The 288,358-nt window shown below is 42.6% G+C and overlaps 2 protein-coding genes across 3 annotated transcripts; one reads left to right on the top strand and one right to left on the bottom strand.

The window, feature by feature from the left end:
* The first annotated feature begins 78,209 nt into the window (after positions 1-78,209).
* On the top strand, positions 78,210-222,772 carry LOC136871625 (aromatic-L-amino-acid decarboxylase). 2 transcript variants are annotated; one of them, XM_067145091.2, is made up of 12 exons: positions 78,210-78,289; positions 168,290-168,425; positions 174,660-174,780; positions 176,525-176,638; positions 176,841-176,960; positions 192,660-192,789; positions 199,197-199,345; positions 203,046-203,157; positions 207,282-207,399; positions 212,755-212,845; positions 217,081-217,281; positions 221,318-222,772. In XM_067145091.2, exons 2-12 carry the CDS (start codon positions 168,346-168,348, stop codon positions 221,663-221,665), a joined length of 1,584 nt encoding a protein of 527 aa, XP_067001192.2. In that variant the 5' UTR covers positions 78,210-78,289; positions 168,290-168,345; the 3' UTR covers positions 221,666-222,772. The 2 variants fall into 2 exon arrangements, with proteins under 2 accessions (XP_067001192.2, XP_067001193.2); XM_067145092.2 differs by lacking the exon at positions 78,210-78,289 and adding an exon at positions 98,595-98,625.
* A 46,125-nt stretch (positions 222,773-268,897) lies between these two features.
* Positions 268,898-279,933, bottom strand: LOC136872399 (peroxisomal N(1)-acetyl-spermine/spermidine oxidase). The gene is made up of 2 exons (XM_067146213.2): positions 279,806-279,933; positions 268,898-270,228 (listed from the first exon to the last, which is right to left on the bottom strand). Exons 1-2 carry the CDS (start codon positions 279,931-279,933, stop codon positions 268,905-268,907), a joined length of 1,452 nt encoding a protein of 483 aa, XP_067002314.1. The 3' UTR covers positions 268,898-268,904.
* Between the last annotated feature and the right edge of the window lie 8,425 nt (positions 279,934-288,358).

Below are 288,358 nucleotides of genomic sequence, written 5' to 3'. Positions count from 1 at the left end.
CAGTCCGGTGTTCAAATACGCCAGCCTTGTGTCGGTAGATTTATTGGCGCGTAAAAGAACTCCTGCGGAAGTATATTCCGTCATCTCGGCATCTCTGAATACCGATAAAAATAGTTAGTGGGACATTAACCCAATAACATTATTATTATTATTATTATTATTATTATTATTATTATTATTATTATTATTATTATTATTATTATTATTATTATTATTATTATTATTCCAGAGGTCGTAGCATGGTCCTTCCATTCATGTGACGTCATAGCGTCCGTACTATAAAAGTCTTTCCATATATTCGACTTGTTTGTTTTCAACTCCATTAATAAAACCTGTCATATGCTTGGGCGGATTGCAACTGAAATTGGTTGCGTCGATCTTCTACGAAGAACGTTTCCTCTTGCGAGTTCACAGAAAATCGTGATGGAGTAAATTTAGATACACAAAGAACTCTCTTTAAATACGTTGCTTTAACTCGCTCCATGGTTTCTAGGTTTTTTTTAATCTGGAGATATACCCAAATTATATTATACCAGATATTAAGATTGGTCTAATTTGTTTGAAAAAGTTTAATATTACGGAAGTAACAGAGAGCTTGGATAAATCTGTATGTCCTGTATTGCTTGTATAGCATGAACTCTTTCTCTAATGTGGATAGTAAAGACGGTTCCACCGGGCGAGTTGGCTGTGCGGTAAGGGCGCGCAGCTGTGAGCTCGCATCCGGGAGGTAGTGGGTTCGAACCCCACTGTCGGCAGCCCTGAAAATGGTTTTCCGTGGTTTCCCATTTTCACACCAGGCGAATGCTGGGGTTGTGCCTTAATTAAGGCCACGGCCGATTCCTTCCCATTCCGAGGCCTTTCCTATCCCATCGTCGCCATAATACATATCTGTGTCGGTGCGACGTAAAGCAACTAGCAAAAAAAAAAAAGTCCGCCTCTGTGGTGTAGTGGTTAGCGTGATTAGCTGCCACCCCCGGAGGCCCGGGTTCGATTCCCGGCTTTGCCACGAAATTTGAAAAGTGGTATGAGGGCTGGAACGGGGTCCACTCAGCCTCGGGAGGTCAGTTGAGTAGAGGTGGGTTCGATTCCTACCTCAGCCATCCTGGAAGTGGTTTTCCGTGGTTTCCCACTTCTCCAGGCGAATGCCGGGATGGTACCTAACATAAGGCCACGACCGCTTCCTTCCCTCTTCCTTGCCTATCCCTTCCAATCTTCCCATCCCTCCACAAAGCCCCTGTTCAGCATAGCAGGTGAGGCCGCCTGGGCGAGGTACTGGTCATTCTCCCCAGTTGTATCCCCGACCAAGAATCTGAAGCTCCAGGACACTGCCCTTGAGGCGGTAGAGGTGGGATCCCTCGCTGTGTCCCAGGGAAAAGCCGACCCTGGAGGGTAAACAGATGATGATGATGATGAAAAAAAAAAGAAAGACGGTTCCATGGGTTTGAAAAGTTATCCTTAAGGCCGGTCTCCACTGATTAACATTTAACACCAACATGTTAAATTTAACATGTTACAATTGACATGTATAGTCTATTGTGATTGTGTGTTCCAATTGACTGCATGTTAACTCAGAATGTTGAGGTTAACACTTTTAACATGTTGGCGTGTTTTCCGCTCCAAGTGGAAAACCTGTCAAGTAAATTCGTTGTTTGGAGATGTCGGCATAGCTTCGGCAACTTCGTGTTGTTCCATGCCAACATATAGCCTAAACGACGTGCTTCTAGTTACAACACTACGCAACACTCATCCTCTTTGTTATCAGCTACAAATACAGTACAGGCAACGAACGCGCACGTGTGTCATTCTCTCTCGCTATACTACAATTTCTAGTCAGAAATGGAGTGGAGCAAGGAGATTTTATTTATTTTTTATTTATTTTAAAATGCTATTTGTTCGGGGCGTCGACCTAGAAAGATCTTTTGCCCCTACTTGCACCGTATGTGAGGAACCTGCGTGTATTTTGTAAATGGCGGAAGTATACAATGTTGGATGCGAGAAAAGGAGCGTTAAAGACGACACAAACACCCAGTCCCCAAGCCAGGGATATTAATCATTTACAATTAAAAACCCCTGACTCGGCCGGAACTCGAGCCTGGGGCCGTCGGGTGACAGGTGGACGCGTTTCCCTCTACACCGAAGGGCAGAACTAGAAGCAAGGAGATTACTCTAGACTACTCGTCACCACTGATTTCGCTCAAATTTATAGAACATGCAGGTCTTGGCTAGAAATGAAAGTACCCGAAGTGGGAACTTCAGATGGCCAAGCGTATAGAAAATAAAAATAAAAATTTTGACGCGGCTCTCGCACCGTATAGGCCCTAAGCCACTTACGTTAGCGCGCCCGCGGAGCAGTAGTTGGCGTAGCGGTAAGAGCTCGGAGTGGTAATTCGATGGACGTGGGTCCAGCTCACCGTGTGGAGAATATTTTTCTCAATTTTTATATTATTCATTTATTTTTATTTTATTTATATGCAAAAGGCATATAGGACGTCAATTTTTTAACGAGCGCACAATTGTAGAAAATTTGGAGTTTGCGAACTTTCCCGACGTGTTCAAATAGACATTCTTCTTTTTTTTTGTCTCCTTTATTGGCTATCTCCCCTCTTTGGGAAATGTGCCATAAACGTGAATAGTCGTTTCGCTGTAGGATTCGTTTCCACCTGACAAGTGAAGGTTGCTCCTGGCGGTTGTACACAAACAATAGATTTTTGGCGTAGGTAGAAAAAAGTCTGACAATGAAATCCCAACGTTTTACCTTTTCAATGCCTTTTGCGTATAAATAATTAAATAAAATGAATTATTCACCTCTTTGGTTAATTGGAAAATGAATACTGTAATATAAAAGTTGACAGAAAAAAATCAGTCTCCACACGGGGAGTCGAACCCACGACCATCGAATTACCACTCCGAGCTCTTACCGCTACGCCAACTACTCAAGGTTAGTAGCGAAGCCAACTACTGCTCGGCGTGCGCTATAACGTACTATAAGTAGCTTATGCGGTGCGAGAGCCGCGTCAATATTTTCATTTTTATTTGTATTTTTTATACGCTTGGCCATCTGGAGTTCCCACTTCGGGTACTTTCATTTCTAGCCAAGCCCTACATGTTCTATAAATTTGAGCGAAATCGGCGGTGACGAGTAGGGAATGCCCCCTTGTTAGTTAATGATATCATTGAAAGGCCTTGTTTGTGGGATGTCTTATCAAACGAATACAGAGATAAAGCGAAGAAAACTTACAGTTTCCAGGAACTCGAAATTATCTATAATTGCTCCCGCGAGTACATTGAAAAAAAAAAAACAAAAAAAAAAACCTAGCGTCCCTCCGCTCCCAGTACAGTCGAGAATTGCAAAAAGTTCAGAAAGGTTGGAAGTCGGGAGCGGGAGCGGACGAAGTTTATACTTCAAAGTGGTTTGCTTTTGAAGCAATGAGCAGGATGAGAGGAGGAAATGTGCCTAATAAAACTGCATTTCTATATCATAACAAGAAGCAACAGTGGCAGTAACAAAGACCAAATCTTCTTCACCTGAGTCCATTGTCCTTGTTTGAAAATACTTGACACCACCTAAATGTATTTCCACAAATTGATATGATGCAGTCCGCCTCTGTGGTGTAGTGGTTAGCGTGATTAGCTGCCACCCCCGGAGGTCCGGGTTCGATTCCCGGCTCTGCCACGAAATTTGAAAAGTGGTACGAGGGCTGGAACGGGGTTAACTCAGGCTCGGGAGGTCAATTGAGTAGAGGTGGGTTCGATTCCCACCTCAGCCATCCTGGAAGTGGTTTTCCGTGGTTTCCCACTTCTCCTTCAGGCAAATGCCGGGATGGTACCTAACGGCCGCTTCCTTCCCTCTTCCTTGTCTATCCCTACCAATCTTTCCCATCCCCCGCAAGGCCCCTGTTCAGCATAGCAGGTGAGGCCGCCTGTGCGAGGTACTGGTCATTCTCCCCAGTTGTATCCCCGACCAAGAGTCTGAAGCTCCAGGACACTGCCCTTGAGGCGGTAGAGGTGGTATCCCTCGCTGAGTCCGAGGGAAAATCCGAACCTGGAGGGTAAACAGATGATGATGATGATGATGATGATGATATGATGAAGTACCGGTACCTGTATATAAACAAAGGAAGTCAGGTTTAATATTTTAATTAAGTGTGGACACAATGTTAAATGAAACAGTATTCAACATTTACCATGTTTATAATGTCACCAGTCAACATTTAACACTTTAAACATTTAACATGTTGTAGTTAAATGTTAATCAGTGGAGACCGGGCTTTAAATATTCAAATTTATTCACACTTCCTAGTTGAAAAGTGTCTAACTAGATTGTCACCCTTCTTCGATCTTCCTCTTTCACGAAAAACAAGTGTCACTGTTTTCTGGAGGTTAATTTCCAATTTAGTGCTTAAGAGATGCCTGCAGATCCTTTTTTTGAAGTGTAAATAGTAATTTACGAGTGCTGTCTTCGAGCTGTTCTGTTTCCGTTGGCTGGCACTGATGCTATCGCTGATATGTTGACGGGCACAAAACTCGGATTCCCACGAACCTACTACGCTGGCGCAGCAGGGGGAGAGGTGATACTCCCACGTGGCGCGTCCAGGTGGCGGATAGGGGGGTCCTAACCGGCTTACCGGCGGACTTGAGGGAAATAAAATACCTCTCGTGGACCAAACACACAACCCCCTGTGGGTGGGGGACGCAGACGAAGAATACACCCAAGGTATCCCCTGCCTGTCGTAAGAGGCGACTAAAAGGGGCGACCAAGGGATGATTTGATTAGAACCATGAAACTACTTGTGATTAGTACCATAACGCGGGGAACACAGTGGGTCGCTATTACTTGCGCGTAGTACCACTATGTTAGGTACCAAATAGGTTTGTGATTAGTAGCAATCAGGAGCACCGTGCGGTCAGGCTTTTACGCTACCTGTGATTAGTAGCACTATATGAGCGACACCAGGGTTCTGGCTTACCCATGATTAGTACCCACTATATAAGGAACACCACGGGATAGTCCGAGTCCCTGTGGTTAGTACACTTACGTGATGAAAACCATAGGTTTGCGTTGCCTGTAAATGGCGCCGCTATGTGTGAAACACCATAGGACTGTATTACATGTGCGAATTTCATTACCTGTGAGTAGTACCAGAATGTGTGGAATACCGCGAGTCTACGATATTTTTGATTAGTACCGCACCATGTTAAATACCATGGTTCTATTTTCCAAGCGATAAGTACCATAATGAGAGGCCCATGATCTATATTTTGGACCCCTTTAGCTTGCAAGCGTCATCGATTCAGTATTGAGCTATAGAAGCAGCCCCTTGGTCAGTATTACTATTTTCCGTCAGTTTCGAGACTGAGGCATTGCGGGTCGTCTCCACTGATTGTTTTAACTTCATATCCATCCGTTCATTTTTCGTCCTCACGCTTTGAATTGTGGTCAGTGGAGGATTTTGGATTTTTACTTTGTCATTGCATTTCGTCTCATTTCGTACCATCAGGGGCCGATGACCTAGATGTTAGGCCCCTTAAAACAACAAGCATCATCATCATCATCAAAACTCGGATTCAGCGAGCGCTTTCATTGCAGTATGTATCGCCATCTCTCTTTATCCATTTGAATGAAGTCCCACGAGCACTAAAGAGAAGGCCACGTACCTTCCCCGTAACTTCAACGGTCGAATATGGCACAATCACTTCGCTCGAAGAAAGGTAATTTTCCTTGAAGTAAGAATTTCTGTTTATGAGAGTTTTACTGTATTTTTCTTGTAAAGGGAAGAATACCTCTAGAGGAAAGTATCCATATATGGAGTGGTTCCTGTTATGGGGTAAGGTAAGGGTGTATTCTGCCCGAAGGCAGGTCCGAACCTCCGCAGAGGTGTGCCTGAGCCGGAGTTTACATGCGGTAGGGTGGTCAGTTCCTTTCCGCTCCTCCATTCCCTTACCCCCCCCCCAACAACAGCACGTGGCAACCCATCCATATCTTGACCACGCCCAATGTTGCTTAACTTCGGAGATCTCATCGAATCCGGTGTATCAACACGGCTACGGCCGTTGGCTGTTATGAGGTAGGCCTACTTAAATATCTCAGCCGAGAGGTACCGGAATAACGTTGAGACTTAACGAACTACAAAAGCGCATGCTAAACGCGTTCTGCAAGTACGCCCCCGCATTCTTGCGTGGGAGACCACTATAGTGAATTGAAGAAATAAATTCGCTTCTAAGATAATTTGTTGTCCGCCTCTGTGGTGTAGTGGTTAGTGTGATTAGCTGCCACCCCCGGATGCCCGTGTTCGATTCCCGGCTCTGCCACGAAATTTGAAAAGTGGTAAGAGGTCCACTCAGCATCGGGAGGTTAACTGAACAGAGATGGGTTCGATTCCCACCTCAGCCATCCTGGAAGTGGTTTTCCGTGGTTTCCCACTTCTCCTCCAGGCAACCACGAACCTGCGTGGCGTAGCAGGGGGAGAGGTGATACTCCCACGTGGCGCGTCCCAGGTGGCGGATTGGGGGGTCCTAACCGGCTTGCCGGCGGACTTGAGGGAAATAAAATACCTCTCGCGGACCAAACACACACCCCCTGTGGGTGGGGGAGGCTGACGAATAATACACCCACGGTATCCCCTGCCTGTCGTGAGAGGCGACTAAAAGGGGCGACCAAGGGATGATTGAATTAGAACCATGAAACTACTTTTGATTCGTACCATCACGCGGGGAACACCATGGGTTGCCTGTACTTGCGAGTTGTACCACTATGTTCGGTACGAAATGGGTTTGTGTTTAGTAGTAGTCATGAGCGTGGCCTGGGGGTTTCCAGTACCCGTGCGTCGTACCCATGTGAGCACCACCGCGGGTCTGGGCGTAGCCTGTGAGTTGTACCACTATATGAGTGACACCGTGGGTCTGAGTTGCCTTTGATTAGTATCCACTCTGTGAGGAACACCACGGGGCCCGTGGGACCGGCATCCGTGCCTAGTACACCTAGGTGAGGAAACTCATTGGTTTGCGTTGGCTATGAGTGGCGCCATTGTGTGAGAAACACCATAGGTCTGCGTTACCTGTACGAAGTACAATACTTGTGAGTAGTACCGTCTTGTGTGGAACACTGTGAGTCTTCGCTACTTTTGATTAGTACCGCAACTTGACAAATACCATGGTTCTACTTTACTCGCGACATGTACCATTCTGTGGGGCCTTAGACATGGATTTTGCACCCCTTTCGACATCAAGCATCATCGTGCTTTATGAGTGGTCCCTTGGTCAGTAATCAATTATGTATGATCTTTGAGTCTGATCCACTGTATTTTGGTTGTTTTTTTTTTTTTTTTTTGGTGGGTTCATGTCCATCCATTCATTCTTCATGACGGCATTATTATTTTTTTGGTCAGTGGATGAATTTGACATTTTTGTTCTTTCATTTCGTACCGTTAGGGGCCGATGACCTCGATGTTAGGCCCCTTTAAACAACAATCATCATCATCATCATCATCATCATCATCATCATCATCATCCTCCAGGCAAATGCTGGGATGGTACCTAACTCAAGACTATGGCCGCTTCCTTCCCTCTTCCTTGTCTATCCCTTCCAATCTTCCCATCCCCCACCAAGGCCCCTGTTCAGCATAACAGGTGAGGCCACCTGGGCGAGGTATTGATCCTCCTCCCCAGTTGTATCCCCCGACCCAATGTCTCAAGCTCCAGGACACTGCCCTTGAGGCGGTAGAGGTGGAATCCCTCGTTGAGTCCGAGGGAAAAACCAACCCTGGAGGGTAAGCAGATTAAGAAGAGGAAGAAGTAGATGAAGAAGGTAATTTGTTGACACTAACGTCTTTGCCTACACCCATGGGAAGGAAATTTTTGTTCGCAACATTTTTTTTTTTAGTGACAGTAAGAACATGAGACTATCAGTTGCTGCTTTAGATCTTGGCCTAATTGCAATTCTACTTTAGCTGAAACATAGCAAGTTCCTATAATGGGGTAGTGAGGAGGTCGTATTAATGGGTATCCCAATTAGGAAACCGACAGGAAGATATGGATGTGGTGTAAGTATTGTATGAAGTGGACACACACTGCTTGTGCAAGTAATACTTCGGCCAGATGCCTCTGCGAAATGTGTGCTGGAAAAGAAAACATGGACAAAAGAAAATAAGAATGCTCAAATACTAACAGTATGCAAATGTAATCATGCCGGGCTTTGAACCCAGAACGTCGAGTCTGTGCGTGCATTCACCCTGTTGATGCAGAGAAATAGTTGCAGAACTAATCTATACTACTCATAGACACGAATCTGTGCTAATCTTGAAAGTATTAAATAAACGAAAAAGGTACCCTCTATTAGGGTACTTTCCTCTAGCTGGTGTCAATTTCAGCTGCTGAAACTTTGTCGTATTCTCAATATCGCTGTGAATATATTGTTATTAAAAGAGGGTAAAGTAAATGACACAAGAGTAACAGGAAGAATTCTCCGACGTTGGACTGGTCAATTTTTTTTTTTTGTATTTTTGTATTTTTGTGCAATTTGCTTTACGTAGCATCAACACAGATTGGTCTTATGGCGACGACGGGATAGGGAAGGGCTAGGAGTAGAAGGTAAGCGGCCGTGGCCCTAATTAAAGTACAGTCATAGCATTTGCCTGAAGTGAAAATGGGAAACCATGGAAAACCATATTCAGGGCTGCCGACAGTGGGGTTCGAATCCATTATTTCCCGAATGCAAGCTCTCAGCTATGTGCCCCTAATTGCACGGCCAGCTCGCTCGGTCTGGACAGGTCAAATTTGCAAAATGAATGTACGTAAGATGCAATGCAGGCAACAAGAGACCGCAAATAGTGGAGGAGGATAGTTTCGAAGGCAGTTACCGCAACCCTGACGGACTGGAAAAAAATAATCACAGTAGAAAAGAAGAAAATATCTTGACGTTAACGTTTATCGTTTAATTTCTTAAAAACTATTCAACTTCGTATAGGATAATATTATTTTCGTAACTACTTAATTTCTTTATATTGGCTCAGCAAAGTATAATTGAGCAAAACGGATCCGTAGGAGGAACATTAAAATTGGAGACATTATTTTTCTCAAAAACTACTGTTCCCAATCGGGTATTATTTCTGTAGTTTCTAGGAGATAATCACTTTCTGTAAGATTCAAACTTACTTTAGTTTAGCCCTGTATAGCCTACCTTCGCAAACTACTGTTTCGACACGCAGATAGCCGAGTGAAGTCGAAAACATCTCATCGGTGGTGGTTATTATTTTTATTTTCCACGAACCTGCTACGCAAGCGTAGCAGGGGGAGAGGTGATACTCCCACGTGGCGCGTCCCAGGTGGCGGATAGGGGGGTCCTAACCGGCTTGCCGGCGGACTTGAGGGAAATAAAATACCTCTCGCGGACCAAACACACACCCCCTGTGGGTGGGGGAGGCTGACGAATAATACACCCACGGTATCCCCTGCCTGTCGTGCGAGGCGACTAAAAGGGGCGACCAAGGGATGAATGAATTATAACCATGAAACTACTCTTGATTCGTACCATCATGCGGGGAACACCATGGGTTGCATGTACTTGCGAGTAGTATCACTAACATGGTACGAAATATGTTTGTGATTCGTTGCAGTAAAAAGCCTGGCCTGGTGGATTCCAGTACCCGTGCGTCGTACCCATGTGTGCACCACCGCGGGTCTGGGCGTAGCCTATGAGTTGTACCACTATATGTGCAGCACCGTGGGTCTGCGTTGCCTGTGAATAGTACCCACTATGTGAGGAACACCACGGGAATACCGGCGCCCGTGTTTAGTACACCTAGGTGGGGAACCTTCTCGGTTTGCGTTGACTCTGAGTTGGGCCATTGTGTGAGACACACCATAGGTCTGCGTTACTTGTACGTATTGCAATACTTGTGAGTAGTACCATCTTTTGTGGAACACCGTGAGTCTTCGCTACTTCTGATTAATACCCCAACATGACACATACCATGGTTCTATTTTACTCGCGACATGTACCATTTTGTGGGGCCTTAGACATGGATTTTGCACCCCCTTTAGACACCAAGCATCTTTGTGCTTTATAAGTGGTTCCTTGGTCGGTAATAATGTTATTTTCGATCTGTGTTGAGTCCGATCCACTGGTTTTTGTTTCTTTGTTTTGTGTTTTGTTGAGTTCCTGTCCATCCATTCATTCTTCATGACATTTTTTTTATTTTTATTTTGGTCAGTGGATGCCTTTGTAATTTTTGTTCTTTCATTTCGTACCATTAGGGGCCGATGACCTTTGATGTTAGGCCCCTTAAAACAACAAGCATCATCATCATCATATTTTTATTTTACAACTTCCCTAATTCTAGGGTTGCCACTAGGACAAAGTATACTTCATTTTTCATTTCAAAACCTACCATCTCTGTTTAACAGGTTATAAAAGAAATACTATGTAATAAATCGTATGAGCATGGAATATGAAATATCTTTTACATACAGTACAAAAAGGAATTGGTAAACGATAAATACGTACACGATGCGGTAAAGGAGAATGAAAGGACGAAGTCTAAAAACGTGAGAAAATAAAAACCGGATGGTGGTGGTAATGTAGGGTGATTATTGTTTTAATTATAAGTGCTGCGATGTAATCATCCTCTTTTACTGCCAAGCATAGAAGAAATAAATTGTGAGGACGGATAAGAAAAATGACAGTAGTGGATCTGACAAGAAAGGAAACAATCCCAGAACCAGTCAGGTGCCCCGTGGTCGCCCTCCACACTCCCAAGTTGAGAGCCTCTGGGGGAAAATCACTGAAGACCATGGTCAGTCATGTTTCGGTGTGGTAGGTTAATTCACTATTTAGGCTGCAATCCACAAATATAAGATAACGGGACTTGTTTTTTTTTGGTTTGTTTGTAATTGCGTTCCGCTAGCGATCAAAGCAGGTGCCATGCGGAAGGACTTTCTCATTTCCAGGCAGGGATTTGCGTTTTTATATAATGGTTTACAATGTCGTTGTTTCCGATGGCCATGAACAGTTACGTAGCTCCACAGGTCTTGGCGTTACTGCATCAAGCCTTGAAATTGACACTGCTATCTCTGTTCACGTAATTGAGGCAAATTCCTTAACCTCTCGCCTTAAATTTTACTAGGTCGTACGAACAATGATTCATTTTGCGTTTAAAATGGGTATGTTTTATGGGCTGTTTATCTGGAATTAACGTAAGCAATTTTTCGTCGACAGAAAACCGACACCGTAACCAGGCAACCAGTGTACAGTACGTCGTTTGAATGGAAGAACGACGCCATTTTGGTGGACGGAAAGGAGTGTTTTTGGAAGGTGTTGATATTAGACTATTAGGCCTATAAAGAGAGGCTGTAAGCAAAGCAATGGCGAATCATGTTAACGGGAAAACAGTAAACAAATCTGGACACCGCGGAAGGAAGAGAAAATTATTTATTTACTACTAGCTGTAGTAAATGAAATGGCGTATGGCTTTTAGTGTCGGGAGTGTCCGAGGACATGTTCGGCTCGCCAGATGCAGGTCCTTCGATTTGACATCCGTAGGCGACTTGCGCGTCGTGATGAGGATGACATGATGATGAAGACAACACATAAACCCAGTCCCCGTGCCAGGGAAATTAACCAATGATGGTTAAAATTCCCGATCCTGCCGGGAATCAAACCCGGGACCGCTGTGACCTAAGGCCATGGAACCGGGCACGAGCTGCAGTACCCGTCGTTGACGGGACAAGCCTATATCATGTGTAAAGCAATATGCAGACACGCTGTTTTACTCGGGACGCAGCAGTACTCCCATCTATCGGAGATGAGTGGCAGCTAGATCACATCACACAACAAATGTCAATGTAATATTATTGTTGATCAGTTTTATGAGCTTTCGATATTGTCGGACTGATGACCACGTGGTCACAAAAACCATCGCCAGTTAAGGCGACACTCCGGAGATAAAAATATATATTTTGGTCATTTTTGTGACATTTTTTATGACTGAAATTGAAAGTATTGAGTTTTCTTTTTTCTTGTCACGAAGTTATTCCGCGGAATTCAAACAATTTATTACTGTAATAATGTTTTGTTTGTCGATTGTAATTTTACATTTAAATCCCATGTTTCTCCCATAATACTCGGCCAAATGTAACAAAATTTGTATGATATATGTATCACAGCTATATTAAGAAACCCGCGTTTGGAAATTTTGATTGCAGAATTTTTTGAAGTAGTAGGGATTTAAGTCCTAAATTTTAGAACGTAAAAATTTCACAAATTTTAGTACAACATATCTCGTTATATAAATTATGTACAGAAAAATCGATACGTGGTGGTTTTAAAAGAAGTATTATCTACCTAATTACGAATTTAAATGAACATGGTAATTAAATTTCATGAAAAAATGGAATTAAAATTTTAAAAAAATATTTTGGAAAACTATTAATTGTATATGAAAGAAATGTTTGTTATGTCTCTACTTTTATGTCGGTGACATTTCCACAAAGTTTCGTTAAAATCCATGCATTAAGCAAAACTATATTTTTGTCTCCGGAGTGTCGCCTTAACACAATTAAACAGTATTTCCTTGCTAGCAGTGCTCGACCTTGATATGGAATAAGCAACAAAAGTCTAAAATCATGAATTCTATTATCATAGTTGGTATGGTAAAACTATGTGTATGTATGTATGTATGTATGTATGTATGTATGTATGTATGTATGTACGTTCAGTCTTCAGCCCTAAGGCTGGTTGGATCCTCAACAGCTCTGCCATCAGCTGTCATAGATGGCCTAGGCATCACTGAAGAGGTGTACTAGGGAAATGAGGAGTGAGCTATTTTCCCGTTGCTTCCTTCACCGAGCCAGAAGTTGCTATTACTTATCAATCTGCCAAGCCCACTGAAATGCATGCACCAACCGACCCCATGAGCAAAATTTTCACACCATTCATAGCAGGGACTGGCTGCAGAAGGAAGGGCATTATTAGCATCGTTCATACTGAGCCGTATCCTACCGGCCCATAATAATAATTGGAATATTATTTGACCAAACATGTGAAATTTATTCAGAAAAGTTAGAGTCTTATATGTGAAAGCATCGTATCCTAAGATAGTTGATACCGGATGTTGAGCAAGACAGTGGTTCGCTGGATGTTGCTTCATATTTCCGTATGATCGTGAGAAAAGATAGCGTACCCAAGCGTTGGCAAGGATCGACACGTGTATTAGATGCTGACCAAGCAAGATATTTCAGCCAATGGGAACTTAGGGATTTGGCAAACCTGGAGGCTACACCGCGCCAAATATTAATTCCAGGATGACCAACGTGCTCTGTGGATAGTCAGTTTCTGTAAGAGATTGGTTTTCCACAGTTTCTGAAGTCAGATATATTTGGAAATGTATTATAGAAATTGGTGGAAGAGATTTGCTAGTGTTTGAACTGTGTTTTGTAAATATATTACAATAAGTATTATGTCATCATACATGACGAACTCGCTGATTGGTGGTTGGTTCAGACACCCGGGAACCCCAACATTATTGGCGTACCGAAGCCTCCTCAGTAACCCTTAGCTCTGGAGAGCGTCATTCCATACTGAAGATTTGAACAGTGCGGATGCACCAACTTAGTAGTCCGTAGCAAAGATTTGAGCAGTACGGTTGTACTAACTCTGGATTCGGCAGTAAAAGTTTGAACAGTGCGGATGTACTAACTCTGTAGTCCGTAGCAAAGATTTGAGCAGTACGGTTGTACTAACTCTGTACTCTGTAGTAAAAGTTTGAGCAGTACGGTTGTACTAACTCTGTATTCCGTAGTGAAGATTTGAACAGTGCGGATGCACCAACTTAGTAGTCCGTAGCAAAGATTTGAGCAGTACGGATGCACTAATTCTGCGATTCCGTGGTATTATTCCTGTAACAGTAACTGAGTTTCATTGATACTTTAAATTGTGCAGATGCTATAATTTACTGTGCTTGAGCAAATGAAATAGTACAATTTTGGCGGAGTTTACTTTCAATTGATAAAGACGGTGTTTAGTGACCGCTGAGTAACAAGTGTAGTGGAAACGTGCTATTGTTTCACTATTTCGCGACGGGCGCGTATTCGCGTGGAACTTCCGTACCGAACCGTGGGCTGCTTTAAAAACTGTGTTTTTACCCTTTAAGTGAAGTGTGTTATATATATGTGAATCAGTGTGTTAGCTGATCTGGTATAAGAAAGGGTATCTCGGCTCGCAGCATTAAGCAGTGAAGAGGTTATCAATAATAGTCTTCTGTGTTCCAGTGAATTGTTTTCCAGCAAGATGATGGATACACCTGCAGAGGAAGGAAGTGCATTCACACATGTTAAGGATGTGATTAACATGGAATAAACCCATAAGTAGTGGGGATGTAAGCTGCTATCCTGGTTTCCCGAGAGTCACGTAGAATGTAAAGTAAGACGCATGTATTATTTACGGCATGATATGTAAGTTGTGTTAAGGTACTAGGGCAGTGTAGATAGAATTTTAATTTTCATTCAAAGTAAGCCTGACGGCATGTGTTTGTTTAATTTTGTTTCTATGATAGATTCGGATACGAGAATAATGCATGTTTATTTTATTTTCATTTTGCTTTATGAGTAGATGTTTGGGAAAATGAGGGATTGATAGGATCAGTTATTGTTGTAAATATAGTATTTAGCGTAGGATATTCCGAGTTTTCCTTGTATATAGGCTAGAAGGGCTAGATCGACAGGTTCATTTTATATTACGTCAAACACGTATCAATTCATTTTATTTCGGTTATTCAGAGAGACAGGTATAGCTAGTTTGCATGATGCATGGTTTTACAGAAGCTGCCAGAAGGAGCTGCAGAACGTCGTTGTTAAATTAAGATCTTTGAAGTTAAGTTGGATTCGGTTTGCCTGATGGTCTGCCAAGGACTTGAACTGCGTCTCGTTATGTGGAAAGGCCAGCGGGATTCATGAGGAATAATGAGATAATAATTGCATGCTGAATTATAATGTATTGGTGCAGGCTGATGGTATGCCTGACAAGATAGAGTATTATGCAGATGTGTGTGCCTGCTTAGTGTCTTCTGAGCGTATATTGTGATCAGAATGGACAGTGTTAATTCCAGACTATTGAGTCTGATGTTGTTAAATGGCCCAAGCATGCCAAGAAGGAATAAATATACGGGAGTTTCCGTGTAGTTGATGATGGGCGTTATCTCATGGCAAGCTGATTCCTGGCCAGTGTTATCGGTATGTGTGAAAGAGACAGTATTTCCTTGTGGCGGCCTCGGGAGACAAAATCCAATCTTTAGCATAGTGGAGTTCAATATTTCTTTACAGCTCGTAATCTACCCGGAAGTACATGACGGATGACCGCGCTGTTGAGCGCTCAAACGCAGCAGAAGGAGGCAATGTTGCCCATTGCTTTCTTCATGATATCAAGGGTTATTTATATGTTTTTCTCTTACAGGATGGTGTTTACATTATTATTTTATGATTGTATACCTTGTCTCGTTGTTTTTAAAGGGAACAGCCCGAGTGCTGAAGTATTGTTGGTTTATCTAGTTCTGTCTAGATCTTTTGTAGTGAACCGGGATTCACATTAGAAGCAGTGTAGTATTTAAGACTTTACTCGATATCCGATGTATATATATATGTTTAGTTTGATCATTTGAATTGCTGTAAATATAGTGTAGGATTTGCCCCTAGTATTTTGCATACCTTACATAGCGTCCGGTGCGTCTTAATTATTTTTCTTTCCGTCGTAATTTTTCTTATAATGTAACTTTTATTTTACGGAAATAGTTTGACGACTCTCGGGAGTAATTTAATTTGAAACCGTATCGTTGGGATGCGATAGTGTGAAACTCCATACGGAAATACCTCATGGCAGTGTTTGCGTACACTTGTTGCCATACAACATAAACATTGGACTATAAGAAGAAATTCAATCTTGATTTATATTAATGTTCTTTGTTGAACTTGTTTTTCTTTTTAATATCATATTTGTACAATCATTCAATTAACGTTTTTAATTTCGATTTATTTAAATACTTTGAGTTCATTTTTTTACAAATCATTATTTTTCTTGATTTTATTATTTTCGTGTGATTTGATCGGGGATATTTGTTAATAAATCCATCTTACCCCCTATGATTGTTTCTCATTCGTGTTATACCTCCATTTCCTGTTATTGATTGCTATTTTAGTGTAGAACTTCGACTTTTATCCTGACCCAATCGACAACCAACCCACACTCTGCCCAACCCTGAGTTAGTCGGATGTTCATACAGGAATGGAGGCATCTTCCTAGAGGGTATTTACCCCTGGGTACGGTACAATACCTCAGTCACTTTCATATTGTCAAAGCCAAGGATAAGACAGGCAGATCAATGAAAGTAACAAAATTGCTCCAACCCATACCAGAAGACGTAGTGCACTGTAAACACTAGGTCCTGCCAGCAAAGGCATGGCAAAACTATATAAGAAATAAATGATGGGAACTTGTATTCTCTGTAACTTTTGTTATGTAATACTTTCCGATAGGGCCAATAACAAAGGTATTAAAACAATTTAGGCACCTTCCCTAAACTAACTTTTCATCCAGCGTGAATACAAATTATTTGTAGCCTAGACTGTATTAACTTATTGCCAGAATTTACATACCGATTTTCACCAAACTCTAGGCCTCCTCGACCGGGCGAGTTGGCCGTACGGTTAGGAGCGTGCAGCTGTGAGCTCACATCCGGGAGATAGTGGGTTCGAACCCCACTGTCAGCAGTCCTGAAGATGGTTTTCCGTGGTTTCCCATTTTCACACCAGACAAATGCTGGGGCTGTACCTTAATTAAGGCCACGGCCGCTTCTTTCCATTCCTGGGCCTTTCCTGCCCCATCGTCGCCATAAGACCTATCTGTGTCGGTGCGACGTAAAGCAACTAGCAAAATAAAAAATAAAAAATAAAATAAAATAATAATAATAATAATAAACAGGCCTTCTCTCTCTCGTTTTCTAACCCCATACCATATCCATGTTTCTCCGTGTTGAGGAGAAATTGGCATATGTCTTGTTCACATAGACTGTTATTTTATCTGAGTCTGCAGATTTTTTATTTATTTAATTGACCTTTGACAGATTCATCATTGCAGAGCCAAAACTACTGGACATTAAGGAATGAAATTTTGGGAATACATTCATATTACAATGTAGGTGCTCGCTAAGGGAGGATTTTTGGATATTCCGTCGCTAAGGGGGTGAAAAGGGGGGTGAATTTTTTAAATGAGTATATCAATATCTCGAAAACCGAACAGTTTAAATACATGAAATTTAGTATTTGGAATCTGCTTTAAAAACGAAGAAACATGTATCTTTTTGTTTTCGGAAAATCACATCGGGGGAGGGGGGGGAGAAAGGGGAAAATGTGATTACCTTTTATGAGGAGACTTATATCTCAAAAACTGAGGATGTTACAGACATGTAAATTGGTATTTGGAATCTCCTTTAAAAATAATGAAACACGTATTTTTTGTTTTTGAAAAATCCAATGAATAGGGGGTGAACGGGAGTGACAAACGGGGTGGATTTAAAAAAATATCTAGGCCTACAGTATATCCCAGACACTGAATATGTTACACACTTGAAAACTGGTACTTGGAATCTCTTGTAAAAGTAAAAAGACATAGACAGTTTTTTCGGAAAATCCACTTAAGGGGAACAAAGAAGGGGTGGATTTTTAGAGTGAGCATATCTACAGTATATCTCAAAAACGTAACATGTTACAGAAGTGAAAATTGGTACTTTTAATCCCTTTCAAAAATAAGAAACACATATTTTTGGTTTTCGGAAAGTCCACTTAAAGGGAGAGGGGGTGGGAAAAAGGGAGAAAGAAGTTGAATTTATTTTATGTGGATACTTATTATCTCAAAAACTGAAGATGTTACAGACGTGAAATTTGGAACTGTATTTTGAATCTCCTTTAAAAACAAAGGAACACGTACTTTTTGTTTTCGTAAAATCCACTTCAGGGGTCGAAAAGAATTGAAAAAGAGGGTGAATTTTTAAAATGAGTACCGGTATATCTACAGTATGTGTCAAAAACTTAACATGTTACAGACAAGAAACTCGGTATTTGGAAAGTCCTTAAAAAATACAGGAACACGTACTTTTTGCTTTCGGAAAAGGCACTTAACCGGGAGGGGGGGGGAAGAAGTGAAAAATGAAGTGATTTTTTTTTTTTTTTTTTTTTTTTTTTTTTTTTTTTTTTTTGCTAGTTGCTTTACGTCGCACCGACACAGATAGGTCTTTTGGCGACGATGGGACAGGAGTGGGAAGGAAGCGGCCGTGGCCTTAATTAAGGTACAGCCCCAGCATTTGCCTGGTGTGAAAATGGGGAAACCACGGAAAACCATTTTCAGGGCTGCCGACAGTGGGATTCGAACCTCCTATCTCCCGAATACTGGATACTGGCCACACTTAAGCGACTGCAGCTATCGAGCTCGGTTGAATAATTTTTAATGAGGATGCTAATATCTCATAAACTGATGATGTTACAGACGCGAAAATAAGTATTTGGAATATCCTTTAAAAGTAAAGGAATATGTATTTCTTTTTTGTTTTCGAAAAAATGGGAAGGACTGATAAAGGGGTTAAATTCTTTTTATGGGGATTCTTATAGCCTATCTCAAAAACTCAAAATGTTACGACGTGGAGATAGATATTTGGAATATACTTTAAAAAATTTCTTTTTTCAATTTGAGAGAAGACTTTCCCATATGTACAGTTCTGTGTTGCATGGACATCTTAGCCCCAAAAGGGAATAACACAAACGTGGTTTACAAAGAGTTTCCGGGTAAACGAAACCCAATTTGTCGGTGAATGTTCATACTTTAGGGATTTTCAGGTAATGTCTTAGTACAGTACCGAGGAACGATTACTTTTATTATTTTACGAAATCCACGCGAGCAAAGCCGCGGGTAACTGCTAGTAAGAAATAAAAACCAAGTCGTCCACATTCATCAAGTACATAAAAACACACTGAGTCTATTTTCCGGGACGAGAGGGAGAGGCCAAACGATACGATGAGCACAAAGTCAAATTATTATATCCGCGGTTCTCAAAATGTCCATCACAGCATTGAGAACTGAATTGTTTTCACCTAGCAACACCAATGCAGCGCTGGTTGGGAACGGCACTCGTAGATAATATCGTTCAGATAGAAAGCGGCTTCGAGAAGCATCATGCAGGCCACACTTAAACAAAATGAGGATGAGATCGCTATCCTCCGCATACTGACTTCGACAGCGCGGTGAATCCAAAACTCCACGAACCTACTACGCTGGCGTAGCAGGGGGAGAGGTGATACTCCAACGTGGCGCGTCCCAGGTGGCGGATAGGGGGGTCCTAACCGGCTTACCAGCGGACTTGAGGGAAATAAAATACTCGCGCGGACCAAACACACACCCCCTGTGGGTGGGGGAGGCAGACGAATAATACACCTACGGTATCACGGTATCCCCTGCCTGTCGTAAGAGGCGAGTAAAAGGGGCGGCCAAGGGATGATTGTCTTGCAACCATTAAACTACTTGTGATTAGTACCACCACGCGGAGAACATCATGGGTCGCTTTTACTTGCGCGTAGTACCACTATATTAGGTACCAAATAGGTTTGTGATTAGTAGCACACAGGAGCACCGTGCGGTCGGCTTTTGCAGTACCTGTGATTAGTACCACCATATGAGCGGGACCATGGGATGATAGCTACAAGGGTTCTGCCTTGCCTATGATTAGTACCCGCTATATGAAGAACACCACGTGATAGGCGAAGGTCCCTGTGGTTAGTACTCTTATGTGCTGAACACCATAGGGTTGCGTTGCCTGTAAATGGTGCCGCAATGTGAGAAAAACTATAGGTCTGTATTATACGTCGAATTTCATAACCTGTGAGTAGTACCATAATGTGTGGAATACCGCGAGTCTCTGCTACTTTTGATTAGTACCGCAGCATGACAAATACCATGGTTCTATATTCCTAACGATACGTACTGTTATGAGGGGCCGATAACTTGGATTTTGGACCCCCTTCAGACTGCAAGCATCATCGATTCAATGTTATGCTATAGCAGCAGTCCCTTGGTCAGTAATCATATTGTTTTACGTCAGAATCTGTAAATGTAAGGCATTGTGGGTCGCATCCACTGATTGTTTTAAATTCATCTCCATCCATTCATTCTTCGTCCTCACGTTTTGAATTCTGGTCAGTGGAGAATTTTGGACTTTTAATTTGTCATTCCATTTCGTCTCATTTCGTACCATTAGGGGCCGATGACCTCGATGTTAGGCCCCTTTAAACAGCAAGCATCATCATCATCATCATCACCATCATCATCGAATCCAAAACTCCTATGCGATGTAGGCTAGATGTGAAGGCGTCCGGCCCGGCGATGTAGGGTGTAACGCGTCTGCCTGTCACTCGGCTGCCCCGGGTTCGATTCCTGGCCGGGTCAGGGGTTTTAAATTGTAAATGATTAATATCCCTGGCCTGGGGACTGGGTGCTTGTGTTTGTGTCGTCCTTAATGATCCTTTCCTGACATTCAACACTTTACACTTTCGCCATTACCAAATACACGCAGGTTCACAACAAATGGTGCAAAGTAGGGGCAAAAGATCTTCTTAGGTCGACGCCCCGAAAAAATAGCATGATTTAGCCTCATCCGGATTACTGAAACCGTTAGACCTCGTGAGTCTGCAGGTGATCTGGAGAAATTGCTGAATGGTATGGATAGAGTCTTGGAGGAGTACAAAATGAAAATAAATGAATCCAAAAACAAAAGTAATGGAGTGCAGTCGAATGCAGGTAATATTAGATTAGGAAATGAAGTCTTAAAGGAAGTAGATGAACATTGTTACTTGGATAGTAAAATAACTAATTAGTAAGGAGGGCAGACTAGCACAAGCAAGAAAAGAAATTTGCTCACTTCGAATATCGATGTAGGAACTATGAAGATATTTTGAAGACTTGCATCTGGAGCGTGGTATTGTATGGAATTGAAGCATGGGCGATAAGTAGCGCAGAAAGAAATAGAATAGAAGCTTTTGAAATGTGGTATTACAGAAGAATTCTGAAAATGAGATGGGTATATCGAATCACGAATGAAGAGATACTGAATCGAATTGGTGAGAGGAGAGCATTTTGACCGGAAGAAGTGATAAAATGAAAGAACACATCTTAAGACACCCAGGACTTGTTCAGTTAGTTGTTGAGGGGAGTGTAAGGGATAAAAACGGTACGGGTAGATCATGAATATGACAAACATATTAGAATAAATGTAGGATGTAGTAGTTACATAGAAATGAAAAAGTTAGCACAAGATAAGGTGGAACTCTATCAAATCAGTCTACGCACTGATGGCCCAAACACAAAACACATACATTTTTATAAATGTGAGTTGAAGATTCAGCTTCAGTCTTACTGACTGGATGTGTGATTTTCTTCTGTTTTTTGTTTTTGTTTTTTACAATTTGTTTTACGTCGCACTGACACAGATAGGTCTTATGGCGATGATGGGATAGGAAAGGCCTAGGAGTAGGAAGGAAGCAGTCGTGGCCTTAATTAAGGTACAGCCCCAGCATTCGCCTGGTATAAAATGGGAAACCACGAAAAACCATCTTCAGGGCTGCCGAAAGTGGGGTTATCTTCCGAATGCAAGCTCACAGCTTCGCGCCCATAACCGCAGGGCCAACTCGCCCGGTTGTTTCTTGTGCGGAAGGGGCAGTAGAATAACCCTCGATATTTCCTCCCTGTTGGTAGACGCGACCATAAAGGGAACCCTAGGGGTTCTCAACTTGAGACATTCCTTCCACTTATTTGTGTCAGGTTCTTCGCCTTCATTTCCTATCTGACCTCCCTTGGTCAACTCTTGTTCTTTTCCGACCCCGACGGTATTAGAACACTCGTGGACTGGGGAGTCTTTCATTTTCACGTCCTTTCTGGTCCTTCCCTTTATTTGCCGATACCTTCATTCTTCGAAGTACCGTACCTCTTCTATTTTCTTTCTGATTAGTGTTAAGAGAGGATACTCTCAACTTCAGAGCGTGGGTTGGTGACCATGGGTCCACTAGCTATGCCCCACATTGTTTAACCCCTACGGGTCTGCGCGATAGAATAATACCCACGGTATCCCCTGCCTGCCGTAAGACGCGACTAAAAGAGGCCCCAGGGGCTCTGAAATTCGGAGCGTGTGCTGGCGACCACGGGCCCTCTAGCTGAGTCCTGGCATTCTTTCCACTTACTTGTGCCAGGCTCCTCACCTTCATCATTTATACCCAACCTCCCTTGGTTAACTCTTGTTATTTTCCGACCCCGGCGGTATTAGGTATCGAGGCCTAGAGAGTCTTTTATTTTCATGCTCTTCGTGGCCCTTGTCTTTCTTTGGCCGATATCTTCATTTTTCGAAGTGTCGGATCCCTTCCATTTTTGCTCTCTGATTAGTTTTATATAGAGGATGGTTGCTCAGTTGTACTTCCTCTTAAAACAATAATCACCACCACCACCACCACCACCTCTCACATTGTTTCAACTTGTGTCAGGATCCGACTTCGCTTGGTCGACTCTTACTCTCTTTAGAACTCGATGGTAATAGATTTGCGAAGTGTAGGATCTCACGCCCTCCGTGATCCTTTCCTCATTCTTCAAAGGGGTCAGACCTCTTTCTTTTTCCCTGCTGATTGTAGTTAAGAGAGGATGGTGCCATTTTTCTCCCTCCTAAGACAATAATGACCACTGCCCCTCTGTGGATTATTACCATTCCGTGAAAATTTCCTTTGTATGAAGAAACGCCTTACATTGTTCCTGTGTACATCCCCGTGGAATATTCCCACTTTTAGCCAAATATCGTTCTTTTCTATATTTAAACCCTGAGCTAATTAAACAGTCCTCGCCGTAATTTGTTTTACACATAGTAAAATTCACGTCTGAAGAATTAAATCACTAGCATTTACACAATAGACCAGTTCCACAGTTCACTCAGTCTGATCCCTGCTGGAGTAAAAAAAAAAAAAAAAAAAAAAAATGAAATGGAAATGGAATGGCGTATGGCTTTTAGTGCCGGGAGTGTCCGAGGACATGTTCGGCTCGCCAGGTGCAGGTCTTTCGACTTGACACCCGTAGGCAACCTGCGCGTCGTGATGAGGATGAAATGATGATGAAGACGACACATACACCCAGCCCCCGTGCCAGAGAAATTAACCTATGATGGTTAAAATTCCCGACCCTGCCGGGAATCGAACCCGGGACCCCTGTGACCAAAGGCCAGCACGCTAACTATTTAGCCATGGAGCCGGACTGCTGGAGTTATGAAACACTAATATCGATATATCATACGTTGCCACATTTCTATCACCAGTTAAAGACCAAACTCCATGGGACAACTGCCCCGAAGGCCTACAGATTTCGAAGTGTCGTGTGAATGGCACGACGAAACCTCTCAGCCGTTATTCTTGGCTTTCTAGAAAGGGCCGCTATCTCACCGCCAGATAGATATTCAATTGCAATCACATAGGCTGAGCGGACCTCGAACCAGCCCTCAGATTCAGGTAAAAACCTCTCACCTGGCCGGGAATCGAACCCAGGACCTCCGCGTAAGAGACACGCGCGCTATCCCTACACTGCGGGGTGACTTACCATTTAGGACAGTCATTAATGCCTATTATCTGAGCCACAATTCCGTTTTATCTCATTGTTTGCTTCTTGGTTTCGTGCGCATAAGGGTTGTCACTATTTTGTAGCCCTTCGCTCTTCTGGCTTCATGGCTAGAGAGTCTGTTTCTATGCAGGACAGAAGTACAGTACTGAAGACATAAATTGTACAAATAAAGAACGCGAAGGTTTTCAAGTGTAAAATCCTGGTAAAGGCTATATCACGAGACCGTGGCCGAGCAAGTGCGGTTTGGATCACAGCTTGCATTCGGAAGATAGTGGGTTCGAACCCCACTGTCGGCAGCTCTGAAGATGATTGTCCGTGGTTTCCGATTTCACACCAGGCAAATGTTGGGTTTGTAGCTTAATAACGGTCACGGACCTCCTGTGGGTGGAGGCGGTAGAATAACACACACGGTATCCCCTGCCTCTCGTAAGAGGCGACTGAAATGCACCCCAGGGACTCTTAACTTGGGAGCGTGGGTTGGCGACCACGGGGCCCTCAGTTGAGTCCTGGCATGGCGCCCACTTACTTGTGCTATGCCCCTCACTTTTCATCTATCCTGTCCGACCTCCCTTGGTCAACTCTTGTTCTTTTCCGACCCCGACGGTATTAGAGCACTCGAGGCCTAGAGGGTCTTTAATTTTCACGATCTTCGTGGCCCTTGTCTTCCTTTGGCCAATACCTTCATTTTTCGAAGTGTCGGATCCGTTCCATTTTTTCTCTCTGATTACTGTTATATAGAGGATAGTTACCTAGTTGTACTTCTTCTTAAAACAATAATCACCACCACCTAACGGTCACGGCCGCTGACTTTCCAGTCCTAACATTTTCTCATTCTTGCGTCGCCGAAAACTTGCAATGTTGTGATGTTTGGAACATAAATTATTGAACTGTCTAATTAATTGATAATATGTATATATTTAATCACTGATAGGTCATTTGTAAATTAATATGTATATATAGGGTTTTAACCATCCATTTCACATCATTTAATTTCTTTGTATCGCGGCTATAACGTATTCTGAACGAACCACATATTGGGTAAAGTATTTCAACATCATTCATATTAATAGCTTGCAGTAAATTTTCCAATACCCCTTGTGAAGTGACCAGAGTCAGCAGGCTAATTTCAGCCCATTTTCAGGAAATGTACGTCATCAAGGTTACGAGATACCTTACCCTCTCCACCTTCTGAAGAGACAGTTGAAACATTACGAACGCCGACTTTTCGAAGTTCGCCAGCTGACGCTTTGATTTCGCGGGAAAGTTTAGCCTATGTGAATGGACGTAATGAAGCAACGTGATGGATTCACAGCAATACATAGAAGGGATGAGACCTCGAATCTTACTGGACCATGTGATATGGCTGATGGAGGGAGACTTTTGAACCTATATACTTCGAAGACAAGAGCTGGAGAGGACATTCTTATTCTTACTCGTAAGCAGATTGCCACTCGTATTCGGACATTCTTTTCCTTACTCCGAGACACAGATACACTCTTGGAAGACACTCTTACTACGATTCTACGTCTGCACATCGGAGAAGATTTTAACCTAGTTTACTTCGCATCTGAGTGTTTACTACTCAAAAGTTACTCTCATTAGGACCTGTTATCTCAATGACGAGAGGTAGTCAACGGGAGACCGGTTTTGACTACTATAGGGGAGGAGAGCTTTTATTATGAATTTAGCTACGCTACTGTTCCGTAATACGGAAGAATACAAGTGTATTATCTCCATGAACATAACCCATGGTGGTTTTGCATTTAAAATTAGGACTCATTACGACTTTATATAAGGAGTACAGTAGGAAGTGTTAAAGGCAGGAAAAACAGAAGTAGGACTGGAATCCAACAACAGATGAGGCAGTCGGTACGAGAGATCAATCGATCATCAGCTTCAAGACAACAGAGTCTACAAATGGTGAGCTTATGGCATAAGTTACTGCAAGTCTTCGCGCAACAGTTCATTTTCTTAGAGTTAATTTCATTCAATTTTTCTTTTGCTTCTTTAAGTTCAGATTTCGTTAATACGCCGTTACGTCACGTTTTTCATCCTAATTAATAGCTGTTTTAATTTGTATTTTCTGAAATGATTATTAATGATCCTTAAATTCCAAGTTAGTGTACTTAATGATTTGTGTTCCGTCACCTCACCCCTGGGAGTTTTTTAAGTCTCATTACGTATTATTTTATTATTATTATTATTATTATTATTATTATTATTATTATTATTATTATTATTATTATTATTATTATTATTATTATTATTATTAATTATCAACTTTCGTTTCCAAGCCATAAGCTTGAAGGCTGGCGCCTATGGGATATTGCTTATTGAGAAACAATGAGATAATATTTATTTATATTGCTATTAAAGTGACCCGCCAAGTTATAATACTGTCACACATCTGTGGGCCGAGTGGGTACGTCACAATGTATTAGTGCGACGTTAAAGCACTAGGACCATTTTCAGGACAGCCCCTCTCCGTCTCCCGAATGCAGAGGCGAGAAAATGCTGCCAACATTATGTGCATGTTTCCAGTTAATGCTCCATCTTGCTTCTTAAACTTCCGAGGCTGGAGCACTTTTTTTTTTCTTTTTGCTATTGGCTTTACGTCGCACCGACACAGATAGGTTTTATGGCGACGATGGGATAGGAAAGGCCTAGGAGTTGGAAGGAAGCGGCCTGGCCTTATTTAAGGTACACCCACAGTATTTGCCTGGTGTGAAAATGGGAAACCACGGAAAACCATGTTCAAGGCTGCCGTAAGTGAGATTCGAACCCACTCTCTCCCGGATGCAAACTCACAGCCGCGTGCCCCTAACCGCACGGCCAACTCGCCCGGTGAGGCGGGAGCAAAGCACCAAGTACAACAGCAGAAAATTATAGAATGACTATGTTTTACGTAGGCCTATAGCTGAATGATATTTGATCTTAAGATACGGGGAATCTTGCTTTATGAGGTAGAAATCTCTGATGGAGTAGGGGCTTCCGAAACATGTACGAGTGAAATAACTGTACAAAGTTAGGAACTTGGTAACATTTTGATAGGGCGGACCAAACCATCACCCTTGGTATATTTATATGGACTTAGTTAAGACGGACCAACTAAGGACCGAAAATGGTCAAATTTGTCGAATCTCATCTGGTGTAGTCGCTATGTCCTTGAAAACAGTGTCTTTACCTTTCCCCGTAGAAAAAGTCTAAAGGGGTCAAATCTGGCGAACGGGTCAACCAATGTACAGGTTCCTCTCGTCCAATCCGACGATTTGAAAACAATTGGTGAAAGCAAGCTTCAGTACGTCGTGTACTGTGCGCTGGACAACCATCATGCTGCAGAAGAAACATCAGGTAATGTGTTAACACAATCACAACCTCCTGTGAATAAGAGTTCGCATGATTCATTGCTCTTGGCTGATTCTAATCCGGTAACAGGTGATACGCCTCGAATGACTACTTATCATTATTGTACCGGGCGGTACACCTCTACGACGCAAGTTCAAATCTTGCGCCAATTTAATCTACTCTACAGGAGAAACCCGGAACTTTAACCACTGAACTAACTCTACTAGTTATCAGAAGAGGTCACTGAGTGTTTTTGATTTGTTTTTGTTTTTCATCGATCAAGAAGTGTGAACATTCTCTAACAGATGTCTCTACCAAAAAAAAAAAGAACTATGGTAATACACTCTGGTGCAATGGAATGGACTCTCTTGAAGACATTTTGTATTCTTAAGTTTTGTCTTTACTAAATTTTGTTCTTTTATTTTTTGGGTTGGCAATATTAATCTTTCTGTCCGTCAGTTTTGAACTCAGCCAATCCCGAATTTATTTAATTAATTTTTGACCAATAGTGTCTTTTTTCTTCGATGTTGATGTATAACTTTTAGCGACCCAATAAAATTGAGGGGGTGTGTCTACTCATTCTTGAAAGGTCTCGAATTTTCCACGAGGGTATAAAAACTGCTGATTTTCTTATCTCGGGGCCACTTCAGTAACATCTAACTTAGTGTGTGCATATGTAGCAGGGTGCGGGAAGCGCCTCTTTCTTCAAGCAGCAGTTCTTCTACAAGGTAATGGCCTTTTAACATCTTTATTTCTCGCTAGCTCAGCAGTGCAATTCTCGGGGAGGGTTCGAAACTTTTAATATGTAAACAACTAAACATGTAAATCCTTTTTCTTGCTAAACTTCTGTTTTCTTGAACTTTAAGTCGGGGATAGAGAGTGCTTTACCCTCTCGAGCTCCCTTTCATTTTGAAATGGAGGTGACTACGTTTTCATAACCGTTCTTCTCTTCCTTCCTTAATGTATTAAAGTTTTCTCATACGGGTCACCTCCATAGATTGGGATTAGCCCCTGTATTATCGGCCTAGAGCCACTTAGGTTTTAAAGTGTAGATTTAGGAGTGCAAATTCACGCCTCCATCCTTTTGTTTTGGGCCATTTAAATTAAACTAGTTTTTGCACACTAAGGCCCAGTAGGTTGGGTACGAGATACCCCTGTTTCTTTATTATGCCTTGAAGGCAGTTTGTGTAAAAGTCCGTTATTGCCTTTATAGGCTTGAACTTTGAGAGCGGGTAAGCTCTTTCCTAAATTTGATCTCTGTGTGCCTCTAGGAGGCTTAACATTGTAATTAGGAGCAAGTGCTCCTTGGCATGATGGGGTTTTCTGCCCCTTTGTTCAATTTTGTACCTTGGTAAAGTTGGGCTAATAGCTCAAGGATTGTGATTGTGGGGCTCGAAGCCCAGACCTTCTAATAATCCCCTAACACTTGTAATTTATTTGTATCTGATTTTGGCTTGTTGTTGACTTGTTAAGTCTTCAAATTCTATGTCACCATTGTTAAGTTTTGAAAATATAACCTTTGTTGAAATTTTAATTCATCTTTCGAACTTGTAGTTAGACCCATTCCAGCCCGCACCTTCTTTCACCTCTGCTGTTCCACAGATACTCCGTAACAATTATAATAAAGCAAATCGTTACCAAACTGATTCTTACTACATTTATGTTGACGGAAAGAAGGGAAATGTTGGAAAATTGCACCCAATGGCTCTAGGCAAAATTTTATAAACAGCTATTCCATCTACAAAACATTCAATTAAAAACATCTCTTCAATCGGACGTAATCATATTAAGATTCAATTCCGCCCGGGCTGCTAATATGGTAATGTAGTAGGTTCACCGTTATTTACTGAGAAACATCTGGAATCCTACATTCCATCGCATGTGATTACTCATCAAGGCGTTATCCGGGATGTGTCTATAGACTTGGGAGAGGAAGAACTAAAACAGGTTATTGATTCACCGGCGAAAGTTGTAACCGTACGTATGTACGATCCCCGAGTTTTTAGGTTAGGAAATTTTCGTATATAGTTTGTAAGGTTAAAATCCTGTAATTTTGTTTACTTACCATGTAAAAACGTAATATTATAATAAGAATGTATAGTTAGGGAATATTGCATATGTTCATCATTATATTTTGTATAAATTTCCGTTTGGGTAAGAGTCTGTAAATATGGCCTAGCCGTAAGGATTGTGCAACCGGGAAAACTGCGACTATATCGGGAAGGACGGTTGAAATCAGTTGGATGTGTTGCAACAAGTGGCTTGAAAACACGGGGTACGGCAGGTTGTATCGGTTGAAGAATTGGAGTGAATCAATGTGGACATACATGAGTGGACGGTCTATGTCACATCATATACTCAATAGCCATTGCGAGGGCTTTGTTTTGAGCGAGGTTTGGGTTGACAGAGTGACGCGGGAAGAAGTGCCGGTGTGAGCGTTGCTACCAGTGAACTTTTCAGGACGCGATAACCACGTGTAGCAAGCATATATAAGTGGGAACGCGTGTGCGGCGAGTGATTCTGATTCTCATTCTGTTTCTGACTCTGATGCTGATACTGTGTGTTTCTCATTTGTACTGGTCTGCGGGAGCGACGTATTTGCGCAGTTTGCTATACGATCTGCTATTCTTCGGAGTATCTGTTGCGGAGTGAACATGGTATAATCTCAACGACTTACCGGCTTTGCAGTGGACTTTCTGTAAAAGAAAGTGTTTGTTTGGAACTTGTCACCCGAGTATGCAGCTTCAGTTGATGGAGAATTTTGCTGTTTGCTTGCCTCCGGACATGTAACGCTTTCTGTCCAGCCAGCAATTGGAAAGAATTCAAGACGTCGACGAAGAAGTGTAAATAAGGTTAGGGATGCTCGTCTTAAAGAAGGTTGCATCCATATGTAGAGAAATAGTCGTCGTACTTTTCTCTACCAGATTAGGATTCACGGTAACAGTGGAGTGCGAAGGGGCTCTTACCTGGAGGTATGTTAAAAGTATAATGATGTTCTAATTTTTTTATTAGTGATTTTAATGATGTGTAATTTGCCTTTGTAGACGGCAAACGAGTAAATCTCGTGAAGAGATGATTTTATTGGGTAGTATTGTGTATATTAGCTCTATGTAAACAGCAAGCACTAAGTGGGTTGCATAAGTGTTTATTTTTGTTGGTGTTTGTCACATATTAGTTCTTATTCTGGGAGTAAAGTCATAGAATCAAACTTAAAGTGAGTCTTTTGTCAGTGGAGTAAGGCTGAACCTGGCATGTTACCCAAATTTAATTTCAGGGGTTATATAGCAACAGGTAAGGTTATAAAGCAAGTCTGGGGCCTCGTCAGCCTGATGACCGTCGCCTTGGGAGAGGGAGTGGCTCGTTGCTCTACATAATTAAATATTCCTGCAATTGTTTTGCAGGTGGCGCCCATTATCCTTGTTATTTACACTTAGTTGAGTCAACGTTTATCTGTTCAGTATTTCAATCGCTTGCGGTAGATACAATTGGCGCCGCCAACGTGAGGCAGAATGATATCCAGGCTTGCTATATGACCTCGATAGGCACATTTGGTCCAGTGTTTTAGTGAGCTTGTGTTAGGAGTTATGTATCGGTGTTGTCATGTTTTGAGTTCTATGTTTTATCAGTGGAATATGAATAATAGTAAGAGTAATAGTAGTGTAATGAATTTGAGAAGGAGAAAAGTGCATAAAGGAAGTATGTCATTTAATGTGAGGAGAGCAGTTTTGACACAAGCACACAAAATTTGATGAAAGTAGTTTTCAGAGTGATAATATGTCTATGGAAAAAGTGTATGGAATTGTAAATGGGGGTGAAGGGGAAGGTAGTGAGCAAAATCAAAGTAACATGGGGGTAATAATGAGTTTATGAAGTTAGTATTGGAGCAGTTGGCCAAATTGATTGATCAAGGGAATAATTTAAGTAGTCAAATTAGTAATCAGGGGAAGGAATTAAGTGATAAAATTAGTAATGTAGGGGAGGAGGTAAGTAATTTAATTGATAAGCATTGCACGGCAGCTAATGATTGGGGTAGTAGTGTGGAAAAAGGAATTGATAATGTAGGGAGGGAAGGTGATGATTTGAGAGATTTTGGGGGTAAAGGGTGTGAAGAAAAGGAGGAGGATTTGTCGGAGGACCTACTATGTGCTAAAATTGATAGTGATAACACTGTGGTAATTGATGCTCTTTGGGAAGTTGCAGAAATTGAAAAGGAAGTTAGTTGTAAAGGTGATGAAGATTATTTTGTGGAGGAGGAGTCTGTGAGGAAGACATATGTTGTAGAGGATGGTGTAATTGCTAAGGGCTTTACGTCGCACCGACACAGATAGGTCTTATGGCGACGATGGGATAGGAAAGGCCTAGGAGTTGGAAGGAAGCGGCCGTGGCCTTAATTAAGGTACAGCCCCAGCATTTGCCTGGTGTGAAAATGGGAAACCACGGAAAACCATCTTCAGGGCTGCCGATAGTGGGATTCGAACCTACTATCTCCCGGATGCAAGCTAACAGCCGCGCGCCATGGTGTAATTGAGGAGATTAATGTTACGTCGATAATGTGTCAGAGTAGTGATGATTTTGAGATTAATGAAACTTCCGTTAAGAGGGTCAAGAGCAACAGTGTTGATGGCATGAATGATGTGCGAGTGGGAACAGCGATGAAAGATATGGAAGTGGGAGAATTTAGTAGTAATGGTCGAGATCTCGAGGTCAGTGATAGTAGTGATTTCAGGAAGAGAGAGAGCGTGAGTGAAGGAAAGTGTGAGAAGGGTTGTGTGAATGAGATTGAGGTGATTGAAGCTGGAATGTCCGATAAGGATGAGTGGATAAAAACAGTCGATGCTGTGGGTGAAAGTCTTTGTGAAGTGGAGGTTAGGTCACATTTTGTGCATAATGAGAATCATAAGAGTGGTTGTGAATATTATGGGGATTCAGGGTTTGAAGATTTTATGAGGAGTAATTGTGGTGGAAAGCTTTTTGGTATTTGGAGAAAGTTCAAAGAAAGTGAGAGTGACATTGTGTATGAGAGAACAGGAGGCCGATTCAAACGTATGTTGAGTGGAATATCTGATGCTGAAGATTGTACGAATGATTTCAATGAAGTGTGGAAGAGTATTGATGAAAGATGTGCGACTGTGGTGTGTTTTCAGAACAGGAGGGATGTTTTGATTGTGAAATGTATATGTGTTCCGAATGAAAGTCTGTGTAAGTTGTGTGTGAAAGAATGGGAAGAGAGTTTTTGTGTGAGATTGGCAACCATGGTAGATCTACCCTCAGCAGAAGTGGTATCTTCAATGGTGATTGATTTAGCGAGGCAGAATTTAAGGAAGGCAGCTGATAGGAGAATGATGCAGCAGGGGAGGCATCATGGAGATAGTTTTGAAGTAGGGGAGGAGGTGTTACTAAAGGTTCCACACATTTCATCTGCAGACAACAAAGAAATTCATAAGTTTTTTCAATTGTATCAGGGACCTTACACGGTAGGTAAGAAAGTTGGCAAGTGTGCTTATCACCTGTTGAATAACAAAGGTGACATGATTGGTACACACAATATTCACAATCTTAAGAGGTATGTAAGGTGAAGTATTGTAAGTTCAGATGTTTTGTGTATGTTAAGAAGAATGTGTGAATTTTCTTTAAATCCTGAGTGACTTTGACAGGCTGTGTAGGCTGCTGTACTGAAAAGACTGTGATTTGCTCAGATGTATTGTATATAATCTTCACAAATCAAGGGGAGGTATTGTAACCGTACGTATGTACGATCCCCGAGTTTTTAGGTTAGGAAATTTTCGTATATAGTTTGTAAGGTTAAAATCCTGTAATTTTGTTTATTTACCATGTAAAAACGTAATATTATAAGAAGAATGTATAGTTAGGGAATATTGCATATGTTCATCATTATATTTTGTATAAATTTCCGTTTGGGTAAGAGTCTGTAAATATGGCCTAGCCGTAAGGATTGTGCAACCGGGAAAACTGCGACTATATCGGGAAGGACGGTTGAAGTCAGTTGGATGTGTTGCAACAAGTGGCTTGAAAACACGGGGTACGGCAGGTTGTATCGGTTGAAGAATTGGAGTGAATCAATGTGGACATACATGAGTGGACGGTCTATGTCACATCATATACTCAATAGCCAATGCGAGGGCTTTGTTTTGAGCGAGGTTTGGGTTGACAGAGTGACGCGGGAAGAAGTGCCGGTGTGAGCGTTGCTACCAGTGAACTTTTCAGGACGCGATAACCACGTGTAGCAAGCATATATAAGTGGGAACGCGTGTGCGGCGAGTGATTCTGATTCTGATTCTCATTCTGTTTCTGACTCTGATGCTGATACTGTGTGTTTCTCATTTGTACTGGTCTGCGGGAGCGACGTATTTGCGCAGTTTGCTATACGATCTGCTATTCTTCGGAGTATCTGTTGCGGAGTGAACATGGTATAATCTCAACGACTTACCGGCTTTGCAGTGGACTTTCTGTAAAAGAAAGTGTTTGTTTGGAACTTGTCACCCGAGTATGCAGCTTCCAGTTGATGGAGAATTTTGCTGTTTGCTTGCCTCCGGACATGTAACGCTTTCTGTCCAGCCAGCAATTGGAAAGAATTCAAAACGTCGACGAAGAAGTGTAAATAAGGTTAGGGATGCTCGTCTTAAAGAAGGTTGCATCCATATGTAGAGAAATAGTCGTCGTACTTTTCTCTACCAGATTAGGATTCACGGTAACAGTGGAGTGCGAAGGGGCTCTTACCTGGAGGTATGTTAAAAGTATAATGATGTTCTAATTTTTTTATTAGTGATTTTAATGATGTGTAATTTGCCTTTGTAGACGGCAAACGAGTAAATCTCGTGAAGAGATGATTTTATTGGGTAGTATTGTGTATATTAGCTCTATGTAAACGGCAAGCACTAAGTGGGTTGCATAATGATGTTCTAGTTTTTATTAGTGATTTTAATGATGTGTAATTTGCCTTTGTAGACGGCAAACCAGTAAATCTCGTGAACCACGAACCTGCTACGCAGGCGTAGCAGGGGGAGAGGTGATACTCCCACGTGGCGCGTCCCAGGTGGCGGATAGGGGGGTCCTAACCGGTTTGCCGGCGGACTTGAGGGAAATAAAATACCTCTCGCGGACCAAACACACTACCCCCTGCGGGTGGGGGACGCTTATGTAGAATACACCCGCGGTATCCCCTGCCTGTTGTAAGAGGCGACTAAAAGGGGCGACCAAGGGCTGACTGAATTAGAACCATGAAACTAATTTTGAATCGTACCATCACGCGGGGAACACCATAGGTTGCCTGTACTTGCGAGTAGTACCACTAAATTCGGTACGAAATAGGTTTGTGATTAGTAGCAGTAAAAGCCTGGCCTGGTGGATTCCAGTACCCGTGCGTCGTACCCATGTGTGCAACACCGCGGGTCTGGGCGTAGCCTGTGAGTTGTACCACTATATGAGCAGCACCGTGGGTCTGCGTTGCCTGTGATTAGTACCCACTATGTGAGGAACACCACGGGAATACCGGCGCCCGTGTTTAGTACACCTAGGTGGGGAACCTCCTCGGTTTGCGTTGACTCTGAGTTGGGCCATTGTGTGAGACACACCATAGGTCCCACGAACCTGCTACGCAGGCGTAGCAGGGGGAGAGGTGATACTCCCACGTGGCGCGTCCCAGGTGGCGGATAGGGGGGTCCTAACCGGCTTGCCGGCGGACTTGAGGGAAATAAAATACCTCTCGCGGACCAAACACACACCCCCTGTGGGTGGGGGAGGCTGACGAATAATACACCCACGGTATCCCCTGCCTGTCGTGCGAGGCGACTAAAAGGGGCGACCAAGGGATGAATGAATTAGAACCATGAAACTACTCTTGATTCGTACCATCATGCGGGGAACACCATGGGTTGCATGTACTTGCGAGTAGTATCACTAACATGGTACGAAGTATGTTTGTGATTCGTTGCAGTAAAAAGCCTGGCCTGGTGGATTCCAGTACCCGTGCGTTGTACCCATGTGGGCAACACCGCGGGTCTGGGCGTAGCCTGTGAGTTGTACCACTATATGAGCGACACCGTGGGTCTGCGTTGCCTGTGATTAGTACTCACTATGTGCGGAACACCACGGGGCCCTTGGGACCGGCACCCGTGACTAGTACCCTAGGTGAGGAAACTCATCGGTTTGCGTTGGCTGTAGGTGGCGCCATTGTGTGCGAAACACCATAGGTCTGCGTTACTTGTACGTATTGCAATACTTGTGAGTAGTACCATCTTTTGTGGAACATCGTGAGTCTTCGCTACTTCTGATTACTACCCCAACATGACACATACCATGGTTCTATTTTACTCGCGACATGTACCATTCTGTGGGGCCTTAGACGTGGATTTTGCACCCCCTTTAGACACCAAGCATCATTGTGCTTTGTAAGTGGTTCCTTGGTCGGAATTAATGTTATTTTCTATTTGCATTGAGTCCGCTCCACTGGTTTTTGTTTGTTTATTTTGTGTTTTGTTGGGTTCCTGTCCATCCATTCATTCATTCTTCATCACATTTTCTTTTTATTTTGGTCAGTGGATGCCTTTGAATTTTTTGTTCTTTCATTTCGTACCATTAGGGGCCGATGACCTTCGATGTTAGGCCCCTTAAAACAACAAGCATCATCATCAAGCAACACCATAGGTCTGCGTTACTTGTACGTATTGCAATACTTGTGAGTAGTACCATCTTTTGTGGAACACCGTGAGTCTTCGCTACTTCTGATTAATACCCCAACATGACACATACCATGGTTCTATTTTACTCGCGACATGTACCATTCTGTGGGGCCTTAGACGTGGATTTTGCACCCCCTTTAGACACCAAGCATCATTGTGCTTTATAAGTGGTTCCTTGGTCGGTAATAATGTTATTTTCGATCTGTATTGCGTCCGATCCACTGGTTTTTGTTTGTTTGTTTTGTGTTTTGTTGAGTTCCTGTCCATCCATTCATTCTTCATGCCATATTTTATTTTTATTTTGGTCAGTGGATGCCTTTGCAATTTTTGTTCTTTCATTTCGTACCATTAGGGGCCGATGACCTTCGATGTTAGGCCCCTTAAAACAACAAGCATCATCATCATCAAATCTCGTGAAGAGATGATTTTATTGGGTAGTATTGTGTATATTAGCTCTATGTAAACAGCAAGCACTAAGTGGGTTGCATAAGTGTTTATTTTTGTTGGTGTTTGTCACATATTAGTTCTTATTCTGGGAGTAAAGTCATAGAATCAAACTTAAAGTGAGTCTTTTGTCAGTGGAGTAAGGCTGAACCTGGCATGTTACCCAAATTTAATTTCAGGGGTTATATAGCAACACACCGGGCGAGTTGGCCGTGCGCGTAGAGGCGTGCGGCTGTGAGCTTGCATCCGGGAGGTAGTAGGTTCGAATCCCACTATCGGCAGCCCTGAAAATGGTTTTCCGTGGTTTCCCATTTTCACACCAGGCAAATGCTGGGGCTGTACCTTAATTAAGGCCACGGCCACTTCCTTCCAACTCCTAGGCCTTTCCTATCCCATCGTCGCCATAAGACCTATCTGTGTCGGTGCGACGTAAAGCCCCTAGCAAAAAAAAAAATATATATATATAGCAACAGGTAAGGTTATAAAGCAAGTCTGGGGCCTCGTCAGCCTGATGACCGTCGCCTTGGGAGAGGGAGTGGCTCGTTGCTCTACATAATTAAATATTCCTGCAATTGTTTTGCAGGTGGCGCCCATTATCCTTGTTATTTACACTTAGTTGAGTCAACGTTTATCTGTTCAGTATTTCAATAGCTTGCGGTAGTTACAAAGTTCTTCGCATTCGACGTATGACTAAACGTACTTTAAAATAAAATGAGCTAATAATAATCCCATTACAGACTTGGGTTCTCAGTTCCATTCTCAAGTCTTAAGGGAAAGCATATCAATATACGGCGCACAATGTGCAGTATCCCCTTATGTGGCCCCGATTCAAGTCTACTATAAGTGTTTCTGGTTCGGTCACTTTAGTAAGATGTGCAGATCATAAGGTAGATGCTTCAAATGTGGTGGCAACCACAACCAGACTCAGTGCGACGCAGCCAACTCTCCCGTATGGGTGGGGGCGGTAGAATAACACCCACGGTATCCCCTGCCTGTCGTAGGAGGCGATTAAAAGGGGCTCTCAATTAGGGAAAGTGGGTTGGCGACCACATAGCCCTTAGCTGAGTCCTGGCATTACTTCCACTTACTTGTGCCAGGCTCCTGACTTTCATCTATCCTATCCGATCTCTCTTGGTCAACTCTTCTTCTTTTCCGACCCCGAAGGTATTATTTATTATTTATTTATTATTTTTTTTGCTAGTTGCTTTACGTTGCACCGACACAGATAGGTCTTACGGCGACGATGGGGCAGGGAAGGGCTAGGAGTGGGAAGGAAGCGGCCGTGGCCTTAATTAAGGTACAGCCCCAGCATTTGCCTGGTGTGAAAATGGGAAACCACGTAAAACCATTTTCAGGGCTGCCGACAGTGGGGTTCGAACCTACTATCTCCCAAATACTGGATACTGGCCGCACTTAAGCGACTGCAGCTATCGAGCTCGGTCCCGACGGTATTAAAGCACTCGAGGCCTAAGGAGTCTTTCATTTTCACGCCCTTCGAGGCCGTTGTCTTCCTCTGGCTGGTAACTTAATTTTTCGAAGTGTGCGATCCATTCCATTTTTCTCTCTGTTTATTGTAATATAGAGGATAGTTGCCGGGTTGTACTTCCTCTAAAAACAATAATCACCACCACCACCATCACGACCACATCGATGTAACCACATCGACCGCAACAACATAAACTCCAAGGGCCGCAGAGGTGATGAAATCAAGGTAGAAACATAATTCTATAATTTTCAAGGTCACTAGAGCGGTGACGATGTATATTAATCACCACCACTCGCACTCCAACGTATTTGTGTGCACTGAAATAGAAACCATGAGGCCCTCAGTAAACAGTGTCCAGAGTTCAACAAAATAGTACAGACCAATTAAATATCCGCAAATCATAATATAATATTTAAGGAGGCTCAAAGTGTAGTCACCCCCCTGACCGCCCATCAGTGTGAGCGTTCCAGCTTTCTACCAATTCCACGAATTACCTGCTGGCCCGGTTGGACCGAACCCATAACAACCCCAACCGCACTGTGTAATTGCTCCGACCAATACTTCTGATTCTCACCAAGAGAGCAGTCGTCTACTGCCGCCTGATGCGCTCGTGACAAATATTGGCAACTTGATTACTCTACTGATACAAAGGAATTTGTGGTGGTGATGATGATGATGGTTGTTGTTTAAAGGGGCCTAACATCGAGGTCATCGGCCCCTAATGGTACGAAATGTTATGACAAATTAAAAGTCCAAAATCCTCCACTGACCAGAATTCAAAGCGTGAGGACGATGGATGGATGGATGGATGGATGGATGGATGGATGGATGGATGGATGGATGGATGGATGGATGGATGGATGGATGGATGGATGGATGGATGGATGGATGGATGGATGGATGGATGGATGGATGGATGGATGGATGGATGGATGGATGGATGGATGGATGGATGGATGGATGGATGGATGGATGGATGGATGGATGGATGGATGGATGGATGGATGGATGGATGGATGGATGGATGGATGGATGGATGGATGGATGGATGGATGGATGGATGGATGGATGGATGGATGGATGGATGGATGGATGGATGGATGGATGGATGGATGGATGGATGGATGGATGGATGGATGGATGGATGGATGGATGGATGGATGGATGGATGGATGGATGGATGGATGGATGGATGGATGGATGGATGGATGGATGGATGGATGGATGGATGGATGGATGGATGGATGGATGGATGGATGGATGGATGGATGGATGGATGGATGGATGGATGGATGGATGGATGGATGGATGGATGGATGGATGGATGGATGGATGGATGGATGGATGGATGGATGGATGGATGGATGGATGGATGGATGGATGGATGGATGGATGGATGGATGGATGGATGGATGGATGGATGGATGGATGGATGGATGGATGGATGGATGGATGGATGGATGGATGGATGGATGGATGGATGGATGGATGGATGGATGGATGGATGGATGGATGGATGGATGGATGGATGGATGGATGGATGGATGGATGGATGGATGGATGGATGGATGGATGGATGGATGGATGGATGGATGGATGGATGGATGGATGGATGGATGGATGGATGGATGGATGGATGGATGGATGGATGGATGGATGGATGGATGGATGGATGGATGGATGGATGGATGGATGGATGGATGGATGGATGGATGGATGGATGGATGGATGGATGGATGGATGGATGGATGGATGGATGGATGGATGGATGGATGGATGGATGGATGGATGGATGGATGGATGGATGGATGGATGGATGGATGGATGGATGGATGGATGGATGGATGGATGGATGGATGGATGGATGGATGGATGGATGGATGGATGGATGGATGGATGGATGGATGGATGGATGGATGGATGGATGGATGGATGGATGGATGGATGGATGGATGGATGGATGGATGGATGGATGGATGGATGGATGGATGGATGGATGGATGGATGGATGGATGGATGGATGGATGGATGGATGGATGGATGGATGGATGGATGGATGGATGGATGGATGGATGGATGGATGGATGGATGGATGGATGGATGGATGGATGGATGGATGGATGGATGGATGGATGGATGGATGGATGGATGGATGGATGGATGGATGGATGGATGGATGGATGGATGGATGGATGGATGGATGGATGGATGGATGGATGGATGGATGGATGGATGGATGGATGGATGGATGGATGGATGGATGGATGGATGGATGGATGGATGGATGGATGGATGGATGGATGGATGGATGGATGGATGGATGGATGGATGGATGGATGGATGGATGGATGGATGGATGGATGGATGGATGGATGGATGGATGGATGGATGGATGGATGGATGGATGGATGGATGGATGGATGGATGGATGGATGGATGGATGGATGGATGGATGGATGGATGGATGGATGGATGGATGGATGGATGGATGGATGGATGGATGGATGGATGGATGGATGGATGGATGGATGGATGGATGGATGGATGGATGGATGGATGGATGGATGGATGGATGGATGGATGGATGGATGGATGGATGGATGGATGGATGGATGGATGGATGGATGGATGGATGGATGGATGGATGGATGGATGGATGGATGGATGGATGGATGGATGGATGGATGGATGGATGGATGGATGGATGGATGGATGGATGGATGGATGGATGGATGGATGGATGGATGGATGGATGGATGGATGGATGGATGGATGGATGGATGGATGGATGGATGGATGGATGGATGGATGGATGGATGGATGGATGGATGGATGGATGGATGGATGGATGGATGGATGGATGGATGGATGGATGGATGGATGGATGGATGGATGGATGGATGGATGGATGGATGGATGGATGGATGGATGGATGGATGGATGGATGGATGGATGGATGGATGGATGGATGGATGGATGGATGGATGGATGGATGGATGGATGGATGGATGGATGGATGGATGGATGGATGGATGGATGGATGGATGGATGGATGGATGGATGGATGGATGGATGGATGGATGGATGGATGGATGGATGGATGGATGGATGGATGGATGGATGGATGGATGGATGGATGGATGGATGGATGGATGGATGGATGGATGGATGGATGGATGGATGGATGGATGGATGGATGGATGGATGGATGGATGGATGGATGGATGGATGGATGGATGGATGGATGGATGGATGGATGGATGGATGGATGGATGGATGGATGGATGGATGGATGGATGGATGGATGGATGGATGGATGGATGGATGGATGGATGGATGGATGGATGGATGGATGGATGGATGGATGGATGGATGGATGGATGGATGGATGGATGGATGGATGGATGGATGGATGGATGGATGGATGGATGGATGGATGGATGGATGGATGGATGGATGGATGGATGGATGGATGGATGGATGGATGGATGGATGGATGGATGGATGGATGGATGGATGGATGGATGGATGGATGGATGGATGGATGGATGGATGGATGGATGGATGGATGGATGGATGGATGGATGGATGGATGGATGGATGGATGGATGGATGGATGGATGGATGGATGGATGGATGGATGGATGGATGGATGGATGGATGGATGGATGGATGGATGGATGGATGGATGGATGGATGGATGGATGGATGGATGGATGGATGGATGGATGGATGGATGGATGGATGGATGGATGGATGGATGGATGGATGGATGGATGGATGGATGGATGGATGGATGGATGGATGGATGGATGGATGGATGGATGGATGGATGGATGGATGGATGGATGGATGGATGGATGGATGGATGGATGGATGGATGGATGGATGGATGGATGGATGGATGGATGGATGGATGGATGGATGGATGGATGGATGGATGGATGGATGGATGGATGGATGGATGGATGGATGGATGGATGGATGGATGGATGGATGGATGGATGGATGGATGGATGGATGGATGGATGGATGGATGGATGGATGGATGGATGGATGGATGGATGGATGGATGGATGGATGGATGGATGGATGGATGGATGGATGGATGGATGGATGGATGGATGGATGGATGGATGGATGGATGGATGGATGGATGGATGGATGGATGGATGGATGGATGGATGGATGGATGGATGGATGGATGGATGGATGGATGGATGGATGGATGGATGGATGGATGGATGGATGGATGGATGGATGGATGGATGGATGGATGGATGGATGGATGGATGGATGGATGGATGGATGGATGGATGGATGGATGGATGGATGGATGGATGGATGGATGGATGGATGGATGGATGGATGGATGGATGGATGGATGGATGGATGGATGGATGGATGGATGGATGGATGGATGGATGGATGGATGGATGGATGGATGGATGGATGGATGGATGGATGGATGGATGGATGGATGGATGGATGGATGGATGGATGGATGGATGGATGGATGGATGGATGGATGGATGGATGGATGGATGGATGGATGGATGGATGGATGGATGGATGGATGGATGGATGGATGGATGGATGGATGGATGGATGGATGGATGGATGGATGGATGGATGGATGGATGGATGGATGGATGGATGGATGGATGGATGGATGGATGGATGGATGGATGGATGGATGGATGGATGGATGGATGGATGGATGGATGGATGGATGGATGGATGGATGGATGGATGGTAATTTAAAACGATCAGTGGAACCGACCCACATTGCTTCACATGCACAGGAGCCGGCACAAAACAATAGTATTACTGACCAAGGGACTGTGCTTCTATAGCACGATGCTGAATCGATTATGCTCGTAGTCGAAACGGGTCCAAACTCCTGATCATCGGTCCCTCATAATGGTACATTTCGCTAGGAAAGTAGAACCGTGGTATTTGTCATTTGGCGGTACTAATCAAAAATACCGTAGACTCGCGGTATTCCACACATTATGGTACTACTCACAGGTAATGAAATTCGCACATGTAACACAGACCTATGGTGTTTCGCACACTCCGGCGCTATTTACAGGCAACGCAAACCTATGGCGTTCCTCTCATAGTGGGTACTACGCATAGGCAAGGCAGAACCATGGTGTCGCTAATCCCATGGTGTTGCACATTAGGGGTACCAATCACAGGTACTGTAGTAGCCGGCAACGTACTCTATTGCCACTAATCACAAACCTATTTGGTACCTAACATAGTGGTACTACGCGCAAGTAAAAGAGTGGTACTACGCGCAAGTAAAAGCGACCCATGGTGTCCCCCGCATGGTGGTACTAATTACAAGTAGTCTCATGGTTCTAATTTGATCATCCCTTGGTCGTCCCTTTTAGTCGCCCTTACGACAGGCAGGGGATACCGCGGGTGTATTCTACATGGGCGTCCCCCACCCGCAGGGGGCAGTGTGTTTGGTCCGCGAGAGTTTTTTTTTTCCCTCAAGTCCGCCGGCAAGCCGGTTAGCACCCTCTATCCGCCACATGGGGCTCGCCATGTGGGAGTATCCCCTCTCCCCCTGCTACGCCAGCGTAGTAGGTTCGTGGAAAAGGAATTTGTACTTCCAAACAAGTAATTCTATCACCGGACGAAATACGACACTTGATAATGCAAAATATTCACGATGGCTTCTAACTTAAAATTATTACAATGGAACACGCAGTCTGCAGTATTGGATAAAGACAGCCTCTTAAGGGGATTGTATGATAGGAAGTTACCATTGGTGCAATATTTGAGACATGGTTTAAAACAAGGCGCCAACATATACTTTTGTCCTATGCTGCAAATTTGCTATCACTGCGTATTCGACAATGCAAACCATCGGCTGTACGCTGCTTATCCACGAACAACGCAGCCGGTTGGTACGTTTGGATAGCATTTACAGATGGTTTGATGTAGGGCCTACCTTCAGTAACTTGTCTACCCCCTGTGGGTGGGGGACGCAGATTAAGAATACACCCACGCTATCCCCTGCCTGTCGTAAGAGGCGACTAAAAGGGGCACCAGGGGCTCCCAACTTGGGAGCGTGGGTTGGCGACCACGGGGCCCTTAGAAGAGTCCTGGCATTGCTTCCACTTTCTTGTGCCAGGCTCCTCACTTTCGTCTATCCTCTCCTGTCCGACCTACCTTGGTCAACTCTTGTTCTATTCCGACCTCTATGGTATTAAAGCATTCGAGGCCTAGGGAGTATTAATTTTCACGTCCTTCGTGGCCCTTGTCTTCCTTAGGCCAATGTCTTCATTTTTCGAAGTGTCGGATACCTTCCATTGTTTCTCTCTGATTAGTGTTATACAGAGAATGGTTGCCTAGTTGTACCATGAAACTACTTGTGATTAGTAACATCACGCGGGGAACACCATGGGTCGCCTTTACTTGCAAGTAGGAGAAGCAGAGAGTGGTTCACTGTGTGTTTACAGTAGCTGTGATTAGTACCACTACTGTATATGCAGAAGACCACGGGCTTACGTTCCCTTGGTTAGTACCATTATGTGAGAAATACCACGGGTCTGGGCGTTGCCTGTGATCAGTACCACTGTGTGAGGAATACCATGAGTTTGCGTTGCCTATGACTGGCGACATCATGTGCCTGCGTTACCTGTGCGACGTGCGGGACTTGTGAGTTGTACCATAATGTGTGGAATATCGTGAGTCTACGCTACTTGTGATTAGTACCGCAACATGACAAATACCATGGTTCTACTTTACTAACGATAAGTACTATCATGAGGGGCCGTTGACCTGTATTTTGTACCCCTTTAGACAACAAGCATCATCGATTCAGGATTGTACTTTGGAAGCAGTCCCTTGGTTAGTATATACTATTGTTTTGAGATAGTTTCAGGGAAAGTGGGACGTTGTGGGTCGGATCCACTGATTGTTTTAGGTTCTTAATCATTGTCCATCGTCATCTTTTTTAATTCTAATCAGTAGATCGATTTTGGAATTATCTTTAACTTTCAGTATTGTGAGTTGGATGCGCTGATTATTTTAAATTCATATTCATCCATTCGTTCTTCATCATCACGTTTTGAATTCTGGTCAGCGGATGAATTTAGGACTTTTAAATTGTCATTACATTTCGTCTCATTTCGTACCTTTAGGGGCCGATTACCTAGATGGTAGACCCCTGTAAACAAGAAGCATCATCAACAGTTCCTCGTCTTGTTGGATGACCAAGTAATGTACCTCTGTGGTTAATACGACTACATGAAATAATCATTGATCTGCACACCTGCTCAAATTTGAACATGGGCACCTCCATTTTTTGGAGGCTCTTCCCGTCCGTTGTTGGCCGGTATTGTGATTCAGTAGTTATTTATAGGGATGGTTCGAAGCCAGAAGCGAAAGTAGACTATAATAACAGGTTTCTTTTTCCTCTACCGGAAACCTGTAGTGTGTTCACAACAGAGCTCTGTGCTAGTCTTAAAGCTCTTCTGTACGCGCTGTCTTTCTCTGTGGGTGGGGCCGGTAGAATAACACCCACGGTATACCCTGCCTGTCGTAAGAGGTGACTAAAAGGGGCCCCAGGGGCTCTGAACTTTGAAGCGTGGGGTGGCGATCACGGGGCCCTTCGTTGGGTTCTGGCATTGCTTCCATTTGTGTTAGGCTCCTCACTTTCATCTATCCTTTCCGACCTTCCGTGGTCAACTCTTGTTCTTTTCCGACCCTGACTGTATTAGGTTTCCGTGGACTAGGGAGTCTTTCATTTCCATGCCCTTCGTGGCTCTTGTCTTTCTTTGGCCGATACATTCATTTTTCGAAATATCGGATCCCTTCCATTTTTATATATAGAGGATGGTTGCCTAGTTGTACTTCCTCTTAAAACAATAATCATCACAACCACCACCACTACCACCACCACCACCACCACCACCACCACCACCACCACCACCACCACCACCACTGTACGCGCTGTCCAAGGAACGCCGGCACCTTCTGTTGAGTACCGACTGCTTGAGCTCGTTACTATCTACTGATACATGTTTCCCTCTGCACCCTCTGGTGCTACGGATCAGGATCTGCTGGCGGATGTTGGAGTTTTAGCACCAGAATCACATTTTTGTTGCTGCCAAGCATCATGGGTGTAGCGGGAAACGATAGAGAGTAAATAAGGCTGCAGCATGGGTGTAGCGGGAAACGATAGAGAGAAAAGGAGGCTGTCACATGGGTGTAGCGGGAAACGATAGAGAGAAAATAAGGCTGCAACATGGTTGTAGCGGGAAAAGATAGAGAGAAAATAAGGCTGCAACAGAGGTGTAGCGGGAAACGATAGAGAGAAAATAAGGCTACAGCATGGGTGTAGCGGGAAACGATAGAGAGAAAAGGAGGCTGTCACATGGGTGTAGCGGGAAAAGATAGAGAGAAAATAAGGCTGCAACAGAGGTGTAGCGAGAAACGATAGAGAGTAAATAAGGCTGCAGCATGGGTGTAGCGGGAAACGATAGAGAGAAAATAAGGCTGCAACATGGGTGTAGCGAGAAACGATAGAGAGAAAATAAGACTGCAACATGGGTGTAGCGGGAAACGATAGAGAGAAAATAAGGCTGCAACATGGGTGTAGCGGGAAACGATAGAGAGAAAAGGAGGCTGTCACATGGGTGTAGCGGGAAACGATAGAGAGAAAATAAGGCTGCAACATGGTTGTAGCGGGAAAAGATAGAGAGAAAATAAGGCTGCAACAGAGGTGTAGCGGGAAACGATAGAGAGAAAAGGAGGCTGTCACATGGATGTAGCGGGAAACGATAGAGAGAAAATAAGGCTGCAACATGGTTGTAGCGGGAAAAGATAGAGAGAAAATAAGGCTGCAACAGAGGTGTAGCGGGAAACGATAGAGAGAAAATAAGGCTGCCATATGGGTATAGCGGGAAGCGATAGAGAGAAAATAAGGCTGCCACATGGGTGTAGCGGGAAACGATAGAGAGAAAATAAGGCTGCCACATGGATGTAGCGGAAAAACAATAGAGAGAAAAGGAGGCTGTCACATTGCCCCCGTTGCCTTACAAGGTTCCAGCCAGTGATATTCATTCTCAGCTGAGACATTTGCTTGTGTCCCATTGGGAGCCCCCTGTGGATGGGGATAGTGGAATAACACCCACGGTATTCCCTGCCTGTCGCAAGAGGCAACTAATAGGGGCCCAGGGGCCCTGAACTTCGGAGCGTGGGTTGGCGACCACGCGGCCCTTAGCTGAGTTATGACATTGCTTCCACTTGCTTGTGCCAGGCTCCTTACTTTCACCTATCCTGTCTGGCCTCCCTTGGTCAACTCTTGTTCTTTTCCGAACCCGACGCTATTAAATATCGAGGGCTAGGGAGTCTTTTATTTTCATGCCCTTCGTGGCCCTTGTCTCTCTCCACGAACCTGCTACGCAGGCGTAGCAGGGGGAGAGGTGATACTCCCACGTGGCGCGTCCCAGGTGGCGGATAGTGGGGTCCTAACCGGCTTGCCGGCGGACTTGAGGGAAATAAAATACCTCTCGCGGACCAAACACACTACCCCTTGCGGGTGGGGGACGCACATGTAGAATACACCCGCGGTATCCCCTGCCTGTCGTAAGAGGCGACTAAAAGGGGCCCAAGGGGCTGTCAACTTGGGAGTGTCGATTAGCGACCACGGGGTCCTTAACTGAGTCTTGGCATTGCTTCCACTTACTTGTGTCAGGCTACTCACTTTCGTCTATCCTATCCGACCGCCCTTGGTCAACTCTTGTTCTTTTCCGTCCCCGGCGGTATTAGAGCATTCGAGGCCTAGGGAGTCTTTCATTTTCACGCCCTTCGTGGCCCTTGTCCTTCTTCGTCCGTTACATCATTTTCCGAAGTGACGGATCCCTTCTTTCTTCTTTGTTCTCTCTCTTTACCCCCTGTGGGTGGGGGACGCAGACGAATAATACACCCACGGTATCCCCTGCCTGTCGTGAGAGGCGACTAAAAGGGGCGATCAAGGGATGATTGAATTAGAACCATGAAACTACTGTTGATTCGTACCATCATGCGGGGAACACCATGGGTTGCCTGTACTTGCGTGTAGTACCACTAAATTCGGTACGAAATAGGTTTGTGATTAGTAGCAGAAGAGGGGGTTCTCCTGTGGGTTTCCAGTACCCGTGCGTCGTACCCATGTGAGCAACACCGCGGGTCTGGTCGTAGCCTGTGAGTTGTACCACTATATGAGCGGCACCGCAGGTCTGCGTTGCCTGTGATTAGTACTCCCTATGTGAGGAACACCACGGGGCTCGTGGGACCGGCACCCGTGACTAGTACACCTGGGTGAGCAAACTCATCGGTTTGCGTTGGCTATGAGTGGCGCCGTTGTGTGTGAAAGACCATAGGTCTGCGTTCCCTGTACGAAGTACAATACTTGTGAGTAGTACCATCTTGTGTGGAACACCGTGAGTCTTCGCTACTTTTGATTTATACCCCAACATGACAAATACCATGGTTCTACTTTACTCGCGACATGTACCATTCTGTGGGGCCTTAGTCGTGGATTTTGCTCCCCTGTAGACATCAAGCATCATTGTGCTTTATGAGTGGTCCCTTGGTCAGTAATACTATTATTTACGATCTTTATTTGAGTTTGATCCACTGTTTTTGTTTATCTGTTTTTTTTTTGTTTTTTGTTGTTGTAGGGTTCATGTCCACCCAATCATTTTTCATGACATTTTTTTTATTTTGGTCAGTGGATTAATTTGAACCTTTTGTTATTTCATTTCGTACCATTAGGGGCCGATGACCTCGATGTTAGGCCCCTTTAAACAACAAGCATCATCATCATCCTTGTCTCTCTTTGGCCGATATCTTAATTTTTTGAAGTGTCGGATCCCTTCCATTTTTTTTTCTCTCTGATTAGTGTTATATAGAGGATGTTGCCTAGTTGTACTTCCTCCTAAAACAATAATCACCACCACCACCCACTGGGAGTTCGAGTTGAAGGCCAACGCTCTTCCAAATAAACTGAGATGTTTGGAAGACTTCCCTTCGTGTTTCTCGGAGAGAAGCAGTGGTATTACGTCGTCTTGTCTCCCTGTGGATAGGGACGGTAGACTAACACCCACGGTATTCCCTGTCTGTCGTTATAGGCGACTAATAGGGGCTCCAGGGACTCTGAACTTTGGAGCGTGCGTTGGCGATTACGGGCCATGAGCTGAGTCCCGCATTGCTTCCACTTATTTGTGCCAGGCTCCTCACTTTCATCTATCCTATCCGACCTGCTTTGGTCAACTCTTGTTCTTTTCGACCCCGTCGGTATTAGGTTTGCGATCCTGGGGAGTCTTTCATTTTCACGCTCTTCATGGCCCTTGTTTTCTTTTTTTCTATACCTTTATTTTTCGAAGTGTCGGGTCCCTTCCATTTTTCTCTTATTAGTGTTATATATAGTGAGCCCAATTGGCTCATATCATTGTCTTTAAAAATATTAGAAATTAAAAAAATGGCATATGAGGGAATAGCCGCAGTTACATTATAGGCCGGATGTGTGGCGCCATTTCGCTTGCCCAGGTTTAAAGATAGTTCCACGTGTCAAGGTCATCTTGTGATGAAATGGAAAGCATGGGAATATTCCATGAGGTGTGATGACAAAAGTCACCAGATTTAAGTTGGCAACATTTTCAGGCAGCGAATCGCAGCAGAGCAGGTTTTGGAATGATGGGGGTAAATTAAAGATGGGTGCCGCATAAATGACTTCTAAAAATATTTAAATCCACCGGGGGATAAGGTGAAAACAAGATTAAACCATTTTGAGAACAATAATTAAAGACGGCGTATTTGCAACAATTTATTGGAATAAATAATTGCAGGCATATGTGACGGGATGTTACATCATTGTTAATGGGGTTCCCCGAGCTCCATATCCAGAATCCGGCGTGCATGGAGAGGACGCGAGCCGCTAAGAACAGACACTCTGCTACGGAAATTTGAACGTGTCGGACGTACGTGTATGTGGTTCACGAGAACCCTAATCTAGAGCATTTCCTATCAAATAACTAGCTGTCGAAGATACTACGGGTCCGATAGACTTTGGATTTAACTCAATAATGATCGAAATTTTTGAAATTTCAAGAAGGTGAATTTTTACAACATTAACTAAAAATTAGGATCGGAGCGAGATCAAACAAGGACGCATCGCAGTGCCACGTGTAAACTCGCGGAAAGCAGAGACAAAGTGTATATTACAATTGTGAATAAGTGTATGTGCTAGAATAATTTAACTATATCTGTGTTTTTTTAATATGTATTTTAGTGTAGTAAGAAGTGATGAGCGTGTGATTTCATGAAAGCAACAAGAGTGAAGACCATGGTTGTGGAGAATGGTATGGGTTCAGGTTTTGAGGCCGTTAGCGTGATGGCTTAAGTACATCATGGGGCCGACCTGAAACCATGAGGCCGTGGAGCTGAGTATGGAGCGTCGCCGAGTCGATAAGTACCCTGATTCATTATCTAGCATGTGCATGATTAGCTGTTAACTGTAAATAAATTAATGCATGATTATTCGTTTATTTTCCTTTTTAAGTACTGTAGCAAGGATAGTTAGGTTTTTTTTAGGTTTTATTTTATGCTGATGCCTAGGGGGGTGTACATATTGTGATATTAGCGTGTGTTAAAATATGGTCTTCGCGAGTGTGAAAATAATGTGTGTAAATAATGATTTTCCATTACGGGTGTGAAACATGGTTTTTTTTTTTCTCAGTGCGTGATCTTCTAGCAAATATTAGCGTGTGCGTGTGTGAATATTTAATGACGTAGGAGGCATCAGTAAGGATTAGTTAGAGGGAATAGATAGATTAACCTGGCATGTCGCATGAAAAGTTCGTCAAGAAAATTTTCACTGACCCAAGATTCGAACCCGGACTTGCTGGCACATTACAGTGGGATTTTGGAAAATATATGTCATCAGTAAGTAACGTGCACCGTTAATCAATGAGAAAATTTTGTGCTGAAGGGAATAATTGTCATCCTAAAATTTTTCCGAGAAGTAGTTAGCTAGTGTTGAAATAGGGACCTCTAAGACACAAAATGCCGACCGCAAGAGTCGAACCAATGATTGTGTAGCGCCATATATATATGTAGATACCGGCATAATGATATACGTGTTCCTGATAATGGAGTGAGAAATGTAGAATAATACGTGAAATATGAAATGAATAAAATATATTGAGAGTATTATATAATTAGTAACTGTTCGCACAGGCGCATGATATTGTGGAGGAACATATGGCTTTATTTAGAGTAGAGAGAGAGAGAATTTAAGTGGGTGCGAACATGTTAGAATGCCGTGTCAATGAAATGAGTCGGACGTGAGATAAGGCAGCAGACCAGGACGGCGCGTTGTGTATTAGAGAGGCTATGGCAGCTGTAGTAAGGTTTTATAAGTAACAAAATATCGCATTCATCCGTAAGAAAATTCTGTTTGTGGAACTCAGGACAGCACAATTGGATTAAATAATGATAGCTAGATTTCGTGACAGATCATTGCGGCAAGTGTAATGATAGGTCACTGTAATGATGCCATGTTGAGGGTCGGAGTTCGTTGCCCGGCCGAGTCAGTGGATAAGGATTTCCCTTGTGACTATATGATTGAATTATGTTGTGTTTGTTTATGTTATATGTTCTTCAATATGTGGGCAATGCAAATTTTGATTTTGCAGTTGCAATATTTCTTGTGATGTTGAATTCAGTTCATGGTGGTTGTTTATACTTGCGGCAATGAGGTTCATCCCATTGTCTGTAGAATCAGTGTAGGTTAAGATGTATTTAACATTATAGTATAGGGTTTCTTGCTACAGGGTAGGCATATGTTTTGTGTATGATAAAACAGCTAATTAAGCATATGTGAGATATTTATCATTTTAATGAATGGGTAAATTAATTTAATTTATTTATGTCAGGGTTACTTTTCGATTTCGTGCGTGCGTTCCATATTATCAGCATTATATGAGGGGAGGATGGTACTGAGAAAGAATAAGTTAAATAGTTTCGGACTCAAATAATAATAGGGACTATTTTTATATAAAATTTGTGATGAATAATTTTATGATATATAAAATTTTGGATTGAATTACAAAATCTAACAAACGTAATTGGATAAATTTATGATTTTCAAGGTAACAATTATACCGACATTGATAACTGCGAATTTGTAAATTATAATGAATTTAATGGATTTAATTAATTAAAAGATGAGTTGTGAATTACACGGCGGATGTTGCTTAATGAATTTACACAGCCTCATACATTTCATTTTGAAGAGTGTATTTAAATAAATAATTTGGGATTTAGTAAATGGTAACTACAAGGTTTATAATATGGTGAGGAAATAATTTAAAGGTATGGAGAGCAAATACGAGTTGTTATTCAAAGAATGAACGGAAGAAGTTTTGGTTGTATTAACATTTTAAAAAGGTACTTTGACAAATTAACAAAGGTCATGATGATAGATTATTATAATATTTATTATTGAAAAATTTTGAAATATGGTGGTACCAAAATATGAGTGGAATGGAATTGGATTAAAATTTTTGAAGTACTGAAGTAGAGTTGATGAATAAGATGAAAGGGAATTGTAATAAAGATGAAGTAATGTGTTTAGAAGGATTTGAAATCTATGAGTCATGAGGTTGATATTTTATAGTCAAGGGTGATAAAGGTTGTGAACAATATTTGGTCCGAAGAGTTTATTGTTTGTATAGAAGTATATTTGCTTTGCCAAAGTTTAGCCTTTTTCAATAAATTTTGCATTCGTAAATGTTCTCATTCGGATTTTTATTTAATTATTTTATTTCTTCTCTTTTATCCTTCCCGCTTGATTAATTTAAGGTTAGTTTATAATATCTGAAGATATCTCTGAGGGTAGTACCCAGTCAGCGACCCTGGAATGTCTCGAGCCGGCGCCACATTTCAAAGGCAGGAAGGGTAGAGGGTTGAGTTGTCGCCCGTGACGTGGGGCACGATTGTGTGTTTACCCATTAAGTGGAACCAAGTTGATCATGGTGATGATAGAAATTTGGAAATTTTTTTGGAAAAATCCTAAATTTCGGGTTTCACGATTTTTGTTAGATATTTTATGAGTGACATGTAAATGTAGATTATTTTGCGAAACTGAATGAGAACAGATCGTGAGTACCATTGTTATGGACATAGGCTCATGGCAGTCACTTAATAGAAATGCCCAAAAGAATAGAGGGATTGTGTTAAATCCAAACGAGGTTAAAAATGTCTGGTTTATTCTTCAAATAAATTCAGCCAGGGGCAATAGTTAAGAATAATTGTAGATTTTCGTGGAAGGATGAGATGACCTCGGTCTCAAGTTGTGGAAAATGGCAGTAACAAATGTTATGGTGTCAGTTTACGACGATATGGGCCATTGTTTCGGTCATATCCGCCGTAATGCTGAGGGCATGTGTTTGTATACTGGCATGTACTGTATGTGAAGTACTTAATAATTCGAAAGCCCAATGATAGTATCGCGATATTCGGTGGTTCAATGTTAAACTTCTTTGGGGCTGTGTTAATTAGTGGTTTGTGAATTTTTTTCCGGGTTTTGCTTTCTTTGTATAGAACTTTGGCAAAATGTAGATGAAATAGGGACAGCTTCTAGATGGCAATGTTTGGCCAAATTTTTGATTGATATTATTCACGTAACGTAAAGTAAAGAAGCTGGAATTAAATTATATGATAATAATTATGGAAATTTGAACTTATTCTTTCTCATATCCACGGCACATGGTTAGAGGGAAGGCCCGTTTTCTCAGTGAGATAATATGGTAGATGTGGAGGTGGTGAAGGGTCTTATGACCGAACTCATGAATGAACTGAGGGAGGACATGAATGAACAATTTAGGGAAGCGAAGGAGAGCACTAATGAACAATTTAGGGAAGCGAAGGAGAGCACTAATGAACAATTTAGGGAAGTTAAGGAGAGTGCGAATGAACAATTTCAAGGTGTTAACCAACAATTTCAAGGTGTTAACCAACAATTTCAAGGTGTCAATGAACAATTTAAAGAAGTTAAGGAGAGTGCGAATGAACAATTTCAAGGTGTCAATGAACAATTTAAAGAAGTTAGGGACCAGATGGTCAGTATCAAGGATCAGCTATCGACAGAGATAACTATAGTTAAAGAGGGCTGCGATAGGAATGCTCAAAGATTAGAGAAGCAGATAGAAGAGGTCCGAATGGAAGCAGTTACCCGCAGTGACAAGTTGGAAGAAAAGATAGATCAGGTCGCTTTAACAGTATCGCAAGTAGATGCCAGGTTGTCGGAGAAACTGAGTCAAGTCGAAATAAACGTCGAGGGTCAACAGAAAGCCGTAAATTCGATCAAGGATAAGATGGTTGATATCGAGGAAGCTATTGTATTGACAGACGCCAAAGTTACCAAGTTACAAATAGAAACACATGAATCGTTTGTTAAGACTGCCGAGGGATTTAATGACCGGTTGTTGCAATTGAAAGATAATATCCATGGAGAAGTTAAGAAGGTAGAAGACCAACTGAAAGAAGAGATGGCTGAAAATAGGAAGGAACTCTTGGAGGAAATAAATGGAGTGCAAGCGGATCTTCGAGCTGAAGGTTGTGAAGTGACGAAGCAAATTAGTGAATGGGCTCATAAATGCCATAAGACGGAAGTGAAGGTGGACATACATGAAGAATTAATGAAAGAAATGAAAGAGGAGATCGGACAAATCAAGGGACTTAAGGAAGATGTTGAGATATTGAAATTACAGGAGACTAAGGGAGAACTGCTCATGCGATCGATGATAAATAAACAAAACGTCTTAGAGCAAGCAGGAAGCCATTCTAGTAGTGTAGGATTGGGAAATGGAGTAGATCAGACCCGTTTACCTGAAACTACCAACCAACCATTTGAAGAACGAACTTCAACGCCACAGATTATGGGACCAATTCCATATTTTGAATTGATGAGATTATCCGAGGGAAAGCCAAGGAAATTCACTGGCGGACCCGAGATAACACCGAAAAGTTTCCTTAGAGAGATGACAGAATATATTCAGGACAATAGAATTCATCCGGATAGACAGTTGAGGATTGTAGAGCGATTTCTAGATGGGCAACCATTGATCTGGTTTAAAGCATTCAAATATTGTTTTGACGATTACGAAGGTTTCAAGCGTGCCTTTTTACAAAAATACTGGGGTCAGGAGGTTCAACAAGGACTCAGACTTGAACTGTATTCACGAAAATACCAGAGCACAGTACCCACGAGATACGCAGACTTTTTCAGTGGGCAACTTTTGAAGCTTAGGGAGTTAGATTGTCCGCCTCCAGAAGAAGAGTTAATCGCATCAATCGAAAGACAGTTACCTGTGGATGTGCAAAGGACATTGATAGCTGCGAACGTGAAAACAGCTGTAGAGGCCGAAGTATTGTTGAGGCAATTAGATCAAACATCGAACTTGTATCATCCTAGGAATCGGAATATTGAAGCAGTCCATACTATTGACTTGACCAAGGAAGAGAATTCATCAGAGAAGAAGACCCAGGGAACCAACACGTACAACAATAAGAACGATGATAATCAGAACAGAGAGTATCGAGGAGGATACCAGGGAAGAAATTGGAAAGCTCAATCCTTTGGAAGAGGACGAGTCAACGATAGAAGTTATGAGTCAAATTATAATCAGAATTATGGAGGAAACAGAAGACAAGGGTACCGATATAGATATGGAAGGTTTGGAGAGATGAGAAGACCATATCCACCATATAATAGGTCAGGTGATGCAAGAGGTCGACCACGAAGAGAAGAAAATGACAGAATTGATCTTCAAGAACGCAGGAATGAGTCTAGAAGATATGTTGAGGAGTTGGCCACGAAAGGAGTATCGTCGGACCAGTGGAAGAGTGCGATTCAACAAGGGAATCAGGACAGAAGTCATGGAGCTGAGAGTAGGGAATATCAGGCTCATAGACGTAGAGAGGAATCTGGTGGATTAAATATAAATGCCCCGAGGTTTTCAATGGAGGGAAGTGGAGCTAAAAAAAAAGCCGAAATGTAGTATTCCAAGATAGTGCAACCGCAGGATGTCGCCATCAGGATAATCACGGATGGGCAATTGCAACCATTGATTCTTGGATAGCTAGACCGGAAGATCTTGTAGAGGATAAAGATAGATTTGTAAATAATGAAATAAAGAAGTTACCTGTCATTTATGTCAGAGTTGGGAGTCTGAGGGTCAGGTGTTTGGTGGATACTGGGGCCAGCGTCAGCGTGGTATCACAAGTTTTAATCGATGAATTACAGAGGAAATGTCAAATACCAATTATACCAGTAGCATCAGTTAAAATTCGAGGCATGATACCAGACAAAGTTACAACATGTAAAAGTCAAGCTTATGTAGATGTAGAAGTTGGAAGCAATATCATGTCTCACCCATTCATTATAATGAACCGAATGGAATTCAACATGATTATAGGGGCTGACTTTCTCCGAGAATTTAAGGCAGTTATTGATATGGAAAAGGATGTAATAAGCTTCAATCTCAGTGATAATCAGTCAGAAATTCAGTTAAACCAACTACCAAACGTTGAGGGAGAAGAAAGAATTTGGTTGGCAGAACAATCGGTGGAAGAGATAGTTAGAAACATACATCAAAATCAGGATGTTATTTTAGAAGAATTCGAGGAAATGATCTTTGCATTGGAAAGGGAGACTGAGTTACCAGATTTCGGGGACAAAGTCAAAAATAAAGTATCAGAAGCCATGATAGGAGAAGAAGATAAGTCAAAATTAAAGGGGATTTTAGGCCACCATAAAACAGTATTCGGATCCAAACCGGGGAAGATTCCAAATTATAAATATGAGCTGAAAGTAAATAGTTGGGAACCGTTTAAACAAAGACCTTATCCAGTAGCAGAGAAGTTTTACCCAAAAGTTAAAGAAGTAATCAAGGAAATGGAGGATAACGGTTTAATATCTAAAAAACCTACACCATTTTTGAATCCTTTGGTGATTGTTGAAAAACCTAATGGAAGCATCCGTGTGTGCTTGGACGCAAGGGCCATAAATCAACGCCTTGTGCCTGAATACGATAAGGCCCCTCCTATCAAGGAATTGTTGAGAAAATTCCGAGGCAAACATTATTTTACGACTATTGACTTAACGTCATCGTATCACCATATTGAGTTGGATGAAGCTACTAAGGTTTTGACAGGATTTCTGTTCGACCAACAGACGTATATCTTTAACCGATTACCTTTTGGTTTGAAGACAGCTGGTTCTGCTTTGATCCGAGCCCTAGATAAGAATTTAACGCAGGAAGTCAAAGATTCTACGGTCAGATATGTAGATGATATCATGATTGCAACGGAGACTTTGGAAGAGCGTTTGGATGTATTGCACAAACTTTTGGAAAATTTAAATCGTGCAAATTTTAAAGTAAATCTTGAAAAGTCCCACTTTTGTCAAAGAAGTATTATGTTTTTAGGTCATATTGTGGACGGTAATGGCGTCAAACCTAGTCCTGTAAAGATCAGATCAATACAAAATTTCCCCAGACCCATGAGAATCAAACATGTTCGTCAGTTCTTGGGAATGTGTAACTTTTTCTCAGACCATTGTCCTTTGTATACGGAAGTTGTTGCACCTCTTCAGGATTTGTTAAAGAAGGATAAGAAATGGAAATGGGATGAAAATTGTGAAAATGCATTTTTGAAGACGAAGGAATTATTGGCTAATAGTGTGAAATTGGGGTATCCAGATTTCGGAAAACCATTTATAGTTCAGACAGATGCTTCAGCTGTGGGAATTGGAGCGGTCTTATATCAAGAGTCGGAAAACAAAGATCACCAAGCAAATTATTTGGCTTTTATGAGTCGCAAATTGCGGTCTCACGAAATTAAGTACACTACGACGGAGTTGGAGATGCTTGCCATTGTTACAGCATTGGGACATTGGAGGAAGTATATTTATGGCTATCCTATTATCATTCGGACGGATCATAAAGCCTTAACCTTCCTTTTCAAGACAACTATGTCAAGCGAGAGGGTTAGCCGATGGGGCTTATTTGTTCAGCAGTATGATGTTACCCTTGAACATTGTGCTGGCAAGTTAAATGTGATTGCAGATGCGTTGAGTAGAAATCCTGAATCTGGAAAAGCAGAAGTAAATTTGATTGAAATTACACAAGAGGATAATCAGTTTTTGGAAAAACTTAGGAACATTTCGGAAGCACAAGAGTTGTGGGATAAGACCAAGAAATTGAGGGATTATTTTCAGAAGAAATTGCAGTCGGGAACAGTTGAATATAGAGAAGCAGAAAAACAAGCTATAAATTACAGTTTCTTTAATGGCATACTTCACAAATTCATTGATGAAGAGCACACGAAATTGAGAATTGTTGTACCACCACAGTTGAGATGTGAATTGATCTGGCTTACACATCATTCGATAGGACATGCTGGGATTGATAAGGTGACGGCGACCATTAAGGAAACCTTTATTTGGCCAAATTTGAAAGACATGGTGCGGAAAGTCATAATGACATGTGATATATGTCAGCGAATTAAACCTTGTCCATTTTTAATGAGACAAATTCCTAGGCCAGTGCTACCCTCTAAGCCTAAAGAGTTGTTTGCAATGGATTTCTACGGCCCTTTGCCACGTGCAAGTAGAGGATTAAAATATATTCTGGTATGCGTTGATGTGTTTACAAAATTTGTGACATTATGCCCTATCCAAAGAGCAACTACGAAAGCCGTTATTAGTCAAATAAAGAACAAAATTATACCTCAGATGGGAAAGCCGGAATTTGTACTAACAGATCATGGGACTCAGTTTACGTCCGAAATTTTTAAAAGGGATACTCAGAATTTGGGAATAGGACATGTACTCAGTTCAATTAGAAATCCCCAGTCAAATCCTGCTGAGAGAATTATGAGAGAGATTGGGAAGTTTTGTAGAATTTATTGTCGGAATGAACATTGGAAATGGATCAGAGTATTGCCAATCATAACTGAGAGTATTAATTCAACGATACATGAATCTACTGGCCAGATACCCGCTGTCGTACACCATAATGAGTATCCAAAAAGACCATGGGAAGGTATAATCCCGTTACCAAGTGATCCAAGACCTTCACACGAGCTTTGCGTCCAGAATACATCTCAACATCTCAAGGAACAAGCTGAACGACGTTTACGAAGAATGCGTAATAAGAGGTTCCACCGAAGTTTACGTGTGGGAGAATTGGTGCTCGTGAAGAAACCTGCAGTCTCAAATCCTAGTTCAAAATTTTATCATAAATTTGCTGAACTTTATATTGGGCCATATGAAGTCATACAGGACTATGAGAATAATTCTTATAAAGTCAAAAACTTAGAGACAGGAGTTGAAAGCACTTATAATGCTGGAAATTTGAAATTATATTATCCCACAAGGAGAAATATTGACCAGGAAACAATGGTTGACGAAGACGATCTTGAAGGACATCCTGAAGAAGATGAAGGAGGAGAAGAAGATGGTGGAGAAGACGATGAGATGGAAGATGAAGAAGAAGAAGATGTTATGTTAACCTACGATACTACATACGAGATGCCCAGAGGAGAAATGGATGAAAACGAAAGTTCTGGCGGAGAATGTGCCTGTGAAGAATTAATTGAATTAAGAGGAATGATGGAGAAGGTGGTTACTAAGTTAACAATGAATAATACTCGTCTTAAGGAAGAAAATTTGAGTCTAAAATCTGGATTTGTTAAGTAAATAATGGAAAGACAATGATATATTTGGAAGATGTGTGGTTGGAAAAATCCCTTGTCAGTAATTTTTCCAAAAAGAAAGTGGGGGAAAGATGAGCCCAATTGGCTCATATCATTGTCTTTAAAAATATTAGAAATTTAAAAAATGGCATATGAGGGAATAGCCGCAGTTACATTATAGGCCGGATGTGTGGCGCCATTTCGCTTGCCCAGGTTTAAAGATAGTTCCACGTGTCAAGGTCATCTTGTGATGAAATGGAAAGCATGGGAATATTCCATGAGGTGTGATGACAAAAGTCACCAGATTTAAGTTGGCAACATTTTCAGGCAGCGAATCGCAGCAGAGCAGGTTTTGGAATGATGGGGGTAAATTAAAGATGGGTGCCGCATAAATGACTTCTAAAAATATTTAAATCCACCGGGGGATAAGGTGAAAACAAGATTAAACCATTTTGAGAACAATAATTAAAGACGGCGTATTTGCAACAATTTATTGGAATAAATAATTGCAGGCATATGTGACGGGATGTTACATCATTGTTAATGGGGTTCCCCGAGCTCCATATCCAGAATCCGGCGTGCATGGAGAGGACGCGAGCCGCTAAGAACAGACACTCTGCTACGGAAATTTGAACGTGTCGGACGTACGTGTATGTGGTTCACGAGAACCCTAATCTAGAGCATTTCCTATCAAATAACTAGCTGTCGAAGATACTACGGGTCCGATAGACTTTGGATTTAACTCAATAATGATCGAAATTTTTGAAATTTCAAGAAGGTGAATTTTTACAACATTAACTAAAAATTAGGATCGGAGCGAGATCAAACAAGGACGCATCGCAGTGCCACGTGTAAACTCGCGGAAAGCAGAGACAAAGTGTATATTACAATTGTGAATAAGTGTATGTGCTAGAATAATTTAACTATATCTGTGTTTTTTTAATATGTATTTTAGTGTAGTAAGAAGTGATGAGCGTGTGATTTCATGAAAGCAACAAGAGTGAAGACCATGGTTGTGGAGAATGGTATGGGTTCAGGTTTTGAGGCCGTTAGCGTGATGGCTTAAGTACATCATGGGGCCGACCTGAAACCATGAGGCCGTGGAGCTGAGTATGGAGCGTCGCCGAGTCGATAAGTACCCTGATTCATTATCTAGCATGTGCATGATTAGCTGTTAACTGTAAATAAATTAATGCATGATTATTCGTTTATTTTCCTTTTTAAGTACTGTAGCAAGGATAGTTAGGTTTTTTTTAGGTTTTATTTTATGCTGATGCCTAGGGGGGTGTACATATTGTGATATTAGCGTGTGTTAAAATATGGTCTTCGCGAGTGTGAAAATAATGTGTGTAAATAATGATTTTCCATTACGGGTGTGAAACATGGTTTTTTTTTTCTCAGTGCGTGATCTTCTAGCAAATATTAGCGTGTGCGTGTGTGAATATTTAATGACGTAGGAGGCATCAGTAAGGATTAGTTAGAGGGAATAGATAGATTAACCTGGCATGTCGCATGAAAAGTTCGTCAAGAAAATTTTCACTGACCCAAGATTCGAACCCGGACTTGCTGGCACATTACAGTGGGATTTTGGAAAATATATGTCATCAGTAAGTAACGTGCACCGTTAATCAATGAGAAAATTTTGTGCTGAAGGGAATAATTGTCATCCTAAAATTTTTCCGAGAAGTAGTTAGCTAGTGTTGAAATAGGGACCTCTAAGACACAAAATGCCGACCGCAAGAGTCGAACCAATGATTGTGTAGCGCCATATATATATGTAGATACCGGCATAATGATATACGTGTTCCTGATAATGGAGTGAGAAATGTAGAATAATACGTGAAATATGAAATGAATAAAATATATTGAGAGTATTATATAATTAGTAACTGTTCGCACAGGCGCATGATATTGTGGAGGAACATATGGCTTTATTTAGAGTAGAGAGAGAGAGAATTTAAGTGGGTGCGAACATGTTAGAATGCCGTGTCAATGAAATGAGTCGGACGTGAGATAAGGTAGCAGACCAGGACGGCGCGTTGTGTATTAGAGAGGCTATGGCAGCTGTAGTAAGGTTTTATAAGTAACAAAATATCGCATTCATCCGTAAGAAAATTCTGTTTGTGGAACTCAGGACAGCACAATTGGATTAAATAATGATAGCTAGATTTCGTGACAGATCATTGCGGCAAGTGTAATGATAGGTCACTGTAATGATGCCATGTTGAGGGTCGGAGTTCGTTGCCCGGCCGAGTCAGTGGATAAGGATTTCCCTTGTGACTATATGATTGAATTATGTTGTGTTTGTTTATGTTATATGTTCTTCAATATGTGGGCAATGCAAATTTTGATTTTGCAGTTGCAATATTTCTTGTGATGTTGAATTCAGTTCATGGTGGTTGTTTATACTTGCGGCAATGAGGTTCATCCCATTGTCTGTAGAATCAGTGTAGGTTAAGATGTATTTAACATTATAGTATAGGGTTTCTTGCTACAGGGTAGGCATATGTTTTGTGTATGATAAAACAGCTAATTAAGCATATGTGAGATATTTATCATTTTAATGAATGGGTAAATTAATTTAATTTATGTCAGGGTTACTTTTCGATTTCGTGCGTGCGTTCCATATTATCAGCATTATATGAGGGGAGGATGGTACTGAGAAAGAATAAGTTAAATAGTTTCGGACTCAAATAATAATAGGGACTATTTTTATATAAAATTTGTGATGAATAATTTTATGATATATAAAATTTTGGATTGAATTACAAAATCTAACAAACGTAATTGGATAAATTTATGATTTTCAAGGTAACAATTATACCGACATTGATAACTGCGAATTTGTAAATTATAATGAATTTAATGGATTTAATTAATTAAAAGATGAGTTGTGAATTACACGGCGGATGTTGCTTAATGAATTTACACAGCCTCATACATTTCATTTTGAAGAGTGTATTTAAATAAATAATTTGGGATTTAGTAAATGGTAACTACAAGGTTTATAATATGGTGAGGAAATAATTTAAAGGTATGGAGAGCAAATACGAGTTGTTATTCAAAGAATGAACGGAAGAAGTTTTGGTTGTATTAACATTTTAAAAAGGTACTTTGACAAATTAACAAAGGTCATGATGATAGATTATTATAATATTTATTATTGAAAAATTTTGAAATATGGTGGTACCAAAATATGAGTGGAATGGAATTGGATTAAAATTTTTGAAGTACTGAAGTAGAGTTGATGAATAAGATGAAAGGGAATTGTAATAAAGATGAAGTAATGTGTTTAGAAGGATTTGAAATCTATGAGTCATGAGGTTGATATTTTATAGTCAAGGGTGATAAAGGTTGTGAACAATATTTGGTCCGAAGAGTTTATTGTTTGTATAGAAGTATATTTGCTTTGCCAAAGTTTAGCCTTTTTCAATAAATTTTGCATTCGTAAATGTTCTCATTCGGATTTTTATTTAATTATTTTATTTCTTCTCTTTTATCCTTCCCGCTTGATTAATTTAAGGTTAGTTTATAATATCTGAAGATATCTCTGAGGGTAGTACCCAGTCAGCGACCCTGGGATGTCTCGAGCCGGCGCCACATTTCAAAGGCAGGAAGGGTAGAGGGTTGAATAGGATGGTTGCCTATTTGTACTTCCTCTTAGAACAGTAACCACCACCACTCTTAAAACAATAATCACCACTACAGCGATGTATTCAAATGAAGCAACAACATAAACTCCTAGGGCCCCAGGGGTAATGAAATCAAGGTAGAAACATAATTCTGTAATTTTCGAGGTCACTAGAGCGATGAAGATGTACAAGTCATGTTGAAATTATCCAGTGGCGAAGTACCATTTACCTTGGTAGCTTTATCGTTGCCTTGTGCAATCGATCCTCATTAGATGCTTTAAGAAACAATTGCAGTCGACAGACGCAATGCCATCAGAAAAGTTTTTCCGGGAGCAGTCAAGTGACTAAGAAATGTTGAGGCTATAGAAATAAAAGAAACAGCTATAAAGTGCTTTTATTATCCTATACAATCCCGAGGTGGATATCGTGACTTTCACTGTCGTAAAGTGAAGAATAACACACTCAGATGGTGACTGCATGCATGTTTTGGGGCAGTTTTAGAACTTCAATACAGAAGAAATTTATCCTCCTCAGAAAAAAATTAAATTTAAAATTTATTCCTTGAAAAGTTACAGTAGCTGTTCCGATTAAATGATTAATTTAATTAATTAATAGTTATGTTATCAATTCTACGTCCCACTAATTACTCTTAAGGATTTCGGAGAAGGCGAGGTGCAAGAATTTTGTCCCATAGGAGTTCTTTTCGTGCTGGTAAATCGACCGACACGAAGCCGGTGGATCTGATCGTCGTATTGCTTGTCATTGCTTTTTTTTTTTTTTTTGCTATTTTACGTCGCACCGACACAGACATGTCTTATGGCGACGATGGGATAGGAAAGGCCTAGGAAGTGGAAGAAAGCAGCCGTGGCCTTAATTAAGGTACAGCCCCGGCATTTGCCTGGTGTGAAAATGGGAAACCACGGAAAACCATCTTCAGGGCTGCTGAGAGTGGGGTTCGAACCCACTATCTCCCGATTACTGGATACTGGCCGCACTTAAGCGACTGCAGCTATCGAGCTCGGTACTTTGTCATTGAAATGGCGTACAATGAGCGGAAACTTTCCATCAGTTCCTGGGTAGGTGTTGTAGGTGTTCATTGGACTACATTTCTTACCTTGCAGACTTAGTGGTCGTAGTCACGTCCATTTCTTGCAATATGAGCTACGTTGTATTTTGGAGGATGTGGCTCTTGGAGAAACGCAGCTTGTATGGTAGCCTACATGCATGACGGAGTACCAACTGGTGCACTTACATATGTAGGTTCGGAAGTTGTTACGGTCAAGTTTCCATAACAGGTGTATCGGTCGTGACTTATCAACAACACTGCATTCATACACGAACTGGATGTCGAATTCCTCTTCGTAAGAACACGTGTTAGGTACCATGACAACTGCTAGAAATGTTACTACATATACAAAACACTGTTGACATCCAGTGTGGAGTTGGGTGCGTTGAATGTGAAGCACGAACAACATTCTAACGTTTGCAAACAACATATCTCGAAGTAGGTCGGTTACCGGACCTAGGTATATTAGGACTTTTTTTCCTTCGTTCATTGCCCTCTACGCACTCCTGAATTTCAACCTCCCTTGGCCAACTCTTGTTGTTTTCCGACCCCGACGGCATTAGGTTTTCGAGGCGCAGGGAGTCTTTAATTTTCATGCCTTTCGTGGCCCTTGTCTTTCTTTTAGTGATACAGTCATTATCTGAAGTATAGAACCTCTTCCAGTTTTCCCTTTGATTAGTGTTAATAGATTATGGTTGCCTAGGTATACTTCCTCTTAAAAATAATCACCACCATCTCGGTACTGCATGTGGATTTGGACCAAATACCCTTTCTAATACCCTTCCCGATACCCTTCCTGACGCCAACCCCATGTGGAGGGATGTATTCACTATTACGTGTTTTGTGGATGTGTCTGGACGAACACAGGATACCCAGTCCCGGAGCTAGAGGAACTAACTATAAGCAGTTACAGGCGTCAACTCGGCCGGGAATCGAATCCAGGGCTCTCCAACGTGAAAGCCACGACGCTGACCATTCATCCAAGGAGTCAGTCTCAATATTAATTAATGCTATGTTGGCTGAACGGTCAGCGTACTGGCCTTCGGTTCAGAGGGTCCCGGGTTCGATTCCCGGCCGGGTCGGGGATTTTAACCTTAATTGGTTAATTTCAATGGCACGGGGGCTGGGTGCATGTATTGTCTTCATCATCATTTCATCCTCATCACGACGCGCAGGTCGCCTACGGGAGTCAAATAGAAAGACCTGTCCTAGGATATCCCGGCACTAAAAGCCATACTTTTCATTTCATTTCATTACGTGGTGAGAAAAAAGTTAGTGTGGAGAAAGTAGAGCTATTGAACAGTCAAACAGAAACAAACCCTGCCGGGCTGAGTGGCTCAGATGGTTAAGGCGCTGGCCTTCTAACCCCAACTTGGCAGGTTCGATCCTGGCTCAGTCCGGTGGTATTTGAAGGTGCTCAAATACGACAGCCCCGTGTCGGTAGATTTACTGGCACGTAAAAGAACTCCTACGAGACTAATTCCATCACCTCGGCGTCTCCGAAGACCTTAAAAAGTAGTTAGTGGGACGTAAAACAAATAACATTATATTATTATTATTATTATTAGAAACAAACCCACGGTGCAACAGCCCATTAGGACATTGACCTTCCAAGACCTTCCAAGACGGCTTCTGCCCAGCCGGGTGGCCGACAGATGATAAGAGTGTAATGTGATCAACGTGACGCCTTCCTCTGCCGTAACGTTTGAATTTCTTAACCAGGGGTATAAACTCGTATCAATGGATTTACTAGCACGAAAAGGAACTCGTGGGACCTCAGATCAGTAATAATATTATCTTTCCACGAGCCAGGAATCCAATCCGCGGTCAAAGTATTCGCAAACTTGCGCATTGACATGGCAATATAAAACACCGCGTCCAAAACTCGCGTACAAAGCTGAGGAATATGCGGTTGTATCTTAATGAGTGAGAGAGGCTAGAGTAATTAGTGTACCGAGCTCGATAGCTGCAGTCGCTTAAGTGCGGCCAGTACCTAGTATTCGGGGGATAGTGGGTTCGAACCCCACTGTCGGCAGCCCTGAAGATGGTTTTCCGTGGTTTCCCATTTTCACACCAGGCAAATTAATGAATGAATTAATTAATTAATTAATTAAGGCCACGGCCACTTCCTTCCAACTCCTATAGTCTTTTCTTGTCCCATCGTCGCCATAAGACCTATTTGTATCGGTGCGACGTAATGCAAATTGTAAAAAAACAAAAACAAAAAGTAATTAGTGTACGTGTAAACAATCTAGTAGTTATCTTGCTTTTCGGTAGAAGTTTCATCGATGAAGAGGAAATTCCATTATGTCTACTGTGTACAATAGTTTGAGTACGCTTAAAGAGCTACAGATGTTCTTTTTAATAGATCTTTGTCATTGGATAACCTTAAACATCCTTTACAAATAGCCCTTACGATTTACACTATTATGAATGCACAAAATTGTTTCATCTTCGCCATAAAGTCGGATCGATTATTATTATTATTATTATTATTATTATTATTATTATTATTATTATTATTATTATTATTATTATTATTACGTCGTGTTTGACCCTTTAAACGCCCTTGAAGTACCAATGACCTTAGCAGAAGCTGAATTTCCGTGGTATTTTTTGAAGGGATTTTTTAAGCAAGAAAAAATATTCTGACATTTGCATTTCGCAATTAATTAGACGTCGAAAGCCACTTTGCCGATCGTTCTAAAATGCAATACGGTACCCAAAATGAAAGTAGTGGGAGAATGTGTTAAAACATATAAGTCCTGTGTCCAAATGACAAGTATAATGTGTCAATAATAATAATAATAATAATAATAATAATAATAATAATAATAATAATAATAATAATAATAATAATAATAATAATAATAATAATAATAATAATAATAATAATAATAATAATTGTTACCGTGTTTTAGCGGTAGGTAGAGGTGAAAGAAGGTGCGGGTGTGAACGGGTCTCAAGCTACGAAATTAGAGTACATGTAAAATTAACAAGGTTATATTTTCTTTCCAAAATAAAGAAATAACAAGCATGGCAGGTACAGAGTAGCAAGGCAATAAAGTACAATTACACGGTTACCCGATTTGGGGCACTGAGAGTCAGATACCTAATTCTTGAGCAATGAGCCCAACTTTACAATGTACAACATTCAACAAAGGGGCAGAATACCCCAATCATGCCAGAAGCACTTGCTTCCAATTACACCAAAAAGCCTCCTCGAGGCGCGCGGAGAACACAATTTCCAAGAAAGGGCTACTTGCCCTTAAAATCCAAGCCTACCATAGGCCACTCCTAATTCCACCTTCAAGCTGTCCTCTCAGGACATAGACACAGGGGTAAAATACCCAACGTACTGAGGTCTATTGAGTGAGAAAAAGATTAATTACGTGACCTCTAAAATAACAATTTGAGAGGAGGCGATCCGCACTCCTAATACCTTTGTTTTAAAACCTAATCTGGCTCTTGGCCACTAATGCAAGGGCTAATCCCATACTACAGAGGTGACTTTAGAAAGGAACAATTTGCAATTACATTAAGGAAGAATCGGTTGTGAGAAATAAGTTCACCTCAAAACAATATGAGTGGGAGCTCGAGAGGGTTAAGCACTCTCTATCCCAATATGTAACTTTACAAGAGAATAGATGTTAAGAGTAGTTACATTTTGGAAAAAGGTTACATGATGGAAACGCTTCGGACCCGCCCCGAGAGTTAAACTGCTGACCTAGCAAGAAAAGAAGTTATTAATAGGCCATTACCTGGTTGTTGAACTGCTGGTGAAGAAAGAGGCGCTACCCGCCCCCTGCTATGTACTTTACACACTGAAAGATGGTACAGAAGTGGCCCCGAGACCCAAAAATCAGCAGTTTATATCCTCTCGCGGAAAGTTCGAGGCGTTAGGGGAAAGAAAACACCCTCCCACAATCACTTTATTGGTGGATAAATAAAACCCCTACACAATATGAAGAAGAAACACATTATTGGTGGAAAATTAATTGAAGAAATTCGGGATTGGCTACATTTAAAACAAGGGGAAGGAAAGGGTTAATATTGCCAACTTAAACAATGAATGAAAGAAATTTAACAAAGAACAAACTTTTGAAATAACATTTTCTCCAAAGAACAGTTCTTTCACTTTGCACTAGGGTGCACCATTGTAGCTTTTCAGTAGTGTCCTCTAGAAGAGAAAGTTCACACTTCTTACTACCAGTAAAACAAAAATACATAAAAAATGACACAGTTCAAAAACTCCAAAATTTCCAAGTAGTGACATCTTCTGAGAAACTTGAAAACTAATACCGTAGATAAAGTTCAGACTTCCTCCAGCAGAGGAGTTTTTAACTGGCGCAAATTTTAAATTAGTGGCGTGGAGGTGTACCACCCGGTACAATAATAATAATAATAATAATAATAATAATAATAATAATAATAATAATAATAATAATAATAATTGTACCGGGCGGTACACCTCCGCTCCGCTAATTCAAACATTGCGCCAGTTGGAACTCCTCTACTGGAGGAAACCTGAACTTTAACTACAGTGTTAATTCTCAAGTTTCTCGGAAGATGTCCCTACTTGTAAATTTTGAAGTGTTCTGAACTGTGTCGTTTTCGATGTATTTTTGTTTTGCCTGTAGTAAGAAGTGTGAACATTCTCTTCTAGATGGCACTACTGAAGGACTACAATTATGCACCCTAGTGCAAAGTGAAAGAACTGTGTTTTTGGAGAAATTTTGTGTTCATAAGTTTGTTCTTTGTTAAATTTCTTTCAGTCATTGTTTAGGTTGGCTGTATAACCCTTCACTTTCCGCCAGTTTTGAATTCGACCAATGAGTAAATTTTGTAATTAATTTCCCACCAATCCTGGTTTTCTTCTTCAGTTTTGACATGTAATCTTTTGGTCGTCCAATAAAATGCTTGTGGGCGGGTGTTATCATTCATGAAAGGTCTCGAATGTTCCGCGAGGGTATATAAACTGCTGATTTTCGGGTCTCTGTGCCACTTCAGTAACACCTATCATTGTGTAAATTATGTAGCAGGGGGCGGGAAGCGCCTCTTTCTTCGGGCAGTAGTTCAACCACCAGGTAATGGCCGTTTTATTACTTATTTTCTTGCCAGCTCAGCAGTTTAACCCTCGGGGCGGGTTAGAAACCTTTTACCATGTAACTTGTGATAGTACATATATCACACCCCAGAATTATATGTAGAAGTTAGAGATATTATTGTCAGTATTCTATTTATTATTATTATTATTATTATTATTATTATTATTATTATTATTATTATTATTATTATTATCGGTATTTCATTTGTATGTTTTGTCATTTATATTTATAAGCTGGAATATATCCACATATGTAGGTATGAGTAATTTGTTTTGCATGAGTAGGAAAACATTGCTTTAATAACTCTGGTAATTTGAATGAGTCATATGGCTGCCCCAGTGCTTGTTGTGATATACTTGTGTCGGGAAATTCATGAGTCATGTATATATCCCAGCCTGATGAGATGAGCTTGTTGTTGTATTAGGAAAATTTGGTGATTCATGTAAAACTCCCGAGTGTTTGTTATTGTCTTGGGAGGAAGAAGTAGTTCAGGGCTTGGTCTTGACAAGAGGTTCACTCATGATTGGTGGGCAAGCACCAATCCAGACGTATCATCTGAGAGGAGGGGGATGTTGATGTCTATAAAGGTTGATCATACGGCGGCAACCGGGAACATTGTAAGGATACTTTGTAAGGGTGATTGTAGAGGTGATTGTAAAGGAACGAGAAGGAAGATAACTACAACTACAACTGACGCACTGTACGGGAAGGAAGTGGTGCTGATACACGGTACTGGAGTTACACGGCTGCAATGGACTGGACTTCAAACGTTCGTGGAGCGTAGTCTTGTTATGTTTGTGGAAAGTGGCTGATTGTGGAGAGTGCTTGCGCATTAAGTATTGTAGCACTTGTGGCGGCCTAGCATTATATGTTGGTGAAAGCTATCTCAGACTTTCCATAAATTTATATGTTGAGGATCGACAGACGTGTGTATATATCTTTACAACAAGTGTTAAAATATGTGAACACAGTAGTACAAGGTAGAGTATCTGTGTGATGTGATAACTGCCGATTATGAGAATCGGTAAGTCGAATTGATATAGAGACAGTGAAGGGTATTTATCTTCATACATGTACATTGTTCATCGGACTATTTACAAATGGTAACTTAGTTCTCGCTTTCGTTTTCCCACGATTTTCATTATTATTGTTGTTGTTGTAAATATGGAGTCTTCCAGCAATATTTTATGTGTGTATTATATGTATAATGTTGTATGTTGATGAGGTGCTCATGCACGGAATTTGTTAAGAATATAGTTAGCTATTTTAGAATCAGTGTTATTGATGAACCTAGGTGCAGTTCCTACCTATTTAGTTTTCAGGAGGTTAGGTAAGGCCTGCAGCAGATGTACCAGTACGCAGCATTATGTACACGCCCTGGGATATAAAGTTTATCATGCTCTTATCTAAATTCGAGGGATCCATTCTGGTGAACTCTGGCGCCCATACTACGGACATTTCGGTTAATTATGCTTATTAATTTTATTAAGTTTTTGAGTAATTTTATTTATATATTTTTATTCATGATTTTATTTATTATTATCATCAAAAAAGTTACAAACTTTCCTCTTAAATGTAAAAGACTCTTGATTTAAATTCGGCCTCTGTAACTACATATGGGGATAGAGAGTGCTTAACCCTCTCGAGCTCCCATTCATATTGCTTTGAGGTGAACTTATTTTCACAACCGTTTCTTCCCTTCTAATGCAATGTAAATCGTTTCCTTATATAAGTCACCTCTTTAGTATGGGATTAGCCCTTGCATTAGCGGCCTAGTGCCAAGTAGGTTTCAATAAGGCGTATTTGAAGTGCAGTTTCGCCTCCTCTCAATTTGGTATTTTGGAGGCCATGTAATTGTCCTGTTTCTTCACTTAATAGGCCTCAGTAGGTTGGGTATTTTTTTTACCCCTGTGTGTATGTCCTTGGAGGACAGCTTGAATGTGGAGTTTGGTGTGGCCTTTGATAGGCTGGAACTTTGAGAGCGGGTTGCTCTTCCCAAAAAAAATTCGGTTCTGTGTGCCTCGAGGAGGCTTTACTGTGTAATTGGGAGTAAGTGCTCCCGGGCATGATAGGGGTTTTCTCCCCCTTTTGTTGAATCTTGTATATTCGAGTAAAGTTGGGCTTATTGTTCAAGGATTGTAAGTCTGGGTCTCGACGCCCAAATCCTGTAACCTCGGTATTTGTACATTTTTCATTAGTTGCTCTGCTACTATGTACCTGTCATTCTAGTTATTTCTTGATTTTGCAAAGAAAATATAACCTTGTTAAATTTTATCTTAACTTTAATTCCGTAGGTTGAGACCTGTTCACCCCAGCACCTTCTTTCACCTCTAACTACCACGGAAAACTCCGTAACAATAATAATAATCATTAACGCTCTTGAATAACTACAGTTTATGAGACATTAGGGCTTCAGAATCTTGTCCCACACGAGTTACTTAATGTGCCAGAGGCCAAAAATAAAGTGTTGTCACATTCAAACACCCTCATATACCACCGACCTCAGTCTCAAAGCATCTGTAACGCCTGTAGGGCAAGCACACCATGACGCATTTGAGACTTGAGAGGTAAAAACTCATCCAGGCACTAGCCCTATTGCGCATTTTCTGCCTCATAGCAAACTTTCAATTGCTGCCTAGCATGCTGCGAGCTTCTTGACGGATTTTTCTCCATTCGATGAAAAACTCAGGTGTGCATTGTGCGCCGACGCCTTCACTACGACTTTTCATAAAGCGGATAAAAATGGTACACAACTGCAATGTAGGTGGCGATCATTTTCAACTGATGCACGCCGTCTTAGTTTACGCAAAATCAAAGAACACAAACAAAACGTAGATATCTCTCACGGTTATCTCTTTGTTATAAACATGGATTCCTTGACGACTGTCTATTCCCTTTACTTGATATCTGATTTATTTATTTTTTTGGCTAGTTGCTTTACGTCGCACCGACACAGATAGGTCTTATGGCGACGATGGGACAGGAAAGGGCTAGGAGTGGGAAGGAAGCGGCCGTGGCCTTAATTAAGGTACAGCCCCAGCATTTGCCTGGTGTGAAAATGGGAAACCACGGAATACCATTTTCAGGGCTGCCGACAGTGGGATTCGAACCTACTATCTCCCGGATGCCCAAAAATGAGTACCAGGTTAATTCCTGGGGGCAAATGCGCCCGGTCATAGGGCTAACCACTCTACTCCATCACGTGCCGAGGTTAACAATGGTGGAAGCCTTTACCTTCCACTCCTCCAAGGGCCTTCATGGCCTGTACGGAGGTGACTTTGCTTTGCTTTGCTTTTGTCGGTCTTAGTTATTCTATCCGATTCTACCCCAAAGTGGGTTTTGAGCACTGAAATCGCCACCAATTATAGTTTGTTTTCCTTTAAATTGGTCAAACACATCAGCCCATTGGTTGGAATTTCCTCTTGGTTGGAATGGGAGGACAGTACAATGCAACCAAAGGGACCTGCGTTTGAATAGCTATTCCGTTAGTACCTGGAATTAAATAATTAAGTGGTGTCTGTTGATACCGGTAATTAATATTATTTTCAACAAATATACTGTACATATTCTTCCAAATGTATGTCCATCATATCGAATCTCTTGATCCACGAACCTGCTACGCAGGCGTAGCAGGGGGAGAGGTGATACTCCCACGTGGTGCGTCCCAGGTGGCGGATAGGGGGGTCCTAACCGGCTTGCCGGCGGACTTGAGGGAAATAAAATACCTCTCGCGGACCAAACACACTACCCCCTGTGGGTGGGGGACGCAGATGAATAATACACCCACGGTATCCCTGCCTGTTGTGAGAGGCGACTAAAAGGGGCGACCAAGGGATGATTAAATTGGAACTATGAAACTGCTTTTGATTCGTGCCATCACGCGGGGAACACCATGGGTTGCCTGTACTTGCGAGTTGTACCACTATGTTCGGTACGAAATGGGTTTGTGATTAGTAGCAGCAGAGAGTTGGTTCCCCTGTGGGTTTTCCAGTACCCGTGCGTCGTACCCATGTGAGCACCACCGCGGGTCTGGGCGTAGCCTGTGAGTTACACCACTATATGAGCGACACCGTGGGTCTGCGTTGCCTTTGATTAGTATCCACTATGTGAGGAACACCACGGAGCCCGTGGGACCGGCATCCGTGCCTAGTACACCTAGGTGAGGAAACTCATTGGTTTGCGTTAGCTATGAGTGGCGCCATTGTGTGCGAAACACCATAGGTCTGCGTTACCTGTACGAAGTACATTACTTGTGAGTAGTAACGTCTTGTGTGGAACACCGTGAGTTTCGCTACTTTTGATTAGTACCGCAACATGACAAGTACCATGGTTCTACTTTACTCGCGACATGTACCATTCTGTGGGGCCTTAGACATGGATTTTGCCCCCCTTTAGACATCAAGCATCATCGTGCTTTATGAGTGGTCCCTTGGTCAGTAATCAATTATGTATGATCTTTGAGTCCGATTCACTGTATTTTGTTTGTTTGTTTCCTCTTTTTTTGTGGGGTTCATGTCCATCCATTCATTCTTCATGTCATTATTATTTTTTCTTGGTCAGTGGATGAATTTGACATTTTTGTTCTTTCATTTCGTACCATTAGGGGCCGATGACCTCGATGTTAGGCCCCTTTAAACAACAATTATCATAATCATCATCATCGAATCTCTTGATATCCATCAATTTTGAAATGAAAATCAAAACTGAGCCATGTTCGCTCGGTATAGAGAACTCAGGTGTAATTTTATCTAAATAGTAACTCACGCTTCTAACTGAAATATTTTAATAATAGTAATGTTATTTGTTTTACGTCCCACTAAAGACTCTTTTACGGTTTTCGGAGACGCCGAGGTGGCGGAATTTAGTCCCGCAGGAGTTCTTTTACGTGCCAGTAAATCTACCGACACGAGGCTGACGTATTTGAGCACCTTCAAATACCACCGGACTGAGCCAGGATCGAACCTGCCAAGTTGGGGTCAGAAGGCCAGCGCCTTAACCGTCTGAGCCGTTCAGCCCGGCTGAAATGTTTTTTACTACTCCATTGTAATATTCGCATGTTTTCTAGAAATAACTTGAATTACCTCATCGTGAATCATTTTAGTGCATGTCGCCATTGTATTCATTCACTAGCACCTCCATACAAACACGCAATATTGAATACTAGCCTCGACTTAGGGTTGGCGTCAGGAAGGGCGTCCGGCCGTAAAATTGTACCAAATCCATATCAAGAGTCTATCCCAGTCAGTTTTGTTATTCCCTTTTGTGAGGTCTCTTGAACCGTGTGTATTAATTTATGTGAGGATTGTCCCTCTGTGTTATTAGTTGATATAGGAATTTATCTAATTGTGGAAGTTTGAGAATACTCCAGTATCCTTCTCAATCACCACGAACCTGCTACGCAGGCGTAGCAGGGGGAGAGGTGATACTCCCACGTGGCGCGTCCCAGGTGGCGGATAGGGGGGTCCTAACCGGCTTGCCGGCGGACTTGAGGGAAATAAAATACCTCTCGCGGACCAAACACACACCCCCTGTGGGTGGGGGAGGCAGACGAATAATACACCCACGGTATCCCCTGCCTGTCGTGAGAGCCGACTAAAAGGGGCGACCAAGGTATGATTGTATTCGAACCATGCAACTACATGTGATTAGTACCACCACGCGGAGAACACCAAGGGTCGCTTTTACTTGTGCGTAGTACCACTATATTAAGTACGAAATAGGTTTGTGATTAGTAGCACACAGGAGCACCGCGCGGTCGGCTTTTGCAGTACCTGTGATTAGTACCACCATATGAGCGGGACCATGGGATGATAGCTGCCATGGACCTGCCTTACCTGTGATTAGTACCCACTCTATGAGGAACACCACGGGATAGGGAGAGGTCCCTGTGGTTAGTACTCTTATGTGATGAACATCATAGGTTTGCGTTGCCTGCGAATGGCGCCGCAGAGTGAGAAAAACATAGGTCTGTATTTATGTCGAATTTCATAAGCTTTGAGTAGTACAATAATGTGTGGAATACCGCAAGTCTCTGCTACCATTGATTAGTACCGCAACAGGACAGATACCATGGTTCTACATTACTAGCGATCAGTATCATTCTGAGGGGCCTTTGACTTGTATTTTGGACACATTTAGACACCAAGCATCCTCGATTTGCTTTTGGAAGTGGTCCCTTGGTCAGTAATACTATTAACTCTGATAGTTTTTTGAGTCGGATCCACTGATTGTTTTAAATTCATGTTCATTCATTCATTCATTCGTTCATTCATTCTTCATGACATTTTTTATTTTGGTCAGTGGATAATTTTGAACTTTTACTTTGTCGTTTCATTTCGTACCATTAGGGGCCGATGACCTCGATGTTAGGCCCCTTTAAACAACAAGCATCATCATCATCACCTTCTCAATCATATCCGAGTTTAGGATTTGGGAGCGGTGACCTTTGGACAAAGGTCGAAATTTCTATTTTCGTTGATTGTAATTCCCCTGTACATTTTTCGATTGTGTTCCCTAATATAGGATTTAAATTTTCACGCGTTTTTGTATTTTTCTTAATGACTTTCCGGTACGATATGTTTTCAACTTCTCGTATTCTTTTCATGTTCCCCTGATATGTGTGTTCCTTACATCTACCTGATTCAGATTGGTGATTTTCAGCGCAATGAAAACATTTATAAAACTGCTAGTCATATTCCCTCGTATTATGGTTCAGAAAATATCGACCACAATGTGGATATCGAAAATTCTTGAAAGTGTTCCCATATCGCTGGCATTTCTTAAAATTTTATCGGTTAAAATAGAAATGCTCGGACCTCGAGGTAGACATTAAAGAGAGCTACATTAGTTAGAAGGGGTAGGTTTCAAAATTAATGTTGATTGTTCCTGTAGGTATATACACAGTTTTTCCCTCAATAGTTGTTCGCCTGTTCGTTTCTTGAACATTGATTAATGGGACTGGGGATTCTATAGTAGAATTTCCTGTTCCGTTAAAGTTCTATCTACTCCCCACACCACACCAATTCGGCATATATTGTAGGCAAGTAACCTATATATGCATTTATACCCTTTTCTGCGAGAATGGAATGTAATCAAAAGTTAGCTGCCTGTCTGGTTTTGAATGTGACTTATGTTCTATTTCTGCCTTTCCTCATTGTTGTCTTAATCTCAGGTACTGTGTAAAGATGAGAAGAATGCAAGAATGAGGAATGTGGCCTGAAAACACGAACTTCCTGTTCTGCCCAGACAGATCGGCTCTTATCTATTCTTATCTGCTACACGAAAACATTGACTCACACTTTGCAGTTCGCTGGATTACAACTGACAAGAGCGAAGAGCTGCCAGTAGAACATAATATAAAGTCGCCTGGGTAGTAGCGGAGTTGTTATGGTAACCATTGCATCACTGGCTCTGCTGGTGAAAACCCCTTCGCCCCGTGCCTCACCGGGCATGTGCATTCTTCTGATCTCCCTACAGTACCTTATTTTCATAGAATATTCACCATCGGTTGAAAATTACTTGCATTTCGATTTTCCTCTACTCCATCTACAAACACATTGAAAGGTCTCAATTTACCCGGAGCATACACACTTCTATTCTTTTGTCGATTTTCGAGGTTCTGAGGTATTGTTGCTTTTTTATTAATGCCCTGACTAGCTAACATTTGTAGGTTTGGATCGTTTACAACTAAGGAACTAAGGCCAACGGAGGTTCAGAGGACCCGGCCGGGTCGGTGATTTAAAGTATTTATGGCTGATTCCTCTGGCTCGGAGTCTGGGTATTTGTTAGTCCTAATAGACTTCTGTTCATCAACAAACTACACATCACACTACCAACCTCCATAGGAATACTTGCCTCGACTTAGGGTTGGTGTCAGGAAGGGCATCTGGCCATAAAATTGAACCAAATCCACATCAAGAGACTATCCCAACATGTTGGAAAAAAGCTAAGAGGAGGAAGAAGAAGAAGAAGAGGAATACAGTTTCTGTCGTTTTTTGCTTTACGTCGTACCGACACAGAGAGGGCTCATGGCGACGGGATAGGAAAGGCCTAGAAGTGAGAAGGAAGTTCCCGTGGCCTTAATTAAGGCAACCCCCTGTGAGCGGGAGCGGTAGAATAACACCCACGGTATCCCCTGCCTGTCGTAAGAGGCGACTAAAAGGGGTCCCAGAGCATCTCAACTTGGGAGTTTGTGTTGGCGACCCCAGGGCCCTTAGCTGAGTCCTGACATTGCTTCCACTACTTGTGCCAGGCTCCTCACTTTCGTCTATCTTATCTAACCTCCCTTGGTCAACTCTTGTTCCATTCCGACCCCGATGGTATTAAGAGCACTCGAGGCCTAAGAAGTCTTTATTTTTCACTCCCTTCATGATCCTTCCCTTTCACTGGCCAATACCTTCATTTTTCGAAGCGTTGGATCCCTTCCATACTTTATTTCTGATTAGTGTTATATAGAGGATGATTGTCTAGTTGTACTTCCTCTTTAAACAATAATCACCACCTTAATTAAGGCAATCCCTAGCATTTACTTGGTGTGAAAATTGGAAACCACGGAAAACCATATTCGGAGTTGCTGACAGTGGGGTTTGAACCCACTATCTCCCGAATGCAAGGTGATAGCTACGTGACCTAAATTACGCGCCCACTTACTCCGTTGAATATAATTTCTCTTCTGGAATAATGATTTACTGGCATTTACGTGTTGCTCATGTGTTCTAGGATAGACTGTCCCCATTTCACTCTTTCAGATCATCGGATGGTGCTAATTATTATCGGTGTCCCGTAATTATCTTTGGAGTGCTAGCAATAATTTTATTGTATTCGGTGTGAAAAGTTGCGGCTACAACTGAGAATGGGTGTGTTGAGACCTTGTCTCTGGTCCAGTTGCTTCCGCGGTGCGATTGGAGAAGAAGTAGCGTACGCCGTGCAAGGCCATTTCGACAGTGACTGACAACCGCTATAAAGGCGAGTGTAATCCAAAGGGAGGTCTTGGTTCACCGTGTATCGAGTCGAGACGTCCTCCGAGTAACTCCTTCATCTCAGCTCTAGCACCTTCCTGCTTAACTGCAATGTAAGTAACACAATTCTCGCTAATAACTCCCTAACTCCCCAAAAGATGAAATAGAGATAGTGGCGATTAAAGATAAAAAAAATATTTATTTATACAGAGACCACGGAATGTGATCTCTTACGTTACAAGTGAGATGAACGACCGAGTTGACCGTGCGGTTAGGGTCGCGCAGCTGTGAGCTTGCATTCGGAAGATAGTGGGTTCGAATCTCACAATTGGCAGCCCTTAAGATGTGGTTTCCCCATTTTCACACCAGGCAAATGCTGGGGATGTACTTTCATTAAGTTCCACGACCACTAACTTTCCCATCCTACCATCGCCGTAAACGCTCGATGTGTTAGTGAGACTTTAAAAAAGTGTCGAGAAAATGACTGAGATGTATACGCCCTCGCTGAAATTTCGAAACGAGCAACGTAATTTTTTTTAAATATTTTATTTCATACTTTGTTGAATTTACTTAAATAAATTTAAGTATAAATAATTTAGATTCGTCGCGGCGCTAATCGTCCATATTTGATCCATCCAATGACGTTACATTGTTTTTTTTCTCGTCCCTTGCTATCCAAGATGTAAGAAGTATGTACATGGAGTTGTGTTCTAACAAAATATATATATTTCAATAAAATGAATTTAATTATAAACAATTTCGATTCGTCATGACGCCAATCGTCCATGTTTGATCTATCCAATGACGTTGCATTGTTTTGTTTCTCGTGTCTTGCTATAAAAATATAAGAAAAGGGAACGTGGGGTTGTGTTGTAATATAGTTTCTATTCTAAATAGAATGAATTTAATTATTAATTATTTCGATTCGTCGCGACGCCAGTCGTCCATGTGTGATCCATCCAATGACGTTACATTGGTTACATTGTTTTGTTTCTCGTGTCTTGCTATAAAAATATAAGAAAAGGGAGCGTGGGGTTGTGTTGTAATATAGTTTCTATTCTAAATAGAATGAATTTAATTATTAATTATTTCGATTCGTCGCGACGCCAGTCGTCCATGTGTGATCCATCCAATGACGTTACATTGGTTACATTGTTTTGTTTCTCGTGTCTTGCTATAAAAATATAAGAAAAGTGAACGTGGGGTTGTGTTGTAATATAGTTTCTATTCTAAAGAGAATGAATTTAATTATTAATAATTTCGATTCGTCGCGACGCCAGTCGTCCATGTGTGATCCATCCAATGACGTTACATTGTTTTGTTGTTCGTTTATTACTATGAAATATATAAGAAGTGTATACAAGGCTTTGTGTTGTAATAACATGTCTATACTTAAATAGAATGAATTTAATTGTAAATAATTTTGATTCGTCGTGATGCTAATCGTCCAAGTTTGATTCATGTAACGACGTTTTGTTGTTCGTGTCTTGCTATGAAAGGTATGAGAAGTGTGTACATGGGGTTGTGTTGTAATAAAATTTGTATACTTATTTTTTTAATGCTATTTGTTCGGGGCGTCGACCTCTAGAGATCTTTTGCTCCTATTTGCACCATGTGATATGAACCTGCGTGTAATTGGAATGGAGGAAGTGTAGAGTGTTGAATGTGAGGAAAGGAACGTTAAGGACGACACAAACACCCAGTCCCCAGGCCAGGGATATTAATCATTTACAATCAAAAACCCCTGACCCAGCCGAAAATCGAACCCGGGGCCGCCGGGTGACAGGCAGACGCGTTGCCCCCTACACCGCGGGGTCGGACTCTATACTTAAATAAAATGAACTCAATTATAAATATTTTGATTCGTCGTGACGCCGATCGTCCATGTTTCATTCCTGCCATGGCGTGTTCTTGTTTTGTTGTTCCTATCTTTCTATGAAAGATGTAAGAAGCGTGTACATGGAGTTGTGTTCTAATAAAATGTCTATATTTAAATAAAATGAATTTAGTTATAAATCATTTCGATTCGTCGCGACGCCAGTCTTCCATGTTTGATCCATTCAATGACGCTTCATTGCTCATGCCTTGCTATGAAAGATATGAGAAGTGTGTACATGGAGTTGTGTTCTAATAAAATGTCTATATTTAAATAAAATGAATTTAATTATAAATCATTTCGATTCGTCGCGACGCTAATCGTCCATGTTTGATCCCTGCAATGACGCTTTCTTGTTCGTTCCATGCTATGAACGATATAAGCAGTGTGCGCATGAGGTTCTGTTCTAATAAAACATCAAAATTAGCCTAACGTTATTTGAAGCGTGAACAGTCCACAGTCCATTAAACTATCACAGCCGCAACCATGGTCTTCTGGTCCTAGATTATACTTGAGCCGGGAATGCAGAGGGGTGTGTGTGTGTGTGTGTGCACGAAACCACAGTGCTACAATTAGATGGAAACACAATTCAGCAAGGTTAAGTTTGGTGTTCCTTGATTCATGATCTATCTGACTATCCCTATTTACATTAATGTAAAGCGGAGTTCAACCATTCAGAGACGATCTGTAATGAAACAGTTCGGTTAAGTGTCATTTTCCGTACTTTTATGAGTATGGGAAGAAGGCACTTACGTTATAGTATGAAATAAATACATTATACAGAGGTGTGTAACTTTCAAATTAGTAATAAACATAAGCAAAGTAACAGAATAGATAACAGATAATAACACTTATTCTTAAGACACTATTGGATTAGGATGGGAGAGTCAAGGGGTTCTTACACAGGCATCTATAGAATTCCATTCTAAACAAATATTTCTTTCTTTCTTTCTTTCTTTCTTTCTTTCTTTCTTTCTTTCTTTCTTTCTTTCTTTCTGAATCCGTTTACCGTCCAAGGTTGTTTTTTCCCTCGGACTCAGCCAGGGATTCCATTTCTACCGCCTAGGACTGTGTCTTGAAGCGTGAGAATTTGGTCGGTGGATACAACTGGGGAGGAGGGCCATTACGTCGACCAGGTAGCCTCACCTGCTATGCTTAACAGGGGCTTTGTGGACGGGGGGATGGGAAGATCGGAAGGGATAGACAAGAAATAGGAAAGGAAACGGCCGTAGCCTTAAGTTAGGTACCATCCCGGTATTTGCCTGGAGAAATAGGTAACCACGAAAAACCACTTCGAGGAAGGCTGAGGTGGGAATCGAACCCCACCCACATTACTCATGTGACCTCCCGAGGCTGAAGGAACCCCGTACCAGACCTTGTACCACTTCTCAAATTTCGTGGCAGACCCGGGAATCGAACCCGGGCCTCCGGGGGTGGCAGCTACTCACACTAACAACTACACCACAGAGGCGGACTCTAAACAAATCTTTACTTTTTATAGTTAGGTTTAAACTTTTTGGACAACTAACTATTAACTAAAAGTTGTTACATTTAATTTAATGTTAAAAGGAAATGAAATAAGATGGTTCCACGCTAATTCATTTAATATTTTACATATATTACTTTAATTTAACATTTTAAAAATTATATACAATGGTTCGAAGAAACTTCAGCTAATATTTTACAAATATATATTTTATTTAATATTTTAAAGAAATTAAATAAAGTGGTTTGAATCTGCTTCAGATAAAATTTTACAAACTTTAATTTAATATTTAAAAGAAATTATATAAAATGATTCCAAGCGAATTCAATTAATATTTGATACATTAATTTAATACTTAAAAGCAATTATATAAATGGTTCCAAGCAACTCCGGATAATATTTTACAAACGCAAATTTAATTTAATATGTAAAAAATAAAATGCTTCCAAGCTACTTCAGGGACTATTTCAAAAGTGCAAATGTAATTTCACATTTTAAAAATAAATTAAATAGTTGCAAATACTCTTGTCTCGCTACATAACAAATCCTACCGGCTGCATTCAGTAATCCCCCAAGTAATCGGTAACTGTAATGTCCATTCTGCGGTCTATATTAATAGCAGAATTTTAAAATTCTGTACGCATATAGTAGGGTAAAGGACGTTAGTTGATAATTGCCCCCTCTCGTGCAGTCCCCAACCGCAGAGTCGAGACATACATCATAATTATACTCCTATTTATGAACGGTTAACCGCCCATGAATGCACTCCAATACGCCAGTTCGTTCGCAAGAAATCCAGCCCCAGTAAGATATTGTCCTGGTATTTGCCTGAAGTGAATCTAGGGTAATATATCCTCAGGTTTGCTGGTGACTGTATCGGGTTTCGAACTAGGAACCTCCAAATATTGCAGCGTTCCAGTCCTATTGTGGACTGACCGTTATCACTTGGCTATGGAGGAGAATCTAATCCCTAAGCTATCGACTGTATATCTGCTAAGATTCATTGCCAGTTATTTTTTCTGGTGGTTTGACGTTGCTTTACTATCAGATGTTTTTGGCTACCCAAGGGTGTGAATGGGCTAGGAATGGGATGGTAGCATATATTTTAATATAAATTTTAATATATTTAATGTATTGAATAGGTGGATGAACGATAAACAATTAATTATTTTAGTAAGTATAATAACTTTCAATACGGATCTACAATGATTTTAATCACTTGCAATGGGATGGTACAGTTAAGGTACAGCTCCAATATTTGCCTTGTGTGAAAACTGGAAACCAAGAAAAACATGTCCAGAGCTTCCCATGGTAGGATTCGAACCCACCATCTCCCGAAAGCAAGCTCACAATTTCGCAACTCGGTCTGTACGGCTAACTCGCACGGTAGTTTTTCGTTGAATTCTTCGTGTATCTTGATAACCAATATTTTATTAAACCATCAGACCTACCCCACCATTGACGGCTATTAAATATGTACGTGTCCAATAACATAGGTCACGCTAACATCATGATCAAAATTTGTTCTGGTAAGAGTTTTGTGTTCTTGAACTCGGTGCCATCATACAAAAAAAGAAACTCTCTCACAGGAAAACATATAATTATCATCTCCAATCTTGCCAACTGGCAAGGTAGCAAAAGACAAGAGTCATACCATTGGTCGATCCCAGTAAATAAGGAACGATGAAGACATTTATATCGCGCGAAGGTTTAAGTTTATTATTATTATTATTATTATTATTATTATTATTATTATTATTATTATTATTATTATTATTATTATTATTATTATTATTATTATTATTATTATTATTATTATTATTATTATTATTATTATTATTATTATTATTATTATTTACATTTGAATTGAGCCTCTATAGACTGCCTGTTAACAATCCATCTCATCTGATACTTGGTTGTTCATAAAGCTGCGGTAACTGAACCGAGGTTGTAAACACCGGAGCTTGACTATAGTTCCTGCGCTTTATCCGTCGTCGGGACATCGCGGTCCCTTCTGCCTTTTTTATTATTTAGCTAATATATTTACAACCCGTGTTTGGTTGTGGTGGTGATTATTGTTTTAAGAGGAAGTACAACTTGGCAACCATCCTCTATATAACACTAATCAGAGAGAAAAAATGGAAGGGGTCCGACACTTCGAAAAATGAAGGTATCGGCCAAAGGAAGACAAGGGCCACGAAGGGCGTGAAAATGAAAGACTCCCTAGCCCTTGCAAACCTAATAGCGTCGGGGTCGGAAAAGAACAAGAGTTGACCAAGAGAGGTCGGATAGGATAGATGAAGGTGAGGAGCCTGGCACAAGTAAATGGAAGCAATGCCAGGACTCAGTTTAGGGCCTCGTGGACGCCAATCCACGCTCCAAAGTTCAGAGCCCCTGAGGCCCATTTTAGTCGCCTCCTACGATAGGCAGGGGATACCGTGGGTGTTATTCTACCGCCCCCACCCACAGGGGGCAACCCGTGTTTCATCTACAGGTATATCACGGGATATTTACAGTTATCATAACAACATATGGATAAATTATTGAAGTGAATGGAAGATTTTCTTGAGGAATTCTGTTACTTCGACAGTGTTCCAGTGGTATTTCACAATCGTTGGCTGGGAAGTTGATCGTAGGGCAGCTGGTCGTTCTCTCGAGTACGTGGTGCATTCAGTCAACAGGTGTCGAACAGTCTGTGGAGACTTTTCTGGGCAGCTGCAGAGTGGTGAATCCATTATGTTCATTTTATGGAGATAGGATTTAAAGCGACCATGATTTGTAATAAACTGGGTGGTTATGAAGTTGGGCAATATAGAAGAGGACAGCCTGTGTGGTATATTCGGAATGAATAATTTTGTATGGAAGGAATCTTCGGAGCTGGTATACATGGAGTTCCAAATTGTTGTATAGTATTCAGTTAATACTTGTTTAGCATAATTTAGAGGTGGTGATTTGTAGTCTATTGTAGATTTATAGCTGGCAGCAATCCTGGCAAGATAGTCAGCTCTCTCGTTCCCCCGAAGTCCTGTGTGTCCTTTAATCCAGTGAAAAGTAATCTTGTTCGTTTTGTTGAGGGTAATAAGTTTGTCTTTGATTTGAGTGGCGAGAGGATGGGTAGTTTTCTTATTAGCTACGGCAAAAAATTGCAGCTTTTGAGTCAACATAAATAGCATAAGTTGAAGTATAGTTTTTGTGTAGTTCTATCCATTCCACAGCCATGATGATACCCAATAGTTCGGCTTGGAATACCGAGCAATTGATATCTAACCTTTTTATTTCAATGAAGAATTCCTTCGAGTTTTTCTCGACTATCATTCCTGCTCCGACATGGTTTTGCGTTTTCGACCCGTCTGTGAAGATGAGGACGTTTATGTATATAAGATTATCTCTAGGATGGTTTCTTCTTGATCTTGTTTGGACCTCAGTTTCTTTCAGTGAAGGAACTACTGCGTTTGTGGGTTAACCATTGACCATCTTCACCTATAACCCTCACAAGGTGGTATCAGCTGGTCCAGCAAGAACTATATTAAGTAAATAATTAAACATACCGATACACTGCAGAAATGACCACGTACTAAAGTTTAAACAACACAACCACGAACCTGCTACGCAGGCGTAGCAGGGGGAGAGGTGATACTCCCACGTGGCGCGTCCCAGGTGGCGGATAGGGGGGTCCTAACCGGCTTGCCGGCGGACTTGAGGGAAATAAAATACCTCTCGCGGACCAAACACACACCCCCTGTGGGTGGGGGAGGCTGACGAATAATACACCCACGGTATCCCCTGCCTGTCGTGCGAGGCGACTAAAAGGGGCGACCAAGGGATGAATGAATTAGAACCATGAAACTACTCTTGATTCGTACCATCATGCGGGGAACACCATGGGTTGCATGTACTTGCGAGTAGGATCACTAACATGGTACGAAATATGTTTGTGATTCGTTGCAGTAAAAAGCCTGGCCGGGTGGATTCCAGTACCCGTGCGTTGTACCCATGTGGGCAACACCGCGGGTCTGGGCGTAGCCTGAGAGTTGTACCACTATATGAGCGACACCGTGGGTCTGCGTTGCCTGTGATTAGTACTCACTCTGTGCGGAACACCACGGGGCCCTTGGGACCGGCACCCGTGACTAGTACCCTAGGTGAGAAAACTCATCGGTTTGCGTTGGCTGTAAGTGGCGCCATTGTGTGCGAAACACCATAGGTCTGCGTTACCTGTACGAAGTACAATACTTGTGAGTAGTACCATCTTTTGTGGAACACCGTGAGTCTTCGCTACTTCTGATTAATACCCCAACATGACACATACCATGGTTCTATTTTACTCGCGACATGTACCATTCTGTGGGGCCTTAGACGTGGATTTTGCACCCCCTTTAGACACCAAGCATCATTGTGCTTTATAAGTGGTTCCTTGGTCGGTAATAATGTTATTTTCGTTCTCTATTGAATCCGATCCACTGGTTTTTGTTTTTGTTTGTTTGTTTTGTGTTTTGTTGGGTTCCTGTCCATCCATTCATTCTTCATGACATTTTTTATTTTTATTTTGGTCAGTGGATGCCTTTGTAATTTTTGTTCTTTCATTTCGTACCATTAGGGGCCGATGACCTTCGATGTTAGGCCCCTTAAAACAACAAGCATCATCATCATCATCATAAACAACACAAACTTAGCACGTGTTAATGCTCACCGGAGTGCGGTGCTACCCTAACGGCCTCGCACCGTGTGCAGCACCAGGCGAATTCCACTCGTTTACTGAATAATGCGAATTTCAGTCATTTTTTGAGAGATTAGCAAGGTGAGGAAGGATGTGTGCGTAACGGTGATTCAAGTACAGAAGAAAATGTCGTCTCGGGTGTCGTACCACCCTGACGAGCATTCTAGAGTTAAGACTCGGCACATACAAATTTTCCCCTGGAGCTCTCAACTTGGGAATATAGAGCGGGGCAACGGGACTTACAGCTGAGATTGGCGCTTCTCATTACTTTCTCACTTCCATCCTTCCTTTCGAACCACCTCTCTTGTTTTCTTCTCGGGCCAACTGCCTCAGACAGTAGAGCTCATGATGGCCCAAGATGACGGGTTCGGTCCCTGTTCAGTCCAGTGGTATTTGAAGATTTTAAAATACATCAACTTCATGTCGGTAGATTTACTGGCACGTAATATAACTCTTGGTACACAAAATGCCGCGCCTCTTTGTCTCCGTAAACCGTGAAAGTAATTAGTGGAATATAAAATTATTATTATTATCATCATCTTAAGGGTTTGCTCTCAGAACTGTTCAAGAATTTAAAAATAATGATGACGATTCCCGTGACAACTTCAAAAGCTCAGAGGTTTATCTCACACTTTAAAAGACTTAAGGCTTGTTTCCAAACAACTACAGGACAGCAGATATTAAATTCGTTGAATGACCCTTCTGCATATAGGCCTACACAAGGAGGCTGCTAAGGCGTTACATCTGGAGGAGGTGGTAGATGATTTTATATCAAGAAATGAGATTAGAAAGTGAGCATTCCTTCAGAGAACTACATATCCCAATGGAGACTGGTCTCTGTTCGTAAAGCTTTTCACAATGATCAATATACAGTAACAGGGCATTTATTTAGAAAATGTATTTATGATGCAAGTTCTACTCTTTTACTTGTAATTATTTTTGATAGCTTCGTACATAAGACATCCCTTCAAACTATTTATTCATGAATCAAGTACTATATTTCTGTTTACTGTGATTAGTACCACTATGTGAGGAACATCAGAGGTCTGCGTTGCCTACGAGTGGCGCCATTATGTGAGAAACAACATAGGTCTGCGTTACCTGTGAGTAGTACTATTATGTGTGGAACACCGTGAGTCTACGTTACTTGTGACTGAAATGAAATGAAATGAAATGACGTATGGCTTTTAGTGTCGGGAGTGTCCGAGGACAAATTCGGCTCGCCAGATGCAGGTCTTTTGATTTGACTCACGTAGGCGACCAGCTCGTCGTGATGAGGATGAAATGATGATGACGATGAAGACGATACATACACCCAGCCCCCGTGCCAGGGAATTAACCAATTATGTTTAAAATTCACGACCCTGCTAGGAATCGAACCCGGGACCCCTATGACCAAAGTCCAACACGCTAACCATTTAGCCATGGAGCCGGACTACTTGTGATTAGTAGCGCTAAATGAGAAATACCATGGTTCTACTTTACTAGCGATAAGTACCATTATGAGGGGCCGCTGACCTGGATTTTGGACCCCTTTAGATGCCAAGCATCATCGATTCAGGATTGTGCTTTGGAAGCAGCCGCTTGAATAGTATATACCATTGTTTTAATTTAGTTTCTGGGAAGGTAGAACATTGCGGGTCGGATCCACTGATTGTTTTAAGTTCATATTCATTGTTTATCGTCGTCTTTTTGAATTCTAGTCAGTGGTTTGATTCTGGAATTATTTTTAACTTCCAGTATTGTGAGTTGGATCCGCTGATTATTTTAAATTCATACTCAACCGTTCATTCTTCATCATCTGCTTTTGAATTCTGGTCAGTGGATGAATTTTGGAATTTTAAATTGCCATTCCATTTTGTCTAATTTCGTACCATTAGGGGGCGATGACCTAGATGTTAGGCCACTTTAAACAGCAATAATAATAATAATAATAGTTACGGAGTTATCCGTGGAAGTCAGAGGTGAAAGAAGGTGCGGGCTGGAATGGGTCTAACTACAAGTCCGAAAGATGAATTTAAAATTTAAATAAAGGTTATATCTTCAATAGACAACAAGAGTTAACAAAAGTTTACGTAGAATTTGAAAACTTAACAAGTCAATCAGGTACAAGACCATAAAAGCAAGGATTTAGAGACAAATTAATGATCTGGGCTTCAAGCCCCACCTTTTACAATCTCTGAGCTCTCAGCTCACAACCACAAAATACCAAACGGCAGAAAACCCCTAATTACATGGAGCTTAGTAATGCCAAGCCTCTTAGAGACACCTTCCAACATACCAGAAAGAGCTGACCTGCTCTCAATTTTACAAGCCTATCAAAGGCCACAACAAACTTTACTCCTAACTGCCCTCAAGGCACACTTACAGTGAACAGGGGTATCTTGTACCCAACCTACAGGGCCTTCGCATGAAGAAAAAGAAAAAGACAACAGGTTAAGTTACTGGCCCAAAGTACAGAGAGGACTGGAGGCGTGAACTTGCACTCCTAAATACACATTTTAAAACCTAAGTGGCGCTAGGCCGATCACACAGGGGCTAATCCCAATCTATGGAGGTGACTAGAATACAAGATAAATTTAACACATTAAGAAGGAAGAGAAAAACGGTTATGAAAACATAGCCACCTCAAATTCAAAAATGAAGAGGAGCTCGAGAGGGTAAAGCACTCTCTATCCCCGCTTTACAGTTAAAGAGATAGTAATTTTTACATAGAGTTAAAAGGGATTTACATTTTAAAGGTATGGGTTACATATTAAAGGTTTCGTACCCTCCCCGGGAGTTAAACTGCTGAGCTAGCAAGAAATACAGATGTTAAAAGGCCATTACCTTGTAGAAGAACGGCTGCCTGAAGAACGAGGTGCTTTCCGCCCCCTGCTACATATTCACACACTGAGAAAGATGTAATACTAGTGGCCCGGAGACAAGAAAATCAGCAGTTTTTATACCCTCGTGGAAAATTCGAGACCTTTCAGGAATGAGTAGACACACCCACTCAATTTTTATTGGTTGACAGCAAAAACTTGTACACAAGGCAATGAAAAACACGTTATTGGTGGGAAATTAATTACATAAATTTAGGATTGGTTAAATTCAAAACAGGCGGAAAGAAAACTTAATATTGCCAACCCACCAATGACAGAACAAAATTTAGTAAAGACAAAACTTATGAATACAAAATTTCTTCAAGAGAGTTCATTCCATTGCACCAGAGTGTATTGCCATAGTTTTTGGTAGAGACATCTGTTAGAGAATGTCCACACTTCTTGATCATTGAAAAACAAAAGCAAATCAAAAACACACAGTGACATCTTCTGATAAACAGTCGAGTTAGTTCAGTTGTTAAAGTTCCGGGTTTCTCCAGTAGAGAAGTTTCAATTGGCGCAAGATTTGAACGTGCGACGTAGAGGTGTACCGCCCGGTACAATAATAATAATCATTTTCTGTTTACTTGTGAATATTATTGACAACTACGTCCATAAGACTCGTTCAAAAATGTAGTTGAGAAACAAGCTCTATTATTGTACTGTTTTTTTTTTTTCTGTTTGTGTATATCTATATAAATAAAATAAGAGTTTTGTCTGTACATTGCTCAGAATTTGAAAAAATTGTATTTCTGTATCGGTCATGTTCATAGTAACAAGAAAATGCACTTTTTAATTTTCTGTAATTTCTGTCTGTCTGTATGTCTGTCTGTCTGTCTGTCTGTCTGTACACGCATCACTAGAAAACGGCTGAAGAGAATTTAATGAAAATTGGTATGTAAAGTCGGGGGATGAGCCGCTACAATCTAGGCTATAAATCATTTTACTCACGCTGAGTGAAATGGTAGTTTAGGGGAAGGCCTAAAATTTAATTCTCAAATATTTATTTGATTAGTGATCCTATCGATAAATACTACATAACGAAAGTTATATATAATTAAATTTCCGATCATTTATGTCATACATTGTTACCGTACCGGCTTCGATAATACAGATATTCATCAATTTGTATTTTTGTTGTCCCCACATCAACGCCGAGCCACGAGAAAATGGGTTAACAGAATTTTTAAAAAATCGGTATATGGAGTCGGGGAATAAGAAACTACAGTCTAAGTTGTAAACAATTTTATTCACCCTGGATGAAATTGTAGTTTAGGGGAAGGCGCTTAAAATTTAATTTTTCAATACCCATGTTATTGGTCCTACCGAAAAGTACTACATAACATAAGATATAGAGAATACACTTTCCGATCATTTACGTTTTATTCAGTTTTACCGTACCGACTATAAAAGTGGTATTTCAGAGTCGGAAGAAAACTAAATGTGGAGGCCTACAATATTGAAAGTGCATAACAATGATCAACAATAACATTACATTGACCATTGTTTGTTGTGATGTTCTTTGTCTCTTATGCTGCTGCTCAACTCAAATAGATGGAATTAATGCTGCGTAACGAGTATAATAGCCTGATTGAATATTGGCGGAAAATAGCTAGGGAGTTAGAAAACTTTCTTCTCTAGCATGCCATTCCTCTGGTTCATATATTTTCTGATACTGCCGGTACGTTACAGACTGGTTCATCAAAGTATTCCAGCTATTCGATCCCTACTCTGACGCACTGTTTTAAATGAGCAGTGTGCACGCTTAAGGTAAACGCTCACTTAGTAGTATTAGTATTAGTATGACCTGGTCTAGGTTTACAATTTAGAACTAATCCAAATTATAGCATCACAATTCAGGAAATAACTCAAAATTCAACCCTGAAAAGAGCCGTTTATTAAGGAAAGCTTCTTCCTCTTCACTTTTATTAAATGCTACGTGCATTTTATTCCAAATTAGCAGTGAGGTGGGGTTTCTCCTCTGGCTTGGAGGAAAAATTTGTCCGCCGCTGGCGTAGTGAATTGACATTTTCCGACTAAACGGTTACTCCTATTAAACAGATTAGTAAGAGGGCATCGTTTTTGCCGTGGGAGTCTCCACTATTCGACACCCCCACCCGGCCGAAGATAAGACGAACTGTGTTCACGGATCACGGCTCTCTGCGGCTTGGTCATCCCAGCTCTGGAACTTTGGGCTGTTAGATCGGCAGAGAAAATGTGAGGTTTTTCATTTGATCGAGTATTTCATATAAAAACATTGCTTTTAATCGCGCCATTCATACTGACGTCATTGTAATGACCTACGTTCATTTCAATTGGGGAAACTACCAAGATAGTCCTTCTGAGGATGTAAAGGCAGGTGGAGAGTGAGTGTCTGTCATTAAATTGAAAACTCCCCAACGTGATTGTGACTGATGGTAGGCAAGGTGGCCTACCCTTACAATGAAAATTCCCTAACCCAGTCTTCATATGAGAAAAAACGTTTGGTGACTTCCCCGTCGTGTTTCTAGGGTAACGTTAAGAGCTATGCAATTTAATACAATCTTGCTCACAACGTGTACACTACCTAACCTAGAATACTGTATACAATGTAGAATTCCGTAGCGAAGCACGGGCACATCAGCTAGTTGTTAATATATGAGAATATTTACATTAATAGTTGTTCATTATTTTACATGCCTGTGCCCAATAATAATGTTATTGGCTTTACATCCGACTAACTACTTTTACCACGAACCTACTACGCAGGCGTAGCAGGGGGAGAGGTGATACTCCCACGTGGCGCGTCCCAGGATAGGGGGGTCCTAACCGGTTTGCCGGCGGACTTGAGGGAAATAAAATACCTCTCGCGGACCAAACACACTACCCCCTGCGGGTGGGGGACGCACCTGTAGAATACACCCGCGGTATCCCCTGCCTGTCGTAAGAGGCGACAAAAACGGGCGACCTTGGCGCGGACATGGATTGCGGTTTGGTATAATGTGTTGGACCTCCTGTGGATGGGAGAGGCTGAATACATCCATAGGTAATCCCTGCCTGTCGTAGAAGGCGACTTAAAGGGCCATGTGGCCATGGTCTCCTCTTTATTTTTTTTTATTTTTCTGAGGGTCAGATGTAGACCATTCCAAATTTTGATGTGCGTGCTGCGCAGAGATGGGCCTCTTACGTTTGCGATTACGCCCAAAAGCCCGCAACTGCCAACCCAGGTCCATTGCGGGTGGGAGCGCCATGTACCTTGGCAGTAGTATCCGCCTGACAACAAAGGTCCCCGCACAGCCGAATGCCAGAAAGACATATTATTATTAATTATTTTTATTTTTTCTCTATATTTAGTGCTCTGTACACGCTATGGGGTACATGCTATTGCGGGTGACTGGAGGAAGGGAGTCCTAGTGCTCATTGCCTCAGTCATCCCGTATTAGGCATCGTCGAACATCGGACCCCGGGCAGTACCTGCTACGACCAGGTGGGTATTGCCTTGGCTGCTTGGTTCGGCTACAGAGACCCCTGATCGGAGTGGGTGGCATTCGGGGAGGAAGCTTTCGGGCATGGCTTCCAAACGAAGTCGGCTCTCTCAAGGTGGTCCCCCACCTAAGTCTTTAACTTTTGCTTTCCTGAGAGGTTCAACTCCGTGGGAACATGCGCAGCGTGAAGGAATGGATTCCAGCTTCCTTAGGTTTCTGGTCACTACCAGAACAGATGGGCACGATTTTAAGCTGGTGAAGTCGATCCTTTTTAGTAGGCACATCGAAGGCGTCTACAGCGAACTGGAGGACCTCAAGAAAATGCGCAACGGTAGTTTGCTTATGAAGACTCGTAGAGCACTGCAAGCTGACAGGTTACTTAAGTGCGAGCACTTTGGCGAAATCCCCGTCAAAGTGGAGGAGCATAAGTCCTTGAACCTGGTTCGCGGAGTCATCCTTCACCGCGACCTTATTTTGAACACTGACGACGAGTTGATGGAAGACATGAAGAACCGTGACGTGACACACGTCCGGCGCATTACGCGCAAGGTCAACGGTGAAGACGTTGCCACTGGTGCCTTCATTGTCTCTTTCAAGTTGTCAGTGTTACCAGAGAAAGTCAAGGTAACAACTTATCGTTGCGATGTGAGGCCGTACATTCCGCCTCCTATGCGATGCTATCAATGCCAGCGATTCGGACATATGGTATCTCGCTGTTCGAATCAGGCTGTATGTGGTACATGTGGACGAGTAGCTCACGGCGCGGAGGAGTGCACAACTCCATACAAGTGCACTAACTGCTCGGGTTTTCATTCTCCTCGGGATCGGAATTGTCCGACATATCTGAGTGAGAAGAAGATCCAGGAGATCAAGACCCGGGATGGTCTTTCCTACCAGGAAGCGCGCCGTAAGTTTAACTGTACGAATACACCTGCCCGTACACTCGTCTATAGCTTGATAGCTGAGAGTCTTCCAAGTTCGTCTTTCTCGACATCGATAACCGTGACGATCGCCGTGCCCAAGGCGGCAGTTGCTCCTTCGAGCAACGCCGCAATGAGAACGAACTCGAAGCCGGGTGTACCCCGGCCTTCGACCTCCACTAAGCCTATGCCGGCTAATAAACCTAAGCCGGCATAGAAGGGGAAGAAGACAACGTCTCCTTCCCCCACGAGGTCGGCGGAATCCGCGCCTAAGCCGGCAGAGGCGGCATCGTCGACCAGGGCTGGGAAACCATGCCCCAGCCCGTCTAAACACGAAAAGAAGGCGGCGAAGAAGAGCGCTCCTGCTGAGCGCTCTCGGACTTTCCCTGCGAAGGAGAAGTCATGCCTCCCATCTGGGGAGTATGAGTCTGCGCCAGGAGGTACTCCCGCTCCCAAACCTGCGCGATATTCTCGTAGGGGACCTGCTCGCCCCCGAAAAGCGTCGAATTTCTGGGCGGCACCCCTGCCATATTTTGATGACGGGATGGATGTCGCGCTGTCCTATACATCTACGGATGTAGAAGTAGATAGTGTTTAGGCTTACGAGCACTTTGTCGCTCATAACCTAACTCCTTTTATAGTCCACACTATGGCACTGTTACAGTGGAATTGTAACGGTTATGACAGGCATTTTGCTGAGTTACGTCAGCTCATTAGTGAGTACGCAGCGAGTATAGTCTGTATTCAGGAGACCAACTTCAGACCTGGTCATCATACGGTCTTGAGAAATTTCAAACTATACTCGACAGAACGATACTCTGCTCACCGGGCTTCCGGTGGTGTTGGCATTTTTGTACGTTCTGGTACCTACAGCGAAGACGTTCCATTAAGAACCCCACTCGAGGCTGTAGCTGTTCGCGTTCCGCTGCCTGTCATAGCAACAGTGTGTAATGTTTATTTTCCACCAGGCCAGCATCTGAACATAAATGATGTCGCTGCTCTTATAGATCAGCTTCCACCTCCCTTCTTCTTATTGGGCGATTTTAACGCCCATCACCCCATATGGGGCTCTGAGACGCCTTGCCCCCGGGGAAGAGAGCTGGAAACATTAGTAACAGAGCTGGATTTATGTATTTTGAACACGGGGGAACCAACTCACTTTAGTGTACGTTGCGGCACACATTCTCGCATAGACGTAAGTCTATGCAGCCGAACGTTGGTTCCACTGTTTCGGTGGAATGCACAGTGACCATTTTCCCATCATTCTTACTTTGTTGAAACATAAACCCGTCGAGGCTCGATGGATTCTTAAACATGCCGATTGGCCAAAGTACACATAACTAGCTTTCTTTAACGATGATATCAGGCGGACCGTCGGCGAGGAAATAACTTACGTCACCCAAGTTATTGTTGCTGCTGCTGAGGAGTCCATTCCGTTTTTCTCGGGGACTCCTCGCCGAAAACTCGTTCCTTGGTGAAACGATGAAATAGCAGCAGCCATCAAAGAACGCCGTCGCGCTCATAAGCGTTACCGTAGACAGCCTACTGTGGCCAACTTGGTAACATTTAAGAAATTCCGCGCTAAGGCGCGAGTTCTTATTCGACAAAGTAAGAAGGATTCATGGGGGAGATGTGTGTCGTCTATGACGTCACATACTCCATCATCCCAAGTGTGGACTAAGCTTCGACGGATTTCGGGTATCCAAGGATCATCTGCTGTACCGGGAATTTCCATTGCAGGCAATGTCGCCACTGACCGTCTCGCGATTGCTGACCATCTAACAAGTCTCGCGGATGTATCTGGCTCCGGGAATTACCATCCTGATTTCCTCGCTCTGAAGCGGGAGGCAGAACTTCATCACCTTAGTTTTGCCACCCAAGCTTCAGAGGACTACAACGTGTCCTTTACGGAGTGGGAACTCCGCAGCGCCTTAGCGCTTTGCAAGGACACGTCTCCTGGACCGGACAACATCCATAACCAGATGTTGAAACACCTTAGTGATGATAGTTTACTATATCTCCTTCATGTGTTCAACCGAATATGGATAGAGGGATATTTTCCGTCTCAGTGGCGAGAGGGCATAATCATTCCTGTCCTCAAGCCTGACAAGGATACTAAGTATGCAGGAAGTTACAGATCAATTTGTCTTACCAACTGCCTGTGTAAGCTATTTGAGAGGATGGTAAATCGCCGACTCGTGTGGTGTCTGGAGAAACAAGGACTCTTGTCCGAGTACCAATGTGGTTTCCGAGCCACTCGATCCACCACTGACCACTTGGTACGCCTGGAGAGCTCTATCCAGGATGCGTTCCTCCGCAAACAGCACTTGGTAGCTGTTTTCTTTGACTTGGAGAAGGCCTACGACACCACATGGCGATATGGTGTCCTTGTGTCCTTTCAGTCCTACATCAGTGGAGATTCCGAGGTCACTTACCGGTATTTATAGCGAATATTTGTCCCTCCGTCTATTCCGTGTCCGAGTGGGGAGGACATATTCGCAATACCACGTTCAATAAAATCGAGTCCCACAGGGATTGGTCCTTAATGTCACTCTGTTCGCGATTGCCATAAACGGTATTGTTTCTGCTGCTGGTCCTGCAGTAATACCGTTCCTATATGTGGACGGCTTCGCTCTGCACTATAGCTCGTGCAGTATGGCAGTCGCAGAGCGACAGTTACAGTGGACCTTAAAACATGGCTTTCGGTTTTCTGCCGCAAAGACTTCTGTTGTCCACTTTTGTCGTCAACGTACTCTTAACCCTCATCCGGAGCTCTATTTAGGAAATGTCGTTCTGCCAGTTGTTGACACTTACCGGTATCTTGGGCTCCTTTTCGATAGTATATTATCGTGGGAGCCACATGTGCGACAGTTGAAAGTGCAATGTGCTAAGAAGCTTAATATCATGAAGTTTCTTAGCAGCACTTCTTGGGGGGCTGACCGCACTGTGCTCCTACAATTCTATAGGCACATATTTTATCCCGGTTAGACTACCACAGTGCAGCACATGGCTCAGCAAGACCAAGTGTTCTTTCAAAGCTGAACAGCATCCACCACAGCTGGGTTCGGTTGGCGACTGGAGCTTTTCGAACAAGCCCCATAGCTAGCCTGCTCGCTGAGTCTGGTGTGCCGCCTTTACATCTGAGGCGCCAGCATATGCTTCTTACCTATGCTGCTAATTTGCGACAGATGCCACTTCATCCAAGCTATCCTTGCGTGTTCAACAATGGCAACCGTTTGCTGTACGCTGCTTATTCTCGAGCGACGCGGCCGGTTGGGATACGCTTGGATAGCAGTTCCGAATTGTTTGACGTACCGTCGGTTCCTTGCCTTGTCAGACAACCAAGTGGGGTACCTCCGTGGGTCGTACGACGACCTGAAATAATCCTGGATCTGCACACTGGCCCAAAGGAAAACACGGACCCTTCGATTTATCGGAGGCTCTTCCGGTCCGTTGTTGGCCGCTATCCGGGCTCAGTTGTCGTCTACACGGATGGTTCAAGGACAGATAGGAAGGTGGGCTGTGCGTTCGTTGTTGACAATAATAGGTTCCTTTTTGCTCTTCCGGCAACCTGTAGTGTGTACACAGCAGATCTCTATGCTATCTGTGAGGCTCTGCGGTACGCACTGTACAATGCGCGCCGACACTTTCTTCTGTGTACTGACTCATTGAATTCGCTCCAGTCTATAGATACCTGTTTCCCTCGGCACCCTCTGGTGCAGCGGAGCCAGGACCTGCTGGCCGGGTGTTGGGATGCCGGCACCAGAATCACGTTTCTGTGCCTCCCAAGCCACATGGGCATAGAGGGAAACGAGTTAGCAGATCAGGCTGCCAAGGAGGCAGTTATACTGCCCCCGTTGCCTTTCAAGGTTCCAGCAAGTGATATTCGCTCCCAGCTGAGACATCTGGTTATGTCCCATTAGGAGTTGGAGTGGCAGGCCACTCCACTTCCCAATAAGCTGAGAGCGATAAAAGGAACAACGACGGTATGGAGGACTTCCCTTCGGGCTTCGCGGAGGGAAGCCGTGGTATTATGTTGTCTTCGGATCGGCCACGGTATCTTGACTCACTCGCATCTTTTGAAAGGAGAACCCCTTCCGGTGTGTACCTGCGGCGACCATCTTACCGTAGTACACATCCTTACGGAGTGTGTGGACCAGGTCGATCTGCGCCGTAGTCTTAACCTTCCGAGTACAATCTCCCTTATCTTGCGAGATGACGAGGAGTCAGCAGACCTCGTCATCCGCTTTATGAGGGATAGTGGTCTGTTTTATCGTGTGTGATAATGTACTTTGTCCTAGTGTTTTTTTTGTGTTTTTTTTTTTGTGTGTGTGACTTGCGCTTTTATCCCATTGACTTCATTTTAGTTTGTGTTGCGTATTTTAATGTGTTATTTTAACGTCTTACGTAAATTATGTACTACTAGGCAATGCCTTATTCCTTAGTTTTCCTGTATGTTCTCTTCTATTAGGAAATAAGGCATTGCGTATTAGATCCACTGATTGTTTTAATCTCACCCACTTTTTTCTCCATCACCATTTTTAAGCTCTAGTCAGTGGATACTTATTAAAATTTTAACTGTCATATATCATGTCATTCATCTCGTTCCATTAGGGGCCGATGACCTTCGATGTTAGGCCCCTTAAAACCCCAAGCATCATCATCAACTACTGTTACAGTTTTCGAAGACGCCGAGGTGCCAGAATTTAGCCCCACAGTAGTTATTTTACGTGCCAGTAAATCTACCGACATGAGGCTGATGTATTGGAGCACCTGCAAATACCATCTGACTGAGCCAGGATCGCCAAGTTGGTGTCAGAAGGCCAGCGCCTCAACCGTCTGAGCCAGTAGCCCGGCGGCTGTGCTCAAGTTAATCATGCCCCTCAATAATTACCCGAAACTGAAATAAGCGCGGAAGGAACTACATAATAATAGCCGCAAGAGAGCATGTTTATCCGTTTAAATACTTCTTCGAGTCGATTAGTTAGTGCTACGCTCGAATTATGAGAAGTATGCTGTGACACTAATGATCACACCAGGCAGGTGAAGGGAATAACGGGTTAGGATCTTCGTTCGTCAGTCATAGAGTTGCAGTGACGTCGACAACATGCGCTGGCACAAGGTAGGCTTCGTTAGGATAGTGAAATATACAGACAGCTTAACTCATATGAACAATAGAAAATGTGTATATCGTGGCCCTTAGGGTACAAACAGCTCCTCCGTGTTTTCGAATTTGTCGCGATATTTCGGAACAACAGGATAACGCACAATATTGGAAGTTTATACGTAATTTGAAGTAATGAAAGTAGTTGTTATTACTGTTATATAATATTATTTACACACTGTACCTGTACATATTTGCTCCCTCGTCTCAAACAAGTCAGCAGTAAGTGTCGCGTTAATTTCTTATAGTTGCAAAGTGAACCTTATTTGGTGTGCAGTATTATTGCATCCAGGTGGTGGTGGTGATTATTGTTTTAAGGGGAAGTACAACTAGGCAACCATCCTCTATATAAAACTAATCAGGGAGGAAAAATGGAAGGGGTCCGACACTTCGAAAAATGAAGGTATCGGCCAAAGGAAGACAAGGGCCACGAAGGGCATGAAAATGAAAGACTCCCTAGGCCTCCATACGTAATACCGTCGGGGTCGGAAAATAACAAGAGTTGACCAAGGGAGGTCGGTTAGGATAGATGAAAGTGAGGAGCCTGGCACAAGTAAGTGGAAGCAATACCAGGACTCAGATGAGGGCCCCGTGGTCACCAACCCAGGCTCCAAAGTTCAGAGCCCTTGGGGCTATTGCATCCATCTCTTGGCACACGCCAGAATAAGGGTGCGACCACACCAAGATGTTTTCGTTAACTTTGTTAATAGACATTGTTCATTCACATTTCGGACTGTTAATAAACAAAATAGCGTGTTCAATAACTTTACGAGTATGTTGGTAAACAAAATTTCTTTAACTTTTGTGAACGAAACTTTTCATTAACTGTTTGTGTTTTCGTTAACATTTCGGTTCGCACATGGGCAAAGACGCAATTAGAACACGCAAATTCGTAGGGCGGAATACGATGCTTTTCTATTTCTCGACAATGACTATCTAATCGCAAGCAACTCGTATACGTCATATTACACCATACAAATACGCAAGTGAAGTGTAGGGAGTCACCAGTTGCTAGAAATCTTAAAGGTTTTTTTTTTTTTTTTTTTTTTTTTTTTTTTTTGCTAGTGGCTTTACGTCGCACCGACACAGATACGTCTTATGGCGACGATGGGAATAGAAAGGTTTAGGAGTTGGAAGGAAGTGGCCGTGGCCTTAATTAAGGTACAGCGCCAGTATTTGCCTGTTGTGAAAATGGTAAACCACGGAAAACCATCTTCAGGGCTGCCGATAGCGGGATTCGAACGCACTATCTCCCGGATAATCTTAAAGTTATATTTAGCCCAACATTAATAGAGATGGCATTCCGATAATTTGTATAATTTCTTGCAATTTCAGTCCCATTTACTGTCAACAAGAACTGAAAGTCATGTGGGGACATTCTCAGAAAGTTTTAAAAGCCTGCTGCATCATGAATTGAAAGTTCTGACATAGGCCTAAATGTCCCCTCCAAACTTAATTCTTTTCCAATATATAGGCCTTTTTTTTTTTTTTTTGTCACACTTTGCGTCTGCGCTTTTCTCTAATTGCACTCATTGAAATAATGAAAGCTGCAGTTGTAAATATTTTCTTCATCCTGACCCTGTCCATTGCAACCAAAGACTTTAATATTACTTATCTAGACTCACAGAGCGCGCTGATGCTAAGCGGAATATTGAACACTTTCGCGCATCGCCATGTTGCGGGCGCTTCAGCTTCGAATGCATGGCTAGCACGTGATAATGTTTACAGACCCTTGCATGTTTTCGATTTGAATCATGCCTGTAAGTGGATCTGGTTTTGTATTACTGTATATGTGACGGAGTGATAATATATTGTCGAATATTTTCAAGGACTGTGGGAGCTGATACATTACGTTAGTTAAATTGATCGGCAATATTAGGCCTAAAGTTAGGCATTACCTCTGGAATGGAAAGATATTCACGAGGGTGAATTCGTGTGCAGCCTTCATTTGTACAGACTGCTATCAGAAGCGATCTGGTATTTCTTTTCACATGTGAATAGGAATTGAACTGTTAAAAAGTAACTTTCATTTACCATAATCGAGAACTAAACAGGTTATAGGGTGGTTGATTCAGAGAAAGCATGGACATGAAATTTAGAATATTTAGGCTTCTTTTTCTTGTTTGCGGTTTTCCAATCCATCGGGGATAATTATTTAGAACTTAAAAAGCTGTTCTGAAAAAGACTACATATTTTTTTCATACAAACTGTGTAGCCACGAACCTACTACGCTGGCGTAGCAGGGGGAGAGGTGATACTCCCACGTGGCGCGTCCCAGGTGGCGGATAGGGGGGTCCTAACCGGCTTGCCGGCGGACTTGAGGGAAATAAAATACCTCTCGCGGACCAAACACACTACCCCCTGCGGGTGGGGGACGCACATGTAGAATACACCCGCGGTACCCCCTGCCTGTCGTATGAGTCGACTAAAAGGGGCGACCTAGGCGCGGACATGGATTGCGGTTTGGTATAACGTGTTGGACCTCCTGTGGATGGGAGGGGTCGAGTACATTCACAGGTAATCCCTGCCTGTCGTAGAAGGCGACTTAAAGGGTTATGTGGCCATGGTCCCCTCTTTATTTTATTATTATTTTTCCGAGGGTCATTCCAAATTTTGATGTGCGTGCTGCCCGGAGATGGGCCTCTTACGTGTGCGATTACGCCCAAAAGCCCGCAACTGTCCACCCAGGACCATTGCGTGGTGGGAGCGCCATGTACCTTGGCAGTGGTATCCGCCTGACAACACAGGTCCCCGCACAGCCGAATGCCAGAAGGACATATTATTATTAATTATTTTTATTTTTTTCTCTATATTTAGTGCTCTGTAAACGCTATGGGGTACATGCTATTGCGGGTGACTGGAGGAAGGGAGTCTTAGTACTCATTGCCTCAGTCATGCCGTATTAGGCATCGTCCAACATCGGACCCCGGGCAATACCTGCTACGACCAGGTGGGTATTGCCTTGGCTGCTTGGTTCGGCTACAGAGACCCCTGATCGGAGTGGGTGGCATTCGGGGAGGATGCTATCGGGCATGGCTTCCAAACGAAGTCGGCTCTCACAAGGTGGTCGCCCACCTAAGTCTTTAACTTTTGCTTCCCTGAGAGGTTCAACTCCCTGGGAACATGCGCAGCGTGAAGGAATGGGATCCAGCTTCCCTAGGTTTCTGGTCGCTACCAGAACCGATGGGAACGATTTTAAGCTGGTGAAGTCGATCCTTTTTAGTCGGCACATCGAAGGCGTCTATGGCGAACTGGAGGAACTGAAGAAAATGCGCAACGGTAGTTTGCTTCTAAAGACTCGTACAGCACTGCAAGCTGATCAGTTGCTTAAGTGCGAGCACTTTGGCGAAATCCCCGTCAAAGTGGAGGAGCATAAATCCTTGAACCTGGTTCGCGGAGTCATCTTTCACCGCGACCTTATTTTGAACACTGACGACGAGTTGATGGATGACATGAAGAACCGTGGCGTGACACACGTCCGGCGCATTACGCGCAAGGTCAACGGTGAAGACGTTGCCACTGGTGCCTTCATTGTCTCTTTCAAGTTGTCAGTGTTACCAGAGAAAGTCAAGGTAACAACTTATCGTTGCGATGTGAGGCCGTACATCCCGCCTCCTATGCGATGCTATCAATGCCAGCGATTCGGACATATGGTATCTCGCTGTTCGAATCAGGCTGTATGTGGTACATGTGGACGAGTAGCTCACGGCGCGGAGGAGTGCACAACTCCATACAAGTGCACTAACTGCTCCGGTTTTCATTCTCCTCGGGATCGGAACTGTCCGACATACCTGAGTGAGAAGAAGATCCAGGAGATCAAGACCCTGGATGGTCTTTCCTACCAGGAAGCGCGCCGTAAGTTTAATACTACGAATACACCTGCCCGTACACTAGACTATAGGTTGATAGCTCAGAGTCTTCCAGGTTCGTCATTCACAACCTCGACACCTGTCCAGACCTCTGCGCCCAAGGCGACTGTTGCTGCTCCCAGCAACGTCGCGAATAGTCAAAGCTCGAAGGGGGGGACCACCCCACCTTCGACCAACCAGAAGTCTGTGCCGGCTGGCAGTTCCCAGCCGGCACAGCAAGGGGGGAAGACTAAGTCTCCCCCCCCCTAGGAGGTCGACGAAAGTCGTGCCCCAGCCGGCGGAGGCGGCATCGTCGACCAGGGCTGGGAAACCATCTCCCAGCCCGTCTAAACTCGAAAAAAAGAAGGGGAAGAAGAGCGCCCGTCCTGAGCGCTCTCGGACTTCCCCTGCGAAGGAGAAGTCATGCCCCCCATCTGGGGGATATGAGTCTGCGCCAGGAGGCACTCCTGCTCCAAAACCGGCGCGCTCTCCTCGTAGGGGACCCCCTCGCGCCCGAAAAGCGTCGAAGTTCTGGGCGACACCCCTGCCATCTTTCAATGACGGAATGGATGTTGCACTGTCCTCTACATCTACGGATGTAGAACTAGATAGTGTTTAGGCTTACGAGCACTTTTTCGCTCATAACCTAACACTCCTTTTATAGTCCACACTATGGCACTGTTACAGTGGAATTGTAACGGTTATGACAGGCATCTTGCTGAGTTACGTCAGCTTATTAGTGAGTACGCAGCGAGTATAGTCTGTCTTCAGGAGACCAATTTCAGACCTGGTCATCATACGGTCTTGAGGCATTTCAAACTATACTCGACAGAACGATACTATGCTCACCGGGCTTCCGGAGGCGTTGGCATTTTTGTACGTTCTGATAGCTACAGCGAAGAGGTTCCATTAAGAACCCCTCTTGAGGCTGTAGCTGTTCGCGTCTCGCTGCCTGTCATAGCAACAGTGTGTAATGTTTATCTTCCACCTGGCCAGCATCTGAACATCAATGATGTCGCTGATCTTATAGATCAGCTTCCACCACCCTTCCTCTTATTGGGCGATTTTAACGCCCATCACCCCATATGGGGCTCTGAAACACCTTGCCCACGAGGAAGAGAGCTGGGAACACTTCTAACAGATCTGGATTTATGTATTTTGAACACAGGGGAACCAACTCACTTTAGTGTACGTTACGGCACATACTCTCGCATAGACGTAAGTCTATGCAGCCGTACGTTGGTTCCACTGTTTCGGTGGAATGCACACGATGATCTCTGTGACAGTGACCATTTTCCCATCATTCTTACTTTGTTGAAACATAAACCCGTCGAGGCTCCCCCTCGATGGATTCTTAAACATGCTGATTGGCCAAAGTACACATCACTAGCTGTCTTTACCGATGATGTCAGGCGGACCGTCGGCGAGGAAATAACTTACGTCACCCAAGTTATTCTTGCTGCTGCTGAGGAGTCCATTCCGTTTTTCTCGGGGGCTCCTCGCCGAAAACACGTTCCTTGGTGGAGCGATGAAATAGCAGCAGCCATCAAAGAACGCCGTCGCGCTCATAAACGTTACCGTCGACAGCCTACTGCGGCCAACTTGGTAACATTTAAGAAACTCCGCGCTAAGGCGCGAGTTCTTATTCGACAAAGTAAGAAGGCTTCATGGGAGAGATATGTGTCGTCCATGACGTCACATACTCCATCATCTCAAGTGTGGACGAAACTTCGACGAATTTCGGGTATTCAAGGATCATCTGCTGTACCGGGAATTTCCATTGCAGGCAGTGTCGCCACTGATCCCCTCGCGATTGCTAATCATCTCGCTAGTCATTTCGCGGATGTCTCTGGCTCCGGGAATTACAATCCAGATTTCCTCCCTCTGAAGCGGGAGGCAGAACGTCATCACCTTAGTTTTGCCACCCATGATTCAGAGGACTACAACGTGCCCTTTACGGAGTGGGAACTCCGCAGCGCCTTAGCGCTTTGCAAGGACACGTCTCCTGGACCGGACAACATCCATAACCAGATGTTGAAACACCTTAGTGATGATAGTTTACTATATCTCCTTCGTGTGTTCAACCGAATCTGGACAGAGGGTGATTTTCCGTCTCAGTGGCGAGAGGGCATAGTCATCCCTGTCCTCAAGCCTGACAAAGATCCTAAGTATGCAGGAAGTTACAGACCGATTTGTCTTACAAATTGCCTGTGTAAGCTATTTGAGAGGATGGTAAATCGCAGACTCGTGTGGTGTCTGGAGAAACATGGACTTTTGTCCGAGTACCAATGTGGATTTCGAGCCGCTCGATCCACCACAGACCACTTGGTACGCCTGGAGAGCTCTATCCAGGATGCGTTTCTCCGCAAACAGCACTTGGTAGCTGTCTTCTTTGACTTGGAGAAGGCCTACGACACCACCTGGCGATATGGCATCCTTTCAGTCCTGCATCAATGGAGATTCCGAGGTAACTTGCCGGTATTTATTGCGAATTTTTTGTCCCTTCGTCTATTCCGTGTCCGAGTAGGGAGGACATATTCGCAATACCACGTTCAAGAAAACGGAGTCCCACAGGGATCGGTTCTTAGTGTCACTCTGTTCGCGATTGCCATAAACGGTATTGTCGCTGCTGCTGGTCCAGCCGTAATACCGTCCCTATATGTGGATGATTTTGCTCTGCACTATAGCTCGTGCAGTATGGCAGTCGCAGAGCGACAGTTACAGCAAGCTATTAGGAGGGTGGAGAAGTGGACCTTAGAACATGGCTTTCGGTTTTCTGCCGCAAAGACCTCCGTTGTCCACTTTTGTCGTCAACGTACTCTTCACCCTCATCCTGAGCTTTATCTAGGAAATGTCGTTCTTCCAGTTGTTGACACCTACCGATTTCTTGGGCTCCTTTTTGACAGTAAATTATCGTGGGAGCCACACGTGCGGGAGCTAAAAGTGCAATGCACCAAGAGGCTTAACCTCTTGAAGTTTCTTAGCAGCACTAATTGGGGGGCTGACCGCGTGGTGCTCCTGCGATTCTATCGGGCACACATTTTATCCCGGTTAGACTACGGCAGTGCAGCATATGGCTCCGCAAGACCAAGCGTTCTTGCGAAGCTGAACAGTATCCACCACAGTGGGGTTAGGTTGGCGACGGGAGCTTTTCGTACTAGCCCCATCGCTAGCCTGCTCGCTGAGTCTGGTGTGCCGCCTCTACACCTGAGGCGCCAGCAACTACTACTTACATATGCTGCAAATTTGCGACAGATGCCACTTCATCCGAGCTATCCCTGCGTGTTCAACAATGGCAACCGCTTGTTGTACGTTGCTCATCCACGTGCGACGCGGCCGGTTGGGATACGCTTGGATAGCAGTTATGAATTGTTTGACGTACCTCCGATTCCTTGCCATGTCAGACAACCAAGTGGGGTACCTCCGTGGGTTGTGCGACGACCTGAAATCATCCTGGATTTGCACACTGGCCCGAAAGGAGACACGGACCCTTCGATTTATCGGAGGATCTACCTGTCCGTTGTTGGCCGCTATCCAGGTTCAGTCGTCGTTTACACGGATGGTTCAAGGACAGATACGAAGGTGGGCTGTGAGTTCGTTGTCGACAATGATCGGTTTCTTTTTGCTCTCCCGGATACCTGTAGTGTGTACACGGCAGAGCTCTATGCTATCTGTGAGGCTCTGCGGTACGCACTAGACAATGAGCGCCGACACTTTCTTGTGTGTACTGACTCCTTGAGTTCGCTTCAGTCTATTGATACCTGTTTCCCTCGACACCCTCTGGTGCAGCAGATCCAGGACCTGCTGGCCGGGTGTTCGGATGCCGGCACCAGAATTACGTTTGTGTGGCTCCCCAGCCACATGGGCATAGAGGGAAACGAGTTAGCAGATCAGGCTGCCAAGGAGGCAGTTACACTGCCCCCGTTGCCTTTCAAGGTTCCAGCAAGTGATATTCGCTCTCAGCTGAGACATCTGGTTATGTCTCATTGGGAGATGGAGTGGCAGGCCATCCCACTTCCCAATAAGCTGAGAGCGATAAAAGGAACAACGAAGGTATGGAGCACTTCCCTGCGGGCTTCGCGGAGGGAAGCCGTGGTATTATGTCGCCTTCGGATCGGCCACGGTATCTTGACGCACTCCCATCTACTGAAAGGAGAACCCCCTCCGGTGTGTACCTGCGGCGACCATCTTACCGTGGTACACATCCTTACGGAGTGCGTGGACCTGGTCGATCTGCGCCGTAGTATTAACCTTCCGAGTACTATCTCCCTTATCTTGCGCGATGACGAGCAGTCAGCAGACCTCGTCATCCGCTTTATGAGGGATAGCGGTCTGTTTTATAGTGTGTGATGTTGTCCTTTGTCCTAGTGTTGTTTATGTCAGTTGCGCTTTTATTTCATTGACTTCATTTTATTTTGTGTTGCGCATTTTAATGTGTTATTTGAACGTCTAACGTAAATTATGTGTTAATATCTGTATTACTGGGCAATGCCTTATTCCTTCAATATCCTGTACTTTCTCTCATTTTAATAGGACATAAGGCATTGCGTATTAGATCCACTGACTGTTTTAATCTCACCCTCATTTTTCTTCATCACCATTCCTTTTTAACTCTAGTCAGTGGATACTTTTTAAAATTTTAACTTCATGTCTCATGTCATTCATTTCGTTCCATTAGGGGCCGATGACCTTCGATGTTAGGCCCCTTAAAACAACAAGCATCATCATCATCATCATCATCATCATCAAACTGTGTAGCGGTATTACAATTTTGATAAACCTGGGCCTAGAATCCGTAAGATATGATTGATACAACTTGAAAAAAACCTTCTAAAATTAGGGTAAGGTATTGCTTCAAATTATCAATTATCTGAAAAATACTTTATTTGTATCGTATGTCTTAAATGCTCCAATTTTTCCCACTTGCTACAATACAATTGTTAATAAGCTATTCCAGAAAAATCTGACAATATAAACAAAGCTCACTACAATCTTGTCAATCCTAGTCTGCATTACAAAACGCTAATCAAATTAACTTCTCACTATGATATTAATCTTTTTTGTTTGTAAGTGCTTTACTTTCAATTTCATTTCTTTCTGGAGTAAATCATGGTGCTCATATTAGAGAAAAATTAGAACGCACTTTCAATTTTTATGTGCTCAGAGAATGTTAATTCAGAATGAGTTTGTAAAAGCAGTAATATTTAAGAAACATTCTTACTTAAGCCTAACCGGGCGAGTTGACCGTGCGGTTAGGACCGCGCAGCTGTGAGCTTGCATCCGGGATATAGTGGGTTCGAACCCCACATTCGGCAGCCCTGAAGATGGTTTTCCGTGGTTTCCCATTTTCACACCAGGCAAATGCTGGGGCTGTACTTTTAATTAAGGTCACAGGCGCTTCCTTCCCATTCTTAGGCCTTTCCTATCCCATCGTCACCATAAGACCTATCTGTACCGGTGCGACGTAAAGCAAATTATAAAAAATTAAACTTAAGCCTAAACCACGCAGAGAAACTCAAACTAACCCTAGACATTAATTTCATTTTAAGAAATACACAATAGAAGACTAGCATCAGAGTAACGAATGTCAGGCAGCATTTACCTAAATCCAAATCACACAAACATGATAATTTAACTTCTACTCATCCAATTACGTTATTTCATATGCAAACCAAACCAAACCCCATGGCTCAATAGGCCGAAAGGCAATGCCCTACCAAGCGACCGCTGCTCAGCTTGAAGGCCTCCAGATTACGAGGTGTCATGTGGTCAGCACGGCGAATCCTCTCAGCCGCGTGTCACCGTCAGATAGCTCAGCAATTGTAATCACGTATGCTGAGTGGACCTCGAACCAGCACAAAGATCCAGGTATAAATCTCTGACCTGGCCGGCGATTGAACCCGGAGCCTCCAGGTAAGAAGTAGACACGCTACCCCTGCACCGCAGAGCAGGCATTTCATATTCAGAAAATAAAAAATACCCGTATCTGATTGTTTTAGAAAGGTTTCTGCAGTCAGGTACTTTTTAAGCAATCTGTTCAGATAATTGAGTAAAATTTGCTGTAATGACTTATCTGAGAGGAATCATAAGCTATGTACCTTTCACAGAAATATTTTATTTCACAGGTTTTCTTTTTGTTGATATTGAAGATTATTGTTATCGGTACAGGAGTTTGTAAATATTTAATTTATGTGTTCTCCAGTCTACTGAGAGACAGGTAATTTTAATCTCACGATGTGTAATCATACTTAAGTTGTAGACCGCTTTTTGAACATGTCTTCATATTTTCAATAAAGCTAAATAATTGTTGATCCTAGGTTTCTCAAGAGACAGATCACCACGTGATTTTCGTCCTTTGAGTCTGGCCTTCCTGCCATGCGTACAATGTTCAAACATATCGGTTACAAACATGACCCTTATTTTAAAGTGAGCGACATGATCATTTTCGAGGTACCGCTAGTGTATTTTTGTAGTAGTATATTTTTCAGTCTTCTTATTTAGTCTGCTAAAGGTTTCTTTTTTTAGGTGCGCCACTTATAGGCTATCCAAAGTGTAGATTGTTCAGTTTTTATGCAGAAGTATATTTTAATATTACCACAGTCTTGATATTATGCATATTTATTGCGTGTGTACACGGTAGTCGGTGTAGGCTGTCATTAATTTTATAAGGCGAATGTTTTCTTGTGTGCGAAATGTAAGTTAAAGCATGAGTTCCATACGACCTCCGCGTCAAGCTGAGGAGCGTCCGCAACATGGCGGTACGCGCATGGACATGCCTTCCCCAGTCACACGCTTCTGCGCAGCCAGCGGTGTGGGGACTTGATTGCAACCTCACAAACAGATATTTTGGTGTGGGCACAATTGTTAAAAGAAGTTTGTTAACAAAAGTTTATTAACATCTTGAGAAATGTTTGTGTTAACATTGTTTATTAACTTTGTTTCATGAACATTGTTTATTATTAACTTTGGTGTGGACTAACCATAAAGTGTATCTTTCACCGAAGTCCCAGTCTCATCCATGGCTGTGACAAAATGGAAGCCGCTGGGGTACGGTGGTGCTGAGTAATGACATTCGGAGCACAACCAGTGTGTCTCAGTGTTATGGAAGGTGTCGCTCATAGGGTTAGTTGTGCTGCAATAGCACTTTTTGTCCCAGTGAGGAAAGCAATGGCAAACTGCCTCACTCCTCATATTGCCTAGTACGCCTCATTTTGGTGCTGCCATTGGTTTTCCTGTAACTGCACTGCTGAAGGGTATAAGGTGTCAGGGAGGGATTCAGTTAGGTGGAAATTTAGTAAGCAGTTTGACGTATGCTGACGACTTGGTCTTAATGGCAAATTGTGCCGAAAGCCTGCAGTCTAATATCTTGGAACTCGAAAATACTGTAGGTGCAATGAATATGATATGAAAATTAGCCTTTCAAAGACTAAGTAGATGTCAGTAGGTAAGGAATCCAAGAAAACTGAATGTCAGATTGGGGATACAAAGCTGGAACAGGAAGATCATTTCAAGTATTTAAGATGTGTGTTCTCCCAGGAAGATAGTATAGCGAGATTGAATCAAGGTGCAGTAAAGGTAATGCAGTGAGCTCGCAGTTATGATGAACAGTATTCTGTAAGAAGGAAGTCAGCTCCCGGACCAAACTCTCTTTACATCGGTCTGTATTCAGACCAACTTTGCTTTATGGAAGTGAAAGCTGGATAGACTCAAGATACCTTATTCATAAATTAGAAGTAATGGACATGAAAGTAGTGAGAATGATTGCTGGTACAAACAGGTATGAATGAGTATGAATGAGGAGATAAATGCTAAGTTAGGAATGAACTCTATGGATGAAGCTGTACGCATAAATCGGCTTCGGTGGTGGGGACATGTGAGGCGAATGTAGGAGGATAGGTTACCTAGGAGAATAATGAACTCTGTTATGCAGGACAAGAGGGATGGAGGAAGACCTAGACGACGATGGTTAGAGTCAGTTTCCAATGATTTAAGGATAAGAGGTGTAGTACTAAACGAGGCCACAGAACTATCTTTTGCTAGTGGCTTTATGTCGCACCTACACATATTGGTCTTATGGCGACGATGGCATAGGAAAGGCCTAGGAGTTGGAAGGAAGCGGCCGTGGCCTTAATTAAGGTACAGCCCCAGCATTTGCCTGGTGTGAAAATTCGAAACCACGGAAAGTCATCTTCAGGGCTGCCAACAGTGGGATTTGAACCCACTATCTCCCGGATGCAAGCTCACAGCCACCCGCCTCTAACCGCACGGCCAACTCGCCCGGTTGCCACAGAACTAGTTTGATAAATTCACAGAGAATTGCAGACTGAACGGTGAAGGTCATAATGATCTATAATGAAAATGCATGTATGTATGGTGCTATTTGAGGATCCAACCAGCCTCTGGGCTGATGACTTAAGACAGACACATTATTTGGTTAATATCACCAATATCCTTTGGCGTAGAGTAGCGTATCTGCCTCTTACCCGCAGGCCCCGGATTCTATTCCCGGCCAGTCCATGGAATTTAATTCTAGACTGTAGCGTAGCAGGGGGAGAGGTGATACTCCCACTTGGCGCGTCCCAGGTGGCGGATAGGGGGGTCCTAACCGGCTCGCCGGCGGACTTGAGGGAAATAAAATACCTCTCGCGGACCAAACACACTACCCCCTGCGGGTGGGGGACGCACACGTAGAATACACCCGCGGTATCCCCTGCCTGTCGTAAGAGGCGACTAAAAGGGGCCCAAGGGACTCTCAACTTGGAAGTGTGGATTGGCGACCACGGGGCCCTTAGCTGAATCTTGGCATTGCTTTCACTTAATTGTGCCAGACTCCTCACTTTCATCTATCCTGTCCGACCTCCCTTGGTCAACTCTTGTTCTTTTCTGACCCCGACGGTATTAGAGCATTTGAGGACTAGGGAGTCTTTCATTTTCACGCCCTTCGTGGCCCTTGCCTTTCTTCGTCCGTTACTTCATTTTTCGAAGTGTCGGATCCCTTCTTCTTCCTTTTTCTCTCTCTCTACCCCCTGTGGGTGGGGGACGCAGACGAAAAATACACCCACGGTATCCCATGCCTGTCGTGAGAGGCGACTAAATGGGGCGACCAAGGGATGATTGAATTAGAACCATGAAGCTACTTTTGATTCGTACCATCACGCGGGGAACACGATAGGTTGCCTGTACTTGCGAGTAGTACCACAATATTAGGTACGAAGCAGGTTTGTGATTAGTAGTAGCAGTGGGTTGGTTCGCCTGTGGGTTTCCAGTATCTGTGAGTCGTACCCATGTGAGCAACACCGCGGGTCTGGGCGTTGCCTGTGAGTTGTACCACTATATGAGCGACACCGTGGGTCTGCGTTGCCTGTGATTAGTACCCACTATGTGAGGAACACCACGGGACCCGTGGGACCAGCACCCGTGACTAGTACACCTAGGAGAGGAACCTCATCGGTTTGCTTTGGCTATGAGTGGCGCCATTGTGTGAGATACACCATAGCTGTGCGTTACCTGTACGACGTACAATACTTGTGAGTAGTACCATCATGCGTGGAACACCGTGAGTCTTCGCTACTTTCGAATAGTACCCCAACATGACAAATACCATGGTTCTACTTTCCTAGCGATAAGTACCATTCTGAGGGGCCTTGACCTGGGTTTTGGACCCCTTTAGACATCAAGCATCCTCAATTCTGGATTGTCTTTATAAGTGGTCCCTTGGTCAGTAATACTATTATTTATGACCTTTCTTGAGTCACATCCACTGTTTTGATTGTTTTTTGTTTTTGTTTTTGTTTTTGGGTTCATCTCCATCCATTCATTCTTCATGACATTTTGTTTTATTTTGGTCAGTGGATGATTTTGAACCTTTTGTTTGTCATTTCATTTCGTACCATTAGGGGCCGATGACCTCGATGTTAGGCCCCATTAAACAACAAGCATCATCATCATCATCATCATCATCATCATCATCTAAGCTGAGTGTAAGTGCTCACTTCGCGATAGATTCTGCGTCAGCTAAGGCCATATAACCATACCACCTTAATCTTGCGTCTCTCATTTTGTCGGGAAGTGGGGCAAGAGTGTTCCTGACCTCTTAGTTCATAGTGTTGTCTAATCGCGTGACACCCAGTGTCCATCTAAGCATGCGCATCTTCGTTACGTGCAAGTTCCGCTCCTGTCCCTTTGAGCCGGCAAACATTCAACCCCTATACAATATCACTAGGCGAACAATTGTGCGGTTCGACTTGAGTCCTAGCGGGATATTGCAGTCACAAAAGATGGTGCTTGTGGCTTGACGCCGCTTTAGCCAAGCGGCTGTAACTCGTGTTCGAGCGTCTACAAGTGCGTCACCGTCAGCTGCCACATGGGAGCCAGGTAAACGAAAGCAGATGCCTTCGATAGTGGATTGTCGTCGACCAATTATCCCATTTGTCTGAGTGCCGCACTCCAAGTATTTTATTTTTGCGAGGTTTAGCCGCAATCAAAATCTTTCTGCTATTGTTTTTAATTGGGTAACCAATTCATTAAGCTTCTTTCGAGAGTCGCTAGCCAGCATAGAAGAGTTCATGGGAGGGGAGTGTTTGCAGGTCCGCTATTACTTTGACCATGCGCAGGATGAACAGGAAAGGTGGCAGGGCGGAACCCTGATGAATTCCCACTCCAATGTCAGATGGTCATGTGACGCCGGATGCACAGCGGACAGAACTTTTAGAGTTGTGGTAGAGGAGCTGAATATCTTCTAATTGTCCACTGTTCTTATTTGAAACGATAACTAATGGATTTTCACTACACTTAGTTGTTGGTGGTTTTTTCGATTTCTCTATTGAGAATCTGATAAGTATTTTCTATCCATTTTATGTTATGTTATGTATGATAAACCACGGGAACAAAGCATGGACTTAACTGACTCACACACACACACACACCTCAATGAACATGCTAAGCAGACAGGAGTAGAAACTACGCTGACCGGAAGATCGGGATCGATAGATGTCGACAATTGACCTGGAGTTGCAGTGATGTGCAAATCTGTCACGAGATTTTAGTGTCGAAAAACATCGACAATTCGACTGGAATATTTTAAACGAAGACAGTTTCAGTGGGAAATTCAACCTGTTTTTACTCATAGGGTGACGATGAGGCCCTCCCGCTGCTATGGGTGCTGGCTGTGTTGTAATCAAGCCCCACACCGCTGGCTGCGCAGAAGCGAGTGACTGGGGAAGACATGTCCATGCGCGTATCGCCATGTTGCAGGCGCTCCTCAGCTTGACGCGGAGATAGTATGGAATTCATGCTTTAACTTACATTTCGCACACATGAAAACATTCGCCTTATAAAATTAATGACAGCCTACGCCGACTACCGTGTACACACGCAATAAATATACATAATATCAAGACTGTGGTAATATTAAAATATACTTCAGTATAAAAACTGAACAATCTACACAAATCCTTAGGATAGACTATAGGTGGCGCACCTATAAAAGAAACCTTTAGCAGACTGAATAACAAGACTGAAAAATATACTACTACAAAAATACACTAGCGGTACCTCGAAAATGATCATGTCGCTCACTTTAATATAAGGGTCACGTTTGTAACTGATGTGTTTGACATTGTACGTATGGCAAGAAGGCCAGACTCAAAGGACGAGAATCACGTGGCAATCTGTCTCTTGAGAAACCTAGGATCAACAATTATTTAGCTTTATTGAAAATATGAAGACATGTTCAAAAAGCGGTTTTCAACTTAAGTATTATTACACATCGTGAGATTAAAATTACCTGTCTCTCAGTAGACTGGAGAACACATAAATTAAATATTTACAAACTCCTGTACCGATAACAATAATCTTCAATATCAACAAAAAAAGGAAACCTGTGAAATAAAATCTTTCTATGAAAGGTACCTAGCTTATGATTCCTCTGAGATAAGTCATTACAGCAAATTTTATTCAATTATCTGAACAGATCGTTTAAAAAGTACGTGACTGCAGATTTTTTTCTAAAACAATCAGATACATGTTTTATCATTTTCTGAATACGAAATGCCAGCTTTGTGATGTAGGGGTAGCGTGTCTACTTCTTACCCGGAGGCTCCGGGTTCAATCCACGGCCAGGCCAGAGATTTGTACCTGGATCTGAGTGCTGGTTTGAGGTCCACTCAGCATACGTGATTACAATTGCGGAGCTATCTGAAGGTGACATAACGGCCGAGAGGATTCGCCGTGCTGACCACATGACACCTCGTAATCTGCAGGCCTTCAAGCTGAGCAGCGGTCGCTTGGTAGGGCCATGGCCTTTCGGACCTGTTGCGCCATGGGGTTTCGTTTGGTTTGGATATAAAATAACATAATTGGATGAGTAGAAGGTAAATTATCATGTTTGTGTGATTTAGATTTAGGTAAATGCTGCCTGACATTCGTTACACTGGTGCTAGTCTTCTATTGTTTATTTCTTTGAAATTAATGTCTAGGTTTAGATTGAGTTTCTCTGCGTGGTTTAGGCTTAAGTTTTATTTTTTACAATTTGCTTTACGTCACACCGGCACAGATAGGTCTTATGGCGACGATGGGATAGGAAAGGCCTAGGAATGGGAAGGAAGAGCCCGTGGTCTTAATTAAAAGTACAGCCCAGCATTTTCCTGGTGTGAAAATGGGGAAACCACAGAAAACCATCTTCAGGGCTGCCGACAGTGGGTTTCGAATCCACTATATCCCGGATGCGAGCTCACAGCCGCGCGGTCCTACCCGCACGGCCAACTCTCCCGGTTAGGCTTAAGTAAGAATGTTATCATTTAAGATGTAAAACCCTCTTCATAATATTATCTTCTTAAATATTAGGCTAGATTTAGACTGGCAATGAGCAGCAAGATTCAGAACCCGGAAGCGTGCGGCCACCGCCATCTTACGTCACTACACTATCCCGATGCATTTAGCCGAAACGGGAATATTGGATAGGAGACAAGTAAAACAATTAAAAGCACATCGATATAATAACAATAATATTGATTAATTGGACCTATTAGGTCCTTTATTTAACTGGAAAAAGAAGAAACATTGATATATCAATTTACAAATGCTTAAAAATAGCCAACCTCTTAAGACCGATCTATGGTCAGATCTGTTTCCATTCAACTCTCTTACAGCATGATTCACACGTATTTTCAAGAACAGTGAAGAAATTATTCTAATAAGGCGATAAATATGTTTGTCCATTGAGTTTAGATCTAAAGCATGTGAGCTTAACCTTGATAACAAATTTGTTTCATACACATGAGCTGTGGCTTCATTAGGTATGTTCCCTTTAATGACTGAGTTTAAACCATTACATGTATTCTCTCTCAAAAATACATCTCAGTATGTTTTTACACATGAACAGCATCTTTCATAGGAGAATAGAAATTACCCCTATTCATCAAAGAAATGAATCGATAAGGATTTTTTTTTTTTTTTTGTACAGCTGCTTCCTTACAAGTATCACATCGTAGAGAATTGACTAACATCTTTACCAAAAATCCTGAGATATATTCAATAATTTTCTGTGATAATGAACCTAACACGTATCAATGTATGCAAACTTATGTGATTTTAGCAGTAATTTTGACATCCTTACAATATATCTTAAAAGAATAGAATTATTTCATTACTAATATAACCAAAACAAAAAACTCAACCTATAACCAAGTGTTGCAGTAACATTATTATTATTATTATTATTATTATTATTATTATTATTATTATTATTATTATTATTATTACGGGGTTACCCGTGGAATGCAGAGGTGAAGGAAGATGCGGGCTGGAATGGGTCTAACTACAAAGCTGAGATATTAATTAAAATTGAATTAAAGGTTATATTTAGCAAAACTTAACAATTTTGACATAGAATTTGAACATTCAACAAATAACAACAAGTTAACAAATCAGGTACAAGACCAGAAAAACCAAGATTTAGAGATACTTTAACGATCTGGGCTTCAAGCCCCACTCTTTACAATTCCTGACCTCTCAGCTCACAACCACATATTACCAAAGGGCAGAAATCCCCTTATTGCATGGAGCACTTGCACCCACCTGGCAATGTCAAGCCTCCTAGAGGCACATATCCAAATACAAGAAAGAGCTGACCCGCTCTCAATTTTTCAAGCCTATTAAAGGCAATACCAGACTTTTACACAAAATTGCCATCAAGGCACAGCTTACATCAGATGAAACGGGGGTATCTTGTACCCAACCTACTGGGCCTTAGTAGAAAAATAACAAGTTAAGTTAATGGCCCAAAATGCAAAATGAATGGAGGCGAGAGCTTGCACTCCTACATGAAATCTTTTAAAACCTAAGAGGCTCTAGGCCGATGAACCAGGGGCTATTCCCAAACTATGGAGGTGACTCGTATAAGAAAATTTAATACATTAAGGAAGAAAAAGTTACCAAAACGTAGTCACCTCAAGGCAAAAATGAAGGGGAGCTCGAGAGGGTAAAGCACTCTTTATCCCCGATTTACAGTTAAAGATATATGTTTTACAAAAGTGACGGCAATTTACATGTTTTGAAGATAGGTTACATAATAAAGGTTTCGGACCTTCCCCGTGGGTTAAACTGCTGAGTCCACGAACCTGCTACGCAGGCGTAGCAGGGGGAGAGGTGATACTCCCACGTGGCGCGTCCCAGGTGGCGGAAAGGGGGGTCCTAACCGGCTTGCCGGCGGACTTGAGGGAAATAAAATACCTCTCGCGGACCAAACACACTACCCCCTGCGGGTGGGGGACGCACATGTAGAATACACCCGCGGTATCCCCTGCCTGTCGTAAGAGGCGACTAAAAGGGGCGACCAAGGGCTGACTGAATTAGAACCATGAAACTAATTTTGAATCGTACCAGCACGCGGGGAACACCATAGGTTGCCTGTACTTGCGAGTAGTACCACTAAATTCGGTACGAAATAGGTTTGTGATTAGTAGCAGTTAAAGCCTGGCCTGGTGGATTCCAGTACCCGTGCGTCGTACCCCTGTGTGCAACACCGCGGGTCTGGGCGTAGCCTGTGAGTTGTACCACTATATGAGCAGCACCGTGGATCTGCGTTGCCTGTGATTAGTGCCCACTATGTGAGGAACACCACGGGAATACCGGCACCCGTGTTTAGTACACCTAGGTGGGGAACCTTCTCGGTTTGCGTTGACTCTGAGTTGGGCCATTGTGTGAGACACACCATAGGTCTGCGTTACTTGTACGTATTGCAATACTTGTGAGTAGTACCATCTTTTGTGGAACACCGTGAGTCTTCGCTACTTCTGATTAATACCCCAACATGACACATACCATGGTTCTATTTTACTCGCGACATGTACCATTCTGTGGGGCCTTAGACGTGGATTTTGCACCCCCTTTAGACACCAAGCATCATTGTGCTTTATAAGTGGTTCCTTGATCGGTAATAATGTTATTTTCGATCTGTATTGAGTCCGATCCACTGGTTTTTGTTTGTTTGTTTTGCTGAGTTCCTGTCCATCCATTCATTCTTCATGCCATATTTTATTTTTATTTTGGTCAGTGGATGACTTTGCAATTTTTGTTCTTTCATTTCGTACCATTAGGGGCCAATGACCTTCGATGTTAGGCCCCTTAAAACAACAAGCATCATCATCATCAAACTGCTGAGCTAGCAAGAAATAAAGATGGTTAAGTGGCCATTACCTTGTTGAAGAGCTGCTGCCGGATGAAAGAGGCGCTTCCCGCCTCCTGCTACACTTCCATACACTAGGCTAGATGTTGTTCGAGTGGCGGAGAGACAGTAAAATCAGCAGTTTTTATACTCTCGGGGAAGATTCGAGACCTTTCATGAATAATTAAGACACACCCACAGTCGTTTGTTGGCTGGCTAAAAGTTACACATCAAAATTGAAGAAGAAAGACACGATTGGTCAAAAATTAATTACAGAAATTCTGGATGGCTAAGTTCAAAACTGGCGGCAAGAAAAGATTTATATTGCCAACCCACAAATGAAAGAACGAAATTTAGTAAAGAACAAACTTATGAATACAAAATTTCTTCAAATGAAGTTCTTCCACCTCGCACCATCAGGATTTCTGCCTTCCAGTTTGATGTTAGGCATATCAGAGGATCTGAAAATGTTGTTGCGGATGGACTAAGCTGCATGTTTTCTCTGGACGTGGAGACCACCGAACAGGAAGATAGTTCTTCTCTTCCCGCACCCATACCTTCAGGTGTAAATGCCATTCTAACTGATGCCCCCATCTTGTTTAGGGACATTGAAAAATATCAACGTGATGTAATCGCATTTCGTCTCATTTCGTACCATAGGGGCCGATGACCTAGATGTTAGGCCCCTCTAAACAACAAGCATCATCATCTTCATCATCATCAATTTTTTACCAGTTTGAAATATTCAAACGAAGTGGAATCCTACTTAAGAGCAAGAAAGTTACCCCCCTCTCTGTAGCACATATAAAGCTAAAGAAATGCCCATCCGCTTTCAGTTTCCAGCCCTGAGGCCTATTGCCACACTTCGGTCGTTGTAGCAATAGTATCTTGCGGCAAATTTGAAATGTTACTGTTCCGGGGTATCTGTGGAACGCAGAGGTGAAAGAAGGTGCCGGGGTGAATGGGGAATGAAAACTTTAACAAAGTTATATTTTCTTATTTAAAAAAAAACAAACTTAACAAATTTCCACAAGGGAAAAATAACAATCAGGGACAATGCCAAACTAGAAAACAGATTAGGAAAAATCCAAGATTCAGAACCTTAACACTTTGGCCTTTAAGCCCCTAGTTTTACAGTATTACAAATGGAAGAAGAATTACTTGGTTAAAGGCAGAAATCCTCTAATTCACGGAGCACTTGCTCCCCAAAATACAATTTCTAGCCTTCTAGAGGCACTCTTTACAATTACAAGGTTTGAGAAAGAGCTAACCGGCTCTCCGTTTCTTTCAGCTTCCTCGAGGCAACCTCAACAATCTTACACTCTCTGGCCTTCCATGGCCCAACTTACAATTTCAAACAGGGGTATCTCGTACCCAACCTATAGGGCCTATGTGAAAACGAACAGGTTAATTAAATGGCCCGACACACAACCTGAATGGAGGCTTACACTGCGCTCCAAGATAGTGAGAACTTAAAATCCTAAGGGGCTCTAGGCCGACGAAACAGGGGCTATTCCCAAACTACTGAGGTGACTCGTATAGAATTTACTTTAATACATTACAGGCAGAAAACCGTTACAAAACGTAGTCATCTCAAACCAAGATGGACCTCGTCATCCGCTTTATGAGGGATAGCGGTCTGTTTTATCGTGTGTGATGATGTCCTTTGTCCTAGTGTTTATGTCAGTTGCGCTTTTATCTCATTGACTCCATTTTAGTTTGTGTTGCGCATTTTAATGTGTTATTTTAACGTCTAACGTACATTATGTGTTAATATCTTTATTACTGGGCGATGCCTTATTCCTTCGATTTCCTGTACTTTCTCTTATTTTAATAGAACATAAGGCATTGCGTATTAGATCCACTGACTGTTTTAATCTCACCCTCATTTTTCTTCATTACCATTCTTTTTTATCTCTAGTCAGTGGATACTTTTTAAAATTTTAACTTCATATCTCATGTCCTTCATTTCGTTCCATTAGGGGCCGATGACCTTCGATGTTAGGCCCCTTAAAACAACAAGCATCATCATCATCATCAAACCAAGATGAAGGGGAGCTCGAGAGGGTACATCACTCTCTATCCCCGATTTACAGTTAAACATTTTATGAAATTTTTACATCAACTGGAAGAAAGTTACATTTTTAAAAAGGTTGTTACATACTAAATAGTCGTACCTTTCCCTCGGGTTAAACTGCAGAGGTAGCAAGAAAGAATAAAGTTATGTGGCCATTACCATATAGATGTTCTAGCTGCTGACGAAAGAGGCCGACCGCCTCCTGCTTCGACACACACACTCAGTAAGGTGACGATCAATTGGCCAAGAAACGTGAAAAGCCGCAGTATATAAACCATCAGGGAAGATTCGAGATCATTCAAGACTAAACTAGCCACACCCTCTCAATTGTATTGGTAGATTCCAAAAGTAACACTCAGAATCGAACAAGAAGCCTGTGATAGGTGGAAAATTAATTACAGAAATTAGGGATTGGCTAGATTCAAAACTGGCGGAAAGAAAAAGGAAATATTGCCAACCCAAAAATAAATGAACATCATTCAGTTACAAAAACCTAGAAATACAAAACTTTTTTAAATTATAACTTCTTACACCTCGCACCAGGATGCATAATCATGGTTTTTAGTAGTGTCATCTGTGGAAGAATGTCCAAACTTCTTGATGAATAGCAAACAAAACAAGGATAAATTCACTCAGTTTAGGCAACTGCCCAATAACAAAATTACAATCATATTTCTGTGGTGACCTCTTCTGAGTAAAGTTCTAAGTTGGTGTAGTTTCAGTTTCACTGTTTTACCAATAGAGGGGTTCGTTTAGGCGCTGACTTTGAATGCGTGGCATTGGTGTGTACCTCCCGGAACAGTTACAATTGACCTTTGGCCCCAGGATTCTATCTGACGAAGTTTGCTAAGCCAGGAGAAAAAAAACTGATCGTATATTATACATGTTAGGAATAAATCTGAAATCTTCGTCGGTGGTGTGACGTGAATATTATTAAGGACGACGGAATCTTCAATCCGTTTCATCATCGTCTTTAAAATATTCTACGTAGGACTCTTCAGTTTTAGCTGAATTAATTAGCAGCTGCAGTGAATCACATATTGGATACGTATCATTTCCTGGTAGGCCAAAGGAAAACTGTTAGATAAACGAAGTACGACATATTCATTCCATGGGATTTCAAGAAGAGTTTGTGCATTGCCCTCGCATTGTTTCAGGAAAATACATTCTATTACGGTTTCTTCCTGTAGAATAATGAGATTTCCGTACCGGTACTTAAAATGACTGGATGGTCTTTATAAAATGATTATCATGCCTTCCTCTCACATCTTCTTGTATTTACATGATCTTGTATTTACCAGCAACTGCTGAATCCTTCACACACGTCCACGCGTGATTACAATAATAGAGGTAAACGCCGTAGCACGAATTGAAATATATGTGTCTGTTGTTCGAACTTTATAGCAGAAGCTTGCACAATTTTTTGTTTTTCTCACCTATTTCTGCATAACCTATACTATCCGTCTAACAGATTCTCGAGAGCTCTTCCTGTGTGGAGCATGAAATGTTATCAGACCATTCAGATAAGAATCTTTTTCCTCTTTAGTTACTAGTTTGTAGAACTGAGTTAAACTATTTACCATTTCTTCGGCATTGACTTTAACAAAGCATAGCAATCTCGAACACCTGCAAATAAATAGGTAAATAAAATAATGATAATATTATTTTATGCCAGCTGTGTGGCCCATATCATTGTTATTATGAATGAAGTACGGTTATGTTTACCTCACAGAACACCAGTTTACCTGTAAACTTTTTCGTAAAAAAAAAAAAAAAGCTAATTTTAATATGCATGTATAAAAGGACTTTTTAAAAAAATGTGTACGTCAAACGGTGCATCATGTGGCAAAGTACCGAGTGGTAGTCACCGTTAAAATATACAATTTTTGGACTATGGCATTTTTTAAAGTATCTTCTTCTGAACCGTTCAATAGTGAGAATATCAGATGGAGGAAGATAAACTTTGTGAAAGATGGGGAGACAAAACTTACATTGAAAGAGTTTGGTGATCGAAAAGAACTTAGAGCTGGGCCCACGAAGGTTGGAGTCTGACATCTGAGTGACGAAAGCAGTAACTACTATACTAGACTTAACTAAAGTTGGCGCCTGACAGGTAAGGTTGGAGGGAGGAGCACTACACGTGCCATTTCACGATGTTGCCACATTCCAGCATTCCTTTCTACATGCTCTTGCCCCTCACTTCCGTCTCACTTGTTCCCTCCTTCATTCTGACCGCTGTGATTTGTTGCAGACTACCTGGCCAGGCGGTGTCGTCCCATTTGCGATCACTCTTATACAAACAATCGTGTTCTTATCAGTGACAGTGAGAGGTTTGGCAACTCTCAGAAAGACGAGCTGCCCTGAAGTTTTATCTCCATGGCAACCGCAGTCGCCCCACCCTCGTTTCCATGGCAACCACACAGCCACTCCCTTTATCCCGCCTCGGCAGGCAGTAAACGGACCTCCCTCTAAGAAATGTCAGACGCCAACTCTTATTATTAGCAGTATAAGTACGCTGCGTTGTCATAGTTACTTCCATCTGTGGCATACAGGCTGAGTGTTTAATAAAACATGTTGGCTTAATGCAATTCAATAAACTTTGATCCGTTCGTAAGATCGTGCTAATAATTCCAGAATTTAAGACAGAACACATCATTGCCAATAGCTATGAGACTTCATAATCAGTAACAAAATCGTCCGCCTCTGTGGTCTAGCTAGCGTAACTAGCTGCCACCCCCAGAGGCCCGAAATTTGAAAAACGAGGGCTGGAACGGGGTCTATTCAGCCTACGGAGGTCAACTGAGTAGAGGAGGGTTCACTTCCCACCTCAGCCATCCTCGAAGTGGTTTTTCGTGGTTTCCTACTTCTCTTCCAGGCCGGGATGGTACCTAACTTAAGGCCACGGACGCTTCCTTCCCTCTTCCTTGCCTATCCCTTCCAATCTCCCCCCTCCCTCACAAGCCCCCTGTTCAACATAGCAGGTGAGGCTGCTTGCGCGAGGTACTGGTCCTCCTCCCCAGTTGTACCCCAGCGACCCAAAGTTTCACGCTCCAGGATATTGTCCTTGAGGCGGTGGAGGTGGAATCCCTCGCTGAGTCCGAGGGGAAAACCAACCCTGGAGGGTAAACAGATTAAGAAAGAAAATACTAACAAAAATCATCAGGTGCACACGTTCAATACAGAACAGAACTCTACAACTAGCCACTGATTAACTAACAAAAAATAAACTAACAACGAAAATAATATTCAGGAAACAAACACGAAAATACATAAAGCTGCAATAACTAAAATACCGGTAGCTAACCAGTGGTGCCGACTTTGGGGGGCAAGCCGGGCAAGGCAAATCAACCCTCCCACCACCACCACCACCACCAAAAGAAAATTCTCCTAGATATTAAGTCCCCTTAAAACGTGGACTTTAGTAGCCTTCGAAGTCCCGAGTAGAGAAGTACAGCGTAACAATGCTTAAAAAGGAAGTCCCAAAGTTGGTTCTCTCAGGCCTGCTGCGCTGATGGTGTTATAGCCGGAGAGTCCGATGAGCTCATCCCAGTAGGTTTGGTAGATGATTTTGTATCAAGGAATGAGATTAGGTCCGACTCTGTGGTGTAGTGGTTAGTGTGATTAGCTGCCACCCCCAGAGGCCCGGGTTCGATTCCCGGCTCTGCCACGAAATTCGAAAAGTGGTACGAGGGTTTGATTCCCACCTCAGCCATCCTGGAAGTGGTTTCCCGCTTCTCCTCCAGGCAAATGCCGGGATGGTACCTAACTTAAGGCCATGGCCGCTTCCTTCCCTCTTCCTTGTCTATCCCTTCCAATCTTTCCATCCCCCCCTCCGCAAGGCCCCTGTTCAGCATAGCAGGTGAGGCCGCCTGGGCGTGGTACTAGTCATCCTCCCCAGTTGTATCCCCCGACCCAGAGTCTGAAGCTCCAGGACACTGCCCTTGAGGGGGTAGAGGTGGGATCCCTCGCTGAGTCCGAGGAAAAAACCGACCCTGGAGTGTAAACAGATAAAGAAGAAGAAGAAGAAGAAGAAGAAGAAGAAGAAGAAGAAGAAGAAGAAGAAATGAGATTAGAAAGCAAATATTCCTTCAAATAACTACATTTCCCAATGGAGATTGTTCAGGCGGTACATCTGGGGGTCCGGACATTTGCGGTCATCACAAAATCACGGACATTTGCGGTCACCGAAACAAACTTGTACCCACTCACAGAAATTTCCCAGTTGTCAGGACATTTGCGGTCACTGCAGCAGGGGGTGGGCCTCATTAGCTTAATCTCGGGGTATCCCCGCTAATCTGCCTGAGCTCCTGCTCGCTCCTTGCAGATCATTTTTCTCTCGCGGTCATTATTTGGAGACTGATGCCTTTCGACACAAACAGAATTCTATATCGAAACTTCCTAGTGTAAGTATTTACTGCTGTGTGCTGTAATGGATTTGACAGTTACTGATAAGGTAAAAGGTTATATGCACAGAAAGTATAGGGAAAGCCAACATGAAATCGTCACCTGGGTGTGTCTGAAGGAGTCATGTCATGTTGTTGGTAACATACAATTCTGTAGATGATAAATAAATATATTCCATTCTATTTCCTATCCGGCCTCTCTTGGTCAGCTCTTGTTCTCTTCCGACCCCACGGTACGATGTTTGCCAAGCCCAGGCAGTCTTACATTTTCACGTCCTTCGTGGCCTTTCCCTTCATTTTCCCTAAAAGAGAGTCGGACCTATTCGAATTGTTTTCTGGTTAGTTTTAAGGGAGGATGGTGGCACCGTTCTACTTTCTCACAAAAACAGTAACCACCACCATCACGTAAAGGTCTCGTAGCTACCACAATATAAACAGTCACTCAGATGTACAAGTTCGTATATTTGATATTTAAACTCTAATACACCACAATGCGAATTTTTATATACAAACATCAGAGGCTAATTCAAAAAAATAAGTTTCCTATTTATTTATCGTGGAATAATTAAATGTAGGCCAAGGTAAAAGGCACTGTTTTATTCCGCACCAGTCCTTCATTTTTAGAAAAACAAAAGTTAATCCATCGTTAATTAATTTTATTTATTTATTAATTTCTGGCAGTCGAACGTCACGATAACATTTTTTTTTTTTTCGGGGAAAATGGGGTGGTAAGCGTCGTTATAATGTTGTTCCTTTGTACATACCTATTTAAATTAGGATTACCTGAAGCAGCAAGAAGGTTACGCTAGATTTTCCATGTAAGAAATTCCCTTTAAGCAGGACCTCATGTCACTGGTTTCTCATATTTCTTAAGGGTTCTTTCAATCCTGTCATCTTTCTTCACATATTTTGTCTTCTTCCTCTTACCTTCAAGATTGAGCTACAGCACACAATAGCATATACAGTACTCACACCAGGAAGTTTCGGTATAGAATGGTGTTTGTGGCTGAAGGCATCAATCTCTAAATAAGTGTTGATCTGCAAGGAGCGAGCAGGTGCTCAGGCAAATTAGCGGGGATACCCTGAGATTAAGCTAATGAGGCCCGGGGTTGGAACCCTTGAATGGAGTGACACTTGCACGGAGCCTTTCACTCTACCTGATGAGTCAGAAGTAGGATGGTGACACTTGCACGGAGACTTTCACTATCTAACATGAGTCAGAAGTAGGATGGTCATACTAACGTAAATTTTGGATACCTAATCTAATTTGATAGGTACTTTGACGAAGATCCAATACCACACGCGTAAATGCTTCAACATGTACGAAAATGACTCAAAAAGTCATAGGCGACCTGTGGGTCGTACACCCCGCCCCCGTGCCAGCGGAGTGAACCAAGAACCCATTATGGTTAAACTTCCCGAACCTCCCGGAAATTGAACCCGGGACCCCTGTGACCAGAGGCCGGCACGCTAACCATTTAGCCATGGAGCCGAACAATAAATTCCATAAAATGATCACATAATGACTTACAATTTTATAAAATGACCTAATAATACAAAATGACAAAAATGACCTAGTAAATTAGCATTTCCTGTTTTTTGCTATTTGTTTAACGTCGCACTAACACATGGAAAGTTTTCGGTGACGAAAGGGTGAAAGATTGAGAAGGTAGCGGCTGCGGCCTTCATTAAGGTACAGCCTCAGCATTTGCCTGGTGTAAAAATGGGAAACCACGGAAAACCATCTTCAAGGCTGCCGACAGTGCTGCCGAATGCAAGCTCACAGCTGCGCGACCCTAACCGCATGGCCACTTGCTCGGTAATTAGCATTTCTACAATGTGGGAACAATGATAAGGATTTATATACAAGTTAGCAATGTCTATTTAGAACCAATTAAAATATGACATGTCATCAAAAATCCTAGCTCTGGTAATCACGGTAGGGAATTTAGATGCAATTTTTAAGTAACTGTTAATTTTATAAATGCCGGCCCCATGGTGTAGGAGTAGCGTGCCTGCCTCTTACCTGGAAGCACCGGGTTCGATTCCCGGCAAGGTCAGGGATTTTTACCTGAATCTGAGGGCTTGTTCGAGGTGATTAGATTAGAATTGAGGAGCTATCTCCACGAACCTACTACGCTGGCGTAGCAGGGGGAGAGGTGATACTCCCACGTGGCGCGTCCCAGGTGGCGGATAGGAGGGTCCTAACCGGCTTGCCGGCGGACTTGAGGGAAATAAAATACCTCTCGCGGACCAAACACACTACCCCCTGCGGGTGGGGGACGCACATGTAGAATACACCCGCGGTATTCCCTGCCTGTCGTAAGAGGCGACAAAAAGGGGCGACCAAGGGGTGATTGGATTAGAACCATGAAACTACTTGTACCGGGCGAGTTGGCCGTGCGCGTAGAGGCGCGCGGCTGTGAGCTTGCATCCGGAAGATAGTAGGTTCGAATCCCACTATCGGCAGCCCTGAAGATGGTTTTCCGTGGTTTCCCATTTTCACACCAGGCAAATGCTGGGGCTGTACCTTAATTAAGGCCACGGCCGCTTCCTTCCAACTCCTAGGCCTTCCCCATCCCATCGTCGCCATAAGACCTATCTGTGTCGGTGCGACGTAAAGCCCCTAGCAAAAAAAAAAAAAAGAAAAGAAACTACTTGGGATTAGTACCACCACGCGGGGAACACCATGGGTCGCAATTACTTGCGCGTAGTCCACTATGTCAGGTACCAAATAGGTTTGTGATTAGTAGCACGCAGGAGCACCGCGCGGTCAGGCTTTTACGGTACCTGTGATTAGTAGCACTTAATGAGCGAGAGCAGGGTTCTGGCTTGCCTATGGTTAGTACCCACTATATAAGGAACACCACGGGATAGTACGAGTCCCTATGGGTAGTACAGTTATGTGATGAAAACCATAGGTTTGCGTTGCCTGTAAATGGCGCCGCTATGTGCGAAACACCATAGGTCTGTATTACATGTGCGAATTCCATTACCTGTGAATAGTACCATAATGTGTGAAATATCGCGAGTCTACGATATCTTTGACTGGTACCGCGCCATGACAAATACCATCGTTCTACTTTCCAAGCGATAAGTACCATTATGAGAGGCCGATGACCTATATTTTGGACCCCTTTAGCTTGCAAGTGTCACCGATTCAGTATTGAGCTATAGAAGCAGTCCGTTGGTCAGTATTCCTATTGTTTTCCGTCAGTTTCTGAGACTGAGGCGTTGCGGGTCGGCTCCACTGATTGTTTTAACTTCATATTCATCCGTTCGTCCGACTCGTTGGCTGAATGGTCAGAGTACTGGCCTTCGGTCCAGAGGGTCCCGGGTTCGATTCCCGGCCGGGTCGGGGATTTCAACCTTCATTGGTTAATTCCAATAGCCCAGGGGCTGGATGTTTGTGCTGTCCGCAACATCTCTGCAACTCACACACCACACATAACACTATCCTCCACCACAATAACACGCAGTTACCTGCACATGGCAGATGCGGCCCACCCTCATCGGAGGGTCTGCCTTACAAGGGCTGCATTCGGCTAGAAATAGCCACACACGTCCTCACGCTTTGAATTCTGGTCAGTGGAGGATTTTGGATTTTTGTTTTGTCATTGCATTTCGTCTCATTTCGTACCGTCTGGGGCTGATGACCTCGATGTTAGGCCCCTTAAAACAAGCATTATCATCAAGCAGAGAAGGTATCTGATGGCGAGATCGCGGCGCTGGTCTAGAGAGCCAAGAATAACTACCGTGAGGATTCGTCGTGCTGACCACATGTCACCTCGTAATCTGCAGGCCTTCGGGCTGAGCAGCGGTCACTTGGTAGACCAAGGCCCTTCACGGGCTGTTGCGCCATGCGGTTTGTTTTTCTCGTTAATTTTATACAGTGTAAGAGACATTTAGCCGACTTAGCGCCGTTTCCAGGGAACAGCATGGGGAGGTAGTCTGTTTGCGTTCCGCATAGATATATTTTTTTCACTTTGTGCAAGTTCGTCAAGTTTTTTAAAAGTGCTGATTCAACATTTATTATTTGCATGATTATCCAGTGATGTTCCATTGTCAGGTTTTTCTTTATTCAATATGATTCAGAATATTTACATTATTTACAAATCCTGTAATATTCCAGGGTAGTTTCACTGCAGTTTCTTAGCGTAAGCAACACAAACAATCTTTTTAAGGCCTTTGAAATCCTCTCATCGATCTTCACTGCTGATTTCTTTCTTCTCTTCCCATCAATATTCAAAACTATCCTGTCAAATTGGTGACCGTAGTACTCTGCGTCATCTCGAAGAGTCTTGATCAGCGAATATACATTCGGGTGCGCTCTCGAAATTAAACTGTTTATTCTTTCGTCCCAGCCTTCAGAAACGTTATTGGTCCGATGCCGCCTTCCACAACAGTTCCATATATTCCTTGGCATGTGCTCTTATCCAGCCATTGATCGACGACATAATCGTAAAACACCTGTAGATTCTGATTTTCAGGCGTGCTCTCCTAAATACAAAGCCAACCATCATCAATCACTTCTAGGGGAATGTGCGCTAGTGCTGAACGCATTCGAACATGAAGTCTAATTTCTTCATTTTCCCTGTACGCAGTAACAAGGCCACAATCTTGTACTTTCCTCCATAGACACTGATTAAAATGATAGTTGCAACCAAAAATCTCAGCTTGAGGAAACAGAGTTTTAACTGATTGGACGATGGAGATTTCAAAGTCCATAATAAGAGTCACATGGTTCCATCCTGGTACGTTGAATTTTTGAAGGTCCCGTCGACAAAGAATGAAGAGCAACTTGATAAAGCAGATTTTCTTTTCTCGTTGGCAAACACTAATATCCTGTCTTTAGGCCCCCTGTTGTCGTCTTCAAGTAGGACTTTTCCACCGTCGTTCATTGCTACGTGTCTTTCCTGTATTATTACACCTCCAGAATCGATCGGGTTTTTCGTAGGTCGCATTCTTTTCCGTTGGATGCGATGTAATGATTGTTTGGCACTTCTATGTGATGGCAGCGATGTCACAAGGTCATAGCCTCTATTGGCCCGACTCGTTGGCTGAATGGTCAGCGTACTGGCCTTCGATTCAGAGGGTCCCGGGTTCGATTCCCGGCCGGGCCGGGGATTTTAACCTTAATTGGTTAATTCCAGTGGCTCGGGGGCTGGGTGTGTGTGTGGCGTATTCAACATTAGAAATCATCCTAGGTAGGGCCCTCATCTTCACAGACATGCAGGTCGCCTAATAGGTCGTTTACTGGAAAAAGACCTGCACCAGGCCTCTCCGGAGGCCATACACCATTGTTATTATAGCCTCTATTGAAGAGCTGGCCTACTTCTTCGGTGTAAATTGTTGAAATCATACTGTCTGTTTCCCTTGCACTTTTTTTTTTCATTTACTACACTTTTTTTCACTTCATTCGCCGCGTCGTCCGGAATGCAAACATGACTTCTCTCGCCTAAAACTGTATTATCTTTCGTCGTTCTTCTTCCTTTACATTTACTTTTCTTGAAATACACACACCGCCAATAAGTCATTTGATCTTTATTGGTATAGTCTGTTGTAACCAAGGTTGAAGTTTACAAATCACAACTTTATTTTGCTTCACTTTATGATATTTACACAAATAACTGAAAATTATTTTGAAGCAAAAAGGAATATTGAATCTTGAGAAAAGTCTGTCTTTATACAATATGTACAGGTTTACAGTCTTTATATACACTTCTATCTTGAAAAGATAGTCTTTGTGAATTGACACGTTGATAGTCGAAAACTATCTGGCACACTAACATAAATGTCTTTGAGAGTCCTTGTTTGTTGAAGTGCCTGAATTCCTAAAAAGCAAGTTCAATTGATTGAAGAAATTCCACCTAGCGAAACTAAGGGAGCTTGCATAAATTAGGGAATGAAAATGGCTTGTAAAAGAATTACGGAACATAGGCAGTGGAAACAGGTAAGGGAGCGGTGACCAGAGGTGAAACCTCGTACTGCCAGAAATTCAGTCCACCTGGTCGAAGCACATTTTCAAGAGGAGTAGCCTCCGTGCTCGACGTAGGGTGTATTCTGGAGCTGGACACCGGGGCGAGTGGGCAATTGAGCTTGCAGGGAGCTCCTATTTATAGTACACTCGATGGTCAGGCACGCGCACTGAGGGCTGCGCGTCGAAGCTAGCAGAATGATACACAGGCGCGCGTGCAGCTGGCTGGAGGAGCGAGAAAGGGAGCGCCGGACATACAACATAGTCCACAGTATACTGATGTCCGTTGTAAATCAATAAAGGCTTTCCCTTGCTAGTCTCAGTGAACTCCATAGCTGCAGAGCAATTATCACCAGTTCAACACGGAACACTAGTTGTCACACAGCTATCAACTGCAGCAATGAATTCCACTTACCGGGTGGGCCTTCGCCTCCTCTGTTTTTGCATTCCAACCCTCTTTGGGCTTCCGTGCAAGTGTCACTGTTTGAAATAGCCATGCTTAGTAATTTCCGGAAATTTTAGGCTTTTCGTGCAATTGTCAACACATTCCATCTCCGTGCAAGTGTCACTCTGTGCAAGTGTCACAACTTCATGAGGCCCAACCCCTGCTGCAATGACCGCAAATGTCCTGTGACAACTGGGAAAATTCTGTGAGTGGGCACAAATTTATCTCAGTGACCGCAATTGTCCGGCAATCACACCTGGTGGTAGAGTTTTTATCATAAAATGAACAATTCTAGTACATATAACTTACTGAGAAAATGTATTTATGAAGCAAGTTCTGCTCTTTTACTTGTGAATATGTTTGATAGCTTCGTACATAAGACATTCCTTCAAAATATTTATTTATGAATAAATATCTATATGTCTGTTTACTTGTGAATATTATTGAAAAGTCTATATATTAGACTCGCTCAAAATGTATTTGAGAAACAAGCCCTATTATTGTTCTGCTTTTTATATTTCTTTGTTTGTCTGTTTGTTTGTGAATATTGTTAATATATAGGAATATTTGCGTTAATAATAGTTCCTCATTTCACATGCCTGTGTTTATGTTAATCATCGCCCCCCCCCTCCTCCCCCAAATAATTACCCGAAGTCGGCGCGCCTGCAGCTAACACAATACCACTCCGAATAATATCACAAAAGCAACTGAGAGCAAGTCAACCCACGTGGCGATAGCTTCCTTAAATATGGCATCGCCGTTATCGTTGCCATAGAAACAGACCATTTTCGGGCAGCGTTAGTCAACGTTTCCCCGCCAGTGGCGGTAAACGTCAGACTTCAACTCTCGTGGGCGACGATGGGATAAGAAAGAGCTAGGAGTGGGAAGGAAGCGACCGTGGCTTTAATTAAGGCACAGCCACAACATATGCCTGTGTGAAAATGGGAAACCGCGGGAAATCATCTCAGAGCTTCCGACAGTGCTGTTCGAACCCACTATCTCCCGAATGCAAGCTCACAGCTACGCGACCCTTAACCGCGCGGCCAACTCGCTCGGTAATTTCTTATCCACCCCATATTATCAACACCTTGCTTCAAATGAAAAACAGGAGGGTGAATTTTCAATTCAAGTGAGGCAAGAGGAACTGTGTCAGGCTGAGTGGCACAGGCGGTTTTGAGGCGCTGACCTTCCGGTGGTATTTGAAGGTGCTCAAATACGTCAGCCTCGTGTCACTAGATTTACTGGCATGTAAAAGACCTGATGTGGTACTAAATTCCGGCACCTCGGCGTCTCCGAAAACCGTAAAAAAGTAATTAGCTGTACCTAAAGCAAATAACATTATTATTAAGAGTAAATTGAAGTTACAGTGTATAATTAGCCTCTTATTTCCTGTGTTGTAATTGCCAGACATATTTCAGTTTTAGTAGGAATGTAGTTCATTACTGAAGGATAATAGAGTTTCCTGTTATTTCTGTAAGCTTCTTATATTAAAATGTGACACTGAAAACTTTGGTGCAACACCTAGCTTCAGATACCACCAACCGCCACCCTCTAACTAGAGGCTATATATATATATATATATATATATATATATATATAGAGGAACTGTGTCCTCTATCTCCCGGATGCGAGCTCACAGCTGCGCGCCCCTAACTGCACGGCCAACTCGCCCGGTCTCTTTCTTTCTTAATCTGTTGGTTTTCCCCTCGGGCTCAGCAAGGGGTCCACCTCAGCCATAATCGAAGTGGTTTTCCGTGGTTTCACACTTCTCCTCCAGGCAAATGCCGGAGTGGTACCTAACCCCCGGACCTGCGGGGGTGACAGCTATTCACACTAACCACTACGCTACAGAGACGGAGTTTGAATATAAATGGTTCCTTAAAAGAAGCACGGACCCACGCACAGCCGCCTCAGCAATCATGGTATCTCTTGCACCCGCTAACAATCCGTAGACGGTGACAAGTTTACTGAGATACTAGTGACCGTGCTAAGCCACAAAGGGTAGAAAGTCGTGAACGGAATCCTTCGAGCCAGCACAATTCACAGTTATATATATATAAAATCCCTCCACGGGTTTGCCAGAAGACACAGAATTGTACCATTTTTGTTTTTGAATATAAATCTTTCCTTTTTTTTTTTTTTTTTTTTGCTAGTTGCATTACATCGTACCGACACAGAGAGGTCTTATAGCGACGAAGGGATAGGAAAGGTCTAGAAGTGGGAAGAAAGCGGCCGTGGCCTTAATGAAGGTACAGCCCCAGCATTTGCCTGTTGCGAAGTTGGTCAACCACGGTAAACCATTTTCGGGCTTGCCGACAGTGGGGTTCGAACCCACTATCTCCCGGATGCGAGCTCACAGCTGCGCGCCCCTAACTGCACGGCCAACTCGCCCGGTCTCTTTCTTTCTTAATCTGTTGGTTTTCCCCTCGGGCTCAGCAAGGGGTCCATCTCTACCACCGCAAGGGCAGTGTCCTGGAACGTGAGACTTTGGGTCGGGGGATATAACTGAGGAAGATGACCAGTACCTCGCCCAGGCGGCCTCACTTGCTGAACAGGGGCCTTGTGGGAGGATGGGAAGATTGGAAGGGATAGACAAGGAAGCGGCCGTCATCTTAAGTTAGGTACCACTCCGGCATTTGCCTGGAGGAGAAGTGTGAAACCACGGAAAACCACTTCGATTATGGCTGAGGTGGGAGTCGAACTCCCGTCTACTCAGTTGACCTCCCGAGGCTGAGTGGACTCCGTTCCAGTCCTCGTACCACTTTCCATATTTCGTGGCCGAGCCGGGAATCGACCCCGGACCTGCGGGGGTGACAGCTATTCACACTAACCACTACGCTACAGAGACGGAGTTTGAATATAAATGGTTCCTTAAAAGAAGCACGGACCCACGCACAGCCGCCTCAGCAATCATGGTATCTCTTGCACCCGCTAACAATCCGTAGACGGTGACAAGTTTACTGAGATACTAGTGACCGTGCTAAGCCACAAAGGGTAGAAAGTCGTGAACGGAATCCTTCGAGCCAGCACAATTCAACTAACGGAACGGTCTATTTAAGGACTCGATTGGTTCATTTCCCGTCACATGCTTTCACATTAATGCGAGATGCCTTTGCTGGCAGGACGAAGTGTTTACAGTGCACTATGTCTTCTGGTATGGGCTAGAGCAATATTGTTGCTTTCATTGATCTGTCTCAGCTTTATCCTTGGCTTTGACAAGATGAAAGTGACTGAGGTGTGAGTGATGCTAGTAATGCCATTCCTTATGCAGCCAGTCCCTGCTATGAATGGTGTGAAAATGTTGCTCATAGGGTCAGTTGGTGCATGCATTTCAGTGGGCTTGGCAGGCTGATATGTAATAGCAACTTCTGGTTCGGTGAGGAAAGCAACGGGAAACTACCTCACTCCTCATTGCCCTAGTACGCCTCTTCAGTGATGCCTAGGCCATTTATGACAGCTGATGGCAGAGCTGTTGAGGATCCAGCCAGCCTTCGGGCTGAGGACTAAACATACATTAATGCGAGGTAAGTTTCCGCCACGTACGATGGTCAAAAGTAAGAACTGTGTTGAGCGAAACTGTACAGTAGTAGACTTTACTTACTTATATAAAAGTATCGAAATTCCATACTCTTCTCCTCAACCCGGGTATTCTTAGTTTGAGAACGTATGTAGCAAATACTATGCCCTAACTCAGTCTGGTTTTGTTTCCACTTCACTGTGCCATATTCCTGTCAGTTTTCCTGTCCGCCCTCCCATTATCAATCATGTTGTCTTTTATCGAGGTACCTTCCATGGAAATTCCCTTCCTTACTGTTGTGCCTTTCCATGGTATTCCCTGCCTATCGTGAGAGAATAGGGGACCGCAGTCCTATTGGCTTGGGATGTGGCGACCACGGGCGTCTGCTTGAGTCTGGAATTGCTTTTATTTGTGTCAGGCTCTTTACTTTCATCCTTCCTATCCGACCTCTCTTGGTGAATTATTGTTCTCTCCCAACCCCGACGATATTGTATTTGTGAGGCCTAGGTTACTTTTTATATTCACGCCTTTCGCTGCCCTTCCCTTTCATTTTCCGGTACCTTCATTCCCCGAAGTGTCGGACTTCTTCTTTTCACCTTCGATTAGTTACAATGGAATCTCGATATCTCGAATCACCTCGGGAGCTAAATTTTATTTCAAGTTATCGAAATTTCGAGATAGAGAGAATACTCATAATTGACTCATATGTATCTACGGGCTTATACTCAATACCACGAACGCAGGCGTAGCAGGGGGAGAGGTGATACTCCCACGTGGCGAGTCCCAGGGGAGGTCCTAACCGGCTTGCCGGCGGACTTGAGGGAAATAAAATACCTCTCGCGGACCAAACACACACCCCCTGTGGGCAGACGAATAATACACCCACGCTATCCCCTGCCTGTCGTGAGAGGCGACTAAAAGGGGCGACCAAGGGATGATTCGATTAGAACCATGAAACTACTTGTGATTAGTACCACCACGCAGGGAACACCATGGGTCGTTATTACTTGCGCGTAGTACCACTATGTTAGGTACCAAATAGGTTTGTGAATAGTAGCAATCAGGAGCACCGTGCGGTCAGGCTTTTACGGCACCTGTGATTAGTAGCACTATATGAGCGACACCAGGGTTCTGGCTTTCCTATGATTAGTACCCTATATATAAGGAACACCACGGGATAGTACGAGTCCCTGTGGTTAGTACACGTATGTGATGAAAACCATAGGTTTGCGTTGCCTGTAAATGGCGCCGCTATGTGTGAAGCACCATAGGTCTGTATTACCTGTGAGTAGTACCATAATGTGTGGAATACCGCGAGTCTACGTTCCAAGCGATAAGTACCATTATGAGAGTGCGATGACCTATAATTTGGACCCCTTTAGCTTGCAAGCATCATCGATTTAGTATTGAGCTATAGAAGCAGCCCCTTGGTCAGTATTACTATTGTTTTCCGTCAGTTTCTGAGACTGAGGCATTGCGGGTCGTCTCCACTGATTGTTTTAACTTCATATCCATCCGTTCATTTTTCGTCCTCACGTTTTGAATTCTGGTCAGTGGAGTATTTTGTATTTTTATTTTGTCATTGCATTTCGTCTCATTTCGTACCATCAAGGGCCGATGACCTCGATGTTAGGCCCCTTAAAACAACAAGCATCATCATTATCATCATCACTATACTCAATACACTATTTTCAACAGTATTTAAAATTATACAAACTATTTTACGGCATCACTTTCATTATAACTCTTATTACAGTAACGTTTTAGAAGCCAGGGTACAGTACATACATTAGTGAAACAAGACACATACCTCCGTTAACACCTTTGGAAAAAATCCGTTAGTCTCTTCTGTTTGTTATTGTTAACCTTTCCTCCCTTCACGCTAAAACTTCTCATCAATACCACGCAGCCGAGATTCGTAAATGGAGCTTGTCATCCGCAACTTCGGGGGTTGCTTTCGTACGTGACTTCTAATTAATTCGCGCCCGAGAAACAGCGAGGCTTCGCCGATTTTCCGCTTACTAGAAGATTTAATTTCTTGGTTCCCGTCATATTAGCTCCCAGCACCACTGCAACCCTTTCTTTACTTGTTAACTGTTCCTCACGAAACGAGTTATCAGATCAGGCTGCCAAGGAGGAAGTTACACTGCCCCCGTTGCCTTTCAAGGTTCCAGCAAGTGATATTCGCTCTCAGCTGAGACATCTGGTTATGTCCCATTGGGAGTTGGAGTGGCAGGCCACTCCACTTCCCAATAAGCTGAGAGCGATAAAAGGAACAACGACGGTATGGAGGACTTCCCTTCGGGCTTCGCGGAGGGAAGCCGTGGTATTATGTCGTCTTCGGATCGGCCACTCACTCGCATCTTTTGAAAGGAGAACCCCCTCCGGTGTGTACCTGCGGCGACCATCTTACCGTGGTGCACATCCTTACGGAGTGTGTGGACCTGGTCGATCTGCGCCGTAGTCTTAACCTTCCGAGTACAATCTCCCTTATCTTGCGTGATGACGAGCAGTCAGCAGACCTCGTCATCCGCTTTATGAGGGATAGTGGTCTGTTTTATCGTGTGTAATGCTGTCCTTTGTCCTAGTGTGTTTTGTGTCACTTGCGTTTTTATCCCATTGACTTAATTTTAGTTTGTGTTGCGCATTTTAATGTGTTATTTTAACGTCTCTCGTAAATTATGTGCTACCAGGCAATGCCTTATTCCTTAGTTTTCCTGTATTTTCTCTTATTTTAATAGAACATAAGGCATTGCGTATTAGATCCACTGATTGTTTTAATCTCACCCTCATTTTTCTCCATCACCATTTTTTTTAACTCTAGTCAGTGGATTCTTTTTTAAAATTTTAACTTCATATCTCATGTCGTTCATCTCGTTCCATTAGGTGCCGATGACCTTCGATGTTAGGCCCTTAAAACACAAAGCATCATCATCATCATCATCATCATCATCATCATCATCATCATCATCAACTGTTCCTCACAAACCACAAATGCCGTATTGCAGAGTTAATGTTGCACAAAATTCGAGTTAAAGAGTATGTTTTGCTTCAAGGGAGGAAATGTTTGCTTCGAGAAATTCCTGTAACAGAATTTCGAGTAATAGAGAAATACACGTGAAGAATAGGACAAACGGCCGGGGAAAATAATTTACTTCGAGATACTGAAAATTCGAGTGATGGAAGTTCGAGATTTCGAGGTTCGACTGTCATTGTAATTCGACTTAAAACAAATCACGAAAACGAACACATTTCATTTCTTAGTCTGCGAACCGTATGATCGAACTAAGAGAGTCTTGTATCCTATATTCACAACTAGAAATACAGCTGAAGTGTCCCATACCTTGCAAAATTATTGCAGCACACGGAAGAAACTTCATAGTCTACATTTCTCCGTACTTCTCTCACTCCCTTCAACCGTCTCTTCAGTCCCTTACATAACCATTCATCCCGCTTCTCCCATATACACAGCTTCATCTGTAGGTTAATTCCTAACTTAGCCATTATCTCTTCATTACAAATACCCTCCTATCATTGTTCCCATCTAATCGTACTAACGTCCTACTCGTTGGCTGAACGGTCAGCGTACTGGCCTTCGGTTCAGAGGGTCCCGGGTTCGATTCCCGGCCGGGTCGGGGATTTTAACCTTAATTGGTTAATTCCAATGTCACGGGGGCTGGGTGTATGTGTTGTCTTCATCATCATTTCATCCTCATCACGACGCGCAGGTCGCCTACGGGAGTCAAATAGAAAGACCTGCACCTGGCGAGCCGAAACCGTCCTGGGACATCCTGGCACTAAAAGCCATACGACATTTCATCGTACTAACAAATCCAGTTTGTGAGTAAAATATCGGAAGTCCAACCAGTCTTCACGTCAGTGCAGCAAAGTCGGTCTAAATAGCAGACCGATCTATAGTAACTGTGTAACACCTGTAAATAATCTCTTAATGATGACTTCTGTTTTAAAGTGTTATATTTGAATTAATTGGGCCAAGTATTACCTTAAAGATACGTTGGTAACACCAATAACGGCGACTCTTGATAATTTGACAGCCGGGAGTGTCCGAGGACATGTTCGGCTCGCCAGGTGCTACGCTGGCGTAGCAGGGGGAGAGGTGATACTCCCACGTGGCGCGTCCCACGTGGCGGATAGGGGGGTCCTAACCAGCTTGCCAGCGGACTTGAGGGAAATAAAATACCTCTCGCGGACCAAACCAATGGTGGTTAAAATTCCTGACCCTGCCGGGAATCGAACCCGGGACACCATCACGCTAACCATTTAGCCACGGAGCTGTCCTTTTTAACTGGTAATTGAATGGGATGTGGAAAGGTTGCATACTTAATAGTTACTTTTTTTTTGCTATTTGCTTTACGTCCACCGTCACAGATATGTCTTATGCCGACGATGGGATAGGAAAGGCCTAGGAATGGGAAGGAAGCGGCCGTGGCCTTAATTAAGGTACAGCCCCAGCATTTGCCTGGTGTGAAAATGGGAAACCACGGAAAGCCATCTTCAGGGCTGCCGACAGTGGGGTTCGAACCCACTATCTCCCGATTACTGAATATTGACCGCACTTAAGCGACTGCAGCTATCGAGCTCGGTCATAATAGTTTCCGCACACTGATTTGTTTATTTGCCCTGAAAAGGGTCGATGGTCCTCGAACCTACTACGCTGGCGTAGCAGGGGGAGAGGTGATACTCCCACGTGGCGCATCCCAGGTGGCGGATCCTAACCGGCTTGCCGGCGGACTTGAGGGAAATAAAATACCTCTCGCGGACCAAACACACAACCCCGCGGGTGGGGGACGCACATGTAGAATACACCCGCGGTATCCTCTGCCTGTCGTATGAGTCGACTAAAAGGAGCGACCTAGGCGCGGACATCGCTTGCGGTTTGGTACAATATGTTGGACCTCCTGTTGATGGGAGGGGTTGAATACATTCACAGGTAATCCCTGCCTGTCGTAGAGGGCGACTTAAAGGGTCATGTGGCCATGGTCTCCTCTTTATTTTTTAATAATTGTCCGAGGGTCAGATGTAGACCATTTCAAAATTGATGATGTGCCTGCTGCTCGGAGATGGGCCTCTTACGTGTGCGATGACGCTCAAAAGCTCGCAAGTGACCACCCAGGAATTTTGCGGGTGGGAGCGCCATGTACCTGGGCAGTAGTATCCGCCTGACAGCACAGGTCCCCGCACAGCCGAATGCCAGAAGGACATATCATTATTAATTATTTATTCTTTTTTTCTCTATATTTAGTGCTCTGTGCACGCTATGGGGTACATGCTATTGCGGGTGACTTGAGGAAGGGAGTCCTAGTGCTCATTGCCTCAGTCGTCCCGTATTAGGCATCGTCCAACATCAGACCCCGGGCAGTACCTGCTTTGTGGGTGTTACCGTGTTTTAGTGGTAGGTAGAGGTGAAAGAAGGTGCGGGCGTGAACGGGTCTCAAACTACGGAATCAAAGTTAATGTAAAATTTAACAAGGTTATATTTTCTTTTCAAAAACAAAGAAATAACAAGCATGGCAGGTACAAAGTAGCAAGTCCAAAGGGTAGTTACAATATTTACAGGATTTGGGCTTCGCGCCCTGACTTCACAATGCTTGGGCAATCAGCTCAGTTTTACCCCAAACACAAGTTTCAACAGAGGGGCAGAAAACCCCATTCATGCCTAGGAGTCCTTGCTCCAAATTACACTGAAAAGCCTCCACGAGGCATACAACACTCAATTTTCAAAAGAGCCACACGCTCTCAACTTTAAGCCTCTCAAAGGCCACACCAAACTCCACCTTCGAGTTGTCCTCACTGGACATAGACACAGGGGTAAAATACCCAACCTACTGAGGTCTATTAAATGAAAAGGGGCAATTACATGACCTCTAAAATAACAATTTGAGAGGAGGCGATCTGCACTCCTAATACACTTGTTTTTAAAACCTAATCTGGCTCTAGGCCACTAATGCAAGGGCTAATCCCATACTACAGAGGTGACTTTAGAAAAGAGCAATTTGTTTTACGTTAACGAAGAATAGGTTGAGAAAATAAGTTCACCTCAAAACAATGTGAGTGGGAGCTCGAGAGGGTTAGCACTCTCTATCCCAATATGCAGCTTTAAAAGAGAATAGATGAAAAGATTGGTTACATTTTAGGAAAAGGTTACATGGTGGAAACGCTTCGAACCCGCTCCGAGAGTTAAACTGCCAACCTAGCAAGAAAAGAAGTTATTAAGAGGCCATTACCTGGTGTTGAACAGCTGGAGAAGAAAGAGGCGCTTCCCGCCCCCTGCTATGTACTTTACACACTGAAAGATGGAACAGAAGTGGCCCGGAGACCCAAAAATCAGCAGTTTAAATACTCTCGCGGAAGGTTCTAGGCGTTTTAGGGAAGAGAACACCCGCCCACAATCACTTTATTGGCTAGGGTACAGAAACATATCCAAGTTGGGGGAAGATACATCGGATTGGTCGGAAATTACTAAAAGAAATTCGGGATTGGATAAATCTAAAACAAGGGGAAAAAGAGGGGTATACAGCCAACTTAAACAATAACAGAAAGAAATTTAACAAGAAACAAACTTTTGAAATAAGAACTTCTCCAAAAAAATAGTTCTTTCACTCCGCACTACGGTGCACTATTGTTGATCTTCAGTAGTGTCCTCTAGAAGAGAAGGTTCACACTTCTTACTACAAGCAAAACAAAAATACGTCGAAAATGACACAGTTCAAAAACTCCAAAATTTCCAGGTAGAGACATCTTCTGAGAAACTTGAAAATTAATACTGTCCATAATGTTCAGACTTCCTCCAGCAGAGGAGTTTCAACAGGCGCACATTTTAAATTAGCGGAGTGGAGGTTTACCGCCCGGTACAGTGGGTATTGCCTTGGCTGCTTGGTTCGGCTACAGAGACCCCTGATCGGAGTGGGTGGCATTCGGGGAGGATGCTATCGGGCATGGATTCCAAACGAAGTCGGCTCTCTCAAGGTGGTCGCCCACCTAAGTCTTTAACTTTTGCTTCCCTGAGAGGTTCAATTCCCTGGGAACATGCGCAGCGTGAAGGAATGGGATCCAGCTTCCCTAGGTTTCTGGTCGCTACCAGAACCAATGGGCATGATTTTAAGCTGGTAAAGTCGATCCTTTTTAGTAGACACATTGAAAGCGTCTACGGCGAATTTGAGGACCTCAAGAAAATGCGCAAAGATAGTTTGCTTTTGAAGAATCGTACAGCACTGCAAGCTGATCAGTTGCTTAAGTGCGACCACTTTGGCGAAATCCCCATCAAAGTGAAGGAGCATAAGTCCTTGAATCTGGTTCACGGAGTCGTCTCTCACCGCGACCTTATTTTGAACACTGACGACGAGTTGATGGAAGACATGAAGAACCGTGGTGTTACGCGCAAGGTCAACGGTGAAGACGTTGCCACTGGTGCCTTCATTGCCTTTTTCAAGTTGTCAGTGTTACCAGAGAAAGTCAAGGTAAAAACATATCGCCACGAACCTGCTACGCAGGCGTAGCAGGGGGAGAGGTGATACTCCCACGTGGCGCGTCCCAGGTGGCGGATAGGGGGGTCCTAACCGGCTTGCCGGCGGACTTGAGGGAAATAAAATACCTCTCGCGGACCAAACACACACCCCCTGTGGGTGGGGAGGCAGACGAATAATACACCCACGGTATCCCCTGCCTGTCGTGAGAGCCGACTAAAAGGGGCGACCAAGGGATGATTGTATTCGAACCATGCAACTACATGTGATTAGTACCACCACGCGGAGAACACCCAGGGTCGCTTTTACTTGTGCGTAGTACCACTATATTAGGTACGAAATAGGTTTGTGATTAGTAGCAAACAGGAGCACCGCGCGGTCGGCTTTTGCAGTACCTGTGATTAGTATCACCATATGAGCGGGACCATGGGATGATAGCTACCATGGTTCTGCCTTGCCTATGATTAGTACCCACTATATGAGGAACACCACGGGATAGGGAGAGGTCCCTGTGGTTAGTACTCTTATGTGATGAACATCATAGGTTTGCGTTGCCTGTGAATGGCGCCGCAGAGTGAGAAAAACATAGGTCTGTATTAATGTCGAATTTCATAACCTTTGAGTAGTACAATAATGTGTGGAATATCGCAAGTCTCTGCTACCATTGATTAGTACCGCAACAGGACAGATACCATGGTTCTACATTACTAGCGATAAGTACCATTCTGAGGGGCCTTTGACTCGTATTTTGGACCCATTTAGACACCAAGGATCCTCGATTTGCCTTGGAAGTGGTCCCTTGGTCAGTAATACTATTAACTATGATAGTTTTTTGAGTCGGATCCACTGATTGTTTTAAATTCATGTTCATTCATTCATTCATCCATTCGTTCATTCATTCTTCATGGCATTTTTTATTTTTGGTCAGTGGATAATTTTGAACTTTTACTTTGTCGTTTCATTTCGTACCATTAGGGGCCGATGACCTCGATGTTAGGCCCCTTTAAATACCAAGCATCATCATCATCATCATCAAAAACATATCGTTGCGATGTGAGGCCATACATCCCACCTCCAATGCGATGCTATCAATGCCAGCGATTCGGACATATGGTATCTCGCTGTTCGAGTCAGTCTGTATGTGGTACATGTGGACGAGTAGCTCACGGTGCGGAGGAGTGCACAACTACGTACAAGTGCACTAACTGCTCCGGTTTTCATTCTCCTCGGGATCGGAACTGTCCGACATATCCGAGTGAGAAGAAGATCCAGGAGATCAAGACCCTGGATGGTCTTTCCTTCCAGGAAGCGTGCCGTAAGTTTAATTCCACGAATACACCTGCCCGTACACTCGACTATAGCATGATAGCTCAGAGTCTTCCAGGTTCGTCATTTACAACATCGTCACCTGTGCTGATCGCTGCGTCCAAGGCGACTGTTGCTCCTCCGAGCAAAGTCTCAAAGAGTAAAAGCTCTATAAAAGTGATACACGAAAGGCATTTATTTGGAGATTTACATAATTCTAACTTCACATTATATTTTGTGAAATAGCGATAATACGCACTATTCTTCACTCTAGAGAAAAATAAGACAGGACCTCTCAGAGTGAATGCACTGGTGCATTGCACGGCGCAAGGTACAAAAGACGACTTCACTAGGTTGACCAGAGTGCAGAACCCCACTCCTCGAGTTTGAACAATAGCTCTGTCTCTCTCTTTCCCTACGCCTCTCTGGCTCGCTCCACCTGTCTCCCCTTTCCTCACTTGCTCTACAGTGTTTCATCATCCGAGCAAAGTTGAGCCGAGCTTAGCCGAATCGCCCCGAGACAAAACGCTGGTCCGAACCGATCCGAGTCGGACCGATGCACAGTACACAGAACCTCTGTACCTCGGTTTGCACGCGCGATATTTCGGGCTTTTGAGTGGCCCTCCCTTAAGGGAAAGCAAGTTTAAGAATGCCGTAGCTGGGCGCACAGGTAGAACGTAAAGGCGCGCGCTTCCATGAGCAGCCCCTTGGACAGCTCGCCCTCTTTTGTATATATTACAGCGATATATTATACATTGCGTTAGAGGTATGCTTGTATCTGTTACGGTTAAACTTATGCGTGTTACTGATCGGTTTTATGCCATTTATTTTGTAGGAGTGCGGTAATGGTATTTTATTTTTCATCAAGCTGACCCGTATTACATTCGTTACGTCTCTTGGGAGTCTATGCGGAAAAATCATCAAGATCGTACTATGACTTATAAATGTATGTACGAGTTGACTGTACACAATAAAATGTCTTGTTACCATATGCACTGGTGGAAAATGATATCACAACACCAAGAATGAATTGTGCTAGATAAACGAAATTCGGAAGGTTTGTGTGTACTGAAAGATCTGAAAGATGACGCCTGTTCAAATTTTGCGCGCTAGTCGATGAAGAGTGGTCCTACTATGACCTTGCAAAGCAAATTTGCTTTAAATACGCGCCGCACACTTCGTGAACTTCAGTCATTGCCCTGCGTTGACGTGAAGTAGGTGTGAGTCAGACAAGCCTTTAAGGAGACGAAGAAGGCAGTATCAGCAACCTACTGAGTTTGAACGAAGCCGTGTAATAAAACTACGAGAAGGAGGAAGTTATATCCGCGATATTGCAGTAAAACTTGGCAGGGATGTATCCACAGTGCATTGGTGTCGGCAACAGTGGTCACGCGAAGGCACTGCCTCAAGAAAACCAGGGACCGATTGCACGCGGCCCACTGTGAAGGAGGAGGACCGCCCGTATGACTGTGGTGGATCGTACTGCATCTGCCAGCAGCCATTAAAGCTTTAGTTGGCACCAGAGTGACACAGCGAACTGTAACAAATCGATTGCTTGAGGGAAAGCACCGAGCCAGATGTCCTGTAGCGTTCATGCCACTAACTCCGAATCACTGCCTTTGAAACTTCAGTGGTGTCAAGGTACAGCCCATTAGAGGGAAGAATGGAGATCTGTTGTGGTTTCAGATGAGAGCCGTTTCTGTCTTAGTGCCAGTGATGACCATAGGTTGGTAAAAATGAGGTCAGGTGAGAGCTTGGAGACATTCTGCCCGCGGCGTTAACTCACTGGACCTATACCAGGAGGTATGGTCTGGGGAACTTTGACTGCAGGAGCACTCTCGTCATTATCCTATGACGCTTGACAGCGGATTTATATGTCACACTGGTGACTGAACCGATTGTGCTGTCATTCATTCGCAGTATTAAAGAGGGTGTTTTCAAACAGAATAACGCTCGTCCTCATAGCACTACTGTCTCCCAACGTGTTATTGTCCATCAGTTGCCTTGGCCTGCGAGATCACCAGACCTTTCGCCCATTAGCACGTATGGGACATTAAGAGACGATAAATACAGTGTCACTTCGACACTTGACAAACACAGAAGTGTTAAGCTGAGCAGCACACTTAAAATAAATTTCGCTGAGGTTAAGTATTACAACTCACGTTGCTTATTCGACTGATCAAGTGCAAGAGGCGTGGAGCACTATCCCCCAAAACGGCACCTGTACGACATAATGCATGCACATTGTATGCTTGCATTCATAATCGTGCCGACTATAGCGATTATTAATGTCCCACCATGTCACATGTCTTCTTGCGAACACTTGAACCTGTGACCTGAACACTTTAATCAAACAAATAAAGGTTACCTAGACATTTGTTCAGTCTAAATTGCATTCCTCTTAAGTCTTTTTTTTTGGTTTTTGTGATTTAACTTTTCGCCAGTGTAGAAGAACCTCGATAATTCGAAATTGGTTATTTCAAAATCCTGCCTAATTCGAAGAAGCTCTCTTTCCCGATAGTGGCTGCCTGGCCGAGGCGGTAAAGGCGTGCTCGGTTCACCCGGAAGGACGTGAGTTCGATTCCACGTCAGAAAGCCGAAAATTTTAAGAAACCACGAACCTGCTACGCAGGTGTAGCAGGGGGAGAGGTGATACTCCCACGTGGCGCGTCCCAGGTGGCGGATAGGGGGGTCCTAACCGGCTTGCCGGCGGACTTGAGGGAAATAAAATACCTCTCGCGGACCAAACACACACCCCCTGTGGGTGGGGGAGGCAGACGAATAATACACCCACGGTATCCCCTGCCTGTCGTGAGAGCCGACTAAAAGGGGCGACCAAGGGATGATTGTATTCGAACCATGCAACTACATGTGATTAGTACCACCACGCGGAGAACACCAAGGGTCGCTTTTACTTGTGCGTAGTACCACTATATTAAGTACGAAATAGGTTTGTGATTAGTAGCACACAGGAGCACCGCGCGGTCGGCTTTTGCAGTACCTGTGATTAGTACCACCATATGAGCGGGACCATGGGATGATAGCTACCATGGACCTGCCTTACCTGTGATTAGTACCCACTATATGAGGAACACCACGGGATAGGGAGAGGTCCCTGTGGTTAGTACTCTTATGTGATGAACATCATAGGTTTGCGTTGCCTGTGAATGGCGCCGCAGAGTGAGAAAAACATAGGTCTGTATTAATGTCGAATTTCATAAGCTTTGAGTAGTACAATAATGTGTGGAATACCGCAAGTCTCTGCTACCATTGATTAGTACCGCAACAGGACAGATACCATGGTTCTACATTACTAGCGATAAGTACCATTCTGAGGGGCCTTTGACTTTTATTTTGGACCTATTTAGACAACAAGCATCCTCGATTTGCCTTGGAAGTGGCCCCTTGGTCAGTAATACTATTAACTATGATAGTTTTTTGAGTCGGATCCACTGATTGTTTTAAATTCATGTTCATTCATTCATTCATTCATTCGTTCATTCATTCTTCATGACATTTTTTATTTTGGTCAGTGGATAATTTTGAACTTTTACTTTGTCGTTTCATTTCGTACCATTAGGGGCCGATGACCTCGATGTTAGGCCCCTTTAAACAACAAGCATCATCATCATCATCAATTTTAAGAAACGAAATTTCCACTTCCGGAGATGCACATGGTCCTGAGTTTCACTTAGCATACACCAAAAATGACTACCAGATTAATTCCTGGGGGCAAAGGCGGCCGGACGTAGAGCTAACCACTCTACCCAACAAGTGCCGAGGTTACGGATAGTGGAAGCCTTTACCTTCCACCCTTCCAAGGGCCTTCATGGCCTGTACGGAGATAACTTTGCTTTCTTCTCTTTCCCGGAAATATGAGGTACTGTTTTGCATGCTATTTAAATGGTTTAATTCGAAATACGGATAATTCGTAATTCGAAGAACAATGTCGGTCACATTACCGAAATTACATGTTATAAATCTCATTTTCTTCGTCCGTATTGAGCTGTTATATCATATTTAACCAAAACAATCTTTGAAGATTTCCACCTTTCCAATACAATTTATTTTTCTTTACATTAACATCGATTCAGATGTTGGGACATGTTTCGCCCTTATTTAGGGCATCATCAGACAGTTTCTCGACTCAAAATCTTCAATTACAACCATAATTCTGATTATAATTGTTACGGAGATATCCGTGGAACGCAGAGATGAAAGAAGGTGCTGGGTAGAATTGGTCTAACTACAATATCAAAAATTAATGTAAAACTTTAACATAGGTTATATTTCTTTTCAAAAAACAAACTTAACAACGTTTCGCTTAGTGAAAGAATAAAGTGACAGGTTCAAATAGCAATCTAGAAAACAAGAATTGAAAAACCCAAGGTTAGGAAATTTTACAGATTTGAGGCCTCAAGCCCTTAGTTTACAAATTCTGACCACGAACCTGCTACGAAGGCGTAGCAGGGGGAGAGGTGATACTCCCACGTGGCGCGTCCCAGGTGGCGGATAGGGGGGTCCTAACCGGCTTGCCGGCGGACTTGAGGGAAATAAAATACCTCTCGCGGACCAAACACACTACCCCCTGCGGGTGGGGGACGCACATGTAGAATACACCCGCGGTACCCCCTGCCTGTCGTATAAGTCGACTAAAAGGGGCGACCTAGGCGCGGACATGGATTACGGTTTGGTATAATGTGTTGGACCTCCTGTGGATGGGAGGGGTCGAGTACATTCACAGGTAATCCCTGCCTGTCGTAGAAGGCGACTTAAAGGGTCATGTGGCCATGGTCCCCTCTTTATTTTTTTATTATTTTTCCGAGGGTCAGATGTAGACCATTCCAAACTTTGATGTGCGTGCTGCCCGGAGATGGGCCTCTTACGTGTGCGATGACGCTCAAAAGCTCGCAAGTGACCACCCAGGAATTTTGCGGGTGGGAGCGCCATGTACCTGGGCAGTAGTATCCGCCTGACAGCACAGGTCCCCGCACAGCCGAATGCCAGAAGGACATATAATTATTAATTATTTATTCTTTTTTTCTCTATATTTAGTGCTCTGTACACGCTATGGGATACATGCTATTGCGGGTGACTGGAGGGAGGGAGTCCTAGTGCTCATTGCCTCAGTCGTCCCGTATTAGGCATCGTCCAACATCAGACCCCGGGCAGTACCTGCTATGTGGGTATTGCCTTGGCTGCTTGGTTCGGCTACAGAGACCCCTGATCGGAGTGGGTGGCATTCGGGGAGGATGCTATCGGGAATGGCTTCCAAACGAAGTCGTCCTTCTCAAGGTGGTCCTCCACCTAAGTCTTTAACTTTTGCTTCCCTGAGAGGTTCAACTCCCTGGGAACATGCGCAGCGTGAAGGAATGGGATCCAGCTTCCCTAGGTTTCTGGTCGCTACCAGAACCGATGGGCATGATTTTAAGCTGGTGAAGTCGATCCTTTTTAGTCGACACATCGAAGGAGTTTACGGCAAACTTGAGGACCTTAAGAAAATGCGCAACGGTAGATTGCTTATGAAGACTCGCAGAGTACTGCAAGCTGATCAGCTGCTTAAGTGCGACCACTTTGGCGAAATCCCCGTCAAAGTGGAGGAGCATAAGTCCCTGAACGTGGTTCGCGGAGTCATCTTTCACCGCGACCTTATCTTGAACACTGACGACGAGTTGATGGAAGACATGAAGAACCGTGGCGTGACACACGTCCGGCGCATTACGCGCAAGGTCAACGGTGAAGACGTTGCCACTGGTGCCTTCATTGTCTCTTTCAAGTTGCCACGAACCTGCTACGCAGGCGTAGCAGGGGGAGAGGTGATACTCCCACGTGGCGCGTCCCAGGTGGCGGATAGGGGGGTTCTAACCGGCTTGCCGGCGGACTTGAGGGAAATAAAATACCTCTCGCGGACCAAACACACACCCCCTGTGGGTGGGGGAGGCTGACGAATAATACACCCACGGTATCCCCTGCCTGTCGTGAGAGGCGACTAAAAGGGGCGACCAAGGGTTGATTGTATTAGAACCATGAAACTACTTGTGATTAGTACCACCACGCGGAGAACACCAAGGGTTGCTTTTACTTGTGCGTAGTACCACTACATTAGGTACGAAATTGGTTTGTGATCAGTAGCACACAGGAGCACCGCGCGGTCGGCTTTTTCAGTACCTGTGATTAGTACCACCATATGAGCAGGACCATGGGATGATAGCTACCATGGTTCTGCCTTGCCTATGATTAGTACCCACTATATGAGGAACACCACGGGATAGGGAGAGGTCCCTGTGGTTAGTACTCTTATGTGATGAACACCATAGGTTTGCGTTGCCTGTAAATGGCGCCGCAAAGTGAGAAAAGCATAGGTCTGTATTATGTCGAATTTCATAAGCTCTGAGTAGTACAATAATGTGTGGAATGCCGCAAGTATCTGCTACTTTTGATTAGTACCGCAACAGAACAACTACCATGGTTCTATTCTGATAGCGATCAGTACCGTTGTGAGGGGCGGATAACTGCGATTTAGGATCCCCTTTTGACTGCACGCATAATCGATTCCGTGTTATGCTATAGCAGTAGACCCTTGGTCAGAAATACTATATTGTCACGTCTGTTTATGTGAATGTGAGACATTGCGGGTCGCAACCACTGATTGTTTTATATTCATGTCCATCCATTCATTCTTCGTTCTCACGTTTTTGAATTCTGGTCAGTGGAGAATTTTAGACTTTTAATATGTCATTCCATTTCGTCTCATTTCGTACCACTAGGAGCCGATGACCTAGATGTTAGGCCCCTTTAAACAACAATCATCAATCAATCAATCATCTTTCAAGTTGTCAGTGTTACCAGAGAAAGTCAAGGTAACAACTTATCGTTGCGATGTGAGGCCGTACATCCCGCCTCCTATGCGATGCTATCAATGCCAGCGATTCGGACATATGGTCTCTCGCTGTTCGAATCAGGCTGTATGTGGTACATGTGGACGAGTAGCTCACGGCGCGGAGGAGTGCACAACTCCGTACAAGTGCACTAACTGCTCCGGTTTTCATTCTCCTCGGGATCGGAACTGTTCGATATACCTGAGTGAGAAGAAGATCCAGGAGATCAAGACCCTGGATGGTCTTTCCTACCAGGAAGCGCGCCGTAAGTTTAATTCCACGAATACACCTGCCCGTACACTCGACTACAGCATGATAGCTCAGAGTCTTCCAGGATCATCATTTTCAACATCGTCACCTGTGCTGATCGCTGCGCCCAAGGCGACTGTTGCTGCTTCCAGCGACGTCGCAAAGAGTCAAAGCTCGAAGGGGGGGACCACCCCACCTTCGACCTACCAGAAGTCTGTGCCGGCTGGCAGTCCCCAGCCGGCACAGCATGGGGGGATGACTAAGTCTCCCCCCACTAGGAGGTCGACGAAAGTTGTGCGCCAGCCGGCGGAGGCGGCTTTGTCGACCAGGGCTGGGAAACCATCTCCCAGCCCGTCTAAACTAGAAAAGAAAAAGGGGAAGAAGAGCGCCCGTCCTGAGCGCCCTCGGACTTCCCCTGCGAAGGAGAAGTCATGCCCCCCGTCTGGGGGGTATGAGTCTGCGCCGGGCGGTACTCCTGCTCCGAAACCTGCGCGCTCTCCTCGTAGGGGACCCCTTCGCCCCCGAAAAACGTCGAAGTTTTGGGCGGCATCCCCGCCGTCTGTTGACGACGAGATGGATGTCGCGCTGTCCACTACATCTACGGATGTAGATGTTGATAGTCTTTAGGTTTGTGAGCATTTTATTGCTCATAACCTAACACTACTTATATCGTCCACACTATGGCACTGTTACAGTGGAATTGTAACGGTTATGACAGGCATCTTGCTGAGTTACGTCAGCTTATTAGTGAGTACGCAGCGAGTATAGTCTGTATTCAGGAGACCAATTTCAGACCTGGTCATCATACGGTCTTGAGGCATTTCAAGCTATACTGGACAGAACGATACTATGCTCACCGGGCTTCCGGAGGCGTTGGCATTTTTGTACGTTCTGATAGCTACAGCGAAGAAGTTCCTTTAAGAACCCCTCTTGAGGCTGTAGCTGTTCGCGTCTCGCTGCCTGTCATAGCAACAGTGTGTAATGTTTATCTTCCACCAGGCCAACATCTGAACATCAATGATGTCGCTGATCTTATAGATCAGCTTCCACCACCCTTCCTCTTATCCACGAACCTGCTACGCAGGCGTAGCAGGGGGAGAGGTGATACTCCCACGTGGCGCGTCCCAGGTGGCGGATAGGGGGGTCCTAACCGGCTTGCCGGCGGACTTGAGGGAAATAAAATACCTCTCGCGGACCAAACACACACCCCCTGTGGGTGGGCGAGGCTGACGAATAATACACCCACGGTATCCCCTGCCTGTCGTGAGAGGCGACTAAAAGGGGCGACCAAGGGTTGATTGTATTAGAACCATGAAATTACTTGTGATTAGTACCACCACGCGGAGAACACCAAGGGTTGCTTTTACTTGTGTGTAGTACCACTACATTAGGTACGAAATTGGTTTGTGATCAGTAGCACACAGGAGCACCGCGCGGTCGGCTTTTGCAGTACCTGTGATTAGTACCACCATATGAGCAGGACCATGGGATGATAGCTACCATGGATCTGCCTTGCCTATGATTAGTACTCACTATATGAGGAACACCACGGGATAGGGAGAGGTCCCTGTGGTTAGTACTCTTATGTGATGAACACCATAGGTTTGCGTTGCCTGTAAATGGCGCCGCAAAGTGAGAAAAGCATAGGTCTGTATTATGTCGAATTTCATAAGCTCTGAGTAGTACAATAATGTGTGGAATGCCGCAAGTCTGCTACTTTTGATTAGTACCGCAACAGAACAAATACCATGGTTCTATTTTGATAGCGATCAGTACCTTTATGAGGGGTGGATAACTGCGATTTAGGACCCCCTTTTGACTGCAGGCATAATCGATTCCGTGTTATGCTATAGCAGTAGACCCTTGGTCAGTAATATGATATTGTCAGGTCTGTTTATGTGAATGTGAGACATTGCGGGTCGCAACCACTGATTGTTTTAAATTCATGTCCATCCATTCATTCTTCGTTCTCACGTTTTTGAATTCTGGTCAGTGGAGAATTTTAGATTTTTAATATGTCATTCCATTTCGTCTCATTCCGTACCATTAGGGGCCGATGACCTAGATGTTAGGCCCCTTTAAACAACAATCATCAATCATCAATCAATCATTTCGTACCATCAGGGGCCGATGACCTAGATGTTAGGCCCCTTTAAACAACAAGTATCATCATATCATCACCTTCCTCTTATTGGGCGATTTTAACGCCCATCACCCCATATGGGGCTCTGAGACGCCTTGCCCCCGAGGAAGAGAGCTGGAAGCACTCCTATCAGATCTGGATTTATGTATATTGAACACAGGGGAACCAACTCACTTTAGTGTACGTTACGGCACATACTCTCGCATAGACGTAAGTCTATGCAGCCGGACGTTGGTTCCACTGTTTCGGTGGAATGCACACGATGATCTCTGTGACAGTGACCATTTTCCCATCATTCTTACTTTGTTGAAACACAAACCCGTCGAGGCTCCCCCTCGATGGATTCTTAAACATGCTGATTGGCCAAAGTACACATCACTAGCTGTCTTTCACGATGATGTCAGGCGGACCGTCGGCGAGGAAATCTTACGTCACCCAAGTTATTCTTGCTGCTGCTGAGGAGTCCATTCCGTTTTTCTCGGGGACTCCTCGCCGAAAACTCGTTCCTTGGTGGAACGATGAAATAGCAGCAGCCATCAAAGAACGCCGTCGCGCTCATAAACGTTACCGTCGACAGCCTACTGTGGCCAACTTGGTAACATCTAAGAAACTCCGCGCTAAGGCGCGAGTTCTTATTCGACAAAGTAAGAAGCTTCATGGGAGAGATATGTGTCGTCCATGACGTCACATACTCCATCATCTCAAGTGTGGACGAAACTTCGACGAATTTCGGGTATTAAAGGATCATCTGCTGTACCGGGAATTTCCATTGCAGGCAGTGTCGCCACTGATCCCTTCGCGATTGCTAATCATCTCGCTTGTCATTTCGCGGATGTCTCTGGCTCCGGGAATTACAATCCTGATTTCCTCCCTCTGAAGCGGGAGGCAGAACGTCATCATCTTAGTTTTGCCACCCAAGCTTCAGAGGACTACAACGTGCCCTTTACGGAGTGGGAACTCCGCAGCGCCTTAGCGCTTTGCAAGGACACGTCTCCTGGACCGGACAACATCCATAACCAGATGTTGAAACACCTTAGTGATGATAGTTTACTATATCTCCTTCGTGTGTTCAACCGAATCTGGACAGAGGGTGATTTTCCGTCTCAGTGGCGAGAGGGCATAGTCATCCCTGTCCTCAAGCCTGACAAAGACCCTAAGTATGCAGGAAGTTACAGACCGATTTGTCTTACAAATTGCCTGTGTAAGCTATTTGAGAGGATGGTAAATCGCAGACTCGTGTGGAGTCTGGAGAAACAAGGACTCTTGTCCGAGTACCAATGTGGATTTCGAGCCGCTCGATCGACCACAGACCACTTGGTACGCCTGGAGAGCTCTATCCAGGATGCGTTTCTCCGCAAACAGCACTTGGTAGCTGTCTTCTTTGACTTGGAGAAGGCCTACGACACCACCTGGCGATATGGCATCCTTTCAGTCCTGCATCAATGGAGATTCCGAGGTAAATTGCCGGTATTTATTGCGAATTTTTTGTCCCTCCGTCTATTCCGTGTCCGAGTAGGGAGGACATATTCGCAATACCACGTTCAAGAAAATGGAGTCCCACAGGGATCGGTTCTTAGTGTCACTCTGTTCGCGATTGCCATAAACGGTATTGTCGCTGCTGCTGGTCCAGCCGTAATACCGTCCCTATATGTGGATGATTTTGCTCTGCACTATAGCTCGTGCAGTATGGCAGTCGCAGAACGACAGTTACAGCAAGCTGTTAGGAGGGTGGAGAAGTGGACCTTAGAATATGGCTTTCGGTTTTCTGCCGCAAAGGCCTCCGTTGTCCACTTTTGTCGTCAACGTACTCTTCACCCTCATCCTGAGCTTTATCTAGGTAATGTCGTTCTTCCAGTTGTTGACACCTACCGATTTCTTGGGCTCCTTTTTTGACAGTAAATTATCGTGGGAGCCACACGTGCGGGAGCTAAAAGTGCAATGCACCAAGAGGCTTAACCTCTTGAAGTTTCTTAGCAGCACTAATTGGGGAGCTGACCGCGTGGTGCTCCTGCGATTCTATCGGGCACACATTTTATCCCGGTTAGACTACGGCAGTGCAGCATATGGCTCCGCAAGACCAAGCGTTCTTGCGAAGCTGAACAGTATCCACCACAGCGGGGTTAGGTTGGCGACGGGAGCTTTTCGTACTAGCCCCATCGCTAGCCTGCTCGCTGAGTCTGGTGTGCCGCCTTTACACCTGAGGCGCCAGCAAATGCTTCTTTTGTATGCTGCAAATTTGCGACAGATGCCACTTCATCCGAGCTATCCCTGCGTGTTCAACAATGGCAACCGTTTGTTGTACGTTGCTCATCCTCGTGCGACGCGGCCGGTTGGGATACGCTTGGATAGCAGTTATGAATTGTTTGACGTACCTTCGATTCCTTGCCTTGTCAGACAACCAAGTGGGGTACCTCCGTGGGTTGTACGACGACCTGAAATCATCCTGGATTTGCACACTGGCCCGAAAGGAGACACGGACCCTTCGATTTATCGGAGGATCTACCTGTCCGTTCTTGGCCGCTATCCAGGTTCAGTCGTCGTTTACACGGATGGTTCAAGGACAGATACGAAGGTGGGCTGTGCGTTCGTTGTCGACAATGATCGGTTTCTTTTTGCTCTCCCGGACACCTGTAGTGTGTACACGGCAGAGCTCTATGCTATCTGTGAGGCTCTGCGGTACGCACTAGACAATGAGCGCCGACACATTCTTGTGTGTACTGACTCCTTGAGTTCGCTTCAGTCTATTGATACCTGTTTCCCTCGACACCCTCTGGTGCAGCGGATCCAGGACCTGCTGGCCGGGTGTTCGGATGCCGGCACCAGAATTACGTTTGTGTGGCTCCCCAGCCACATGGGCATAGAGGGAAACGAGTTAGCAGATGAGGCTGCCAAGGAGGCAGTTACACTGCCCCCGTTGTCTTTCAAGGTTCCAGCAAGTGATATTCGCTCTCAGCTGAGACATCTGGTTATGTCTCATTGGGAGATGGAGTGGCAGGCCATCCCACTTCCCAATAAGCTGAGAACGATAAAAGGAACAACGAAGGTATGGAGGACTTCCCTTCGGGCTTCGCGGAGGGAAGCCGTGGTATTATGTCGCCTTCGGATCGGCCACGGTATCTTGACTCACTCCCATCTACTGAAAGGAGAACCCCCTCCGGTGTGTACCTGCGGCGACCATCTTACCGTGGTACACATCCTTACGGAGTGCGTGGACCTGGTCGATCTGCGCCGTAGTATTAACCTTCCGAGTACTATCTCCGTTATCTTGCGCAATGACGAGCAGTCAGCAGACCTCGTCATCCGCTTTATGAGGGATAGCTGTCTGTTTTATCGTGTGTGATGATGTCCTTTGTCCTCGTGTTGTTTATGTCAGTTGCGCTTTTATCACATTGACTTCATTTTAGTTTGTGTTGCGCATTTTAATGTGTTATTTTAACGTCTAACGTAAATTATGTGTTAATATCTGTATTACTGGGCAATGCCTTATTCCTTCGATTTCCTGTGCTTTCTCTTATTTTAATAGAACATAAGGCATTGCGTATTAGATCCACCGACTGTTTTAATCTCACCCTCATTTTTCTTCATCACCATTCTTTTTTAACTCTAGTCAGTGGATACTTTTTAAAAATTTTAACTTCATGTCTCATGTCATTCATTTCGTTCCATTAGGGGCCGATGACCTTCGATGTTAGGCCCCTTAAAACAACAAGCATCATCATCAACACAAATTCTGAGATACTAGATCCAGTTTACAAAATTTTGCAAAATCTCAATGTTTAGACAAGAACTGGAATGTTCCAATTTAAGAGCACTTTGCTCCAACCACCTTCCAGAGGCGCACCTCGATGTTGCAGTTGAACACAGAAAAGAGCTTACGTGCTCTCCAACTTTAACTAATCTCTTACAACTCGCTTAGGCCAACCTTACACAAATCCTTAAAATCTCTGGCCTTTCTAGGCACAATTTACAATTGAAATTACTTTTACACAGGAGTATCTATTACCAAACCTACTGGGCCTTCGTGAAAAGAAGAATAGGTTAAATTACTAGCCCGAACACAAAATGGCAGGAGGCGTACATTTGCTCTCCTAGAAACTTTAATATGAAACCCTAATTGGGCTCTCGCCCCGATGAAACAGAGGCTAATCCCAAACTACTGAGGTGACTAGAATGAAGGTTAATTTTATCAATCAATCAATACTGATCTGCATTTAGGGCAGTCGCTCAGGTGGCAGATTCCCTATCTGTTGCTTCCTAGCCTTTTCCTAAATGATTTCAAAGAAATTGGAAATTTATTGAACATCTCCCTTGGTAAGTTATTCCAATCCCTAACTCCCCTTCCTATAAATGAATATTTGCCCCAGTTTGTCCTCTTGAATTCCAACTTTATCTTCATATTGTGATCTTTCCTACTTTTATAAACGCCATTCAAACTTATTCGTCTACTAATGTCATTCCACGCCATCTCTCCGCTGACACCTCGGAACATACCACCGAGTCGAGCAGCTCTTCTTCTTTCTCTCAATTCTTCCCAACCCAAATATTGCAACATTTTTGTAACGCTACTCTTTTGTCGGAAATCACCCAGAACAAATCGAGCTGATTTTCTTTGGATTTTTTCCAGTTCTTGAATCAGATAATCCTGGTGAGGGTCCCATACACTGGAACCATACTCTAGTTGGGGTCTTACCAGAGACTTATATGCCCTCTCCTTGACATCCTTACAACAACCCCTAAACACCCTCATAACCATGTGCAGAGATCTGTACCCTTTATTTACAATCCCATTTATGTGATTTCCCCAATGAAGATCTTTCCTTATATTAACACCTAGATACTTACAATGATCCCCAAAAGGAACTTTCACCCCATCAATGCAGTAATTAAAACTGAGAGGACTTTTCCTATTTGTGAAACTCACAACCTGACTTTTAACCCCGTTTATCAACATACCATTGCCTGCTGTCCATCTCACAACATTTTCGAGGTCACGTTGCAGTTGCTCACAACCTTGTTACGTATTTATCACTCTATAGAGAATAACATCATCCGCAAAAAGCCTTACCTCCGATTCCACTCCTTTACTCATATCATTTATATATATAAGAAAACATAAAGGTCCAATAATACTGCCTTGAGGAATTCCCCTCTTCATTATTACAGGGTCAGATAAAGCTTCACCTTCTCTAATTCTCTGAGATCTATTTTCTAGAAATATAGCAACCCATTCAGTCACTCTTTTGTCTAGTCCAATTGCACTCATTTTTGCCAGTAGTCTCCCATGATCCACCCTATCAAATGCTTTAGACAGGTCAATCGCGATACAGTCCATTTGACCTCCAGAATCCCAGATATCTGCTATATCTTGCTGGAATCCTACAAGTTGAGCTTCAGTGGAATAACCTTTCCTAAAACCGAATTGCCTTCTATCGAACCAGTTATTAATTTCACAAACATGTCTAATATAATCAGAAAGAATGCCTTCCCAAAGCTTACATACGATGCATGTCAAACTTACTGGCCTGTAATTTTCAGCTTTATATCTATCACTCTTTCCTTTATACACAGGCGCTACTATAGCAACTCTCCATTCATCTGGTATAGCTCCTCCGACCAAACAACCTTACCAAACACTTTACCAAAAGAGAAAAAGTTACAAGATCATAGTCACCTCAAATTAAATTGAAGGGGAACTCAAGAGGGTAACGCACTCTCTACCCCCGATTTACAGATTTAAGAATGTATGAAATTTTACATCAGCCGAAAGAAGGTTTACATTCTGGAAAACAGGGGTTACATAATTAGAAATCTGAACCTTCCCCACGTGTGTGTCTGCGGAGGTAGCTACAGAAAAATAAGCCTGGTGGACATTACCTTGGCTACTGGACTCCCTGGCGAAGAATGAGGCGCACCGCCTCCTATTTTAACACACACACACTCAGAACTTTGGTGATCAATAGACAAGGTAGCCAGAAAAGCCGCGGTTTATATACGCGAGGGGACGGTTCTAGAGGGTTCTGGACTAATCCGGACACAACCTCTCAATTTTATTGGCTTAATCAGAAGTTACACCCAAAGAACAAACAAGAAGCCTGTGATAGGCTGAAAAATAATTACAGAAAATTCCTATTAGCCAGATTCAAAACTGGCGGAATGAGAAAGAAGTGTTGCAAACTTTGAAATTAAAAAATGTTAATTTACTTGAGAAAACATATAAACACAACATTTCTTTCAATAACAAATTATTTTACCTTGCACCAGAATGCATGACCTCAGTTTTTGTAAAGACATCTATGGAGAAATGTTCAAACTTCTTGAAGTAAACAAACCCAAAGCAAATAAATCGTTTCAGATTAGGCTGCTTCACAATAACACAATTACTCAATACTTCAGTACCACGAACCTGCTACGTTGGCGTAGCCGGGGGAGAGCTGATACTCCCACGTGGCGCGTCCCAGGTGGCGGATAGGGGGGTCCTAACCGGCTTGCCGGCGGACTTGAGGGAAATAAAATACCTCTCGCGGACCAAACACACTACCCCCTGCGGGTGGGGACGCACATGTAGAATACACCCGCGGTATCCCCTGCCTGTCGTAAGAGGCGACTGAAAGGGGCGACCAAGGGATGCTGGTATTAGAACCATGAAACTACTATTGATTAGTACCATCACGCGGGGAACACCATGGGTCGCCTTTACTTACGAGTAGTACCTCTATATTTGGTACACAATAGGTTTGTGATTAGTAGCAGCAGAGAGAGCTTCCCCTGCGGGTTTCCAGTACGCGTGGTTATTACCATTGTGAGAAACACCACGGGTCTGGGCGTTGCCTGTGAGTTGTACCACTATATGAGCGACACCGTGGGTCTGCGTTGCCTGTGGTTAGTATCCACTATGTGAAGAACACCACGGGGCCCGTGGGACCGGCACCCGTGCCTAGTACACCTAGGTGAGGAAACTCATCGGTTTACGTTGGCTATGAGTGGCGCCATTGTGTGAGAAACAGCATAGGTCTGCGTTACCTGTACGAAGTACAATACTTGTGAGTAGTACCGTCTTGTGTGGAACACCGTTAGTTTCGCTACTTTTGATTAGTACCCCAACATGACAAATAGCATGGTTCTACTTTACTCGCGACATGTACCATTCTGTGGGGCCTTAGACGTGGATTTTGCACCCTTTTAGACATCAACCATCCTCGATTCAGGATTCTGCTTTATGAGTGGTTCCTTGGTCAGTGATAAATTATATATGATCCTTTCTTGAGTCGAATCCACTAATTTTTTTGTTTACTCGTTTTTTGTTGTTGTTTTCTTTTGCTTCATGTTCATCCATTCCTTCTTCATGACGATTTTTTTCTTTTGGTCAGTGGATGATTTTGAATTTTTTGTTGTCATTTCATTTCGTACCATTAGGGGCCGATGACCTCGATGTTAGGCCCCTTTAAACAACAAGCATCATCATCATCAATACTTCAGTAGTGACATCTTCTGATTAATGTCCCAACTTCAATGTAGTAGTGTTCTTTATTGGCGCTTCTTTCGAATGAGCGGAGTTGAGGTGTACCTCAAGGTATAATAATATTTTTTTAAATTGTAAACTATTTAGTTCATGTTATTTTAAAATTTCTGGTTTAACAATACATAAAAGTACCTATTTGACTACAATAACTACTTGTGTGAGGAAGAATGCATTGAGACAATGTTAATCCTTAAATAAACGTTCTGGGATACATAAACTGACTATGAATTTAACAATGATGAATCACTTGGGTAGTTATTTAAATTCAGTCTTATTGTCTATTAATACGGTGGTTCTTCCTTGGACACGTCAAGAATATGTTCATAGTCAGTCTGTGTATCCCACAACTTTTATTAAAGGATTAACATTGTCTCAATGCATACTTCTTCACACAAGTAGTTATTCTAGACAAATAGGTACTTTCTGTATTGTTAAACAAGAAATTTTAAAATAACATGAACTAAATAGTTTTTAAAAAGTTTAAAAATATTATAATCAGAATTCTGCTTGTAAATGAAAATTTTAAGTCGAGAAACTGGCTGATTATGTCCTAAATAAGGGCGAAACATGTCCTAACAACTGAATCGTTGTTAATGCAAAGATTCTATTTGTAAAGAAAATTAAATTGTATTGAAAAGGTAGACACCTTCAAAGTTGTTTTGATTAAATACCATTATCGAAATTCAGACTGTTAATTCAAAACTGCCTATACATTGAAAAACAAAATAGTGTTTTACAGAGTAATTTAAATTCAAATTTTATCCTTGTCATGATAGATCGCGTCTTCTGGAATATGCTGGGGTGGCTTTCCGTCCTCTCTCCCACTTCGGTGTGTCTACAGCGTGCTTCATATTTGCTAAGTTCGAGTAAAATAGTAATAATTTTTGTTACCGAGTTTGTGTGGATCACAGAGGTGAAAGAAGGTGCGGGCATGAATGAGTCGATATAAGACAATCAGAAGATTAATTTAACACTTTAAAATTATAGCTATATTTCTTTCCCTGCTACCTTTTGGTTTCTTTTCAAATTTTAAATTTTGCACTTTGCTAAGAAAGCAACAATTCAAGTACAGAACTAGCTCGTTAGCTTAGGTCCAATGTTGGAAAAATCAGAATAATCAACAAATTACCAATTAACAGTCTGAGCTTAAAGCTCCCAGTTTACAAATGTTACTTGAGCACAACTGCTCTATTCAATCAATAATCAAGGAGACGGATCTCATAATTTCTTTTACACCATTAGTAAGAGCATATTTGCTGTACAAGTTTGTCTAGGAGACTAATCTCCGACCACGAACCTGCTACGCAGGCGTAGCAGGGGGAGAGGTGATACTCCCACGTGGCGCGTCCCAGGTGGCGGATAGGGGGGTCCTAACCGGCTTGCCGGCGGACTTGAGGGAAATAAAATACCTCTCGCGGACCAAACACACACCCCCTGTGGGTGGGGGTGGCTGACGAATAATACACCCACCGTATCTCCTGCCTGTCGTGACAGGCGACTAAAAGGGGCGACCAAGGAATGATTGTATTAGAACCATGAAACTACTTTTGATTAGTACCATCACGCGCGGAACACCATCGGTCGCTTTTACTTGCGAGTAGTGCCACTCTGTTAGGTACTCCATAGTTTTGTGATTCGTAGCACTCGAGTGGGGTTCAGTGTGGGTTTCCAGTACCCGTGAGTCGTGCCCGTGTGTGCAACACCACAGGTCTGGGCGTTGCCTGTGAGTTGTACCCGTGTGAGCGACACCACGCGTCTGGGCGTAGCCTGTGAGTTGTACCACTATACGAGCGACACCGTAGGTCTGCGTTGCCAGTGATTAGTACCCACTCTGTAGGAACGCCACGGGAATACCGGCGCCCGTGATTAGTACAACTAGGTGAGGAACCTCATCGGTTTGCGTTGGCTATGAGTGGCGCCATTGTGTGAGAAACACCATAGGTCTGCGTTACCTTTACGACGTACAATACTTGTGAGTAGTACCTTAATGTTTGGAACACCGTGAGTTTACGCTACCTTTGATTAGTACCGCAGCTTGAGAAATATCATGGTTCTCCTTTACTACCGATAAGTGCCATTAGCATCATTGTGCTTTATAAGTGGTCCCTTGGTCACTAATACTATTATTTACAATCTTTTTTGAGTCTGATTCATTGTTTTTTGTTATGTTCATGTCCATCCATTCATTCTTCATGACATTTTTTATTTTTTATTTTTTATTTTGGTCAGTGGGTGCTTTCCATTTTTTGTTGTTATCTCATTTCGTACCATTAGGGGCCGATGACGTCGATGTTAGGCCCCTCTAAACAACAAGCATCATCATCATCAGCACTAATCTCCGAAGCTAACATTACAACCTTCCAAAGGAACCATTCAACCTTTACATTAATGAAAGAGCGCGTTTGCTCTAAAAAATTTACACTTAGGAATCTATTTCCAGAAACGTCTGAACCTATCAAAGGCACAACCTACATTCTACAAATTTAAGCAGTATTCACTGTCTTATATGTTCAACAGTCTAACATCTTTACATAAAAAGAATGAAATAGAGTTTAACAGGGGTGTCGAGTACCCATTCTACCAGGCCTTTGTGAAAAACAACAGGTTAAAGTTACTGGCCAAAAAAAAAAAATGAAAATTGTGAGGAGGCGGACACTTGTGCTCCTTGAAAATTGAAATGAAAATTTTAAAACCCTATTTCGGTTCATGGCTCGAAATTACAGAGGCTAAGCCTATACTACTGAGGTGATTAGATGGAGAGAATATTTAAGTTACAAAGATTACAAACAGAAAATGGTTAGCAAATCATAGTCACCTCAAAATCAAGTTAATAGGGAACACGATAGGGTAGCTCACTCTCTATTCCCTGATTTCGGTTGAGTTCCTTGGCTTCTATGAAATTTGCATTTGAATTTTTGGAATTTACTTTTTAGAAAATTAAAGTTGCACTGTTAAATATTGGAAACCTTCTCCTCGAGCTAGCTTTCAAAGACTATCGCTTAGTTAATCCAGGACTGCCATTACCTTGAGCTGGTGGACTTCTCGAAGTTGGACGAGGCGCCTCCGCCTCCTTTATAAACACACACTCTGTAGACTGGAACGATCAACAAGACAACCTGATCCGAAATTGCGCCAGCTTTTATACCGAGAGGAAAGTTCCAGAAAACTCTGGACTAAGGCCCGACACACACCCAATTCTTATTGGGTAATTGCATAAATACCAGACACAGTTGATTGGATGAAAAATAAATATACAAAATTTTCTATTGGCCAAAATATTAAGTTGGCGGGAAGAGATAGAAGTGTTGTAAACTTTAACACACCAAAAACAAAGAATAATCAATTCAGTTTGGGAAACCTTAGAATACAAAATTGCTTTACAATTGTAATAGTCAATCTTCACACCAGAGGGCATAACATAAGTTTATAGTAGAGAGATCTGTAGGGAAATGTCCAAACTTCGTGTATTAGTTGTTGCGAGTTTTAGATTTTAGATGGCATTCTCCAAGGCGTTTCATTTAAATGAACGGGGTGGGTGTACCTCCGGTACAATTTTATATTCAGCGTTTTAAGGAAAGCCACAATATCACGAAGCAGGCAGTGTGCGGAGAAACAGGATCCACGAACACTGGCGATGCTAACAGTTGGCGAAAAAGCGTGGCTCATATACCGTAATCAATTCGTACGCAAACATTTGTTTTGCTAGTTGCTTTACGTCGCACCGACACAGATAGGTCTTATGGCGACGATAGGACAGGGAAGGCCTAGAAATGGGAAGGAAGCGGCCGTGGCATTAATTAAGGTACAGCCCCAGCATTTTCCTGGTGTGAAAATGGGAAACCACGGAAAACATTTTCAGGGCTGCCGACAATGGGGTTCGAACCTACTATCTCCCGAATACTGGACGCACTAAAGCGACTGCAGCTATCGGGCTCGGTACGCAAACATTATTGTCAATTCCGATGAAACTGCATTGTTTTTTATTGCCGAGCCAAACGGACTTACAATTTTTAAGGAGAGAGGTGCCAGCCGGGAACTTGTACAAGGTTGGGGTCATTGTACTGTGTTGCAATGCGCACGGAAGCGAAAGACTTGTCCCCTCGTCATAGGAAAGTAGGAATGTTCGATAAGCTACGATGTTTCAGGGCGTCGGGCACCTTCCGTGCAAATACAAGGCATATAAAAAATGCAAACAGTCCAGTAATTAAAAAAATAAAACATGTGCACAGGGGAACCAGCATAATTTGTCACACTTTCTTTCTTTCTTTCTTTCTTTCTTTCTTTCTTTCTTTCTTTCTTTCTTTCTTTCTTTCGTTGTGTGAGGTTATGTTTGTCAGTGAGTTGTCCAAGTGCATTATTCGAATGCTGTAAATGCACCTTGTTGGATACATTTTGGAGAAAAATTTTCATGGTATTTGAAAGGTTTAAATTGTGAATCAAGGTTAATTGCATGCAGTAACGGGTCTTAGAATATTTTGTTCTTGTTTCTGAATTACGAGTTGGCGGTTAATTCGAAATCGCGTAATTCGAAGTCCGATTTTTACGTCCTAACGACTTCGAATTAACGAGGTTTCACTGTATAATGATCGTCCTCGTAAGAATGTATACAGGCTATTCTCAAACATGCCGGAAGTAATCGGGAGTGTACCATAGTACACCCCAAAACAACACAAAATGCCCTATGAATTCATGCCCTTCGGCCGATGGTTTACGAGTTACGGACGTTCCAACTTTGTACGGGAAGCACATCCCATGTCGAGTAGCTTCGTCATGTTTGTGTACTAGCAGGGATACCGCATTATAACACATGAAGTCCTCAGAATGCCCACCATGCACTTGAATGCAAGCCTGAACAGTGAACACTCCACCTCATTGATTGCCGGACACGTTCGAACACTGTGGCAACCATACGCTGATGAAGTACCGCAATGTCCGTAACGACATGCTTGACTCCAAACTTAATCCCGAATACGAATCTAACCAATGAAGTTATTAATTAAAACAGGCATAACTCGTAAAGGATCGATACTAAGATTGATTGATTGACTTATTCATTTATTTATTTATTTATTTATTTATTTATTTATTTATTTATTTATTTATTTATTTATTTATTTATTTATTTATTTATTTATTTATTTATTATCAACAGCATAACGCAGAATTACAAAGATCCGAACTATGTACAATAGATAGTAATCTAAAATGAAAGATATATATATTTACAAAGGACACAAACATACACAATAAAAACTGTACAATCATATATAATACACATGTACATAAGCAACGACATTAACAAACGAAAATACATTTGCAGTAAATACAGTAGAAGAACAGGAAAGGGCAAGAAGGAATGTTTCACTGTATTTTTTTTAAATATATGTTTCCAATTAATTTTGTTCTCATCTAAAAGAAAGTTTATTGAATTTATAATTGAAAAGTATATTTGCCCTCGTGGTAGGCTATCCTGTTTGTCCTCCCCTCGTCGATTATTAGTATCATTAGGAGAGGAGAACCATGGGTCTACGTTACCTGTGATTAATACCGCTATGTGAGAAACATCATGAGTCTACGTTACGTCGTCTTTTAGAATTCTAGTGAGTGGATGGATTTTGGAATTTTGATAAATCATATCATTGCGTTTCATCTTGTGCCCCACGAACCTACTACGCTGGCGTAGCAGGGGGAGAGGTGATACTCCCACGTGGCGCGTCCCAGGTGGCGGATAGCGGGGTCCTAACTGGCTTGCCGGCGGACTTGAGGGAAGTAAAATACCTCTCGCGGACCAAACACACTATCCCCTGCGGGTGGGGGACGCACATGTAGAATACACCCGCGGTATCCTCTGCCTGTCGTATGAGGCGACAAAAAGGGGCGCGACCAAGGCGCAGACATGGATTGCGGTTTGGTAAAATGTGATGGACCTCCTGTGGATTTACAGGTAATCCCTGCCTCTCGTAGAAGGCGACTTAAAGGGACATGTGGCCAATGTCCCTTCTTTATTTTTTATTGCTTCTTGAGGGTTAGATGTAGACCATTCTAAATTATTGATGTGCGTGCTGCTCGGCGATGGAGCTCCTACGTGTGCGACTACGCTCGAAAGCCCGTGCCAGTAACCACCCAGGAAGCGGCGGGTGGGAGTGTCATGTACCCGGGCAGTAGCATCCGCCTGACATGGCAGGTCCCCGCACAGCCGAATGCCAGAAGGACATATTCTTATTAATTATTTTTATTTATTTGTCCTATATTTAGTGCTCTGTACACGCTATGGGGTACATGCTATTACGGCAGACTGGAGGAAGGGAATCCTTGTGCTCATTGCCTCAGTCCTCCCGCATTAGGCATCGTATAACATCGGACCCCAGGCAGTACCGGCTATGACAAGGTGGATATTGCCTTGGATGCTTGGTTCGGCTACAGAGACCCCTGATCGGAGTGGATGGCATTCGGGGAGGATGATTTCGGGCATGGCGTCGACACAACATCCGCCTGTCACCTCGGGTAGTTCGCTACCCAAGTCTTTAACTTTCGATTCTCTAAGGGGGCAACCCCTTGGGAACAAGCGCAGCGTATTAATCTGGGTTAAAACTTCCCTAGGTTCCTGGTTGCTACCAGAAGATTTCAAGCTGCTCAAATCGATTCACTTCAGTCGACACATCGAAGGTGTATACGGCAAACTGGAGGATCCTAAGAAAATGCGCAATGGTGGTTTGCTTCTGAAGACGAGTACTGCGCTCCAAGCAGATCGGTTGCTTAAGTGCGACCACTTTGGCAAAATCCCCGTCAAAGTGGAAGAGCACAAAACCTTGAATCTGGTTCGTGCAGTTATTTTCTACCGTGATCTCGTCTTGAACACTGACGATGAATTGATGGAAGACATGACGCACGTCCGGCGTATCACACGCAAAGTCAACGGCGAAGACGGTTCCACGCGTGCGTTCATAGTCTCCTTCAAATTGTCAGTGTTGCCAGAGAAAGTCAAGGTAACAACCTATCGTTGCGATGTGAGGCCGTACATCCCGCCTCCTATGTAGTGCTATCAATGCCAGAGATTCGGACACATGGTGTCTCGTTGTTCGAATCAGTCTGTGTATGGTACATGTAGGAAAGTAGCTCACGGCGCGGAGGAGTGCACTCCTCCGTTCAAGTGCACTAACTGCTCTGGTCTTCATTCTCCTAGGGATCGGAACTGTCCGACCTATCTGAATGAGAAGAAGATCCAGGAGATCAAGACCATGAATGGTCTTTCCTACCAGATAAGCTTCCACCTCCCTTTCTATTATTGGGAGATTTTAACGCCCAACACCCCATATGGAGCTCTGAGACGCCTTGCCCCGTTGGTTCCGCTGTTTCGATGAAATACACACGATGATCTCTGTAACAGTGACCATTATCCCATCATACTTACTTTGTTGAACCAAAAATCCGTCGAGGCTCCCTCTCGACGGATTCTTAAACATGCTGATTGGCCAAAGTACACATCACTAGCTGTTTTAACGATGATATCAGGCGAACAGTCAGCGAGGAAATAACTTACATCACCCAAGTTATTCTTGCTGCTGCTGAGGAGTCCATTCCGTTCTTCTCGGGGTCTCCTCGCCGAAAACTCGTTCCTTGGTGGACGAAGAAATAGCAGCAGCTATCAAAGAACGCCGCCGCGCTCACCGTTTCCGTAAACAGCCTACTGCGGCCAACTTGGTAACATTTAAGAAACTCCGCGCTAAGGCGCGAGTTCTTATTCGACAAAGTAAGAAGGCTTCATGGGAGAGATATGTGTCGTCTATGACGTCACATACTCCATCATCTCAAGTGTGGACTAAGCTTCGACGGATTTCGGGTATCTAAGGATCATCTCCTGTACCGGGAATTTCCATTGCAGGCAGTGTCGCAACTGACCCTCTCACGATTGCTAACCCCTAAAAACAACAAGAATCATCATCATCATCCTCATCATCATCTTGTGCCATTAGGGGCGGATGTCCTAGATGTTAGACCCCTTTAAACAACAAACTTCATCATCATCATCATCATGATCATCATCATCATCATCATCATCACATCTGTGTTGTATGCATAATTAATGAACTAAAATTTCATGTCTGTTCCTCAGCACTGTCTGGATAGCGGCTGTCTATAGCAACAGAGTTGCCAAACAAGAGGACAACAATGGACGCTGCTGAATTTCGCAAATTTGGACGTGCGGCTATTGACTTTATTGCTGATTACCTAGAGACTATACGTGAGAGGTAAGTTGTTGATCGTTCATATAATTTTTATCACGACAAAGCTTCTCCATAAATCCAAACGATGGTTCTTATTCTGTCAGTTCATGGAACGTAGCACGCACCCATACATCGACCCTTATAACAATATTTCCATACCGTACTGACATCGTTGATTCTCTTATATTCGAGTTGGATAAGTGGGACTGGCTTCTTGTTGTTTGTTTGTTTGTTTGTTTGTTTGTTTGTTTGTTTGTTTGTTTGTTTGTTTGTTTGTTTGTTTGTTTGTTTGTTTCCTCACTGGATCAGAGGTAGCGTGTCCTAAGTTTGCGGATTCGATCACGGTCGAGGTAGACAATTTTTGAAGGACAGGCACCAATTTTTGCACTGTGTCATACCGTTGATATGTTGAACACATCAGGTGATGTGCTCAGCTTCCACAGAACATAATTAACTCAGGCGGTTCTGACACCGTGGCACCGAGCTCTATAGCTGTAGTCGCTTAAGTGCGGCCAGTATCCAGTATTCGGGAGATAGTAGGTTCGAATCCCACTGTCGGCAGCCCTGAAGATGGTTTTCCGTGGTTTCCCATTTTCATACCAGGCAAATGCTGGGGCTGTACCTTAATTAAGGCCACGGCCGCTTCCTTCCCACTCCTAGCCCTCTCCTGTCCCATCGTCGCCATAAGACATATCTGTGTCGGTGCGACGTAAAGCAACTAGCAAAAAAAAAAAAAATGACACCGTGGCAGTCCCTTTGGTGAAAAAAACTGGAGGTTCTTAGGCCTACATGTCTCTCGATCATAGCCATCCGTCAATATTTTGTATCATTAATTTCAGTAGACCATCAGCCATAAGACAGCCTGCACCAGTGGCGTAGGTAAGGAGCATACATCCCCCCATGAAGCGTTTGTACTCCTTGTTATAAATAAATACTAAAACATAGTAAAATATTCAAAAAACGTTTAAAATGTGTTTTTTTATTTGTAGTTTTTTTACAAATTGCTTTACGTCGCACTGACACAGATAGGTCTTATGACGACGACTTGTGTGAAAATGGAAAACCACGGAAAACCATCTTCAGGGCTGACAACAGTGGGGGTTCGAACCCACTATCTCCCGAATACTGGATACTGGCCGCACTTAAGCGACTGCAACTATCGAGGTCGGTACCGACACAGTTAAGTCTTATGGCGACGATAAGCGCCTGCATCTCACCGGTGGGTTCCCTGGCTCAAATCCCGGTCACTCCAAGCGAGATTTGTGCTGGGCAAGTTTCTCGCCGGGTACTCTGGTTTTCCCCGCCATCTTTCATTCCAACAATACTCTCCAATATCATTTCATTTCGTGTGTTAGTCATTAATGATTGCCCCAGAAGAGAGCAGCCGGCACAATTTCTATCTTCGCCGCGAGATGGGGGCTTCATTCATTCCATTACTGACCCGGGTAAAACTGGAAACAGGCTGTGGATTTTCACTTTCGCCCCCCTCCCCCCAAAGTTGTATATAAATGGACCCCCTGCGTATTTAAAATGTATTATTATTATTATTATTATTATTATTATTATTATTATTTTGCTAGGGGCTTTACGTCGCACCGACACAGATAGGTCTTATGGCGACGATGGGATAGGAAAGGCCTAGGAGTTGGAAGGAAGCGGCCGTGGCCTTAATTAAGGTACAGCCCCAGCATTTGCCTGGTGTGAAAATGGGAAACCACGGAAAACCATCTTCAGGGCTGCCGATAGTGGGATTCGAGCCTACTATCTCCCGGATGCAAGCTCACAGCCGAGCGCCTCTACGCGCACGGCCAACTCGCCCGGTGTATTATTATTATTACTATTATTATTATTATTATTATTATTATCCCCCCAAGAAAAAGTTTAATCTACGCTACTGCCGTGCACTGTTGCTAAGTAACATCGCGTTACATATTTTCTATCGCTAATTTCACTAGATCGCCTGCTAAACGCATGGATTCAATTCCAGACCTTTCCACAGTGTTCGTAAGGAGTGAGGGCATATGATGCTGTTGATGATTGGGCCGTCAGATGGAGATGTTATAATCTTTGGGCAGACTCCTTGATGTTACTCGGCAGGAGTAGGCTATAGAGGCCTCATCACCCCACACCTAGACGCTCAGGTCTCCCTTAGGATTCAAATAGAAAGATCTGAACCAGCCGAACTGGCGGTCACTCCGTACGTCGAAATTGGTAAGCGTAGTCTGTGCAGGCGCCTAGATAACACTATTTCAGGAGTCCTGCAGCCCTGTATCTGAAGTCATAGAGTGGTGGTGGTGATTATCGTTGTAAGAGGAACTACAACTAGGCAACCACCATCTGTTAACAGATATCAGAGAGAAAAAATGGAAAATATCCGACACTTCGAAAAATGAAAGTATCGGCCAAAGAAAGACAAGGACCACGAAGGGCGTGAAAATGAAAGACTCCCTAGGCCTAGAATGGTCTAATACCGTCGGGGTTGGAAAAGAACAAGAGTTGACCAGAGGAGGCCGGATAGGATAGACGAAAGTGAGGAGCTTGACACAAGTAATTGGAAGCAATGCCAGGATTCAGCTCAGGGTCCCATGGTCGCCAACCCACGCTCCTAAGTTAAGATCCCCTGGGGCCGTTTTAGTCGCGTCTTGCGATAGGCAGGGATATTGTGGGTGTTATTCTACCACCTCCATGGTCACCTAGTGTACTTCATGCATTGTACAGTTCAGTGTAATATTTCAGCAGTGTGATGTTTTCGAAACTAAGCACGGTAAGTGCTGAGACGTACGTCAGTGACATTGTAAACAACCGCGGGTAGTCTACGTCCTACCAGTAATACGAGTAGGTATATACATGAGAACTTTTAATTCTTCCAGAAATGCATGTCTGATCTATTCCATTACACGATATGCATACTTACAAATATCCCAGAACTTTGTAATGCTTTCCTGGTTCAAAACAACATATTGGATATAATTTTGAGAGTATGTTCCTCAAGATCCTCTTAACATCGCTCAGAAATAAATTAGCGCTGTTGATCGCATTTAGTGGCAGAATGCGTTTGTGACAATCACGGAACTTTTGCTTACGGAGCAGGCATAGCATGAAATTTAACAAATGGTCATGAGTGGACGTTGCGCTTAATAACTGGAGTTCGGTGAGCAAAATTGAATGATATGCCCAAAGAATGAGCTATTTAACATAATATACCCCTTCAATCAAAATATTGACGTGCAGGCAACAACACGAACTAGAAACTACCGAAGATACAAGGAATTATTTTAAAATCTTCGTAATGATTCAAAGTTCATGAGCTAAAAACGTATGTAACACCGAGACAAAGACTTTACCGAAACAGTCAAGTTACCCGGAATTCTATTAGAGCATAATTCCGAATATAAGGCTCGCCGTCATTCCAGATATCGACAGCTCATTATTTTGAGCGGGGTGTGGGGAGTAAATGGAGAGTCCCAGTGCAAAAATTATGCCCTCTTACTCATCTCTTTCCTAGGGTTACCCAGTGAGTCGGAAAAATCTCTATTTTTCTGCACTGGTGGGGGAAAAGCACTCTGACTTGGAGGCGGTATTTTCTTCCCAGCCAGAGCTGAAGCTCCTTCCCTCTTCCCTGAATGAAATTGGAAAATATAAACTAATGATTTAGTGAATGTGAGGGGTAACCAAGCTACCAAAGAAACGGGCCTTTTCAAGGTCACTTTTGATACAAATTAGTGAGGTAGGGTGTAGATTTGGAATAGGCCGAAAAGTAACTTAGGCCAGGTCACCAAGGGCCTAGATGTTAGAGCTGTGTGTTCGGCTTCTTAGTTCTTATGACCTGTTGAGATAATCTAGTCGGTTGACTAAGCTTGCAGGATTCTAGACTTGGTCATCTTAGCTATATTGTTAACCTCAATTCTATGAGTTGGAATACGAATATCGGATCGTATCCTTCTGTTAGATTTGATAATAAAAAATAAATAATTTTTTTACGTTCCACTAACAACTTTTTCGGTTTACGAGGTGCCGAAATTTCGTCCCGTATGAGTTCTTTAACGTGCCAGTAAATCTACCGACACGAGGCTGACGTATTTGCGCACCTTCAAATACCACCGGACTGAGCCAGGATTGAACCTACCAAGTTGGGGTCAGAAGGTCAGCACCTCAGCAGTCTGAGCCACTCAGCCCAGCTATTAGATCTCAGGCAAGGGGCTTTCATCATTCTTCAGTAATTTGTTTTGTGTGTGTTATAACCGCGCTGAAGTTTGGCCATAACGATTGTTATTTATCCGTAGTAGGCTTCGAGAAAATTATTTACAATTTAAACATTAAATACCGAGCTCAATAGCTGCAGTCGCTTAAGTGCGGCCAGTATCCAGTATTCGGGAGATCGTGGGTTCGAACTCCACTGTCGGCAGCCCTGAAGATGGTTTTCCGTGGTTTCCCATTTTCACACCAGGCAAATGCTGGTGCTGTACCTTAATTAAGGCCACGGCCGCTTCCTTCCCATTCCAAGCCACTTCCTGCCTCATCGTCGCCATAAGACCTATCTGTGTCGGTGCGACGTAAACCAAAAGAAAAACAAAACATAAAATCTATCCATTTTCGCTCGTCTCAAGAATACACTATGAAACCGTGTGTCTCTCGAAATGATGGCATATACTTCTTCTTCTTCTTTATTTGTTTACCCTCCAGGGTCGGCTTTTCCCTCGGACTCAGCCAGGGATTTCACCTCTTCCGCCTCAAGGGCAGTGTCCTGGAGCAGACTCTGGGTCAGGGGTTACAACCGGAGAGGATGACTGCTATGCGGAACAGGGGCCCACCTCTACTCAGTTGACCTCCCGACGCTGACTGGACCCCGTTCCAGCCCTCGTACCACTTTTCAAATTTCGTGGACTAACCACTACACCACAGAGGCGGACGATGGCATATACGACTTCGCTATTTTACTTTGTTGATCGCGCGCGCTTTTGGTAACACTTTCAATAGTGCACGCTCAGAATAGCTTCTAAACGATCAGCATTTTGTCTCTATTTATACTTAAATGACGGAACATTTCGTAGTAAATACTGTCCCCAAGCGAGTTGGCTGCTCTACTGTCACTACTCCAATCCTGGCCCTTTCCTATTCTCGCGACGCCAAAAACCTTTGATTTGTTAGTGCGACGTTAAACCACTAGCAAAAAAAAACTGTATATATGCACACCGTCGTGATTGTGATTGTCCATTTTAAGTACATTTTATTTCTGTTGTGACTTTTCGATATGTTCTAAATGCGAAAATGTAGATCATTACATTATTTCCATTTCCATTCTTTCCTGGCTTTAGCACTATGCACCGAAGAATCTTGCACGACATTTAGTACCATAAGATAATAAATTTAGAAGCCTCCGTGGCTCAGGCAGCAGCGCGTCTGCCTCTCACCGCTGGGTTCCGAGGTTCAAATCTCGGTCACTCCATGTGAGATTTGTGCTGGACCAAGCGGAGGCGGGACAGGTTTTTCTCCGGGTACTCCGGTTTTCCCTGTCGTCTTTCAATCCAGTAACACTCTTTAATATCATTTCATCTGTCAGTCAGTAATCATTGCCCCAGAGGAGTGCGACAGGCTTCGGCAGCCGGCACAATTCCTACCCTCGCCGCAAGATGGGGACCGAGCTCGATAGCTGCAGTCGCTTAAATGCGGCTAGTATCCAGTATTCGGGAGATAGTAGGTTCGAACCCCACTGTCGGCAGCCCTGAAGATGATTTTCCGTGGTTTCCCATTTTCACACCAGGCAAATGCTGGGGCTGTACCTTAATTAAGGCCACGGCCGCTTCCTTCCAACTCCCAGCCCTTCCCTGTCCCATCGTCGCCATAAGACCTATCTGTGTCGGTGCGACGTAAAGCAACTAGCAAAAAAATAGAAGAAAAAAGCAAGATGGGGGATTCATTCATTCCATCCCTGACCCGGCCACTGACTGGAAAACAGGCAAGGTTTTTTAAGACTGATTATCAGAAGAAAAGACGTCAAATTTGTGGTAATTGGTGAAGGTGAAATAAGACTGTCATTTCCGCAGTACATGAATTCGCGGTCGGGGCCAATGACTGCCATCTATATATTATGTCAACTGATGTAACCAACAATATTCTTAAATGATATTTTGATAATGTTGTGGAATGGATTCTCAAAATCAAATTCGATGTTATTTACATCAAAATGAACTTCTAAAGTGTTCGTCGAATTGCTTTTATTACCTGATCTTTTTTTTTTTTTTTTTTTTTTTTTTTCAGACCTGTGCTGCCGTCTGTAGAACCAGGATATCTCCAGAACTTGGTGCCCTCTCAGGCCCCACAAACGCCAGAGCAATGGGAAGACATCATGAAAGACCTCGACAGAGTCATTGTACCTGGGGTAAGCATATCATTATGTCACCTATGTGAACAAGGAAACTTGCCTTAACTACTGATTCTTAGGTGGCAACCTTCTGGCTAGAATACATCCACGGTATCCCCCTGTCTGTCGTTAAAGACGACTAAAGGGGGCTCTGAACTTGCGAGCCTAGATTAGTGACCACGGTTCCCCTAGCTGAGTTCAGCATTGCTTCCACTTGTTTCTTTCTTTTTTTTACGTCAAACGACACAGATAGGTCTTCTGGGTGACGATGGGATGGGAAGGGCCGTAGGAGTGTGAAGAAAACGGCCGTGGCCTTAATTAAGGCACAGCCCCAGCATTTGCCTGGTGTGAAAATAGGAAATCATGGAAAACCATCTTCAAGGCTGTCGACAGTGAGCTTAGAACCTACTGTCTCCTGAATGCAGGTTGGCACTACGTGACCCACACCACGCAGCCACTCATTCGGTAATTTGCCGATAACTTAATTCTTCGGAAGTATCGAAACTTCTATTTTCCTCATTCTTCTTCTTATTATTTTAACCATAAGTTGGTTAATTCCGCTGGCACGGAGGTTGGGTGTACAGTATGTGTCGTCTCCATCATAATTTCATCATCATCATCACCACCACCACCACGACGCGCAGGTCGCCTACGGGAGTCATTTCAAAAGTCCTGCATCTGGCAAGCAGAACTTGTCCTCGGACACTCCCGGTACTAAAAGCCTTACGCCATTTTACAATCTGTACTTGGGGTGATACCGTAATACTAGGTTTTGTCACTGTTTCTCAACTGTTGCTCTGGACATCTGCGAACACGGACATTTGCGGTCTCTGAGATATACTTGTGGTCACTCACAGAAATTCCTCATCAGTCACAGGAGATTTGCGGTCTCTGTAACAGGGGGATGGGCCTCATTAGCTTTATCTAGGAATATCCCCGCTAACCTGCCTGAGCTCCTGCTCGCTTGCTTCGAAAACAACATTTTTCTCTCGCGCCCATTATTTTTTACGGACTGATGCCTTCAGCCGTCATTGTGCGCATTACAAAGGTTACGAAAGGAAAAGTAAACGTGGAATCGTCACCTTGGTGTGTCTGAAGAAGAAGAACAAGTCATGTCATGTTTGGGAAACATAAAATTCTGCTATTTATAAACAAAGTATAAAACAGCCCAATTTTATTGTGTTGAAAGCTGGGATTAGTTCAGATGGCGGGTTTTTGAATAACAATGTCTTAAAAGTGAAAAAAATATTAAAAGCGGGTACATTTGCGTTCCACACAGGATAAAAAATTATTAATATGATTACAAATTCAAAATCTAACTTAAAATGAAGCGAGTAAAGTGATGACATCATTGAATTTTCTGTAGGCCTATTGATTATTTAATGAACAACCTCCAAAGTCGAGTACATATAATAATTTGGTCGACAGTAAATTACAGTATATGTTTTAAAATGCTGACTCTCATCACACTTATCCAGAGTGTTAACCTAGAACAAGCGAGCAGGAGCTCAGACAGGTTAACGGGGATACCGCGATATTAAGCTAATGAGGCCCATCCCTGCTGCAGTGACCGCGAATATCCTATGACTACCGTCGTCATAAGACCTATCTGTGTCGGTGCGACGTAAAACAAATATATTATAAAAATCTCCTGTGATTGTTGGGAATTTCTGTGAGTGTGCACACGTTTATTTCAATGACCGCAAATATCCGACAACCGTTGCTCTGACTGAGTTCTTTTGCTTCCTATCCATGTTTTCAGATGACTCACTGGCAGTCCCCAAACTTCCACGCCTATTATCCGACAGCGACTTCGTATCCCAGCATTGTAGGCGAGATGCTTTCTGCTGGATTCGCCTGCGTTGGTTTCAGCTGGGTAAGTACCTCAATAGGACTCACTCACTCACTCCGAGAGCGACTCGTCTCTGTAGGGGCCCTAAGCCTTTAATAAAAGAATTTCCCGAAACTAATCAGATTTCCTATGTTTTTCTTTTTTTACATTCTTTTCATGACTTATTAACTAGGTATGAGAATTTTCTTCTATGTCTATATATGATATTTGTTATGCAATCCTCCAGATAGCGAGTCCTGCCTGCACAGAGTTGGAGGTGGTAATGATGGACTGGCTGGGTAAGATGTTGGACCTACCCAAAGAGTTCCTCAACTGCTCTCAAGGCCCAGGCGGTGGAGTAATTCAAGTAAGTACCTACCTTGAAACGAAATTGATTCCTTTTCATCAGGTAACTGAATTGCTGTTGAGATGTGATGACGATTGTGATTGTTGTTTAAAGAGGCCGAACATGTAGGTCATCGGCCTAGTGGCTTATCTGATGGCTGAGTGGGGTGTGATAGGGTATAATTTTCCTCCTGAAAAATCGTGTGATTTCTGGAAAGCATCCAGCTTAAATCCTGAAATTGTCGTGGTGGTGGTGGTGGTGATTATTGTTCTATGGCATGTTTTAAGATGAAGTACAACTAGGCAACTATCTACATATATAAAACAAGAGTTTTGTCTGTACATTGCTCAGAATTTAAAAATAATTGTATTTCTTATCGGCCCTGTCCACAGTAACAAGGAAATTCACTCTTTAATTTTCCGCAATTTCTATCTGTCTGTCTATCTGTCTGTTTGTATGTATCCTATGTACGTGCATCACGAGAAAACGGCTGAAGAGAATTGAATGAAAATCGGTATATAAAGTCCGGGAGTAAGTCGCTACAATCTAGGCCATATATCATTTTATTCATGCTGAGTGAAATTGTAGTTTAGGGGAAAGCCTAAAATTTAATTCTTGAATATTTATGTTATTAGTGGTCCCATCGATAAATACTACATAATATTAAATTTCCAATCATTTATGTATACATTTTTACCGTACCGTCTATGATAACAGAGATATTCATTAATTTGGATTTTTGTTGCTATATCCATATCAGCGCCAAGTCACGAGAAAATGGGTAGAGAGATTTTTATGAAAATTGGTAGCCATGTCGGGGAATAAGTATCTACAGCACCCTACGCTATAAATAATTTTATAAGATGCGCTAATATCACACATTTGGAAGGAAATTAAACGTGAAGGCCTACAATATAGAAAGCTCATAAAACTGATCAACAATAACATTACATTGACCATTGTTTGTTGTGATATGCTTTATGTCTTCTGCTGGCACTCATCTCTGATATATGGGATTACTGCTGCGTGCCGATTATAACAGCCTGCTTGAATATTGGCGGAAGTAGCTGGGGAGTTAGATCTCTGTTCTTTAGCTTGCCATTTCTTTCCTCTGGTTCATACATTTTCTGATACTACTGGTACGTAACACACTGGTTCACCATAGCATTCCAGCTCTTCAATCCCTACTCTGAGGCACTCATTAGAATGAGCAGTGTGCACATTTAAAGGAATAATGACAGATAGTTTTCCGTGGTTTTCCATTCTCCTGCACTAGGGCGAATGCCGGGACAGTTCCTAGTACATCTCCTTCACCGTAACAAATCTCCTGGCCTGAGAGACGACGGCAGTGTCTAGGTGGCCCGCCTCCCCTTCAGGGAAGGAATGAAAACATTTTAGTAAGAAAGTAAGACTGCTTCCTGGTCATTCCAGCACTGGATCTTTCGACTGTTAGATCGGCAACGTAGCACTGTTCGTTACGCAACAGCGTGACCTAGGTGTAATATTCGATACAAAATTACAATTTAAGACCCATATAGAAACATATACAACCAAGGCTATGAAATTACTAGGCATTCTCTATCGCTTCACAGAAATTTCTGACCCCATTGCTCTTCGTCGCTTCTTCCTCACGATCGTTCAACCTCTCTTAAACTACTGCTGTTCGATTTGTACAACAGCCGCCCCCTCCAATACTAAGCAGTTAGACAGAGCAGTGTCCTTCTTTGCTGCAATTGTAAGGAACAGAAACACCAAGCTCAGAAATCTGTCTACGCAGCAGGTATTAATGGCAATTAATGTGTCACCGCTGCACATCAGGCGACAGGTAACTGACCTGAATTTCCTCCACGAGATCTTAAATGGACATTACCGCTCGGAACATCTTGTCTCACTCTTCTCTCTCCGCGTTCCTTCCCGCTCCACCAGAACCAAAGACCTTCTCCACATTCCCCACACTCAGCACTCAATACTTCAACGATCTTTCCTAATCCGCCTCCCAACACTCTTTAACAATATTAACAGGAGACAAGAGCTTGATATAGCATCAAATAAAAGTGTATTCGAGAGGTGTGTAAATAGTATCTTAAAGATAAGTTGATGTGAAGGGATTATACCGCCATCTTGACCCACGACGACTTGGCTATGAACATGGACATTCTCATGGTTTTCGATTTGGACAGTTGTTATTAGTAGGCTGTGTACCTGATCTTGTTATATTTTGTTATGTTTGTTATGTTTTATTATGAAAGTTTACGTTTGTTAAATAGTCTGTTGACAGTGCAAGTGAAATTTGCTCAGTGTAGCTGTATCTTGTGCTTCGTGAATAAATAAATAAAAAAGGTGCGGTTTTTCATTTGATCGAGTATTTTATATAACATTGCTTTTAATCGCCACATTCGTACTGACGTCATTGTAATGATCTATGTTGACTTCAGTTGGGAAAACCACAACGATAGTATTTCTGAGAATTCCGTAGCAAAGTATGGGTACCCACATCAGCCAGTCCTCTGTATAACACTAATCAGAGAGATACAATTTAAGGGATCCGACACTTCAAAAATGAAGCTATTGGCCAAAGAAAGACAAGGGCCAAAGGTATGTATCGGTCATGTCCACAGTAACAAGGATATGCACTTTTTAATTTTCCGTAATCTGTCTGTATGTCTGTAAACACATCACGAGAGAATGGCCGAAGATAATTTAATGAAAATCGGTATCTAGAATCGAGGAATGAGGCACTACAATCTAGGCTATAAATAATTTTATTCACGCTGAGTGAAATGGTAGTTTAGGTCAAGGTCTAAAATGTAATTCTCAAATATCTCATCATCATCATCATCATCTGTTTACCCTCCAGGGTCGGCTTTTCCCTCGGACACAGCGAGGGATCCCACCTCTTCCGCCTCAAGGGCAGTGTCCTGGAGCTTCAGACTCTTGGTCGGGGATACAACTGGGGAGAATGAGCAGTATCTCGCCCAGGCGGCCTCACCTGCTATGCTGAACAGGGGCCTTGTGTAGGGATGGGAAGATTGGAAGGGATAGGCAAGGAAGAGGGAAGTGGCCGTGGCCTTATGTTAGGTACCATCCCGGCATTCGCCTGAAGGAGAAGTGGGAAACCACGGAAAACCACTTCCAGGATGGCTGAGGTGGGAATCGAACCCACCTCTACTCAGTTGACCTCCCGAGGCTGAGTGGACCCCGTTCCAGCCCTCATACCACTTTTCAAATTTCGTGGCAGAGTTGGGAATCGAACCCAGGCCTCCGGGGGTGGCAGCTAATCACGCTAACCACTACACCACAGAGGCGGACTCTCAAATATCTACTGTATGTTATTAGTGGTCCTGTCGATAAATGCTAGTAACCTTAAGTTATATAACTATATGTATATATGTTGTTTGTCCAATCCTTGTCTCGGGGTCGGGTATCAAGTGAGATGAATCTGTCGTGGCGGGTTTTTATGACCGGACGTCAACCTCATCAGAGGAGTTAATGAGGTTAAATGAATGACGTGATATATGATAGTAGGGAGAGGGTGAAACCCGGTGCCAGCACATAGCCAACTCCTGTCGAATAGCACCAAGGGGTCTGCTCAAGGCCTAACGTCCCTATCCGACGGACGAATCACCATCAACAGCGTCATATGCCCTCACTCCATATGAGCACTGCGGAGAGGTTCGGAATTTATTCCAGGCTTTCGGCACGCAATCTAGTGATTAGAATTTGTATACCACCACTTCCCCTACCCTGATGGTGAACATTTTTTCGACCAACAGGACTCGAACCGGCTAACCTCAGTGTCAGACCGTTTAGACTTCAGCGCCGTAACGATCATGGCCACCAGGCGGGCTATAACTATATATATGTTACGGTATATTTTCCGATCATTTATGTCTTATACATTTTTACCGTATCGGTTATGTTAACAGAGATATTCATGAATTGATCATTTATGTCTTATGAAGTTTTACAATATTGACTATGATGATAGAATTACTTTTGTTGCATAGTCCATGTCAACGCCAAGCATTGCTAACATGGAAATATGGTTCAGTGGTGTTAAATGGACTTTTTTTTTTTTGGTCATGATTGTCTTCAGGCGTAAAACCGCGTGGTTATCATCAATATCGACAAGGAAAAATGTAAAGATGATCATAAAAGATGAGAAAATGTGAAGGAACGATCGCTTGAAGAATAAGACGAGAGGGGGTCATGAAAGAAGCAAAGATTCCCTTTATATTAGATGCCCTAATATTGCAGAGTAGAAAGACAACTGAATGCGAAGGTCTACAATATCGAAAGATCATAAAACTGATAAAGAATAACATTCATTGGACACTCTTGTGATGCGATTGTCTCTACTGCTGCCACTCATCTCCGATGATAGATTGGATTACTGCTGCGGCCCGAGTAAAACAGCTTGCCTGCATATTAGCGGGAAGTAGCTGGGGAGTTGGATAATTTTACACGTGCTATATGATTGTCCCGCCAACGACGGCTATTACGGCTAGTTTGAGAATAAAATCCCCGATCTGGCCGAGAATCAAACCCAGAGCCCTCTGAAACGAAGGGCACTACACTGACCATTCAGCGAAGGGGCCGGACTATAAACTCGTGTCCTCACCCCGAAGTGGTGCAACTCTTTTCAAACCCACCCCTCATGGAGGTGATCTGCATGTAGCATTTTAACTATACACCAGCCTTCCTGCCGTTTTAAAATATCTGTCAGTACCGGAAACCGAACTCGCTCCTTCGAGGACGGCAGCTAATAGCGCTAATCGTTACGGAGTCGGACTAATATATTATGTTATTTATGGCTGTTAACACAGATCGAACGAGAAATTTAAAGACCTAACCACAGAGGATGCAGACCTGACCCTAACAACCATGATCTGGACCCCGACCGATCGTTCGCTCTCTCAAGGATGGACTCGTGTGCCGTAGTAGACTGAGCTGACGACTCCTTTGAATAGTTTTATGCCGTTATATTGTTTAATGCTTGCTCAATAAGAAATCCCGTGCATTCCACCTGAAGTATCACAAGGTTGCGGTCAAAGCAAGGACACGGTAAATCTGTATCAGGGCAAGGTGATTCAAGGAACGAAAAAGAAACATACACTACTAAAAATAACGGAGAACATTATCAGATGATAAACTCGTGGTTACTCAATAATTTCTTCATTTAATAATAATAATAATAATAATAATAATAATAATAATAATAATAATAATAATAATAATAATCCACGAACCTACTACGCTGGCGTAGCAGGGGGAGAGGTGATACTCCCAATTGGCGCGTCCCAGGTGGCGGATACGGGGGTCCTAACCGGCTTGTCGGCGGACTTGAGGGAAATAAAATACCTCTCGCGGACCAAACACACTACCCCCTGCGGGTGAGGGACGCACATGTAGAATACACCCGCGGTATCCCCTGCCTGTCGTAAGAGGTGAATAAAAGGGGCCCAAGGGGCTCTCAACTTTGGAGTGTGGATTGGCGACCACGGGGCCCTTAGCTGAGTCTTAACATTGCTTCCATTTACTTGTGCCAGGCTCCTCACTTTCGCCTATCCTGTCCGACCTCCCTTGGTCAACGCTTGTTCTTTTCCGACCTCGACGGTATGAAAGCATTCGAGGCCTAGGGAGTCTTTCATTTTCACGCCCTTCGTGTCCTTTACCTTTCATCGTCCGTTACTTCATTTTTCGAAGTGACGGATCCCTTCTTTCTTCTTCTTTTTTCTCTCTCTCTCTACCCTTGTGGATGGGGGACGCAGACGAAAAATAAACCCACGGTATCCCCTGCCTGTCGTGAGGGGCGACTAAGAGGGGCGACCAACGGATGATTGAATTAGAACCGTGAAACTACTTTTGATTCGTACCACCACGCGGGGAACACCATGGGTTACCTGTACTTGCAAGTAGTACCACTATATTATGTACGAAATAATTTTGTGATTAGTAGCGGCAGAGAGTGGTTCACTGTAGGTTTTCAGTACCCGTGCGTCGTACCCAAGTGAGCAACACCACGAGTCTGGGCGTTGCCTGTGATTAGTACCACTATATGAGCGGCGCCGTGGGTCTGCGTTGCCTGCGCTTATTACACACTAGGCCTATGTGATGAACACCACGGGATTACCCTCGCCCGTGATTAGTACATCTAAGTGACGAACACCATCAGTTTGCGTTGCCTATGTGTGGCGCCATTATGTGAGAAACACCATAGGTCTGCGTTACCTGTACGACGTCCAATACTTGTGAGTAGTACCATTATGTGTGGAACACCGTGAGTCTACGCTACTTTTGATTAGTACCGCAACATGACAAATACCATGGTTCTACTTTACTAGCATTAAGTACTATTATGAGGGGCCGTTGACCTGGATTTTGGACCCCTTTAGGCAACAAGCATCATCATCATCATCATCATCATCAGGATTGTGCTTTAGAAGTGGTCCCTTGGTCGGTAATGCTGTTTCTTTATGGTAGTTTCTGGGTAGGATCCACTGATTGTTTTGGGTTCATGTCCATCCATTCATTCTTCAGTGCATTTTTTAATCTGGTCAGTGGATGATTTTGAACTTTAAAATTTTCATTACATTTCGTACCATTAGGGGCCGATGACCTAGATATTAGGCCCATTTAAACAACAAGCATCATCATCATCAATAATAATAATAATAATAATAATATTATTATTATTATTATTATTATTATTAATAATAATAATAATAATAATTGTTACCGTGTTTTGGTGGATCAGCAGAGGTGAAAGAAGGTGCGGGTTGGAATGGGTCTAACTACAAATCCAAAAAATTGGTTTTAAAACTTTAATAAGGTTATATTTTCTTTTCAAAATCAACAAGTAACAGAATAACAGGTACCAAGTAGCCGAGAAACAAGTTAAGGAAGTACAATTCTAGTACAACTTACAGTTCTTGGGCTTCGAGCCCTCCACTTTACATATCCTGAGCTCCTAGCTCAAATTTAGAAGTGATAACTTTACATAAGGGCAGAAATCCCCTAATACATGGAGCACTTGCTCCTACCTAGCACTGTCAGACCTCCTAGAGGCACACATCAAAATACAAGAAAGAGCCGACCCGCTCTCAATTTTACAAGCCTATCAAAGGCCACAACAAACTTTACTTCTAACTGCCATCAAGGCACACTTACAAGGAAACAGGGGTATCGTGTACCCAACCTACAGGGCCTTACAAGAAAAATATGTGATTAATTATAAATGGCCCAAAAACAAGGTGAAAGGAGGCGAGACTTGCACTCCTACATGAACGCTTGTAAAATACCTAAGTGGCGCTAGGCCAATTACACAGGGGCTAATCCCAAGCTAGGGAGGTGACTCGTATAGGGAAAACTTTAACACTTTAAGGAAGAGTAGAAACTCAGTTATGAAAACGTAGTCACCTCTACTTCAAAATGAAGGGGAACTCGAGAGGATAAAGCACTCTCTATCCCCAATTTACAGTTAAAGAAATTTGTAGTTTTTACATAGACTGAAATGGGATTTACATTTTCAAAAGGTTGGTCACATATTAGAGGTTTCGAACCTTCCCCGCGAGTTAAACTGCTGAGCTAGCAAGAAAAGATGTTAAATGGCCATTACCTTGCTGAAGATCTGTTGCCCGAAGAAAGAGGCGCTTCCCGCTCCCTGCTACATATCCACACGCTAAGCTAGATGTTACTGAAGAGGCGCGGAGACAAGGACCAAGGGGGATGTTTTCATTCCCCTCCCCGAAGGGGAGGGGCGGGCCACCTAGAAGGTAACGCCTTCTCTCTGGCCAGGAGATTTGGCGGGGTTCGGGGATTTGGAATGGTTTGAAGTTAAAAAGGGGGGAGCGTTAGGTTTTAGTGAAGTGGGGGTGTTTGACCTCTTGGCTAAGTGTGCAGCATCTGCCCTTGTGCTTTTTAATAAGATTTTGCTTACAGTGGTTACATGAGATTACAATACTGGTTTACAATACATAGGTTATACATTGGTTTCTTACATACTAGTGAGTAGGATGGAAGGATTTGTAGGTAAAATGCTGTGATGTTTGCTAGGGACGTGAGTAGAAGGTGGAGGAGGTTGGTATTATGATGTGGATTCGGGAGATGGTGTTGGGGACGGGATTGGTTGCGAGGTGGGTTTGGGCGATTTTGGGTTTTGGGTGGGGAGCGAGATGGTTCAACTCGGTGTTGCTTCCCGAAGAGCTGAATTCCGTGTTGGATGAGGTGCTGGGTCTCTTCGGGAAGCTGGAGTTGGAGCCGCACCATGTAGGTCGGCCCGGCTGCATTCTGGATTCTAGTGGCTTTCTTTGGTTGGAGTCCTGTTTTTCTGATTTCTTATAGTATGAGCTCCGGTGGGATGGCTGGGTTGATGCCTCGGATGACGCAGCTGCTGGTGCTTTCTTGTGTTGATGACGGCTGGGTTGTTCTGTGAGACCCGGACTCGGACTCGGGAGCTGGTGGCGGTGGTACCGGTCGTTCGGTTTCCATTGTGCTGTTGAGGGCTTCTTCTTCTGTCGGTGGCCGGGTAGGGCTGGGGAGGGTTGATGTGGTGGGAGACATCATGATGGGAGTGGAATGGGCCGTGGTTGTAGTAGTTATAGGGGTATGGGGAGCGGTTCGGGCGGGGGTAGTAGCAAGGGTGGTGGTGATGGTAGTTACTGGGGTGGTGAAAGGATGGGTTGACGGTTGGTGTGGTGGGGTGTATGGTAGGGATGGGCGCGACTGAAGCCTGGAATCGAGAGCGTCGACTCCATCGACTCCGAACACTGGTCTCGGTTCGCACGAAGCCTCTCGACTCCAAGTAACCCTGATGCGCATTGCGGGGCCGCACGGTCGCTTCGCATGAAGCCTGACGACTCCAAGCGAATTTGACTCTCATTTCGGGGCCGCTTGTGTGTCGAGGCGCGGAAAATATCATACAAGTTGCTGCTCATTTGCCCATTGGGTTTTTAAATATTGTAGAGTGAAGTACGGTATCGTTCGCGAAGACGACGAGCGTAATGGTGTAGTTGAAATAAAACTAAACGTATCAAGTCAGAAAGTACCGTCATAGCAGACCACGGACATTTAATTTCACGTCTTTATTTGTCGTGATCAGGAAATTGATAAACAGATATCGATGGTAAATCATTATGAATTCCACATGAACGATGAAAACAAATCTAATATGGGTAAATCCGCTAACATAATTCGAACATAAATTAAGGCATCTAAAGCCTCCGTGGCTCAGGTGGCAGTGCGTTGGCCTCTCACCGCTGGATTCCGTGGTTCAAATCCCGGTCACTCCACGTGAAATTCGTTTTTCTCCGAGTACTCCGGTTTTCCCTGTCATCTTTCATCCTAGCAATACTCTCCAATATTTCATTTCATCCGTCAGTCATTCATTATTGCCCCAGAGGAGTGCAGCAGGCCTCGGCAGCTGGTACAATTCCTATCCTCGCCGCAGAATGGAGGCTTCATTCATTCCATTCCTGACCCGGTCAGTGACTGGAAAACGGGTTATAGGTTTTCGTTATAATTCAAGGACCACGTGAAGTCTTGTTGCAATATTATTATTATTACTATACACAAAAGCCCTTTTTCGCGACAGCCCTGGTAGGCCTTGGCCTACCAAGTGACCCCTGCCCAGCTCGAAGGCCAGTAGATTACGAGGTGACTTGTGTTCAGCACGACGAATCTCTCGACCGTTATTCTTGGCTTTCTAGACCCGGTCTCTACCTCACCGTCATCTCGAAACCTGAGATACAGGTAAAAAAACCCTGACCTGGCCGGAATCGATCGCGGGGCCTCCCTAGACTGCGGAGGTGGCTGTTATGACGCACAATGCTTGGTAAAATATTTCTTGTAAAATCATACTCTAAGCACCCGCTTCTTTTTTTCTGTTTTATGCCCCAGGCTAGGGATATTAATCATTTACAATTAAAAAAATCTAACCCGGCCGAGAATCGAACCCGAGGCCGCCGGGTGACAGGCGGACGCTTTGCTCCCTACACCACGGAGCTGAAGTGCTTAAAGATAATATTGGCGATTATGTAAACGTATACTGTCAGATTATTATTACCACTACTATTATCGTCATCTTTATCATCATCGTCACCAAAATAGACCTACAACATTAACACCAACGATGATAAAATCCCGAAACAATATTTAATGTTTGCTGGCTAATAATCATCTTGTATTCATCGTATCACAAGTTACCAAGAGACGAACGTGGAACTATAATTCCAAGCAGTTCCGACAATACTTGTTAGATGGCGTTAGTGCATCAGTGGAGTCGACACTGGAGTCGAGAGTGTCGGTTCCAGAGGTAGCAGTCTCGACTCTTCGCGACTCCGTTCGCAGCCCATCCCTAGTGTATGGTGGGGGGGGGGGCGGGGGGGGTGTATGGTGGTGGAGGTATCTTTGTTGCCGTTCGTGGTGACGGGGATGGCTGAGTTCCCGGGTCCGGTCCGAGATCATTTGCCATGTGCGGTGGGCATGGCTCTGCAAAGTGTGGTTTGCCGTTGATGTATATTCCATATATGATGGCCGCGTGTACTGCCCGTTCTGTAGCTAACTTGATTAGAACTATGTCAGTGGGGATGAAGTCTGCTTGGATTCTTGATAAATTTACTGCTGGTACTCCTTCGTTCTTGAGGTAGGCCAGTAGCGCTGCATCGCTGAAGGAGAAATCTACACCGGATAATATGATGTTGGGCATGGTAGGGGAGGCCGGCTTCCTGCTTGGTGCCTGGCCTGATTTTGTTTTATTGGGACGGCCAGGGCACGAAGGTAGAGATGTGGTGTCCCCTAGCCGTAAGAAAAACGATGTAGATCGTTTCTCGGATGATGGAGAGGCGATGGCGGAGACAAGAAAATCAGCAGTTTTTATACCCTCGCGGAAAATTCGAGACCTTTCATGAATGATTAAGACCCGCCCACAAACGTTTATTGGTTAACAGCAAAAGTTACACACAAATCGATGAAGAAACACCTTATTGGTGGGAAATTAATTACAGAAATTTAGGATTGGTTAAATTCAAAACAGGCGGAAAGAAAGCTTAATATTGCCAGCCCCCAAATGAAAGAACAAAATTTAGTAAAGACAAAACTTACGAATACAACATTTCTCCAAGAAAGTTCATTCCTTCGCACCAGAGTGCATTATCATAGTGTTTTTTGTAGAGACATCTGTTAGAGAATGTCCACACTTCTTAATCAACAAAAGCAAATCAAAAACACCCAGTGGCATCTTCTGATAAACAGGAGAGTTGATTCAGTTGTTACAGTTCAGGGTTTCTCCTGTAGAGGAGTTTCAATTGGCGCAAGATTCGAACTTGCGTCGTAGATGTGTACCGCCCGGTACAACAACAACAATAATAATAATAATAATAATAATAATAATAATAATAATAATGAAAAGCTGCCTCTGTGGATCAGTGATAGGGTGTCGGCCTCCGAATCCCAAGATAGCGGGTTCAAACCCGGCGGAGGTAGTCGGATTTTTAAAGGGCGGAAAGAAATCCATTCGACACTCCATGTCGAATGATGTCGGCATGTAAAAGATCTCTGATGACACATTTGGTGTTTACCCGACAAAATTAATTGAATCTCAGCCATAGACGCCCAAGAGAGTTTCGGTTTACTCGGTCTGCCATCTAGTGGGCCTAGAGTAAAACGGAACGTCGAAATTGAAGAGCACTCAGCCAGATGGCGTCAAATTGAAATGTTTGCACACGGTAGCTGAGGTCATACAATTATTATTTATTTATTATTCGAAAAATGAAGTTGCCGGCCGAATAAAGGGAAGGGCCACAAAGGGTGAGAAAATTGAAGACTTCGTAGGCCTCGAGCGCTCTAATACCGACGGAGTCGGAAAAGAACAAGAGTTGACCAAGGGAGGTCAGCTAGGATAGATGATAGTGAGGAGTCTGGCACAAGTAAGTGGAAGCAATGCCAGGACTCAGCTGAGGGCCCCGTGGTCGCCAATCCATGCTGCCAATTTGATATCCCTTGGGACCCCTTTTAGTCGCCTCTTACGACAGGCAGGGTGTTGTAACCAAGGTTGAGATTTACAAAACACAACTTTATTATTCGCTTCAAATGCAAAATACACTATTTACACAAATAAAACTGAAATTTAACTTGAAGCAAAATGAATTAGGAATCTTGAGAAAGAGTCTATCTTCTGTACACTATATACAAGTTTACAGTATTTACATCCACTTCTATCTCGAAAAGATAGTCCTTGATATGAAAGTCGATAGTCGAAAACTATCCGAAGTACTGACATAAATGTTTTGGAAAGTCCTTTCTTGCTGAGTTCATAAAAGCAAGTTCAATGTTGAAAGAATTCTTACTTGGCGAAACCAAGGGAGCTTGCATTAATTAGGGAAATATTACGGTATGTAATAGTATGACTGGATATGGGCAGCGGAAGAGGAGCGGTGACCAGAGGTGAGACCTCGTACTGCCAGAAATTCAGTCCACCTGGCCGAAGCACATTTTCAAGAGGAGTAGCCTCCGTGCTCGACGTAGGGTGTATTCTGGAGCTGGACACCGGGGCAAGTGGGCATCTGGACAGGCTGGGAGTTCCTCTTTATAGTACATACACGACGGTCCAGGCACGCGCACTGAGGGCTGCGCGTCGAGGCTAGAAGAATGACACCTGGCGCGCGTGTAGCTGGCTGGCGGAGCGAGAAGGGAGCGCCGGACATACAACACAGGGGATACCGTGGGTGTTATTCTACCGCCCCCACCCACAGAGAGGAGAAAGCAAATTAATTTGCTGAATAAGTTCAATCGCACTCGTTAGTTGGGCAGAGTTGTGGAATAATAATAATAATAATAATAATAATAATAATAATAATAATAATAATAATAATAATAATAATAATAATAACGTCCCACTATCTACATTCACGGTTTCCGGAGATACGAAGATGCCGGAATTTTGTCCCGCAGGGTGTTATTTTACGTTCTACCGACGATGGTGGGATCGGAACGCACCATGTAGCTGTGAACTTTCATTAGGGAAACGGTGGGTTTGATTGCCGCCCACAGCAACTCTGAAGATGGTTTTCGTGTGGTTTCCCATTTTCACACTAGATAATGCCGGAGCTGAACCTAATTAAGGCTATGGTCGTTTCCTTTCCAGTCCTAGCACTTCTCCATCCCAGCGTCGCGACGTTAACCTTCTTGCAAAAAGAATAAGCCTTTTTGATCCCTTTGTTTGGCCGATTTACCTTGTAGGAAACTCTCGGTGTTACGAGTTACAATATAATCTGGTCTAACCAACACGGGTTGCAGACCTGAAGTGCCATTTATGAGGCCTGCATAGACTACGTACCGGTATTTCGTTCAGACGTTTGAAGCGCTAGTTTTCTGAGCCCAAGATGGCGGATCCATTCACGGTTCAGTCAGTGACCAACCTCGTGTCGGTAGATCTATCGACATCTGAAAAAATCCAGTGGAACAATATTCCGGCACCCTGGCGTCTCCGAAAATCGTGAACATAGTAGTTAGTGTAGGGTGCACAGACGTCTCTTATTTTACGGGATTGTCCCATATTTCTCTAAAGTGTCTAGTAGTCCTAGCAAAAAGTATACGGGACATATATTATCCCGTTTTTCGTGAACCGTCCCGTATATTTTAAAATACCGAGTTTAAATTTTATTTAGCAGAAAGCTCTGATGTATATTTCTCCTTGTGTAAAGCAATTACAGTTTGTTTGGTTGGCACTAAATGTAACAAACCAGTGCGACAGACCATGACCAACTACAATAATTGGACGTAGTCTAATATAAAATGTAAAAATGGCAACATACAAGTATAATCCTGAACAGTGAACATAGTTTTGATATGAATATATTTTGTGGCTGGGAGTCATCTGAACATTTGTGTAACGCGACAAAATGTGCGGTGGAAGTGACGTCACCTTAGTCGTTATCATAGATCTTGGACGCCAAAGGTGCTCTGTGAAATGATGCAAATAAATAGCTCGTTGTCAATATTTGAGTATAATTTATTGAAATAATACATTCTCACCACACTTTATATAAGGTACTACAATTGGGCCTCTTCCATTTTCATAATAATAATAATAATAATAATAATAATAATAATAATAATAATAATAATAATAATAATAATAACCAGTAGGCCTACTTGTTTTCTATAAATAAATGGTCATCTTTATGAGGTCTGTGGTTCTTGTTAACAAATTCTAATCTTAAATAAGGCCTAATAAAAAACGGTAGTCGAAGTGTACCGTGTTTTCATGCTTGTAATCTGGTCACTCTATGTTAGTGGCACATGTAAACTATTACTATTATTATTATTATTATTATTATTATTTCCGACTCGGTGGCTGAACGGTCAGCGTACTGGCCTTCGATTCAGAGGGTCCCGGGTTCGATTCCCGGTCGGGTGGGGGATTTTAACCTGCATTGGTTAATTCCAGTGGCCCGGGGGCTGGGTGTTTGTGCTGTCCCCAACATCCCTGCAACTCACACACCACACATAACACTGTCCTCCACCACAATAACACGCAGTTACCTACACATGGCAGATGCCACCCACCCTCATCGGAGGGTCTGCCTTACAAGGGCTGCACTCGGCTAGAAATAGCCACACGAAATTAAATTAAAATTATTATTATTATTATTATTATTATTCAAGACACACACATCAGCCTACAGACCAAGATACTAACAGGTCTAATGGGAGGGTGTTTTCAAATGAAGAAAGGAAGGAAGCATCTCTCAGAATTAAGAAATATTGGGTTGATGGGAAATCAAAAAAATCCTTTATATAATTGACTAGAGTGGTCCAGTGTAGGCCATAAAATGTGAAATTAAAAACAAAACAAAAAATTATTGTTTGTTTGTTCAACCCTTGACTCATTTCCTGACGTGATATATGATAGTAGGAGGGGAGAAGGTGAAACCTGGTGCCAGCACATAGCCTGCTCCTGTCAAGTAACACCAAGGGGTCTTATTAACGCCTCCATCCGACGGATGAATCACCCAACAGTGACATATGCCCTCACTCCATATGAGCACTGCAGAGAGGTTTGGAATTTAATCCAGGCTTTTGGCACGCAATCTGGTGATTAGAAATTGTATACCACCACCCCCCGAAACTGCTGGTTACATTCTGATGGTGAAACTTTTTTCGACCAGCAGGACTCGAACTGGCTAACCACAGTGTCAGACCGTTTAGACTTCAATGCCTTAACAATCATGGCCAACAGATGGTTCTGTACAACTGACATTGTGAACAGCAAGTTGTTACTACTGGAACTTCCTACTGATTACAAAATGAACGATTTTCTTTCTACCCTTCCTTGAACATTACCTATAACAGTAGCCAATGTCACAGATCTTTGTGTTTGCCTGGTACGAATAGGAGGTGGTGGAGAAGGGGTTGAAAGCCATCTTATTAGCAATTGTCTGGCAACTTGCATTCCTGCTAGACAAATGCAGCTAGTAGGACTTTTTGTAACAATAAGTGCATCTTATGTTCCAAAATGTATGGTAGTAAGTAATTAGTGTTGGCAATATCTAAAAGAGATTATTTCTAACAGTAATTTATGGGTAGACATTTATATTTACAATAATGAGATTAATCCTCTCTGTCGACTTTTCAATTTCTGTTCAGATAAGTTCTAAGGATTAATTACATGTGATACGAAATCATTTTAGATGAAAATTTATTGTTCATTTCCATTTCCAGGGTTCAGCAAGTGAGGCTACTCTAGTGGCACTGTTAGCAGCTAAAGAACGCACTGTAAAGCGGCTGAGAGCCCTGCATCCTGACTGGGAGGAAGGCGACATCAAAGCCAGGCTTGTAGCCTACACCTCAGGTACCATAACCTGTACAGTTAAACCTCAATAAATCTGAAGAATATGATAAATATATTACCAGTAATAAATGTTTCATTAATGTTTAAAAAAATTATTATCTTATTCAGAATATGAAAATATTGCAGTCAGTCAAATGCAATTATAATACAAACAAAATATGAATACTTAAAAGTTGAAAAAAAAAAAAAAATGCCAAAACAACATGTTTCATCCAGTCAAGTAGATATCATCAGATACCTCATATCAAAATTAAATCATCTTATTTATTTTTTATTTGATTGATAAATAGGGTTCCAGAGAGCAAGAGCTCTGTCAAGAGGAACAATACATAGATAATCACAACAATGGCAGATTAACGCATAAGGTCTAAAAGTGAAAGAGTAATAATAGTGGTTTTACATATACTTTAAGTATCACAATTTACCTAATGGATAGGATTATATTAAGTGGATTATCATCAGAGTAACAATACAGGAACAACAACTTTTTGACTTTTAAGATTTGGAAATGAAAATATCAGAGAAATAACTGTTACACATTTATAGTGCCTAACAGGTACTTCTTAAGCTTATTACGAAATGGCACAGTTTTAGAGATGATTGCCATGTTGTCAGGAATGCTGTTATATTCAGATATTAGTAAGTGTTGCACTCCCTTAGTGCCAAACCTTGTTGTATAATTTTGATGAACATGTAATTTGTTTTTTTGCCTTGTCTTATATGAATGGATGTCAGTGACTTTAGGAAATTCAGAGTTGGTGAACATTTTGTTATGCAAGACTTTATGAATAAGAAGTGATGCGTTTAATGAGATTAATTTCTTAAGAGGTAATATATTTGTTTCAGAGTACATTTTATTTCGAGAATATAGTTGATGAAATCCATACATAAATCTAATAACCCTGTTTTGTAAGACCTCCAAAGTATTTAAGTTATTTTGGGTTGCTTTGCCCCAAATGAAACACAAGTAAGAAAGTCTAGATTGTATCATTGTGAAATAAATTAGACGAAGAGTGTCAATTGTTAGTAGGTACTTAATCTTGCCAATGATACCAACCAAGACAGAGATTTTATTTTTTACGTTTACTATATGAGGTGTCCAGGAGAGGGCACTATCAATTATTAGTCCAAGATATTTAACTTCTTTAACCCATTTCAACTTCGTAGTGCCAAATAATATATTTGTAGTTGCATTTAGGTCATTTTGTGATTTATCGAACATCATACAGACAGTTTTTGAGTAATTGGCTGTTAGAAGATTTTTTTCTCAGCCATTCATCTAAGATATAACAGTCATGCTGGATATCTGCAACTGGAATTCTACACTGTGTACAGAATTTTGGATGAAATCGTGTAGGTACATGTTGTGAATAAGATTTTATTAAATTACATCATAACACAGGTATTTAAAAATTACATTTTAAGATGAATATGGGTGCTAAAAGACTAGGAACACAGGATAACCATAGAAGAAAAGGATCCCAACAGGTAAATATAAGTAAGGGAAATGAACAAACAAGCATCAAATCAATGCATATATATACAGAAAGAGGAACATAACGGAATAAACACAATGGCAAGTCAGTGTGGGAGGTCAGCATTGAATCTATACAGGGTGTAATTGAAACAAGGTACATCCATCTAACAGGTGACAGAAGAGACTATTCAAAGCAACCTATGTGAAGAAATTGTCAGCTATTTTTAAATTAAATTTGTCGGTGTTTTCAGATTTTCTGTAGCTGTTCAGGCAGCAGTAGCAAACTAAGTTTCCTGTATCTAGAGGGGGATAATCAGCCCCAGTGTGGAATTCTCTGAAGAACAGCAATGAAAGCCTGATCACTTGGGTGTCTTCAGTTGGAAAAATATGAAAGTCACCAGATGTTTCATTCAAGGCTTGTGTCAGTGTCATACTTTAATAATGTGTGTACACCTGTTATGCCCCTCCTCCCAGACTGATTCTGATGGTGCTGTAAGCTTCTGCATCGAATGCTAGCACTGTACCACATACGGTGAGCCATTTGGTGACGAATGAACGTACCAGTTACACTTCCATTACTAACATCTAAATTCTAACTTTCATTTTTGGAGAAGTCTTCCTCGTGAACAGTCGAGATTTTCTTCTGAAGATGCGAAGCAAAGTTCTCTGCGAAACGTAAAGAATTTCACCTTATTTTCTTGACACGGCATATACCCAAAAAGCCTATATCATATCAACTGCACTATAGTTTATGTGGTAAACAAGTAGAATATTATGTCATAAATGGAGAGATAGGAACATAAAAAGCAACACATAATATATGATAAACACAAGGACAGGTCAGGGTTAGAAGAAGAAGAAGAAGAAGAAGAAGAAGAAGAAGAAGAAGAAGAAGAAGAAGAAGAAGAAGAAGAAGAAGAAGAAGATAAAGATAAAGAAAAACAAGAAAACACAAAGAACAAGGCCTTGCTCCATTACATCTTGCCTTATCATAAATTAAAATCATATCATACATTTCAAGATTTGATAAAGCCATTTTGCCTATACTCGGACCTCATTTGTGGGCCACAGTGCACTGACTTCAAGACACATTGACCTACATTGCACAGCCTTGGAGGGAAGAGCAACCTGGGGAAATCGCAGCTGTGTTGATGTTCTGTATAGCACAGGAGGATGCCTAGTGCTAATTGACTTCTTAAAAATATTGATTGAAGTTTTGTGATTTATTTTCTCCTCCATTAATTAAGGCAGGAGTAAAATGTTTGAAGATGTTTGCTTAGAACATCATTTTCCACCACCAGTTTAAAAGAAGTAGCTTGTTTTAATTACTCCCTCTATTTAGTACCACTGTAATGGAGATTACTTAGCTCTTTCTGATATAACCATAGATGATCAGAAATTAGGATAAAGAGAAGAAAATAGAGAAGACTTGCATGCGGAAAGAATGCATCTGTCAATTACAGTAGATTGCCGGAGTAAAGTCAAATCATGTCAGTATTTTCCAGGCTTGTAGGCCTTGGTCCAGGAGCATGTCATGGTCCTGACATTTCACCAAAGACTGCATTTGACATTATCAAGGGTTCCAACCGATTTCAATAGCAGCAAAGTTCACAGTGGAATGGAGTGGTTTTGCAATTCCACCTCATTATATAGTGCAAGCTACAGCACGCTGCTCACCTATCGGTCCGCCATGCCGGAGGGGAGGTTGCTGATTGTTCTTTGGCCAATGATTGAAGCATTAAGGAAGGAGCCCAATGTACATCAACCTGCCATGGGGGAGACAGGCAGCTGACTACCCGTTGCTTTTTCTGGTCTGCCACGGCCATCATGTCCTTCAGAATTTAAGGTTTTCATCCTGAAATGAGATGCCTGTCTCCGCCAAGGCAGGTCGACGTACATTGCGCTCCTTAATGCTTCAACCATTGACCGAAGAACAGCCAGTCAGCAACTGCCCCTCCAGCATGGCGGACCAATATCTGAGCAGCGCGTCATAGCCTGCACTATATATTGAGGTGGAATTGCAACGCCACTCCATTCCACTGTGAGCTTCGCGGCTATCGAAGTTGGTCGGAACCCTTGATAATACTGCATACAGTCTTCGGTAAAATGTCGGAACCACCACACAATCCTGGATCATGGTCTACAAGCTTGGAAAACACTGACATGATTTGTAACACCAGCCGTGAAACCTTCAATTGCTATATAGAAGTGAAGTCAACAACCACTCCAGTCTTGAAAACTGTGATCCTTGATTCTGAATGTTTTTACTTCATGAATTGTCAACTTGTGAAAATTTGGATTATATAATTCCACCTTTACAATACTGCAAGTGTCTTTATTAAAAAGACTACATTAAATAACATTCATGATACATGTTTCATCCTCTTATGGGACATCTTCAGTCACAAATACAAAACATTAAAAATAAGGCGAGGACACGTTGAATTGAGTAGATAAAAAGTCTTAGTATCATGTTCCGCCAGTTATATCGGACAAACAGGCCGCAATTTTAATATAAGGTATGGTGAACATGTTAATGCGTCAAAGTACGGCAGATTCTCAGCATTCGGTTCTCATATGGACGATACTAATCATTCATTCACGGGCATACAACAAGACCTTCAAATTCTCTATTTATGTAAGAAAGGTAATCTATTGAATATTTTAGAAAACATTTTTATAAATATTGATCAAAAATGCAACCCGATTTATAATCTTAATGAGATATCGGAGGACATTAATATACTTGTCGAGGAGTTAATCAGGAAATTCTTTTCACGAAGGCGCGTGAGTAATGCTTTACCTCACGCCTCTCCCCTTACATCAAACTCCCCTCAACCTCCCCTCACGGTCAGTCCTCAATGACCTTCAAGGACGTCACTCAGTTAGCTTCAGCACTAGGTGGAGTGGTCGATGTAGGACGGGCAAGGAGGTGAGTGACTGGATGGGCACTTAGTTTACATTTCAATTGAATTTTATTTCTTTAGTTCATTCATATATCTTTTTCTTTTTAGGCCCCTATTGTCAACACACTATCAGTTTCAATTTGTATCACCAGTATAACTCCACCTCCTAATCAAGAAAGCTGTTGTAATGTGGCATCACCTCAACACTGTTTTTGTACAATAGGCACATAATTTTATTCGCAAAGCCACTTACTGTGTTTTACAATTGACAATTTGACGTTTTGAACAACATTTTTAACTTATTATTTTATTGGACTTCATGTTTCACATCATGTTCATGCCGCACCATTTTAATATTGATTGACAAGACGCCACCACGCCGCGTCACATGATACTAAGACTTTTTATCTACTCAATTCAACGTGTCCTCGCCTTATTTTTAATGTTTTGTATTTGTGACTGAAGATGTCCTATAAGAGGACGAAACATGTATCATGAATGTTATTTAATTTAGTCTTTTTAATAAAGACACTTGCAGTATTGTAAAGGTGGAATTATATAATCCAAATTTTCACAAGTTGATACTTTGACAATACGGGCTCTAATATGAAGTTTATTACGTGTAATTCATGAATTGTGTTAAACCCCCTGTAGGTGGGGGACGCAGATGAAGAATACACCCACGGTATTCCACGCCTGTCATAAGAGGCGACTAAAAGGGGCCCAGTGGGCTCTCAACCTGGGAGCATGGGGTGGTAACCACGGGGCCCTTAGCTGAGTCCTGGCATTGCTTCCACTTACTTGTGCAGGCTCCTAACATTCATCTATCCTGTCTGACCTCCCTTGGTCAACTCTTGTTCTTTTCCAACCCCGAGGGTACTAGAGCATTCGAGGCCTAGGGAGTCTTTCATTTTCATGCCCTTCGTGGCCCTTGCCTTTCGTCGTCCTTTACTTCTGAAGTGATGGATCCCTTCTTTTTTCTTTTTTTCTCTGTCTACCCCTTGTGGGTGGGGGATGCAGATGAAGAATACACCTACGGTATCCCCTGCCCGTCATGAGAGGTGACTAAAAGGGGCGACCAAGGGATGATTGTATTAGAACCATGAAACTACTTTTGATTAGTACCATCACACGGGGAACACCATGGGTCACCTTTACTTGCGAGTAGTACCATTATATTAGGTACACAGTAGGTTTGTGGTTAGTAGCAGCAGAGAGTGTGTCACTGTGGGTTTCCAGTACCTGTGATTAGTATCATTGTCAGCAACACTGTGGGTCTGGGCGTTGCCTGTGATTAGTACCATTATATGAGCAACACTGTGGGTCTGCATTGCCTATGATTAGTACCCACTATGTGAGGAACACCACGGGAATACCCGTATCCGTGATCAGTACGCCTAGGTGAGGAACACCATCGGTTTGCGTTGCCTATGAGTGGCGCCATTATGTGAGAAAAACCATAGGTCTGCATTACCTGTGCGATGTACAATACGTATGAGTATTACCATCATGTGTGGAACACCGTGAGTCTACACTGCTTTTGATTAGTACCCCAACATGACAAATACCATGGTTCTACTTTACTAGCGACAAGTACCATAATGAGGGGCCGTTGGCCTGGATATTAGACCCCTTCAGACAATAAGCAACCTCGATTCAGGATTGTGCTTTAGAAGTGGTCCCTTGGTCGGTAATACTATTTTTATGATCGTTTTTGGGTTGGATCCACGGATTGTTTTAAATTCATATGCATCCATTCATTCTTCATGACATTTTGGTCAGTGGATGATTTTGAATGTTTAATTTGTCATTTCATTTCATACCATTAGGGGCCAATGACCTAGATGTTAGGCCCCTTTAAACAACAAGCATCATCATCATCATCATCATCATCATCTTGTTAAAAGTGATATTCCCTTTTCTTGAATTTTTCTTGCCTCATATCATTCACAATGTGCATTTTAAACAATATAATACTTCATTTAATTGATGGACCTGTTTTATAATGGCTCCAACTGTTGCAGATCAGTCCAACTCATCTGTAGAAAAGGCAGGACTACTCGGCTCGATGACAATGAGGCTCCTACCTACCGACGATAAATGCCGCCTGAGAGGCAGTGCTCTGGAAAATGCCATTCAGAACGACCTGGAGAAAGGACTCATACCTTGCTATGTTAGTGCATTTTTCTCTATGCTTTATTTTAAACCATAATTGATGTTCAGCTTACCCAGTTATACAGGCGGCCCGCGAGCGCTGTACTTTCTACTTACAAATGTCCCGCATGCACTGGTGAAGCATGGGATGCCTAATCACTTGTTTCTGAAGGAGTGCTACAACGTGCTGTATTTTGGATACTGTGAAACAAATAGCAGTCGTTTTACTGCACACATTCTATAACAGAGTGTATTTGTATGAGGACAGATCAAATATAAACCGGAATTATTTTAAAAAAATTGATTACCTCAACCAAAGCAATACACATAATAGAGATCACTTTCTATATAGTATCCTGCCTTTGATACACATTTTCTCCATCAGATTGGTAGGTTTTTGATCCGCCCTGATAGAAAGAAGAGGGACTTGTGCGGAGCCAGTTGCACACAAACTCTTCTACACTTACATCGTCATCGAACCACTGTCCTCCTAGATCTTGTTTGAGTGGTCCAAACAAATGGTAGTCGCAGGGTGATAAATCTGGACTGTACGGAGGGTGTTCCAGAGGTGTCCAGTGAATTTCCTTCAGTTTTTCCCGCGTGAAAGCGGCAGTATGTGGCCTTGCATTGTCGTGGAGATGAATGGCATTTTGGATCGGTTGCTGGTATCGCTTGTTGCAATATTCAGCTTTTGCTTCATCCAAAAGGTGACAGCAATAGGCTGCATTAACTGTCCTTTGTTCGTGAAGAAAATCACCAACAAAACACCCGTGGAGTTGCAGAAAACGGTCGCAAACACCTTTTCAGCAGATGGGCATGTTTTGGCCTTGACCGAACCTGCTTCGTCTCTTCGTCGCCACTCCATGCTTATGTGCTTTGACCCTGGGGTTAATGATGGACCCAGATTTCATCATAAGTCACAATACAACACAGAAAATCCTCTCCTTCCTCCTCATAGCAACACAGGAATCTCTGACAAACTTCCTGGCGTAAAGTTTTTTGTTCCTGGTTGAGGAGACAAGGAACCCACATGGCAGACAATTTTCTGAAATAGAGTTCATCTCAGATGATGGTTTGAACACCTCTGTAACTTATTCCTATGGCTAAAACAATTTGCAAAATTTTTATGTGCTGTTCTTCATCAATAATATCACGAATAGCATCAATGTTGTCTGCAGTGATGCTTGTCTGCAGTCTCCATACATGAGGTTCATTTTCCACAGCTTCTCTTCCCACCACAAATTTTTTAGCACACTTATACACTCGAGTCTGTGAAAGTATTTCTTCCCCAAACTGTGCGCGGAGCCATCTCAAAATTTCGGAAGGTTTGGTACCCTCTTTTGTGAGAAAATTTATAATGATGCATTGCGCAACAGACGTGTGCACCATTTGCTCACTCGTTGCGTACTGAAGCAATCCAGCTCTCCACCGTTGTTCACGCATGCAAACCCCTTATTCAGACATCCCCACCAACATCCTGGCAAAGCCCTGCCTCAGAATTATTATTAACAGCAGCAGTACATTCAAAGTCCCATTTATATTTGATCCGCCTTCATAAATACACCAAAGATGCAAAAAAAAAAAAAAAAAAAACTTATTCATTTATACACATGCAGACATTTCACTGTGTAAAAGAGCTGTTTGTATGAAATGCATATTATTATAGCTTCAGAACTCAGAAAATTAAAATATCACACTTGGATCTACCAGAACATATCCTTCTACAGCTACTCATAATAGATATGCTCAAAAACATGTCCACCGAGCTCGATAGCTGCAGTCGCTTAAGTGCGGGCAGTATCCAGTATTCGGGAGATAGTAGGTTCGAACCCCACTGTCGGCAGCCCTGAAAATGGTTTTCCGTGGTTTCCCATTTTCACACCAGGCAAATGCTGGGGCTGTACCTTAATTAAGGCCACGGCCGCTTCCTTCCAACTCCTAGCCCTTCCCTGTCCTATCGTCGCCATAAGACCTATCTGTGTCGGTGCGACGTAAAGCAACTAGGAAAAAAAAAAAAAAAAAAAAAAAACATGTCCATGATGGTGCAGGCAGTGCTGAACAAGCCTTGCAACTCTGTTCGGCGAAATATGTGTATAGAAGTCAGATGTCTGTTTGGAAACTCCTGTGCACACCGTCTGCAAGTTTCGGCTGTATTCAGACCAGGTTCTCTATAGATTAAAATTATGCCTGTGTATTCTTCATTGCTGAACACACTACCCATTGCTGATATGTAGAAAGCAACTGTAGTGCTGCTGTACCATCCACTGACCTAGTACTATGCAGTTAAAAATGAGGCTTACTAATGCAAGGGATTGCATTAGTTGGGTAGCGTTAAGGAACTTACTGCGAGCTACCGTCCGGTTCTTATCTCTTCATATTTTGAGGTAACCTGCCTACAGGCAATAGCACCCCTGTGAAAATCAGTTAGTAAATATCCCACTCATCATTAATGCATGCGGGACATTTATATATAGAAAATACAGCGCTCGCAGGCCGGCTGTTATATGGGGTTTCAGGAGCTGCCTTGGCTCATTTTGGATTTTGGCTTTTTTCAGTCAACCTTCTAGAAATTGTGCTTACTTTTATGTATTTATTTATCATATGGCTTTTAGTGCAGGAAATGCCCGAGGATATGTTCGGCTCGCCTGGTGCAGCTCTTTCTATTTGGCACTCACGGGTGACCTGCGCGTCTGGATGTGGTAAGATGATGATGGCAATGATAAAGAGGTTGGGATAGAGTGTTGAAACCCAGTGTTGGCATATAGCCTACTCCTGTTGAATAACACCAAGGGATCTGCTCAAGGCTTAATGTGCCCATCGAACAGACAAATCACCATCAACAGCACATATACCCTCACTCCATATGAAGTCATGCAGGATGTTGAAAACACCCAGTTTTTATTTTCTTCTGTACCATGAATAACGATTGTCTTTTACCAAAATGATTTGATTACATTTAACAAAGGTACTGTACATTATAACACTGCAAAAAACTTCTAATATACTAAATAACTCAGTGGAATGAAAATGTAGAAAATATTTTCACACACTATAAGAAATAAGTATGACAAAATAAAAATTCTACAACTTTAGCCATCAGTGAAGTATGCTTGTGCACAAGGATCCGACAAAATCCCTCTGCAGAGAAAAAATCATTACTTTCAACAACCAAATAGGGAAATCAGCAAGGTACTAGCAATTGAATTAGTAGACATGCAGGAGTACGGCAACACCCCATATGTTAAGCTAATTTCATGTGATGGACTTCTTTTTTCAAATTTATTGTGCAGTTTACCATGATGAACTCTTGTTGTCTTCCTCCGACAAATCTTCCATTTATCTGTCTTTCACATTCCTTCTCTTTTTTTTGTAGCTTTATCATCATTTATCAAGAGTAAAACTCTGTGAAATGAACGTCACTATTACCCAAGGTTTAGAGCAATGAAATTGAATCTTGTACTGATTTTATTAACGCATTTTTAAAAATATGAAAAAAAGCCTGAAGGAAAACCTGTATTCTACTTTCATATTTGTAATTATATTTGTAACTTGGTCATGGTCAGAGTAGGAATTTCTGACTGATGGTCATAAATAATAAAAGGCACACAGTGAATGTCAATATACACAAATTATTTGAGAATTGATGATACCTCTTTGCCATCAGCTCCTTCAGGATTAACTTTAATTGATTTAGAGGAATAAAACTTTATTTTTCACAGGTGGTAGCTACTTTAGGCACTACACCAACCTGTTCATTTGATTGTCTGGAGGAACTTGGACCTGTATGCCAGCGAGAAAACCTCTGGCTGCATGTTGATGCAGCATATGCTGGTGAGTATTTTCCAAAATGTTGATAATGCTTTAATTAATGAACAGGTTTGAGAGACTTATTTTATCAGTGCATATACTGAGGGCTATCAATTCTAACAGTGAAGCCCAAACCTCAAATGAGAATGATGGAAATCTAAAACATATTATAATGTAAGCATTTGACACATTTTTCCAATTACAAAACATGAAAATAATGAGAAAAAACATTGCGCGTATTTCTGAGAGCAAGGCATTGGAGACTGATCTTGCAGCCCAGGCTCTGCGTCCCTCTCCCCTCGACCCACATCACTCGGCTTGCTGCTGTATCTCCGATAGGTGCGGGGACTGAGGGCAGATAAGTGTGATGGGCTTCATGCATTCATCATCGTATATATGTCCTCACCTCATACTTCTGACTTAGTTGTGTAGATAACAGATTGTTGGTATTTCACTCTGTTTACTTCTACATCCTTGTAGGAAGACACTGCAGGTGCTGTTCTAGGTGTAATATAGCTTTCTTTTTATAGGTAGATCTGCTAAAATGAAATGCAATCTTTCAGGTTTAGTGTTATCTTTTGTTGGTCAGAATCAAACCTGTGTTCTTGGGCCAGACATGATCACTGATCTCCCGAGGAAGCTAATAAACCAGGCAATGATGGGTACAACCGCTGTTAATGCTGTAAAATCTAAAAATTTTATTTTTTAATAATAATAATGCTGGTGCATGGCATCTGTGTAGGCTCGGTGGTGACCTAATGAGGATGAAATGAATAGTGAAGACATCATAAACACCTATTCCCCAAGCCAGGGGAATTAAGAGTACAGGGGGTTAATTTTGAGAGCTGAACTAGAGCCATCAGATCAACGGCAAGCATTTTATCCATGTAGCCACAAAACCAGACTTTAATTTGCTAAGGACTTTAATTTGAATAAACCTTAGGCTACCATCTCCACGGATCAGGTGTTGAGTATTGACAGTAGCAGAGGCCAGGGCAGTAACATGTGAAGCAGCAACACAGCAGGCTTTTCCATTGGCTATTGGCTGCAGCTCAAAATGCTTAAGGCTTGATGTTCGTTAAACCAACCATCGAAAAGGGGTAACCTAAGTCTAATGGTAGCGAAGTCTTGATCCCAGCATATGTCACTGTACTTTATCATAAATACAGTTTCTTTACAGAGGGTTATGTGTGTTAGTCTGTATCTCAAGCCTCTGTGAATGATTTATACACCTCCGTTGCCTCTTATATACCAATAGTATTCCAGCTAGTGTATGCAAAAATATAGAGAAGGTCTGCGCTACTCAGGGGTGGAATCATGGACAGCTAGTCTGCCAGCTGTATACAACTGTTCTTCATAACATTTACTTCCCCTGCAAAGTGATGGATAGGATGGATGGCACATTGTTCTTGTGTGATGATTGTGAATTGTCCGACTCGTTGGCTGAATGGTCAGCGTACTGGCCTTCGGTTCAGAGGGTCCCGGGTTCGATTCCCGGCCGGGTCGGGGATTTTAACCTTAATTGGTTAATTCCAATGGCACGGGGGCTGCGTGTATGTGTTGTCTTCATCATCATTTCATCCCCATCATGACGCGCAGGTCGCCTACGGGAGTCAAATAGAAAGACCTGCACCTGGCGAGCCGAACCCGTCCTGGGATATCCCGGCACTAAAAGCCATACGACATTTCATTTCATTGTGAATTAATTGGTTAATTGCTCTTTGACAACCATCAGAAAAATATATTACTCTTTTTACTTTTTTACTGGCAGTCAAGGACTCTGAAGATTATGAGCCAACCTCACAATCTACCTCCAGTCACCATAACATTGTACTGGATCCAGTTTTTGCAAACCTCAAGTTACCAAAGGTCTTTCAACAGTCCGTCTTCCAATCACTTCCTGGTTCTACTGACTGCTTTGGTCTGGATATAGTGGGACATGCATGCAAACTGCTTGTCCTGCCCATCTCAGTCTCTTACTTTTTATTCTTTGCACAATGTTGGGTTGACTCAACAAATCATACAACTCTTGGTTCTTCATGCATCTCCAGCCACTCTCATCCTGCACAAGTCCAAATACCTTTCTCAAGACTCTCTGCTCAAAAATTATCAATTTCTCTTCATCCCATTTTGTTGTGTTCATGATCTCTACTGTATAGAGCAATGCAGAACTATTATGGCATTGTTCACTTCAAGTTTGGTCATGGTCAATAATGTGTATGTTATAAACTTCATATTGGTCCATGGTGGAATTTTAGTATGTAAAAAACTCAACTAAGAAGTTAAAAAATTTCACCTTTCCACCACTTTAACCATCTTTGATTATTCTTACATTGAAAGAACATAAATCTATTTAAAAATGGTACATGTTTTGCTTTCTTTTGAAAACATCTTCAGCCATGTTCATGGTTCAAGATTAAAATACACACAAAGAACGGTTTCATAGCTACACACAATTAACAACACATTATTAAGAACATCTTGTGGAAAAGGCTTAAAAAAAGTATGAGTCTTTGAGCATGTGACATCTTGTTTGTAAAGGCACATTACATGTGAAATCCACTTGATCTTTTGTCTTAAAATTTATCTTAATAACCTTCTAAAGAATGAAGAATTGCAACTACAGTATATAACAATTATTCTGGAAAAGAGTGTTCAACAGGTCACTTGCTGTGAGTGGAAAGGAAAAATTTCTTAATACGGATGAAATGGACCAATTGTGTTTGAATTAAAAGAGCAACTTCATGTGCAGCTGTATTTGAATCTGGAAAGAGGAGAGTATAACTTAGTATCTGAAAACAGCAAGACAAACAAATTGTTATATGAGGTGAACGTTTAAGATTACTCACTCCATGTCACCTCCCACATCTGCATGATGTTGCGATCTACTTCACCCTGTAGTGTATTTTGGACGCATTGACATTAATAATCTGCTGACTTACAGAAAAGTAATTCTATTTATATTATGATTTTCATGACATTATTGTTACTACTCTAGCACATATCACATGATTAGAATAAAATTTTCCAATTTCAACATCTTTGTTACTTTTATGGATGATGATTTTGAATTTCATGTTTGTTGCTCTAGAGTGACTTGAAGTGACATGAAGGTACAATATGACTGTAGCCAAAGATCCTTCTTGTGATAAAGCCACTGAGGACCATCCCACTATTTGGATTTTCTGGGGTGCTTAATACTGCATCCTTTGGAAGGAATATCAGCAGGATTTTGAAAACCAGGAATGTTGCCATTCAACATCCTGTGTGAGTTCTCTTATCTCTTTGGCACAGTTTCTAACAAAGACAGACTATTATTTTTGTCTCTGTGCCCAGATGAGGACTGTACTAGAATCACACTAAGCATACATTGGCACATCTACCCATCCTAGCAGATTTCAACAAACATTTTCCAATAACAACATTCATCATCTCCAAATGAGGCAAAGTCATTTCTCTCAAAGGTGCTACTTCTGCTTTGGCTCTAGCATCACAGAAGAGATTCAAGATGTATGACTTAATTTCACAGTAGTTTGTTTTCTCCCATTACTTAAAATACTTTTGAGCAATGGAAAAATCTGTAAACCAAAATCATTTAAAATGAACAACCTCTCTCTGGCTCAGTTTCTAAATCATCAGTGGTTGTGGAAGAAATTTACAATAAACCTAGGAGATGATATAGATGTTGATTCCCATAGGGAATCTGAAATATTTGTCCCGAATGAGTAAATTTATAATACCAAATGGTCCATTATTGGACATTATAAATTTTCCAGCTAACTCATTCCTGGTTGCCAGCATTTTACCCTCATGTGCTAGGTTGGGCTCATCAGTTGGTACCTAGCACACCCACCCATGCAGTGGCCTCCACTGTATGCACTAACCACTGCATGGGTGGGTGTGCTAGGTACCAACTGATGAGCCCAACCTAGCACATGAGGGTAAAATATTGGCAACCAGGAATGAGTTAGCTGGAAAATTTATAATGTCCAATAACAGACCATTTATAGTGGTATTAAACCTAGGAGAGCTAGACAGGCATTTTTGAGAATCTCTGGTTTTGCCTGTCCCTTTCATTCTAATAACTTACATAATCATTCATTTCAGTGTCTTAGTTATATAATGAAGTTCTGTTATGATTTTTACAGGTAGTGCCTTCATCTGCCCCGAGTTCCGTCACCTTATGGCTGGAGTACAGTTTGCAGACTCTTTCAACTTCAATCCTCATAAGTGGATGCTTGTAAACTTTGATTGCTCGGCACTGTGGTAAGTTGACTTATTTCCAGTCATCAGGAAAATACATAATCCATAATAGTCAGAATCTAGTTTTCAAAGTTGTGGTGCAGAATCATAGCTTTAAAGAGTGCTTTAATAAGAGAAACCTGATTCAGTAGATTTGCAAGAGATTAAAAAATATCATATTCATTGCAAAATCCTTGAACTCCTGTATCTCCTGGGAGCAACAGAAAGTGAAGATACTTCAAATACTTAGTACCGTATTTACGCGAATAATCCCCACCACCGAATAATCCCCGCACCCTAACTTTAGGGTAGGCTTATTTTGAAAAAAGAAATGCCAACTTTGACGCAAAAAAACACATCCCAATTTCGTGCCTCAATTTTTTTAAAAATGCAGGTATTTACGCGAATAATCCCCGCCAGCGTATTTATGTGAATAATACCCGCCACCGAATAATCCCGCACCCTAAATTTAGGAAGGCTGATTTTGAAAAAAAAAAAAATGCCAACATTGATGCAAATAAAACCCGCACCCCGATTTCGTACCCCAAATTTTTAAAAAAATGTGCGGGTATTATTCGCGTAAATACAGTATTATCATGTTACCACAGTAGTAGTGATTTTATCTTTTTAAATATTTAATTTTCAAGAAACATAATAGTCCTCCAGGCTTTGTTTTGCCTACAGGTGAAGTGTACACAACTGAATTGGTCAGTGGAGAAAAGAACTAACAAAGAGAGGCCATACACTGGGGAACACTGAACAGTACCTCGTGTATAAGGGTTTAGGTCTATATGCTTTCATTTTAGAAAAAATTGAGGACAAATGTCATGATGCAGGATCTGCTTTCGGACTAAGTGGAGATGATAAAACACTAAAAGGTGAATACATTTTACCGTACTTAAAAATGGCAGGTCCACAACCTAGTAATTTCTGAAATGTTAATGAATCCCTGATTCCAAGGCAACGCATATATACTTGCAGAGTTAAAACACAGTCAAACGGAGCAGTGGGCAAGTGGTTACCATACTTGTCTATGAACCTCTATGACATGAGTTTGAGTCTCATTGTACTTTTTTGTACAAAATAAATTGTTATTTGAGGGAATGTGAATATAAAAATGTGAATTAGGCAAACTGCAGTGAACTTTATTTTCTACCTCAAGTTAATATGTATAGAGAGATCCACAGTTCTAGCCCTTCAGGCATACAACTCAATGTTGAAAACATCCTATGGATATGAGTTATGAATTTTAGGTAAATGAAATATAATCAAGTATGAGAATATGTTATTTATTTATTCCTAAAAATTACAATCTTTTTCTTAACCATCATTATCCAGTCGATTAAATTAGCAGTTTGCCTTTTTCTACCACTATGAGCACTAATGTGAGTCAAACTTAAGCACTTATAACTACATTCAGTGTGGACATTAAAAAAAAAAAAAAAAAAAAAAAAAAAAAAAAAAAAAAAAAAAAAAATCAAAAACGCAACATACTACAGAACGAATTATGTAAATAAGTTAATTTCACTAGGATTTTAATTTTTAAAAAAGAAAACGACTGGGTGAGTTGGTCGGGCGGTTAGGACCGCACAGCTGTGAGCTAGCATCCGGGAGATAGTGGGTTCGAACCCCACTGTCGGCAGCCCTGAAGATGGTTTTCCGTGGTTTCGCATTTTCACACCAGGCAAATGCTGGGGCTGTACCTTAATGAAGGCCACGGCCGCTTCCTTCCCATTCCTAGGCCTTTCCTATCCCATTGTTGCCATAAGACCTATCTGTGTCGGTGCGATGTAAAGCAAATAACAAAAAAAAAAAAAAAGTAAAGAAACAAGCAATTTTAGGCTGTTTTTCCAGAATTGCATTTAGACCAGAAGTGATTTTTGAAATTTGTTTTTCTATCCAAGACTTACAATTTGAAACCTTTCTGGGCCCTTTAGCTCTTCAACTTTCAGCATAATTGAGGAAATTGCTTAATTTTACTTCTTTCATAGTATGGGGACCCCTACTTTGTCTGCTAAGAAATATTTTCAACATTAAAAACTGTACCTTCGCCTTCTGCAATTATAATTTTATTATAGATATTTAAATTTAACTAAATTAATTTCTTGGAAAAATTTGCTTATGTTTTCCTTCCTCTGCTCTTCAATTAATGGATGTTAGTAACCACATTTCACATTTCCTATCCGTTGCTGTTTATATCAGGTTGCCAACAGTAATGGCTTGGTCAACTATCTTATTATAGAAGAAAAATATCTTCCAAAACTTTGGAAAGTGGTGAAAACTCTTTCCTTCACACATGGAAGATTATATCATTTCGTACATGTGCAATATATCTTTTGATGTTATCTTATCACTACAGCTTTGTCCGACTCGTTGGCTGAACGGTCAGCGTACTGGCCTTCTGTTCAGAGGGTCCCGGGTTCGATTCCCGGCTGGGTCGGGGATTTTAACCTTAATTGGTTAATTCCAACAGCACGGGGGCTGGGTGTATGTGTTGTCTTCATCATCATTTCATCCTCATCACGACGCGCAGGTCGCCTACGGGAGTCAAATAGAAAGACCTGCACCCGGCGAGCCGAACCCGTCCTGGGATATCCCGGCACTAAAAGCCATACGACATTTTTTTTACTACAGCTTTGACTGTTTAGACAGAAAGAGAGAAGTGAAGGAGAGACATATTACACATGCATTTCGCTAGTTGTGTTGGGTTTTAGAGGAATGGTAGAGGAAGAGGAAAGCATGTGTGCTAAGAGACATTATTAACTCTCATGGTTCAATTACTGTCTCCCTCTGTGTTCTGTATCATGATTTATGATCTAAATCACTGTTAATAAGAGTCTTGCTGAAGTGAGAACCAGAGAAAAGTGCACTTGGTGAGTTTGCCATGTGGTTAGGGGTGTGCAGCTGTGAGCTTGCATCTGGGAGATAGTGGGTTTGAATCCCATTGTTGGCAGCCCTGAAGATTTTTACCGTGTTTTACCATTTTCACACCAGGCAAATGCTGGGGCTGTACCTTAATTAAGATCACAGCTGCTTCTTTCCCACTTTTAGGCCTTTCCTATCCCATGGTAGCCATAAGACCTATCTGTATCGGTGCACTGTAAAGCAAATTGTAAAAATTAAAAAATTTGAAAAAAGAGAGAGAAGTGCTATTAATCAGTGATATAATTATTAACCTGAGAATTAAAATATATTACTCTGAAGGATGACTGAAAAATATCCTTCATTAGGAAAATACACTGCTGGCAAAACAAAATCAAGTTTCTGAAAAGTATTATGACAATTCCATTAATTATAATTCAAATTGCATTAATTTTTACATAATTATTTTTATGATTTATATCTAGGTCCTTGGCTGAAAGATCATTGTCAATGCTTTTGGTTCAGAGGGTCCCAGGTTCAATTCCTGGCCAGGTTGGGGATTTTAAACTCTTCTGGTTTTAACTCCTCCAACTTGGGGACTGAGACTTTGAGTGTGTCCAAATGTGAGGCGTGTTTTTTAAATAAGCGCCGTTTGAAAATAACTACACAAGAAAAAACGATTTTCAAAACACAACATTTATTTGCAGATTCTACATACTTTACTTTATTTTTCAACATAGCTGCCAAGTTTGTTTGAACACTTATCATACCTTTAAACTAAGTTTTTTGAACACCCTCTTCATAGAAACTTGTTGCTGCCCTGATAACCATGACCTTGCACTAGGACAGGGTATGTTTGGCCTTCACCTTTACAGGCAAATGTGTGCATCTCCATTCCATGCTCTGTTGTTTCGATTTGGACGTGATATGCAAAACCCATGTTTCGTCCCTAGTTATGATCTGACTCAATATGCCATTACCTTCTTCAACATAACGAGTCAAAAACGTCATTGAACACTCAAATTTTTGGTTATGTGGTCCTCCATTAGGAGTTTAGGGACCCAACGGGAGCACAGTTTCCTAAGGTTTTCAGAAACAACGGAGCGGGCGAGTCGATAATCTTGAAAATTTGAGCAAGCACAGAACAGAACTGTACAGGTTAGCAACAATTGCAACTGAGCACCGCTGTTCCCGAGGCATGGCAGCACATGCGCTCATTATGACACGCGCACAGACTACTAGGGTCTACAACAAAACGGCCCTTACTTAAAAACACGCCTCATACATACCTCTTGATATACACACAACACACTACACTACCAATCACCACAGAAATACGCAATAGTGAATACATCCCCCCCACATAGGGTTGGCATTAGGAAAGGCATCAGGCTGTAAAACAGTGCCAAAGCCATTTGTACAACACAGTTCACACTGACAATCCCACCAGGGTGTGGAAAAAGCAGTGTAAGAAGAAGAAGATTCAATGATCTCCCCAGAAATGTTCATCAGCTGGCTAGCAGGAATGAGTAGCTGGGCGGGGAATTCTACTTAAAAAATGAATATGATAAAATCTCAATTTATTCCCCTCAGGGCATTAACAATAATATCAGACGGGTAAACATTAACTGCAAAATTTAACTATTTTAGTGTTATCATCACGAACAAGACATAAGAGTATTTTGAACTAGTGTTCTGCTCGTTCATAATCATATAACGGGCGAGTTGGCCATGCGGTTAGGAGTGCGCAGCTGTGAGCTCGCATCTGGGAGATAGTGGGTTCGAACCCCACTGTCGGCAGCCCTGAAGATGGTTTTCCGTGGTTTCCCATTTTCATGCCAGGTAAATGCTGGGGCTGTACTTTAATTAAGGCTACAACCTTATTTTTTTATTTAATTTTCTATTACATCATCTGTAATTGGGACATCCTCTAGGTGATAAATAAATATATTATATTCTATTCTATTCTATGCCTAGGCCTTTCCTGTCCCGTCGTCGCCATAAGACCTATCTGTGTTAGTGCGACGTAAAGCAAATAGCATAATCATGTAACTCCGCAGCTTATCACTCGGTTGCTGTGGAGTGCCTTACAGGTTTGTAACATCATGCAGAATAGAGTGCTCTTATGCGATTCCGCGCTAATCCATATACCGCTCGCACACTACACTACACGATAGTCAAGCTATACGTTTAAACTCCGATGTAATTGATTCAATTTTTCTGACAATAGTGAAGATTATTAAATAAACACTCTTTCAGTATTTACGTTATAATTTGGAGCACCCAATGACTCAAATATGTATTAATATTATGTAACTAGTGTACGATTAGGTATATATGGCAGGGCAGTGCGTCCATTAAAAAGGTCCTAGGGAAAACACTGAGATTTATAACTTAATATTATGTTTATTTCATTCATGTTCTTTGAAAACATCCAAATGTTTTGCTTCTTTTAGCCAGCAGTAATTTATGTGGAGAGCCAACCATACTGAATCTAAACTTCTTTTACTTTCACAGGGTAAAAGATGCGCGTCATCTGGTTGAAGCCTTCAATGTAGAACGAGTTTACCTAGCACACCAAAATGAGGGGAAGGCTCCTGATTACCGAGTAAGTATTGCTATTGGATTTATTTTCTTTTCTTACTACCTTTCTTTCTTTATCTTATCCCTGTTATTTATGGAAATGCTGGAGCCACCCTCATTCATTTTAGGTTTTGGCCAGAAGTTGAAGGCTGGATGCTCTTCCTGTTCTCATATGATTTTTCAGATGAAAGATTTCACTCTAAAATTCTCTGGAATTCAAACTTAGTCATCTGGATTGAAAACCAGAAGTTAATCATATCCCACAGTATTATTGCAGAACTGAACTGTTAAATTCAATACAAAAATGTTATTGCATACAGACTGTACACTTATATATATATTTTTTTTTGCTAGTTGTTTGACGTCGCACCGACACAGATATGTCTTACGGCGAACGGCAACAATGGGACAGGAAAGGGCTAGGAGTGGGAAGGAAGCGGCCGTGGCCTTAATTAAGGTACGGCCCCAGCATTTGCCTGGTGTGAAAATGGGAAACCACGGAAAACCATTTTCAGGGCTGCCGACAGTGGGGTTCAAACCTACTATCTCCCGAATACTGGATACTGGCCGCACTTATATTTGAAGATAATCAATAATATATTCACATTATAAATATTTAGAGTATTAAGAAATTGAATACAGTCCTTAATGAAAAAAAAGTAGTCGGTTGTTTAACAAAGTGGCACATTAAAATATGCTCGGCAAGTAAATGTTTACACGTGATAAGTCATTCTTGGATCCGTATTGAAAGTACTTGCATTAAATAAAACTAGTATGTTTTCAATACTTTTTTTTTTTTTTTTTTTTTTTGCTAGGGGCTTTACGTCGCACCGACACAGATAGGTCTTATGGCGACGATGGGATAGGAAAGGCCTAGTAGTTGGAAGGAAGCAGCCGTGGCCTTAATTAAGGTACAGCCCCAGCATTTGCCTGGTGTGAAAATGGGAAACCACGGAAAACCATCTTCAGGGCTGCCGATAGTGGGATTCGAACCTACTATCTCCCGGATGCGAGCTCACAGCCGCGCGCCTCTACGCACACGGCCAACTCGCCCGGTAATACTTATTCAATATTTATTGTATACTTATTCAATATTTATTGTATTGAATAGGTGGGTAAACAATAAATACATAGTAGTTTTATTTAATACAAGTAAATTTTTCTCGTAAAATACATATCATTTGCAAATGAATTCAGATGTACTGTCAAATGCGGTGTTCAAAATGTGATTAGCTGGTTAAAATCATTGTAATTATAAATTTAATGAGTAAAGAACTGCAATCACAGATAAGGCTATTTGCAGATGATGTTATACTGAATAGAGTAGTAAATGAGTTGCAAGGTTGTGAGTGACTGCAGGGGGATCTAGACAATGTTGTGAGAAGGACAGCAGATAATGGTATGATGGTAAACAGGATGAAAAGTCAAGATAGAGATATACAGTGGGAGGAAGACAGCTTCCTTGAAGATCTGAACTTTGCTGATGACATCTGTCTAACATCCAGTAACATTGAAGATATGGACTGTGAGCAACCAAATATGTTTCATTTTCCGCAAAACCACACAACGGTTAACATAGTATCTGCAACAGGACTAGCTCCCTCAGCAGATGATGGGTAGAGTAACAGATTCTGAACCCTGAGATCATGGATTTAAACACACCAGAGGTAGTCAAAGTTTTAAAGAGTGGAGAAAAGCCCATTTTTCAGTCCATGTCATACAATGTCTATGTAAAAGATCTCTGGTGACACACTTGATATTTACCCAAAAAAATTAATACACAAAGCTTCTTTTGTCTCGCTGTCCATATTTTTTAATGGTCCAAATTCACGTTTGTTGCAGACCAGATCAGGTAAAAATTTGAAGATCCAAATTACTTTGATTATCATGATGATGATGATGATGATGATGATGATGATGCTTGTTGGTTAAAGAGGCCTAACATCGAAGGTCATTGGCCCCTTGAGTATCTTGCATAAGCTATTGAATACCTTGCATTATTAAACAATACAATCTTTAAACAGATGTTAAATGATCATTGTGGGGGAAAAAATATATCCTAGAGTCCATTCCAGCTATTTGCTCTTTGAAGAGAAAGAATGTCATTTTCTCACCAGCAGAGGTGAAAGAAGGTGCCGGGATGAATGGGTCTAACTACAAAGTCAAAGTTAATTTAAAATTTTAACAAAGGTTATATTTTCAAAAAACAACAAAACTTTAACAACTTTTCATTTAGTGAGATAACAATGACATAGCATTTTAGAAACAAGACTTAGAAAGATCCAAGATTCCAGAACTTTAACATTCTTGGGTTACAAGCCCCTAGTATTACAATTTTGAGTTCCCAGCTCAAATTTTACAGACAAGCCCAAATTTGTTCAAAGGGCAGAAAGCCCCTAATACCTGGAGCACTTGTTCCCAACTTCAGACATCAAGCCTCACAGAGGCACTTTTACAACACTAGAAAAGACCTGACACGCTCTCAGTTTTTCAAGCCTATTCAAGGCAATACCTACAATTACACTCATAATTACTTGCCACCAAGGCACAAAAAATGAAACACGGGTATCTTATACCCAACCTACTGGGCCTTCATGGAACACGAATAATGGTTAAGTAAATGGCCCTACACACAAATAGAATGGAGGCGAGTACTTGAACTCCTAGAACAGATTTCTTAAAACCTAAGGGGCACTAGGCCGATGACACAGGAGCAATTCCCAAACTACTGAGGTGACTCACATAAGAAAAAAGAATATTAAGACTTTACAGAAGGAAGAAAACCAGTTACAAAACGCATTCACCTCAAACCAACATGAAGGGGAGGTCGAGAGGGTGCATCACTCTCTATCCTTGATTTACAGTTAAAGATTTATGAAATTTTTACATGAGCCGAAAGGAGATTTACATTTTAAAGAAGTTGGTTACATAGTTAAAGTTTTGAACCTTTCCCTTGGGTTAAACTGCGGAGCTAGCAAAAGTGAAGAAGTTAAGTGGCCATACCTTGTCGGAGTACTGCTGCCTGATGAAAGAGGCACCTCCCGCCCCCTGCTTGACACACACACTAAGATGTTGATCAAATGGCCAAGAGGCGTGAAAATCCGCAGTTTATAAACCCTCGGGGAAAGTTCGAGACCTTTCATGAATAATCAAGACACACCCACAGAATTTTTTGGTCAAATTTAAAAGTGGCCCTCAGAATTGAAGAAGAAATACAGGATTGGTTAGAAATTAATTACAAAAATTAGGTATTGGCTGGATTCAAAACTGGCAGAAAGAAAAGATAAATATTGCCAACCCAAAAATAAATGAACATCATTTAGTAAAAAAAAAAACTTATGAATACAAAACTTCTTCAAAAAAGTTCTTTCACTTCGCACCAGGGTGCATGATCATAGTTTTCTAGCAGTGACATCTATGCGAGAATGTCCAAACTTACTGATGATCGGAAAACAAAACAAGTTGAAATTCACACAGTACTGGAAACTTCACAATGACAAAATTACGTTGAATTACAGTAGTGACATCTTCTGAGAAAAAGTTTAAGTAGGTCTAGCTTTCAAGTTCACTGTTTCTCCTGTAGAGGAGTTGTTTTAGGTGCAAGATTTAAATGTGCGGCGTAGAGGTGTACCTCCCGGTACAGTTCAAATTCACGTTTGTTGCAGACCAGATCAGGTAAAAATTTGAAGATCCAAATTACTTTGATTATCTTGATGATGATGATGATGATGATGATGATGATGATGATGATGATGATGCTTGTTGTTTAAAGGAGACTAACATCAAAGGTCATTGGCCCCTTGAGTATCTTGCATAAGCTATTGAATACCTTGCATTATTAAACAACACAATCTTTAAACAGATGTTAAATGATCATTGCAGGGAAAAAAAAAAATCCTAGAGTCCATTCCAGCTATCTGCTCTTTGAAGAGAAAGAATGCCATTTTTTCTCCTTCATTGTAGCTTTTAACTTAAAAATAATCCCCTTAAATAGATGTTTTCACTTATTATGTTCTGTAGTGTACATCATATATGTTGTAAAAATGGTAAAATTACTTGGATTGACTTGGCATTGATCCAGGCATCTCTTCCTTGCCATACCATTTTAATTCTGTACTAAAGTTTTCCTTAGTATAAACACTACATACATTACATGACTTAATGGCTGAAGACATCCACATGTAGTCATTACGGCCCTGGTAATTGGATGTTCATTGTTGTTATTAGTAAAATAATTTAAATTCTATTCCATTTCTCCAGCACTGGCAGATTCCACTGGGTCGGAGGTTCCGTGCACTCAAACTGTGGTTAGTGATGCGCACGTATGGTGTTGAAGGTCTCAGGAAACATATCAGACATCATGTAGCTTTAGCACAGCAGTTTGCATCTATGGTGCGTGCAGATCCTCGCTTTGAAATTACCTCTGATGTTAGCCTGGGACTTGTCTGCTTCAGACTCAAGGTATATATTTCTTTAATCATTTGAAGTTTATCTACTATATATGTTGTAAGTAAAAATAATGTTATACCGAGATTTAAATTGATGATGATGATGATGATGATGATGATGATGATGATGATGATGATGATGATGATGATGATGATGATGATGATGATGATTCATTTAGAAGGCTGGAGCATTTTAATTATCATTTACTTGTACCTTTGTGAAATCTGCAATAACTGCCTATGTTAATGTGATGTCACAATGAGTATATTTAGTCATTTTTTAATGCTAGGATGCTAGGTTTTGCAATGAGATACTGGAGTGAGAGTGGGAAAGCTCAAATGAAGACAACTTTCAGGAGAGTCGCTCCAAATTAGGTACTTTAACCAGTAGAACAAATTGCTCAATTTCAACTTTCTTATCTTCTTCTTCTTCTCCTATGTAAGGTGACCAGATGCAAATAGATAAAAAGGAGAACAAAACTATTTAAAATGGAGGACAATGCCAGTAAAAAGAGGACACAAGAATACTCCATTGACAGTCTGAGTTTAGACATATATTCTGATTTTCAAGTGCATAAACAAAATTTATCCATTTCTATATTCATCGTCATCATCATTTTACAGTTCCAGTTTCCTGGGTAGTGTTGGCGAGCCTCTTCCATTCTGTCTTGTTGAGATAGTAAATTCTTACAAAATTTAAACAATGAAACTAATTTACACACCTTGCTGGTACTTTTCTGAAAATACAGTTGCCTTCAGAAGTTTTTACGTGTCTGAAATATACTTATAGAAATATATAAATGTAAATTCCTTTAGATGATATTGAATAATGCCATTGAGAAGATTTTCACAGATTCTACTTTGAAATGGTTCCAGTTTGACCCAGGGAGTTAACATTGTGTCGAGAAGAATAAGATTGGTTTAGGTTTAACTTTTTGTACTTTTTACGTGTGCATTGGCTGTTGAGTTTTCCAACGCTCCAATCCATCATAATCTTCTGAATGACAGCCCACCAAATCCAAATGCTGTCTTCTCTGCAATTTATTGTTGCAGATGGTGGAATTCTTCTTCGAAAGACCTTTCATTGTTGACTGTGTAAGACAGGGCCTCTCAGGGCACATGCACCAGTGCATTGCACTGTGCAAAAGACGTCTTCGCTTGGTTGACCAGAGTGCAAACCTCCACTCGTTGATTTGGACCAATAGCGCTGTCTCTCTCTTTCCTCACGCCTGTCTCGCTTGCTCTGCCTGTCTCCCTCTTCCTCACTTGCTCCGTAGCGCTCCAAATACGAGCCGAGTTGAGCTGAGCTTAGCCGAGTAAGCCAGAGACGAAGCGTTGGTCCGAGCTGAGCCAAGTGGGACCAATGCACAGTGCACAGGAACTCTGTGCCTCAGTTTGCACGCGTGAGATTTTGGGTGTTTGAGAGGCCCTGGTCTAAGGTATCACCTTGAGAAGAGGATAAATCCTCGAATTACAATTCTGAATATTATTCAGAAAGGTGAATTATAATAGATGCTCCTAACATGGAGTACAGACGCCTGTTGCAGCTGCTCCTGACATGGAGTACAGACACTGCGTAATGGATTTCAGTGACATTTCCTCCACTCTGGGGCCATCAGCCCACCCAAAGGAGCTCATGTGCCCGAAGCCGTTGGCCCCTTTGGGGAGCAGAGTTAGTTACTGCTGCTCCACATTCAGCGTAGAGATGCTGGCTATGTGGCCTGCTCCATTACCGTAGCAGACTGAAGTTGCCTGCCACGAACCTGCTACGCAGGCGTAGCAGGGGGAGAGGTGATACTCCCACGTGGCGCGTCCCAGGTGGCGAATAGGGAGGTCCTAACCGGCTTGCCGGCGGACTTGAGTGAAATAAAATACCTCTCGCGGACCAAACACACACCCCCTGTGGGTGGGGGAGGCTGACGAATAATACACCCACGGTATCCCCTGCCTGTCGTGAGAGGCGACTAAAAGGGGCGACCAAGGGATGTTTAAATTGGAACCGTGAAACTGATTTTGATTCGTGCCATCACGCGGGGAACACCAAGGGTTGCTTTTACTTGTGCGTAGTACCACTACATTAGGTACGAAATTGGTTTGTGAATAGTAGCACACAGGAGCACCGCGCGGTCGTCTTTTGCAGTACCTGTGAATAGTACCACCATATGAGCAGGACCATGGGATGATAGCTACCATGGTTCTGCCTTGCCTATGATTAGTACCCACTATATGAGGAACACCACGGGATAGGGAGAGGTCCCTGTGATTAGTACTCTCATGTGATGAACACCATAGGTTTGCGTTGCCTGTAAATGGCGCCGCAAAGTGAGAAAAACATAGGTCTGTATTAATGTCGAATTTCATAACCTCTGAGTAGTACAATAGTGTGTGGAATACCGCAAGTCTCTGCTACTTTTGATTAGTACAGCAACAGGACGGATACCATGGTTCTACATTACAAGCGATAAGTATCATTCTGAGGGGCCTTTGATCTGTATTTTGGACCCATTTAGACACCAAGCATTCTCGATTCAGGATTGTGCTTTGTAAGTGGTCCCTTGGTCTGTACTATTATTAACTATGATAGTTTTTTGAGACGCATCCACTGATTGTTTTAAATTCATATTCATTCATTCATTCATTCATTCATTCATTCATTCTTCATGGCATTTTTTATTTTGGTCAGTGGATGATTTTGAACTTTTACTTTGTCGTTTCATTTCGTACCATTAGGGGCCGATGACCTCGATGTTAGGCCCCTTTAAACAACAAGCATCATCATCATCATCATGAAGTTGCCTGGCACAATAATAATAATAATAATAATAATAATAATAATAATAATAATAATAATAATAATAATAATAATAATAATAATAATTCTTTATTGATCCGTTTACCCTCCAGGGTTGGTTTTTCCCTCGGACTCAGTGAGGGATCCCACCTCTACTGCCTCAAGGGCAGTGTCCTGGAGTGTGAGACTTTGCGTTGGGGGATACAAGTGGGAGGGAGGACCAGTTCCTCGTCTAGGCGGCCTCACCTGCTATGCTGAACCGGGGCCTTGTTGGGGGATGGGAAGATTGGAAGGGATAAGCAAGGAAGAGGGAAGGAAGCAGCCGTGGCCTTAAGTTCGGTACCATCCTGGCATTTGCCTGGAGGAGAAGTGGGAAGCCTCACGGAAAACCACTTCGAGGATGGCTGAGGAGGGAATCAATTCCCCCTCTACTGAGTTGACCTGCCGAGGCTGAGTGGACCCCGTTCCAGCTTTTGTACCAGTTTTGAAATTTCATGGCAGAGCTGGGAATCAAACCCAGGCCTCCAGGGGTGCAGCTAATCACACTAACCACTACACCACAGAGGTGGACAATAGTAAAAATAATAATTTTGCTCTGAAGGGGGTTCTTTTCCTGCCAGTAAATCTATAATCGTGGATCTCATTCCGAAACCTTGAACACTGGAGTTGAGTGCGTAACTAAATTATGCAGGTGACAGAATAGGCATGTTTGACTTCCCTCTAAATCACTACATTGAAGAAATAAAAGAGGCCAAGAGAAAAAGCAGTTACCGGGTGAGTTGGTCTTGCGGTCAGGGGCACTCAGCTGTGAGCTTGCATCCGGGAGATAGTGGGTTCGAATCCCACTGTCGACAGCCCTGAAGATGGTTTTCCGTGGTTTCCCATTTTCATACCAGGCAAATGCTGGGGCTGTACCTTAATTAAGGCCATGGCCGCTTCCTTCAAACTCCTAGGCCTTTCCTATCCCATCATCGCCATAAGACCTATCTGTGTCGGTGCGACGTAAAGCAACTAGCAAAAAAACATACCCGAGAGAAAAGCAGTTAAATGTATCACAGAGAATGTTCACAGAATGATTAGTGAAAGTAGGCTGCAGGAAATATTGCACTGCTTAAGTTAACGAAAGCTTATATGATTTTAATTATTAGTGATGATTTATGTTGTGAGTGAGTATTTGTAAGGGTATTTCTTATATCTCACCATGTAGGTCTAATAAGATTTTTGTCATGGTCTAACAAATTACTATTATTCTTTTCAGGGTCCAAATGCATTGACAAAAGAGCTATTAGATAGAGTGACAGCTCGCCGACAGATTTATGTCATCTCGGGCATAGTTCGTGATGTCTTGGTGATACGATTTGCAGTGTGCAGTAGTTCAACACAGTCCCAAGATTTGGATTTTGCATGGCAAGAAATCTGCAAATGTATTCCTTCAACTCATGAAAGCATTAATGGAGAACAGAAAAATGTGGAGCCATGCAAAGAATCTGCGAGTAGTGCTAGCAAATACAAGACAAAAGAAAACAGTACCACAAATGGGCTTGTAAGCCACATCAATGGAATTCTTCCACCAAGCAATGGCTGCTTATCTCAGTGCAATGTGTAACCCCAAATGTATAGCTCTTCTAGAATTAGAAAGTGTTTTAAATAATATTGTAGACAGAGATAAGGATATTAAGGAACACTTTTCTGTTACAAAAATATACAGTACAGCGCTCAAGAATAAAGCAAAATAATACATTCTTATAGCTGATATGGTCCAATGTAAATTATTTATCAGTCCACCTTTAAAGCTGGATTTACAGAAATATAAGAATCTTTTTGAAAGCAAATATACTTGGAGACAAAACATGATGGCCTCAGTTCCTGGAAGCGAGCAGTCGATCACTCCGTGCACCCTGATGAGTTAACAAGTTCTAAGTGATCTTTGTTTAGTGTGGAGAAGTTGCCAAACGACTTTCTTCCACATTCTCTTCACAGTTTACCCTTTCTTCGTGTCATGTACAGTAGATGATTGGGAAACTCCGGTTACAGTAGACTAAGTAAATCCTATAAGCTGCTAATAGACACCGGGCTGCCGCTGGAGAGTAGTGGTGTATGGCGAGGTCATCATGTTTTGTTCCCAAGTATAAAAAGATTATGGAATGAAAATATTATATGTACACTGATTTCTACCACTTAGCACACTGTGATTAGATGAGAGCATTATACTGCAGCTAAAGTGTGCAGATTGTGAAGAGAAAAGAAAACTAAGAATAAAAATCATTTTCAAGCTATATTTTTGAAAATAAAATGGGTTCATAGAAATTTTGTTATGGCACTTTTTGTTTCAATAATGCTTGTAATTCTAAAATATTTACATTTTATTTTTGACTGCAGTAGAAACAGTTTTACAAATACTGCCTAACTTACAGCTGAATTACATATCACACATCAGTAGAGAAGAGAATAGTTTGAATGGCACACAAACATTTTATTTTTCACTTTGTATTAGTGCCTACAAGGAAATCAATATGGATGTGTCCTTATTTTCAATGTATTACATACACACACAAAAATCCTCAACAACCTGAACAGGAAAATTGATTTGAGAAATGCAGAGTGAGTGGTTGAATTTTTTAATCAAAATATATAAGGTATACTAAATGAAGCTCTGAAATGTACCATAGTCAAATAATTACCAATGAATTAAAACAATATTTGAAAAGAAAAATTATTTTTTATTTTCTCTTTACCCTTCCCTTCACTACATTGGTGATTTTCTTTTCCTTCACATCAGTAGAAAAGAGAATGGTATGAATGGCATGCAAACATTGTCATATATTATTTTCTTGTATTAGTGCCTACAAGGAAGTCAATATGCATGTGTCCTTATTTTCAATATATATATATTTCACACACACACACACACACACACACACACACACACACACACACACCTGAACAGGAACATTGATTTGAGAAATGCAAAGTGGGTAGTTAAATTTTTAATCAAAATATATAAGGTATAGTAAATGAAGCTCTGAAATGTACCATGCATTGACAAAAGAGCTACTAGATAGAGTGACAGCTCACCAACAGATTTATGTCATCTCGGGCATAGATCATGATGTCTTGGTGATACCATTTGCAGTGTGCAGTAGCTCAACACAGTCTCAACTTCGACCCTTTGAGATGTGGTGTTACCGATGCCTGTTCAGAATATCATGGGTTGATAGAATATGTAACACTGAAGTACTTCAACACCTGAACAAAGAGCTAGAGGTCATGAATAACATCAAAACAAAGAAACTTGAACTTGAGTACTTTGTCCACATCATTCAAAACGATAAATATAAACTCCTTCAGCTTATCTTACAAGGTAAAATTGAAGGATAGAAAAGTAGGGCTACAGAATCTACGAGAATGGTATGGGATCAGTACCTCCACTCTTTCCTGAGTTGCTGAGAACAAAAACCAGATTGCTCTGTTGAGAGCCGGCATCCAGTGAGGATATGGTACAAAAATAAGAACAACACTATCCTGACGCATTCTAGATCTGTGATACAGTTTGGCAACCATTTGGCTCCAGCTAGATCTAGCTTCGCTTCCACTTCATTGTCCCAGGCTCTCCTCTCTTTCATTTTCCCCCTACCTGATTTTCCTTGTTCTCTTCAGACTCGGACAGGATTAAATTGACAAGGCTTATGGAGTATTTCCCCTTTTTAATGACTTCCCCTTTTCTTAGCTGATATCCTTATTTATTGAGGAATTGGAGCCCATTGCCTTTCTCTTAAATGTTAAGGGGAGAGGAGTTATTGTTTTTTCTCTTAAAGCAACAATCGCCACCATCACAATTGATAGCATGTTCCTTCACTCGCTATGACAAAACATTATGGTTATTTGGCAGGGGAGGGACTTTGAAGAGAGGCAGCAGTATGGGTCAGAGAGTGAGAGAATAGGTAGGACACTTCAGTGCCGTATGAGAAAGACATAGGCCTACTCCAAAAGGTTCCTACTCCTAGAAATGATTGACGAAGAGAATCAAACCTACCTACTTTATAGCAAAGTACTGGAATTTACTTATGATAATAAAGATATTTACAAAAAAATACAAAGATAGAAAAGCAGCTGGGATTGATAAGATTCTGTCAACATACTAACAGTATTAGGTTATGTGATGTATTTATTTAATTGTTGGAAGTAATCAGGAATAATCCTTTTTTTTTAAATTTTATGTTGAGTATCATATTTACTCGCATAACTCCCCACCCCCACTCCATTCATAATTTCCCTCAAGATTTTTAGGATATATTTTCTGAATCGTATTATTCTTGCATTATTTGCAAGCTGTGTAATTTCCACCAGCATCTTTGGTAAGAAACTGGGCATCCCTTGCACCTAACAAGCCTGTTTCCTGGATTCAAGGCATCTATAAATACCTCTCTGGACATAAAGTCCAAGGCCATCAACCATCTCTTCAAATTACCTGCCACCCTGGCCTGCCGTCAGGTGGGACCAGAGATAAGGAAACAAACAGCTGCATTCAGTCTCATATAGCAGAAGATAAGTGAGTTGTAAGGTGATGTACAAAATGGGAAAAAACTTACAGTAGTTTATTTTTCAGAAAATAATGCAATCAAGTGCACAAGGAAGAGAGTTTGATGTAAAACCATGGCCCAAAGAGCAGAAAATTTCCAGAGGTCAATAAAGAAGTGCTTGGCTAAGTAGTAGAACTGAGAAATAATGGCATTGCTGTATTATATGAAATGATACACATGAAAGCAAAGGATGTAGCAAAATGTAGTATTACAAGACCACAATTTAAGGTGAGATTGGACTGAGCTGTTTGTTTAATGCAGAGATATGGACTTAGTCTGTAAAGATGAACCACGCTGGCCACGAACCTGCTACGCAGGCGTAGCAGGGGGAGAGGTGATACTCCCACGTGGCGCGTCCCAGGTGGCGGATAGGGGGGTCCTAACCGGCTTGCCGGCGGACTTGAGGGAAATAAAATACCTCTCGCGGACCAAACACACACCCCCTGTGGGTGGGGGAGGCAGACGAATAATACACCCACGGTATCCCCTGCCTGTCGTGAGAGCCGACTAAAAGGGGCGACCAAGGGATGATTGTATTCGAACCATGCAACTACATGTGATTAGTACCACCACGCGGAGAACACCAAGGGTCGCTTTTACTTGTGCGTAGTACCACTATATTAAGTACGAAATAGGTTTGTGATTAGTAGCACACAGGAGCACCGCGCGGTCGGCTCTTGCAGTACCTGTGATTAGTACCACCATATGAGCGGGACCATGGGATGATAGCTACCATGGACCTGCCTTACCTGTGATTAGTACCCACTCTATGAGGAACACCACGGGATAGGGAGAGGTCCCTGTGGTTAGTACTCTTATGTGATGAACATCATAGGTTTGCGTTGCCTGTGAATGGCGCCGCAGAGTGAGAAAAACATAGGTCTGTATTAATGTCGAATTTCATAAGCTTTGAGTAGTACAATAATGTGTGGAATACCGCAAGTCTCTGCTACCATTGATCAGTACCGCAACAGGACAGATACCATGGTTCTACATTACTAGCGATCAGTATCATTCTGAGGGGCCTTTGACTTGTATTTTGGACACATTTAGACACCAAGCATCCTCGATTTGCTTTTGGAAGTGGTCCCTTGGTCAGTAATACTATTAACTCTGATAGGTTTTTGAGTCGGATCCACTGATTGTTTTAAATTCATGTTCATTCATTCATTCATTCATTCATTCATTCGGTCATTCATTCTTCATGACATTTTTTATTTTGGTCAGTAGATAATTTTGAACTTTTACTTTGTCGTTTCATTTCGTACCATTAGGGGCCGATGACCTCGATGTTAGGCCCCTTTAAACAACAAGCATCATCATCATCATCGAACCACGCTGGCTTAGCATCTACTGTGTGATTACATGGACGAAGTAATCAAATTTCATAAGTTCATCATCAAACTTAGATGAGAAAATGATTTTCTTCTTTCTCAAATTGGAAACTTCCATTTACTTTGATATGCCATGAAGTACGATGGTGCATACAAAGGGCACATCCAGCGTATTAATTAAAACAACAGGTACAGATAAATTATGGTGTAGCATCATGTTGGCAGTTACAGCAGACAGTTGAAAGCTTTTATCCTTTGTCCTTTTCAAAAGAAAAACTCTGCCGAAGTGGAATCTTCCAGTTGGCATTGTCGTTCGAGTGAAGGAACAAGTATGGATGTTAAGCTGATGTAATGAAAGACTGACTCAAAGTTGTGTGGAATTGATGCCCTGGAGCTTTATTTTATAAAAATTCCATGCTTGTTATGGACAGTTTTCATGGCCATTTAATGGAGTATAGGATGCTAAAAGGTTAGTTTTTTCCACCTATTCAATACATATAAATTTTGTAAATTAGGAATTTATTATTGATTCCACTTGAGACATGTTTCGCCCTTCATTGAGGGCATCATCAGTCAAAATATCACCTCAAGGTAAAAAATCAGGTAACTGGTTAGTAGTTGACATGTACAAATTAATACATATTATTAGTACAATTACAAAAATTAAGTATGGGAAATAGTTGTACAAAAGTGATGGTTGAACATATAGGTTTATAGATGAAAAGTCAGCACCAATGCCTAAAATTAACATAGTAGAGTTCAGCAGTGGTGCTCTGGAGAAACAGTTGACGCAATCATAGGAAAATAAAAAGTTAAAAAATATTTACATTAAAACAATTAAGGGAGAAAAGGTGTAGTGTTCGGCGTCAATGTTTGTAACCAAAAATTAATGTCAAAGGTTGGTAACTATACAGTATTTACATTGTTCAATTGAATAGTTGAGATAAAGTTTTAAAAATATTTACATTATAACATTCAGCGTAAATGTTTGTAATAAAAACTAATGTCAATAGTTGGTAACTATATAGTAATTACATTATCTAATTGAATAGTTGAGAATTTACAATTATATACATAATTACACAAGAGCAGCTGGTGTGCAAGGATAAAAAATTCTCAGTACCAAGTGCGTCCTGATGTTTTAGAGGTTGGAAGAAGGAATTAGTATTGACATTTCAGAAATATGTAGAGCAGTTTATTTTAATTAAAATCACCGGGGGTAGGGAAATATTTCATAGCCAAATGAGGTTTTATAGGCATCAAGCTGGAAGTTTTTCAGTTGCAGCGCCGAGATCGGTACGGAGACTGGTCAGTGTGGATGGAGATTCATGGGTATTCCGTGCGTTTGAACGGCAACAATGGTGACAGTTATTAGTGGGTAATTGCTAGTTATATGGGTAATTGCTAATTAGGAAAATGTTGCAGGTTGGAACATTCGCGTATTCTTTTAGTTGACTTCTGTAGCATCGAATGTGATGTGAAGACATCGGTGTGAAATGCCGGTGAGACAAATTGATATTGTTCCGTGGAATAAAGTATGGCGGACTTCGGGATGAAGTTATTGTTCTTTTCTGGTCTGGTGAGATAGAATAGAGTTGCTTGTGTTGTGAACTGCTGTGGAGAGATTAGAATGTATACGGCAACTGCAGAGTCAGAGCGTTAAAGCTGGGGTGAGGCATCTTCTCATTCTGACTGCGAAGAGGAGCCGTAGTGGCACGCCATATTTGTGCCGATGTGCGCTGGGTTCCGGCGTGTTGTTGAAAGTTGTATTGTGTGCAGTGGAAGTTATCTGATGTGTCGCTGAGAGGTAATTGGTGATGAGTATTGGTGGACTAAGAAGGAGGCTCAGTCGATAATACGCGTGCCACTACGGCTCCTCTTCGCAGTCAGAATGAGAAGATGCCTCACCCCAGCTTTAACGCTCTGACTCTGCAGTTGCCGTATACATTCTAATCTCTCCACAGCAGTTCACAACACAAGCAACTCTATTCTATCTCACCAGACCAGAAAAGAACAATAACTTCATCCCGAAGTCCGCCATACTTTATTCCACGGAACAATATCAATTTGTCTCACCGGCATTTCACACCGATGTTTTCACATCACATTCGATGCTACAGAAGTCAACTAAAAGAATACGCGAATGTTCCAACCTGCAACATTTTCCTAATTAGCAATTACCCATATAACTAGCAATTACCCACTAATAACTGTCACCATTGTTGCCGTTCAAACGCACGGAATACCCATGAATCTCCATCCACACTGACCAGTCTCCGTACCGATCTCGGCGCTGCAACTGAAAAACTTCCAGCTTGATGCCTATAAAACCTCATTTGGCTATGAAATATTTCCCTACCCCCGGTGATTTTAATTAAAATAAACTGCTCTACATATTTCTGAAATGTCAATACTAATTCCTTCTTCCAACCTCTAAAACATCAGGACGCACTTGGTACTGAGAATTTTTTATCCTTGCACACCAGCTGCTCTTGTGTAATTATGTATATTGTACCGGGCGGTACACCTCCACGCCGCTAATTTAAAAGTTGCACCTGTTGAAACTCCTCTGCTGGAGGAAGTCTGAACTTTATTGACGGTATTAATTTTCAAGTTTCTCAGAAGATGGCACTACCTGGAAATTTTGGAGTTTTTGAACTGTGTCATTTTCGACGTATTTTTGTTTTGCTTGTAGTAAGAAGTGTGAACTTTCTCTTCTAGAGGACACTACTGAAGATCAACAATAGTGCACCCTAGTGCGGAGTGAAAGAACTGTTTTTTGGAGAAATTTTTATTTCAAAAGTTTGTTTCTTGTTAAATTTCTTTCTGTTATTGTTTAAGTTGGCTGTATACCCCTCTCTTTCCCCTTGTTTTGTATTTACCCAATCCCGAATTTCTTTTATTAATTGCTGACCAATCCGAGGTATCTTCCCCCAACTTGAATATGTTGCTGTATCCTACCCAATAAAGACTTTGTGGGAGGGTGTTTTCATTCCCCTAACGCCTCGAACCTTCCGCGAGAGGATATAAACTGCTGATTTTAGGGTCTCCGGGCCACTTCTGTTCCATCTTTCAGTGTGTATAGTACATAGCAGTGGGCGGGAAGCGCCTCTTTCTCCGGCTGCGGTCAACAACCAGGTAATGGCCAATTAATAACTTCTTTCTTTGCTAGCTCAGCAGTTTAACTCTCGGGGCGGGTCCGAAGTTTTTCCGTTATGTAACCTTCCTTAAAAATGTAAAGAATCTGGTATCTATTTTATCTTTTAAACTACGTATTGGGATAGAGAGTGCTTAACCCTCTCGATCTCCCACTCATATTGTTTTGAGGTGAACTTTTTTTCTCAACCTATTCTTCCTTAACATTATGTAAATTTGTTTCTTTTCTAAAGTCACCTCCGTAGTATGGGATTAGCCCTTGCATCAGTGGCCTAAGAGCCAAATTAGGTTTTAAAAACAAAGTGTATTAGGAGTGCAGATCGCCTCCTCTCAAATTGTTATTTTGGAGGTCATGTAATCAACCTTCTTTTCATTTAATAGACCTCAGTAGGTTGGGTATTTTACCCCTGTGTCTATGTCCAGTGAGGACAACTCGAAGGTGGAGTTTGGTGTGGCCTTTGAGAGGCTTAAAGTTGAGAGCGAGTGGCTCTTTTTGAAAATTGAGTGTTGTATGCCTCGTGGAGGCTTTTCAGTGTAATTTGGAGCAAGGGCTCCTAGGCATGAATGGGGTTTTCTGCCCCTCTGTTGAAACTTGTGTTTGGGGTAAAACTGAGCTGATTGCCCAAGCATTGTGAAGTCAGGGCGCGAAGCCCAAATCCTGTAAATATTGTAACTACCCTTTTGACTTGCTACTTTGTACCTGCCATGCTTGTTATTTCCTTATTTTGAAAAGAAAATATAACCTTGTTAAATTTTAAATTAATTTTACTTTCGTAGCTTGAGACCCGTTCACACCCGCACCTTCTTTCACCTCTACCTACCGCTAAAACACGGTAACAAGTGGTAGCAGAGCGTGGCTGAATGGGTCTCAATTTAGCCCCTTTTGACGGCTAAACATTGTTTTGTTCCGAACTCTAACAATTTTCTCAGTTGCTGGAATTTTTTGATTTTTTTTTTTTATTGTTCTGTCATCATGCCCGGCCCTCGCGATGTTCTCCATCTTAACTATTTGCGCAAGGAGGAGTTAATCTACGAATTGACTATTAGAAATGTGCAATCTGGAGGCACGGTTGCGATAGACACAAACAAGCTTAGATAGTCCCTTGAGTTGCCTATTTCCATCCCCACCTTGGGAGAGAAAGAAATTGACGGCTCTCTTTCCACGATCGTCGAGAATATTACTGGGCTAGCTTCTGTAGTTAGTTTTTTTGATGAAAATGATCCTTCTCCTAATCAAATTAAGCGTGTGCAAGCCAGGCTATATCATTTCTCAAATAGAGTTAACGATCTGTTGTCTCTAAAGCTGAATGACGTTCAGAAGAAGGAAGCTAGTACGCTGCTTGAAAATATTTCGGAATTGTCTAGCAAGGTCACTCAATTGTTAACGGGGGAGGTTCCTCCCAAAAGCGATCTACCCACAACAGTGAATGTAGGTAGTGAGGAAGAGCCTCCTAAGGGAGAAGCAAATAGGAAAACCATTGCTGCACAAACAACCTCTGCCCCATTGGACGAGTCTGAACGCCGTAACTCATTAAATAATGTACGTTCTGAATTAACTTCCTTGCCATTGAAACCTTTACCTACTATGTCACCAGGGTTTAGCAGCTTGCCTCATCCATTGGCAATGTTGCTCAGAGGTATCTCTAAGTTTTCCGTTAATACCACCAGTGACGTAATTTCATTTTTAAGATTTCTAGTTGAATTTCAGGATCATGCCCTTGTGTTTTCTCTTTCTCCATGTCAAATTTTGCAAATCATCTATCCTTATGCAATTGGTATTCTCTCTGACAAAATAGTAAGAGCCATAGCTGAACAGTCATCTATTGAAGATTTTCATGCACACTTGCTTGCAAATTTTATTCCCGCCCGCGCGAGGTCATCTCTGATTCAGAAGTACTATTATCGTGTACAGCGCTTGGATGAAAACTTGGCTGATTTCATACAGGACATTAAGTTTTATACTAGGGTGTTTGCCCTTCATTTTCCTGAAGATCAGATTGTACAGGCTATTGTAGAGGGAATTTCACCTCCCTATAGGTCATATTTGTGTTTTGCGGCGTGCCCGCAAACTTTCTCTGAACTTGAAGCATTGGCCGTCTCAGCAGAAGGAGTTAGATACGCCGATTCTTTGTGTGTAGCGAAAGAACCCCCGCCTTCCTTTAGTAATACTCGGCCTCCACCTCGCCGATCAGTCACCCCTCGTAAATGTTATGCTTGTGGGTCGCCTGACCACCTGCGCAATAAGTGTCCACTGATCAAGTCGAGTGGGACAAGGAATGGGGCTGGTTCATCACAAGGCTGTTTTAAATGTGGGGCTTTCTCACATATCGCCAAGAATTGCCCAAACTCAAATAGCATCCCCTCCTGCTCAACTTCTGGTGCAAATTCCACCTATGCCAATAATAAAAAGTGACTAGTGGCTTCGGCTGAGTCGACTAATCCATCTTCCCGAGACTCAGCCCCTGGTAAACAGGTTGTAAATTCAGGGAACGAGCAGTCTTCAAATTCATCTTTTGAATGCCCTAAAGAATGTCTTAGGATTGCGGCGGATACCCCCGCACCTATTCCTTTTCTTAAGATTGAGTTAAATAACGAGCCTATAACCGCTTTATTATATTCAGGTAGTGTTTGTTCAATTATTTCGGACCAATGGTATTCAAAATTTAAGTCTGTTTGTAAACTACCTGACTATGTCTCCTTTCCTGTTCAATATGTTTCGGCTAATTCATCCCCATTAGAAATTCTAGGTTCCTTACTGGTCAAAATTCGTATTTTTAAATTTACATGGAAAACCAAACTGTTTGTGGCTAAGCACTTGTCTTGCCCCATCATACTGGGAGCGGACTTCATTTCTCACACTGGTCTTGTGCTCGATCTTCAGAGTAAGTCGTGCACATTCAAATTTGCGTCCAAATGTAAAATTCCCTTGTTAAAGTGTAATTCTGTGTCATGTTCATCTATTTCGCCTACCCAGGATGAGATGTTGTTAGACCTTAGACATCTACCTGAGGAGCAGGCTGATAGTATTCGTAAATTATGTCAGTCATTTCCAGAGGTGTTCTCTGATACTCTTGGTGTTACTGACCTTATTGAATACAAAATTGAGGTCACGGATTCGATTCCTGTCCGTTTTCCACCATATAGGCTATCTCCACCTAAAATGAAGGCATTGAAAGAAATCATCGATCAAATGTTGAAGGATGGTATTATTAGGCCCTCTAAGTCGGCGTATTCTTCGCCTATTTTTCTAGTCCCGAAACCCCAAGGAGGCTTCAGGCCTGTCATTGATTATAGGGCTCTCAATCGGAAGGTGGTGTTACAATCTGTGCCCCTTCCCGACCTTCATTCTTGTTTTTCATGGTTCCGTAAGGCCAAGTTCTTTACTATCTTGGACCTGAATCAGGCCTATAATCAAATTCCCCTTGCCGAAGAGTCTAAACACCTCACAGCGTTTGCCACGGACTGGAACTTATACGAATACAACCGCGTGCCTTTCGGGCTCCCCACGGGAGCAGCTGTACTCACTAGGCTACTAGATAGGGTCTTCTCCGACATCAAATTTGAGTACTTATATCACTACTTGGATGATGTCGTCGTATTTTCAGAGACTTTTGAAGAACATCTAGATCATCTGCGAGAAGTTCTCAATCGCCTTCGTAAGGCTGGGTTAACTGTTAAGTTGTCCAAGGTTGCCTTTGCTAAGCCCTCTATGTCATTCCTAGGGCATATTGTATCACCTGATGGTGTAGCAGTCGATCATCCTAGAACACAGGCCATCCGTTATTTTAAACCTCCCAAGGACATTAAAGGTATCGCCAGGTTCATTGGTATGGTGAATTTCTTCAGGAAGTTTATTCCTAACGTCGCTAATAGAGCGGCGCCCTTAAACCTTCTTCGTAGGAAAGGCATCAAATTCGAGTGGGGACCTTCTCAACAAGCCGCTTTTGAAGATCTTAAATTAGCTCTCTGTAATGCCCCTGTACTTGCTATGCCTGATTTCTCGAAGAAATTCATCGTCCAAACCGACGCGTCGTCGTCAGCAGTAGCTGCAGTCCTTCTTCAAGAGACTGAACTAGGGAGGCGACCCATCGCCTATGCATCTAGGACTCTATCGGCTCAAGAAGCCAAGTATTCCATCTATGAGCTCGAAGGTTTGGCAGTCTTATTCGCCTTAGAGAAGTTCCGTCTCTATCTGGAACACGTCAAATTTGACCTGGAGACAGATAATCAAGCCTTAAGCTGGGTCTTAGGTAGGCCGCGTCGTACTGGTCGTATAGCCCGTTGGGCCATCCGTATTTCTGCCTTCCAATTCGATGTCAGGCATATCAGAGGTACCGAAAATATTGTTGCTGATGGACTCAGCCGTATGTTTTCCAACGACGTCGAGACCCATGAACCGGTCGATAGTTCATCACCTTCCGAGTCCATACTATCTGATGTTAATGCCATCTTAACAGATGTTCCCATGCTCTTTAGGGATATCGAGAAATACCAACGTGAAGATCCGACGCTGGCTCCGATAATGGAAACCCTTTCTTCTGGGGAACATGTCGTCCCTTATGTTCTGAGGAATGGTGTTCTATGTTGCCCCTCGAGGCATGATAAGATGATGAAAGTTGTCGTTCCAGCTGTTCTTGTACCTATGATCTTCAAGTATTATCATGAGACCCCATTAGGAGGGCATCTTGGAATCTTTAAAACTCGTGAGAAGATTCGTGAAATGTTCATCTGGAAAGGTATGGACGGTGAAATCCGTGAACTAGTAAGAGCTTGTAAATCTTGTTTGCTCAGTAAACCCACCATGTCCACCAAGGTAGGCCTTTTGTCTTCGCATCAAGCGTCGCGTCCCATGGAACGCTTGTATATTGATTATGTAGGACCCTTCCCCCAGTCTAAGGGAAATGCTAACAAGTTTATCTTTGTATGCGTAGATGGCTTTACTAGATTTTCCTGGTTATTTCCGACTAAGCTGGCTACCGCTCAGTCTACCATTACTTGCTTAAATTCTATTTTTGCCTCTTTTGGTCCGTGCCAATATATTGTGTCCGATAATGCTAAGGCGTTCACATCTAATCTTTTTCGTAAATTCTGTTTCGACTTATCCATCTCTCATGTAACTACTTCTGCTTATTACCCTCAACCATCTCTGGCTGAACGGGTTAACCGTTATCTCAGGTCCGCGCTTATTGCCTATCATCATGAAGATCATTCCAGGTGGGATACGTCCCTGCATTGGTTAGCTTTTGCTTTGAATTCGGCGGTTCATGAATCACATAAATTTACTCCAGCCTCTTTGATGTTCAAGTTTGTTCCCAACACGCCGCTCTCTAACCTCTGGTCTCTGAGTGACATTCTGCCCGAGACAATAGATCCGGACAACATTAAAGATCTTTGGAAGAAGGCTAAAGCCAATCTTAAAGTGTCTCATGATAAGGTTAGGGAAAGGTATGATCGTGGACGGAGACCCACCCCTTTGAAGGTAGGTGACCAAGTTATGGTCAAGAACTTTGTTCCCGCGGGCAAGCTTGCCCCCAGATTTCATGGGCCTTGTATCATTCTCGATTTTCTTACGCCGGTTACGTTGTTATTAAGTAATCCAGCCACCGAGAGGATATTTAGGGTTCACCTGTCACAGGTGAAACCAGTGTAAATTTTGTGTCAACTTGCTTCATATAATCGTGAAAGGAATATGAAGGTTATATTTTTTTTGAGTTTCACCTTTAAGGCTTTCTGCCCCTTCTATAAAATTTAGTTTCATATGTAAGTATTTTTGTAAACCCTCCCCGCACCGTTAAACTGCCATTCTGTCCTTACCACGGCCATTACCACGCTCCCGTCTCCTGCTATACACACTGTGGCTTGCTTATATTAAATTCCATGGATATCTGCACGCCGCTGGCCCCTCAACCTCTCCACCAAGCCTGTCCCCTCAAAAAATGATGATGGTCCAACAATTCTGCCGCCTAGTTTTAATGTTTCAGTGCCCCCGCAGCCGCGTGGCGCCGTGCCGCGACTGGGCTTGAGGAAGGGCCCCCTCGACCCCAGCGAGGACGACATGTGCACGGCGAGCCGGAGCTCTCCTCCCGGCCAAGGCTGATGTGCGGCGCACGATCTGCTACTTGCCCGCAGCCCGTATATGTTCACCGCGGGCGCGGCGTGTTTCAACACCACTGCTCCCCTCATAGTGCGGGCGAGCGGTATCTCAGGGTACTTGAGGGGTCCGAGCGGCCTCCTCTGGACGCAAGCTGCAACGGCCGGTCTGGCCATCCAACTTAATCAACATCAACTACATGGACAGTTACTATAAGAGATGACTACACTTGGGAATTCAACAACAAAATCTGGTGGACTTAGAAAATTTTTCCTCGATGTTAAAACTAAAGTTTTCCTTCTCAATTCAACTTCTACAACCATAAAAACTTTACTTCTCCAGTTACAACAAAAATTTTGAAACTGAATCAAACCACATTAAGAAAATCTTATAAATTTTTCGGCAATTAATCTCCATATCTACATCAAAACTTGGACCTTGTTTTCAAACAAATTTCATGTGTCACCCCTGGAGGAACTTTTGGGGGGGGGGGGAGGTCTGTACCGGGCGGTACACCTCCACGCCGCTAATTTAAAAGTTGCACCTGTTGAAACTCCTCTGCTGGAGGAAGTCTGAACTTTATTGACGGTATTAATTTTCAAGTTTCTCAGAAGATGTCACTACCTGGAAATTTTGGAGTTTTTGAACTGTGTCATTTTCGACGTATTTTTGTTTTGCTTGTAGTAAGAAGTGTGAACTTTCTCTTCTAGAGGACACTACTGAAGATCAACAATAGTGCACCCTAGTGCGGAGTGAAAGAACTGTTTTTTGGAGAAATTTTTATTTCAAAAGTTTTTCTTGTTAAATTTCTTTCTGTTATTGTTTAAGTTGGCTGTATACCCCTCTCTTTCCCCTTGTTTTGTATTTACCCAATCCCGAATTTCTTTTATTAATTGCTGACCAATCCGAGGTATCTTCCCCCAACTTGAATATGTTGCTGTATCCTACCCAATAAAGACTTTGTGGGAGGGTGTTTTCATTCCCCTAACGCCTCGAACCTTCCGCGAGAGGATATAAACTGCTGATTTTAGGGTCTCCGGGCCACTTCTGTTCCATCTTTCAGTGTGTATAGTACATAGCAGTGGGCGGGAAGCGCCTCTTTCTCCGGCTGCGGTCAACAACCAGGTAATGGCCAATTAATAACTTCTTTCTTTGCTAGCTCAGCAGTTTAACTCTCGGGGCGGGTCCGAAGTTTTTCCGTTATGTAACCTTCCTTAAAAATGTAAAGAATCTGGTATCTATTTTATCTTTTAAACTACGTATTGGGATAGAGAGTGCTTAACCCTCTCGATCTCCCACTCATATTGCTTTGAGGTGAACTTTTTTTCTCAACCTATTCTTCCTTAACATTACGTAAATTTGTTTCTTTTCTAAAGTCACCTCCGTAGTATGGGATTAGCCCTTGCATCAGTGGCCTAAGAGCCAAATTAGGTTTTAAAAACAAAGTGTATTAGGAGTGCAGATCGCCTCCTCTCAAATTGTTATTTTGGAGGTCATGTAATCAACCTTCTTTTCATTTAATAGACCTCAGTAGGTTGGGTATTTTACCCCTGTGTCTATGTCCAGTGAGGACAACTCGAAGGTGGAGTTTGGTGTGGCCTTTGAGAGGCTTAAAGTTGAGAGCGAGTGGCTCTTTTTGAAAATTGAGTGTTGTATGCCTCGTGGAGGCTTTTCAGTGTAATTTGGAGCAAGGGCTCCTAGGCATGAATGGGGTTTTCTGCCCCTCTGTTGAAACTTGTGTTTGGGGTAAAACTGAGCTGATTGCCCAAGCATTGTGAAGTCAGGGCGCGATGCCCAAATCCTGTAAATATTGTAACTACCCTTTTGACTTGCTACTTTGTACCTGCCATGCTTGTTATTTCCTTATTTTGAAAAGAAAATATAACCTTGTTAAATTTTAAATTAATTTTACTTTCGTAGCTTGAGACCCGTTCACACCCGCACCTTCTTTCACCTCTACCTACCGCTAAAACACGGTAACATATATAATTGTAAATTCTCAACTATTCAATTAGATAATGTAATTACTATATAGTTACCAACTATTGACATTAGTGTTTATTACAAACATTTACGCTGAATGTTATAATATAAATATTTTTAAAACTTTATCTCAACTATTCAATTGAACAATGTAAATACTGTATAGTTACCAACCTTTGACATTAATTTTTGGTTACAAACATTGACGCCGAACACACCTTTTCTCCCTTAATTGTTTTAATGTAAATATTTTTTAACTTTTTATTTTCCTATGATCGCGTCAACTGTTTCTCCAGAGCACCACTGCCGAACTCTACTATGTTAATTTTAGTCATTGGTGCTGACTTTTCATCTATAAACCTATATGTTCAACCATCACTTTTGTACAACTATTTCCCATACTTAATTTTTGTAATTGTACTAATAATATGTATTAATTTGTACATGTCAACTACTAACCAGTTACCTGATTTTTTACCTTGAGGTGATATTTTGACTGATGATGCCCTCAATGAAGGGCGAAACATGTCTCAAGTGGAATCAATAATAAATTCCTAATTTACAAAATTTATATGTATTGAATAGGTGGAAAAAACTAACCTTTTAGCATCCTACATTCAGTATCTTCAATACGGATAGCAATGATTTTTATCACTTGCAACATTTAATGGAGACCGATAAAAATGTCCCATCTCAACACCATTCCTGTCATAATACCAGGTAGGGTAACATCAATTTTATAGCCTCTAGACGTCTTGGTGAATAAACCATTCAAAGAACATCTCTGCCGGTTTTGTGGGGAATGGATGACATCTGGTTCCTTTGAACTGACAAAAGGGGCTGCATTAAGCGACCCTACATTGAACAATTGTGCTCTTGGATTTTTCGAGCTTGGAATCTGACCACAGAAGACTTTATTGCAGAGAGCTTCAAGAAGACGGGGGTGTCTAAGGTGATGGATAGATCGAAGGATGACGTCATGTGGGATGATGCAATAGATATGATCAACTTTGCTGATAAAAATTATCTATCTACCAGTGAGTCTTCCAAAGAATGCTGTGGAGAGTAAAGGACAGGTAATTTTGATTTGTGCACTTTTTATGTTTGATATTCATTATGCAATGTTTGTGTTGTTGTATTGCCACTGCTTTTGAACTTAAACATGGCACGGTGTTTGAAGAAAAGTATCACAGCTGTTTAAATTTTGTGTTATTTGCATTTAAATATTAATTTGAAAAATAAATGAAGTTTTTGATGTTGTATATCTCAATTTTACATCTGAATTTTCTGTAGTCATCGTATAATATCCATGTATTTTCCACCATGAGTTTTGCCCTCTAAATTTTGAGAGAAAAAGGGAGAAATAATGCGAGAAAATATGGTAGTTCTGCTGTCCATCTCATAACATTGTCAAGATATTTTTGCAGTTACTCACAACCTTGTAACTTATTTATTACTCTATACAGAATAACATCATCTGCCCACAAACCTACTACGCTAGCGTACAGGGAGAGAGATTATACTCCCACGTGGTGCGTCCCAGGTGGCAGATAGTGGGGTCCTAACCGGCTTTACGGCGGACTTGAGGGAAATAAAATACCTCTCGTGGACCAAACACACAGCCCCCTGTGGGTGGGGGACGCAGACGAAGAATACACCCACGGTATACTCTGCCTGTCGTAAGACGCGACTAAAAGGACCGACCACCCCCTGCGGGTGGGGGACGCACATGTAGAATACACCCGCGGTATCCCCTGCCTGTCGTAAGAGGCGACTAAAAGGGGCGACCAAGGACTGACTGAATTAGAACCATGAAACTAATTTTGAATCGTACCATCACGCGGGGAACATCATAGGTTGCCTGTACTTGCGAGTAGTACCACTAAATTCGGTACGAAATAGTTTTGTGATTAGTAGCAGTAAAAGCCTGGCCTGGTGGATTCCAGTACCCGTGCGTCGTACCCATGTGAGCAACACCGCGGGTCTGGGCGTAGCCTGTGAGTTGTACCACTATATGAGCAGCACCGTGGGTCTGCGTTGCCTGTGATTAGTACCCACTATGTGAGGAACACCACGGGAATACCGGCGCCCGTGTTTAGTACACCTAGGTGGGGAACCTTCTCGGTTTGCGTTGGCTATGAGTTGCGCCATTGTGTGAGACACACCATAGGTCTGCGTTACTTGTACGTATTGCAATACTTGTGAGTAGTACCATCTTTTGTGGAACACCGTGAGTCTTCGCTACTTCTGATTACTACCCCAACATGACACATACCATGGTTCTATTTTACTCGCGACATGTACCATTCTGTGGGGCCTTAGACGTGGATTTTGCACCCCCATTAGACACCAAGCATCATTGTGCTTTGTAAGTGGTTCCTTGGTCGGTAACAATGTTATTTTCGATCTGCATTGAGTCCGCTCCACTGGTTTTTGTTTGTTTATTTTGTGTTTTGTTGGGTTCCTGTCCATCCATTCATTCATTCTTCATGAGATTTTATTTTTATTTTGGTCAGTGGATGCCTTTGAATTTTTTGTTCTTTCATTTCGTACCATTAGGGGCCGATGACCTTCGATGTTAGGCCCCTTAAAACAACAAGCATCATCATCATCATCAAAAGGAGCGACCAAGGGATGATTGGATTAGAACCATGAAACTACTTGTGATTAGTACCACCACGCGGGGAACACCATGGGTTGCTATTACTTGCGCGCAGTACAACTATGTTAGGTGAAATGAAATGTCGTATGGCTTTTAGTGCCGGGATAACCCAGGACGGGTTCGGCTCGCCAGGTGCAGGTCTTTCTATTTGACACCCGTAGGTGACCTGCGCGTCGTGATGAGGATGAAATGGTGATGAAGACAGCACATACACCCAGCCCCGTGCCATTGAAATTAACCAATTAAGGTTAAAATCCCCGGCCCGGCCGGGAATCGAACCCGGGACCCTCTGAACCGAAGGCCAGTACGCTGACCGTTCAGCCAACGAGTTGGACACTATGTTAGGTACCAAATAGGTTTGTGATTAGTAGCCCATGTCTCGTCAATGGCGGTAATGCACTGCAGAAATGTGTCTCCTTCATTATGGTATCTGTTGAGGTGGATGCCAGCCAGTGCATACCAGTGCCATTTCTGTACATCGGTGAGTTGATGTGGAACTGAATGGGATGCAGTTTTCCTCATGTTGAGACATTTCATCAGCATGTGCCACACCGTTTGATGACTGAGACCAACCTCAATGGAAAATTCTCGGAGTCCATCGATGGTGTACGGAAATGAGACCACTCACGATGCCAATCTGATCTTGAGTGATGAACAGCCAACCTGTGCAGTGCAAATCCGCAATCTCATTCTGACCCGCACGAAGCGCATTGACCCATCATGCAAACATCCTATACAGTAATGCATTCTTATGACAGGTTACAAGTAATCCTCGATAACGTTCTGATGCATTTTTGCAATGGCAACCTCGAATTTAATACATTAACGCTGATCACCTTTTGAAAACATGCTTTAGAGCAGTGCAATCGATACTCTTCACTTCAACACCATGCAGCAAACAACACTCCCAACTGGATGGCCGTCAAATGTACAATACACATCGACAGCAACGCCACCTGCCTGCTGCCATATCCTATTTGCACATGCCGAATCTCCTGCGAGTGTGGACTTTGCTGCCACTACATTAATGTACAGCCCTCATATGTTTGATATTTATAATTAAAACAATGATACTTAAATACTTGAAAAGAAAATGTGATAGACTGTATATTGTAACAATAGACCTTCAAAAACCTTTTGATACGGTGAACAGGTGGGCTGTCATTGTGAAGCAGCAATAAAATTTCACAAGATACGAAGGGAATATAGCATGCAACCTCCATCACCCTGTACCCCAACAGCGGCTACTCTTCTAGTTACTACGGGAACAGAAAAATCTAAGACGAGACGAAAGGCGACAATAAGCCCCTTTTGAGCCTTTTGTGAAAGTAGAGGCCACTGGACCCAAGAATGTAAGGAAACAACCAACCTTCAGGACAGAATATACAAGTTAAAACTTTCCAAAAGATGTTTTCTCTGCCTTCTCAGTGCTACAAGAAATGAAAGGTTTCTTGTCCAAAATATAAACAGCTTCATCACTTATCAGTCCGCAACACGAACTCTCAACCCGCGTCTGTCAGTAATGTTACCAAGTTTTTGTGGTAGGTAGAGGTGAAAGAAGGTGCGGGTGGTGAACAGGTCTCAGGCTACGAAGTTAAAATTAATTTAAAATTTAACAAGGTTATATTTTCTTTTCAAAATGCAGAAAAAACAAAAATGGTAGGTACAGAGTAGTAAGGCAACAAAAGTACAATTACAGTATTTACAGGATTTGGGCTTCGAGCCCCGAACTCACAATTCTTGGGCAACTAGCCCAACTTTACCCCAAAACAAGATTTAACAGAGGGGCAGAAAACCCCATTCATGCCCAGGAGCACTTGCTCTAAATTACACAGAAAAGCCTCCTCAAGGCATACAACACTCAATTTTCGAGAAAGAGCCACTCGCTCTCAACTTTAAGCCTATCAAAGGCCACACCAAACTCCACCTTCAAGCTGTCTTCTAAGGACATAGACACAGGGGTAAAATACCCAACCTACTGAGGCCTATTAAGTGAGAAAAAGGTTAATTACATGACCTCTAAAATAACAATTTGAGAGGAGGCGATCTGCACTCCTAATACATTTGGTTTAAAACCTAATCTGGCTCTAGGCCGCAAATGCAAGGGCTAATCCCATACTACGGAGGTGACTTTAGAAAAGAACAATTTACATTAGATTAAGGAAGAATCGGTTGTGAGAAATAAGTTCACCTCAAAACAATATGAGAGGGAGCTCGAGAGGGTTAAGCACTCTCTATCCCAATACGTAGCTTAAAAGAGAATAGATACTAAGAGTCTTTACATTTTAGGGAAAGATTACATGGTGAAAAAGCTTCAGACCCGCCCCGAGAGTTAAACTGCTGAGCTAGCAAGAAAAGAAGTTATTAAACGGCCATTACCTGGTTGTTGAACTGCTGCCCGAAGAAAGAGGCGCTTCCCGCCCCCTGCTATGTACTTTACACACTGAAAGATGGTAGAGACGTGGCGCAGAGACCCTAAAATCAGCAGTCTATATACTCTCGCGGAAAGTTCAAGGCGTTTCAGGAAAGAAAACACCCGCCCACAATCATTTTATTGGTTAGGGTTAAGCAGCATATCCAATTTGAAGAAGAAACCCCTTATTGGTCGTAAATTAATTAAAGAAATTCGGGATTGGCTAAATTCAAAACAAGGGGAAAGAAAGGGGAATACAGCCAACTTAAACAATACCAGAAAGAAATTTAACAAGAAACAAACTTTTGAAATAAAAATTTCTCCAAAAAACAGTTCTTTCACCTTGCACTAGGGTGCACTATTGTAGTTCTTCAGTAGTGTCCTCTAGAAGAGAAAGTTCACACTTCTTACTACAAGCAAAACAAAAATACGTCGAAAACGACCCAGTTCAGAAAATATAAGATTTCCAAGTAGTGACATCTTCTGAGAAACTTGAAAATTAACACCTTAAATAAAGTTCAGACTTCCTCCAGTAGGGGAGTTTCAACAGGCGCAAAATTTGAATTAGCGGCGTGGAGGTGTACCGCCCGGTACAGACCTCCCCCCCAAAAGTTCCCCCAAGGGGTAACACAGAAGAACATAAACTGTGTTTCGAAATAAGTTCCAAGTTATGATCTTGATATAGACATTAATTGCAGAAGCATTTATAAAAGTTTACTAAATTTGGTTTGATCCAGTTTCAAAATTCTTGTAGTAACTGTTGAAGTAATGTCTTTATGTTTGTAGGAATTGAATTCAGAAGAAAAACTTTTAATACTTGAAAGTGAAGAAAATTTTCCTAAGTCCACCAAATATTGCAGTAGAATTCCCAAGTGTAGTAATTGCTGATAGTAAATGTCCATGGAGTTGATTAAATTGGATGGCCAGACCGGCCGCTGCAGCTTGTGTCCAGAGGAGGCCGCTCGGACCCCTCAAGTACCCTGAGATACCGCTCGCCCGCACTATGAGAGGAGTAGAGGTGTTGAAGCACGCCGCGCCCGCGGTGAACATATACAGGCTGCGGGCCGGGAGCAGATCGTGCGCCGCACATTAGCCTTGGCCGGAAGGAGGGCTCCGGCTCGCCATACACAGGTTGGCCTCACTGGGGAAGGGCGGGCCCATACCCTGCCTCAGGAACGGTACGGCGCCGCGCTGCTGCGGGGGCACTGAAACATTAAAGCTCGGCGGCAGAATTTTGTTTGACCAGAATGTTTTTTAGGGTACAGTCTCAGTGGAGGAGATGAGTGGCCAGCGGCGTGGAGATATTTATTTCATTCCTCTAAGCCACTGTGTGTTGTGGAGCAGGAGACGGGAGCGTGGTAATGGCCGTGGCAAGGACAGGATGGCAGTTTAACTATGCGGAGAGGGTTTACAATAAATGCTAAAATATTAAAAAAAATATTATAGAAAGGGCAGAAGGCCTAAAAGTGAAAACCTCAAAAAAAAATATAACCTTCATATTCCTTTCAAGATTATATGAAGCAAGTTAGCACAGAAATTATACAGGTTTCACCTGCGACAGGTGAACCCTAAATATCCTCTCGGTGGCTGGATTACTTAATAACAACGTAACCGGCGTAAGGAAATCGAGAATGACACACGGCCCATGAAATCTGGGGGCAGGCTTGCCCGCGGGAACAAAATTCTTGACCATCACTTGGTCGCCTACCTTCAAATTGGTGGGTCTCCGTCCACGATCATATCTTTCCCTAACCTTTTCATGAGACACTTTAAGATTGGCTTTAGCCTTCTTCCAAAGATATTTAATGTTGTCCGGGTCTATTGTCTCCGGTAGAATGTCACTCAGAGACCAGAGGTTAGAGAGCGGCGTGTTGGGAACAAACTTGAACATCAAAGACGCTGGAGTAAATTTATGAGATTCATGAACCTCCGAATTCAAAACAAAAGCTAACCAATGCAGGGACGTGTCCCACCTGGAATGATCTTCATGATGATAGGCAATAAGCGCGGACCTGAGATTACGATTAACCCGTTCAGCCAGAGATGGTTGAGGGTAATAAGCAGAAGTAGTTACATGAGAGATGGACAGGTCAAAACAGAATTTACGAAAAAGATTTGATGTGAAAGCCTTAGCATTATCAGACACAATATATTGACACGGACCAAAAGAAGCAAAGATAGAATTTAGACAAGTAATGGTGGACTGAGCGGTAGCCAGCTTAGTCGGAAATAACCAGGAAAATCTTGTAAAACCATCTACACATACAAGGATGAACTTGTTGGCATTTCCCTTTGACTGGGGGAAGGGTCCTACATAATCAATATACAGGCGTTCCATGGGGCGCGACGCTTGATGAGAAGACAACAGGCCTACCTTGGTGGACATGGTTGGTTTACTAAGCAAACAGGATTTACAAGCCTTTACTAGTTCACGGATTTCACCGTCCATACCCTTCCAGATGAACCTTTCACGAATCTTTTCACGAGTTTTAAAGATACCAAGATGCCCGCCTAATGGGGTCTCATGATAGTACTTGAAGATCATAGGTACAAGAACAGCTGGAACGACAACCTTCATCATCTTATCATGCCTCGAAGGGCAACATAGAACACCATTCCTCAGCACATAAGGGACAACATGTTCCCCAGAAGAAAGGGTTTCCATTATCGGAGCCAGCGTCGGATCTTCACGTTGGTATTTCTCGATATCCCTAAAGAGCATGGGAGCATCTGTTAAGATGGCATTAACATCAGATAGTACGGACTCGGGAGGTGATGAACTGTCGACCGGTTCATGGGTCTCGACGTCGTTGGAAAACATACGGCTGAGTCCATCGGCAACAACATTTTCGGTCCCTCTGATATGCCTGACATCGAATTGGAAGGCAGAAATTGGGATGGCCCAACGGGCTATACGACCAGTACGACGCGGCCTACCTAAGACCCAGCTTAAGGCTTGATTATCTGTCTGCAGGTCGAATTTGACATGTTCCAGATAGAGGCGGAACATTTCTAAGGCAAATAAGACTGCCAAACCTTCGAGCTCATATATAGAATACTTGGCTTCTTGAGCCGATACAGTCCTAGATGCATAGGCGATGGGTCGCCTCTCTAGTTCAGTCTCTTGAAGAAGGACTGCAGCTACTGCCGACGACGACGCGTCGGTTTGGACGATGAATTTCTTTGAGAAATCAGGCATAGCAAGGACAGGGGCATTACAGAGAGCTAATTTAAGATCTTCAAAAGCGGCTTGTTGAGAAGGTCCCCACTCAAATTTGATGCCTTTTCTACGAAGAAGGTTTAAGGGCGCCGCTCTATTAGCAAAGTTAGGAATAAACTTCCTGAAGAAATTCACCATACCAATGAAGCTGGCGATACCTTTGATGTCCTTGGGAGGTTTAAAATCATGGATGGCCTGTGTTCTAGAATGATCGACGGCAACACCATCAGGTGACACAATATGCCCTAGGAATGACATAGAGGGCTTAGCAAAGGCAACCTTGGACAACTTGACAGTTAACCCACCCTTACGAAGGCGATTGAGAACTTCTCGCAGATGATCTAGATGTTCTTCAAAGGTCTCCGAAAATACGACGACATCATCCAAGTAGTGATACAAGTACTCAAATTTGATGTCGGAGAAGACCCTATCTAGCAGCCTAGTGAGTACAGCTGCTCCCGTGGGGAGCCCGAAAGGCACGCGGTTGTATTCATACAAATTCCAATCCGTGGCAAACGCTGTAAGATGTTTAGACTCTTCCGCTAGAGGAATTTGATTATAGTCCTGATTCAAGTCCAAGATAGTAAAGAACTTGGCCTTACGAAACCATAAAAACAAGAATGAAGGTCAGAAAGGGGCACAGATTGTAACACCACCTTCCGATTGAGAGCCCTATAATCAATGACAGGCCTGAAGCCACCTTGGGGTTTCGGGACTAGAAAAATAGGTGAAGAATTGCCGACTTAGAGGGCCTAATAAAACCATCCTTCAACATCTGATCGATGATTTCTTTCAGAGCCTTCATTTTAGGTGGAGATAGCCTATATGGCGGAAAACGGACAGGAATCGAATCCGTGACCTCAATTTTGTATTCGATAAGGTCAGTAACACCAAGAGTATCAGAGAACACTTCTGGAAACGACTGACACAATTTACGAATACTATCAGCCTGCTCCTCAGGTAGATGTCTAAGGTCTAATAACATCTCATCCTGGGTAGGCGAAATAGAGGAACATGATACAGAATTACACTTTAACAAGGGGATTTTACAATTAGAAGCAAATTTGAATGTGCACGACTTACTCTGAAGATCGAGCACAAGACCAGTGTGAGAAATGAAGTCGGCTCCCAATATAATGGGGCAAGACAAGTGCTTAGCCACAAACAATTTAATTTTCCATGTAAATTTAAAAATGCGGATTTTGACATTTACAGAACCTAGAATTTCTAATGGAGATGAATTTGCCGAAACATATTGAACAGGAGATGAGCCATAGTCAGGTAGTTTACACACAGATTTCAATTTTGAATACCATTCAGCCGAAATAATAGAACAAACACTGCCTGAATCTAATAGAGCTGTTATAGGCTCATTATTTAACTCAATTTTGAGAAAGGGGACCGGTGCGGGGGTATCCGCCGCAATCCTAAGACACTCTTTGGGGCATTCAAAAGATGGATTTGCAGATTGAACGTTCCCTGAATTTTCGATCTGTTTACCAGGGGCTGAGCCTCGGAAAGATGGATTAGTCGACTCAGCCGAAGCCACTAGTCACTTTATTATTGGCATTGGTGGAATTTGCACCAGAGGTTGAGCAGGAGGGGGTGCTATTTGAATTTGGGCAATTCTTGGCGATATGTGAGAAAGCCCGCATTTAAAACAGCCTTGTGATGAGCCAGCTCCATTATTTGCCCTACTAGTTTTGACCAATGGACGTTTATTGCGAAGATGGTCAGGCGACCCGCAAGCATAACATTTACGGGGTGTGACTGGTCGACGAGGTGTAGGCCGAGTATTACTAAACGAAGGAGGGGGTTCTTTCGCGACACGCAAGGAATCGGCGTATCTAACTCCTTCCGCTGAGACGGCCAATGCTTCAAGTTCAGAGAAGGTTTGCGGGCACGCCGCGAAACACAAATATGACCTATAAGATGGTGAAATGCCTTCCACAATAGCCTATACAATCTGATCCTCAGGGAAGTGAAGAGCAAACACCCTAGTATAGAACTTAATGTCTTGTATGAAATCAGCCAGATTTTCATCCAATCTCTGTACTCGATAATAGTACTTCTGAATCAGAGATGACCTCGCGCGAGCAGGAATAAAATTTGCAAGCAGATGTGCATGAAAATCTTCAATAGATGACTGTTCAGCAATGGCTCTTACTATTTTATCTGAGAGAATACCGATTGCATAAGGATAAATTATCTGAAAAATTTGACACGGAGAAAGAGAAAAAACAAGGGCATGATCTTGAAATTCAACTAAAAACCTTAAGAATGAAATAACTTCACTGGTGGTATTAACAGAAAACTTAGAGATACCTCTGAGCAACATTGCTAATGGATGAGGCAAGCTACTGAACCCAGGTGACATAGTAGGTAAAGGTTTCAGTGGCAAGGAAGTTAGTTCAGAACGTACATTAATCAACGACATACGGCGTTCAGACTCGTTGTCCAATGGGGCAGAGATAGTTTGAGCTCCAACGGTTTTCCTATTGACTTCTCCCTTAGGAGGCTCTTCCTCGCTACCTACATTCACCGTAGCGGGTTGATCAATTTTGGGAGGAACTTCCCCAGTTAACAATTGAGTGACCTTACTAGATAATTCAGAAATATTTTCAAGCACCGTACTAGCTTCCTTCCTCTGAACGTCATTCAACTTTAGAGACAACAGATCGTTAACTCTATTTGAAAAATGAAATAGCCTGGCTTGCACACGCATAATTTGATTAGGAGAAGGATCATTTTCGTCAAAAAAACTAACTACAGATGCTAGCCCAGTAAAATTCTCGATGATCGTGGAAAGAGAGTCGTCAATTTCTTGCTCTCCCAAAGTGGGGATGGAAATGGGCAAATCAAGGGACTCTCTAAGCTTGTTTGTGTCTACTGCAACCGTGCCTCCAGATTGCACATTTCTGATAGTTAACTCATAGATCAACTCCTCCTTGCGCAAATAGTTAAGATGGAGAACATCGCGAGGGCCGGGCATGATGACAGAACAATTTTGAAACAGGACAAATCAAAAATTCCAGCAACTGAGAAAATTGTTAGAGTTCGGATCAAAGCAATGTTTAGCCGTCAAAAGGGGCTAAATTGAGACCCATTCAACCACGCTCTGCTACCACTTGTTACCAAGTTTTTGTGGTAGGTAGAGGTGAAAGAAGGTGCGGGTGGTGAACAGGTCTCAGGCTACAAAGTTAAAATTAATTTAAAATTTAACAAGGTTATATTTTCTTTTCAAAATGCAGAAAAAACAAAAATGGTAGGTACAGAGTAGTAAGGCAACAAAAGTACAATTACAGTATTTACAGGATTTGGGCTTCGAGCCCCGAACTCACAATTCTTGGGCAACTAGCCCAACTTTACCCCAAAACAAGATTTAACAGAGGGGCAGAAAACCCCATTCATGCCCAGGAGCACTTGCTCTAAATTACACAGAAAAGCCTCCTCGAGGCATACAACACTCAATTTTCGAGAAAGAGCCACTCGCTCTCAACTTTAAGCCTATCAAAGGCCACACCAAACTCCACCTTCAAGTTGTCCTCTAAGGACATAGACACAGGGGTAAAATTCCCAACCTACTGAGGCCTATTAAGTGAGAAAAAGGTTAATTACATGACCTCTAAAATAACAATTTGAGAGGAGGCGATCTGCACTCCTAATACATTTGGTTTAAAACCTAATCTGGCTCTAGGCCGCAAATGCAAGGGCTAATCCCATACTACGGAGGTGACTTTAGAAAAGAACAATTTACATTAGATTAAGGAAGAATCGGTTGTGAGAAATAAGTTCACCTCAAAACAATATGAGAGGGAGCTCGAGAGGGTTAAGCACTCTCTATCCCAATACGTAGCTTAAAAGAGAATAGATACTAAGAGTCTTTACATTTTAGGGAAAGGTTACATGGTGAAAAAGCTTCAGACCCGCCCCGAGAGTTAAAGTGCTGAGCTAGCAAGAAAAGAAGTTATTAAACGGCCATTACCTGGTTGTTGAACTGCTGCCCGAAGAAAGAGGCGCTTCCCGCCCCCTGCTATGTACTTTACACACTGAAAGATGGTAGAGACGTGGCGCAGAGACCCTAAAATCAGCAGTCTATATACTCTCGCGGAAAGTTCGAGGCGTTTCAGGAAAGAAAACACCCGCCCACAATCATTTTATTGGTTAGGGTTAAGCAGCATATCCAATTTGAAGAAGAAACCCCTTATTGGTCGTAAATTAATTAAAGAAATTCGGGATTGGCTAAATTCAAAACAAGGGGAAAGAAACGGGAATACAGCCAACTTAAACAATACCAGAAAGAAATTTAACAAGAAACAAACTTTTGAAATAAAAATTTCTCCAAAAAACAGTTCTTTCACCTTGCACTAGGGTGCACTATTGTAGTTCTTCAGTAGTGTCCTCTAGAAGAGAAAGTTCACACTTCTTACTACAAGCAAAACAAAAATACGTCGAAAACGACCCAGTTCAGAAACTATAAGATTTCCAAGTAGTGACATCTTCTGAGAAACTTGAAAATTAACACCTTAAATAAAGTTCAGACTTCCTCCAGTAGGGGAGTTTCAACAGGCGCAAAATTTGAATTAGCGGCGTGGAGGTGTACCGCCCGGTACAAGTAAAATAGAAATTACCGGTACCACATCCAAGTTTTTCCTTTCTTCAAACTGCTCGTGTTTGGATCAAAGTACCCACGGGATTATCTAAATTAACGAGATGTCTGCTAGACGCTGGTAAACCCTCCAGCTTCATAACCAAATCTTTGTTGGATGCTCTTCAACTACGCGTGACTGGTATTAGAGAACTTGCAGTGACAGACTTCGAAGCTACAGTATATCGAGCAGTATCAAGCCACGCCGACTTATTAAGTGTAACACAATTTAATGTTTAACGAAGATACCGGTAACAATAACCCTCTACGGCCTTCGAAAATCACAATATCTATTCCTCCCACCCAAGTGTCCCCCATGATTTCCGGAAACTGACACTCGAAAATCCGCAAATTAATAACGAAGAACCGCCTACTGAAATACTGATCGGCGCGGGTCATTATTGGAAAATTGTAAAACTGGAACAGCGGATATTATTCACGCCTTCCCTCGTACTATTTCCTACAGTCTTCAGTTGGGTACCTACTAAGAGGAAACCGGTCCGGCGATTCAGTCAATCATATTACGACGCACCACGTCTCGGTCACTAATAGTGAAAGATCTGGAAAATCCATACGAACATTCTGGGATCTGGAAACAATTGGCATTCGCGATACGCAAGTCATAACACTGGACGATACGCATGCCGCTATCCTGCGCGAATTTCGCGATACCCACCGAATCGAAGACGGAAGAAGATTTGTATCGCTTCCAAGAAAAAAGGACATCGTCTTGTCTGATAACCGGTCAACAGCTGTCAGAAGATTTCACACTCTTGATGGATCAGTATCAGGATGCAGACTTCAGAACTATGTACCACGCGCATATGTTGATCTGCACACTGAAGGAACAGATGGAAATAGCTCCGACGTATGAGACTCCCGGAAACGTTTTCTATCTACCACATCACGCTGTGAAGAAGCAGAAGAGAGAGTTCATACAGTGGAGGATCGTGTTCGATACCTCTTCTCATGAACAAGGGCAACCATCGTTAAATAATGCCCTAGAGATGGGACCAAATCAGCTACCAGAAATTCTAGCAACGTTGCTCCGTTTTCGAATGCTTCGAAGTGCCATTGTCCGCGATGGTACTGAAGCGTTTCTACAGCTAACCCTAAATGAAAACGACGGAGATCTCACGAGACGGGTCTAAACAACCACTGATGCAATGTACCAGATGTCTAGAGACGTCGTGACGTATCGCTTCACGCGGTTACCGTTTGGACTTCAATTCAGCCCATTCCTTTTGTCCGCTATTCTGCGAGAACTGGTTACATTGTATCAAGAAAATATCCCACTGCAGCAGCACTTCTGGATGATTGTACCTTTACGGCCGACTTTGTAGGCATCGTGGAGAATGATAACATGGCTACCGCCGTCTATTATAAACTCACAAGGCTACTTCAACACATCATACTTCCATTGTCCATGGTTAGCAAATTCAGAGCCCTGGAGAGCAGAAGGTCTAGAGGTAAAATCGGAAACAAGAGTTGTTGGTGTTAACTGGGATGCAAGTCCGGATGATATGACAACAGAACCACTTGACTAGCCAGCACTTAACGCCACCTTTTGCAAATTACTGCTAACATTTACGAACCACTAGGCCTGTTTCTCCCCTTCCTGAACACCGGCAAGATCCCCTTTCAAGACACTTGAACTACAATGGGATGAAATCCTCCCAACTGTTCTTAGCCAGAAAAGGCAAGCCTAGACGTCTAATCTGCCGTATTCTAAGATAGACTGGCATATCTCAATTTAACGACAATTTATCTGTTCACGTATTCTGTATCGCTTCAGAAATGGCATATAACGCTGTACTTTACTGTACGTTCGGATGAATACCGATGGCAGTTCTTCTCTATCACTCTGGTTTGCAGTAAAACAGATTGTCGCTCGTGAAGAAAGTACCAATTCTCAGACTCGAATTGCTTGCAGTCTTGCTTGGATACCGTCTTCTTCACTACTTTTACAAAGACACTGGAGTTGAGTCTTTTTGTGCCACCTTATGGAGCGACTCAATCGACACATTAGGACGGATGCGCAATAATCCAAACCGCTGGATACCTTTGTCTGCAACTGCGTGACAGAGATTCAGACGCATACCGTGTCCAGTTAGTGGAGACACTGTCCCAGCATAGACAATCCTACCGATAGCCTCTCCAGAGGAATTGGAGCCCAAGATCTAGCTTCGAGGGATTCATGGTGGAATGGATTTCCTGGCTTGCAAAACATCCAAACTCATGGCCCAGTAACGTCACTTTCCCAGACACGACCTTGTCAGAGTAAAAGAAGACGTCTCAAGTCCTAGCAGTCACGGTTCCAGAACCATTGCTCCTCGCTGCACGTTTCAGTTCGTACTGGTACTGGAAGTTGTTACACGTTACCGCATGGGTCCCTCGCTTTGTTATATGTATGAAGGAAAAACGAAAGAGGAACGGAAATTATTTAACCGCCGAAGATATCAAAGATGTCAGGGTTTACTGGATACGATAAGTTCAAGAGGAGTGTTTTACTGATGAAATAGTGGCCATGAATAAAAGTCATCAGTTGCCACAATCATCGAAAAAATTTCGATTCAGTCCCTGCCTACAAGATGGTACTATTCATCTTGGTGGATGCCTACAATTTGCGGACCTGACAAATAGCGAGAAATAACTAGTGCTTTTGGATGGATTGCACACATTCACACACTTTCTAATTCGTTAGACCCATACCAGAAGACTCCATCACTTGGGCGAACGCAGAATACTCACTGAACTTCGCAATAGAGTTTGGATTCTACGAGCCCACCAAATCATCGAAAACGTGTTGCACGGATACCTGCCGTGCAAACTATCCCACAAAATAAGTGTGAAGAGATAGAAGCCTGCCTTTCGATCCCCTCCATCCTACTCGACCATTTGTTGCGACCGGAATCGACTTCGCAAACCCACCCAACAAGGTTTACATAGTTATTTTCACGTATAGAACTGTGAGAGCTATAGGCTACACCTGGAACTCTCAATGGACTTAACTATCGACACATTCTTAAAGGCTTTTCAAAGCTATTAGGTTCCCAAGGCTTATGCAGTCTTCCATTTTCACACCCTTCGTGGCCCTGTCTTTCTTTGACCAGTACCTTAATTTTTCGACGTGTCGTATCCCTTCCATTTTTCTCTCTGATTAGTGTTATATTCTATACAAATAAAGTTGTAGGGGGTCCGCTGTCTGTAATTTCGTTTATTTTGCCAATTTTTCAGATATTTATCGGTTTTAGGTCAACTCAAGAGCAGGAGCAGGTACAGATTTGCTTATGATTTAAAAATCACAGAACAGATTGGCGGTTTATGGAAAGACCAGAATAGGTATTTTCAACTTTCTCTTAACTGTAAAATCCATAGACTATATGCGAAAGGTACCTTCATTTTAAATAACTTTTGTTTTGTACATAATTTCGTTTACTCTTCAAATGACGGAGAAAATTACTATTTTCTGCGCGTTGCTCTGCACTATAGCTCGCACAGTATGGCAGTCGCAGAGCGACAATTACAGCAAGCTATCCGGAAGGTGGAGCAGTGGACCTTTGAACATGGTTTTCGGTTTTCTACTGCAAAGACCTCCGTTGTCCATTTTTGCCGTCAACGTACTCTACATCCAGATCCTGAACTTTCTCTAGGAAATGTCTCTCTTCCCGTGGTTGACACTTACCGCTTTCTTGGGCTCCTTTTCGACAGTAAATTATCGTGGGAGCCACACGTGCGGGAGCTAAAAGTGCAATGCACCAAGAGGCTAAATCTCTTGAAATTTCTTAGCAACACTAATTGGGGAGCTGACCGTGCGGTGCTCCTACGATTCTACAGGGCACACGTTTTATCTAGGTTAGACTACGGCAGTGCAGCATATGGCTCCGCAAGACCAAGCGTTCTTGCGAAGCTGAACAGCATCCACCACGCCGGGGTTAGGTTGGCGACGGGAGCTTTTCGTACAAGCCCCATCGCAAGCCTGCTCGCTGAGTCTGGTGTGCCGCCTTTACACATGAGGGGCCAGCAAATGCTTCTATCGTATGCTGCTCATTTGCGACAGATGCCACTTCATCCCAGCTATCCTTGCGTATTCAACAATGGCAACCATTTTCTGTACGCTGCTAGTCCTCGAGCAACGCAGCCGGTTGGAATACGCTTGGAGAGCAGTTACAGGTTGTTTAACGTACCTTCGGTTCCATGCCTTGTCAGACAACCGAGTGGGGCACCTCCGTGGGTAGTTCGACGTCCTGAAATAATCCTGGACCTACACACTGGCCCGAAGGAAAACACGGACCCTTCGATTTATCGGAGGCTCTTCCTGTCCGTTGTTGGCCGCTATCCAGGTTCAGTCGTCGTCTACACGGATGGTTCAAGGACAGATACGAAGGTGGGCTGTGCGTTCGTTGTCGACAATGATCGGTTTCTTTTTGCTCTTCCGGAAACCTGTAGTGTGTACACGGCAGAGCTCTGCGGTACGCACTATACAATGAGCGCCGACACTTTCTTGTGTGTACTGACTCCTTGAGTTCGCTTCAGTCTATTGATACCTGTTTCCCTCAACACCCTCTGGTGCAGCGGATCCAGGACCTGCTGGCCGGGTGTTCGGATGCCGGCACCAGAATCACGTTTCTGTGGCTCCCAAGCCACATGGGCATAGAGGGATACGAGATCAGGCTGCCAAGGAGGTAGTTACACTGCCCCCGTTGCCTTTCAAGGTTCCAGCAAGTGATATTCGCTCTCAGCTAAGACATCTGGTTATGTCCCATTGGGAGATGGATTGGCAGGCCATTCCACCTCCAAATAAGTCGAGAGCGATAAAAGGAACAACGAAGGTATGGAAGACTTCCCTTCGGGCTTCGCGGCGGGAAGCCGTGGTATTATGTCGTCTTCGGGTCGGCCATGGTATCGTGACTCACTCGCATCTTTTGAAAGGAGAACCTCCTCCGGTGTGTACCTGCGGTGACCACCTTACCGTGGTACACATCCTTACGGAGTGTACGGACCTGGTTGATCTTCGCCGTAGTCTTAACCTCCCGAATACCATCTCCCTTATCCTCCGTGATGACGTGCAGTCAGCAGACCTCGTCATCCGCTTTATGAGGGATAGTGGTCTGTTTTATCGTATGTAATGATGTCCTTTGTGCTTGTATCTTTGTGTCAACTACGCTCTTATCCTATTGACTTCATTTTAGTTTGTGTTGCGTATTTTAATGTGTTCTTTTAACGTCTAATGTAAAGTATGTATATATATCTGTACTAGCAGGCAATGCCTTATTCCAGTCTCCTGTAATTTTTCTTATTTTATTCCAAAATAAGGCATTGCGAATTAGATCCACTGATTGTTTTAATCTCATACTCATTTTTCATCGCCATTTTTTTAAACTCTAATCAGTGGCTACGTTTTAAAATTTTAACTGTCACATGTCATTTCGTCCATCTCGTTCCATTAGGGGCCGATGACCTTTAAACAACAAACATCATCATCATCATCATTTTCTGCGCGTTTCATGCTCTGAATTGAGTGACCGACAGCAAACCTGCTGGTTACCATGGCAACGTCTCTGGCTGCTTGCCAGTAGAAAAGTAATTTAATAACGATTTCGTCGTCATTCCTCTAAACTCGTGGTTGTTCGTTGGGTAGAAGGCATCAGAGACGCCAAGCTGCCATTCTGCGGTGTATTCTCTCTTTATAATGACAACTCCCAATCTCCATTAGGCTAGTGAGTCTGCCGTTATGGTAGAAATTCCCGAACTCGACAGTGAACAGCAATAGGAAACGTGGCCTGCCATTATCATCAAAACTTCTCAACGCGCACCGTACATCGGAAGCAACGTATGCGGTCGTCCCCGTGGTTTTTCTCGGATAACGTTAAGAGACATGCAATTTAATACAATCGTTCTCACTGCATGTATAAAAATGTACGTAGAAATCCGTATACAATACAGAATACCGTAGCGAAAACACGGGTACATTTACTGGTCGATTATAAATTTGTTTTTCGGTGTTATGTTTTAGTCTATATCAATTTCCACGAACCTGCTACGCAGGCGTAGCAGGGGGAGAGGTGATACTCCCACGTGGCGCGTCCCAGGTGGCGGATAGGGGGGTCCTAACCGGCTTGCCGGCGGACTTGAGGGAAATAAAATACCTCTCGCGGACCAAACACACACCCCCTGTGGGTGGGGGAGGCTGACGAATAATACACCCACGGTATCCCCTGCCTGTCGTGCGAGGCGACTAAAAGGGGCGACCAAGGGATGAATGAATTAGAACCATGAAACGACTCTTGATTCGTACCATCATGCGGGGAACACCATGGGTTGCATGTACTTGCGAGTAGTATCACCAACATGGTACGAAGTATGTTTGTGATTCGTTGCAGTAAAAAGCCTGGCCTGGTGGATTCCAGTACCCGTGCGTTGTACCCATGTGGGCAACACCGCGGGTCTGGGCGTAGCCTGTGAGTTGTACCACTATATGAGCGACATCGTGGGTCTGCGTTGCCTGTGATTAGTACTCACTATGTGCGGAACACCACGGGGCCCTTGGGACCGGCACCCGTGACTAGTACCCTAGGTGAGGAAACTCATCGGTTTGCGTTGGCTGTGGGTGGCGCCATTGTGTGCGAAACACCATAGGTCTGCGTTACCTGTACGAAGTACAATACTTGTGAGTAGTACCATCTTTTGTGGAACACCGTGAGTCCTCGCTACTTCTGATTAATACCCCAACGTGACACATACCATGGTTCTATTTTACTCGCGACATGTACCATTCTGTGGGGCCTTAGACGTGGATTTTGCACCCCCTTTAGACACCAAGCATCATTGTGCTTTATGAGTGGTTCCTTGGTCGGTAATAATGTTATTTTCGTTCTCTGTTGAATCCGATCCACTGGTTTTTGTTTTTGTTTGTTTTGTGTTTTGTTGGGTTCCTGTCCATCCATTCATTCTTTCTGACATTTTTTATTTTATTTTGATCAGTGGATGCCTTTGTAATTTTTGTTCTTTCATTTCGTACCATTAGGGGCCGATGACCTTCGATGTTAGGCCCCTTAAAACAACAAGCGTCTATATCAATTTACGTAAAATGAATGTACAATTCGATTACACTTTATTCAATCTTATTTTACTGTTAGCTCTACTATGTAACTGCGACTTTTAGTTTCATGTTAATATTATACCTTTTGATAATTCTCTTTCTTCAGAGCATTATGAAAAGCTCATTCAAAAATGTATAAATGTTATAAAAATGCTAAATTTCAGACTTCAAAACACAAAAGAATTACCAACTCTGCATAGACCTATAATCTTTCCTGTAGATCTTGGAATAGTTGTAGATCTACCAGCAAATGAATGGAACAAAAAAGTGACGATGTTAATTATTTTCGTGTTCTTGTGGCGGTGACTATTGTTTTAAGAGGAAGTACAACTAGGCAACCATCCTCAATATAACACTAATCAGAGAGAAAAATGGAAGGGATCCGACACATCGAAAAATTAAGGTATCGGCCAAAGAAAGACAAGGCCACGAGGGATGTGAAAATGAAAGACTACATAAGCCTTGAGAACCTAATACCATCGGGTCGGAAGTGACCAAGAGTTGACCAATGGAGGTCGGACAGGATAGATGAAAATGAGGAGCCTGGCATAAGTAAGTGGAAACAATGTCAGGGCACAGAAGGACCCCGTGGTCGCTAACCCACGCTCCCAAGTTAAGTGCACCTGGGGCTTTCATGTTCTTGTATCACATTAAGATTTACAAGTTCATACCGAAAAGAATGATTATTGAAATTAAACGTAATAATCGACAACTCAAGCCTGTACATATGTTAAAATTACGTTAAATTGAACGTGTTATTTATGATTGCTTCTGATATAAGGTGTGAGGTGAACATTTTATGTAGCGGTTTAAGGAAGTAGGCCTGTTTAGATCTTATGGGGCATGCATGTGGACTGGCCTGGATACGGCCTGTAGGCTATATCATGAAGGAAGTGCTCTGAATAATTGGAAGTAATTTTACGGTTCAATTTTTGGAAGCTTGATATGACGGACTTGTTTCTAAGGAAACGTACACACTAATTATTGCCACAAAAACGTATTAATGTATGAGAAAATGACGGCTTGTAATACATGCGACAAATAGTAATCACTGTTCATTGAGCGTGATGCACCATCTACAGGATTGAGGTAGTAACACTACTACAGTATTTTATATATCCTTAAAGGAATATATGTCCAGAACAGAATGCGAGAGCAGGAGTTTCACAACACAATTCAACAATCCTCCGGTAGGAAACAATATAATATACGAAATAAATTCAGTTCTTTTTTTCTTACGACCTTATTCCTTAGTGTAACATAATGTTAAGGCCTGGTAGGAAATAATGGAATTGGGAGAAGCTTTCATTCTGCTCTATAGTCACAACACATTCGATGCACAGTCAACGCCAAGACACGCCAGAAACATACTATTGTTGAACAGGTCGCTTACTGTGCAGTCCGCATTCAGTTAATATAAGAAGGGTAAGAAAGGTTTTCGCTATTCCCCGTTCACCCAGCACGCGTCCGTAAGGATTCCGGGGGCGATCAAGCGTGCTGACTCTCTGGATGGTTGCCACGGGTGATGGCGGGGAGGGGCCATCACTACGGGGAAGCCTGCTGCGATCGCAGCTGGTACTACCCCACTGTACTTGTTAATATCGCCGGGGTGACAGCCGAACTCGACACGAGGTCACTGATCCTCAGAACAGGGGTTTTCTCTGTTTGGGGATTCAGTCCCGAGTGTCGGCAACGACTGAAACTTCGGGGATATTAGCAAATATGTGGGATGAGGTGCGCGTCCGAAAGGATTCCGGGGGCGACAAAGCGCATCGACTCACTGGATGGTCGCCACGGGTGATGGCGGGTAGGGGCCATCACCTCTACGAAAGCTTCCTGCTTTAGGTGAAGGAAGCAAGACACCCTCATCGTATTTGAGGGTGTCCTTGGGGTGACAGCCGTACTCCAAATGAGGTCAAGGACTCTTGACCTGTTTTGAGGATCAGTCTGTGACGGAGTCGCGGAGACGGCTGAAGCCTCGAAGGCATCAGCAAATAAGTGTTGGGTATGGTGCGCGTCCGAAAGGAGACAAAGCGCAAACATTCCCACCCCTACACTCTCTGAATGGTAGCCACCATTGCGACTCGCTGAATTAGTTAGGTCAAGACTGAACGAATTCTCCTTGGTTGATTGGTTATGTCCTCATAACCATCTTCCTTTGGCTGCGAGACCACTGGTGTCTTCCAGTGTTTCCTCCTAACTTTCAAATTGGCGTTCGAAAACATTCTGGGGGCAAAAAGGAACCTCTGAATCTCTAGATCATCTCCACGGGTAAGGGTATGGACCACCTTTCACAATGAAGCCAGATTTCAGAATACCTTTCTTTGATAGCTTCAGTGCTCTAGTTGTTGCTGCTCTTCATGGATTTACCACATACTGCAGATGCGACGGATGGACTAGGATAAATTCTACCCAGTATCTGGCAAGAGAGAAGAAACGTGCGATGAATCGACAAAATGTCGCATGTTCAGTTGCTGTGAAGAACTTCAATTGTAAATTTTGTTATGGATGGATGGTCATAAAATCTATGTATGGATAATTTTGTCTATCCCTATGATATTCGCTAAATAAAATTCAACATCACAGTTCTTAACCGTAGTATTCTTTAATATTAAAATATAGGCTAAATATATGCACACTATCTGTACTACCCGTTGCTGATGGGTTATAGAAAAACTCACAACCATAGGGTTAGCAGGGGATTTAAGATAAGATAATACCAATCTCACATAATCTCGGAAACCATAGATCCGGGAGAGTTCACTGATTATTTTAATCTTAATTCGATACATGCAGTTTACAAAAAAAAAATATAGCGTAAGTGAAAAACATGCAGTAAAACACAAAGTATAAGGTGTCTGGAAAATATCATGAATCAAAATTTAACATTTGTAAGTGATTTAGAAATTGAACAGAGAAAGAATGGCCTGAAAAGTGTGTTAGAATCATTGTTGTAAGAAATGAAACTTTTCGGACATGCTGTTGAGGTTCATTAGATACCCCGGAAACATGAACCCCCCTCCAAAAAAAAAAAAAAAGAAAAGTCCCTCCATATCATGTACGACGCCTGAAATGAATATTAATATTGACTATCGAAAGAAAAAAAAGTGCAGACTAGTAGAACTACGACGATAAATTAATTACATGCTATAACTATAATCTACGTACCTAACTGCTCTAGACTTCGACGGAATTATATTTTCTAGGTTGCTTTAGACACAATTCTGTTACTAACAAGCATGCATCACTTCCTTTCCTTCCACCAATTTACTACTCCACATTTCCCTAATAATGATAAATAATTTTGCAATTCTTCCCGGATTCATCCACTCTGTTCAATAACTTTACAATCGTATACAGCTGATTTTTGTTACCAATTTTTCTCATATAAATTTCTCTCTTATCTCTCTTGTCTCTAAACAATCTTTTATAAGGTATGCCCATCCCATTGCTGCAGAACATAGTAAACATTTATTTTGATCCCATTAACCACCATATTACGGCCCCCATTTCCTTCTTCGTTATATTATCTGTATTTATCCTAATTCTCCCAAATACGTTACGAGATTCCTTTAGTGGCCTCTTATTTTTTACACTGTGAAGCAATTTGTTGCTTTTCAATATAATTAACTGTTAGAGCTTTCTTTTTTTACATACAGTATTCTTAGCTGCTCTATGCAATCCCTTTCCCAGTAGTTTCCAAAATGTTCCGTATCCCATCCATTCAGGATCCTTGGTTCTGATAATTTAATTTGGTGTTGGTAGGCTATCTGTAACACTTCGTTAGCTGATCCCGACTTCAGTCTTAGCCAATATTTGATTATCTTTTTGAAAATATATGCCTACACACTTACATTATTACACATCATTCTCACTCCAGAAATGAAATGGCGTATGGCGTTTAGTGCCGGGATGTGTCCGAGTACTTCGGCTCGCCAGGCGCAGGTCTTTTGATTTGACCCCCGTACGCGACCTGCACGTCGTGATGAGGATGAAATTATGATGAAGACGACAAATACACCCAGTCCCCGTGCCAGGGGAATTAATCAGTTATGGTTAACATTCCCGAACCTGCCGGGAATTGAACCCAGGACCCCTGTGACCAAAGGCCAGCACGCTGAGCATTTAGCCATGGAGCCGGACTCTCAGTCCATAGTTAGATGTACATTTGGGTGGTCCCATAATTATTTTAGCAAGTCTACTCGTAATTGCATCGGGGCCGATGATATTAGATGTTAGGCCCCTTTAAACAACAAGCATCATCATCATCATCGTAATTGCATCAAGTAGTGTTTAACTTTCCCTTCAACTCACCAGATCTCTGCTCCGTGCAACACATTAGATTTAACTAATGCATTAAAAATATTTTTATATATTCTGTAGTCAGTGTAGGGTATTTTTATCCGAAATGTTAATAAGTGTCAGTGAACTCATGCCCTTTAGTTTAGCTCTTTTTATTTCTTGTGGCCATTTCCACTTGATACTCTACCTTCTTGACGACTTCTAATCTCGTCTCACCCATCCACCGTTTTTCATTCTTTGACAATGTATATTCTCCATTTTTGGTTTTCTGTACATTCATTTTTAATTCAACTCTTTACAGTAATTACGACTTCATTTATACTTGCATGCATGCTAGTGGGAGTCAATGGGAGCAGAAGGATGTCATCCGTAAACGTAAGACCTGGAATATCTTGATTCTTGCGACTTGGATAAACCCCTGACTCGAAGCTTTTTGATTGACAAATACACTGACTGACAGAGCAAATGCAACACCAAGAAGGAGTGGTCAGAACTTTATGCCAATTGCAGGGTAGACTGACGTCACTGAGGTATGCTCATGATGTGAAATGCGCCGCTGTGCTGCGCACGTAGCGAACGATAAATGGGACACGGCGTTGGCGAATGGCCCACTTCGTACCGTGATTTCTCAGCCGACAGTCATTGTAGAACGTGTTGTCGTGTGCCACAGGACACGTGTATAGCTAAGAATGCCAGGCCGCCGTCAACGGAGGCATTTCCAGCAGACAGACGACTTTACGAGGGGTATGGTGATCGGGCTGAGAAGGGCAGGTTGGTCGCTTCGTCAAATCGCAGCCGATACCCATAGGGATGTGTCCACGGTGCAGCGCCTGTGGCGAAGATGGTTGGCGCAGGGACATGTGGCACGTGCGAGGGGTCCAGGCGCAGCCCGAGTGACGTCAGCACGCGAGGATCGGCGCATCCGCCGCCAAGCGGTGGCAGCCCCGCACGCCACGTCAACCGCCATTCTTCAGCATGTGCAAAACACCCTGGCTGTTCCAATATCGACCAGAACAATTTCCCGTCGATTGGTTGAAGGAGGCCTGCACTCCCGGCGTCCGCTCAGAAGACTACCATTGACTCCACAGCATAGACGTGCACGCCTGGCATGGTGCCGGGCTAGAGGGACTTGGATGAGGGAATGGCGGAACGTCGTGTTCTCCGATGAGTCACGCTTCTGTTCTGTCAGTGATAGTCACCGCAGACGAGTGTGGCGTCGGCGTGGAGAAAGGTCAAATCCGGCAGTAACTGTGGAGCGCCCTACCGCTAGACAACGCGGCATCATGGTTTGGGGCGCTATTGCGTATGATTCCACGTCACCTCTAGTGCGTATTCAAGGCACGTTAAATACCCACCGCTACGTGCAGCATGTGCTGCGGCCGGTGGCACTCTCGTACCTTCAGGGGCTGCCCAATGCTCTGTTTCAGCAGGATAATGCCCGCCCACACACTGCTGGCATCTCCCAACAGGCTCTACGAGGTGTACAGATGCTTCCGTGGCCAGCGTACTCTCCGGATCTCTCACCAATCGAACACGTGTGGGATCTCATTGGACGCCGTTTGCAAACTCTGCCCCAGCCTCGTACGGACGACCAACTGTGGCAAATGGTTGACAGAGAATGGAGAACCATCCCTCAGGACACCATCCGCACTCTTATTGACTCTGTACCTCGACGTGTTTCTGCGTGCATCGCCGCTCGCGGTGGTCCTACATCCTACTGAGTCGATGCCGTGCGCATTGTGTAACCTGCATATCGGTTTGAAATAAACATCAATTATTCGTCCGTGCCGTCTCTGTTTCTTCCCCAACTTTCATCCCTTTCGAACCACTCCTTCTTGGTGTTGCATTTGCTCTGTCAGTCAGTGTATCATTCATCTATATAAATGAAGTTCTAGGGGGTCCGGTGTCTGTAATGTTTATTTCCACAAATTTTCAGATATTCATCCGTTTTAGGTCAACTCAAGACCATATCAGTGATTTTCAGCTTTCGTGTCTGTTTGTTCTACCATCACGGCAAAATTGGATAGATTTCGACCAAATTTCATATTTAGGGTATAATCATGCAGAAGCTAGTTTTGATGGGCTTATGATTTAAAAATCATGGAAAAGACTGGGGGTTTATAGGAAGATCAACGAGTTATTTGATATTTTCTCATACACTATTGATTTTCTGTAAAATCTGTAGATTGCATGTGAAACGTCCCTTCATTTAATTTTTTTTTTGTTATCTCCATAATTTCGCTTACTCTTCAAATGACGGAGAAAATTAATATTTTCTGCTGGTTTCGTGCTCTGCCACAGACTGATAACGAACCTATCGGTTACCATGGCAACGTCTCCGGCTGCTTGCCAGGAGGGAACTAACGTAATGCCCTTTTTGTCATCATTCCTGTACACTCGTCGTTATTGGTTGGGTAGAAGGCAAGAGAGAGGTCAAGCTGCCATTCTGCAGGATATTTGCGGAATACCGTTGGAGGTTACAATCGTGGCTGTCAATATTTCAACAGTACCGTAGAATGTAGCCCATTGGCACATGCGAGCCTAAATTTATGATTCTAGCTGCCGCATAAGTATGCGAAAAATAAAGCAATGTGTGAAAACTGTACCCGGTACTAAATTTCACCCCATTCGTGGTTTCTAACTCAATCAAACATAGAGGAGATACGATAAAATATAGGACTAACCATGTAGACCACTAAAAAAGGAATCTGATCATCAAAACTTACCAACGTGCACCTTTCGTCGGAAAGAAGGTATGGGGACCTCCCCGTGGTGTTTCCCGGATAACGCTAAAAGATATACAGTTCAATAAAATCTTACTCTGCGTGTACACTAATTTACGTAGAAATCCGTATAGGCCTACATGTAGAATACCGTAGCGAAGTACGGGTACATTTGCTAGTTAAGACATTTTTGCCTCAAGCACGGTCAATTCGTTATTATATATCTTACTAATGTTCTATATTATCTCGTAAATAATAATAATAATAATAATAATAATAATAATAATAATAATAATAATAATAAATATAACGATAACAATAATAGTAAAACATTAATGAAGGTATTTTTCAAATTCACATAAATGTTCAATATCAATTTAACCGACCTGTAATATAGTTCTACATAACATAAAATAACATAGAATAGCATAAAAGCTGCACAGTATTAATTTGTCATTATAATACTTAATATTAAAAAAAATACAAACGGCAATATAATACAAACACTTGTATCTTTGATGAACATCAAATTAGGCATATTTCCAATCGCAAGACGGTTGTTGGATGGTGACATGATGACATTCAAAGTGCTAAATCCCCTTTCACAGTCAGCACTAATTATTGGTAATGGTGATATATACAGTCTCACTTTATTCAAATTGTCTTTCACACATTTACCATTACTGTTTATGAAATCCCTGAAGTCTTCACGAACCATGTCGAATGGCATGCAGAAGCTTTCACATAGTTGTGCAAATTTGTTCTCTCCTTCAATCCATGGAATATCTACAACTACTGACCATGTAGAAGCTTCCATTACTTGATTTGTTCAATCATTGCTTTGAACTCTGATGTATTGGCAGCATCACTTTGGGAATTACAGTAGTGCTAAATTAAAAACAAACTCTGTGAACAAATAAAGGAGCAGCGACCTTCATATTTTGAACGCTCTTTAGAACTGTGATTCTGATCATCTGATGCCATTAGGAGATGTTCATAACAGAATTTTGTAACTCTTTACGGTTGCCTCACAAACTCTATGAGATAAAGCTACTCAGCGCACAAACAGAATTCTCCCTACTTTTGCTATTTGCAATCCTAGGTCGTTTGCTGCAATGATACTGATTTTTTGGGTTATCTATGGTACAAAGAATAGACTTTATCCACGAAAATCTAAAATCCCTGGGGGTAGTATTCGCAAGCAGCTGGATTGATTCAATGATATCATTTACTCCAGACACGGAGTTTACGGTTTTACTCACACTCAGTTCTATTCCATGACAAAGACTATACCACTTGTAACAGCAGGTTACTTTAGACTCAGTGATTTTAGAGCACAAGATTTTTACCCATCATAGAACTCGCACCATCTTTACATACACCAATCATTTTTTTGCTAAAAATTCATGTGAGAGGCCACTGGAATATAATCAATTAAAAGAGGTATTCACTGTACTCTCAGAAGAACCAGACTCCAATTACTGTAAATATATAACAATATTGTTGTTTCGTCACCAGTGAAATATGCAGGGATTTATACTATTCAAAGTATTTTTGATGATATTGTTGTCGATTCGTCTATAATAACCAAAAATTTAGAATTAGCTGCGACTATTTCCTCGCATAATATCAATACAATTATTTATACTGGAGGCTAATGTACGACTCTGTGAGCCTATACCATTTTCCAGTTCACTGGCTACCTGTAGATCTATTAAATCAGGGTATTTGTTATATGAAATGCAACATTTAGCTGCACTGTATGGTATACGGAAAACCTTACTGGTATCTGCATGCTGTGTGCTGAGTTATTGACCAATAAAATGTTGCAATTGCTGCTTCTCTGCAAAGTTAACTTTATCTGAGATTGTTCTATTTGCCTTGGCTTTTAATTATTAAAATATTGTCTACCCCTTTCTTGCTTCCATAATACGTAACCTCAGTGTTTTCCCATTCTTTTAAAATACAGAGCTCTGATTCTCTTTCGACACCCGAACCAAGTTCCATTCCCCTTGGACAACCATACAACAAATTTTCTGGTCTTCAATAACTAGCCAAGGGTATGTATTCAAGAATTTTCTGATTGTTGAGTAGTGCAGTATTTTGGATATGAAGGCAAACTTTCGCTTACAGATGCTACGTATACTACTGGCATCTGAACTTAAATCACATGCAATAACCACGTGACCATCATCTCTAAACTGTGTGTGTGTGTGTGTGTGTGTGTGTGTGTGTGTGTGTGTGTGTAGAGTTTCCAGATTCCTTACAGTCCGTCCGTTTGTTAAAATAACTGAACAAGGTCTTCTTCATCTTCGTAAAATAGATCTCAGCTGTTCATTAACGCTAACTACACAGTACTTTACAAACTGGATCAAGATGCAAGACATCCAGAAACAAAAAAAAATCGACACAAGCCGGATCAAGGAAAAATACAAAAAGAAAGAAACGATACTACTGAAAACGTCTAGTATTTTTTCTGTTAATTTAAAAAATTAAAAATTCTGTCACGTTTAGAAATTTGAAGTAGGTAATCAAAGACTGTAATATTCAATATCAGACATTCCAAAGATTTCATTAAGCAGTGTAAGTAGAATTACAGTTGGCAGCAGGGTGCGAAATCGCGGGGGGGGGGGAGGGATTTCCCCCCCACCGACGATTTTATCTCAAAGCTTCCCCCCACTAAAATATCCCGGGGGGAATTCTTTCATTATAACATAATGAAGAAAATGTAGAACACGTATAGTTTATTACTGAAATTAATGATTTTTACTGTGCATTTTTTCATAGAAACGTCAGCAATAAATCAGATGACTGCCAGACCTTGAACAAGAAAACAACTCAACAATGGCAATCAACATCTGCAGGTTATTTTCTATGTTGCATTCTGGCAAGTCCATCTGAAATGGGGGCGAAAATGTAAATTACGTACTTGAAACTCTCCTCCCTTGTTGTTGCTGTAAGTAGTTCGAGCTTACACCACTCTTCTTCTTGGAGAGGGCGTGTTTCCGATAGGTAGCCAATAGGACAATATTCACTTAAGGTCTGTACAAATCAACAAATGTGTTCCCTCAACACTCAGCCCTGGTAGACGAAGGTTCCGCTAATAAAGAAATAAGTCAGGACAAATCGCGCCTCGTCTGGCTTTTCATAAGAAAGGGACAGTCTATCATAAACTTCTCAGCTGGTTGAAATAAATTTCTAATGTTTGTCATTATTGTTATCACAACAAAATTCAAACAAAAAGATCTACAATTTACATTTTTCTGGGGGAGGAGGTATTGTATTTACAGGGGAATTTTATACCCCCTCCCCCGCCGTATACTATCTGAAATAAACACCCGTATTTAGGCCTATGTTCCTTCTCCCCCCCCCCCCCACCACCACCACCACTTCTTTCTGATTTCACACCCTGGTTGGCAGTTGTGATTTGATAGGGAAGTTCTTTACTATTGGCCTTTAAAATACTGTGGGAGACTTAAAGCATTAACATGTTATAAAACAAAGAAACTTCAGTCAATTTAAAGGGAAATAGGTTTCAGACTGCGTTCCGCCTTTCCAGATAGGTTTCAGACTCCGTTCCGATGCGTTCCGCCACCACTGCATCCCCGTGAAAATCAGTTGTTAGATAGTATCTCATTCATCATTAAAGCATGCGGAACACTTGTAAGTAGTACGGCAATGGCGGGCTACATGGTATCTGTTACTCCACGTAAGTTAACATAGAAAAAAGAGTTTGTTTTGCAAATTACAAATTTGGAGTTTTTCTCAAGAAAATACGTGATTGCATCTTGTAGAAAACTGATATCACCATAAGTGATAGTAACTGTTGCGTTACAGCATAAAATACGAAGGAATCAGCTCCCCTCTGTCACTAAACTCCTATTATATCATATCGCATATAAAGATGTTATGGAATAAATAACATACTTCTTTATTAAATAATAATAATTAATACAGATGCCAGTCAGAATTTTTATTAATTTGTATTCCACAACGCGTTTCAGATCTTATAGTTTATCGTTAGATGGTAAAATGGTTGCATTTAATTGTTGGTCGGTTTGATATACAATTGTATACCATAGCGTAATGAAATATGGCTTCTCTCGCAAACAACATTGTTGGTGCAGTTCTAGATCACACTCATGTCTGACATTTGAACCCAGTCCCATGTGACACGATTTACATTAAATAGAGCAACAATAAATGTCACCATTTCACCACCTGATGATAGGAGTATATTTAAACTATAAAACGCGTAGTGGAATACAGATTAATGAACATTGTGACTGATAACAGTATGAATTATTTCATAACGAATTAATTCACGATCACTGACGGCCTACACTAAAACATGGTTATGATTTTGCTCCTGTTTGTAGGAGCATAGAAATAAATTTAAACCAGTTTTAGTTTTTAAAATGTATTTTTCCACTCAACTTTGGACACATAACTGAACATGCTGTAAACTAACACATACAAATTAAACCATTTCCTGTGCAGCAAAAGCTTCCTTGTAAACGGTAAAAGCAACCTGCATAAAGAACATAAAGCATATCTAAATCAGCCAATCAACCTTTAAACACTTCTGCCTCATAATTCGTATAAAAGCCTCTGTGTTTCAGGTGATTTTCTCAGCATGGCACTTCCTCTGGTGGTCTCGGTGGTCCCCCATATCGTAGGGTCAACTGAGCTATGCGTTCCGCCTCTCGAATACCGGATAGTCGAGCTCCATGTACCGTAGCATAATGCCCGGATGTAGTGGCTTCTCCCGCAAATAACAAAGTTGGTGCATCACCACCAGTCATTCCGGGTAGTGGCTGTCCTAGATCACACTGATGACCGACATTTGAACCCAGTCCCATGTAACTCTGAGCTCCACAGAAATAAGGGTCAGAACACCATTTTGAGCGCAGTACATTCGTGGGATATGGTAGAGCGGGATCACCAGTGAAACGGCGTAGCACATTTGTACATCCCTCCGCTATTTTTTCTTCTGAGATTTTTTCTGTATAAGATGCTTCTTGACCACCTACCATTGCATAGATAACATTATGACTTCCCGCAACTTCGTGAAATGTACAAAGACCCTTAACCCAATCAGTTCTATCTATTAATTCATCGTTTGACCATGCTAGTTTGATGGCACCTTCACACCATACCCAGAAGGGTCGCTTATATTCTAAGAAAATTTTATTAATATCGCCATATCCCAACTTGGTAATAGCCTCTAATTTCTCAGGAGGTAGTTCCGGGCAGAATAGCGTGTCCGACTGAGTCTTCAGCACTCCTAGAGACACCGTGACGAGTACATAATCTGCATGAAACTCTTCACCATCGATACATTTCACAGTAGCACGAGGTCCTGTCACGGTGGCTGATCCCCATCTGATTTGTTTTACTGGTTTGCAGTAACGTATACTGCGCTCTGGAATTTCTCGTAGCATAGGCGCAATTACCCCGATGAAACCTAGTGGTATAGTCACTAAACCACCTGGAATTTGAATTTGACTGCCAAATTGTTCTGCGCTGACCATCGACAAGTCGTCACCACAATTAACGCGAATCGTATTCACCATGCCATGCATTACACGAGATGCATCGTAGCGGTGTTCGAGAGGAAAGGTCAACACTTCTTGCTCGATTCTATTGTTAAAGAATGAGAGAAGAGAGTCATGGGCAGTTCCACAGCCTAGATTAAAGAGTGCCATTGACTGCTGCTCAATCTGCCGGAATCTATTGGCTGCCAGGAAGCTAATCGGTGTATCGATAGCATGACCATCGCTGCTGAAGAACAAACCTCCTCCCATGTCAGTGCGGCATAGTGGAGGTTTCAGCAGGCCTTCCTGAGCTGCCAAAGTATAGACAGGATTAGCTATACAAGCGCCTTTGATCCACTGACAACCCATCTCTGCCACTACGTTCCCCAGCCAACATGAGTGGATTCTTCCACCTGGTCTGAAACAGAGCACAACTGTCACTGAAGTTAAATCAGTCAGGCAAATTATCTGCACAGAAATAATGTATGCACAAGGAAAATTATTTGAGTCAAGGATTACAAAATGTTAAAAAACATGAGCTAATATTCTTAATGCATTGCTTATTATAAGCATAGACCTATAATGTATTGAAAAATGTTATTTTCATATTTCTTTCTTAGTAATTGTGTAAAATATTAGAACGTACATACAATAGCGGCGCTAAGAAGCTCCCCCCCCCCACAATAATTGAAAATGGGCCCCTTGTTTCAGATAAGGAAAGTTACAAGTTGCAAGTTTATTTCGTAGTACAGGGTTGTATACGTATTATTACAATGAACAACAACGACGCAACGATAATAATAATAATAATAACAATAATAATAATAATAATAATAATAATAATAATAATAATAATAATAATAATAATAACCTACAACCTGTTTTCCAGTCAATGGCCGGGTCAGGGATGGGATTAATGAAGCCCCCAACTTGCGACGAGGATAGGAATTGTGCCAGCTGCCGAAGCCTGTCGCACTCCCCTGGGGCAATGATTGATGACTGACAGATGAAATGAAATGATAGTGGAGAGTGTTGCTGGAATGAAAGATGACAGGGAAAACCGGAGTGCCCAGAGAAAAACCTGTTCCGCCTCCGCTTTGTTCAGCACAAACCTCACATCGAGTAACCGGGATTTGAACCACGATATCCAGCGGTGAGAGGCCGGTGCGCTGCTGCCTGAGCCACGGAGGCTCCAATATTATTATATATTATTATTATTATTATTATTATTATTATTATTATTATTATTATTATTATTATTATTATTATTATTATTCTTTCTTTGCGTTTAGGCCATCTGTGGACCACGCTGCTTGTGTTCTAGCTGTGTTTTTGTCGTCGTCTGCCCCTTTTAGCATACTGGATTGTGTTCTTAGTGGCCTCTTGAGCCTTCCTGTTGGCCCAGTATTCCTTCATTTTAAAGCTGAATTCTTTCCTGCGCTCTTCTGACCAATTCCCGGCTCCTTTGTGGCTATCTGATGTAAGGGATGTTAGGAAAGGTTTAGTTTTGACCATTAAACGGTATGCATTTCTGTCAGTAATGGCGGCTTGATTAATATTAAGCTCTGCAAGATCTTTGTCCACTTGTTTGGTCCAGGGGAATCCAGTAGCTTTGCCTTTGTTAGCAACCTTGAAGATCTTATGGGATAATTTATTAGGATCCATTCTGTATAGGTGTCCATAGAAAGTCAGCCGTTTTCTCCTGATGGCATCTATGAGGTTTTCTTGATGCTGGTAGAGCTCATTGTTGGGTTTGTACCATCGCCTTCCATCTGGTAGGATCCTTGGCCCTATTATTCTTCTCAGGAATTTCCGTACATACAATAGCGGCGCTAAGAAGCTCGCCCCCCCCCCCACCTCACAATAATTGAAAATGGGCCCCTTGTTTCCTGATAAGGAAAGTTACAAGTTAATTTCGTAGAACAGGGTTGTATACGTATTATTACGATGAACAACGACGCAACGATAATAATAATAATAATAATAATAATAATAATAATAATAATAATAATAATAATAATAATAATGACAACTAAGGAGGAACAATTGAAATTGTAACGTGGTCCTTAGAAGGCCGGAACGCAAGAAGAAGAAGAAGAAGAAGAAGAAGAAGAAATAATACACACTGTTAGAAAATAAAATGACAGATGGATGTGAACAAATAAGTGGATAATTTGTCAATTTTTTTTATGAAATGCAGTCAAAGGAAATTGTTAAGCCTATTCCGTTTTTAACTCGGAAACATGTCGCGCCATCCATCTTCGAAAAAATTAATGTGAAAAGGTTGAAAGAGTTATTTTCTACTAAGATCAAAACTGATTTGGAGTGTTTGAAGGACAATTCTAAGCATTTTAAAGTGCAAACCTTCCATAATAATTGTAATGCGACTATAACTTTCCTGAAGGTAACGAAAACGTGCTTTGATATTTATGATGTGAGTAGTTATAATTTCCATCAAAATCAAGAAAAAAATGCACTTCTTCAACATGGACGACGCGACGAGAGGCTATCATGATTGGGAAAATAGTTTTCGGCGTGCTTAGCTCTGATCAAACAATACTGCGATAAGCTGGAAATGGATGTTTTGAGTAGACACTTACGAAGCCATTCTACTGACTAATACTTCAAAAGTTCAGTGCATTATGTATCTGCTGTCTTCTGGGCTTCATTTTATCCTTGCAATGGCATTTAAGTCGATTGAAAAATGTTTCAGCAAATTGCAGCACATTTCGGAAGCAATTAATGTTGGATTGTAGAGCAGTTGTATTCAGCATGAAAAGAGGTTTATTTACAATGCAACCCATTCACAAAGAAGGTAATAATGTTATTTGTTTTACGTACCACTAACTACTCTTTTTACGGTTTTCGGAGACGCCGAGGTGCCGGAATTATGTCCCGCAGGAGTTCTTTTAAGTGCCATTAAATCTACCGACACGAAGCTGACGTATTTGAGCACCTTCAAATACCACCGGACTGAGCCAGGATCGAACCTGCCAAGTTGGGGTCAGAAGTCCAGCGCCTCAACCGTCTGAGCCACTCAGCCCGGCTCACAAAGAAGGAAGGACAGACATACAGATAAGGCCATATCCCGGCAGGATCAACTGGGACAGGAGTTGAAGCAGACTACAGTTTCGGATTCAGGGGAGAATATTTTAAATAACCTTAAAGAACCCCCAAGTAAGTTCAAATAACCACTTGATTATTTTGCGTCCTGAGTGAATTTTCTTATGCTAAGTATAATTTCCATGCAATAACGCTTGGGTAAATGTGTAGGTCTTGGATTCGTTACAATGGAGCAAGTAAAAATGACATTTATAGGAGGTCCTATAGTTCAGCATGTATAGAAGAAGATTATGTGTGAATTATGTTGTCTGGTAGGTAGAAGTAAAATAAGTTCCCCAGTGGCGGTAGTGGTGGTGATTATTGTTTTAAGAGGAAGTACAACTAGGCAACCATCCTCTATATAGGCTAACACTGTCTGTCTATCTGTTAGGTCATCAGCCCAAAGGCTGGTTGGATCCTCAAACAGCACCACCAAAGGCTATGCAGTTATAAGGAAACCGCAAAAACCAATGGCAGAGCCCAAATGAGGCATACTAGGCAAGATGAGAAGTGAGGTAGTTTGCCATTGCTTTCCTCACTGGACCAGAAGGTGCTACTGCAGCACGACTGATCCTTTGAGCAACAACTTTCATAACACTCGACACTAGTCGTGCTCCAAATGCCATTACTCAGCACCACCCATACCCCAGCAGGTTCCATATTGTCGCAGCCATGGACGAGTCTGGGACTTCGGGGGAAGCTACACTTTGCTCTAGCCTGTGCCAAGAGACGGATACAAAAATACTGCATCCATCAAGAAATGGCAACAGGCGAGGCTAACACTAATCAGAGATAAAAAATGGAAGGCATACGACACTTCGAAAAATGAAGGTATCGGCCAAAGAAAGACAAGGGCCAGGAAGGGCTGAAAATGAAAGACTCCCCAGCCCTCGGAAAACTAATAGCGTCGGGGTCGGAAAAGAACAAGAGTTGATAAAAGAAGGTCGGATAGGATAGGTGAAAGTGAGGTGGTGGTGGTTATTGTTTTAAGAGGAAGTACAACTTGGCAACCATTCTCTATTTAACACTAATCAGAGAGAAAAAATGGAAGGGATCGGAAACTTCGGAGAATGAAGGTACCGGCCAAAGAAAGACAAGGGCCACGAAGGGCTGAAAATGAAAGACTTCCCAGCCCTCGGAAAACTAATAGCGCCGGGGTCGGAAAAAACAAGAGTTGACCAAGGAAGGTCGAATAGGATATATGAAAGTGAGGAGCCTGGCACAAGTAAGTGGAAGCATTGCCAGGACTCAGCTAAGGGCCCCGTGGTCGCCAACCCACTCTCCCAAGTTGAGAACTCTGGAACCCCTTTAGTCGCCTCTCACGACAAGCAGGGGATACCGTGGGTGTTATTCAACCACCCCCACCCACAGGGGGAAAAGTTCCCCACTAACATATCTTATTTACAAGAGGGATACATTTGACAAGCTGTATTACCCCACCGAATGACCACAATTTTTCAGTTTGTGTGCGAGGCCGAGGTGTTTGTGTTCAGTAGTGTGTGTGAAACGTTGGCTGAAATTGTTCTTCCTATTTTGTCCGAATCATCGTTACTGAAGTGTGCATCATCTGACAGCTGTCACAAAAACGGTTTAGCGGATAATTGTTGCATTACTATTTGTACGGGTATACAGTACTAGACAGCGATGCTTTAACAAACCTATATTGGTTTGGCATGATAGAAGCAATGTTGTTAAGCCGGGCATCGACAACTCTTTCAAAAATCTTTAATGCGTGGCATAGGATACGAATCGGACGAATAGGAGATAATAGTACAGTGATTATAAGAAGTGTCAACTGGAGAGTGCAACTTGTCTGGAAGAACGTTGTCGTAAGTGAAAGTACATTCGCAGTTTTTACGTGACGAGGAATTCAAGCAGAACTTGTAATAGTTGAGGAATATATTTAAAAGGAATTGAGTTCCTGTGAGATCAATGAGAGAGGAATATGATTATTTTCTGATGTCGTCTGGATTGTAAAGAAAGTTGCGTGTCATTGAAGGTTTTATTTATTCATTCATTTCAATTAATTCCAACGAGCCTGCAGGTTCATACATAGGAATTGTACAGGACATTACATACTGGCGGGCACTTACACATCAAAATATAGTTTGTGTATATGAGATTATTATTAAATGGTTGAGCATATAAACACATACAATATATAAAATATGTACATCATCAATATGAGGATTACAGAGAATTATTTCTGGCTGTATTTACATTTACATAACATGAAAGTTGCAAAGGTATAAGAATAGATTACAGAGTATTTTCATTTACATAACATAAGAGTTGCAGAAGTACAAGAAGTACAAGAATAGGTTGCAGTGGATCGCCCGTATGAATACAGGGTTGAGGACATTTTTCAGCGGCACTTTTAACCAGTCAACCAGCGGGTCTTCAAGGTCATCGAAATACTACGTGTAGAATGTTTCCTAGTTTTATATAACATGAGGAGCTTGTAAATATAATTCCTGAAGACGAAAGAGGTATGTGTATGTGCACATGAGGTATGTACATTGTTTACTTTTAAAGATAAAAATCATGTACTGAAGTGAAAATTAAGTATGTACGAAGTGATTTGTTTTACCCTGCATTTTTTAAATGGGTCCGCATGTATACAGCTTAGCCTACAGTCTAGATTTCATCAGCTAATGATACACTTCTAGAGAGTTCTATTCATGCTCAGTTTATTTATACTTTCTGTGAACATTGTATTTGATAAAAATAAATATGAACTCAGGTAAGAGCACAGGTTGCATGTCTGTCTGTCTGTCTGTCTGTCTGTCTGTCTGTCTGTCTGTCTGTCTATTACGGGTAATCTCTAGAAACACTGGCTGGATTTTGGGGCGGTTTTACCATTCTATAAAGCATTTCTCGAGAAAGGTATGTTTACAGAAATATTTATCTATGACCAAAGCAAATTGAAGGGGAAACACGACTGTCCGTGCGCCTTTTTATCTTACGCTGACTAAACCAATAAATATATATATATATATATATATATACGGCGCGGGTAAGAATTTTTCGGTATAAAATATTCTACAAAAAAGTCCGGAAGAGCACATATCTATGTTTAACACATAGCCGACTATAGGAGGTTAAGCCTCAAATAACTCGCCCGGCTCCATGGCTAAACGGTTAGCGTGCTGGCCCTTGGTCACAGGGTCCCGGGTTCGGTGGTGGTGGTGGTGATTATTGTTTTAAGTGGAAGTACAACTAGGCAACCATCCTCTATATAACTCTAATCAGAGGGAAAAATGGAAGGGAACCGACACTTCGAAAAATGATGATATCGGACAAAGAAAGACAAGGGCCACGAAGGGCGTGAAAATGAAAGACTCCCTAGCCCTCGCAAACCTAATAGCGTCGGGGTCGGAAAAGAACAAGAGTTGACCAAGTGAGGTCGGATAGGATAGATGAAAGTGAGGAGCCTGGCACAAGTTAGTGGAAGCAATGCCAGGACTCAGTTGAGGGCCCCGTGGTCGCTAACCCACGCTCCAAAGTTCAGAGCCCCTGAGGCCCCTTTTAGTCGCCTCTTACGACAGGCAGGGGATACCGTGGGTGTTATTCTACAGCTCCCACCCACAGGGGTATCCCGGGTTCGATTCCCGGCAGGGTCGGGAATTATAACCATCATTGGTTAATTTCGCTGGCACGGGGGCTGGGTGTATGTGTCGTCTTCATCATCATTTCATCCTCATCACGACGCGCAGGTCGCCTACGGGAGCCAAATCAAAAGACCTGCATCTGGCGAGCCGAACATATCCTCGGAATCCTCGGATACTCCCGGCACTAAAAGCCATACCCATACGCCATTTCATTTCATTAGCTCAAATAAGTAATGTAGATTAAATTGTCAACTACAGTAAGTACGTAATTTTCATTTGTACTTTAGGAGATATCATCGATTTGATTTTTTCGCGCGATCTCCACCTTGAAATATGGAAATGTAAATGACTAGCTTCAGATCGAGTGAGTAGATTGCGAGCCAGCGCGCGGGCTTCTCACCCAAGCTATCCGAGGCTTCGGCCAGATACTAACGATCGAGTTAGGACTTCAGAGAAGAGCGGATGTCTTGCGAGTTTTCGCTATTAATTCGATTCATCTTGCCTGTTTGGAGTTGCCGTGGTAATTTGTTGCATCTCGGACTTTCTTCATTCAAGTCCGTGAACATTTCGTTCCGCAGACTACATAGTCCAGTTGGTATTGGGGGAGGGGCGATGTGTTTGAAGTTTCCCCGGTAATACCACGAACCTACTACGCTAGCGTAGCAGGGGGAGAGGTGATACTCCCACGTGGCGCGTCCCAGGTGGCGGATAGGGGGGTCCTAACCGGCTAGCCGGCGGACTTGAGGGAAATAAAATACCTCTCGCGGACCAAACACACTACCCCCTGCGGGTGGGGGACGCACATGCTGAATACACCCGCGGTATCCCCTGCCTGTCGTAAGAGGCGACTACAAGGGGCGACCAAGGGATGATTGAATTAGAACCATGAAACTACTCTTGATTCGTACCATCACGCGGGGAACACCATGGGTTGCCTGTACTTGCGAGTAGTACCACTAAATTGGTAGCAGTAAAGAGGCTGGCCTGTGGGTTTCCATTACCCGTACGTCGTACCCATGTGAGCAACACCGCGGGTCTGGGCGTAGCCTGTGAGTTGTACCGCTATATGAGCGACACCGTCGGTGTGCGTTGCCTGTGATTGGTGCCCACTATGTGAGGAACACACGAGAATACCGGTGTCCGTGATTAGTACACCTAGGTGAGGAGCCTCATCGGTTTGCGTTGACTGTGAGTGGCGCCATTGTGTGAGAAACACCATAGGTCTGCGTTCCCTGTACGAAGTGCAATACTTGTGAGTAGTACCATCTTGTGTAGAACACCGTGAGTCTTCGCTACTTTTGATTAGTACCCCAACATGACAAATATCATGGTTCTACTTTACTCGCGACATGTACCATTCTGTGGGGCCTCAGACATGGATTTTGCACCCCTTTAGACATCAAGCATCCTCGATTCAGGATTATGCTTTATAAGTGGTCCCTTGGTCAGTAATAATATTATTTATGATTTTTTTGCGTCGGATTCAGTGTTATTTTGTTTGTTTATTGTTCTTTTTTGTTTGTTTATTGTTCTTTTTTGTTTGTGTTTTTTTAGTTCATGTCCATCCATTCATTCTTCATGTCATTTTCTTATTTCGATCAGTGGATGATTTTGAATTTTTGTTGCTATTTCATTTTGTACCATTAGGGGCCGATGACCTCGATGTTAGGTCCCTTTAAACTACAAGCATCATCATCATCGCTACACAGTCGAGTTGAGACTGGGAGAGGGGAGTGCTTTTGGAGATTCCCTGGGGTAATTTGATGCACCTGGACTTCTTTTAATTCCATCTGTGAACATTTTCTCGCACAGACTACACAGTCGAGTGGAGAAAGAATGACTTCACATAGACAAAGGAAGTAATATTTCTCCAAATCCACTTCCCAAGTTAAGTATATTACTCAGTAGACACAGCAGGGGGCATGCGTTTGTAGTTTTGCTGCAAATTTCATGCACCTCGGATTTTTTTAAAAAATCCGTCTGTGAACATTTCGTTGCACATGCTACGAGACACTATTAATCGTTTTTCAGCAATTTTTCGTTATCTTTATAAAATCTATGATAAGCCGTCATGCCGAGATGGAGAGCGAGTATAGATCGTAGTATATTGCATTCGAAAAAAGTGCGTTTATGAAGTAACAATGAAACTGACCAACAAAGATATTCTCGATTGCCACAGGGCAGAGAAAGAATGACTTCACATGGACAAAGTAAATAATACTCTTCCAAATTCACTTTCCAAGTATATTACTCAATAGACACAGTAGTCCATAGTGAAGAAGCTGTTCATTACTGTTCAGTATGTCTACATTCTTTACACCCTTTCGGCTTGCCACCACATAAGCTGATTTTGAAAGTGGGGGTGTTTATTAAATTGTTACGTAATCTACACCCATCAAAGTCATTAAATGGGACACGACTGGTAGCGAAAACTTTGGAAAATTGTTTGATTGAAGCTGGTATTTTAACTAGCTGTGGCACGGGAGAAACTTTCTTGATACCGAGAATCCCTATGATTCCTTCTGATTTGCCTTTGGTATGACAATAAGCAAAGAACAGATTCAGACACTTAGCGTGGCTGGGTTTAATCTCAGTGGAGTATATTTTCCTAATGGACAGCTTTACGCGTCACTTTCGCGTGTTACATCAAAACGGAATCTTTACGTGTTCACTTCTGGAGGATAAACGACTAATGTCGTGCACAAGAAAATGTAATTACAAGCAGCCTATCGCCTAGATCCATGTCTGGTGAGATACAGTGTGCAGACTATTCTGTGTCTCCCGGTATGCGCTAGATCAAGCTTGATACTTTCATCTTTCTGTCAGTCTCATCCTTGTTTCTTACAATATGAAAGTGACTGAGGTATGAACAATGTTAGATTCACTATTCCTTATGCAACCCTGTTATCAATGGTGTGAAATGGTGTGAAAGTGTTTTGCTCGTAGGGTTGGTAGGTGGGCTTGTCAGACTGATACGTACGAGCATCTTCTGGATCGGTGATGAAAGCAGCGGGAAATTACATCACTCATCATGTCCTTCGTACGCCTCTTCAGTGACATCTAGGCTACTTATGACAGTAGATGGTGGATCTGTTGAAGTTCCAACCAACTTTTGGGCTGTGGACTCAACGTACAATTATAAAGATAAAAGATGATCATCAAATTGTGGATTTTATGCGTATTACATTGCGACAAGTATGCATCGATACATGTGATAATTCACATATCAGTGGATTCCATAAAATTAAATGCCGGTACTTACGATTAATAACATGGTCGTACCTTTCTGTAGCTTCGAGTACAGTGAAGTTTGTAATTCCACACTGTGTCAATCGCTGGGCAGCTGACAGCCCAGCAATGCCAGCTCCGACGATGACCACTTGAGGTTCCGGTGTGCATGGTGGAATCATGCACGTGTCTATCTGGCACAATGTGTCTGGCGGCTTTTTGGCACATGATATAACGTGCGTTTCAAACGATGTACGCGTGGTGTGGAGAGACCTTCAAATAAATAAGGTAATGTTGAAATGGTAAATAATTCTACATCAAATACTCAGAAACTGTAATATTATATCAAGAAATGGGAACAAATCGATAACACTGCGTAAAATATATTGTAGCCTACTTCATGGTTACTATCTTAGATAAATTTCTTTTTGAATATGCGAATATTTATTCTCATTAATGTTGATTAAAAGCATTGTTGTTCATTAAGACGAGAATACGATATTGTGATAACTGATCCATAACAATGCTCCTGATGTCATTGTGCAGTACTGATGAAATGGTTAACACTGTGCTCTCATTGCTACATCATCAAAGTGAATCCGGAATTTATCGGACTGCGGAAGGTGTGTGACGTAAAGCGAGGGATGGTCGGTTAAATAATTCGTGGCTTTGGGTTAAATGTCAAGAGATATTTACCTCTAATCTGTTGAAGCCATAGGGGAAGGTGTTTCACCGTGTAAGACTGTCATACAATCAAGTTCGTAACTATAAAAAAATTCACATTCTTGACATGCGAGAGTGTAATGTATCATTTTGGACAATTGGACGATCTTCCTGTTGTGCAGAAAAATTACTAAATTTAGTCTAGAACATATGAGTAACACAAAGAGAACTTTCTTAAGGGGGAAATCGGAGTGATTATTAGCCCCTGTTAACAAAGTAAATAGAAACTAAATATATAAACAAAAAATTGAAATGTCTATGGAAGTATAACTAGCACATCAACATGGAACATATTTTCCCTGAGCAACTACACACTTGAAATTTAGGACGCTTGACAGAGGCCACTGTTACCTATAAATTGAATGATAAGATACGCCGTATTCTCGTCTTCAGCTAGAACTGTATGAGTTTGAATTTATCCACCAGGTTCAGCCTTCATCCATGATCTGAGAGATCCCTGCATTAAGTGAGGAGGTTTATCACGGTGAAATCGGCTCCTCAAAAGCACACTGGGCCTTCTCCCTTCGGAAGTAGGTGTGCGTAGATCTCAAACGGCATGAAATTATGTCTTCCCTCCACGAAGACCGGAAAAAGGACCATCAAACCACAGCTGTCCTATTAATTGCCTTCAGCTTGTCGGAGTTCGGGCAGTTAAACACTCCGACTCATAAGGAGCTAGGATTTTGCAACATAGATGAGAACAAATATTTCTAGCAGGAACTTCTAGAGGTCTAGACGATAATGATACTGTCTACTTCGCAGCTTGATCTGCTAATTAGTTCCCCATAATCCTCGTGTGACTAGAAAGCCACATAGGAGATTCTAGTGGCAGCACAACCTACAAAAGCTCGCGGATCTGATGTCAGCGTAACTGTTCTACCACTACAGTCTGAAATGAACTTTATCATGGTCGGCTCACACAACGAAGTGGCCTCCCACGTGTGCGAGCATAAATGGCAAACATCTGAAAATGGTAATAACTCCACATTGAGATATACCACTCCTGTCTCGTAAAGAGAAAAGAGCACATAGGGCCGGTTTGCATAAAAAATCCAAGATCATTTCAGCTCGATCTAAGGTCAAATTTAACTGGCAAAAATTCTCGGGTTAACCGGTTTTGAACTTAGGTTAGTGGAAGCTACAGATTTACTCGTATATTTTTTAATAACGAGGAGTAAAATGGTGAGTGGTGATATTTGTAATTATATACAATACAATACAATGGATTTATTTTGTCTGGCAAGATTAAGGCCATTAGGCCCTCTCTTCCATCTAACCAGAAAATACAGTATCTACATGTGCAAAATTGAAATAAATACACTTACAATTGAAACATCTTGCAACTACTAAACAATACAATATTATGATAAATAAAAATAGGAAAAAAATAGGAGAATGATGATGATGATGATGATGATGATGATTATTTACACAATTATGACATAAGCTAATTTCTATTATCCTTGGTAATAACAGTGGGATTATATAAATTCTATAGTTTGAGGAACGTTAAATCTACAATATTTCCATAGTATTACTTAGTAGTTAGCGGTGACAAAGTTGCCTAAAATTAGCAGGTGAGGCTCCACTGACAGTGCATTCCATTGTCGTGCCGAGGAAACAACAAATGAGTTTGTGTATCGTGTGGTGCGGTGAAGTGGAATAGATAAGAGTGTATCAGATTTTGACCGTGTTCTAAAACTGTGATTGGATGAGAGGTGATGAAATTGACTGTACAAGTAGGGAGGTGAGCATGAGGAGAGTATTCGACGAAGAAGGCATAAAGCATGAAGATTACGGCGCTGTTTGAGTTTTAGCCAACCGAGTTCATCATAGACAGGTGTAACATGGTCAAAGTAACGTAGGTCACATATATAGCGAACACAGGCGTTTTGCGCGCGTTGTAGTTTGTCGTTAACAGTAGCAGTCAGGTCATTGTACACGGCGTCGATGTTGTCTGCATGGTTTATAGAAGCTAACTTCACAATATTAACAATTTCTATTTGAACACGGAAAAGAACATCGTTGGTAAAAACGATTATAACGAACTCTCAACTAAAGCTGGAGAGACAACACTTGTAAAGTGGCATTCAAGGAAACGATCACCAAATCACCGATCCTGTGACGTTTTGGGGAAGATGTTGGATTTCGATAACGGGATAAAATAATCGTTTCCACAAAATTAGCCTGTTTTCACTCCACAGCCACTATGTCTACACATACTGAGACAGAAACCGCAGTTGGTAGAAAATTAAATGTTACACTACATACCTCTCAAATGCATGCCGGCGGGGTCCAATATTGAATAGGAGCCCCGCATAGGCGAACATTTTAAGAAATAGCGAATTTGGAAGGTTGATTAGTGTCTATTTTCCATGGGAATATTGAATTTATACCATTTTGATGGTAAACTTTAGCGCAGATGTTGTTGCTACAGCTACACATTGGCAAGAATGGTGAGACATTTGTTTTGTTGCTTTCAGAACTCCCTACTTCAAAGTTTTTAATTGTTTGAAAGTGGTGGTGGTTATTATTGTTTTAAGAGGAAGTACAACTAGGCAACCATCCTCCATATACCACTATTAAGATAGGAAAAAGATTTAATTGGATAAATTTGTTTATAATGGTGGATATCCTTGCCTACTGCCGGACACAATCGGGTAGGGAGATTTGAACAAAATTGCATGTTCCTTTGCCTTCTGTTAGTCAAAACGAGAAGGGAATCATTCATTACAGTGGTAGGCCCTACTTACTGATGCCAGTTACACAACAGTTGGAGAAGGACCCCATCCCTACTGCCAGTCAAAGTAGATGCGGGGAGAATTGATTACAACAGAAGACGCCCTCCTACTGACAGTCACTATCAATTCGTAAAGTATTAATACTAATAATAACAGACACACCCGTTCTGGATTGCTACAAATCGACTTCAATGAGTATAGATCGATATACGAAGGTATATGCACGATTACAATATAGCAGACATTCATTTACAGTTTAAATGCTGCTTGGTCAAATTTCTTTTCTTAAGAAAGGCATTCGTTGTTTGTGCTAGACTGCATTTTACATCTTCCCTACTTCTTCTATCATTAGTTATTCGACTACCCAAGCAACAATATCTATCCCCTTCCTAAGACATAATTAAATTAAACCTATGTATCTATCTAGATCAGAACGTCTGTCTGTCTGTCTGTCTGTCTGTCTGTCTGTCTGTCTGTCTGTCTGTCTGTCTGTCTGTCTGTCTGTCTGTCTGTCTGTCTGTCTGTCTGTCTGTCTGTCTGTTCCTTGTACATACCGATCCACCAACCTGAACCAAATTTTGTATACTTACCTTTTAGGGTTGCCGTTGCTGGCGTTCACAGTGCACTATGTTTTCTATGTGTTACTTTCATTGACCTGTCTCAGTCTCATCCTTGGCTTCGACAAGTGGTGGTGGTGGTGGTGATTATTGTTTTAAGAGGAAGTACAACAAGGCAACCATCCTATACAAAACACTAATCAGAGAGTGTAAAGATCTTTCACTTCGAAAAAAATAAAGGTATCGGCCAAAGAAAGGCAAGAACCATGAAGGGCGTGAAAATGAAAGACTTCCTAGCCCCCGAATACTCTAATACCATCACGGTCGGGAAAGAGCAAGAGTTTACCAAGGGAGGTCGGTTAAGATAGATGAAAGTGAGGAGCCTGGCACAAGTAAGTGAAAGCAATACTAGAACTCGGCTAAGGTGATGGTGGTGATTATTGTTTTAAGAGGAAGTACAACTAGGTAACCATCCTCTATATAACACTAATCAGAGAGAAAAAATGGAAGGGATCCGACACTTCGAAAAATGAAGGTATCGGCCAAAGAAAGACAAGGGCCAAGAAGGGCTGAAAATGAAAGACTCCCCAGCCCTCGGAAAACTAATAGCGTCGGGGTAGGAAAAGCACAAGAGTTGACCAAGGAAGGTCGGATAGGATAGATGAAAGTGAGGATCCTGGCACAAGTAAGTGGAAGCAATGCCAGGACTCAGCCAAGGGTCCCGTGGTCGCAACCCACGCTCCAAAGTTCAGAGCCCCTGGGGCCCCTTTTAGCCGCCTCTTACGACAGGCAGAGGATACCGTGGGTGTTATCCTACCACCCCCACCCACAGGGGGAACTCGTCTAAGGGCCCCGTAGTCGCCAACCCACGCTCCAAAGTTTAGAGTCCCACCCAAACGGGGATGGCTTCGACAACATAAAAGTGACCTAGGTGTGAGCAGTGGTCTTGGCAGACTGATATGTAATAGCAACGTCTGGCTTCGTGAGGAAAACAACGGGAAACTACCTCACTCCTCATTTCTCTAGCATGCTTCTTCACTGACGCCTAAGCTATCTATGACAGCTGTTGGCGGAGCTGAGAAGGATCAAACCAGCCTTCGGGCTGAATACCCGACATAGCCTACATACCTTTTAGGACCCTGCGGTTAACCCCAGCCACAAGAAATTTTAACAGCCTTCTCCATTTCCCAGACTTATGCCCTTGGGCACATTAACATAGGCTAATATAGGTGAAATATCGAATTTGTCGTACAAGGATGAGACAAAGCTAATTTTAAGATTCGCGACGTGAAGAACAAAACTCGGTGAGGTCCTACGGGCCCCGATTAGGGGCCGATGACCTTCGATGTTAGGCCCCTTTAAACAACAAGCATCATCATCATCACGGGCCCCGAAAACTATTCTTTAAGGCCCTACTACTAACCGTTATTGAGATATTGGCATCACACTAGGAATCAGATGAAGAAATGACCAGCCGTAACCATGGCGACATCAGTTTAAGAATTCTTCAGTTGAATACAGGCCTGGTGTTCGAAGTATACTGGATCGACTAGATCCACGTTTTCATACTCTTAATGATTGTAAATAGCTCCAACAATATTTTTTTAAACGTATAGACAGCGTTAATCTGCCGATACTCTTTATGGTTACTGGATCCGCATTTCCATATCTGGCTGTCTGTCCGTCCGTCTGTTTCTTTTACAGAACCATACCGTTCCATCAATGTGAACCAAATTGTGTATACTTGTTTTTTAGAATCCTGCGGGTTTTAAGAGGAAGTACAACTAGGCAACCATCCCCTATGTAACACTACTCAGAGAGAAAAAATGGAAGGGATCCGACACTTCGAAAAATGAAGATATCGGCTAAAGGAAAACAAAAGCCACGGGGGGGCGTGAAAATGAAAGACTCCCTAGGCCTCGAATGCTCTGATACCATCCGGGTAGGAAAAGAATAAGAGTTGACCAAGAGAGGTCGGATAGGATAGGTGAAAGTGAGGAGTTTGGTACAAGTAAGTGGAAGCAACGCCACGACTCAGCTGAGGGCCCCGTGGTCGCAACCCACTCTTCCAAATCGAGAGCCCCTGTGGCCCCATTTAGTCGCCTCTTACGACAGGCAGGGGATACCGTGGTGTTATTCTATTGGAAATAATAATCGAAAATGACCGATATTCGTGTCGAACCCATCGTTTTTGGGCTCGCTGAGATGAAATGTGACACGCTGGATGCCGCTCAAGTCCAAGTTCAATCTCCATCGGCATTGAGGATCAAAAGGGCTAAAAAGGAAAATGTCCAAAATGACCGAGAGGAATGTTGGTCCCTAGGCTGATTGGTGACAGTCCCAGCGACAGCTGGAAGTGGTGGTGGTGGTAATTATTGTTTTAAGAGGAAGTACAAGTAGGCTATACAACACTAATCAGAAAGAGGAGAGAGAGAAAAAGAAGGGATGCGACCCTTTAAAAAAAATGAAGGTATTGGCCAAACAAAGAAAAGAGCCACGTTGAGCGTGAAAAAGAAAGCATCCCTAGCCTTCGTAAGTGGAAGCAATGTCAGGATTCAGCTAAAGGCCCCGCGGTCGCTAACCCACGCTCCCAAATTGGCAGGGGATAAATTAGGTGTTATTCTACAGTCCCCACCCACAGGAGGATGGCAGTTAGCGCAACGCGTAAATACATGCAGTTATACGGGCACCTTACCTTTATTATTTATTTGAAAGGATCATCTACTTCCCAGAAAATCAGGGGTACCACAAGGATATAGTTTAACGCGAAATTAAGTGATCTACAACTAAAGGGTCAGGAGAAAAAAGCAGGAGAGTCAATATTTGTACAACTTGAGAAAAAGCAACTTTTATGCTTAACTTCCCTAGTTCTTTCCCCTAACAGAGAAACTTTGAGTGCTAATTTCTCCTGACTCGCCTGCTTTTTTTCCATTTCCGACCTCTCAATAGATGCGCATGGTCACTCTGAAGCAGACTGTAACAATATCTCAATTTCGATGAAAAAGTGACTTACCTGGTTTTCTCCCCGACCCTTCAATTACAACTTGAAAATATACACGTAATATTTCTACAATTACAAGAGTGTTCGTAACTGACAATCAACATCACAGTAAAGAAATTTATAAACATTTACTTCAAACAGGTAATAGAAATCCTAACCAAAGACTGTAATATTACTTATCATCCTAACAGTAAACATTCTAAAAACGTCCCCGAGCAGAGTGGGGCACTACAGGCCTCTTTGCATATAAAAACGTCGTGAATCATTACATTCCGCCCTCCTTATTCTTGGAAGAAGCGATATAATTAATTCATTAATTAATTAAATAAACAGCAGTAACCTTATCAGAATGTTTGGCCTACAAATTTGCTGTACAAATAGGACATCACGGAAAAACCTTTTCTAGATGGCTGAGATGGGAATCCAACGGACCCCATTTCAAAATGTCACGGCGGGAGTTGAACCCAGGACATTTCGGGCCGTAGTGTGAATATGTACCCCAGACCACAGAAGGCGAATCTTTCTATTCCACGGCGTTCTAAAATACAGGCCTGGTTCCGAAGTAGGTACGTGCGTGAGGGTAAGCAAGGCCAAGGAAAGATTCTACTTAAATACTTCAATCTCATATCTAGCATTAATCTACCGAGATAGTTATGGTTACTTGATCCACATTTTCATACTATTAACAGCATAATAATTGTGAATAGCACCAAAGTGTTGCTTTCGCATTTTACAAGGTTGAGAAATTGAAGGGATTTCCTCAACAAAACATGATCTTATTTCTAAAAAGAGGCGGAAACTATCGATAGTGCTATCGATAGTTATCGATAGTGACCACTATCGCCCGACATCGATAGTCAGTTGCCTATTATCGATAGTCACCAATAGTCTCCCCCCCCCCCCCCCCTTCTGGCTTATTTTTCGCGCTAACAGAAATTGTACAGCTGTTTGCAGATAACTGGTGAGGAGTTTGTTCCAATTCGTAGGTGTGCATTTAAGAATCTCTGTGTACCTACGACTTCAGTTCCTAACCTTAATTGAGTGGATGCCAATACGGGACAAAAGAGAGAGAGAGATTATAGGTTGTCAAAGACTGTATGTAGGCGAGAGAAGATGAGGCATATTTTAGGTCAAAGACTACATGAAAGCAACTGAAAACTCTCATGCCATCTGTTGAGAATACTGCAAAACATTTTTCCAAATATATTGCAATACCCGAGAATATGTCGGGCGATCGCAAAATGAACACTGCAGCTGAACGAGAATTTCTCGGGCGGTCACGTTATGGGCAAGTGCAGCGGGGTGACACTTCATAGGGAGCGTCCGAAGCAGTTCTGAGATGGGCCAATCGATCTCTGCCAACTAATGAAAACTAAAATTCTCTTTTAGAGGGTTAATTTAGAAGACAGAGGTTGGCATTACACATTCAGTTGCGTGGTACAGCAAATTCAAAACACAACACCGTTATCGTTGCGCGCGAATGGACCTTGGTCGTACGGTATGTAATAGTGCTTGTTAGACGAAAATTTGTTGAGATTCTTTCGCATTGAACGAGATTTTTGATCCAGTTTTTTGAGAGTATGGT

Source organism: Anabrus simplex, chromosome 4, assembly GCF_040414725.1.
Source record: "Anabrus simplex isolate iqAnaSimp1 chromosome 4, ASM4041472v1, whole genome shotgun sequence".
In the NCBI taxonomy this organism is placed as follows: domain Eukaryota; kingdom Metazoa; phylum Arthropoda; class Insecta; order Orthoptera; family Tettigoniidae; genus Anabrus; species Anabrus simplex.
Note: the sequence above shows the minus strand (reverse complement) of the source record. Positions and strands in the feature narration are given on the sequence as shown.

Coding starts and splice junctions, on each gene's coding strand:
- LOC136871625 (XM_067145091.2), top strand. CDS start 168,346: ATGGACGCTGCTGAATTTCGCAAATTTGGACGTGCGGCTATTGACTTT. Junction 174,781..176,524: donor ACAGAGTCATTGTACCTGGG/GTAAGCATATCA, acceptor CCATGTTTTCAG/ATGACTCACTGGCAGTCCCC. Junction 212,846..217,080: donor GGAAGGCTCCTGATTACCGA/GTAAGTATTGCT, acceptor CCATTTCTCCAG/CACTGGCAGATTCCACTGGG.
- LOC136872399 (XM_067146213.2), bottom strand. CDS start 279,933: ATGATTCCACCATGCACACCGGAACCTCAAGTGGTCATCGTCGGAGCT. Junction 270,229..279,805: donor GTACTCGAAGCTACAGAAAG/GTACGACCATGT, acceptor GCTCTGTTTCAG/ACCAGGTGGAAGAATCCACT.